The sequence below is a fragment of the Wyeomyia smithii genome, chromosome 2, assembly GCF_029784165.1.
Source record: "Wyeomyia smithii strain HCP4-BCI-WySm-NY-G18 chromosome 2, ASM2978416v1, whole genome shotgun sequence".
Taxonomy (NCBI): Eukaryota; Metazoa; Arthropoda; class Insecta; order Diptera; family Culicidae; genus Wyeomyia; species Wyeomyia smithii.
Genome location: NC_073695.1, coordinates 172,146,800 through 172,432,722, shown reverse-complemented (window position 1 = coordinate 172,432,722; position 285,923 = coordinate 172,146,800). Strand labels below are relative to the sequence as shown.

General features: G+C 39.7%; 3 protein-coding genes across 3 annotated transcripts; 2 read left to right on the top strand and 1 right to left on the bottom strand.

Moving 5' to 3' along the window:
• Positions 1-52,571: 52,571 nt before the first annotated feature.
• Positions 52,572-54,145, bottom strand: LOC129720211 (uncharacterized). The gene is made up of 5 exons (XM_055671659.1): positions 53,864-54,145; positions 53,194-53,805; positions 53,045-53,134; positions 52,836-52,988; positions 52,572-52,780 (listed from the first exon to the last, which is right to left on the bottom strand). The coding sequence occupies exons 1-5, from the start codon at positions 54,143-54,145 to the stop codon at positions 52,727-52,729; spliced, it is 1,191 nt and encodes a 396-aa protein (XP_055527634.1). The 3' UTR covers positions 52,572-52,726.
• A 26,099-nt stretch (positions 54,146-80,244) lies between these two features.
• LOC129723739 (putative odorant receptor 83c) lies at positions 80,245-81,908 on the top strand. Its single transcript, XM_055678133.1, has 4 exons — positions 80,245-81,032; positions 81,316-81,415; positions 81,476-81,565; positions 81,624-81,908. Exons 1-4 carry the CDS (start codon positions 80,245-80,247, stop codon positions 81,831-81,833), a joined length of 1,188 nt encoding a protein of 395 aa, XP_055534108.1. The 3' UTR covers positions 81,834-81,908.
• Positions 81,909-118,206: 36,298 nt separating this feature from the next.
• LOC129720210 (small conductance calcium-activated potassium channel protein-like) lies at positions 118,207-280,201 on the top strand. The gene is made up of 5 exons (XM_055671658.1): positions 118,207-119,995; positions 267,141-268,170; positions 279,049-279,096; positions 280,010-280,111; positions 280,169-280,201. Exons 2-5 carry the CDS (start codon positions 267,235-267,237, stop codon positions 280,199-280,201), a joined length of 1,119 nt encoding a protein of 372 aa, XP_055527633.1. The 5' UTR covers positions 118,207-119,995; positions 267,141-267,234.
• The last annotated feature ends 5,722 nt before the right edge of the window (positions 280,202-285,923 follow it).

Below are 285,923 nucleotides of genomic sequence, written 5' to 3'. Positions count from 1 at the left end.
ATCATGCAAATAAGAATTCTCATCAGGTAACCCATATACCAAATCCATCAGAAAGTTGCCAGGTTCGCCCTGTCTTTTCCCATTTTTATGGTCAGAAAATAAAACTTTAAAGGTTTTTCAGTTAAATGGTCCTTAAAATCTGTACTTTTGTATTATGTTTCTCAAGAAACTGAGATTTGTTTTGGGCTTCTCTAATTGATATATTTTTGTAGATTTCTGGGACTTTTCGTTATGTTGAGGTTAGTAAAACAAACTGCATCATTCTAAACATTAACGTTGACGACAATCAAAAACAATCTTATTCTTCCACATTTTGATTGCTGCTTGCTTTTGATCTGATTTTACAGGAACGGATAGTTGCAGCTTTTGTTTGTTCCAATAAGTTCCATTGGTTTGATTTTAGATTGCTCACGATTTTGTAGTGATAAACTTGCTTAGAAATAATTTGAATACAGATAATTAAATGTTTTATCATTCGGGACAAAATTAAGATTAATGCTCTTATACTTTATCGTCATTGACTGTGAGTAGCATGGTGAAAATACTGTAAATTGTTTTGAGGACTTGAAGATAGGTTGGCATGTTAAGTTTACTAAATATTAACGTGAGACAGCTGGAATTTTGTGCGCGTAGTAATAAAAAATGAAGAGATTTTTTATTGGCAGCTGACAACTTGTACCAAGGTAGGGTGTATATTCCTCGTTGCAGTTGCTCGATCTATAAAATATAATATAATTAGTACTCAAAAACGCAAGATAAAAGAAGCGGGTTACTTTAAGTTCTAATAACGTTCCCAAAATGCAGCCAAAAAAAAGTTGATAGCTCAAAAATATTGAAAATACGTAACCTTGATACCAAGAAAGCTGTGTACATTTAGTAGTATCAGTTAGTAATGGATTTCAACAATCAAGAAAACGGTACCGCTTACCATAACTGCGGCATATAGTGAAGTTACAAGAACTGATGATAAGCTGACGAATGTCACTAAAAAGCTGACGCGAAACACTTTTTCTACGGTTTTTAAATATCTGTAAAAATAATACTAATTAGAAGATTGTATTTATGAATAATAGTATGTGCGCGTTTGTATGTTTTCTAATCACTTAATCGCGTCAAATAAAGATAATTTAATATTTCAATTAATTCATTGTTTGTTCTTCTATCTCTTCATGATTGATTATTATTGATTATTGAGTTATTTTATTTCTATAATTTTTGCTAAGTTAAAACCATCCATTAAAAATACAATGTTATGCAATGATGCTTTATACTTACTTCAAATGTTCTTGATGCCTTTTGATAAGATCTTTCAAGTCGTGGTTAATATCGTCTTCGAGTTGAATTTTGTCCGCCAGTTCCTCTAGAGATTTTACTACTAAATCAATCTGCGTCAAAGAACTCATCATGATAATAACGTAGATACAATCAGGACCAATATCCACGGATGTAACATTAATGGTTAACATCAGCTGCAGTAAATAGTTGACACAGTATCCTGCCCATGACGATTTGTCAATGTACGGTATGTGGAACCCAAAGGGTAGTATTTTTTGTCCAGTTTTCCATGAAAACCATACAGGTACACTAACTAATGAGATACTGGTAAAGGCGTAGCAGGTCACCATTGTTTTCACAATTACATTTAACAAGTAAACATTTTGCAACAGCATAGTTTTTCTGTAAGGTAAAATTTCATTCGTATATAATTTTTTTGTGTAATTATACATCCAAACCAATTCTTCATTGTAACGTGCAAATGTAACCAATTTTGCCAATAGTTGAAAGGCAACCCCAATTGTCACTAAACAATTGATGAAATTTTCTGGCTCGCGTCGCATTTCCCATGCTGAAGCACAGTCAATATATAGGTAGAAAATAGTCATGAAGACCACATAATAAAAATTTTTAGTTCGTAGGGAGAAGTTTGAAGAGAAAACATCCAGACCTGTTATTTTACATGCTGTGTTAGCAATGTTTATCAAATAGCTGTATAAATCGACCGGTTCGGAGAAATTGTGCTGATAAATCCATAAACGCTGAAAACGGTCCATGGCTAACACTCCCTGATGCCGTCGGATTACTGCTTGAATAGTTGCCTAGAAGTACTTTTTTTCTAGAAATTATACCTTTTCGTTTAAGACTATTCTAAGGTATCATTAGTTGAAATATCTCGGGTGAAAGTAAATTACAGACATAAAATAGAATCAACCAACGTTGTACTATGAATAGGGCATCAATATTTACAAATTATATACGTAATAATTGAATAAATTGACGCATACCGTTTCTTGATATTCAATTAGTTTCTGTGCCTGGAAATTTTTTTACCTTCAAACTGAAATCGAACATTGAAAAACAACTCTTACGATGTAAAACATAAAGCCTAAATTCTATATCTATAAATGCGAATGTCTGTCTGTCTGTTCCCTATAGACTCAAAAACTACTTAACTGATTACCGTGAAAATTTGTACATAGAGGTTTTCGAAAACGGGGAGTAACACTAAAGTATTAGCTTTGCTCTATCTCATAAGCATAGGGGTCATTCCATGTCAAGTGATCAGGCAAATGCAACGACCCTCACCAAAATGAATAAAATGACTTGTTTTAGGTCGAAACTGAAAAATTCAGAGTTTTGGGTCAATCCGACAACCCCCCTCCAATTGCGGGGTCCTCCATTTTAGTATATTTTAGTAGAATATGAGAAACCAGGTTTTGAGATTCGAAGCGGTGATTTAGTTTGGGATGCGTTTTAATTAGGCCCATCGCATTTGTAGGCGTATTGTTGGAATTAAACGAACTCGTTATCTTAAAAGTTGAATATCTCCGCAAACGGCGCAAATTGCATTTTGTGGATAGGTGATCCTTATGTAAAATTTTCAGATCAGAATATGACATCAGATTTAAAAAAAATTGGGGGTGTTTTGAGATAAACGAAGTTTCAGTTTTTAAACGTAAAAATATCAATATTGGCAACACTGTTTGCAAAATCTGATGATCCCATTCGATTGTAAATTTAATAACCTTTCAAAAGAGTGTCTAATATTGTCTGTAGCTCTTACGGTCTTTGAGGTATAATGTTTTTCCAAAACATGGAAAATGATTTTTTGTCAAAAAATACTAAAATGGAGGGCCCCGCAATTGCAGGAGGTTGTCCGATTGACCCGAAACTCTGGATTTTTCAGTTTCGACTAAAAACAATTTTATTCATTTTGAAGCGAATCGGAGAGGGTCATTGCATTTGCCTCATCACTTGACATGGAACGACCCATAGGCAAGAGGGGTAATTTGTACTCTGTAAACGACGACTTCCACAATAACCGTGCAACTTGAAATGCAGAGGATTTTTAGTATGAGGCGTATTTTTGTAACGTTGGTGTGTCATTTGAGACTATTCTACATCTCATTGGCGTAGTAAGTATGGGGAGGGAGATGAGCGATGTCACTCTTTCACAACTTTAAAACCGCTGAACCGATCATCATCAAATTCAGTATGTGGAAGCGGTAGTGGGTGATGTATTTCAGCGACTTTTCTTTTTGTGTATTTCATTGGCGTGACAAGGGGAGGGGGCAAATTAGTTATTTGTAAATGCTTTTATACCAAACTTGATTACCGTGCCAATTTGTATACGTGGGTTCTAAAGTATGTTTCTACGACATTGATTTTTCTGTAATTCAGTGGGGCAGTCAAGGGGTGTATATCGAATTTATTATCATATGTAAATTATTGGTAAATTCATCATTAAATTTATATGCAGGTGTTTTCGGGTATGATTCGAGGCTTTCACGACATTGAGAGGAGGGGAAGGAAGTGGATGAATGTTGTCAACCTTTATCAATTTTTAAACCGCCTGGCCGATTACACAGTGCAACAAAAATGGACCTTTTTTCTGCCTTGGTTTCTATATATATTTTTTTTTGTGTATTTTGATGCAAAACCAAATTTCCCCGAGTTTGAACATATTTCAACTTAAGGGGCAACAACAGCGCAATTTTAAATTTTTGAGAAATCGAAAATTTTTCAGGATTTTTAGACGCCATTTTGTTTTAAGACCAAATACGAGAATTCCATGAGTTTGTCAACATATTAGCATCTTCTTACCCATCTTTTTAAAAAAAAACAGATCTTAAATCGGACAAAAACTGAGCTCAATACGGTGATTCTACGAAACCGGTTTTGACATGGTTTTAGTATATTTCACAGAGCTAAATAATATCGAGTATGTATGAACATTAATGGTAATGCGCTAATATCAAAAAGTGGTAGTCAAATTATATCTTATATTGAGTAAAAAGTCTCAGAAATCGATTGGCAGGTGTTTGATCTACGTAAAATGACAGCAACATGTCGATTTTGCCCCGATTCCCCTACAATATTGAATTAGGTTTATCTCGACGTTAAATTAACCTATTTGAAATCTGTTTAATGTAATTTTAAGAGTGTAAGCGATACTCCAAGATACAATAACAATTTGGCATCACATGATCCTCCCCCTCTTGCGGGGAGGGGGTTGAATTTTTGGCCAGGACAGGTCAAAACATAAAAATCTCGCTTCAGCTATGAGACGGAATCATCGCGTCTTCAATGGAGTCAAATGCGACCACGGGGATGGCACCGCTGTCAGCTACCATACATTTGACGCGTTACCAACATCACTGGCACTCACGGGTAGAAATAAAATCTCGAAAACGGGCGAAATGACTCATGATTTCATGATTTGGATGTATTTTCATGGTATGAATATACACCATGAGTAAATGGAATCATGAGCCAATTGTTCGTAGCGCACCCCGTGCGTTACTGTTTTGCTGACATCATGAGCAATTTGAATTGAAACCATGATTTATGGGTCATGAAATTTGACTCATTTGACTCATGAAATCGGGCGTTCAATTTATGAAATCTCCCTTTGACTCATGGAACCATGATTGCGATTTATGAAATCATGAAATGCGAGTCATAAAATATAGCATTTGGCTCCGAGAATCGAGTGTTTGATTTATGAATTTTTGCTTTGGCTTGTTCTAACCCATGAAATTATGAGCTGAACTCGTGAAATCATGAGTCACGAGTCATGCAATTTAGCATTTGACTCCAAGAATCGGGTGTTCGATTAATGAATTCTTGCTTTGGCTAATGGAACCATGATTTTGATTTATGAAATCATGAGTTGCGAGTCGGGACATATAGCATTTGACTCATGAAATCAGGCGTTCGATTTATAAAACCTTGCTTTGATTTAGGAAACCATCACTTGAACTCATGATTGATTGGGCTAGTTTCATGAAATCATGATTTGTGCGTTCCGATTCACGAAATTGCCCAATCCGCACGAGAGTCACAAATAAAATAAATTTTTTTTTTTACAATTGTCCCCCGAATGTTTTAAAAATAATATGGAAAAAGTTTTTGTACGCGAGTAACCATTACTTTTTATAAAAAAAAACTTGTATTAGTTTTCTTACAAAAGACACTAGCGCTATGATTATAAAACAAATTTTTCTTTTATTTTGTCTCTGTGATAATTGAACTAAAATTTATTTATTCTTCTCTGAAGGGTCACAGGCGAAATTATTTCACTTGTGAAACGAAATTATTTTTTCCATTAAGTAGTCACGGTAATAATTTGAAGTACAAATGGTATGTTGTCTTAGAATAGTCACTAAGTCATTAAAAGGTATATTTAAATTTTTCTGATAACTTCATGGTGACCTTCATAGGAATAGTTTCCCCTGTTAGTCACTGTGACTTCTGTGAGAGAATATTTGTCAAAAGTTTTGTTCAATAGAATTTGTGACCTTTTGAAAAAAAAAATTATATGTTATTAACATTGTCGCAGTGATTTTGGTAATCATCTATTCTAGTTTAACTTAATATCAGAAAAAGTGAACATCGGGCTTCAATCAACAAATGTTACTTTTTAGTCACCGTTCTAACTTTTGTAAAGAATATGTCAAATGTTGTTATGAATATGTGATCTTTTCAATAATTTCGCGGAATTTTAGTAACTATCCTTTTTAATCAAGTAGCTTCGAAAAGATTAGTTGAAATTAATAAGGTCACATATTTCTTGAAACTAACGTTCGATTAGTCTCAAAAGAGTCCCCGTATTAATTGATGTTTATTGAAGAATAAAGAAATGATCCATAACCGTTATTAAGAGGAATGCATCTTTTTTACGAAAGTCACCAAGAATTGGTGACGAGCACCTAAAGTTTGTTGGCTCACTAAAATGGAGGTAATGCTTGACGAAATTAGTACATATATTATAAAATTAAACCATAATATGATTTAGAAGTTTTCCTTGATAATTTTCATATATTTTGTTACAAAATTACAACAAGAGTTATCCATTAACAGACAGACGCTTAAAAAAACAATAAATTTCATTTTTAGTGTTTCTAATATATTTATAATTTTACGAATACTATCTAAAACCTATTTTTTGGGAAGGCGCGCGAAAATTTAAGGGGTAGGCGACATACTTTCTCCATGAAAATGGGATTGCATTTGAAAATAGCTTTTGGCATTCATCGCAAATTCAACTTGTTCTATGTTATTGCTAATATGTACACGTTCAATCATTTCTAAATTTTATCAGCGAAATAAAAAAAAATTAAATAGCAATGTTCGGGAGTTGGTCACGAACAGTATATTTTATTTAAGAACTTTGTCACGAAAAATATTCATGAATGTGTTGATAAAAATACGACTCGCGATGACAACTTAATGCAAAATTAGAAACGTTTCTGGTTTCTCCTATAAATATCACACAGTTGAAAACATGTAAATGCAGGAAATTGTATAAGGTTCTAAGCACCGCCATTTCGACGCTTTTTCAGCATTCCTGACCATTTACAGAACATATTCCTAATACGAATATTAATCTTCTCTTAAAGGTCACCAACATGCCATTTGTGCGGACTGGGTGTACATTTAATTTATGAAACTTCACTTTGGTTCATTTAATCTTAATGTCATGATTTATCGATCACGAAACTGAAAATATAATGCATGTGATCTAGCGTTCCACGAATGAAATTAGACATTACATTTGAATTCGTGTTTTGGTTTATGAAGTCAGTAATTTATTTCATGAAACTACAATAAAAAATTCATTAAACTTAGGATAAAGCTCATAAACTTTGAATTGGATTCATCACTCTGATAAGTTGGAATTTGATTTATGATTATGAATTATTGAAATTATAATTTTTCAACTTGAAACTAAAAATCGTAAAAGATCAGCTTTTGTTCACGGTCTTAGATGCTAAACCGTTACGGGTTTGAGGATTTGCGTTTGTAGTAACAAGTTCGACAGTTAGTATTATTTATGATTTGCACGGCAAAACAAAGTAAAACATAAATTAATAAGTTTTCTTTGGCAGCTTTTTGCAGCAGTGTTATGCAAAAACCTGCCAAAGACGTTCGATACCCTAATGATTTAATAATAACATTTCAACCATTTTTGATCGTTTTTCCTAACGGATTTTGTTTTTTTCTGAAAAAAGTACTGTAAATCTTTATCGATGACATTAGAGAACACAAAATGTTTCTCATCTATTTTTTTTAAATGTCATTTGCATAGCATTGCATTTGCACTTTGCATAGATGTTCTTATGGGCTGAAGATGTCATTTTGTGCTATTATTATTTTTTGTTTTTGGTCACGAATAATTTGGCGGCATCCAGAAATTACGTAATACCTATAGGAGGGAGGGGGGATATATTTTTTGGCGTTTCGATTTGTTATATAGGGGAGGGGGAGGTAAGATCAGCGCTACGTAACAAAAAATCCATGGGGAGACTTTCCAAATATGAGCATTTTTATTTGGCATATTCTTCTACAACGTTACGTAACTTTTATGGGTGGTAGGCGTTACTTTTCGTTACATATGGGAGGGTGGGGGTCCAAAAATTGGGTTTTTAGCGTTACGTAATTCATGGATGTTGCTAAGGCAATCGACGAGACAGGTGCGGTCAGCTGATTTCAGTTAGTTTTCAACTTTTGACAGCCTTAGGTATGTTCGAACGGTCGCAACTTGGATGCAACCCGGATCGAAAAGCACGAAAAACAAACGATCGGTTGCTCCAGTATGGTTAGTGACAATCCTTTACCCAATAATTAAATATCACTTAAGGTTTTTTTATCCGGCATTAAAAGATTTTGTGTTTGGTTGTGTTTTGGTTTTGCAACTTGAAAAAACAATTACAAACGTACAAGCAGTGAAACGTCACCCGTAGATTGCCTTACGGATGGTTAAAAAATATTCTTAGAGACAGAACGGTTTGTTCAATCGGTGTGGCTTCTTCAGAAAAGTTGCAGATAACAGTTTTATCTTACCGATAAAAGTATACACAAAAAAAATTATTTTGCAACACAAAACGAGGAAAACAACTTGTTTTAAAGTTTTTTTTTAACTACAAATGGTTTATGGTTGTATGCTCCAGTGTTGCTAAACTCGCTCCAAACAAGCATGCGATACTCCAAGTAGTGTTCTCACCGCTACCGAAATCACACACACAATGGTGTACCTCCACCATTCGAACTTTCTCTCGTTCTTTCACACTTCCTTCATTTCACACCACCGAGTGTTGACGCTTGCGAGTTTTCCTCGCTCCCGAAACCATGGACACACACTCCTATTTACGGTCTTATTCGCGTGCACTTCCCTACTCGCGAGCACGATCAGCCAAAAATAATTGTTTCAAGACGCATCGGAATGGCGTGGCGTTATGCAGCGGATCGATTACCGTTAGGTAAACTGTGTAAATGTAGTAAAAGCTGTTCCTATCAGATGCTTAAATGTTTATAAGTTGTCATCAAAACGTCGCCTCAAATTCTCTTAGAAAGAAATATGTTGAACATCATGGACATCCTGAATAGTAGAACTAATGTTTGACGTTGATGGTTGCTCTAAACTGGGCTCCTTCGCATTATTGTGGAAAACATCAACAGGGTCTATTTATAAAAAAGTTGGTCACTCAGTTATTTGTTCCTTGGTGCACAATTAAATTTCGAGCTCGTACTCAGACATGAAGATCATATCGAATTTACAATCGTCTATATCAAGGCACACCAACATTTTGATTAAGGTGTAATGTATGAACGACAAAATTTTAACTCTTCAATTGACTATTTAGTTCATCCTTAAAAGGACAATTAGTTTTTTAATTCAATTTAGGATATGATGCTGATCCCATCTCTGTGCTATTTCTGACATTAAAAGCTGTTTTCGGACTAAAAATTTGACGACAGACAGATTTTGATTGCCAACACCCCCGTTTGTGTGTTGCTAAAATACGGCAGTTTTTCACTGGAAGAATTGTCGCTACCGCACATAAGCAGCTTTTTATTAGAAAAGGTAATACCGTTACACTTACCGCTGACGCTGCTTCTACTACCGCTACTGGTACTCGCTATCGCTGCTGCCCGCTGCTACATAGTTAGCACCCATGCTTCACTAGTAAACTGATTGCTTTTTCAAGACTTTTTAATAAATTTTGTTTTATTTCTTGTTATTTTAACACTTTTTAATAACAATTTTCAATAGTAGGGTAGCGAAAGGCTTCGGCAGGTTTTCTGCAGCAATCTTAACCACTGCCGAAGCCGTTCGCTACCTACAGTAATTCAAATAATCAAATTACAATTGTCTGTATTTGGGGGCTCATGCGTGAATAATTTTCATTTGATTGCTACAAAAACGACGGGAATGCGTTGGAATCGGTGCGGCTTATAAGCATTTAGAACACAAATTTTGTCCCCTTTTCCGTTTTTATATTTTCATTTTCACCCCAATGTAGCCGATCTTCCTGAGAAATGTAGTTCCACGTAAGAAAAACAAGTCTTTATTATGCTCAACTTCAGTGATGTGTCAAGATAATTTACAGTTCCAAATTTCCGCTAACGAAATTTGCCAGAAAACCTGGTTGGAGAACACACAGTTATTTCACCAATCTACAGTTTACAGTTCATGCGAAGCGAATACAACCACCACCAAACTGATTGGGGAGCGGGGGTGATAGATGCAACCGAAAGAACATTCAAATCGATCGAGTTACTGCCGCGGCTTGCAGAATCACGTACACACACAGCTGTTTAAACAGCATTCGTTGGCACAGTCGGCACATTATTTAGTTTTCGGCAAAATAGGCACAAATTCTTCTACCGCCTAATTTATCTTTACAGGCGGGACAAATAAGCATTGCCTTCCCTTGTGCGAACAAATCCTTGTGGGCACGACTGTTAATTTCACAACATTGCTAGCCGATGTGACAAAAGGCATCGCAGAAACCGCGGGGCACTGGTTTCAAATCATTAATAGGCAGATGAAACTCGCCGCACAGCTTCTTATCCATCAATTCTAGCAGCAATCGTATGTTCTCTGCCACAGTTGTTTCAGTTTTAACCGCACTTGATAATACTGTGTTGAGTAAATTTATGCAACCGGACACTCGTCTTATGGAAGTAGGCCGTGGCCGGATTTGGACGTCAAAATTTTCGCACGCGTGATATTTTGGAAGAAAATTTGTTTAATTGGATAGTGCGTGTAGATTACAGGTGTTTTTGCGAAGTGGGTTTATTCGGGAATGTTTGTTGTGTTGTGCTTGTTGCGGAATATTCACTTAAGTTCCGTGAAGAATCATTGATGAACTGTCTGAATTGGCATATGGAATGGTACTACGCCACCGTAGTCTGCAGCGGGTTCTGTATTACTTCTCATGACTGTTGAGAAGTTTGAAACTGACAACAAGGCTAGCTGGATAATGTGTGCGGTTTTGTTCTACGTGTGATTTTGGTGAAAAAGTTGTATTCTTATTAGTGTAATTGGTCAAGTTTTTCGGTTCAGGTTCTACTGCTGCCCGGGAATGGGCAAAAAGAAGCCAGCGGATCGTCATGAAGCAGATAAGTGGCATTTTTATTCATAGTGTTTTTGAAATGCTTTGTTTTTTGTTTGTTTTGAAATCGCACTTGGAAGGAATTGAAGAGGGGTCGAAAAAGATCGTTTTTGGGATTGCGTCTTGGGCTTACTAAAGAGCGCTCGAAGCGCCATCAACATCCAGATAGGGGAGCATTGTTATTCAGAAATGTCAGGTGAATGAGGTTCCGAAAGTCATAAGAAGTACTCGAAGCAAAGATAATTTCGTAGTCAGCGTCAAATGATATGATTCGTTATGCACGGAGGGGGAATGTAATCGTTAACATTTTGAGTGATATTTGTCGATAATTGACAACTTAAATTCAGGCGCATATGTGAGAGAAAGTCGTCCATGGCAGTCCTATTGAGGAAGTCATATAAAAACGTGAACTGTTTTACAATTCAGTTTCACACCGTTTCACTTGCGATGTGCCCGTTCAGGAGGGTCGGGTTCCGAGTCGAAATGTGGCACCAAGGCTTTGCTTTTTTCGATTTTCCTATGTTGCATATAACTTAAAGCCGCGACCCAGATTCTCATGACTTAAGGGGTTATATACCTTTTTGGTCGAGAAAAATGAGGGAAGTTTGAATCTATTTTTAAGCGCATAGCATCATTTCCATTGCATCAAAGGGTATTTTTCTGAAAGTACAGTTTATCAACAACAAAAAAATACGTTCGATTTTGAGGACTATGGTGCAGTAATGATAGCCAAAATCTTATGCTTCACTTTTTCGATTTTTATAGCTTTTGGGCAGATGTTTTATATAATACGTTCCAATGATGACTGGTTCGGCATTTTGTTAATAAACTTAAGACTATATATTGGTCAATATGGATAACTTCGTTTTTAAATTATTAAGGCTTTGTATGCATGAAACTTTGCCAATTTTTCTATTAACTAGGTAACATTCACATCGAAATGTCGTATCCCCGAGCGTCTGCGTCGGTAGAAGGAAAAATAGCGGTCGTGCGTAATGCTTCGGTGTAAACCGCGTTTCCGGTTCGGGAGAGTTTTGCTCATATGAACGTTTTCGAAATTAAGTGATTTCGCGGAGTTTACCCAGATGCTTGTTCATGTCTCACCGAAGATTTCGTTCGGTCGATAAATATCGTGACTAACGAAAACGCGATGTATACCTTCCAAAGAATCGCGGCCAACGTGTACTCGAGATTAACAAATAGCTGGTTGCTACAAGTGGTAAAGGCTACTTCACGCGCGTCGTACGCAGAGGATCGCGGCGTTTGGCAAGAAAGATACTCATGGTTCGTTTCCGTAATAAGCGCGCATCATTTTTATATTCCGTTTTTCAGGTGTGTTTTTCGCGGGATCGTTTTTTTAGAGCAGACGAAGTGAATACGAGAGACGTCGTTAAAAAGCTGTTTTCGGACTAAAAATTTGACGACAGACAGATTTTGATTGCCAACACCCCCGTTTGTGTGTTGCTAAAATACGGCAGTTTTTCACTGGAAGAATTGTCGCTACCGCACATAAGCAGCTTTTTATTAGAAAAGGTAAAACCGTTACACTTACCGCTGACGCTGCTTCTACTACCGCTACTGGTACTCGCTATCGCTGCTGCCCGCTGCTACATAGTTAGCACCCATGCTTCACTAGTAAACTGATTGCTTTTTCAAGACTTTTTAATAAATTTTGTTTTATTTCTTGTTATTTTAACACTTTTTAATAACAATTTTCAATAGTAGGGTAGCGAAAGGCTTCGGCAGGTTTTCTGCAGCAATCTTAACCACTGCCGAAGCCGTCGCTACCTACAGTAATTCAAATAATCAAATTACAATTGTCTGTATTTGGGGGCTCATGCGTGGATTATTTTCATTGCTTATTTTCATTGCTACAAAAACGACGGGAATGCGTTGGAATCGGTGCGGCTTATAAGCATTTAAAACACAAATTTTGTCCCCTTTTCCGTTTTTATATTTTCATTTTCACCCCAATGTAGCCGATCTTCCTGAGAAATGTAGTTCCACGTAAGAAAAACAAGTCTTTATTATGCTCAACTTCAGTGATGTGTCAAGATAATTTACAGTTCCAAATTTCCGCTAGCGGAATTTGCCAGAAAACCTGGTTGGAGAACACACAGTTATTTCACCAATCTACAGTTTACAGTTCATGCGAAGCGAATACAACCACCACCAAACTGATTGGGGAGCGGGGGTGATAGATGCAACCGAAAGAACATTCAAATCGATCGAGTTACTGCCGCGGCTTGCAGAATCACGTACACACACAGCTGTTTAAACAGCATTCGTTGGCACAGTCGGCACATTATTTAGTTTTGGGCAAAATAGGCACGAATTCTTCTACCGCCTAATTTATCTTTACAGGCGGGACAAATAAGCATTGCCTTCCCTTGTGCGAACAAATCCTTGTGGGCACGACTGTTGATTTCACAACATTGCTAGCCGATGTGACAAAAGGCATCGCAGAAACCGCGGGGCACTGGTTTCAAATCATTAATAGGCAGATGACACTCGCCGCACAGCTTCTTATCCATCAATTCTAGCAGCAATCGTATGTTCTCTGCCACAGTTGTTTCAGTTTCAACCGCACTTGATAATACTGTGTTGAGTAAATTTATGCAACCGGACACTCGTCTTATGTTTTATCAACACGTTCACTCGCGAAAACCTTGTTTTGCACATGAAATACGCTAGTCCACTTACGGCATTAAACACGGTTTCTAAACTTGCAATCACTGAATATACCGGCGCACAGTTTGACAGATATGTGTTACGTTTTTAGCAGTCATGAGTCGTATTTATAAAAACGCTCTGAGTAGCTCATGATATTCAGAGTCCAGCCCATGGTATCATGAGTCATAACTCATGATTCTATGAGTCCATGCGACAGCGATGTGTTACGCTTATAATATCCATGAGTCACATTCTTGAAAACGCTTTTCATAGCTCATGATATTCGGGGTTGACATCATGATATCATGAGTCATAGGTCATGATTCTGTCGGAAAACAACATTCATGACAAAACAAACGGGAAAATATTTTTACCCGTGTGGCACCCGAAAAATGATCAGTTTACCCTTATCTTATGTTGATTCGGGCTAACCGACCAAATGTTGACTGCAGTTATTGATAGCATACCGGATAATTTTGAGCACTTTCTCAAGATTTTTGTATGTAATGTGATATTCTAAGTGATATTTTGTACAATAATTGTGCCCCAAAGCAAATAGAAGTAAATTGTGACGGCATAAAAGGAAGTTTTGTGATGAACGGTACAGAAATAGATGTTCGTTACGCTTGAAGGCTACCATACCAATCCCTTGAATGCGACCCCCTCCCCGCAAAATGGCGGTTTCAAATAGGTTAATTTAACGTCGAGATAAACCTGATATAGTTTTGTAGGGGAATTGGGGCAAAATCGACATGTTGCTGACATTTTACGTAGATCAGACTCCTACCAATCGATTTCTGAGACATTTTACTCAATATAAGATATAATTTGACTACCACTTTTAGATATTAGCGCATTACCATTAATGCTCATACATAATCGATATTATTTTGCTCTGTGAAATATACTAAAGCCATGCCAAAACCGGTTTCGTAGAGTCACCGTTTTGAGCTCAGTTTTTGTCCGATTTAAGATCTGTTTTTTTAAAAGATGGGTAAGAAGATGCTTATATGTGGACAAACTCATTGTTCGCGCCAAAACTCCCGCCTCAGCTGGGCTTTAGTGTCATCCGTGAGTGACCAGCTGAGGCCCAAGCGACGCTGGTTTGCGCGCGATTATTTTTATCTTTGTTCTGGCTCGACAATGCTGCCGTCCGAGAGGCAGCCTATAAAAGCGCTCTTCAGAGCAGCGCCAGTGTTAGTCGTTAGTGGTTAGTCGATAATCGTACGTTGGCAGCGCCGTCACGCTGCCCCGTTGTAAATATTGTACGGTATAGAATAAATATAGTTAAGTAAAGACTTGCGTTTGCGTTCGCCGGGAAAAGAAAACTTGTCCCTGGGCCTTAATTGCCCATCGTGATGCCAGAGGGCGAAATCAATAACACACAACGTAGGGCCGTGCGCGATCATATTTGGTGCCGTGACCAGGATCGCGCCAATTTGGTATCACGTTTGGCTATCGCAAGCCACCGGTGACGTTTTAGATTCCGCCTGACTCATGAAATCGGGCGTTCAATTTATGAAATCTCCCTTTGACTCATGGAACCATGATTGTGATTTATGAAATCATGAAATGCGAGTCATAAAATATAGCATTTGGCTCCGAGAATCGAGTGTTTGATTTATGAATTTTTGCTTTGGCTTGTTCAAACCCATGAAATAATGAGCTGAACTCGTGAAATCATGAGTCACGAGTCATGCAATTTAGCATTTGACTCCAAGAATCGGGTGTTCGATTATTGAATTCTTGCTTTGGCTAATGGAACCATGATTTTGATTTATGAAATCATGAGTTGCGAGTCGGGACATATAGCATTTGACTCATGAAATCAGGCGTTCGATTTATAAAACCTTGCTTTGATTTAGGAAACCATCACTTGAACTCATGATTGATTGGGCTAGTTTCATGAAATCATGATTTGTGCGATCCGATTCACGAAATTGCCCAATCCGCACGAGAGTCACAAATAAAATAAAAATTTTTTTTTTACAATTGTCCCCCGAATGTTTTAAAAATAATATGGAAAAAGTTTTTGTACGCGAGTAACCATTACTTTTTATAAAAAAAACTTGTATTAGTTTTCTTACAAAAGACACTAGCGCTATGATTATAAAACAAATTTTTCTTTTATTTTGTCTCTGTGATAATTGAACTAAAATTTATTTATTCTTCTCTGAAGGGTCACAGGCGAAATTATTTCACTTATGAAACGAAATTATTTTTTCCATTAAGTAGTCACGGTGATAATTTGAAGTACAAATGGTATGTTGTCTTAGAATAGTCACTAAGTCATTAAAAGGTATATTTAAATTTTCCTGATAACTTCATGGTGACCTTCATAGGAATAGTTTCCCCTGTTAGTCACTGTGACTTCTGTGAGAGAATATTTGTCAAAAGTTTTGTTCAATAGAATTTGTGACCTTTTGAAAAAAAAAAAATATATGTTATTAACATTGTCGCAGTGATTTTGGTAATCATCTATTCTAGTTTAACTTAATATCAGAAAAAGTGAACATCGGGCTTCAATCAACAAATGTTACTTTTTAGTCACCGTTCTAACTTTTGTAAAGAATATGTCAAATGTTGTTATGAATATGTGATCTTTTCAATAATTTCGCGGAATTTTAGTAACTATCCTTTTTAATCAAGTAGCTTCGAAAAGATTAGTTGAAATTAATAAGGTCACATATTTCTTGAAACTAACGTTCGATTAGTCTCGAAAGAGTCCCCGTATTAATTGATGTTTATTGAAGAATAAAGAAATGATCCATAACCGTTATTAAGAGGAATGCATCTTTTTTACGAAAGTCACCAAGAATTGGTGACGAGCACCTAAAGTTTGTTGGCTCACTAAAATGGAGGTAATGCTTGACGAAATTAGTACATATATTATAAAATTAAACCATAATATGATTTAGAAGTTTTCCTTGATAATTTTCATATATTTTGTTACAAAATTACAACAAGAGTTATCCATTAACAGACAGACGCTTAAAAAAACAATAAATTTCATTTTTAGTGTTTCTAATATATTTATAATTTTACGAATACTATCTAAAACCTATTTTTTTGGGAAGGCGCGCGAAAATTTAAGGGGTAGGCGACATACTTTCTCCATGAAAATGGGATTGCATTTGAAAATAGCTTTTGGCATTCATCGCAAATTCAACTTGTTCTATGTTATTGCTAATATGTACACGTTCAATCATTTCTAAATTTTATCAGCGAAATAAAAAAAAATTAAATAGCAATGTTCGGGAGTTGGTCACGAACAGTATATTTTATTTAAGAACTTTGTCACGAAAAATATTCATGAATGTGTTGATAAAAATACGACTCGCGATGACAACTTAATGCAAAATTAGAAACGTTTCTGGTTTCTCCTATAAATATCACACAGTTGAAAACATGTAAATGCAGAAAATTGTATAAGGTTCTAAGCACCGCCATTTCGACGCTTTTCAGCATTCCTGACCATTTACAGAACATATTCCTAATACGACTATTAATCTTCTCTTAAAGGTCACCAACATGCCATTTGTGCGGACTGGGTGTACATTTAATTTATGAAACTTCACTTTGGTTCATTTAATCTTAATGTCATGATTTATCGATCACGAAACTGAAAATATAATGCATGTGATCTAGCGTTCCACGAATGAAATTAGACATTATATTTGAATTCGTGTTTTGGTTTATGAAGTCAGTAATTTATTTCATGAAACTACAATAAAAAATTCATTAAACTTAGGATAAAGCTCATAAACTTTGAATTGGATTCATCACTCTGATAAGTTGGAATTTGATTCATGATTATGAATTATTGAAATTATAATTTTTCAGCTTGAAACTAAAAATCGCAAAAGATCAGCTTTTGTTCACGGTCTTAGATGCTAAACCGTTACGGGTTTGAGGATTTGCGTTTGTAGTAACAAGTTCGACAGTTAGTATTATTTATGATTTGCACGGCAAAAACCTGCCAAAGACGTTCGATACCCTAATGATTTTATAATAACATTTCAACCATTTTTGATCGTTTTTCCTAACGGATTTTGTTTTTTTTCTGAAAAAAGTACTGTAAATCTTTATCGATGACATTAGAGAACACAAAATGTTTCTCATCTATTTTTTTTAAATGTCATTTGCATAGCATTGCATTTGCACTTTGCATAGATGTTCTTATGGGCTGAAAATGTCATTTTGTGCTATTATTATTTTTTGTTTTTGGTCACGAATAATTTGGCGGCATCCAGAAATTACGTAATACCTATAGGAGGGAGGGGGGATATATTTTTTGGCGTTTCGATTTGTTATATAGAGGAGGGGGAGGTAAGATCAGCGCTACGTAACAAAAAATCCATGGGGAGACTTTCCAAATATGAGCATTTTTATTTGGCATATTCTTCTACAACGTTACGTAACTTTTATGGGTGGTAGGCGTTACTTTTCGTTACATATGGGAGGGTGGGGGTCCAAAAATTGGGTTTTTAGCGTTACGTAATTCATGGATGTTGCTAAGGCAATCGACGAGACAGGTGCGGTCAGCTGATTTCAGTTAGTTTTCAACTTTTGACAGCCTTAGGTATGTTCGAACGGTCGCAACTTGGATGCAACCCGGATCGAAAAGCACGAAAAACAAACGATCGGTTGCTCCAGTATGGTTAGTGACAATCCTTTACCCAATAATAAAATATCACTTAAGATTTTTTTTTCCGGCATTAAAAGATTTTGTGTTTGGTTGTGTTTTGGTTTTGCAACTTGAAAAAACAATTAAAAACGTACAAGCAGTGAAACGTCACCCGTAGATTGCCTTACGGATGGTTAAAAAATATTTTTAGAGACAGAACGGTTTGTTTAATCGGTGTGGCTTCTTCGGAAAAGTTGCAGATAACAGTTTTATCTTACCGATAAAAGTATACACAAAAAAATTTATTTTGCAACACAAAACAAGGAAAACAACTTGTTTTAAAGTTTTTTTTAACTACAAATGGTTTATGGTTGTATGCTCCAGTGTTGCTAAAATCGCTCCAAACAAGCATGCGATACTCCAAGTAGTGTTCTCACCGCTACCGAAATCACACACACAATGGAGTACCTCCACCATTCGAACTTTCTCTCGTTCTTTCACACTTCCTTCATTTCACACCACCGAGTGTTGACGCTTGCGAGTTTTCCTCGCTCCCGAAACCATGGACACACACTCCTATTTACGGTCTTATTCGCGTACACTTCCCTACTCGCGAGCACGATCAGCCAAAAATAATTGTTTCAAGACGCATCGGAATGGCGTGGCGTTATGCAGCGGATCGATTATCGTTAGGTAAACTGTGTAAATGTAGTAAAAGCTGTTCCTATCAGATGCTTAAATGTTTATAAGTTGTCATCAAAACGTCGCCTCAAATTCTCTTAGAAAGAAATATGTTGAACATCATGGACATCCTGAATAGTAGAACTAATGTTTGACGTTGATGGTTGCTCTAAACTGGGCTGCTTCGCATTATTGTGGAAAACATCAACGGGGTCTATTTATAAAAAAGTTGGTCACTCAGTTATTTGTTCCTTGGTGCACAATTAAATTTCGAGCTCGTACTCAGACATGAAGATCATATCGAATTTACAATCGTCTATATCAAGGCACACCAACATTTTGATTAAGGTGTAATGTATGAACGACAAAATTTTAACTCTTCAATTGACTATTTAGTTCATCCTTAAAAGGACAATTAGTTTTTTAATTCAATTTAGGATATGATGCTGATCCCATCTCTGTGCTATTTCTGACATTATAAGCTGTTTTCGGACTAAAAATTTGACGACAGACAGATTTTGATTGCCAACACCCCCGTTTGTGTGTTGCTAAAATACGGCAGTTTTTCACTGGAGGAATTGTCGCTACCGCACATAAGCAGCTTTTTATTAGAAAAGGTAATACCGTTACACTTACCGCTGACGCTGCTTCTACTACCGCTACTGGTACTCGCTATCGCTGCTGCCCGCTGCTACATAGTTAGCACCCATCCTTCACTAGTAAACTGATTGCTTTTTCAAGACTTTTTAATAAATTTTGTTTTATTTCTTGTTATTTTAACACTTTTTAATAACAATTTTCAATAGTAGGGTAGCGAAAGGCTTCGGCAGGTTTTCTGCAGCAATCTTAACCACTGCCGAAGCCGTTCGCTACCTACAGTAATTCAAATAATCAAATTACAATTGTCTGTATTTAGGGGCTCATGCGTGGATAATTTTCATTTGATTGCTACAAAAACGACGGGAATGCGTTGGAATCGGTGCGGCTTATAAGCATTTAAAACACAAATTTTGTCCCCTTTTCCGTTTTTATATTTTCATTTTCACCCCAATGTAGCCGATCTTCCTGAGAAATGTAGTTCCACGTAAGAAAAACAAGTCTTTATTATACTCAACTTCAGTGATGTGTCAAGATAATTTACAGTTCCAAATTTCCGCTAGCGAAATTTGCCAGAAAACCTGGTTGGAGAACACACAGTTATTTCACCAATCTACAGTTTACAGTTCATGCGAAGCGAATACAACCACCACCAAACTGATTGGGGAGCGGGGGTGATAGATGCAACCGAAAGAACATTCAAATCGATCGAGTTACTGCCGCGGCTTGCAGAATCACGTACACACACAGCTGTTTAAACAGCATTCGTTGGCACAGTCGGCACATTATTTAGTTTTCGGCAAAATAGGCACGAATTCTTCTACCGCCTAATTTATCTTTACAGGCGAGACAAACAAGCATTGCCTTCCCTTGTGCGAACAAATCCTTGTGGGCACGACTGTTAATTTCACAACATTGCTAGCCGATGTGACAAAAGGCATCGCAGAAACCGCGGGGCACTGGTTTCAAATCATTAATAGGCAGATGACACTCGCCGCACAGCTTCTTATCCATCAATTCTAGCAGCAATCGTATGTTCTCTGCCACAGTTGTTTCAGTTTCAACCGCACTTGATAATACTGTGTTGAGTAAATTTATGCAACCGGACACTCGTCTTATGTTTTATCAACACGTTCACTCGCGAAAACCTTGTTTTGCACATGAAATACGCTAGTCTACTTACGGCATTAAACACGGTTTCTAAGCTTGCAATCACTGAATATACCGGCGCACAGTTTGACAGATATGTGTTACGTTTTTAGCAGTCATGAGTCGTATTTATAAAAACGCTCTGAGTAGCTCATGATATTCAGAGTCCAGCCCATGGTATCATGAGTCATAACTCATGATTCTATGAGTCCATGCGACAGCGATGTGTTACGCTTATAATAGCCATGAGTCACATTCTTGAAAACGCTTTTCATAGCTCATGATATTCGGGGTTGACATCATGATATCATGAGTCATAGGTCATGATTCTGTCGGAAAACAACATTCATGATTTCATGACCTGAAAGGTCATGAAAACGGGAAAATATTTTTACCCGTGTGGCACCCGAAAAATGATCAGTTTACCCTTATCTTATGTTGATTCGGGCTAACCGACCAAATGTTGACTGCAGTTATTGATAGCATACCGGATAATTTTGAGCACTTTCTCAAGATTTTTGTATGTAATGTGATATTCTAAGTGATATTTTGTACAATAATTGTGCCCCAAAGCAAATAGAAGTAAATTGTGACGGCATAAAAGGAAGTTTTGTGATAAACGGTACAGAAATAGATGTTCGTTACGCTTGAAGGCTACCATACCAATCCCTTGAATGCGACCCCCTCCCCGCAAAATGGCGGTTTCAAATAGGTTAATTTAACGTCGAGATAAACCTAATTTAGTTTTGTAGGGGAATTGGGGCAAAATCGACATGTTGCTGACATTTTACGTAGATCAGACTCCTACCAATCGATTTCTGAGACATTTTACTCAATATAAGATATAATTTGACTACCACTTTTAGATATTAGCGCATTACCATTAATGCTCATACATAATCGATATTATTTTGCTCTGTGAAATATACTAAAGCCATGCCAAAACCGGTTTCGTAGAGTCACCGTTTTGAGCTCAGTTTTTGTCCGATTTAAGATCTGTTTTTTTAAAAGATGGGTAAGAAGATGCTTATATGTGGACAAACTCATTGTTCGCGCCAAAACTCCCGCCTCAGCTGGGCTTTAGTGTCATCCGTGAGTGACCAGCTGAGGCCCAAGCGACGCTGGTTTGCGCGCGATTATTTTTATCTTTGTTCTGGCTCGACAATGCTGCCGTCCGAGAGGCAGCCTATAAAAGCGCTCTTCAGAGCAGCGCCAGTGTTAGTCGTTAGTGGTTAGTCGATAATCGTACGTTGGCAGCGCCGTCACGCTGCCCCGTTGTAAATATTGTACGGTATAGAATAAATATAGTTAAGTAAAGACTTGCGTTTGCGTTCGCCGGGAAAAGAAAACTTGTCCCTGGGCCTTAATTGCCCATCGTGATGCCAGAGGGCGAAATCAATAACACACAACGTAGGGCCGTGCGCGATCATATTTGGTGCCGTGACCAGGATCGCGCCAATTTGGTATCACGTTTGGCTATCGCAAGCCACCGGTGACGTTTTAGATTCCGCCGCGCAAGTATTGAATGAATTTGTTCGCAACGTGTTAGTGTGCAAATTGTCGCAACCACCGCAAATGGTTCTGCTGGGACACTTCGAGTGCCAGTTTTACTAACGGGACTTCACCCGCATCGAGCTAAACCTACACGGCTAGTTAAAGTGTTAATGTTTTTTTACATTTTCGATTAATTCCTCACGCGTTGAATGTCAGCCGACAGTTAGCAGTCCGCAGTCGGCCGTCGGCAGTGTAACAAAGCCGCTAGCCTTGCCGCAACGGCAATAAGAACAATAAAAATGTGTGGAGAGTGGAAACAATAGCCATTTGTACGTAGAAAAGTGAGTGGATTTCGGACTACAAGGTTGTGTGCAGGTCAAACGAACGAATTTTACCAATTTGAAACCGACAACGTAACAATTAGTAGTGTCAACCATCTTCGGGCAATGATTTCCGTGCGCCACTCAGTGCAGAGACAGCGACGTACAAGAAGTAGGAATTTACCGTTACCGTGCCGTCTGCTAGTTTCAAAGAATGCTGATCAACGGGACGAATCGACTTTCATCCGTTTCATCATGGGTAGCCACAAGCTAAAGGTGGCCAGGTGGTTCCAGTAACCGATGCCTCTAGAGGTAGTGCGTTTAGGTCAACCGCGGCGACCGAAAACTGCTGCCCCACAATCCTGCTTAGTTAAGTATTTATTCTTATCTGCAACAATGCAGTACGTTTACGCTGTGATAATTTTCAGTTAACGCCAGTTACCTGACTGTTTTCAACGGAGTTAAACCTCCACCCGGACCGCTGCGTCTACGAGTTTTCGGAGTCGGATCTCCGCCTGGACCTCTGCGTCATTATGTGTGTTTGGAGCCGTGCCTCCCCTTGGATCCATGCGTCCCCGCCATGGAATGGTTAGCAGCCGTGCCTGCTTTCGATGGAGCTGTGTATTCATCCCGGACCCACGCGTCTGTACAAAGTGATGTTTATGGAACAGTGCCTCCATTGACGGACCTCTGCGTCCACGCTACTTCCGGAGCCGTGCCTCCACCCTTTCGGAGCGATGCCTCCAGGAGCCTAGCCTCCTTTGTGTGAATATTCGGAGTCGTACCTCCACCCTTCGGAGCCCTGCCTTCTCGTGTAGATAGTCGGAGCCGTGCCTCCACCTTTCGGAGCGATGCCTCCAGGAGCCCTGCCTCCTTGTGTTCATATTCGGAGCCGTGCCTCCACCTGCCGGACCCCTTTATTTGGAAAACGTTGAAACCCATGGGGTTTCAAGGGGGGGAGTATGTTCGCGCCAAAACTCCCGCCTCAGCTGGGCATTACTGTCATCCGTGAGTGACCAGCTGAGGCCCAAGCGACGCTGGTTTGCGCGCGCTTATTTAGGCTTTGTTCTGGCTCGACAATGCTGCCGCTCGAGAGGCAGCCTATAAAAGCGCTCTCCACAGCAGCGTTAGTGTTCATTTTCTGTTAGTCGTTAGTGGTTAGTCGATGATCGTACGGTGGCAGCGCCGTCACGCTGCCCCGTTGTAAATATTGTACCGTCTTAAATAAATGTACACCCAACGCAAACGGGGAACATTTTATTACTTTAGGGCAATTTTTTATTACTTATTGTGTCTTATGACTGCGCATTATACACAAATAGTAATAACCGAAAAGTAACAAAAATTATGAGCGGGGGCCTAGTGTGGTTGGTAACGTCTCCGCCAACCACGCTTGACGCCTGGGTTCGAATCCCACCGCCGACATAGGTGTCGATGGTTGTGAGGTGGCGTGATCCACTCACAACCAACCCAACTGGTCTAGATTCAATCGTAGCCGACACCGGGAGATTTTCTGAGGCGAAAAATCTCTGGGATCACGCCTTCCATCGCATGAGGAAGTAAAGCCGTTGGCGCCGGTCCGTTGATAAACGGGTCGTGAGTTAGGGTCCTGGGTGTGGAGTCGTCTCCCTGGGCGTCGGTGATTGGCCACAACAGTGGCGGAGCTAGACCGACGGTAAATAAGCGAAAATAAAAAAAAAAAATAACAAAAATTATGACGGGAACACGCTTGTATGTGTTTCTGCAGGAGAACATACAGCCAAGCACCGCAGTGCATGTGTTAGCAAGACTTCACTCGCTGCATTTGTATTGATGCAACGATCAGATTCATTTTTGCTGCATTCATCCACACATAATGAGAATCTCACCCGTCAACCTCAAATGTCTAATTAGAAACACTTTCGTTTCGTCCCCCAGTGTTTACATGAAATGAATATATATTATACTGTCTGAACAGAGTTGCCGAAGTTGCGAATATTGTTCTGGATGGGCACGAGTTTTGTATTCTCAAACAGGTGCAAATGAGTTTCCATGAAACAATGAGTAGGTGCTTTGGATAGCTTGCAAGAAAGCGAATGTTTTTGTTTTTCTCTAACGCAGTTTACAGATCGTGATGTCATTTAAAGACGCATTTCAAGACTTTGAAATCATCAACGTTTGCATACTCTATGACGGGGAAAATGCTGCTTGGCAGCTCTTGTCATATTCTTCCTCTACTCCGTATGCATACAACGAGCGAACTAATACACGCTCACCGGATGAATTGGAGATTGAAGAAACTTGTAACATGTGCAACATATGCGACGGTGTGTGATTTTTTTTTTTACTTGAGATGGAAAGGGAGTAGTTTTTGACAGAAAAATCTTGCATGTGGTTGAAATGACCATTATTAGATAGTCGTACTCCCGTAACACGTGCTAAATTTATGACAGTATGTGTTGTTACTTGACTGGGAAAGAGTTTTATTGCCTTTTTAGTAATAGGTTTGTTACCCAAAAAGCAATTTTGCGCTATTGCTTCTAAGGTAATAAGGAAAAGTTTTGCGTGTACAGTAAGCTAAGTGAACAAGTACGTTGCTATCGTTCTGTGAAAGAAAACTTTTCCCTGGGCCTTAATTGCCCATCGTGATGCCAAAGGGCAAAATTAGAACACAACGTAGGGCCGTGCGCGATCACTCATAGAATTTTGATATTTGATCTTATAACAAAACGGCGTCGAAAAAACATCGTAAATTTCCGATTCCTCAAAAATTCAAAATGGCGCAACTATTGCTCCTTAAGTTGAAATATGTTCAACCTCGGGGAAACTTGTTTTCGCATCAAACTTCATCAAAAAATCATGCATAGAAGCCAAGGCAAACAGATTGTTGCACTGTGTTATTATATCATTTGGTATATAAAGGTCCTGTTGCAATGTATTTGTTTCAATAACTTAATTTAATCTTTCTCATTAGCATAGTCAGAAGGGGGGTGAGCAATGACGAATTTGTAATTTGTAGACTCCAAAATCAAACACGATACCGTATTATGTTGTATACATGGTTTCTTAAATGCATGGTATATTTCTGTGACATTGATTTTGTCTGTGTCTCAGTGTTAACTTTTGAAATCGTAGAGGTGGTAGACCTAATTAAAGCTGGTAGCCATAAAACGGATCGGCTCATCGCGTCCGTATTCCGTACGACGGGCATCGAGAGATAGAAAATACCGCTGCCGTAGAGTCCTTTCAGGTGCGTAAAAGTTAGGTTGTGTCAGAATTTGCTCAGAATTAACGTCTCAGCGTCGAAGAGCATATTTTACGAATTTCTTTTGCACTGATTCGAATCTGTTTTTCCAAGTGTGCTGATATGGGCACCACACAACTGCATCGGACTCTCAAATCGAGTGCACTAAAGCACAGTACAGCGACTGCATACATTGAGGATCGCAAAATTCGTTGCATATTTCAAACATAAACCCGAACTGCCTGTTGGCTTTATTAATTATGCTGTCGTAGTGAAGGTGAAATGAGAGTCCAGAAGCGAGTATCACCCCCAAGTCTTGGATGATGTCAACTCGTACAAGAGGTTGGTAGAAGATGCTGTAGTTAAGTGATTGGGTTCAGTTTTCGATGAAACGTTATTGCATAGCATTTATTGATGCTAATCGTTAGAAAATTTCTCGAGCGCCATTCTTCGAAAATGTTGATCCATTGTTCGAGCACATGACAATCATAGAAGCGTTTTACAGTTATGTATAATTTGGCTTCACCTTACCAGTCAGCTCCAGGCCGAAGTGTCCCTTGCTGTTCGAAGAATTTGTCTCCATTCAACTCGGTCCATGGCTGCAGCTCACCAACCATGTCGTCTGCGGAGGTCCCGCAGGTCGTCTTCCACTTGATCGAGCCACCTTGCTCGCTGCGCGCCCCGTCGCCTTGTTCCAGTCGGGTTGTTATCAAGAACCATTTTCACCGGGTTGTCGTCCGACATCCTAACGACATGCCCAGCCCACCGTAGTCTCCCGTTTTTAGCCGTTTGAACGATGAGTGGTTCTCCCAGCAACTGATGCAACTCGTGGTTCATCCGCCTCCGCCATGATCCATCTTCCATCTGCACTCCACCTCAGATGGTACGCAACACCTTTCGTTCGAAAACCCCGCGCGTTGGTCCTCCACGAGCTTAGTCCAGGTTTCATGGCCGTAGAGGACTACCGGTCTGATCAGTGTTTTGTAGATGGTTAACTTCGTGCGGCGGCGGATTTTAGTCGAGCGGAGCGTCCTCCGGAGTCCAATGTAGGCACGATTTCCTGCCATAAGGCGTCGACGAATTTCTCTGCTGGTGTCGTTGTCAGCAGTCACCAGTGAGCCCAGGTACACGAACTCGTCTACCACCTCGATTTCATCACCGCTAAAATGAATTCGTGGCGGGAGGTTAACACTGTCTTCTCTGGAACCTCTTCCTCTCATGTACTTGGTCTTCGATACGTTTATGGCCAGTCCAATTCGTCCGGCTTCAGCCTTCAGTCTGATGTACGTCTCTGTCATCTTTTAAAGGGTTCGTGCTACAATATCAATGTCATCGGCCAAGCCAAAGAGCTGAACAGACCTTCTAAAAATCGTGCCACTCTTGTCGATACCAGCCCTACGTATCACACCTTCCAAAGCGATGTTGAATAGCAAGCTCGATAATTCATCACCTTCCTGTAACCCTCTTCGAGATTCGAAGGGACTAGAGAGTGTCTCCGAAACTCGAACTACGCACATCACCCGATCCATCGTCGACTTGACCAACCGTGTCAGTTTATCCGGAAAGCCGTAATCGTGCATAATCTGCCATAGCTGGTCTCGAACGATTGTGTCGTATGCCGATTTAAAATCGATGAACAAGTGATGTGTGGGCACGTTATACTCATGGCACTTCTGTAGGACCTGCCGTACCGCGAATATTTGGTCCGTGGTTGCGCGGGCATCCATAAATCCCGCTTGGTATTGCCCCACGAATTCCCTTGCAAACGGTGATAGTCGACGGCACAGAATTTGAGAGAGTACCTTGTAGGCGGCGTTCAGCAACGTGATTGCACGGTAGTTGCAGCAATCCAACTTGTCGCCTTTTTGTAGATGGGGCACACTGTACCCTCCATCCACTCCTCCGGTACTACCTTCTCCTCCCAAATCTTGGCAATAACCCAGTGTAGCGCCTTAGCCAGTGATTCACCACCGTGTTTTAACAGCTCACTGGGGAGTTGGTCAGCTCCAGCGGCTTTATTGTTTTTCAGCCGGCCGATCTCCTCTCTAACCTCCTGGAGGTCAGGGGCTGGGATTCTGTCGTCATATGTGCGTACACCGAGATCTACTACCACTCCGTCGTCGTCCTCTGCTACATCGCCATTAAGGTGCTCATCGTAGTACTGCTTCAACCTGTCAATCACCTCACACTTGTTCGTGAGAAGGTTGCCGCCCAGGTCCCTGCACATGTCGGCTTTTGGCACATAGACTTTGCGGGAACAGTTCAGCCTCTCGTAGAACTTTCGTGTGTCATTCGCACGGTACAGTTCCGCCATCGCCTCGCGATCTCGACCTCCGGCGCTTCTTCTTCCGTAAGACCGAGTTTTGCTTGTTCCGTGCGCGTCGGTAGCGCACCACGTTCGCCCTCGTTTGGTGTTGCAGCATTCTCGCTCGTGCGGCATTCTTCTCTTCCACTAACTGTTTGCACTCGTCGTCAAACCAGTTGTTTCTCCTGTGTAACAGTAAAGCCACGCCAGACGGGATCACCAGCTTTACTGTACTGGCACAAAATGATTTCCTAGTCGCTCGGGATCGCTTCAAAGTGACGGAACCTTTGTCGGACCGATATTACCCACCGGTAACTATCGCCGTGCCCGCAAAACGATAGGCTCTCCTCCGTGACTACCCTTCGAAAACTCCCCCGCTTAAGCGCCAGTACCGACAAATGTCTGTACTGCGGGGAAGCGTGTTTTGTACCGGCCCGGCTAAATCCTCTCAGGGCAGGTCAGGTAAAACGACTAACTGTCAAAGCGAAAATCTACAGGACGGTAACGATAGCGGAACGGTAGGCTTTCTTACTGGTAATGCAACACAGTAGTACAGTGCGTACTCATTTATTTTCGTCTTCCCTTTTTTATCGACCCTGTACAACTTTGTCGCGCATGCGGTATTTTTTTAAATCTAACCTGTTTGCTGGTTTCTTGCTGGGTCCCACGACGACGAAGATGGTCGCTTAGCTACCACTTGGTCGTCACCAAGAAGCTGTCTAGCGGGAAATTGGCTTGTGACGGTTGTTGGTAATGAACGGGTTGAGGGCGCCGGGCGTTAAACTTTGCCGACGGACGCTGGGGAGGACTCCTGTCAACTCCCTGATATTCCTAGCGGAAAATAAAAAAACCTTCGCCTGAAGGTTTCTTTTAGTTTACGATTGGTACTATCACTAGTTTAAGATTTATTCACAGCCTCACGTGGCCAGCAGCCTATTCTCTCTTCTCTTTAGTCTTTTTATAACTTTTCTTCCGCTTCGGTATTATTTTTCTTCCGGTTATAATTTAGTGTAACTTCTTCTGTTTCAGCACTTTATCTCATTTCAAAAAATATCTAAAAGCCTTTAGCTTAACCTCGATAGTCTCGGCCGCCTTTGAGGAAGGTTCATCAGTAATAGCTCGATGCTCAGCTATCGCTAACTATTCGGAGCCAGAGTTTTGGCTCCCGCGGCACGAAGTAACGCTTTACGTGCCTTGCTCTGATTGGTCGATCAATATGGAGAAAAACGAAAGCTCATATTGATTTGCTTTATCGACTGTTATTTTAGGCTTTTGAAAAGTAGCCTGGCTTCAAACCCCGTCTACGGAAGCTTTAATTGTGAGTGGTATCAATATGCAATTCGACTTGGATTGCCGTGCTTTGAATCTCATGGCGATGAAATCATTTACGGCTTACATTACCCCCAACTACGGAAAAGAAAATTTCATTTTCCCATAGAAAAGGAAATTTCGTTACTGATTTCCGAAAACTCAACGTTAACTTAATCTTATCTTGAACGTTTAATAATGAAAACGCATAAAATATAAGACACTCTATACATCATGACAGAAGTAGAATAGAAAAATAGGCGAAAGAAAGCTAAAGTCTTGAAAACGGTAATAGAGAGAAAAACTTTTGCGCTTTTAGCGAACGTGTATTTTACCCAGGAATCCCACATGCTTTATGCTGTCTCATTTATTCGTCTCACATTCATTCATTTCTTCCTCAATCCATATGTATTATTCCCAGAAATGTCTGGGGGAATTGGAACGCTGTTCCTTATATTCACCGTATTCGACAACAACTGGCTTATTTACTCCGCATATTTGCGAAAATTAAATTAGTGCACCTTACTATTAACGGTAGTTTGTTTAACTCCAAGTAAATTTGGAAACTCCTAACTTTTTTAAAATCTAGCTTAAAACTCATGCACGCCTCTCTCTCATCCTTTCAGCACAACTTATTCACACCTTCTTTTATATTCATCTTGGCATTCAGCCCCATTTACACTAATTCCGCCTGACCTCATTGTTACTTGTCCTGTATATACACACCTTCCTGTCAAAATACCGTGATGGCTCTTCTACGCGAAAGTAACAAAAGGAAAGGTTGGCAAACAGAGTGTTACCAATCTTTCCAAAACAAAAACAAAATTTTAGTTACGAACGGAATGTGATCGGACTGTTATCTGCGTCGCCTGTGTTTTTAAAACTTGTGGTTATTTTCTAGTGCAGATTACCGTGAACCCAGTGAAATAATAAAGAAAATCGTGCGTCTACTGGTCTTTTTCCCGCTTGTCACGGTATCTGCGTGATGTCGGTCTACGGATACCCGGGAAACCTCAGAGGGCCTACGACGGTTTATAGAAAAAAAAAACTGGAAGCTACGGAAAGGCTACGTTAGCGATGGCTATTGGAAGATTGCATGGGAAGGCGAAAAAAAAAATGCTTTTTTTTTTTTTTTAAACTCTAATATTTATTTAGGCCCAACCGCGAAGCATAACGGGGCCGAATATCTTTTGGAGTAGGGAAAAGCCAGCTTGAGTAGAGCCTGTATCCCGACTGCTCCTCCTCAAACAGGCATAAAAACCCTCTCATCTTTTCTCTTTAAAAAATACAATTTAAAAATACATGTCATTTAAGCCTACGACTAACATTGACATCAAAGTTTTTCTCTTTATAACTAAATACTAATCCTTACTACTATTCGTTGAGGGTGATGGTTCCTTATCTCTTTGAAATCAAAACTTATATCTAAGATCGGTGGATCCTGTCTCTCAAAAAGAAGCGATGATTCATGTTTCTATAAAAAAAAATGAACGAAAGAAAGAAGAAAAAAAAAAAAAACAGAATTAGTGTGAAACTTTTTATGATTGTTGTGTTGGGAGAAATTAGGAGAGAAAGCATAGAGATAATCAAATTCGATACTTGATATCTCTTAAAAAGTCGTAAATGGGTATTACAAGCGCGGGGTTGCGGCTAGCAAGCACATCCCGTACTTGCATTGTAAACGTCTCTTTCTGTTTCCGGAGAGAATCTATAAGCTTGGCCCTTGCTCTGTGGTACTTAGGGCATACGAAGACTATGTGGTCAATATCTTCGTACCCTCCACATTCGCACAGATTACTATCGACTAAGTTTATTCGATAGAGGTGTGCGTTTGCAACATAGTGATTGGACATTAGGCGCGAAATAACTCGAATGAAATCACGAGTTAAATCTAACCCTTTGAACCAAGCTTTTGTAGACACTTTGGGCGAGATCGAGTGCATCCATCGCCCAAGGTCGTCTTTATCCCACTTTTCCTGCCAGTTTTCCAGAGCCAGTTGTCGGGGCAGATGAAAATACTCGGTATAGGTGATCGGTCTATCAAATATATCTCCTTCTATGGCACCCCTTTTTGCTAATAAATCAGCTTCTTCATTGCCTGGGATTGAGCAATGAGAGGGGACCCACACAAAGCAGATAATGAAAGACCGATCAACCAGCACTTCTAATATCCGTCTAATTTCCGGAAGGAAATAGGACGGGTGCTTGACCGGTTTAATCGATCGGAGAGCTTCGATAGAACTGAGGCTGTCCGAGAAGATGAAGTAATTGTCTGGTGTCTTGAGCTCGATAATTCGCAGTGAATTGTGTATGGCAGCTAATTCAGCTACGTATATGGAGCAGGGCTGTGCCAGTTTGCGAGATATGCGATGATCTGTGTTGAAAACGCCATATCCGGATTGTCCATCCATCACAGATCCGTCCGTGAAAAAGGAATTCTGTTTTGGGAGGTGGCCAAATTTTGCCGAAAATATTGATGGCACAACTGTTGGTTTGAGGTGATCGGGAATTCCATGGATTTCTTGTTTCATCGTCAAATCAAATACAACAGAAGAATTGTTGAGCGATGTTGAAATCTCACGGGATGGAGCAACAACCGAAGGGTTTATCTCCATGGTCATGAACCGCTGGTATACTGACATACAGGGTTTCTGAACAACTTCCAAACATTTCTCATAGTTCGCAATAAGCATTGGATTTGCTATTTCCGATCTAATGAGGAAACGAAAAGCCAACTCAAACAGCCTCTCTTTGAGAGGTAGTATTCCAGCTATGACCTCTAGGGACATGGTATGTGTCGACTGCATGCAGCCTAGAGCGATACGCAAACAACGGTATTGTATCCTCTCGAGTTTCAGCATGTGTGAAGCTGCGACACCTCTGAAGCATATGCTGCCGTATTCTATTACGGGCAGAATCGTGGTTTGATAGAGTCGTATCAAATCCTCTGGATGGGCTCCCCATGATGTTCCTGTTACCATTCGAAGGAAATTGATCCTTGGTTGGCATCTTTGCTTCAGGTAATTGACATGTTTTTCCCATGTGCACTTAGAGTCATACCATACTCCGAGATATTTGAAGCTAGGTGACTGAGTGATGGGTCTTCCGGACAGAACTAGCTCAAAACGAGGTGGTGGTCGCTTTTTTGAAAAGACTACCATCTCCGTTTTTTCAAGCGAGAACTCGATTCCAAGACAACTGGCCCAACCGGTCAGATTGTCGAGCGTGTTTTGCAGGCTGTTCTTCATGTCTGCGGCTAGAGACGCCGTGGCTGAAACTACACAGTCGTCAGCTAACTGGCGCATCGTGCAGCCGTCCGTCAAGCATGTGTCGATGTCACTGATGTAGAAGTTGTACAACAGCGGACTCAGACAAGAGCCTTGGGGGAGACCCATGTAGCTTGTTCGTGTTATTGTTGAAGAACCGTGGTTGAAAAGTAAATGCTTTTCAGACAGCAGGTTGACCAAAAAATTTGTCAATATAGGGGAGAATCCTCTTTGATGCAGTTTCTCGGAGAGAATTTCGATTGAAACTGAATCAAATGCGCCTGTGATATCCAGGAAAACCGAGGTCATTTGTTGTTTGCTACCAAGAGCCATTTCCGCTTCTGTGGCTAGCAATGCCAGGCAATCGTTAGGGCCCTTGCCCCTACGAAAGCCGAACTGGGTCTCTGATAGTTGGTTAGTTGACTCTGCCCAGTTGTCAAGTCTACGAAGGATCATTTTTTCAAGCAATTTGCGTATGCATGAGAGCATCGCAATCGGCCTATACGAGCGGTGATCTGCGGCAGGTTTATCTGGCTTTTTGATTGCGATAATCTTAACCTGTCTCCAAGCTTTCGGGATCATATTGTTCCTGATAAGCTTATTAAACAGTTTAAGAAATCGTATCTTGGCCGAGTCCGGCAGGTTTTTCATCAAATTAAATTTGATCCTGTCCGGTCCTGGAGCCTTGTTCTTGCAAGACGCGAGGGCAATTGAAAACTCCAACATGGTAAATTCTGGTTCTTCAAAAGCCGTTGTATCGCTGAATTTTTGCTGTGATGGGACAGCGTCTGGGCATACCTTTTTTGCGAAATCATAGATCCAACGTTCAGAGTATTCATTTGCCTCATTACTGTCGGACCTATTGCGCATTTTTCGAGCCGTATTCCAGAGATAGCTCATAGAAGCATCTCTGGGTAACGTGCTTATGAAACTTTGCCAGTATGATCTTTTTTTTAGTTTGTGCAGTTTAGCCTGTTCTAGTTCCAGCTCTCTAAACTGATCAAAAAGTTGAATGGAATGATCATTCCTGAATGCTAGGTATGCTCTTTTCAGAGTTTTTTTCATCTCGGTGCATTCTTTGTCCCACCATTGTTTGTTAGGACGAATTTTCAACTTGTTCTCAGGGGCGGGCCTCGTCTGAGATTGCAACGCGCTATCTAAAACTAATGTCGCAAGGAAGTTGTATTCGTCTGATGGAGAAAGCTCGTCGGTTGTTTCGAGCTCCTGGGATATCATGTTCGAGAATTTTTCCCAATCAATATTCCGGGTGAGATCATACTCTACTTCGACTGTGGTAACAGACTGGAGTCTGCTCATAATCGAAATACTTATTGGCAAATGATCACTACCATGGGGATCTTGAATAATCTCCCATTTACAATCCAAAGCTATTGAGGAGGAACACATAGATAAATCTAAAGTGCTCTCTCGTACTGGAGGCCTTGCTATTCTTGTAGCTAACCCAGGTATGTTCAATAGGGTCACATCGAACTCGTCTAGTAAGCTTTCAATAAGAATAGCCCGGTTATCATCTCCAGGTGCTCCCCACGCTATACCGTGAGAATTGAAATCTCCCAGGATAAGGCGTGGAGTCGGCAGCAGTTCCGTTATTTGTGTTAGCTGCAACCGGTTTATAATAGCTCTAGGTGGAATGTAGACTGATGCGACCGTAAGGCTCTCACCAGCAACTGTTATATGGCAAGCAACAATTTCTATGCCATCAATTGCTGGGAGAGGAATTCGGAAGAATGGGTAGCATTTTTTTATACCAAGGAGCACTCCGCCATAAGAGTTTCCTCGGTCTAAACGGATGATATTGAAGTCTTGAACGGCTAGTGTCGTATCAGTTGATAACCATGTTTCAGATAGCGCGAAAATATCGCATTTGCTATCGTGAAGCAGGAGTTTAAATTTATCTAATTTGGGGATCAAGCTTCTACAGTTCCATTGTATGATCCTTGTTGTCGATTCGTCACTTCGGCTGTCTGATTTAGACATCGAAGGATACGAACGCGAGGAGGGGCCATTTGGTGCTTAGTTGCTTACCCAACATGCAAATTGTTGGAAGCCAAGCCGAAATCATACTTTTAAGAGCATCGGATAAACCAAAAGTGGTGAATATCCATTCAACGATCATTTTGAATGAAATACGCCCATCAGTAGACGGTATTTCAGACTCCGTTGACAGTTTAGGGGTGGTAACAGATTGTTTCCCTGGAAGTTTAGGAAACTCCTGATCGTAGTTAACTCTGAAACCAGGAGGAGTCGCTTTAGCATTTTGCTTTAGAGCGGAACCTTGTGGAGTATCAGTTGGCGTCTTCTTCTGCTCCTTTCTGGGGAGTTTAGGAGAAGATGCACTTGGCCGTTTTCGCACAGCTCCGGTTGACGGGAGTGGTTGATAATCCTCCTCGTCATCATTCGAATCATCGTTCTCCAAACTGGAGTAACGATTTTCTTCCTGCTGTAGGGCAGTCTTTAGCATCTGTGTGAAAGACTGCTTACTACGTTGTTTTGTCGATTTTTTCAGTGCGTCAAACCGTAGCTTATATTTTTCGCACGTCTCGACTTTGTGTGGGCTACCACCACATAGGGAGCATTTTGCTTCCTGTTCACTACAAGCATGGTTACTCTCCATGATTTCCCCACACTTGCAGCATTTGGTTTTATTGCTGCAGTAGGTTTTCGTGTGCCCTAGCTGCAGACAATTTGTACACGACATGACTTTTGGGATAAAAAGTCGTACCGGTAGTCTGAGCTTGTACAGCTCGAAGAAATCTGGGAGCACTTTCCCTTCGAAGGTGACTCGAAACGAATCGTTCGGAGAGTAGCTACCCGTGTTGTCCTTAGAGTACATTCTCCGGCACTCTAAGACTTTAATTTCTGGGAGGTTTGGGTTTTTGAAACGACCCGCTCCTTCCATAACTTCTTTCTCTGTGAGATCGGGTTCCGTTATGACGCCCTCGATCTCAGTTGCTCGAGCCGGAATATACACCCGGTACTCGATCGTAAAATTTTGATCTTCAACAACTGCATTTGCATGTTGAAGATCAGAAAATGTGGCCTTCAGTTTATCGGCTTTAACTTTATAAACCTCTACCAAGCTGGTATATCTTTTTCGCAGAAGTTTACAGATCTGAACGACCTTTAGGGGTTTGTTTCTGGGCCGGAAGAAAACTACCCAACGAAGTCCAGGTTGGTCTTCCTTATATTTCTTCACCCGAACTGTTACATCATTAGTGGGTGGCACAGGCGAGACAGTTTTGCGCGCTCTTTTTCGTTTTTTTATAACGTCAAAGAAGCCATCTACATCGTTTTTCGGGATGTCAGAGAAATCCATTTCGGATTCTTCACCCCCTGAACTGGCTAAAAGGTCCGGAGGGATAGACAATCCACCCGCCGCCATGGAGCGGCTGTGAACTATCTGTCGTTAAGAGCTATTAGATATATGCAGTTGAATACTTATATTCTTAAATGTAAAGAAAGCGACTATATATAAGAAGAAAAAAATGACTAAGCGAATCCAAAACCGAAATATGTATGTATATATATATAGGAAAGGAACAGAGAAAAGAATGGTTGACACTTATCTTTTATATGTAGATGTGAACCAGCACCGGTTACGCTGTCGCTCCAACAGCAAAGCAGCGAAACCGCTTGCTTTTTCCCCTGTGGGGATCCACCACCAATCGAGTTGACCTTCACTGCTGCGAGACGGGATATCCACACTCGGACCGGCACGACACGTATCAGCACACGCGCAACACCACTACAACACTCCTCAGCTGCTAGAGGGGGGAAATTACCACAAACGCTGATCGTAGCGCACTCGTTAGCACCTACAGCGTATCACCACCACAACACTGCACTGCGTCGCGAACGCTAAAATAAAGCGGGAATTTATTACAGTAAAAAGCAGAGCAAACAGAAATCTCGACTTATCTGTTCGGCTGCCGAATAAGCAATGAAAAAAAAAAAAAAAAAAAAAAAAAAAAAAAAAAATGCTTTGGTAAGGAGTGGTATTGAGTCTTGTCTAATCTATTCAGTTCTACGAGGAAAAAAATGCTTTTGGTTGTGAGTTTTTCTTTGAAATGCTGTTTGTAATCTGTGAAAAATTTTTTTTTAGCTTACGTTTGAGTTTGAAAGACATAGATAAAATATGAAAAATAATAAACGTACTTCTTGGAATATGAGGACTAGATAAGACAGATAATTATTAATACGGCAATACTGCTAACTATCGATCTCTAGGTGAGTTTTTTTTTTATTTATCGTTTTTCTTTGTCTTTGTAATTGCAAATCGTCGTCCATCGATAGAGCTGTTTTTTTTTGGCGAATCGAACGATGATAGGATTACTTTTTTTTTCCAACAAATTAAGGAAAGACGTAGTGATTAGTGATTCAGTTGAGTTTTTTTTTCCATTAGGCCACCCAGGAGTAGACTCGACTGGAGGTTTACATAGCTTGAGGTGTTCTTTTTTTTCTTAACCGGAAAAAATTAGAAAAACCGGTATCACTTTTTTGTCGTGAAAAGATGATAAAAACGTACAGTTGTTTTGCCAGATCGACTCAAAGAGACGTCCGTATTTTGTCATTCATGATTTGTCCATTTAGATTTTAATTTTAAATGTACATAGCTAGGAAAACTTAAGAGATCAAGTTAGATTTTTTTAATGACGGATGAGTGAAAAATTCCTAATCGCTTTGTTAACGACGTGTCCCATAGTTCGTACGTATTCGAACCTACCTGTCGTTTAATTACTGCTTCGCTGCATTTAGGGGCAAGCTTCGCATTAAATGTTGCTGATTTGTCCGATTGGAAAAATTTTTTCTTTAAAACAGTCTCCCCTTTTGAAAAGTTTACCTTGCGGCTTGACCTGAGATTATAGTTTTCCGCGTAGCAGTTGTACACTCGTTGCAGGTTAATTCTCACTACCTCGTAAAGGTTTTTCATGCTTTCCCTTAGTTCTTTTGGCTCGTCATTTGCGTGGTTGTTACCATCTCTCAAATGTTCATATTCATCTCCCGAACTTATTATGTTTCTGCCGAAGTTTATGAAATATGGTGAGTAACCTGTAGAATCATGAACACTATTTCTAATCGCGGAAGCAATTGATTGATTACCCATATCCCAATCTCTCTGTGTCTTCCCCTCTAATGAGCTTCGAATTGCTGTCACGATGACGAGATTCACTCGTTCAGTTGGATTTGGATTGGGTCTATGAGATGCCGAATTCCAATGTTGGACATTATATTTCCCTAAAAATTGTTTGAAAGCGCGTGCAATGAATTGCGGACCGTTGTCCGAAATGAGAATGTTTGGGACCCCGAATAAAAGGAAAACGTTGTTTTCTAGGAATTTTATCGTGGCTGCTGTTGTCGCTTTTCTCATTACTTGTATTAAACAAAATTTTGAGAAGTAATCAGTGATAACAAGAGCATATACGTTCCCTGCTTTCGATCTGGGGTACGGCCCAATAAAATCGACCGATATCATTTCACAAGGTCTATGACATACCTTTTCTTTCCCGCATGGCGGGTTTGGGTTGACATTGTCAATTTTCGACCGTTTGCAGGTGACACAGTTTCGACAAAACCTGAGAATGTCTGAACTCATTCTTTGCCAATAATATTTCTGTTGAATCACGCTCAGTGTTTATTCGAATCCCAAATAAGCTTGACTGTGGGTATTATGGATTATTTCGGTTCTTTCGTCTGCGGTTGGAATGTATTTCCACCTGAACGATGGGTCGTCGCATTTAGCCGCGTTTGTAATAAATTTATAGATTTTCTTCCCCACGATTTTGAAGTCTTTATACTTATGTGGAAACGTTTCTATATCGTTTCTCAACTGCTCATATGGTTTATCTGGGAGCTTGGTTTGAATATGGTTAAAAGATCGTGACAAAGCATCAGCCATTCTGTGCCGAACACGCATCAGCATCGGTTGTGCTTCGAAATCGCTCCGATAAATTTCAATACGTGTGTGCAAGTGGTGGCATTTTCTGACCGGTGTCTTTTGTCTAGATTGCTGTATCGCGAGGTCAAGCGCCTTTGTGTTACTGTGTCGCTTTGTAGCTGCCTGCTGTCGAACGATTTGGTGGTGAGTGCAGTGCACTCCAACACGAAGGAGAAAAAGAAAGGAAGGTACGTGCTTCTTGTCTGTCCCATCGGCGCGCTAGGTTTAGCGCGATGGATGTAGACCCCCCACCTCTCGCACCTCCATCCTCGAATCCCCTCGACCCTGTCCCTCCTGCCCCCCCTTCTAACATTAATTCCTCAGCTCCACACTTTAAAGCTGTGACTGAAATTTTAAAAATCAGGCCGAACAAGCTCCGTGTCGTGGTCAATGACCTTAAAGAGGCCAACGATATAGCTTGCTCCGAGCTTTTTACACGGGAAAACCGTGTCTATGTACCCGCTAGAGATGTGGAGATCGACGGTGTCGTGACCGATTCGAGTCTGTCCGTCGAGTGTATATTGAAAAGTGCTAAAGGGTGCTATAAAAACAACACATGTCCCGATGTGAAGGTGCTCGACTGCAAGCAATTGCGGTCGGTATCGATCGTCGGTGACAAAAAAGTTTACACTCCGTCAGACTCGTTTCGAGTAACGTTCGCCGGGTCTGCACTACCAAGCCACATCTCGATCCACCGGGTTCGTCTCCCTGTGAGGCTATACGTTCCCCGCGTCATGAACTGCACTTATTGCAAGCAGTTAGGCCATACAGCCGCCTACTGCTGCAATAAGGCACGTTGTGGCAAGTGTGGAGAGACTCATACGGAAGATTCTTGCAGTGTTAACGCTGTAAAGTGTATTCACTGCGGGGAAAATCTGCATGAGCTCTCGACATGTGCGGTGTACATGCAGCGCAGGGATAAAATAAAGAGGTCTCTCAAAGAGCGTTCAAAGCGTTCCTACGCTGACATGCTGAAGAAGACCGTTACCACTTCTCCCGTTACTTCGAACCCCTTTGATCTGTTGTCCTCTGATGAAACCGATTCCGACGATTCACCAGCGGGAACATCTTATGCCAATCCTGGGGAGTCTAGAAAGAGGAAAAATATTTCCTCTCCTAAACTTCCCCGAAAAGGTCCTAAGATTTCCCAAAGTGAAATGAATGGTACAAACAAACCTAAAAGTGCAGCGGAAAAACCGAAGCAAACCCCTCCTGGGCTTGCAAATTTAAAGTCCCAGAAGGAGTTCCCAGCACTTCCCGGAACATCTAAAACCCCAGTTGTATCTTTTGCACATCCAGTTGAAAAATCAAATGCTGGACTGGTGAAATTTTCTGACATTGTGGACTGGATTTTTGAAACTTTCAATGTACCCGATCCAATAAAAGATTTTCTTACAGCATTCCTCCCAACAGTTAGAACATTTTTGAAGCAGTTGACTGCTCAATGGCCCCTCCTTGCAGCGATCGTATCCTTCGATGCCTAATTCATCTGCTTATGTGAAGGATTCTATCTCTGTCTTACAGTGGAATTGTAAAAGTTTTTACCAAAAATTGATTCGTTTAAAGTTTTGATAAATAAAAACAAATGCGATGCATTTTCCCTTTGTGAAACTTGGCTTACTTCGAATACTGATCTAAACTTCCATGATTTTAATATTATTCGCCTTGATCGAGAAACCCCATATGGAGGACTACTTCTAGGGATTAAGAAGTGCTATTCTTTCTATCGTATTAACCTCCCCTCGATTCCAGGCATCGACGCTGTCGCATGTCACATGACAATACAAGGTAAAGAGCTTTGTATTGCCTCAATATATATTCCTCCCAGAGCACAGGTTGGGCAACGGCTGCTCTTTGATTTAATAGAACTTCTTCCCTCGCCACGCTTGATTTTGGGAGACTTTAACTCTCATGGCGTGGCTTGGGGTTCCCCTTCTAATGATAACCGCTCCTCTTTAATCTATAACCTTTGCGATAACTTCGACATGACTATTCTAAACAACGGTGAAATGACACGTGTCCCGTAACCTCCAGCGTGCCCAAGCGCTTTGGATCTCTCTTTATGTTCGACGTCGCTACGGTTGGATTGCACATGGAATGTAATCCTCGATCCTCACGGTAGCGACCATTTGCCTATTTTTATTTCAATTACCAACGGGTCAACTCGCATGCGGCCAATTGACATTCCGTATGACCTCACACGGAATGTTGATTGGAAGTTATACGAGGAAATGGTTTCAGAAGCTGTCGAGTCGATTCAACATCACCCACCACTTGAAGAAGACAACCTCTTCGCGGGCTTGATTCTCGACGCCGCGTTGCAAGCCCAAACGAAGAAATATCCCGGTGTAACTATCTAAGAACGGCCTCCCACTCCGTGGTGGGACCAAGAGTGCTCCGATGTCTACACGCAAAGATCCGACGCGTTTTTGGCCTATCAGAAGAAAGGTATACCTGGCGACTATATACGGTATTCGGAGCTTGATACTAAGCTTAAAGCTTGGCTAAAGCAAAGAAACGCGGATATTGGCGTCGGTTCGTGAACGAGACGTCGAGGGAGACATCGATGAGCACTCTTTGGAACACAGCCCGAAGAATGTGGAATCGCGTAACGGTCAACGAAAGCGAAAAGTCTTCAAGTAGGTGGATATTTGATTTTGCCAGGAAAGTATGTCCGGACTCTGTTCCTGAGCAAAACATTGTTCGCGATGCGTCTCCGGGCCACGACGCGATAGAATCACCTTTTACGATGGCAGAATTTTCAGTTGCCCTCCTGTCCTGTAACAATAACGCGCCTGGGTTAGATAGAATCAAATTCAACTTGTTGAAGAATCTACCCGGCAATGCCAAGAGGTGCTTGTTGAACTTGTTCAATAAGTTCCTGGAGCAAAACATTGTACCGCAGGATTGGAGGCAAGTGAGGGTGATCGCCATCCAAAAACCGGGAAAACCAGCCTCTGATCACAACTCCTATAGGCCGATTGCAATGCTATCCTGTATCCGGAAATTGATGGAGAAAATGATACTCCGTCGTTTAGACCACTGGGTCGAATCAAATGGTCTACTGTCAGATACTCAATTTGGTTTCCGCCGTGTCAAAGGGACGAATGATTGTCTTGCGTTGCTTTCAACAGATATCCAGCTGGCGTATGCTCGCAAAGAACAAATGGCGTCTGCGTTCTTGGACATTAAGGGGGCTTTTGATTCCATTTCTATTGACATTCTTTCGGGCAAACTTCACCGACAAGGATTTTCTCCAATTTTGAACAATTTTTTGCACAATATGTTGTTCGCAACTTTTCGAATTAGCTACATGGGTCTTCCCCAGGGCTCATGTTTAAGCCCCCATCTTTACAATTTTTATGTAAATGACATCGACGAATGTCTGGCAAATTCATGCACGATGAGACAACTTACAGACGACAGCGTGGTTTCTGTTACAGGAGCCAAAGCTGCCGATTTGCAAGGACCATTGCAAGATACCTTGGACAATTTGTCTGCTTGGGCTTTACAGCTAGGTATCGAATTCTCTCCGGAGAAGACTGAGATAGTAGTTTTTTCTAGAAAGCATGAACCTGCTCAGCTCCAGCCACAATTAATGGGTAAAACGATTTCTCAGGTTTTGGTACACAAGTATCTTGGTGTCTGGTTCGACTCTAAAGGCACCTGGGGTTGTCACGTTAGGTATCTGATGAAAAAATGTCAACAAAGAGTGAATTTTCTTCGTACAATAACCGGACAATGGTGGGGAGCCCACCCAGGAGACCTTATAAGGCTTTACCAAACAACAATATTGTCTGTCATTGAGTACGGGTGTTTCTGCTTCCGCTCCGCAGCAAACACACATTTGATCAAACTGGAGCGAATACAATATCGTTGTTTGCGTATCGCCTTAGGTTACATGCAATCGACCCATACGATGAGTTTGGAGGTCTTAGCTAGAGTTCTACCATTGAATAACCGCTTCTGGAGCCTGTCTTCTCGTATTCTTATCAAATGTGAGGTCTTGAACCGTCCTGTGATTGAAAATTTTGAAAGGTTAATCGAACTTAATTCTCAAACCCGTTTTATGACATTGTATTTCAATTACATGTCACAAAATATTAACCCTTCTCCGAATATTCCAAATCGTGTCAACTTATTAAATACTTCTGATTCTACTGTGTTTTTCGATACATCTATGATAGAAGAAACTCGTGGAATCCCGGATCGTTTACGCGTGCAGCAGATCCCCAAAATTTTTTTCCAATAAATATCGAAACATCAACTGCTACAATATGTTCTACACTGACGGATCACTTATCGATGGGTCCACTGGCTTCGGTATCTTCAATAACAATTTAACCGTCTCCCATAAGCTCGATAATCCTGCTTCTGTTTACGTCGCAGAATTAGCTGCAATTCAATACACCCTAGGGATCATCGAAAAAATGCCCACGGACCATTATTTCATCTTTACGGATAGTCTCAGTTCCATTGAGGCTCTCCGATCGATGAAAGATGTTAAGCACTCTCCGTATTTCCTGGGGAAAATACGGGAACATCTGAGTGCTTTATCCGAAAAATCGTTTCAGATTACCTTAGTGTGGGTCCCTTCTCACTGCTCGATACCGGGCAATGAGAAAGCGGACTCTTTGGCTAAGGTGGGCGCTACAAACGGTGAAATTTATGAAAGACCAATTGCTTTTAATGAATTTATTGCATTTGTACGTCAGAATACGATCATCAGTTGGCAAAATTCTTGGACCAGAGGGGAACTGGGAAGGTGGTTACATTCCATTATACCCAAGGTATCGACGAATCCGTGGTTCAAGGGGTTGGTATAGGTCGAGATTTCATTTGCGTGATGTCTCGGCTTATGTCCAATCACTATAGATTTGATGCGCATCTCCGTCGTATTGGGCTCGGAGAAAGCGGTATCTGTGCCTGTGGTGAAGGTTATCACGACATAGAGCACGTTGTTTGGTCATGCCCTGTCCACCGTGACGCCAGGTCTAATTTAGTAGCTTCCCTTCAGGCCGGAGGTAGACGGCCAGCTGTTCCTGTTCGTGATGTCTTGGCGAGCCGTGACATACCCTACATGACCCTTATATACAGTTTCCTGAAATCCATCCATGCCCCAGTCTAGTCCCGTTCCCCTCCGTCTACACCCAACAAAACGACAAGAACACGTTTGAACCTTAAGCAGAGGTTTTGGAAACAACAACTGCACCCCACACGAATTCACCAGGACCTGAGAACCCTTCAGTGATATCTTGGCTCAGCAGCACATACCATAGGCCACTTGAACACCAGCGAACAACAACAACGAACCATAACCAGCAACTAGCCCCGCACAATACCTTCAGGACCCGAGAACTACAAGCCCCTCTTCCAGCTCATGACATCGTGGCTCAGCAGAACAAATCCATACATGCTGCATATTCATGGCCATTCGAAGAGCATTAGACGACCATCAAACTACAAAACAGTGATTGAAAAATACATCCTAGTTTTAAGATAGACTTAATTTCAGCTCGTAGTCGGCAGCGAGGATAAAAAAATTGCTTTAAGATTTTAAGTCTTCAGATATAATTGGCGCCGTTAAACATTAAATTGTATTTGTGCCGTGTCAAATAAATGATATGAGAAAAAAAAAAGCATCAGCTGTCAGATTTTCTTTCCCCTTTTTATAAATGAAGTCTATATCCAAGTCTTGAATTTTCATTGCCCATCGCGCAATCCTTGGAGATCTACTTTTGATGGACATCGTTTTGAGAAACGTGAGACTCATTGCATCCGTCATAATCGTGAAATGTGTTCCCTCGATGAAAGGGCGGAAATGGTCTATCGCCATAAGAACTCCCAGGCACTCTCTCTCTGTTGCGCTGTATCTCTTTTGTACTGAAGATAACTTTTTCGAGAAATATGCGATGCAACGTCGGTTACCGTGAATATTTTGTGTTAAGACCGCTCTAACTGCTAGGTCAGAGCTGTCGGTTTCGATCGTGAATCGTTCATTAAAGTTTGGGTTCGCGAGAATGGGTGGAGATGTCGAAGCTGATTTGAGCGCTAGTAAAGCTTGGTCGGCAGCCTCAGTCCATTGAAATTTCCCTTTCGACTTTTTAAGTAAGTCGGATATTGGTAAAACCACCTCGCTGTAATTTTGAATAAATTTTTGGTAAAAGCCAGCAAGACCGAGAAGTCTGCGAATGTCTTTTACACACTTTGGAGCAGGATAGTTCAGGATAGGTTGTATTTTAGCAGCATCAACCGAAATTCCTTCCTCGTTTAACACAAATCCGAGGTAGCGTACCGATTTCTGGCAAAATTTCGATTTCTCAACACTTATTGTGAGGTTTGCTTTCTGCAAACGATCGGCTACGATCTGCAGAAGCTCAAAGTGTTCTTCCAGAGAGTTAGTTGTTATGATGATATCATCTAGATATACCCATACTTTTGGGCTCAAATCGTATCCAATCACTTTAGCCATCAATCTTGTAAGGGTCGCTCCGCTGTTTAATAACCCAAAAGGCATCGTTTTATATCTAAAAAGCCCCTTAGCCGTTCAGAAGGCCGTGAGGTTTCGGGATTCAGGATGTAATAACACTTGATGGTATGCATCTTTCAAGTCAATGGTAGTGAAGTATTTCGCATTCTCAATACGGTGCAAAATTTGTGTCATGTTGGGAAACGGGTACTCATCACGTTTGGTGAATGAATTCAGCCGTCGGGCGTCTAAACAAAATCGCCACTTGTTTTCCCCTTTCTTCACAGGGAGTAATGGGTTTAAAAAATCGCTTTCGCATTCTTCTATTAGGTCTAATGATTTTAGCCGTTCTATTTCCTTGTCCACCTCTTTTTCGATTTTCGGAGACTGGGGGTAGATTGGCACTTTTTTATGTTTCATTTCATTGATGTTTTGTGTTAAAACTATACTGTGCTGCATCAATTGAGTTCGTCCTATTTTTCCATTCACTGTTCGCGGAAACTTCCTTATAATTTCAAATAATTTTTGTTTCTCAGATTCTGATAGTGCATGTTCAGTTATGATTTCATCTTTTCGATTGGAGGGATGTCAAGGCTTTCGTCTTTACATATCGGTTCCTCGGGTCCGCGAAAGGACTGGTCTGGTTGTATTGTACAACAAGTATTATTCAGCTGGTATTCGGTTACATGAGACACCAAGTTCTCTGGATTTTTTTCGGCGCCGCGATGTAAATACGGGGTTTCTTCAATGGTGAGCTTAATGCCGAAAGCTTTCCAGAAATCTGTACCGAGAATTAGTTCTTTGGCGATTTCAGGAATCACTGCTGTTGGGACAACTTTTGTTTTACCGTTGAAAGTATAAATATAGGAATATATATAGGAATATAGGCAAACCCTACACAGGTAAAAGGGTGTCCGTTAGCTGCATGCACTTTAACTCTACTTTGATTTATTTTCAGGTTTAACTGATTCAAAAGACCGACAGTATTTATTACTGTTATGCTCGCACCCGAGTCAAGAAGCCCGTGTAATTTTTTTCCCAGTATTTCTACCGTTAAATGAGGACAACTTGCTGGACTAGTGTTTATTTGAAAGATGCGGTCAAAATAATTGAAGTTCTCCTGGGACGACGGCAGGCGTTTCTGGGCCGCCCCGAGGTTTAGTTTTTTTTGAGTACTCGATCGCGGCAGATGCTTATTCGGACACGTCCTAACCGTGAATGACGATTCACCGCAGACGTAGCAAAAGATGGAACGCGGTTCTGGACAATTAGGGTACCAGTGCCCATGTTTCCTGCAATTCCAGCACAAGTCTGTCGTAGGTTCTTTGCAATTTTCATTCGGTGAGTCTTTTTTTTATTGAATTTTCTGTTTTCCGTTTCCCGTTTGTATAATTCTTGGTTCTGAAGAGTGCATTTACTTCCTCATCGGAACTTTGTTCTAGGTCTTCGTTTGTTGTACTATTTAGTTGATTGATTATATTGGGTCTCTGATTGACAGGAGCGAATAAGCTCGGTTCGAGACTATCGAAATTGTAACAATGTTCCGTTAGTTGATTAAGCGAATAAACAGGAGTTAAAGACAGTCTCCTTTTGTATGACAATTTCATATTTTCAAAAATTAGCTGTAGTTTCTGTTGATCATCTATTTGATAGGACAAGCTTTGGAACAGTCTTTCCATACCAGACAGATATACGCTAAATCGTTCATTTCCTTTTTGCTTTCGTTCTTTAATAGCATCTTCGACTGATTTGTCTTGATTAGGGTGTTCGTAGTTTAGTCTAAGATAGTAGAGAAGATGGTTCCAAGTTTGGAACTTTTCCCAATACGTGAAAAACCACTTTCTAGCTTCTCCTGTGAAAAAAAGATACGATTGCTGGAGAAGTTGGTCGTCTGAGACCTGATTTGCTCTAGCCAATATGGTGACTTGTCTAATAAAGTCTGCTACGGATAGCGACCGATGACTTTGCCTGCCACTAAATTGGATTTGCCATTTTCCCATTTTGGTTTTAAGATAACCGTCGTTATAACTGAGATTAAAATTTATATTCTGTTGGAAATTTGATGCATTCAACGTGTTTCGTGAGTTACTATTCAGAAGAGGAAAACTCTGTCTTGCTACCGCGTTTCCTATCGGGTTATTTCTATTTGGCTGGGGGATTGGTGTTTCGGGCCACGATGCCTGATTGTTTATCGGGGAACGACGCGGTGAAAGTGTCGGGGTTCCCATTTGGACCATTTCATTAAGGTAATCTGAAATTGATTGCCTAATTACTTCCCTGATATATGTTCTCAGATCTGGAGTGGATTCTTCGCAATTACGGTTTGCGTCTTGGGAACTTTGTTGCTGAGTTTGAGCAGTTCCTGATGTTTGCGGTAATTGGTTCGGGAGGTGTAGGCGATACAAGTTTTCTATGATCGAACGAATGTTTATCGGAGAGTTATTCTGAAATTGGGAATCGTCCCTGGGTTGTGATTGCCCGATTGGCTGATTCAATTGCGCGTTTGAAACGGTAGTTAATGGGGGCGGAAATTCGAACTGAGCTATACGTAGTGTTTGCCCGTTATTTCTAATTACGTGGTTTACCGCGTGATTTCGTATAAACCTGTTTGATGTCATATTCGCGAAACTACTAGAATCTGCGTTCCATTCCGCGTTTTCGGAACCCGTTTGGTTACCTCTTGATTCTAATTCATTCTGTTGCGGTGTTGTTTCTGTACGATTTACCGATTCGATAGCATTCGATTCTCGCGACGCGGCTGAGTTGATCTCTAGTGACCGGATACCTGTAGTACTCGGGGGGATGTTTTCGGGATAATACCACCCTAGAAGTCTCTGAACTTTTTCTAAAAGCACTTTCTTAATTTCGAGGTCCGCGGCCTTTGCCCGAAGGATACGATTTTTCAAGTGTATCAGTCTAGATCGGTACTTAGGGTTATGGCGCAAAGCAAGTGCTGCTCCAATTTCAGTGAGTTTCGTTTCAATGATCGTCTTCTCGCTTTCGATTATCAAATCAGTCTTATAGCATGGTATTTCTACTCTGTCTTGTTTCAACCAATAGCGCAACGCTCTTTTCATGTGCTCTATTGGCACCCCTTGCTCAACCGTTTCTCCCCTTAAGAAGAGCTCGTAAATCAGCTCGTCCTCCTCTAAATCATCTGTCATGTAATCATACATTATCAAATTAATCAAAATTACCGAATATGGTAGGTTGAAATTGTTAATATACAAACTATAGAATGTTAGTACTAGCAAAGAGTATTGAAGCAAACTTAGAATAGACTTTAGGTTTTTATAAAGAAAAAGAAATTATTAGAAAAAAGAGTCAAGTGTCGTATGCTATACTAAAGTTAATTAAATTCTACAAATTCTTACTACCTACAAATCGGAAAATACTATACTTATGCAAAAAGGAAATTATTCTAAAAATTATTAGCAAAATTCAAATCAAACGTTATCGCTCTCAATCCTGTAGTTGGGCGCCAAAATGTAACAGTAAAGCCACGCCAGACGGGATCACCAGCTTTACTGTACTGGCACAAAATGATTTCCTAGTCGCTCGGGATCGCTTCAAAGTGACGGAACCTTTGTCGGACCGATATTACCCACCGGTAACTATCGCCGTGCCCGCAAAACGATAGGCTCTCCTCCGTGACTACCCTTCGAAAACTCCCCCGCTTAAGCGCCAGTACCGACAAATGTCTGTACTGCGGGGAAGCGTGTTTTGTACCGGCCCGGCTAAATCCTCTCAGGGCAGGTCAGGTAAAACGACTAACTGTCAAAGCGAAAATCTACAGGACGGTAACGATAGCGGAACGGTAGGCTTTCTTACTGGTAATGCAACACAGTAGTACAGTGCGTACTCATTTATTTTCGTCTTCCCTTCTTTATCGACCCTGTACAACTTTGTCGCGCATGCGGTATTTTTTTAAATCTAACCTGTTTGCTGGTTTCTTGCTGGGTCCCACGACGACGAAGATGGTCGCTTAGCTACCACTTGGTCGTTACCAAGGAGCTGTCTAGCGGGAAATTGGCTGGTGACGGTTGTTGGTAATGAACGGGTTGAGGGCGCCGGGCGTTAAACTTTGCCGACGGATGCTGGGGAGGACTCCTGTCAACTCTCTGATATTCCTAGCGGAAAATAAAAAAACCTTCGCCTGAAGGTTTCTTTTAGTTTACGATTGGTACTATCACTAGTTTAAGATTTATTCACAGCCTCACGTGGCCAGCAGCCTATTCTCTCTTCTCTTTAGTCTTTTTATAACTTTTCTTCCGCTTCGGTATTATTTTTCTTCCGGTTATAATTTCAGTATAACTTCTTCCGTTTCAGCACTTTATCTCATTTAAAAAAATATCTGAAAGCCTTTAGCTTAACCTCGATAGTCTCGGCCGCTTTTGAGGAAGGTTCACCAGTAATAGCTCGATGCTCAGCTATCGCTAACTATTCGGAGCCAGAGTTTTGGCTCCCGCGGCACGAAGTAACGCTTTACGTGCCTTGCTCTGATTGGTCGATGGAGAAAAACGAAAGCTCATATTGATTTGCTTTATCGACTGTTATTTTAGGCTTTCGAAAAGCAGCCTGGCTTCAAACCCCGTCTACGGAAGCTTTAATTGTGAGTGGTATCAATATGCAATTCGACTTGGATTGCCGTGCTTTGAATCTCATGGCGATGAAATCATTTACGGCTTACACCTGTTCGGAGCCATAGTACCAAGCGCCGCTACAGCAGTACTACCTATAGCTGATCGAATGTCCCTCCAGCCATCTTCAAGAGTAGCTGCGCCAAGCTGCTCTTCCGTTGGTAATGCTGCTTCCAGCTGCTGCGCGTACTCCCGTGCAACCTCGGCGTCCCGTAGTTGCCCGATGTTCGGTCGCGGTGGGCTACTTTGACGCGTCTTTCGCTCCGTCGAAAGTTTTGAGCGCATGCATACTGGTCCGAATCAATATTCGCAGGAGCGAACGTTGATGACGTCAGAGAAGAATTTACCATCGATTAGAACGTGGTCGATTTGGTTCTCCACTTGTAAGTCAGGTGATCTCCAGGTGGCTTTGTGGATGTCTTTGCGGGGGAAGAAGGTACTTCTGACTACCATTCCGCGGGAGGCTGCAAAGTTCACACATCGTTGGCCGTTATCATTTGATGCGGCGTGCAGGCTATTCGGCCCTATCACCGGTCTGTACATTGTCTCCCGTCCTATCTGAGCGTTCATATCACCGATGACGAACTTAACGTCCCGTTGCGGACAGCTATCATACACCTGCTCCAGCTGCGCATAGAACGTTTCTTTCTCATCGTCGGCTCTTCCTTCGTGTGGGCAGTGCACGTTGATGATGCTGTAGTTGAAGAACCGCTCCTTAATTCTCAACTTACACATCCTCGCACTGATCGGCTGCCACCCAATTACGCGTTGGCGCATACTACCCAGCACTATAAAGCCCGTCTCCAAGCTCGTTGGTAGTGCCACAGCTCTGATAAAAGGTAGCCTCTCGATGTCCGATTTTCCATACCTTCTGTCTCGACCAGCAAAGTTCCTGCAGTGCTACGATTTCGAAGTTGCGTGGATTTAGTTCAGATCCTGTCGCAGCCGTGAAAGCCTAACGATCTGCAGTTTCCAATCGTAGTCCTTATTTCGTCGCCTAGGTCTGTGCCGATTGTTCCGATCCGTATTAACTTCTTCGATATTTGCATAATTGATATTTGTATAATTTGGCATCATCCGCATAAAAGAGCCGACAACCCGGTGGCAGTAAAATTGACAGCTCATTGATAAATATTGAGAACAGAAGTGGACTGAGGTTGCTTCCTCATGGTACGCCTGACATGTTGGAGAAGAAAGCTGTCTGTCCGTGAGATATCGCTGGATTAATGAGCTCGTGCATCGTTTCAGGACACAGGAAGATATTCCATCTGAGCTGGGTGACGTAGAAAATTTTATCGTGGAGATAGCGGATTCTACCTGTTGGTGGTTTACTATAAAATTCTTCTGTTCACATGCGCTGCTAGGGGTATCTCTATATGCATCTGTAGCTTGCTAAGCGGAAACAGTTGAATGCGCTTTGAAAATGGGTGGCGAAGGTTCGCATTTTTCAGAAGGGGTGCATGCCCCTAGTAACAACATTGGTTTTATCAAAGTTTTCTAGCACTCAATACAGCCAAAACAGCGCTATAAAACTTTGATAAAACCTGTTTTGTTACTTGGGTGCTACGTCGTGATCTAGAAACATCTCCACGGGAAACCCATTATCTTTCCGTTTGGAGTTGACGAAAATCCAAAACTGTTAGGATTTTTACGGAGATTATCTTGTGTTCTAAGGGAATATAGTTTATACAGATATCGGTTGTAGAGGCGGTAGTGGTTGCTGGCACGCAAAAATTGTTCCTTATGAAACGGGCAACGGGTTCTACTATAATTACGAAGTGCCCTAGGTCGTGTACGCTTCAGACGCCGTAAATGAGCATTTCCCCTAGGTGGTTTAGAAAGTGGTCTACAAGCAGGAACATGTTTAACCAATGCATTGTTCACAAACTGCGAGAAAAAGTTATCGGCCTCGCCTGCAGTATCAAAAACGTCTAGTCCATTCGATGAAAAATTTCGTTCAACGCTACGTAGTTAGCTCTGCGAAAATTCAGTACAGTGTCGTTAGAGTAAAGTTCGAGGACGGTCGGAACAAGTAGTTCAGTTTCAACAAAAATGACAGGATGGCCAGGGGTCTACAGGAGTTAACGGTTCTATGCCTTCAAATATCTGACAGTGTCCTAGAAGTGAGCCCGATATTAGTACTAAGTCAAGCAGCCCTCATTATGTGTTTAGAATTTGGTTAATCTGTTTCTAACCATTTTGACTAAAGCCATCGAGTAGTGTCGAACATGCAGCAGAGATAAGTGACTCAAAAACATCTACTGTGAGACAATTGGGAGTGGTGAGGTTCCATACTAAACCTGGCTGGTTATAGTCTCCGAATAAAAGCGCATGATCTTGTTCTTTTAGGTTGGATGAAATAGCTCTGACTGAATCAATGTGCTTGTTTTTGCTTGTTAAATCATTTTTGCGATGTGGGGGTAGATATAATACCCCAACACTAATTTTCAGATTAGTTATTTGAACGTTACCCGTAAATGCTCAAGATAGTTATCCACGGGAGTTCGATCCATGTAACTGTTTAGTGAAACTGAGTTTTTGTGCTATTTGTGTGGTTACGATCCATACGGTATACGACATAAGAATTTCCTAATAATTGAGAAGATTATATCTTATCGTCGAGCCATGTTAGCATAGTCGAGCCATGTTTCAGTCAAGTCTATGACATCGTAACATGATTTAGATACTGTTAGAAGAAAATCATCTATTTTTGTGCGCAGACCACGGTCGTTCTGGTATTAGACTTCTAATGATGATAATCTAATGTGGTTCTAATGATGATGATGATGATGAAGAAGAAGAAAAAGAGACATTGTAAATTATTGCTAGTGTGAATTTATTCATAAAACCATTGCGTGGTCGTTTTGAGATGAATTTTTCATATGCGATTATTGTTATTTTTATCAATTATTAAAATTATTTTAAGTTAACAATTATTAAAATTATTTTAAATGTGTGTGTTTTCAATTATTCAGTGCAGTGAAACCTATTTTGTCTCCTGGATTACCTACACAAGAATAATTATGATGACAACTAATAACAATAGAGAATATTTGTTCTTCTGAATCATTTACTAATGAACTGTAACATCTCCCAACTTGTAAGTATGACACAATCAATTCAAATCTTCACCTGTAATAAAACCATTAGCATTGAGTACACAGCTTTGTGGATCTGTAATGTAAAAATGTTTATAGAAGTACAACAGAATATACAACACGTCATTAACCTTCAAATAGGCTGCTACATCTAATCTCGCCATGATGGCCGAAAGCGTAATTGGCGATTGAGTTGCAGCGAGAAATAAAATCGCTCGTTTCTGGTCGCGTAGAGGAAGCGTGTACCAAGCGAATGATCCTACTTTCAACATTAGCTCTTCACTCTAATAAAAGATATTGAAATCAGCTATTGTATCAGAAATGCTAATACTTGACGTACCTTCAATTGCATATGCGTTCCAAGAAAGCACATGAAAAATATCTGACAAGACGCAAAACAAACCACAACTGCACCGATATACCAGTTTATCTGAAAAAAAACACGAAATATATTTAAACTATGCCCTATATAGTCGATTTGAAGCATACCAGAACAAATGCCGCTAAACTGATTGTTATGCAAGCCCATAACGAGGCGATAGCAATCAGAAAGTAAACTTTAAATAAATCCTCAATTTTTCTCATATAGTGAAAATGGTACTGGTGAACCTGAAGAATCTTTGTCAAATGCTCAGAGATTTGGTTTTCGTCAACTTGTTGGCTAGCCATATCGCCTAACTCATCCAACAGGCCAATAATTGCATCAATATGACCGGTAGAGGTAAGTATGTATAAAATGAAAGTTGCATCAGAGGTGGTGGTTAACATAGCAGCATAATAGCACATGCTCAATTGAATTGAATAGTTAATCCAGTAGGCAATCCACGAATCAGAATGGATTATCTCAAATCCTAACGGTAACAGTGGATCAGATGCTACCAAGCCGTACAAGGCAGGTGCCGCGGCAACAACACCGACCAGAATAATATAGCCTGTTAAGATTATCGATATCAAGATGTAGGTCAGGCTGGAATTTTTGCTTAGCGATTTTTGAACTTCCAAAGATCCCATGCTATCGACATTAAAATAACCCATATTCATATCATGCACATCAATAATTCTCTTACGTTTCAAAACAAAAGTATACACTTTTGACGCCATCTGGATAGGCAGCAAGACGATTATATACTTGTTGAAATATATTTTAATATTTTTATACCTGAATACCGAATCCAAATGTAGTTATACTCATTAGCGCCTTTTCGATATCTTGCCGATACCAATAGGCTGTTTCAATTACCAAATAAAGAAAAATAGGTAAAGAACAAATACCCCACATGAACGGAAAATTTAATAAGCTGATTTTTCTTTTGAACATTGCGTATCCCATGTACGAATTAAACACATCAATACGTTTCACTGAATTTTGATAGACCGCTTCGGCATTCAGATCGGCTGGTTGTAAAATGCGATAGCGTTTTAATCCTGCTAGATAATCCATCGAAACTGCTGTAATGCACTACCAACTTTGGCAGTAGATGTGTGTAAGAGAATAGTTTTTATTACCCACGATCAAGTAGTGCCTTCAATTGACTGACTTTGAAAGCGTGCCCATTTCTTTTATTGAAAAAAAAAAAAAAACATTAAAGAGAATTTTAAAACGAAACTCGCCTTGCTGCAAAACATGTGGGCATGTGTTATGCTGGTAAATATTTCTCTTACTTTTTTGTCTTACAAAGTGGAAAAGAAAATCAGTATGAAATTGATCGATTTCAATTGCGATTCAATTAGTACACACAATGTTGTAGGTTGGGATTATTTTTCTTCATGCGATACACAAACACGTGTTTTCCTCTAAGCGAAATCTTATCTTTTTTTTAACCCTCTCTATTTTCTTTGTGAATATAAATCAGTTACTAACCCTATAATATTGTTATGATTATAATGTAACGTTTAGATTACGTAGCAAATCATTCTGTTTCAAATTTTGGTAGAACTTTTAGGTACGTGTGCTACGACATTAAGTTTACCCATTGCATTTCTACGTACCTGCCCGTATTGTTAAATCTTGCTAGATTGGCTGGGAATGCTTAATAATAATTAAATCAGGACTCAAGCGTTTGCATGTACAAAAATGCAATATGCGGTTGCATTATTTATTTTCTTGCTAAGGTTCTTGTGCAGTACAACTTGTCAAATTAGATCAATAGCCGTAACCATAAGAAATTAATTTGTGTTCCCTTTGAAGTATATCCACAACCATGCAACAACAAACTGGTAAAACAGGTACACCATGCTTCATGAACTTTCACGAGAATTCAAATCGCTTTGAAAACCAGTCATCTAATAAAATATGTAGATATCATTCCTGTAGATACATTCGTTCTTCACCATCAGTGATTTTTCTGCGAACTTGATTGATTGATTTAAAGTTGCAACGGAAGCAAAAATCGACAGCAATGGAGTTATTGGAGGGATTGAAGTGTTATCGCTTATTTCAACCTGCAGTCGACGACGCCGAAAAGATTTATCATGATGCCGCAATTCGCATTGACAACTACAATGCTTTCATGGGGATCAACATGTTTAGAAGAAAGATAAACTTTTACAACTTTCCGTTCATTTAGGGCATCTGCACTTTGTTCATATTCAAATGCTTGGTCATAGAGACAGCCTATTGGAATCGGCAGGAGATCGGAATGGTTTTGATGACTATAACCCTGGTTTCTCAATCCATGTTAGTTTTATGAATGTAGTTAAACAGTAAACAGAGAAAAAATATATTTAAAACCCAAATTAATCCACCTAGTGGTGAGACCCAGCCTTTCTCATTCAAATAGAATTACACAACACTCCCATTTGAAAAAAATACACCTTGAAAATTTCTGCTGGATTTATTTTCCACTTTCCACAAATTTCTAGTAGCCAACAGCACAACTATAACGAACATTCCAAACCTAACATTCACACACATATGAGCATACATTAACACTGACACATGCAAATACCATGAAATAAATATGTTTCAAATACATCACGCGAAAAATCCACTGCCGACTTTTTCTATTGCTCACCCCTAACTACACACACTGCTGTGCAGGCGTTGTTTATGCGACTGAAAGGAATGTCTCATCACACACAGGAGAGTCAGCTGATGCTGATAACTCTTGTAGACCTGTGCGATCGAGACCAAAGCCAGTCTGAGTCATGCCTGCGAGTGCAACACAACAACGGAACGTGCTTCGTAGGGCTAAATTTTTTTGAATTAATTTCTATCTTTAACAACGGCTTTTACCCGTTAACATTCAAATACATTAAAGGCAGACAGTGTGTGCAGCCGGGGAAGCGAAAAATAAGCGAACTGAAAATATGATACAGATTTGGAAAACCATACCGCATCCAGACGGGACTTCAACCTGCAGTCTCCCTGACTACTTCACTGGTTGCCGGAATAGGCCAAATTCTGCCTAATCTGGTTATAGTACAACATCAAATTTGAAAAATGTTGAAGCCACAAACAGTCTCTGAGCTACTTTTCTTTCCATAACTTTTAAACCACATGCTTATACATTATGATGGTTTTAAAGACAAGTTTATTTGGTCCATTGAATCCAACTATGTTCAGATCGATTGTGTAGTTTCTGTGGTACCTAATTATGTTTTGTGATCTTTACAATTTGATACATAACGGACGAAATTAAAGTCCTATAACAGTGTAATTAAATAGGATTTTATTGCGCAACTAGATCTTTTATTTGAGATTAATTTAGTAAAAATCGGTACAACCATTCTGAAAAAAGTGAGTGAGCTTAAGCAGTCTTTGGAATATGTTTCTTTTCAAAACGTCATTTCTTTCTTTTATACATATCTTTTATACATAATATTGAACCACATGTTTAATCATTAGTTAAGGATTTTCAAGACAGGCCGTTCATTTGGCACCAGTTTTGTTTAAATTGATTGTTTAGTTTCTGAGATAATGAAATTTCGTGATTTTCACATTTTGATACACGGTGCCTAAATTGAAAATCCGATTACAATGAAGTTCAATAGAGTGTTTTGAGGCCACTAGACCTTTCATTTTTTATGCTTTGTTACAAACCGATTACAATGAAATTCAATCGCAACCTATGGGACAACTAGGCCTTTCATTCGAGACTAATTTTGTGAAAATCGGTCCAGCCATCTCTGAGAAAAGTGAGTAAGTTTAAACAGCCTCTGGAAAACATTTCTTTACATAACTTTTGAACCATATGTTCAATCATTATGAAATTTATAAGTTTAAAGTTCTGAAGATATCCCGTTCATTTGACATCAGTTTTGTTACAATCAGTTGAGTAGTTTCTAAGATATTGATGTTTCGTGATTTTTACATTTTGAAACATAACTTCTAAACCAAAAATTCGATTACAATGAAATTCAATAGCAACCTGTGGGGTAAATACACCTTTCATTTGCAATTAATTTCACGGGAATCGGTCCAGCCATCTATGAGAAAAGTGAGTGAAAAATAAGTTGCACATACACACACACACACGCACACACACATACACACATACATACAGCAAATGCTCAGCTCGTCAAACTAAGTTGAGTGTTATACGATATTCGGCCCTCTGGAGCACTTTCATACCTTTAGTTGTTCCAGTGATTACTATATCTTTCTAGGAGACAGGTAAAAATGTGTTGGTTTTTTAACACGGATTCTTCGTTTTTCGTCAAAACTTCGCTCACCAAAATTGCTCTAACTCTTAAATTCCTCAGTAGAATTACTCTAACCTACATATCAGTGGAAAGGGAAAAGCCTTCTTTCGCAAATGTCGAAGTGGGTGGTCGCCATATCGAAATAAGACGCCATATTGGTTTATTTAAGAAAAATTGATTTTTGGATAGGTGCCCACTCACCAACCTTAAATTTTATGCTTCCATTCGAAAAATAATGCTTTTTTACATAAAATACATCAAAATCAGAGGTGTATGTTGTTTCAAACAAGAGTTAAATTCTTATTATTTAAACATGTCCGATGCGACCGTTTGGTTTTCCGTTGAAAATTAACTCACTAAAATTGTTGTAACACATGATATTCTTCATAAAACATTTCCAACCGACTCAACATAACGAATGGTATGAAAGGGATGAAAAGGCTCTCGTTTCAAATTTAAAATCATATTTTTTAAATGAACCGACGGCACAGAATCATATTTTCAAACATGATTGACATTTTGTTTACATTCTTTGTTACGTCAGAGACGATACACCCGTAGAAGTCACAACCCTTTTTGGCGCCGCTGTCAAGATTACTGACGATTAATTTGATGTCGCCTGTCATCGGATGGAAGCGGGTAAACGTGCGTGTAGCTTTTTAGAAGTATCAAGGAAGTCTGTGCGCAACTCTACAGTTATTAATAAATTTATTTAAAATCAAAGAAAACTTACTAGTTAATTAATATTCGGGTAAATTATTGTTACAGACAAGTTATCATTTTGACCCACTTATTAGCTTAGCTTAGCTTGGCTGACTGCACATATCAATGCCTTTGGGGCCGTGCACAGGTGTGCATGGTTTATTTCAATGTAGCACAAAATTGTTTAAATTTATTTATTTAAGACCGATTTTCACAATTGAATGTTATTGGAGCCACGCATATTAAACTACGCGATGTGGATCTGATTCAAAACAATAACTCGTAAGGAGGCCAATCCTGAGTACTAGAAACGCAGAAACGCACTTCGATAAACGTGGTTCCTTCAAAGGTATACTTTGTGTAGCCATTAGATTATTAAAGATATTTATAGACCAAACGAAACCTACTTTGATTTGCGACACGCTTATATCAAAGCAATTGGTGAACAATCTCCGGCTAAACGGACAGCCCGAGACCGAGTTTATTTCTAAATCTACTACTGCGGCGGAAAGAACGGTTTATGTCATCATGTCTCCATGATAAATATTTGACGTAATCGAACGACGCTGCGCGCAGAGCTTGCTCATTGCGAGAATATCTTTTTTGTCAAACACCGCGATCCTATGCGAATGACGCGCGCCAAAATCATATACCTTCCGAAGCATCTAAGTATGTATATAAGTGTCGAATATTATTCCTGAATAGCTTCAAGAAAGTAAGCGCACTTCGGTAGACGCGGTCCTTTAGAAGATATACATCGCGTAGTTATTAAGTTAATCTCGATATTTATCGATCGGACGAAACCTATTCCGGTTTGAAACGTGATTAAATAAAACCAACGAACAGGCAGTCTCGAACTAAACGGTCAATGTTAGACATGAATTAGACACATCGGGAAGTCACTACACTCTAGAAACCCTTAGATGTGCTTAACTAAACCGAGCCGAAGACGCGTTTACACCGGAGCGTTATGCATGGCAGCACTATTCCCTTCTACGACGCAGACGCACAGGGACAGGGTGTTTCACACCGGTTCACTCTTATAATAAATAAACTAAGATACCTACTGAGTATAGCAACTGGCAAAGTTTCATGCCTTCAAAGCCTAGAAACTAGAAAAAATGCAAGTATGCATATCAAACAAAATAAAGTGCTAAGTTTATTAACAAAATGCCAAAACAATCGCAATCAAAATTTAGTTGTCGTGGACTATCGTCAGCCAGACCAAAACGGTTACAGTAAAATTAAATAGAAATTGTGTATGTGTATTACAATTGTCCAAAAGCTAGGAAAATCATAAAACAAAAGTATAGAACTAGGTAAAATGACCTTAACCGACCAGTCAGGGCATTGTAGGCGATTCGATCAAATACTTGCCGAGCGCGATATTAAATTTTCAAACTATTTTTAAGCTATTTTGTAAAACTGCCATTTTTAACCCACTTGTTATTAGAAAACACAAAGCCTAACCTAATGGTTACCAAGTATGAAACGTGGGGGACGAAACTAGAGACACTAAAAGTAAGGATAAATAATAACATATGAAAAGTACTTCTAATAGTTGTTCTTCTTATATTAAAGGATGTTTTGACCAAGCAAAAATCTTTGTGGGGGTTTGAAATTATGAAACTTTCCTCCAGTTGGTTTAACCCTCTCCCGCTCACGAGGTTTTTCATGATTTTAAAATACTTTCCGGGTCAATTTAGGCAAAATACTTTGCAGGGTAGTTGAAATCACTGTAAAACATTGTATTTTGAAGAAAAAAGCGAATTTTGAAATGGTGCTCCAGAGCACCTATGAGCACAGCAGGGACATTTTTTAAAACACAAAAAAAAATTTCTGATACTTTTTCAACTATTTATTCAAATACTATAGATAATAATGAAAACAACGTAGTTTTCGAAAAAAAAAAAATTCAGTTTATATCTATTTGATGATTTATTTTTTATTGAGTAAGGAATTGGCTCTCACTGCATCGATGAAAGGACGAATTTTGAAGAGCTTGTCATATCCGAGTTCTCCTCTTTTCTTCATCTCTGAGTTGTCATGTACCTAGATTTTGGCTTGCAGCTTTTCCCAGAAATGGTAAGTTTTCGTTTTTGGTCCGCTTTCAATGCCTTTAGACCCACTTTCATTTTTTTCTTGGCCCGTTTTTGTCTCGGAAAAATACTCATGAACTTCATCTGGTAATGGATCTATCGCAAACATAGCGACTTCATCTTCGATGTCGCTTCCCATCTCATCAGCTTCTGATTCATCCCCTTCTGGAATCACCACGTAGTGAGAAGAACGGCCAGCGAAAAATGGAATCAGATATATAATTTATTTAGGGCCATCGGTTTTTTTTGTCTCCTGTATGCCCAAAGGTGCTCTGAGGCACAATTTAAAACCTTATGGAACAAGTGAACAAGAACAAAAATTGTTAATTTTATGGACCGTTACACTCAATGAACAATAGATCTACGTAAAAGTTATTTTTATTATAAAATGGAATGATGAATGTTTTAGAAAAACAGTTGCTAAAAACACACATTATTATTTTATCGTAAAATTCGGACTTTCTTCTGTAGTTTTCTTGATAACAGTTCAAACATTGAATCAAGCTGACATTTGATAAGCCAAGTTGAAAGTACATTAGAAATGGAAGATTTTGTAGAAAAAAGAATTCAAAATAATTTATTTTTTGTCGAGGTATAGTCATTACAACTCTTGGTGCTCTAGAGTCACCATGAGCGGGAAAGGGTTAACCAACACTCATATCAAAAGCATTCTCGACTTAGAACTACGTTTTTCTTCAGCCTACCACATAGGGATGTAAATAGGAAAAACTATTTACGAAAAGGGGACGAAATATGTCCCTTTTTAAATGCTTATAAATCGGTTTGTTTTCAACCGATTTCCTTCATTTTTGCAGCAATTGTTTGGAAAATTATACACGCATCCACCCAAATGTAGAAAATTGCTGATTGGTTATGCAAACTATTTTACTATTGATAATTGTCAAGCCTTGTTTAAACGAAAATTACGTCCTCTGATTGGTTGTTATATGATTGCTTCCCAAGCATGGTCGACAGAATCATATACCTTGCAATTGAAAACATGCTATTTGGCCTATATAAGAGCCTGTTTCAGCCGAAGCCGCTCATAATAGTTCTGGACAGCGACAAGTTGTCAACAGCAGTCGTCCTTCCTTAGCAGAAGCACTAGCCCTGTGGTTGGTCACCACGTCTCAGGAGCAGCGCGGTTCTTCTCGGCGTGTGTCGCCAGACTGCCATTATTCCCCCGTGTTAGGGCAGCATGAAGATCGTCATCACCAAATCCAATTTTGAACAGCAAATGCTTTTCAAGGCAAATAAAGTAATTGAAGGGTGAAAATTTCCTAGCATCAACACAAGCAAACATTCTTCGCGGGATCCTAGCAATCAAATTCTGTTGTAGTTTATTTAGTTAATACCCCCACTGTTGGGACACTACAAAGCCTGCGATCAACATAACCGATTTTGAATAACAAACTGCCCTGTTAGAACGCATTCACAAAGGCATTTTATTCGAATATGCAGTACTGATATAAAGTCGATTCTATCAATCAGCATGAACAGAATTTTGTTGTCTCCCAGCTGCCAAGTTGCAACACGCAACAACGAGCAAACGAAATCGCTTGATGTTACAAACCGCAATAAAATACGGGTTAAAACCGTTGCGTGTGTGAGAGCACCATCGGTGTTTATTCGCTGGAAACAAATATCGAATGCGAATTGTGGAATAATTCGTTTAAAGAATATAAGAGAATTAGACAACTGAACTGAAAGGCGTGGCCTATTACGTAGCACCCTTCGGCTATAAAAGAGTGTTTCTGGGCAAACTAGCTACATTCATTAGTCGGAAGGCGAGCTGGATGGACCGTCCACAACGTTGACAGCAGTAGAAGCAGATACAGCACTCAGAAGTAACAGCGCGTTGCGCCTGTGGCTGCCTTCAAATTTAATAAACCACTTGCGCCGTGGTTGGTCACCATGTCTCCATAGCAGCACGGTTCTTCTCAGCGTGCCTCGCCAGACTGCCATTATTCCCCCACTGTTGGGGCAGCATAAAGATCGTCATCACCAATTTTGAACAGCAAAACGCCTTTTTTCAAGGCAAATAAACAAGTCATTGAAAGTTAATAATTTTTGACAACGTATGCAAGCATTCTGTGCGGATTCTAGCAGTTACATCTGTCGCGGCCGTCTAATTTACAGAAGGTGAAATAGCTTCCACAGTGCATGTTGTCCGTGTATCTTAACTCTCCCACTGTTGGGGCAGCACAAAGGTTGCGATTAGCAACCGATTTTGAACAGTAGAATGCGTTTTTCAAGGCAAAAAAAAGACAAAAAACATTGTGAATACTATGGGGATTGATGCCGTGGTGACGATTTGGGATATTGCTTAGTTGAAATGATGGGATAATAGATAAATGGGTTGATGGATATGGGATTTCCCATAACCACGTGAAGGTTCCCGACCATAGACATAAATTTCGTACTTAGCACGGCACAAAATGTGACAATTGTCTTTTACTCCAAGTAGTGCAGTATTACTTTGTAGTGTTGTATTGTTCTCGTACGATAGACTCCCAGCCTTTATTGAGAAATCAAGCAAAAGTTTAGTAGTGAAGTAAGATGTCAAAGTATATGAACACCAAAAACAAGTCGAAGAAACTAAGAACCAGTACTGAGCGTTCTCGGTCGCTGCGAGCCAGAGTGGCAGCAGACGGCGGTGAAGCGAGTTCAACCACTGGTTGGGACGCCGGTGAAGGGCCTTCTACTCGAGGTAGGAGGAATTTAACAATTTTGACGTAGAACTACGTTTTACTTTAGCATACCACACAGGGATGCAAACTGAAAAACTGGGACGAAATTTGTCCCTTTTCAAATGCTTATAGGTTGGTTGGTTTTCAACCGATTTTCTTCAGTCTTGCAGCAATCGATTGGAAAATTATACACGCATCTGCCCAAATGCAGAAAAATGTTGTTTGAATCTACGAACTATTGCACTATTGAAAATTGTCAAGCCTTGTTGGAATAAAAATAACGTACTCTGATTGGTCGCTTGCTTGCTGTGTGTGTACGATATGGTATGATGTGTGTATGATATGGTGTGATGTGTGTATGTGTGTATGATATGGTATGATGTGTGTATGGTATGATGATATGGTATGATGATATGGTATGATGATATTGTATGATGTGTGTGTATGATATGATATGATGTGTGTGTGTGTCTGTATGATATGGTATGATGTGTATGTATCTGTATGATATGGTGTGATGTGTGTGTGTGTCTATGATATGGTATGATTTGTGTGTGTGCTGTGTATGGTTTTTAACTCGACACGTTCTGCTAATTACTGAATCCGGTTCACGAAATTCACAACCCTTCATTAGTAGACATTATAACTCATTACCCAAGAAAAATATTGGTTTTATCAAAGTTTTATAGCGCTCAATACAGCCAAAAAAGCGCTATGAAACTTTGATAAAACCAGTTGTGTTACTAGGGTAATGAAACACTCAATGCATTTGTTAAAAGTGTACGTAGTTCTACGTCATTTATGCGGTCGTGTCTTGGATACAACCTCCTACTTTTCGTCTTCGAAATCATGTCTTAAGTGAAGAAAAAGTTGGCGGTCCTTCAACCCCTTGAAAATAATCAATATAACCGATGGAGAAAACCTTTCAAATTGACAAAAGTAACAACTGAACCGCGCGCAAAACTAAGTACAAGACAGTGACTAGTCCGTCTGAAAATGATATGGTTTGTTGAAGTTCTCACATAAAAATTAATTATGCCAACAATACTTTACACACTGACAAAAATATATAAATGTGTGACAGTAAATATGCAAAAGAATGTCTCTTTTATCTCCTTTCTAATGATAGATCGATTGGCGATGTTTTATGAAGAATATCATGTGTTACAGCAATTTCAGTGAGGTAATACGGTCGGTCTAACGAACATGTTTTGTTAATTTTTATATAACTCTTGTTTTACATAACATACATCTCTGATTTTGATATATTTCATGTAACAAAGCATGATCTTTCGAATGGAATTACCAAATTTAAGGTAGGCACCTGTGCAAAAAGTATTTTTCGAACCAATATGGCGTCTAAATTCAATATGGCGACCACCCCCTTCGACATTTGCGAAAGAAGGGCCAATTTTTTCCCTTTCCAATGATGTATGAGTTTAGATAATTCTATTGAGGAATCCAAGAGCTAGAGCAATTCTGGTGAGCGAAGTTTTGTCGAAAAACGAAGAATCCAAAAGAGTATTGATTTTTAGTTAACGAGTTGTTCACCAATTTGGCAACCAAATGCAGTTCCTTTACTTATTCAACAGGGCAAAACATAACTTGTCTCGTTTTCAATACCATCATATAAATAGAGGGCCGGTCTCAACGGGAATTGCTCATAGGCTTTTGCTTTCGAAAAAAAAAAATTTTATGAGCTTTTTTAGATAGGGTAACTGACTTCGTCAGGTGGTATGCATTGTGGGCAGGGTTCAGTTTGTCAAGCTCTACTGCTTCTATTTTACTTAGAAACTCAATGTATGTTAACTTACCTTGAACGTTGAAGTTTTTATTGTTCGTGTGAATGAATCACGTCATCAAAAATTTAAACATATTTATTGTTTTTTGACAAAAATTAAACTGCAACTTTAACACGTCCAGATATTTCAACCGGCCGAAAAAAACATTCACGAGCACATCTTCGCCGCTAGCGATATTTGGTTACAATTTTCTCAAGAAATATACATTTGTTCACCCCCAAATAACCTCATTTACGTCACAGAACAGATATGCAACTTCGAACAAAACTCTCTAGCAAATCGGTGCCCAAGCTTTCGCATTCATTTTTTGCTGTTTCATTCTACATTGATTTTACAGTGCATCGTTCGAACAGTTCGCTCCAATAGTTTGAACATGCACCAAAAAACATTTTTTTTTTGCTTTAATGACTAGGCAAAAAGGAGATCTTGAATAGTTGAATCTATCAAAATCAAGTTAAGACAGGATCACATTCAAGAGATCTTCAAAGTGGAAATTGAGTAACAATTCACAATCAACGTCAATAAAACAAATTAAACTGAAAATCTTTCAACCATTCAAACATTGTCTAAAAAATTTTCTTGGATCGTACACCTCACGACTGTTAAAACTATTTCAACCTGTTAGTTGATTTATTTGAATATTTTCGTTGGACTCGATCCACGACAATATTTTTTTCTCGTACCGTTTTTTATACCTAACATTGCTAGAAATGCATATTAGACGCGCTGTACCAGCACTGCTTACGACAAATGTAAAAAAATGATTGTCGTTAGTCAAGATATTCAGTTTTCAACTTCGGCAATAATGAAATTCATTGAAAATATATCTACATAAAAACCGTTGCACGTATGCGGGTGGTGCTGTACGTTCATCATGAAAAGGCACCCTCGCTATACCAGTACCGGGGAGAACAGCGGATTTTTTCGATGAAAAAGCGGTGAGAGCTCATACAGTCCTTTTGCTGAATGAATGGAATATAAACGTAATGAAATTTCGAGTGTAAAATGCGTTCTCTCCACCGCTAGATGTCGATACTTAAAATAAAGAGATTTTGTCTCGTTTTTGGTTCTTCAGTTGAACAGATGTGGTTACGTCGTACTAGCGAAAGCAAATAATTCCTGCACTTTGTACACTCACGATTAATGGAGTATACGGGATGAATAAAACTTCAATTAATGAGGAGGAGCTGTCAGTACGGTTAATTGACAACACGTGTCCCGAAACTTCTGCGTTTAAGTTATTGATTTATAAGTGTTTAATGAGGCCAAACCTGTTAAAAAGTATGAAGATGTGCTCTGTGATGCTTTGTTTATGTGAGAAAAGTTAAGGTTTAGTAAAAACGCAGTGTTTTACGCTTAAAAATTGAAAATTTGTAATGCCGGCAAAGCTGTTGCGCGTGTGTGTGAGTGCTTGCTCTGTGCGTCGACTTTTCAGTGATGCGAGCGAAGAGAATGACAATAAATATTTGAAGAGCGAAGAGAATAGTCTTGCGTTGCGCTGTGATGTGACGCTAGGTGTTGGTCGGCGTTCGTTTCGCTAACAAAAACATTATCAAAACGATAGAGTACTATCGATAAAATAGTTCTCAAAGCACCACTAATTTGTTTTGTGTAGGATAGCGCAATAGTGAAACTGCATACAGCTTGTTGCTGGTACTGTCTTTGTGTTGGTGAAAGCGAGGGAAGGCTGCTCCAGTGTTCCTGTCCTTTATTTTTGGTGGCTTCGATGAGGCGGTTTTACTATGTCGTGAAGAGAGTTTGGTTCCGGTGCGTCGTTGGATTGCTGCTGTCTTGGGAATGGAGGTTGGATGTCGAATGTGAGGTTCCGTAAATGGTGAGTGGCTTCTCGGAGCTCCGCTAATATGTTCTATCATCCGAATTGCTGTGTACGGCAGACACGGCCGTGCGGTGAATTGCTCAGCAGTGAAGTTGGTGTCGTACAGAGAGGCACGAGAGGCGCCCCACTTGACCTGTGCCAGTAGAGAAATTTTACTGAAGCGAGTCCGACAACACCAATACAAGAATACCCGCCGCGCTCACAGACATCGTCGCAGTGATTAATAATGAGTGTGTGTGAGACGAGTGAATGTACTTATTGCGTGAGTCGAGAGTATTAAAAGTTGTGTGAAAGTGGACGAAGGTGATCACGAAGTTAAGTTACCTAAGTTTCCATATATCAAAATATTCTTAAACATGTTCACATCACTCTATCTTGTCAAAATAGAGATCCTTGGCATATTATCTTTCCTACTAACCCAACACCCCCTACCACAAAAGATCAAAATAATGGTCGCAGTGGTCCAAATCTTACAAAAAAAAAAAACCAACACCCTGATTCCTGTAACGTCTATGAAGGTATTATGGGTTCCCTGCACCTTCTTAAGTAGACCTTGAACTAACATTCCTACTTCCTTTCCCCGGCGATTGTAAGGACGTAGACAGGTATCCAATGAAAGGCTTAGTTTGTAACTCACATCATCTGTAAGAAGGATACTAGTCCCAAGTTTCTTTCCTGTGACAACAGATGATGTGTTTGTGAAGTTATTATTATTATCACTATATTTATCCTAAGCTGTTCATTGTATAGCCACCTACGATGTGTGCAATCCCTTTTGCTATGCTATGCTATGCTATACAAGATGAATGAAACTTCAATTTATAACACATCATAACAGGTTAGTTTAGTTCGTCAGCAGTCAACACGGCTTTTTTTTTGTTCATCTATAATTTATTTGACACGGCACAAATACAATTTAATGTTTAACGGCGCCAATTATATCTGGTAGCTTACTTTCTAAAGTATCTTGATAACTAAAAGCAAATTTTTTATCCTCGCTGCCGACTACGAGCTGAAACTAAATGTAACTTAAAGCTATAATATTTTACATTGAAAGCACTGGTTTACTGTATGATGGTTTTCATTGCCATAGGTAAGCACATGTTCCGCTGCTGGGCCAAGATATTACAGACTGGCATATTGGGTTGTCTCCCTCGGGCCTTGAGAGTATCGTGCGGGTCTGATTGCTGTTTCCGGATCCGGGGTCTTAACGTGTTCTTGTCGTTAGGCTGGATGCAGGCGGAAGGGGGTAGGACTAAACTGGGGCGTGGATGGTTTCAGGAAAACGTATATAAGGGACATGTAGGATAGGTCACGGCTCGCCAAGACATCACGAACAGGAACAGCCGACTGCCTGCCTTCGGCCTGCAGGGAAGCTATTAATTTAGACCTGGCGTCACGGTGTACAGGGCATGACCAAACAACGTGCTCTATGTCGTGATAACCTTCACCAAAGGCACAGATACCACTTTCCCCGAGCCCAACACGACGGAGATGCGCGTCAAATCTATAGTGATTGGACATAAGCCGGGACATCACGCAAATGAAATCCCGACCTACATCCAACCCCTTGAACCACGGGTTCGTCGACACCTTGGGGATTATGGAATGTGACCACCTTCCCAGTTCCCCTCTGGTCCAAGCATTTTGCCAACTGATGATCGTATTCTGACGTACAAATGAGAAAAATTCATTAAAGGCAATTGGTCTTTCATAAATTCCACCGTTTGTTGCGCCCACCTTAGCCAAAGAGTCCGCTTTCTCATTGCCCGGTATCGAGCAGTGAGAAGGGACCCACGCTAAGGTAATCTGATACGATTTTTCGGATAAAGCACTCAGATGTTCCCGTATTTTCCCCAGGAAATACGGAGAGTGCTTAACATCTTTCATCGATCGGAGAGCCTCAATGGAACTGAGACTGTCCGTAAAGATTAAATAATGTTCCTTGGGCATTTTATAGATAATCCCTAGGGTGTACTGAATTGCAGCTAATTCTGCGACGTAAACAGAAGCAGGATTATCGAGTTTATGGGAGACGGTTAAAAAATTACGGTTATTGAAAATACCGAAGCCAGTGGACCCATCAAGAAGTGATCCGTCAGTGTAGAACATATTGTCGCAGTTGATGTTTCGATATTTATTGGAAAAAATTTTGGGGATCTGCTGCACGCGTAAATGATCCGGGATTCCACGAGTTTCTTCTATCATGGATGTATCGAAAAACACAGTAGAATCAGAAGTATTTGATAAGTCGACACGATTTGGAATATTCGAAGAAGGGTTAATATTATGGGACATGTGATTGAAATACAATGTCATAGAACGGGTTTGAGAATTAAGTTCGATTAACCTTTCAAAATTTTCAATCACAGGACGGTTCAAGACCTCACATTTGATAAGAATGCGAGAAGACAGGCTCCAGAAGCGGTTTTTCAATGGTAGTACTTCAGCTAAGACCTCCAAACTCATCGTATGGGTCGACTGCATGCAACCCAAGGCGATACGCAAACAACGATATTGTATTCGCTCTAGTTTGATCAAATGTATGTTTGCTGCGGAGCGGAAGCAGAAACACCCGTACTCAATGACAGACAATATCGTTGTTTGGTAAAGCCTTTTAAGGTCTCCTGGGTGGGCTCCCCACGATTGTCCGGTTATTGTTTGAAGAAAATTCACTCTTTGTTGACATTTTTTCATCAGATGCCTAACGTGGCAAACCCAGGTGCCTTTAGAGTCGAACCAGACACCAAGATATTTGTGTACCAAAACCTGAGAAATCGTTTTACCCATAAATTGTGTTTGAAGCTGAGCAGGTTCATGCTTCCTAGAAAAAACTACTATCTCAGTCTTCTCCGGAGAGAATTCGATACCTAGCTGTGAAGCCCAAGCAGACAAATTGCCCAAGGTAACTTGCACTGGTCCTTGCAAATCGGCAGCTTTGGCTCCTGTAACAGAGATTACACTGTCGTCTGCAAGTTGTCTTATCGTGCATGAATTTGCCAGACATTCGTCGATGTCATTTACATAAAAGTTGTAAAGAAGGGGGCTTAAACATGAGCCCTGGGGAAGACCCATGTAGCTAATGCGAAAAGTTGCCAAATCGCCGTGCGTAAAATGCATGTGCTTTTCGGACAACAAATTGTGCAAAAAATTGTTCAAAATTGGAGAAAAGCCTTGTCGGTGAAGTTTACCCGAAAGAATGCCAATAGAAACGGAATCAAAAGCCCCCTTAGTGTCCAAGAACGCAGACGCTATTTGTTCTTTGCGAGCATACGCCAGCTGAATATCTGTTGAAAGCAACGCAAGACAATCATTCGTCCCTTTGGCACGGCGGAAGCCAAATTGAGTAACTGATAGTAGGCCATTTGATTCGACCCAGTGGTCTAAACGACGGAGTATCATTTTTTCCATCAATTTCCGGATACAGGATAGCATTGCAATCGGCCTATAAGAGTTGTGATCAGAAGCTGGTTTCCCTGGTTTTTGGATGGCGATCACCTTCACTTGCCTCCAATCCTGCGGTACAATGTTTTGCTCCAGGAACTTATTGAACAAGTTCAACAAGCGCCACTTTGCATTGCCGGGTAGATTCTTCATCAAGTTGAATTTGATTCTATCTAACCCAGGTGCGTTATTGTTACAGGACAGGAGGGCAACTGAAAATTCTGCCATCGTAAAAGGTGATTCTATCGCGTCGTGACCCGGAGACGTATCGCGAACAAAGTTTTGCGCAGGAACAGAGTCCGGACATACTTTCCTGACAAAATCAAATATCCACCGACTTGAAGACTCCTCGCTTTCGTTGACCGTTACGCGATTCCGCATTCTTCGGGCTGTGTTCCAAAGAGTGCTCATCGATGTCTCCCTCGACGTCTCGTTCATGAACCGACGCCAATATCCGCGTTTCTTTGCTTTAGCCAGGCTTTTAAGCTTGGTATTAAGCTCCGAATACCGTATATAGTCGTCGGGTATACCTCCCTTCTGGAAGGCCAAAAACGCGTCGGATCTTTGCGTGTAGACATCGGAGCACTCTTTGTCCCACCACGGAGTTGGAGGCCGCTCTTTGATCGTTACACCGGGATATTTCTTCGTTTGGGCTTGCAACGCGGCGTCGAGGATTAAGCCCGCGAGGAGGTTGTATTCTTCAAGTGGTGGGTGATGTTGAGTCGACTCGACCGCTTTTGAAATCATTTCCTCGTATAACCTCCAATCGACATTCCGTGTGAGGTCATACGGAATGTCAATTGGTCGCATGCGAGTTGAACCGTTGGTAATTGAAATAAGAATAGGCAGATGGTCGCTACCGTGAAGATCGAGGATTACCTTCCATGTGCAATCCAACCGTAGCGACGTCGAACATAAGGATAGATCCAAAGCGCTTGGGCGCGCTGGAGGTTTCGGGATACGTGTCATTTCACCGTTGTTCAAAATAGTCATGTCGAAGTCATCGCAAAGGTTATAGATTAAAGAGGAGTGGTTATCATTGTAGGGGGAACCCCAAGCCACACCATGAGAGTTGAAGTCTCCCAAAATCAAACGTGGCGAGGGAAGAAGTTCTATTAAATCAAAGAGCAACCGTTTCCCAACCTGTGCTCTGGGAGGAATATATATTGAGGCAATACAAAGCTCTTTACCTTGTATTGTCATTTGACATGCGACAACTTCGATGCCTGGAATCGAGGGGAGGTTAATACGATAGAAAGAATAGCACTTTTAATCCCTAAAAGTACTCCTCCATATGGGGTGCCTCGATCAAGGCGAATAATATTAAAATCATGGAAGTTGAGATCAATATTTGAAGTAAGCCAAGTTTCACAAAGGGAAAATGCATCGTATTTGATTCTATTTATTAAAACTTTAAATGAATCCATTTTTGGTAAAATACTTCTACAATTCCACTGTAAGACAGAGATAGAATCCTTCGTATACGCAGATGAATTAGGCATCGAAGGATACAATCGCTGCAAGGAGGGGCCATTGGGCAGTCAACTGCTTCAAAAATGATCTAACTGTTGGGAGGAATGCTGTAAGAAAAATTTTAATTGGATCGAGTACATTGAAAGTTTCAAAAATCCAGTCCACAATGTCAGAAAATTTCACTAATCCAGAGTTTGTTTCATCAACTGGGAGTGCAAAAGGAACAACTGGGGTTTTAGATGTTCCTGGCAGTGCTGGGAACTCCTTCTGGGACTTTAAATTTGCAAGCCCAGGAGGAGTTTGCTTCGGTTTTTCCGCAGCACTGTTTGGTTTGTTTGTAACTTTCATTTCACTTTGGGAAATCTTAGGACCTTTTCGGGGAAGTTTAGGAGAGGAAATATTTTTCCTCTTTCTAGACGCCCCAGGATTGGCATAAGTTGTTCCCGCTGGTGAATCGTCAGAATCGGTTTCATCAGAGGACAACAGATCAAAGGGGTTCGATGTTATGGTAGAAGTGGTCACGGTCTTCTTCAGCATCTCAGCGTAAGATCGCTTTGAACGCTCCTTAAGTGACCGCTTGATTTTATCTCTGCGCTGCATGTACACCGGGCATGTGGAGAGCTCATGCTGATTTTCCCCGCAGTGAATACATTTTTCAGCATTTACACTGCAAGAATCGTCCGCATGAGTTTCTCCACACTTGCTACATTGTGCCTTATTGCAGCAGTAGGCGGCTGTATGGCCTAGCTGCTTGCAATTGGTGCAATTCATAACACGGGGTACATACAATCGCACAGGCAGACGAACCCGGTCGATCGAGACGTGGCTAGGGAGTGCAGATCCGGCAAACGTAACGCGAAACGAGTCTGACGGAGTGTACACTTTTGTGCCTTTGACAAGAGACACAGACCGCAATTGCTTGCAATCTATGATCTTTACTTTTAAGTCGTGACACAAAGCATTTTTGAAGCAGCCAAAACCGCTTGCCAAGATACACTTGACCGACAGACTCGAATCGGTTATGACACCGTCGATCTCCACGTCTCGTGCGGGTATATAAACGCGATACTCGCGTGTGGAAAGCTCGGAGCGAGCAATAGCGTTGGCCTGTTCCAGGTCGCTGACCACGACACGGAGCTTGTTGGGTCTGACCTTGGAGATTTCGGTCACGGCCTTGTACCCCTCCGTCAGGTCTTTCGAAATCTGCAGGATGTTTAACGGTTTCGATTTCGGTCCTGCTTTTGGCCGAAAGAAAACAGTAAAGCTGCCCTGAGATCCGTCCGGGTAAAGCCTGGGGTGAGGGGGGACTGGAGAATTAACAGAGGAAGGGTTGGCAGGAGGGACAGGGTCGGAGGGGTTCGGGGATGGTGGCACGGGAGGCGAGGGATCTACATCCATCGCGCTAAATCTAGCGCACTAGCGCCGACAGAACACGTACCTCTTTACTTCTCCTTTCAGCAGGGTTGGTTGTCCGAACGGTCGAAGCTGCAGCCGTTACAGCCAGCAGCACCAATACAGCAGCTCCAAACAGCCACCAGCAGCGAACCGGGTGTGTGATCACTCAGCACAGCGACACAACTCGCTGTCAACTGTTGGCTTCTTCTTTTTCCTCCTTTGTGTTGAGATTCTCGTCCACTGCTGTAGCACAAATCACTTAGCAGCCAAATCGGCTTACGCACCAGCAAACAGCCACGATGCGAAACAGTTGCACAAAGGCGGGCGACCTTGAACCTTCACTCGACCAGGCAAACAATGCCAACACTTGCTCGCGCGTCTTTTGTTTTATATTCTATCGGTGCGATCACCAAACACATCCGATACTGATGCGTGTTCGGCACAGAATGAGTCAACACGGCTTGTTGCTGGTGTTTTTGTTCTGCCGTAATCTTGCAGACTGACGTACGCGACAGCGAGTAAAATTTTCAGTACGAAGCTTTTTCCAAAAACGTTTGTATATTGAGTGTTAGGACAAATTTCAACAATCTAAGCATAATGCATTAATATAATCACAAAACATTGCCGAACATATGTTTTGTGGCAAACGGTTTATTAACTAAAGTAATGTTACCAACGTCATTTTGTTGTAGAAACAGCAATTTTTATTTCACTGTTTTTACAACCGATTGACGTACATCCATCGTAGTATGCGGCAAGTCACTCAAAATTTTTTTTTTCATAATAAGGCAAATAGTCGCGATTCGAAAATACTTTTTCGGAAATGAATTTGGTTTGGAATATAATAGCATTCGTGGCCTCTGCCATCTTCCATCTGCACTTCTTCCGTACAAAAATCAAGCATGGACCATGCTTCGTGGCCTTAGGGGGGTACAGTATGATCAAAGTTTTGTAGATAGTCAACTGCGTTCCGTGGCGAATTTGATTCGAGCAGTGCGTCCTCTGGAATCTAAAAAAGGCACGATTTTCGCCATAGGACATCGAAGAATTTCTCTGCTAATGTCGTTCTCGGTAATCACCAGTTAGCATAGGTGCTCGCACTTGCCAACAGAGATTGCCAACGGAGATTAACACGGTCTTCTCTGGGGTCAATTGTGGGCTGGTGTTTCACTTGGACGAAACTTGCCGAGAAGAAAGAGGTGTCGTACCACCATAGAAATATTTCCTGCTCCCAAAAGCATCTACATGCCAAATTTGGTTTATTTGCGAGTCGTTGAATGCAATAAGAGCATCACAAACGCAGTTGGGTTGGATTTACGTCACGTTGAGTAGAAATGGCGGTTACGTCATTGCGATTTCGTGAATTAATGACGCTAATTTTTACACTTTTGATAAAACGTCGGTGCCTATAGGTCCGGTTTGGTATGTTCTATCGTTTAATCGCAAAAAAAAATTGGCCACTTTGGCGCTTACGTCAGTCTGCGAGATTACGGCAGTGTTGCCAAAACAAAAGGGAACTGTTTTTGTTGCAAAACGCGCCGTATCCTTTTTTATTAGTTTTTGACATGTGAAACCATGTTTTGATGTATATTGAATTGCAAAAGCTCTGATTGCTATTTGCATATTCCTACACAAATAAATTACTTTATTAATCAGATAGAAATAGTAATCTGAGTTAGATTACAAATATATTTCGTGGTAAATTTGGAGCCACTGCACACGCTGCGCACTGCGCAAATTTCTCGATCCCTTTTGTTCTCACATAGTAAACTACAAAATGTATCAATCCCTATACAATCGTGTGTACAGAAGCGCAGCAAATACATATACAAAAATACAAATATGACATCACTCGTATAAATTTGCTCGTACAACTTATGGCGTCAGAATTCTACTTATACTTTGAATGGCGGAATAACGAAGAACATTAATTTGCAATTCATAGCAATGAAACTAGAAGAAACGAGTATAGTTCTACAAGCTTTCTTTCTCTCTCTGCAACTGACGAACTCAACCAATGGCTGACTACAATTGAAATGGTTTGACCAAAAACGATCTGTAAGAGTAGCTTTTTTATAATTAAATTTAGAAGCTCCGTTAACTTTTTGTGACTTGTCTTAATTTTCCCAATAAACCAAAAAGTAGGAAAGTATGATAGAAAAATAATAGATGAAATTGGGCAGCTTACTAAAAAAAGATGGCAGTTTAAAACGTTACCATCGACATAGACTGACGAGAATCGGTAATTTACCCTAATTAATTTTTCTTTTAAAATAACTTTTTCAAGAATGTTTACTTTTTTCGAAAGAGGAAATTATTATCCTCAATTTTGCGGAGGACGTCACACCGATCAAACAAACCATTTTGGCTCTAAAATATTTGTTATCATCAATACCTTTCCAAAACAGCATTTTCAAATAAATTCTCAAAAATGAGTCGTGTTTCAAAAAATTAAACCAATAGCACAACATGGCAATTTTTGCCCATAGAAACATTTATGCAAAGGTTTGGCCAAATCAAAAATGGTCGATTGATTTGGTTGCTCGTTTTTTCGTGGAGTTGCTCTGCTTTGTCTCGCGGTTTCTGAGTACCCAAAGAATATAACGTGTGGAAAAAAAGCGCATGAGAGCAGACTTTGCGTACGCGCAAGATCCTCTGCGATGATGATTCTTGGTTTTTTCTCATACATTTTCCTCAAGTAACAACAAATCTTAAACTAATATTCTCGTTCCTTATTTCTCAAGAGAACCCACATTTCAATGTAGCCGTCACCAGTATTGATCAGCATACCAGGATCCGGCATGGTTGCATAGCGAAGATTGGCATGTTGTCCCGAGCACTTCCAATTTAAATTATTAATATTATAGTCCTAGTAAACCAAGGAGTGGCAACACACGGGCTGTATCCTATTCGTATTTTCTCCGGTGGAAAAAATATATGAAATCAATTGAAGGTCATTTGCGAAAAAGGTATCATTATGAAAAACACATATAACACAAAAGCATACCTCGTTCACAGTATCAGTATGGTAAGTGATTTACCTACCACGGTGCTCCCACAGACCGTTATTATAAAAAAAATGTACCAAAGAATCTGAGTATACCATTCGATTCGTTATGACGTCCAGAATCTCTGGTCAAAATTTCAAAATCATCGTACGGTACATTTTTGAGTAATGCCTTTTGAAGCTCGTAAAGTACAAAAAGTGGTAAAAAACGACGAAATACTTGTTGTAAAGCACTTTTTTCAAGCACCATTTTATGCAGACTTCCTGTGCACGCGCTTTTTTCTCAAGCGACGAGAGAAATCTTTCTCTCGCTCGTAGAATTCCCATGTACGTGCGACGAGACGAGACAACGCCACATGCGATTTGCAGGGTGCTCTTTCGCTTCTCTTTCGGTTCGGATTGCGATGCGCAAGCGATGTTTCGTCGCACTACGAATTGAGCGAGACGCCTGTACTGTACATACATGATACAGCTCGTGCGCCAGAGCTCGTGAGACTTTCTCGTGTACCAGGCTCAAAGTAATACTTATTTTGTGCAGTTCTGTTAGGGAAAGTCAATTTTATTCGATTTGAATGGAACTTTACACTCGTGTTTGACTTGGCAAACTGCGTATTTTTTCAAACTTTTTGGGCCAGAGTGAATTGTTAATGAACGCTAGATCTTGGTTAGCGAAAAATAAAGTTAAATAGTAATTTTTTTTCAAAGCAACCCACAGTGGTCTAAACTCGAAAAACCGTGATCGTCTTAGATTCGACTGTGAAATATTGATTGTATGTACCCAGTGTCTTTAGCATGTTTATTCCATATGCCAAGGCCTTTCTTTTGGCATTTTCGGTTTTTTTATCAATCCCCCTAGTAGTTAGATATAAAAACTATTTTTTCTAATTTTCAAAATACCAGATTGCTTTCTTCAGCAAAGTTGTAGGAAAATCTATAAGAGAAGAATTGCTGAACACTGTAATCTTCTAACTGTACATCTGATATGACGAAGCAGAGTTTTACGAGGAACACTCCTCAAAATTAATTTTTCGGCCATAACTTTTTCTGTAATCGTCGAAACAATTCAAAATGTTCTAAGATTTTGTTCATTCTGCTAAACCTTGCATTTTTGTAGAATATATTGGTTTGCTATTTTTATTTGTTGTAAAGATATTTCTAGTTTTTTTGCTGAGAATAACCATATTTTGAGTCCATATTTCTCCGAAGGTTACAGATAGTAGCAAACCGGACTGTGTTTGATTGAAAATGTTTACTAAAACCTCTTAAAATCATAAACTTTATTTTTTTCTTGGAAAATTACATCTGGTTTTCTTCCATTTTTAAATCATTTTTAATAAATACTTCAAATAGTTAAATATTAGGAATAAAATTTTGAGTCATGAATAAAAAAGTCCCTGCTGTGCTTAAAGTTGCTCTGAAGCACCATTTCAAATTTAACTTTTTTCTTCAAAATGCAATATTTTACACTCACTTTAATTGGTCTACAAAGTATTTTGCTTAAATTAACCCGAAAGTATTTTTAAATCATGTGAACGGGAAAGGGTTACAAAATAGGATTTCTCAGTTCTTTTTTTTCTCAAAATAAGTGATTTAGATAGACATTTTAGTCCAAAAAGTGCGATGCCCGCCTCCACCCAAAATCATGAGAGCATGAATGTTTTGCAAAATGTTTGATTTGAATTTTTTTATAAAACTTTACCTTCAATAAAAATATTTACATTTCATTCCACCATCCTAAAATTTTAACCAGAAATTTTGTTATAATTTCGGATTTCTTCGAAAAGGAAATGAGAAAAAAATTAACTCTTAATTTTTGTTTGTCAATTAAGATAAGGTGTTTGTTTATAATTTATTTCGACCAAAAAAGGTTTTTTCGCGGTGTATTTTTTTTCTAAGCATTATTAGTTCTCTGCAATTCATTCTCAGACAGTTTATTTTGTACAACTGAAGGATTCTGAGCTACAATGCTTTGAATCAAACATATACCAAAATACTTATGTTCTTTTAAAAAAATTCTCGTGAGTCTGAAAAAATTGCCCGCCCGCGAAAAATATTCAGTTTTTTAAGTCAGGTACGTGTGCTGATATTCTGCCAAATCAAAAAGGTAGATATTCGATGATGATAGGTCATTTGGCATGATAACACTCAGGACTCAAATTGACGCAGACTATCTTTCTAGGATTAACACTCCGCATTTGACGAATCGAACGTTGAAATGGTTGAAATTCATTCATAAATCCCATGTTGCACATTATAAAACATATATTTACTAGATATTATAATACCGTAGCATTGAATTGCATTTTCGTCTCCGGTATCGAAAGCATCATGTATCAGCAACATGATTCGAGCAACGCGTCTCCCACAGTTACTCAAAGATTTGTGTCTTCGATACAGTATGAGCCCTCAGACCCTTCTGGAGGTGCATTAGTTGGAAAATTTCATAAAACAATATTACTAAGATTATTACAAAAGTTCACATCGTTGCACAAGGTAATATTCCTCTAACAGCAAAAAAAAGATCAGATTACTATAAATACGAGTATATATAGTCGCACTAGAGTTAATGTGGCTTTAGAATCATATATCTGATTTGCAATATATCTATACCTTATTTGAAAATTCTATCCAACACCTTTACCCCCAACATGTATTGAAAAATATAAAATTGATTATATTGGTTCTGTTATTTTTAACTCCCGAAAGGCTTGTACTCGAATTAAAAATCACATCTAATCTTATTAGTACAAAACTGAATATGATTTTCTTTGGAATGGTTTCTATTATATAATAGTCAATGACATCTTAAACGACGACAGAAACTCACAGCATCTCCACGTTAAACAACATAACACTCTGCATCTAATATATTTGTTTCAGTAAGAAATACTATGCATTTTTATACCGTTCGCAAAGAAAATAATAATATATAAATATGGTAACAAAACGTTCTTCATCATTGTAAACAAAAGTCGGATTAATCAACATATGAATTGATAAATAAATGAATTAGTTTACACACCACGGTGCTCTGACGCAAGCTCCTATAACACCGTAAATAATAAATCACATAAAATCTCCTGCCTTCATCCCTCTGGGCAAAATCAATTTCTTCCTTGCGCCATCAGCGCAAAGCAATATGTGAAACTAGCTCGCGAGACGAGCTCACGAGAATTTGCGCGCAAGCTGTCTCGTGTGCGCAACGCCCATGCACCGCGCTCGTTTCGTTGAGAGACGAGATATCTTCGTGTACGTCGCAAAAGAAATTCCATGCGACGAGACATGGCTCGTACGTATTGCAAGTTCTCTCGCTCGCATGTGGCGCACAGCACAAAACGACTGAATGAGAAACGAGACTTGTAGCGCAAAGCGCATTGTCTCTTTTTTGTACGAGCGAGATTTCAGGAAGTCTGATTTTATGAAAAAACTCCAAAACAGTTTCTACACTATTTCAAGACATTAAAAATTGGTGGAAATATTTATTTGAAAATCCCACAGTGCACAGTGGTCTAAATTCGAAAAATCTAAAGCAGATTTGACTATGAAAAATTTGTTTTATGTACTCAATGTCTTCAGCAAAATTGTTTCATAGGACAAGGCCTTACGTTTGGCGTTTTTGGATTTTTGAACAATCCACCTAACAGTAAGGTAAATAAATATTTTTTTCTTATTTTCAATATACCAGATTGCAGCCTTCAGCAAAGTTGTGGAAAAATTTGAAAAAAAAAAAAAAAAAAAAAAAAAAAAAAAACATTTGCTGACTACTGCGATGTCATATCTGTACGTTGGACAAGGCAGAATAGAGTATTTTTGTGGAATACCCCCCTTAAAATCAGTTTTTTGCCTATAATTTTGTCTGTAATGGTCAAACCAATGCAAAATGTTCTAAGATTTTATTCATTCAACTAAGCTTCCCTCAAGCTTTCGTAAAAATTTGTTGTTTTGACAGTCACAGAAAAAGTTATAAAAAAAACTGGTTCAAAGGATGGGAGTTCCACAAACAACTTTGTTTTGTCGTGTCCAACGTACAGATAGGACATCGCAGTATTCAGTAATTATTTTTCTTTTAAATTTTTCCACAACTTTGCTGAAGATTGCAAGGATGAAAATTAGAAAAAATATTTTCTTTACCTTACTGTTAGGTGGATTGATCGAAAAACCAGAAAAGCCAAAAGTAAGACCCTTTTTGACCAGAGATTCTGGATGTCATAACAATCGAATGCTGTACTCAGATTCTTCGTATTTTTTGTATAATAACGGTCTATGGGAGCATCGCTACCCTATATATCAGGTTATTCAAATAACATAGCTTGGAGATTGAAACCGCGGAAATATTTATTCACAAGCTATCATTTAAAGCATACCTTTTCTGTTTTTCACCTATAGTGAACCAGTAACTTTACAACAAGACATAGCCGTTATTTGGTATCTAATAAACCAATCAACGATGGACTTAATTCAAAAGATGGAACAATATAAACTCTTTCGTCATTCATTCGATGATCCAGCAGAGTTTTGTGCTCAAATTATTGCAACCCCGAACAAAATATCTAAACTAATTGGCTTAGATATTTTCAGTGCAGGATATAGCTCACGAAATTTCAACACAATTTTTACTTTATTTGTGGCTATATTTTATTTGTATCTAACCTTCACATCAGTATACAATATGCGCCATGATGTGGAAAATGTCATCAACTGCTTGGTGACTTTGGGTGTAGCAATACAGTGCGTGTGGAAGCTTTTTACTTTTGCAATCTATCGGAAGAAGCTTATTTGGATGCACGAGTACAATATTTCTTTGTTTAAGGAGGAATGCAATCCAAGAACGAGGAATATGTTGATGCGGAATATTTTCGTATTGAGTGCCGTGCTGAAAGTTATGTTGATAAGTTATGCTTTTACTAGTTTCTCGTTAGATTTCGCACCACTTTTATACTTAGCGATGACTGGAGCAAAGCTGCTTCCCTTCGGGTTTTTTATCCCTTACCTAAACCAAAACAGCTGGAGTGGATATATTATCAACTACGTGGTGCACGTTATACTGACAGTCTACGTTTCTTCTGGAGATATGGGTCTAGACTGCATCTATATGACGATTTTGATGAATTCTTTTACGCAGATCGATTTATTGGTAATATCTCTGCACGAAATGAACGAAATGATTGAGCAGGATTGCGATAATATAAAACCGGTTTTCGAGAAAATCGTTAGAAGACATCAGGAACATTTACAGTAAGTTTGCCAATAAATAATTACTTTTACTAGCAAGTTGATGTTTGAAAGAATAAAAAAAGTTTGAACGTAATCACATCAAGTATAAAAATTTATTAGATTAATTTTTGTAAAACTCACTACTGAGGTACATGGTCGGTCAATTAAAAAATTATGCTGACGCATGGTTATTTGTTTGCCCGGTAAATCACAACCGCTAGCTTTCTTAATTTGATTACATTTACGGCATCAGTATGTTTCAAAATTCACGTTAGCACCCTTTACAAGATTTTAAACATTACAGATACTTACGAACAGTGGAGAACGTATTCCGATTTTTCTACTTTGTTACGTTTGTCTCGTTGTCATCGGTCTTGGTAACGTCTCTCTTCGCTGTGGTCATGGTAAGTAATAATTTCCTTAACTTTTCCAATAAAATTTTCAATAACATGTGTGTTATACAGCTTTCGTGGTATCAAGGATACGTATTTATTGCGTTTGTTAGCTACCAAATGTTCTTCGGATGTTTTCTGGGAACTATGTTGGAACTGAAGGTAATTTAGTCAACATTCTAATATGAAAACAGGAAATCAAATGACTTTGGTATTTAAGAGTGAGCAACTTCAACGTGAAATCTACAACATTTTATGGTATAAGTTGGAAACTGAACAACAAATGCCGTTACGATTCATGCTTATGAGTGCCCAGGAATCTGTTACTCTGACCGTTATTTTTGGTAAACTTAACATACCAACTTTTCTTCAGGTATACAAAACAGTGTATAGTATTTTTACCATGTTGCAAACCGTGAAAGTTGAGTAGATGCGCATTGGGTAAGCAAAAATAGAGAATTTGTTAAAAACAAGATCACATAAGAGAGACCCTTATCAATTATTGTAACGGATTCACAAAAGTATTAAATATTTATTATAACTTGAAATCAGTATATATATTGTTATTATAAATGGCTTGGAATTCACTATTAGGGTTAAACATATTTGACCATCAGACTATTTCGGCAGCAGTCTTTTTCTGCAGGCTTTGCATTAGATTTCTGAAAAAAATCTGCTGAAAAAAAACTTGCGAAACAGGCTATTACCCGAAATAAAATGATAATAAAAAATAATAAATTGAATCAAAACTATGGGTTCAGTGGTTTTTGTTAAAAATAGGTTCTACTGTTTTTGTCATATATTTTAAGTGATTTTCTGCAGTTTGATCAATGGAATAAACTCTTACTCAAAGTTAAAACCAAGTTATGAATTATATACTGCCGTTCCACGCATAAATGGCCCATGTTCCAAAACGGGCTGCTGAGCAAAATGCGATTAAAGATTTGAAAAGTATTTGTCATCTGAGGCGAAATGGCATGTCAAAAAACAATTTTGTGATTGAAATTGCCTTAACACTTGCGTACCCGATCCCCGCAGAGCCGAAGAAATGAAAATTCTTTTACCTGCCATTCCGCAAAATCTGAACCAATTTTGATCGAACCTTTTTTAAAATATCACAAATTTATCATAGTTTCTGGGACAGTAGGGGACATTTCGACATTTTCTGTTGTTCCGGATTTATCCAGGGGAACCGTGGGGTAAGAACTCTTCCAGAGACACAGGCTAGATTGAAAACGGTAGCGAAACCTTGCTAGCGACATATAAAACTAAGGTTTTACCAAACAACACTTTTAACAATCGGTATTTGGTCACTTGGACGACTAATGGCTGTTCTTGTCCGAGTTCTTTGATATGTCGCAAGCTAGGTCTCGGAACCATTCCCGGAACCGATTTCTGGAACTCGGCCAGAAGTGACCAAAACACGCCCAAGTGGCCAAATTCCGATAGCCAAAAGTGTTTTTTAGCAAAAACTCAAAGTTTGATACGTCGCAAGCAAGGTTTCGCTACCGTTTTTAATCTAGCCTGTGCCTCTGGAAGGGTACTTACCCCACGGTTCCCCTCGATAAATCCGGAACAACGGTAAATTTCGAAATGTCCTCTACTGTCTCAAAAACTATAATAAATTTGTGATCTTTTGAAAAGGTTCGATCAAATTCGGTTTAGAATTAGAAAAATTTTCATATTTCCGGCTTAGGAGGGGTCGGGCACGCAAGTGTTAGAGACCAACATATCCAATGAAAATCATTGAAGGATTTTATTTACGGTCGTTCACAGAAAAAACTGTTCAGTGGGACTCTTATGCCTAGAATTATAGGATTATAAGAAATTGGCAAATTCCATGCTTAACAGTCCCAATGTGAATTTCGCATCGTACCACCAACCCATGCAAATGACGTTTTAGTTAGTTTGTTTCGTTTAAGTCGTGTATTTTGTGCGTCAACTTGTTCCGTTTGCCGGAAGTTTCGCTCAGAACCGAAAATGAATGCGTTGGCCATGTTGCAAGTATACAAAAGTGATTACAGTGATGATGAATTTGAAGCCCGAATAACACTCTTTGACCAATGGTAAAATATTCGACGTTTTGATAAAATGGTCAAATTTATTTGACATCATGATTGTTGTTCGCCCGTGTTTGCCACATTAAAAAATTGGAGAGTGACAAACAATTATCTTTGACCAAATTTTAATCTGTCAAAAAGTGACAAATATTTGACGCTTGGTCAAAGAGTGCAATACAGCCTCAACGGATTAGGTATCATAAGTGCATCAGATTCCGTGGACGGCAAAAACCTGATTGATGGTAACCTACCAAGAAACAAAAAAAAAAGTTCGCTGATAACAATTTTACACTGTACCAAAATCGTTTCGTTTCGTTCTTATGGTTGAACTTCTATAAAATGTATAGTTTGTTCGAAAGATAGCTACTGTATTTTAGAATAATGCCCCTCCCTTTAAGAAAAAAGACCTCCCTCCTTCCCTCCGCCATCTTTAGAAGTTCTTGACGTTTAGTTTTAAGTATTTCTGAACCCTGCGCTTCGTAATAATGATATATAAATAACTAATTGTGGAGATTACTCTAGCGGGACAGTTATGCGTGGAAACTCAACAATGGGACAAACAGACTTGGTATTTTTTGAAACATTTTTAGAACAAAAATGTATTGTTGAAGTATTCTTCTGGAAAATTTCGTCAAAAAACAACGTTTGGTGATGGAAATTAAAAATGACCATAATGTAATATGGGACAATTCTGCGTGGAACGGCATAATAAACTTCAGGCAAATCTATTTTTTTCAGAATTACACTGGCAATTTTTTTCTTTTTCGTTCATTGAGGCGGTTAACAAATCTTGATTATTTCATTTTTTAAAGTTTTCGGTTTGCGAAATATACATTAAAATCATCTTTTAAGCGAGGTATGCATGCTGAGTAAAAAAAAACGTATAAAACAAAAAATGCGAGGGTTTCGAAGTCCGCGAAAAAACACAAGTAAATTACAAAATCAGCTTGTTAAAACCACGTTTATATCGAAATCTGCGTAAAAACAACTTGTATTCAAGAGACCGCGTAACCTCGTAGAACTCGGGAACAGAATTTGTTTTACTTTGCAGCATACCTAGTTGAAAATATTTCCCAACCGACAAATGAAGTATCAAAAGCTCGATTACTCGCTATAAAAGCTTGTTTGCACTGCCATAATTTTAGTTTGATATCAGAGCATGCAACGCAATAAAGTTGTGCACGTGCTTTTCATCTATTCGTTTCGTGATGTAACATTGAATTTGTTTCTGTCAATTGTAACGCCTACCGTTACTACTATACAGTTCTCATTTCATCTTCATGTGTGTACTTGTGTGAAAATAAATACCTATTTTAATTTTTGTGGCGGTTGTCCATATTATCTTTGTCCAAAGTTGCTGGAGCTAACATAGGGAGATGATATTTCAACAAATCAACTGTAGATGGTTCGTGGGGGTTTTTTCGGCCTCGCAGTCTTTCTGGCAATAAAACGATTTAATATCTTTCTATCAACCCAACTTAAAAAACGCATCAGCAGCCACCGAACAACTATCACCGAACTACAAAAAAGACTCCTCAGCAAGAACGACGAAGATCCCAGCACACGGTTCGACCTGGAACGGCTCAAGGAAAAGACGGCCCTCCTACAACACAGTATTGAGCGAATCATCAGTTCAACCTAGAAAAAACAGAAATAATTAATCATCACACTCGAAAATCAGCGCTTCCTATTCTAGAAGTCTGTGAGATTGTCAACACCAGACATGCAGGAAACAAGCGGTCTGACGTTGACAATTTGAGCTCTACATATGCAGGCATACTACACACACTCCAGAAACAGTTTCCAACACAGAACACATACACATCAACGAATGAAACCCAATAGCAAATTGTAACATAGAGCTGAATAGCTAATGCGCAGATGGTTTGTACCTACTGCTGATCCACTGCAGTTTTGCGCTCAGTATTATATCAATTTGAGTTGACGGTTGAAAAAAGAGTTAGAATAGTGTGTGACAGAGTTCGAGTGATCAGTTTGAATTGTTGCGGATTTGAATGAAGAGTTTATATGACTGTTTTGAAGTGATTAGCTGAGATTATTGCGGGAATGAATGTGAGGTTTTTGGATGCGTATTACGATTTTAAGAATTTCAATCATGTCATGTTATAAATTGACACCATATAGATTAAGAAATAGGACAAAAGATGCTCATGCCGAAGCTTGTTTGACGAGAACGTTTAAATTTTCTGTAAGGCCCTTGTCGCACACTATAGTTTTTGTTATTTTAATGTTGTTACACTGTTCTTGTTCTTGTCTAAAAACCAGAATTCCCAGATGAAGGTGCAATATACACCGAAACGTCGGATGATAGAAAGATATTAAATCGTTTATTGCCAGAAAGACTGCGAGGCCGAAAAAACCCCCACGAATACAATTTCTCAGTCGATAGCATAAAGTACACAACTGTAGATGTTTACTATGGAAAGTACTATCAAAAAATTTACAAAAAAAAAATGAATATGTAATTTTATAACATCATTATAAAATTTTGAATTTGTATCCGAATCTATTACACCGTAATATATAATACACTAAGGTCGCTTTTTACGCGGTTATTTTACGCGGGTTTTTTTTACGCGGATTCCGGAATTTACGCGGTTTTTTTTACGCGGATTCCGGAAATTACGCGTTTTTTTACGCGGATTCCGGAATTTACGCGGTTATTTTACGCGGTTTCTTTTTACGCGGCACGTATCCCCCGCGTAAAAAGTGACTTTAGTGTATATAAAAAATGCACCGAACCCATCATGCGACTACATAAAACACCGCAAAATCAAAAATTAAATCAGAAGAAGTTGAAATCAGTACTCAAATTTGGAAGCTAGCTCATCTGCTTTATTTGAAAGGGTCAGATATCACCAAATGCGCGTTGAATTAGTCACCAAAATAGATAAGATAGAAATAATGGAGTCACGTGGACCCAAAAATTGTTATTTTAGACACCCCGTTTTTCCTTCGTGGACATTGACCAACACCCTTCCCCTCTTTGTCCACGGACACACTCTTAAAAACAAGTTGGGAAGTCTATATTTCTGTGGTTTATATAGAGAATAAACATAAAAAATGTCAGCAAAAATAACGAAAATAATTTTAAAACCAGCCCAGAACCACCTAGACCAGAAAAGTCACAAATGAATAGAATCCCATTGAAATTAGGTCTAAGAGGGCTTTGAAACGTTCTCCCCTCCCAAAAAACAAAAAATACCAAAGCAGAACGGGCAAAGCAAATCACGGTGCTCCCAGAGACCGTTATTATAAAAAAAATGCACCAAAGGATCTGAGTACACCATTCGATTTGTTATGACGTCCAGAATCTCTGGTCAAAATTTCAAAATCATCATACGGTACATTTTTGAGTAATGCACTTTTGAAGGTCATAAAGTACAAAAAAGTGATATAAGAACGACGAAATACTTATTGTAAAGCACGTTTTTCAACCACCATTTTATGAAATAACTTACAAATTAGTTTCAACACATTTCAAAAGTTATATTTCAAGACATTAGCAATTGGTGGAAAGATACATTTGAAAATACCACAGTGCACAGTGACCTAAACTCTAAAAATCGTTCATTGGAATGCTTGATTAAAAATATACAATTCATTCTTTGACAACAAGACGATTGGGCGAACGGTTCTCAAAAAAAGAGTTCTGAGAAATTACACACTATAACAACTTCACCATCTTTCAAATTTTTTTCGTTCTCTCATGTAAGTCGACTGTTGAGTTTTTTTGTGATCGTGAGTTATCAACTTTTCCAACTTTTCACAAAAATAAGATACAAATTCATCAATTGATTTCACAAGTGTCTCTATATTACATCGTTCTGTTGCAATCAACTGTTCGAAAGGTATTTCTCTCACACAACGTTTCTCAAGTTCTTTGAAAAAACTGTTTTCAAAATCTAAACGGCTTGAGGATTGTTCACATTTGCGGAGATAACAATATTTGGATCGCGTAGTTGAGCTACATAATAGTTGTTCAAAGTAAATTTTAGAGTCATTTAGGAGTGAATATTTCTTTAGACTGTGTATCATCAATTCAGTATTCTCGTGATCAAGCTTCCAAGTAATTTACAATGCTTAGGTTTCAAAGCTCTAAATGAAGTCAACCCAATATCAGTTTTGCTGATATCTTTAAAATAAACGTAAGCCTCACGAATTGAATTAATTGAGATTCGCTTTTGCACATGCTGTCGTTTACCATCTTTTCTCACTGAAACGTAGTCCCTTTGCCCTGGCATGGCTCTACTGACCTGGTCACTGTTATAAAACTGCAATACCTCGTATTTTACTTCCAGGGGCAATCCATGTCCAAGCCTCACGTCAGGAATAGCCAATATTCCACTAACCTCTGATATGCGCCGAGCCTGTTTAGTATTCTTACTTTATTTTCCCTCGAGCATTCGGGTGCAGTAAATTTTTCTTTTAACTGCAAAATTATCTCGTCGAAGTCTCTCGTTTTACGTTTCAATAAATCCAGGTCATCTTCAGCATCAAAATCGAAATTTTTTTTTTTATAGTAATGTTCAGATACTTTTTTTAGGATATTTTTCCTGATTAAGCTTTGCCAGTGATATCGGTGAAACGTTGATTCCAGCTAGGCCTTCATTGAATAACTCAATTTTCTATATTCTGGAGTATTCTATTTGAATTCTTTCTTGAAAATATGATGATACGATTGATGGTATCTCCGCCAATTCATATACAGATGCAGATGGTTGCAACTTCGTCGGTAGAATGTTTCTTCCACATCCTGATGGTTCCATGAATAAATTGTGGGGATGCTCTTCGAGATCAAATTCATTTTTTACTTCAATACAATATAATCTACACGAATCACAAATCGATAAAGACGTATTAAAATGAGCTTGACAGTTCAATATTTTTAATTTTGCAATAACGTTTTCGTTAAATTTACGTAAGCTTGATGAGCACCGATGATCAGGAAAGGGTTTACAGCACTTGGGTTTGGTGTATTTCATTTTCACTTTATTCATCTTCACAAAATGCAAACTGTTACTAACACTTCTAAAGAAGTGCAATCGTATTTATATACGAAAACAGATATTATAGGATATTGGTAGCGTACTTTACAAGTAGGTAGTGTTGCACGACAAACATATTTTTTTATAAAACATTCGGCAAGGGGGAACGTGTAGGTAGGCTAAGGCACAGCGCTTGAGTTATTTATCCAATCGTTTTGTTCAAATTAATATTTTTATAAAAAAATCAATCTGCCATAAAAAAAAATAATTTTCATTTCTCCAACCTGGACTTTTTTTTAAAGTTGCGTTGTAACGTCAAGTTTATTTAAAAAAATATTTAACTTTTTTTTTTAAATTGAAATTTAATGTTTATTTTTAATTTTTTTTGGCCAAAAAAATGTTTTTTTTCAGTGTATAATTTTTTTATGATGCATTTTTAATTCTCCTACAACTCATTCTCAGACAGTTTTTCTATACAACCAACGGTTTCTGGACTACAATGCTTCGAATAAAACCTATGCCAGAATGCAACTCATGGGTGTAAAAAATCTCTCCATCTGTGAAAAATGCTCAGTTTGCTTAGCCAAATACGTGTGCAAAGTTTAATTCAAATCAAAAATGGTCGATATTCGACCATCGGTCATTTGGCGCGATTTGTCTCAACACCGTCAATTTCTACATCTCGTGCTTGAACATAAACACGATATTCACGAGTAAAAAATTCAGAAGAAGCAATTTTGTTAGCCTGAGTAAGGTCATTAACCACAACTCTTAGTTTGTTGGGTCTGACCTTAGAAATTTCAGCAATGGACCTAAAATGCGAATGTCCTTAAAAATTTGAATTATGTTCAAAGGCTTCAATTTAGGTCCCATTTTAGGTCGGAAATAAACAATAAATGAACCAGATGATCCATCTGAATAGAGTTTGGTGCGTGGGGGATTGGAAGAAATCGTGGATGAAGGGTCAGGAGGTTTTGGTGAAATAGACTCAGAATTAGAACTTTTTTCGTCCACTTCCATTGTGCGCAAGAAAGCGCACTATGGCAGGGTAGCGAATAATTTCAGAAAAGAAAAGAAAACAAATGAAATGTGATACTTAGCTTGTTTAAAATGAATAACAACAGGCAAGAAAACAACCACGCTCGACGCCTGGGTTCGAATCCCACCGCCGACATAGGTGTCGATGGTTGTGAGGTGGCGTGATCCACTCACAACCAACCCAACTGGTCTAGATTCAATTCTAGCCGACACCGGGAGATTTTCTAAGGCGAAAAATCTCTGGGATCACGCCTTCCATCGCATGAGGAAGTAAAGCCGTTGGCGCCGGTCCGTTAATAAACGGGACGTGAGTTAGGGTCCTGGGTGTGGAGCCGCCTCCCTGGGCGTCGGTGATTGGCCACAACAGTGGCGGGACTAGACCGACGGAAAATTAGCGAGAATAAAAAAATAAACACAAGAAGGTTGTATGCAAAGCCACGACCGCAAGGTGAAGTAGAATACTTTTACAAGAAAGATAACCCGACTGCTTGCGTGTCAGTCATTTTTTCTAGTAAATAAACGTTGACCGTTCATTGGCAGTATTGTAATTTCTTTGTGTCTGATATTTCGAATGAAGTTCATTGAATATTTTTAAATTTTGTGCAAATGAGAAGTTGAAGTGCTGCCGAATTGTAATATGCACATTTAATACGACATCATTTAACTGGAACGGAACAAAGGCTACGGTTATTCAGAACGCGAATGCCGGCGCGATGCGATTCGCCTTACCGCTGTGAAATGTACAGCTCTTTTTAAGGCGAAGTAGAGCTATACATTTCAACAGATTTCGTCTTGCCGAATCGCATCACGCCGTTATTTGCGTTCTGCATGACCGTAGCCAAACACTAAGCAAACACACGTAATAATAGTCAGAGTATGCATGTAGATGAAGATAATTAACTTTGGATTATAGCGCAAAACGAGAAAATATTAACTCTTCAAATAATCATTTGTGTTCTTCAAATTTCAGTTGTTCAATCTAATATCCGATGAAATGTTTGTTTATTATCTGATGAAGCCCTTATATAGGCCAAATGATGCATTCCCAATTTACTAGGTCCGTAACTCTGCCGACCGTGCTTGGGAAAGCGTGGTATAACGACTAATCAGAGGTCGAATTTTGTGTTTTGACAAGGCTTAAGAGTTTTCAATAGTACAATAGTTCGAATGATAAAATTGCAATTTCATGCATTTGGTAGGAATCTTAGAAGATTTTCTAATCGATTGCTGCAAAAACGAAGGAAATCCATCAAATACTAACCGATTTATTAGCATTTGAAATTTTTCTCACTTTATTCAGTTTAAGATTTTCATTTTACATCCCTATGTAGCCGAACTTCCTGAGAGAAGTATTCTAATTCAACATTAAATCTTCATTAATTCATTTGTTGTCCTTATAAGGACAATTGTTCAATTTATCATTGATAGTGAGGACTAAGGCGCACGGTCAACACAATGAGAAAGGTGTTTGCACATTGAAAACTAGACACGGCTTTACTGGAGGAAGTGTTGACAAATGCATCTACCGCTAATACCACCGCTATCATACGAAAGCGCGTCGTTTCATGTGGGGAATATCAACAACGAGAAAGACGCGCGTCTAAGCATAACCCGAACTGTTTCGCCGTGCTGCTCCCATTTTCCTTTACATCGGCCTCAGGGAAGTACCGGCTGCATCTGCATCTACCGCTGAGGCTGTCACTATACTGCTATTGGTACCAAAAGCTATTAACTCTTCAAATAAGTGTGTTATTTGTTCTCAAAAGAACAATTGTTCAATTCAAAATCGGATTTACGCAATCGCATCTCTGTAATATTACCGACAATAATATTCTTCTGAACAAACTAATACAACTTTCCCATTAGGCCTCTGCCATAATAGATGCGAAAAGCGACGCGAACCGATTCGCTCAGCTGTAGGTTAATGTACAGCCATCAGTAGAGCTGTACATCAACCTACGGCCGAGCGAATCGGTTCGCGCCGCTTTTCGCGTCTACTATGGCAGAGGCCTTAGAGAAAGTTGCTGGCTGATGTATTCACTTCATGCAAGCCTGCTGCTGATGCTTCCCGCTACCACACTGAAACAGCATTTTAGGGAGTGTCGTTGCATCAGCTGACCCTGCTACTATCGATGCTGATATACCCGCTGCAACAGCTACGCTATGCATAGCCATGCCACAGTTGTGGCCACTATACGCTGGCCCAACTGCTGAACAACTGCAACGCTATCCGTAGCCATGCCCCAGTTGTGGCCGCCATTGATATCCGCTGTACCTGCATCTGCTGGCCCTGCTGCTATCGATGGTGAGATCCGCTGAAACTGCTACGCTTATTCGCAGCCATGCCACAGTTGTGGCCGCTATCCGCTATCGATGGTACCCACTGCTCGCTCCCGCTGCTGCTAAGGGAGGACTGCTGTCGTCGCTGTTCAGAACTACTATGAGCGGCTTCGACTAAAACAGGCTCTTATATAGGGATGAAAATAGGAATGAATTATTTTACGTACGTGGTGGAATGATATAACTTGAAAAATATGTGTGACTTCATTCTGGTTCAGAGCGATCATTTGATAAGCTCCACCTCTTTTTTCAGTTTCTAAAGTTTTTCCTCAGTTTCGTAGCACGGATGCACAAAAATGATTATTGCGTTCAGTAGACAGTAGATAGTGTATCCAGCGAATAAACACCGATGGTGCTCTCACACACGCAACGGTTTTAACCCGTATCTTATTGCGGTTTGTATCATCAAGCGATTTCGTTTGCTCGCTGTTGCATTTTGCATCATGTTGCAACTTGGCAGCTGGGAGACGACGAAATTCTGTTTATGCTGATTGATTGAATCGACTTCATATTAGCTCTGCATAGTCGAACTAACTGCTTTTGTGAATGCGTACTAACAGGGCAGTTTATTATTCAATGTCGGTTATGCTGATCGCAGCCTTTGCGCTGCCCCTACAGTGGGGGGTTTACTAAATAAAGTGAAAATTAGACAACTACAAAAGAATTTGATTGCATCCCGCACAGAATGTCTGCTTGTGTTGATGCCAGAAAATTATTAACCTTCAATTATTTTTTTATTTGCCTTGAAAAAAGCATGTTGCGGTTCAAAATCGGTTGCTAATTACAACCTTTGAGCTGCCCTAACATTGGGGGAACTAAGATACACGGACAACATGCACTGTGGAAGCTACTTCACATTCAGTAAATTAGACGAGTGCGACAAATTTAAATTGTTAGGATGCAACACAGAATGCTTGCTTGCGTTGACAAAAATTATTAACTTTCAATGACTTGTTTATTTGCCTTCAAAAAGGCATTTTGCTTTCCAAAATTGGATTTCCTGATGGCAATCTTCATGCTGCCCCAACACGGGGGGAATAATGGCTGTCTGGCGACACACGCTGAGAAAAACCGCGCTGCTCCTGAGACGTGGTGACCAACCACAGGGCTAGTGCTGCTGCTAAGGAAGGACGACTGCTGTTGCCGCTGTCTAGAACTATTACGAGCGGCTCCGGCTGAAACAGGCTCTTATATAGGCCAAATAGCATGTTTTCAACTGCAAGGTATATGATCCTGTCGACCGTGCTTGGGAAGCAAGCATATAACGACCAATCAGAGGTCGAATTTTGTGTTTTGACAAGGCTTGACTATTTTCAATAGTACAATAGTGTGAATAATAAAATTACAATTATCTTATTTTGGGAAGAATCTTAGAAGATTTTCCAATCTATTGCTGCAAGAACGAAGGAAATCCTTCGAATACTAACCGATTTATTAGCATTTGAAATTGGACATATTTTTCACTTTCTTCGGTTTTAGATTTTTATTTCACATCCCTATGTAGCCGAACTTCCTGAGAGAAGTATTCTACTTCAAAAAAAAAAAAAACGGGCAAGAAAAATGTCTTGATTCTCAATTTCTTGTAATATTTTCAAAATTGATAGATTGTCCTACTGCACCTCTTGAAAACTTCGTTTATAATGTTCTTCAAAGTTTCAAAGCAATGATCTTGATATAAGATCGATGATCCAGATCTGAAATTGAAGGAAAAATTATTTACGGTAGCGAGTGTAAATAAAATTGTCACTTCCCAAGCGAAGGTTGCTGAGCTTATGAGAGAAAATGATTTGAATTCAACCAAATGAATGAAGAACGCTTCTGAATGAAAGAAAAGGGCTAAGCATAAAATGATTCCAAATTTAGGTTAGTTAAAACAAACATTTTAAGGGTATGTCTGGTCTTGATTTTGATTGTTTGATTATATCTGGTCATTGAAGCAGAAAAACAGATTTTATTCCAACCAAACTATCGGAAGCAAACTGTTCGAACGAAATTTTTACCACTTTACACAAGAGTCAAAAGTATCATGTGCACAGTTAAATCAATATGGAATAGAACAGCGAAAACTAAATGCAAAACCATGGACTACTGGAGCATTTTGTTCGAAGTTGCACATCTGTTTTCTGATATGACTCTGCTGGTATTCCAAAATGATTCAAGTTGTTTAAGCACTGATGTGGAACAAGAGATAGGTTTTGCATGTGGGTTACTTTCTGCACTAAAACGGCTGACTCTTGCAATCTCGAAAGATTTTCATTTCAACGGACAAAAAGCCTTTGCTCTCATGAAAGTTGTTCCATTCGAAATAGCCATGGGCAACTTCTGCTACATAGTTGAACTTTCGGTCCTCTGCCGACCACTTACCTACTATGCTGGAATACTTCGCCATCCACTCAGCGTAAAAACAAGAAAAATACATCAGTAGGGGAGTATACCAGTATGACCACTGTGGGAGAGGATTTCTCACAGTTGAACAATATTTATTTTTTTGTGCTAGATCAAACGAATGCTCAATTCAATTAAATCGTACTGATTTTTTGCTTCTTATTAATTCTATCATATTTATGGTAATTTATTGCTTGGGTTGATAGATTGTTACAGACTGTGCTTTGATATTTTCCTACTGTGTTCCATCTCCCACAGCGAAGCGAGTTCACAGTCCGAGGCATTTGTGTCTAGATTAGTAGGTGATAGACAAGATACAAGGGATGGCAGAGCACTTGGCAAACAATACTGAAGATGAGCTCCGCAAAACAAACGAGTAACTTTTGTCAGCAGGCTCATTCACCGGTGGCTGCAAAGTTCACAAGTTTATTTCGTACCGGCAGGATAATAAACAAGAATGATACATCCGGAGAACAGCATCCACTTGTTGGTTGCCATCTCGTGTTCAATTGAAGCGAAGAAGAGGAGTGCATGCGACAACATTGTATCTCATGATCGTGTCTTTTTTTTTACTTTTATTTTGACGAATATTCGTGTATTTGTTGATTGTGTACACCGAAAAATAAATTCACGGATGAAAGATGGGTGCTACAACTTGCGTTTAGTCATTCGTTGTTTTGCTTTCGTCTCGAATAGACGCAAATTGTTCATCTCCGTTTGAGTTCGCAAAATAACAATACACGAGTTATCGTACGGATGTTTTTTTTTGTCGATTAGTTCTTGTGCTGAGCGATAACAAAAGCCTGCAGTTTATCGGCAGAAACATCTTCTGCACACTGGTAGGGGCAGGCTACCCCGCCAGTGATCTGATACGCAGCTGATATATCAGCAAGAATAATTCTCCCGCATCGCTGTTACCCCGCTAGCAGCACGGACCACCATACGATCGAGCGAGTGGAAGTCAACTACAAGTGGCATCTACAAGGTCGCGTGTAGGATACGGCCACTGTGTCACAACACGAAGCTGGATCATCATTGTTTGTTCTGCGGAGACGCTCGATTAATCCTACTATCAGCCGTGAGGTCGTGACTTAGACGTTCGGTGATGTATTCACTTTAGAATTTTTGTCATTATTATTAATATTATTATTATTATTATTGTTATTATTATAATTATTATTATTATTATTATTATTATTATTATTTTTATTATTATTATTATTATTATTATTATTATTATTATTATTATTATTATTATTATTATTATTATTATTACTTTTGTTATTAATATTACTATTGCTGCTTTTTTTTTATTTTGATCCATTGTAGTTTGAAAAATTGTTTTTTAAAATTTAATAGCAACTACTTGACCCCCCCCCCTCCACATTCGAATATTTATCGTTTGTGTGCGGTAGAGCGTAACGCTCCCGCAAAATGGACGACATGCAGGTGCAATTATTCCTGGATGTGGAAACAAATGGGGAAGAGATTGAGATCACCCCCATCAATTCCCCTCTACCTTCCCCGCTACCTAGCCCCGTACCAAGGGTACCGGCAACACGGGTGAAAGCTTACCCAGATGCTTCGAAAGGTCCGTTCGTAGTTTACTTCAGGCCCATAAAGAAGCCTCTGAATATTATTCAAATCGGCAAGGACCTGGCAAAACAGTTTGCGGACGTAACCGAAATTACAAAGGTTAGACCGAACAAACTGCGAGTTGTTGTGAGTAGCACGAGAGAGTACCGCGTGTATATCCCTGCCAAGGACGTGGAGATCGACGGTGTGGTTACCGAAGGAAGCCTCACGGTCGATGACATTTTGCGTCACGGGGTTGGCTGCTTCAAGAACCCCCTGATTCAAGATGTAAAGATACTGGATGTCAAGCAATTGTATTCAGTATCCATCGAAGAAGGGAAGAAGAAATTCTTCCCTTCGGATTCCTTCCGTGTAACATTCGCCGGATCCGCACTGCCGAACTACATCTCTTTGGACAGGGTTCGTCTGCCTGTACGCCTGTTCGTACCGCGGGTCATGCATTGCCAAAACTGCAAGCAGTTAGGTCATACCAGGCCACCTACTGGTGCAACAAGGCACGCTGCAGCAAGTGCGGAGGCAATCATGCTGAGACCGCTTGCAGTGAGAATACTGAAAAGTGTCTTTACTGCGAGGGAACTCGGCATGACCTTTCGGCGTGTCCCGCGTACAAACAGCGCGAAGAAAAAATTAAGCGTTCCCTCAAGGAACGATCAAAGCGCTCTTTCGCAGAAATGCTGAAGAGTGCTGAGCCACCCTCGACAGGAAACATCTTTTCCTTTTTGCCAACCGATGAGGGTACATCTGACGATCCCGTCGAAGGGTGTTCTTATGCCATGTCAGAAGGATCTAGGAAGAGGAGAATGATCAACTCTCCTAATCTTTCTCGCAAAGGTCGCAAGATAACCCCTAGCGGAATGACCAATAAGCCAACACAAAAAAGAAGCGGTGAAGAAAAACCGAAGCAAGTACCCCCCGGTTTTAATTTCAAATCAAACCAGAAGTACCCACCGCTTCCTGGGGCACCAAAAACCCCTCGTGCACCCATTTCTCGATCAGAAGATAAAAAAGAAACAGGGTTCATAAAATTTTCTGATATTGTGGACTGGATATTTAAAACATTCAACATACCAGATCCCCTACAAAATATTCTTCTTGCCCTTCTTCCTACAGTGAGAACCATTTTGAAGCAACTAGCAGCAACTTGGCCCCTCATTTCAGCTATCATATCTTTTGATGACTAATACGGCGAAAGTGGTTAGGAATTTTATCACTGTATTACAGTGGAATTGCAGAAGTATCATTCCCAAATTCGATCTATTTTCTCATTTAATAAATACATACAATTGTGACGCATTTGGGCTCTGTGAAACCTTTCTCAATTCAAACGATCAACTCAATTTCCACGATTTTAACATTATTCGTCGAGATCGAGACTCACACGATGGAGGGGTACTTTTAGGGATTAAAAAGTGCTATTCCTTCTTCCGAATCGACCTACCCTCGATCTCGAATATTGAAGTCTTTGCCATTCAAACGAATATGAATGGAAAAGACCTATGCCTTGTTTCGTAATATATCCCTCCATCCGCGCGGATTGAACAGAGGCATCTCACTGATATAGCAGAGTTGCTTCCCGCGCCTTTTTTGATATTGGGAGATTTTAATTCTCACTGTTCGCTATGGGGGTCGCTGTACGACGACAACCGATCTTCTTTAATCTGTAACTTAATCGACGACTTCAATATGACACTTTTGAATACTGGGGAAGCGACTCGTGTACCTAATCCTCCAGCACGCGAAAGCGTGCTTGACCTATCCCTTTGCTCGACATCACTAGCGTTAGATTACCAGTGGAAAGTAATCAATGATCCCCACGGTACCTACCAATCGTTATCTCAATTGCTAATGGGTCAACTCCAACGGATCCAATCAATATTGCGTATGACCTCACACGTAACATTGATTGGAAGTCCTATGAGACCATAATATCGCAAAGAATCGAGTCCCACGTGGAACTTCCTCCGGAGGAAGAATACGCGTTGCTTTCTGGCTTGATCATCGACGCCGCGACTCAAGCTCAGACGAAACCGATACCCGGGGTAACGATTAGACGGCGCCCTCCCTCCAAGTAGTGGGACAAAGAGTGCTCAGACCTGTACGCGCGGAGTTCCTCGGTGTATTTGACCTTCCGAGAACAAGGCACTATCGATTTGCTCCGAAAGTACGATGTACTGGATAGACAAATGAAGAGCTTGATAAAAGCAAAAAAAAGCGGATACTGGCGGCGGTTTGTGAATGCGTTGTCGAGGGAAACAGCGATGAGCACTCTTTGGGATACCGCCAGGCGCATGCGGAATCGTAACGTTTCGAATGAGTCCGAGAAATATTCAGATCGCTGAATACTTGATTTCGCCAAAGAGGTCTGTCCGGACTCTGTCCCCGAACTGAAGACCTTTCGCGACGCGTTTTTAGTAGCTACGGAAGAGCCTCCATTTTCGATGTTGGAATTTTCAATGGCTCTCCTCTCGTGCAACAATAAAGCTCCAGGGTTGGATAGAATTAAATTCAACTTGTTGAAGAATCTACCCGACTCTGCAAAAAGACGCTTGTTGAACTTGTTCAACAAGTTCCTTGAGCTAAACATTGTTCCGCACGACTGGAGGGAGGTAAAAGTCATTGCTATTCAAAAACCCGGAAAACCCGCCTCTGATCACAATTCTTATAGGCCGATTGCTATGCTCTCTTGCCTCCGGAAATTAATGGAGAAAATGATCCTCTTACGGTTAGACAAATGGGTCGAAACAAATGGTTTACTTTCAGATACTCAATTTGGCTTCCGCCGGGGCAAAGAAACGAACGATTGCCTGGCGTTGCTTTCTACCGAAATTCAACTCGCCTTTGCTCGAAAAGAGCAAATGGCTTCTGCATTCTTGGACATTAAGGGGGCTTTTGACTCTGTCTCTGTTGAAGTTTTAACCGAGAAACTTCATTCGCAGGGACTTTTACCAAATTTGAATAATTTTTTGCTCAATTTGTTGCCAGAAAAGCATATGTATTTCTCACATGGTGATTCGACAACTTCCCGAATTAGTTACATGGGTCTTCCCCAGGGCTCATGTTTAAGCCCTCTCTTATATAATTTTTACGTCAATGACATCGATAAATGTCTTGCAAATTCATGCACGCTACGGAAACTTGCAGACGATAGCGTTGTATCCATTATTGGTAGCGAGGCTAACGATCTGCAAGGACCATTGCAAGATACCTTAGACAATTTGTCTGAATGGGCTCTTAAGCTGGGTATCGAATTCTCTCCGGAGAAAACTGAGCTGGTCGTTTTTTCTAGCAAGCATAACCCAGCTCAGCTGCAGCTCCTACTAACGGGTAAAACAATCACTCAGATTTTAGTCGCTAAATATCTTGGGGTCTGGTTCGACTCTAAATGCACCTGGGCTTGCCATATTAGGTATCTGACACGAAAATGCCAACAGAGGATTAATTTTCTTCGTACGATTACCGGAACCTGGTGGGGAGCCCACCCAGGAGACCTTCTAAGGCGTTTGGTAAATGATATTGTCTGTAATTGAGTACGGGTGTTTCTGCTTCCGCTCCGCAGCAAACACACATTTGATCAAACTGGAACGAATACAATATCGTTGTTTGCGTATTGCCTTAGGTTGCATGCAGTCGACCCATACGATGAGTCTTGAAGTGCTAGGGGGTATTCTTCCATTGAAACATCGTTTTTGGAATCTCTCTTTTCCGGTTGCTAATTCGATGCACAGTTATGAACCCATTAGTAATTGAAAATTTCGAGAGGTTGGTCGACCTTCAATCTCAGTCCAGATTTATGACTTTATATTTTGACTATATGGCTCAAGATATTATTCCTTCTTCATACGATGTCTCCAATGTCGCACTTTCAGATACTTCTAATAATGCTATATTCTTCGACACCACCATGAAACAAGACATTTCTGGTATCCCGGATCAATTGCGACCCCAAGAGATCCCTAAATTTTTTTCCAATAAGTTTAAACATGTTAGTTATGATAAATGGTTTTACACTGACGGATCTAATCTAGATGAGTCCACTGGCTTCGGTGTTTTCCACGAAAATTTTACCGCCTCCTACAAACTCGATGCTCCCGCTTCCGTGTACGTCGCAGAACTTGCTGTCATTCAGTACTCTCTTGGGATCATCGAAACCCTGCCCATAGACCACTACTTCATCTTCACAGACAGTCTCAGTGCCATTGAGGCTCTGCGATCGATGAAGACTGTGAAGCACACCCCGTATTTCCTGGGGAAAATACGGTGGTTTTTAAGTGCTTTAACAGATAAAAATTACCGGGTTACCTTACCTTAGGTTCCGGGCAATGAAAAGGCTGACGCTTTAGCTAAGGTGGGTGCTATTGATGGCGATATTTATGTATGACCAATTGCTTATGATGAATTTTATAGCATTTTGCGTCAGAGAACACTCAACAGTTGGCAATCATCATGGAACTCAGATGAACTGGGACGGTGGCTACATTCCATTTTTCCTAAGGTATCGACGAAAGCATGGTTCACGGGGTTGGATGTAGGTCGGGACTTCATTCGCGTGATGTCCAGACTTATGTCCAATCATTACACGTTAAACACGCATCTCTTTCGTATAGGGCTTGTAGACAGTAATCACTGCGTTTGTGGCGATGGCTACCATGATATCGAGCATGTTGTTTGGTCGTGTGCCGAATTCTGTGGTGTTAGGTCCGAGCTTATAGATTCCCTCCGGGCCCGAGGAAAACAACCGAACGTACCCGTTAGAGACATTCTGGGAAGCGGTGATCTCCAGTACATGACACAGCTATACGGGTTTATAAAAAATGCTGGCATTAAAATTTGATTTCTTTTATCTATTTGCTAGAATACAATTTCTGTCACAAACTGAAAGAGAATGATACACCCGGCTGGAGACACTAAAACGAAGACTCGGCATCTGTATGTTTACGCAGACACCTCAGACCAAAACTGCTCAAATAGAACATCACTGGTTAGCCACGTACAAATGAATACATTCTGTAATATAAAATAGTTAAAAACAAAATTGTAACACCCCTCCTCTCACCTTAAATCCCCACTAGCTCGTAGTCGGCCGCGAGAATAAAAAAAAGGCCTCCCTCTTTTTCCTGCTAATTTAGAATTTAATACAAAATGTACTTGGCTCAGTTAAACATAAATTGTATCGTGCCGTGCCAAATAAACTATTTAAAAACAACTTGCGTCTGCCGTTATAGTTAAATTTGTTTAAGGCATTCTGTCCTATCATATAATAAAACAAGCAAGCAATGGATGATAATATTAACAACACGTGAACAATTAAATAGAAATAGATGTTCGACCTATAGTGTGAGTAAAGTCTACTTCAATCTGGCATGGAAAATTGAATTATACAGCTAATAGCAGAATAGCAGTGCATTCAATGAAATACTTCTGCTGAAAGCGAATGAAAGAATTAAAGATAATAAAAACCGAATATGAATGATAAGTAAATTTTCTATAAGTTTTGCAAAATACTTGTAAAAATTTACTCTTTGACAACGTTTTTTAAAATGTGCTGTTTTCATTCATGTTGGCGTACAAAAATTAAAATTTGCTTCTCGGTTTGCGTGTGTTGCACATGTGAAAATATTCAGGTGTTAAAAAAAACTAGATACAAGTGGAAATTTTTACCACCTTTTATTCTTCATTATTTAAATTACTGAAGTCTAAATGACGGATTATTTACTAAAATTGCTGCCATCGAAAATTCTAATCTCATCACGTCGTAGCTCGGAGACTCATCAATAATCACGTTTGAAGCCAGAACAGAGTCTGGAATTTCTTTCACGAATGATGTTATATGTTATCGATGTTGCTCAGTAGCGAATTGATCCTTCTGTTCGAGAAAAATACTAGCGTGTGCCTTCTAGAAATTTACTGAAAATTAATGTCTGTGAACAATGGATGAACGCGAAAAAACAACTTAGGAACTATAAGCAGAATGTAGATGCATTACATCGCAATACATGGCAGTGGTACCACATGATGAATTTAGCATCCGTGAAAGGAACATAAAGCAATTTGCTGTATGTTCCTCTTTTACATAGACTAAACTTATCTATAGCCATACAAAACCAACAAATATAACCACTTCCAACCTTATTAAAAAATATATATCGGAAATCAACATGAAAATCCTCTCTTCTTATATCTAAAATACATATCACACCTTCGAAGGTATATATTTCACGGTAAATAACAAACATCAAATACGTTTTCCACCGCAGATTCAAACTAAGAGACATTTCCGGTGGTCTAAATTGAAATTGATTGAAATGGGTTTACTGTTCAGCATGAAACATTCTTGTATCTCTTTCTGTTTCTTTTCCGTATAACAAATGGTGTAATTGAGTCTGTCTGTTCGAACAACAGATGATACTCATATAAGCTGGCGTACTTTCAAGTTTTTCGAGTAATTCACTAATTTTGAATCCACTGAATCGTTTAGAACACATGCACTGCACAACTGACGTAGCAAGAGTTTCTCGTAAATATTCAAAACATAACTCTCCCGCATGATGGGCACTTGAAAATACAAATTTTAAAGAAATGATTCGGATCTGCTACTTAATCTCAGTTCGTTACAAAACAAATCACGTATCCAATAATCACAAACAAAAACGTTTTCGATTGCAAATCTTAGACTCTCATTTTCGACACTTAGGTCATTCTTTGACGAAGAAAAAAATAAACGCCTAAGCGCTACAATCCGTTCCGGAGCGTGACCTTCTCTTTGCTCGACTTTGTGACTTTGCAGCCAGCCGTAAATCCTAGTCAGTCCATTAACTCGTCTAACAGTCTTCACTCTCCCAGATTAGAACATACAAAAACGTCTTGGTGGACCAGCATCGTGCTTCGTGACTAAGTGGGAACACGTCTTCATTGGCAACACACTGTAATTAGAATCAACGCTGCACATTGCTAGCATTTGTATGTCTCTATATATATACACAAATGCGTGAAACAAAATATCGTTCACGCGCTCAACACTACGCTTTTTATCGATCCCAATTGCGATGTGATTTATTTGTACTTCGCACTTTTTGGGTTCATTCACTGGCGGAAGTTTATACTAGGTGCCGGCTCATAACTGAATGAAATTGAAGAATTTATAATTAAACAGGACAGTTAATTTGTTTGTTTGCAGTTGGGGCTAATTTGTGGTTTGGTTACACCCAACCTAAATTGTTGCTGCTATTTCGTTTGCGGTAACGTAATAAGTTTGAAGATATGTCCGTTGCAGTTCAAAGTTATTTAGTTTTGTCTGGTGTGTGAGGTTCAGGAGATATGTTTGCTCTCCGAAGCAGCGGTACCAGATTGAAAGACATCTTTGGTTGCAAAGACGTTGGTAATTTTTACAGCTTTCGGGCGGGACATGACGTGGCATCTCTGCTCCTAAGCTTCATCATAACCTAGTAGCAAAGCAGTAAACTGTGTTATATAGTACAAGCAAAATAAAACAGAAATTTATAATTCGCGCTTAAATTCAAACAAACATAGAAATCGGGACTTTATGCTATTAACAATTATTCTAAACAATATGAAAGACGGTTTAGTCGATGTTCGATAGTGTATAATTGTCACAATTAAACTTTTCATAAAAAGAGTTACCTAAAAAGATGGTCGAAAACAAGCTTATATTAGTATTACCGACTTCAGTTGCCATTTTGAGTCTTTTAAGGAGCACATTATTTTTAGAGAGCTATTTCATTAGTGTTGGATAAAAGTTAATAATATTAATCTGAACTATTCTATAGTAAACTTAGCGTCTATCATTAAAAAAGTTCACGGTCACTCCCGAACGCATAAATGCAAGTGTTGTAACGAACAGTTCTATATAGTTCTACGCCAACCTTGCTTTCGTGGCTTTGCACACAACTCGTCGGTTATTTTTCGCTGTAGGAAGTAGTTTCGCTGCAATAAGGTTTATACGAAAGAGCGGCAGATGAGCGTGGTTGCAAGTGTTAGGCAGCAACATTTTTCGCGTACTGAGATCGTGACGTCACAACAACCAATTGAACACATTTTGGCATAGGAAAATGTATGTAATTTATTTGAAATCGTATGGAATGCATTATATTGTTGTACTATGATAATAGCAGGAACAACATGTGTCTCCCAGGCTATGTCATAGATTACGTTTCTATTTTGAGGAGAATTTAAATATGGAAATGTTTCCATAAAATATGTTGATCACTAATTTCCGATTTTCTCATTTTTCGCCTCCCCCATATATTGCAATGTTCTGAACCTCCTGCCAAGTTATATGTGTGACACAATCAATAGATGTACTCTAATGAAAGAGATCCGAAAAAATCAGTGATAATACCGTTTCAAAATTTTGGGAATTTTCAAATCTAGGAATGAAACAAAAAACAATAAAAGCTAGTTTTCATTTTAGTTTAAAAGGCTTTTTATCAAATAATTTTTAATTTCAAAAATGTTCAAGATTTTTTTATATTTTTTCTCACCACTGCTTTTTTAATCGCTTTGATCGAAATTCTGACCATTAGGCTTAATTTTTCTTTTGCTTGTTAAGTCATACCTATTTTTTATTTTCAGTTCTTCGAGAGATCTTCAAAATAATTTTTTATGGCAGTCGTCTTTCCCTTCTTCTCCTTTGGTCTTCAATTTTATAGGTGTAAATGCCCATTCCGGGGTTACTTTCCAAAACCGATCGAGCGATATAATTTATGGTGTACTCTACTCCATCTGATTCCTCAAGAGGTCGCTGGCTTGTAGGTCCACGTGTTGTCCTCTTCATCACTTGGGGTGAGTTCTTTCGCGATCCCACGTTTGTTAGAGAGCTCTTTTTCATATTCAAACAAAAAACTCATAATTAACTTCCCTTCGAATGGTGCGGAACATTTTTTTTATTTTTGGCCGAAGGAGCGTATTTTTCAGCTGGTGCATCTGTCTCGTGTTGCCTAAAAAGCTCTGCTCCGTCCTTGATGATGGATTCACCGATGGAAGTGTAGAAATTGTTGGAACGGGTAAAACGTAAACAATTACTTTTGGACAGCTACGAATGGTAAATTGATACATTACCTTTTGATGCCTAAATGCACCAGGAATCAGTCTGGAACCTATGCTCAAAATCCTCCGCGTGGAAATATTGTGAACAAATATAACTTTTAGGCTTGATAATCCGAAACTCTACACGATTGCATTCGCGTTTTTTGGTAACCGTAGAACGTTAGAAATTTGAAAAAAGAACACTTTGTAGAAAATCGGCATTGAATGCCGAACGTAAACTATTGTTGTGACGTCACAACTTTTAACTCGCCACCTCTGATCGCATATCGAGAAATTATCTGCCACTCCTTTGTAATATACTTAATTGGTTTCGCTGTACCTACCGCCGATGTTGCTACCACCACTATCGCTACTGGTACCCGAAAATATTACCTTTTCTATTAAGTATTACCTTGTTGTTTAATTTAATATCGGATTTGATGCTGATCGCATCATTGTGCTAAAAGCAGCTGTTTACTAGAAGAAAAAGTAGTGCCGCTGCACCTATTACTGACGCTGCTACCACTACCACTACAGGTACCCGCTGCCGCTCATGCTATCCACCGCTGCTATGACTGCTACCCGGACCTGCTGCTACCTAGGACCATCCCAGTGGCCATCCACTGATTGGTTTTAGCAAAAAGCAGGCTTCTATATAACCCTAATAGAGCATACCCGGTTATCAAAGTAACAATACAATATTTGGACAAATTGTAGAGATAGAGTATCTCTACAAGTGCTTCTTATATGACTTGTTCAAATTCTGCCTTCTTGACAAAATACAGCCTAATGAGCACTCAAAGAACATAAGAGCGAAACCAAGCATGGCCTGAAGGCCTCCTCAATGTCGTTCGCAATTGTCGTCCGCAAAACCAGAAAGTATATGAGATTTCTTAATGATCGTACCGTTTCTTTGCACGTTTGCCCTTCGTACTGCACCTTCAAGGGCGATGTTAAACAGTAAGTTGGAGAGCGCATCCCCCTGCTTCAGTTCGTCTAATGTTACGAACGCGACTGATATCCCACCAGCAATCCGCATGCATGATTTCGATCCTTGCAGCGTCATACGACTCAGCTTAATTGGTTTCGTCGGAAAACCGTGTTCCAGCATAATATGCCACGGTTCGCACAGTACACTGAGTCGTATGTCGCCTTAAAATCTACAAATTAATTGTGAGTCTGCAAGTTATACTTCCGGAACTTAGATTTGATCCATCGTGAAACGCCCTTGTCAAAAAACCAGCTTAGTATTCACCAATGAAAGATTCCTCTAACGGTCTCAATCTGAAGAACAGGATACGAGTGAGCCCTTTGTACGCGAAGTGGAGCAATATAATGCCTCGATAGTTACAACAATTTAGTCGATGGCTCTTGTTGTGGACCGAGGAAAATGTCATTTGGCATTTGTTCATTCACCCAGATATTCAATATGATCTGGGGGAACTCAGGTCGCTTGCCGCTTTTAAAAGTTCGGCCGAGATACCGTTCTTCCCAGCGGCCTTGCCGTTTTACAACTAACTAGTTGCCTTTTAATCTCCTTCTATGTTGATGGCTTCACAGCTTGCTAGTCGCTCCTCTTGCTCTTCATCGTTTAATAGCGGCTGCAACCGTCGGTTTATCCGAAAGCAGGTTGCCGTCTTTGTCATTACACATGACCGACACAGAAAAATTCATGCTTCTGACTCTGTTGACTGTTCTGTAGAAGCTCCGCCTATCGTCCCTGGTAAAGTTGACTTCTGCGCTGGCGAGCACCTGTTGCTCTTTTTCGCGCTTCTTCCGACGGTGGACTCTATTTTCGGCAGCTCTTGCCTCCCTGTACCTTTTTCTGTTCTGACGTTTAGCATGCGGTTCCTGGCGCGGTTCTTCTCGTCCGTCGCTCTCTGGCACTCACCATCAAACCAGCTATCACGCTGCCTTCCGCGCGTCGTACCTAGCACCTTTTTCGAAGTAATTTCAATGGCACCGTAATAACTACTCACAGCCCATTTATGTCCCCACTCGTTCCTCCTGCTGTTCTGCGACCCGCTAATCTAGCTCTTTGGCGTATTATTCTGCCACGCCATCAGCTTTCAACCGCTGTACGTTGAAACGCATCGCCCGCTCTGTGTGAGATTAACGCACGTTCGACAACCGTGCGCGGTTCTTGCAAACGACGAGATAATGGTCAGAGTCAATGTTTGGTCTCCGAAAAGATATAACATCAGAAACATCCGAAAAATGCCGACCATCAATCAGTACGTGATCGATCTGCGAGCAGGCTCCTCCATTTAGATGCCTCCGGGTGTGTTTTCGATTATTCAAACGATGATAATAGGAGCTATTCATGGCCGTTCTTACGGTCGCGGCGAAGTTTATCAGCCTCAGACCATTTTCATTGGTTGACGAGTGGAGACTATGCCTTCCAATGACCGAATGGAAAAATTTCCTCTTCTCAACCTGTACGTTTGCGTCTGATGATGACTTTTACGTCGTGTTTTTGGCACTCGTTATAAGTTTGTTCCATCTTTGACGTCATCGGATTTGTCGTTTGTCGGTGCGTAGGTATTGACTTACCACCGTCTTTATCTAGGCGTTCCGACAGTATGAATGAATTACATCGATGAATCAAAGAAAAAATATTAACTCTTCAAGTTAAGTACACTTAAGTCTTTTTTACTCAGGGGCTACGTAACGCTTAAAAAACCGCGTGAATAACGAAATCCGCGGGAAACAAACCTTCATTTGCTAAAGTGTTTTAATTATTTCTGCTAAATGGAAACTTTGGAAAAAGAATCAAAAGCAATACTATTTCGACTTGCGAATCAAGCTGAATATCAAGAAAATATATAAAAAGGTTAGGTTAAATCAGTGAATATTCAGTAATTGGATTGAGTAACCTTATCGGAACACGAAAAACCAATAAAAACATATCGCGCAAACTACGACTTTCCTGATTAATCCGCTTAAATTCTGAAATCCGCGTAAAAAAAGCTGCGTAAATTCTGCGTATATTCCGAACTCTGTTAAAAAACGCGTTAGTCCTGTAATTGGCGGAAAAGAGACTTTAGCGTATTTAATTTGTCCGTAAAAAGACAATTTGTTGTTTAATTTATTATTGGATATGAATTAGGCACCCTTCTGATAACACAGTGGAAAGCTATTTTTGACTATTTTTGAAAATTTGATGGCCGACGAATTCAAAATACGGCGGGGCTTTTCAATGGAGGAAGTGCTGGTCAATGCTTCTATCGGTGATGCTGCCGCAACCCCTACCACACAAAGCAGCTTTTTAATAGAGAAAAAAGTAATTTCGTGCACCTACCGCTGACGCTGCTGCTACCCACTGCCGCTGCTGGTATCCGCTGCCGTTTCTGCTACTTAATCAGAACCGTCCTATAGGCCATTCACTAGTAAAATTGTTTAGTTGAGCAGAGACAGGCCCAAAGATCCCAAAGAGTTCATTTCTGGTTTAATAGGTGTATATTTCTGTCGATCGTGCTGGGAAAAGCAAGCATTTAGCGACCAATCACACGATGAAATCTGCGTTTCAACCAGGTTTGATAATTTTCGATAGTACAATAGTCTAAATAATCAAATTATAATTTTATGTATTTGAGCGGATGCGTCGATAGTTTTCCAATCGCTTACTGTAATGAAGGTAATACGTTGAAAACTTAGTGACTAGTAAACTTTAAAAAAAGGACCAATTACCCTTTCCGTTTTCGGGCCATTCATATTCCACGTGGGGGGGACTGTGTAATGTCCAGGGTCCATACAAAATTTTTAAAATTTAAATGGGCAGTTGTCCATGGAGAAAAAGGGGCGGGGAGGGGGTAATATCGTTTAAAATCTGTCCACGTGGAAGGTGGATGGCCCTTTCAGATTTCTTTTTTCACCTCTATTTAGCTGAATTTCCTGAGAAACGTAGTTCTACGTCTAAATGTCAATGCAACGCAACGAAATATATACAAAAATGTTGAATTTGGTGCAAGAAATCTTCTCAACACTGGAAATATAATCTTATTCTGGCGTTAAGTAGATGCAAGAATTTAAAATCGTTAGAAATGCAAGTTTTTTTTTTCAAAATTTAATAATGAGTGTTTATATTCAAAATTTAATAATAACAGTGTTAACACATCGATACATAACAAATATCAGAATTGAGGTTTTTTTTTCAAACGGCACCGTTTAAGAATTTGTTTGGCGCTCAGATATTTTATATCCTTAACACATTCTTATTGTTGTTTTGATAGTCATTTAATCCTAGTTTGAGTATTGCACTTTTAAACGCTGAGTGTTAACTACATCTTTTTCAATTTCACATCTTGTTTTGCCTAGACGCATGAGGTATAAAGACACAATAAGAGATCAAAAAGGTCTGTACAGATTTTAACAAAGATACACTAAAGTCATTTTTTGCCCCGCTGATATTACGCTGACTTCGAAACATACGCGTTTTTACGCGGATTTCCCAGAAAAGTAGTTTTTTTACGCGGTATGTTTTTAATAGATTTTATTTTCAAATCGTTTATTCACAGTGTACCTAAACTAATTACCTAATGATCACTAATTTGACTGTTTATTTCTTTCCTAATTTTCATCCGTATTCGCAGGTAGAAAAAGCGCTGCCCTTTATTGAAAACTTTTTTCAGAATGTCACTCTTTTGAGTGGCATTTATTATTTTTTATTGGTTTTAGAATTAATATAAGTGGGAAAAGCTTGAATTTCAAACCTGGTTTGCTTGAAAACTTTTGCATCGTATTAAAGTAGCTTTACAGACGGGAAAGCAATCCTTGTTGCTTTGCATGCAGGCAGTAGAAAATTTATTTTACTGATTCCATCCTATTCAGTTTTGGCAGTCTGTTTAAATTTTCCCTTGAAAATTCCCTTTCGAAGCTCGGCATCAGCGAACCGTGAACGCTTGAACATGTAGGTCACAGTACAGTAACAAACGAAAAACAAACATTGTATGAGGCTTGTGAAAGATGTTATACCCGTCTTGCTCGACATATCATTAGACGGCACCAGCAGAGGCTGTTCTAGTGATACTTCATTCATAAACGTATAGTACAGCAGTGCAAATATTTTTTTTACTTGTAAGAAGATCTTTCTTTCGCCTTAAATCGTCACAAATACAAGCTTTGTAAATCTACTGCGACTCTTAATGTTTTAATATGATAAAATAACTGTTTTAGTTAGCTCTGACCTAAAAGGATTCTGATAAAAAGTGAAAAGAAAATTATTCAAGAGCCGCATTAAGAATATGCAAATAAAATGTAACAAACATTTTTATTGTCTTTGAGTTGGAAATGTAAAACAAATTTTGCGATTAGCAAATAGGAATTAAACATTCGGTTTTAACTGAAGACTTTTCGTATCATATCGAACATTTCCCAACTATGGAAGACTACATCATTCAATTCAACAGAAACAAGTCATAACATTTCCAAAAAATACAAACAGTTGCCTCTCTCAAAGCCACTTAATACTACAAAACGAATTTTAGCAATAATGCACATTACCAGCGAAAAAGTTCATGAAATAAATATTTTCCCCTTGAATTTCCACTCCGTGAGACAAGATAAACGACGTTGTGTAGGACATTATATTTTGAATCCAATTGTATTTTCGAAAAATATGCACCGTGAGTTTCATAGCAGGTGACTTGTTTGATGATATATCGTCGTCATCATCAACATCATCATTGCATCAGACTGCCGGTAGCAAAAGCACTAACAAAAGCACGTTCAGTAAATCGTCTAGGGAAATCTACGGTGCTTTTCGTTTTTATTCGAATGGAGAATCTGAAGTGAAGTCAACGTTGTCAACTGGAGTCGGCGTCGCTGTACAAGGGATCAACGCTGGTGTGAGCGGAAAACGAATGGCCCAGAAATTGTAAAATAAATGCTCAATAAATCGTAAATGTAGAACAGGTTAGTAAGTTTGATTTTCCGTCCGGCACCGGCGCGCATTGTTTGCATATTTCAGCAGGATATGGTACGAAACAACGAGAGGGAAAAGCAATTAAGCGAGGCAATCCTTTAAATCGCACAGTGTGGCCTTTCGGATTCGGAACCATTGGCACCGGTGTCGGGAACCCAACGGCAGTGAAGGCTTCCGGATGGAGTTGGATATTGTTTCATGCCTTTTGAATTTCGTATTCAGCAATAAGAGATTAGCTTGGATGCGGATTACAACGGTACGAGTGTATTTAATCAAGTGGATTCATTCCACTGTTACATGAAATTTGAAATTCACAGCGGAAAGCAGAGCGATTCCACTGAGTTGCATTATACAAAGTAATTTAGCCAGCGTTGGCTTTCTACGAGTCTCTCAACACATGGAATGTCTTTTTTGATACTATAATGACACGAAACAGAGCGTCACCCCATCGCGCTGTACGAAACTATATGTTACACACGATGTACCAAGCAGTACAGTAAGTGGCAGTTTAGGTCGAAGTCTTTGAAACGGTTCTAAGATTTACGAGCGTTTCACACGCAATGTTTGGGTTGCCGTTTTTTTATGCAGTAACAAAAGTTGACGGTATGAATCGATCCGTCGACGTTAGTTTCCGATTGTACCTAAACGAGTTCATATGTTATTCTAGTTTCAAACATGAAAACCTAGCAATAGAGTTTTTATTACTGCTTTACAACTAGATTTGATATTTTCATATCAATTTAGCTTAGTTTGAGTTTAATGCGTTTCTCCAGGTAGAAACTGATTTTCCTCCGCGGAAAGTGGCGCAGCGATCGACTTGTGCGCATTGTACAAGGTGCGTGACGAATTTTTAAACAGCAATCGAATTTCGACAGGCAATAGTTTTAAATAAAATATTTTACAATTCTCATATGTTACGAAAGAAAATTAACCACAAAACACTCAACGCTTATGTCACTAACTGGTGTAAATTTTCTAAAACATACCGCTTGCTGCCGAAGTTTGTTACGCACCCTGTATATGTTTTACATTGCGACAGGTTCCAAAGGTACCTGGGTCGAATAGCATTTCACCGGTGAACACATTTTGAGCCTCATCTTTGTTCTAGAGTTTGCATTCCTAGAGTCCAACAACTTTTCATGTAGACTAGTAGTTGTGAAAGATCACTTCAGCGGAAAAATCTTAGAGCATATTGTCGGAGTTTTTGCATGAACGGAATCATGTTAAGTAATCCAGGTGCTGATGCAGAGTTCTAGAATGGATCTTAGATGCAACGGATGGCAAAAAATGTTGGTTACCTGAAACATAGAACTGACCCAACCCAAGTACCCAACACTTTCGAGCTCACGGGTCCGCCATACCTGAGTACGCACGTTGCCACCCTAGCTAGCAGCTTCCACCTGCTGCTGAATATCCCCGAGCTATTTGACATTATGCACGATAATGCCGCTGTAGTCGTGGAAGCTTTCTTGCACGCATAGTCGACGTGGCTCCCAAACGTGTGATTGTCGTCGACCATTACCCCTAAGAGCTTCAAGGATCGCTTTGAGGCGATAGTGCACTAATCGCCGCGTTCTATTCCGATTTACGGTTGTTCACTACGATGAATTCTGTATTATGGTACGATAACTCCAGTTTTCTGGAGTGAATGCAGTCTGCAACTACGAGTATGGATAGCGTGGTTTTCAGCTCGACCTCGTTGACTGACTCGCCGTAGACTTCTAGAGTTATTTCGTCTGCAAAGCCCACAATCACCGCTCCCGGTGGTAGCTTGAACTTCAGCACACCGTTATACATGGCATTTCACAATACCAGACCCAGAATGGAACCTTGCGGCACTCAGCGGCAGGCATGATCAAACCCACCACACCACCCCATGTGTGTTTTAAGCGATGCCGTAGAGGATATTTTCATGGCCTGCTTATACAAAACGAAAACTCAGCCCGCTTGCTTACACGTGTTTTCTCAAACGCTTCATTTTTACAAAAGTACATATGAAAAAAATATTGCAGGTGGTTGTATGTGATGACTACCATCAAGCTATCCATTATTATACAATGTCGATCTCATATTGACGACTGATGCTTGTGTGATTTCCTAAATTGCGAGCCCTCGGCTGCATCATGTGTCGAAGTTAAAAATCCTCGGCTCGCGTGTTAATGAATGGCTTTCCAGTGTATTGTCTTTAGCTCGCGACGGAGGGTAATACTAATTGCCCTGCGTGGTGTGTTAGTTAGCAGAGAGGCCACCCGTGCTTTGGTATGCTGTGTTTTCCCCATGCCTGCTCTGCGGTTGAGGGATGTATTTCTGAAAGTATTTTTCCAGAATCTTGTACAGTGGCACCGGCACTCTGAGACTCCGAAACGCGTAGGCTGGCGCTATTGAAGGCGATTTTAACGTCTAGCGTGACAGTTGAGCAATAGCCTCTTTTTTTACGCTGGAGTGCTACCTCGGCCGTCTTGGTAACGAAGAGAATAATACCCACCGTGGACCTACCTGCTGAAGCCGAATAAGTTGCTTTCCCGCTGTGTCTAGCAGACATTTGGTCACCTGATGGCTACCCGGCCTTCGGCAGTAAAATCAGTCTCTGTCTTCGATCAGAAGAGAATAACTAAAATATTACAAAATTCGTTCAACACGAGATACAAATAACATAATTTGATACGATTTTGTATTTTTTCATATGCTTTTGAAAACAAAATTGAATCTGAACGAGTTATAAAAACAAATTCTGAAATGAAGTTGTTCTGAAACAAATCTAACGTTCTTTTCGTCTCTATCAAAACCTGTTGTTTCTAACAATGGTTGTTATTATACTGTTCTATACGCTATCTAATTTTGATAGAAAGCTGATACGTTATAAACAAAGTTTGATATGGGTTTGATATAAGTAGAATATTTTTTGTTACAATTTTTGTTATTTTAACAACTAATGGGATCAAATTTATAACACAACCAGAGAGGTTTTTCGCATAACAAACTAACAGCTTCTGTTACATTTTTGTTTTGTCTTCCTGATCGGGTCGCTTCTACTTATCCGGGAAGGGGCGGTCGTCTAAGCATTTCTGCCTGACCGCCCTGAACAACCCGGGGACTACCTTTCAGGCCGTCTTAATGGCCAGGGTCTGGTCCCGGCATCTTGCTCACCTCCAGACGCAGTCGCAGTCTTTCGAGTAAAAGTGGAACTGACGCATGCAAGTGTGTGTGCTGGCGATGCGAATGCAAGCCGAACGCACAGGTTGGACCACCACATACGCCCACTCTGTCTTCGCAGCGATGCAAACTTCCACCTTCAACAGATGGAGTGCGCTGTTTGATTTGACGCTTGTCATTTGTATGGGATCGATCCAGAGACGCCAGTTTTCTTGATGTGATGTTTTTGCCTTCAGGGAGCATGCGATCTTAATGAGTTCACCGTCCGTTGCCCTTGCCGCCTCTCCGACCTCTGCACGGTTGCTGTCACTCCCTGTTTGTGGTAACTCAGCAGCTGGAGGCCTGGGGTTTGTCAATTAATAATCTGGGGAAAAGTCCGTTAATAATCCGACCCAACATCGCTGCTGACCCTACAGGCGTCACCGCATGGGTTCGTATTGGCACTGTCGCATAGTCTATCTAAACAGGCTCGTTTACTGGCCTTCATTGCGCTCTTGAGCGTTACCCTAGCGGATTTGAATGCTGCCTGGCGTTTCGATCTCTGCGCATTCGTGCGCGCGCGTTGCATCCTCCACCTCGCATGAAGACACGCGCTGCAGAGATCGGCTATCGCGTCGGTCCACCAGTATGCCAGAGGCCTTCCGTTTCTAGGCTGACAAGACCTAGGCATGGTGGCGTCGCACGCCCGCGATAGTGTAGCAATAAGATGGTCCCCCCTTCGAGGTTCCAACTTATTACTTCCGCAGAAACATCGGCATCAAAATGCGATGTCTTTTAGCCACGAGTGTTTGGGGTATTGGTCCTACTCGTCGCTTGCAGCTACTTCCCCACTCAACAGCCCAAGCGTTGAAGTCACCCGCTACCCCCAACGGCCTTAGACCCGTTAGTTCCACGGTTACACGATCTACCATCTGAGCAAACCTCTGTAGACTCACTGCAGTAGAACACTCCGCCCACCTTGGCAACCACTTAGCTCTCATTCGACGTTGACACACTCACCTGAACCGAATACCCGCCTGTTGTCCATTTGGCCGCCATCCCAGACTTTCCCGCCACCCAGTTACCGTTTATGGTAGGAATGCGGTAGGGGGCCGATACGATGACAATGTACGGCTGCTTGATATAGCAGTTGCTGTGCTGCGTAGCAGTGATTCAGATGTAATTGCGTCACCCTCACGCCTGCAGTTCAGTAGCCGGTTTCCTAGCCGGGCATTTGGGGCCTCCCGTGACATGCTTACCGTCCCACTTACCGGTTCATACTAAGCACTTTTGAGGTGCTCCGTAGTCCCGCGTTTTACGGCCTGCACCACCGCTTCGTCGACATAAGCTATAACTGTCGGGCTCTTTACACGACCACGACTTATGTCCCCGGTCGAAGCACCTGAAGCAAACATCGGGCTACTGGAAATGCCCAGCAAACATAGCGATCAACCGATCTCCAGCTTGGTTTTCTACAGGACTTTGCTTCCTTCGGAAATGGAAGTTTTACAGTGGTAACCTGGGTCCCAGAAGGACCCTTTCGGAGGCAAATTGCCTCTACGGACACCACAACCCCACATTCTTTTTCAAGGGCTTGGCAATATCGCACCTTCCGGTGATTTCTTCCAGGTTTTTAAGCTGGAAGCTCCTGGATGGGGGCCCGAACTTGAATGTTCTTCTCTAATACTTTTTTGTGATTACTCTTTGTAGGTAGCTCCCTTCTCCCTCGCGTCCCTGCTTAGTTCTAGGATCATTTTGCCGGTACGAGATCGACGAATGATGCGAGCATCATCACCCGACTCCTTTAGCTGGATGTCGCCTCTCATGGCCCTTAAGACTCTCCGATGACGGACCAGCCAGTGGGTAGTGCTGGGACTTCCGACCCTCGCACTGTAGATGCAGATGCGTAGCTGTTTCGAGATATTGCTACGGCAGTCCGCAAACTCGATTATGGCACCGAGCTGTGCCGACATTGCCGCCACTCTAGGTAGCGTTTTCATCTCGGCTTGGACTGCTGCTACCAGCGGATCGCCGGAACCACGTTCATTGTCGGGAATAGCTTCAGGCGTACCCCCTTTGACCGCGTCCGTAGATCTCTGTGGGGACCGCTGTATGCTCCCTCCGGTAATGGATTTGGTGGTCCCATATTCGCACGTATATACTTATCCATATTTTTATTAAATGGGTCCCCCTCCTTGTTAATGTGGAGTAGTTTTTCCGAGGGGCAACGTATCATTTTGCACCAACGAATTTTATGAAATTGGCGTCTGTAATAGTTGGGATAAACTCAACGATATTGTACTTGCTGTGAATTAAAATGAGGTTTCTAAAATGTTGGAGACCTTGTTCTCCGTTCCCATAGGAAGAACCGAGATGACTGTTGAATGCAGGCAGGAATTTGATAGTGGGAACGGAACAAAAATAAATAAATATCTCGAAAAAATTCTTTCGTAAGGTCTCTTCTCGTTTTCTTTTTGGATAAACTGTTAAAACAACTATTAAATTCTTGAAACATTTCAAGACAGTAAGCACTGTTTCTTTCAAAAATTCAAAACTTGAAACAACAGGTTACTTCTTTTTAACACCAAGAGCGTTGCTGAATATTCGAATAGTCACATCTTTCCAGGACTCAGGTCTCAAAGAGTACAGCTGTGATGTGAATTATGATTGTTTCTAGCAGTTAACATCCAAACCAATGTCTTGATGCTATAAGCAAACCGGTAAATTAAGCGAACTGTTGAATTTAATGCCTATGCCGTAAAAATTTCCTTTTCAATTATGTATTCAAGACAATTCTCTCCATAACCCGAACTGGAGGCGCAATTCATTCCAAACATTTTGCTTTCTATAATCCGAGTGGAGGCATACTAATGAAAAGGTCTTTGGGTCGGCCACACATAGGAATGCAGTTTTCGAGTATAAACTTTTCATACTAGGACTCCCGGTGGGATAACTGATCTGATGGCATAAATGGGATTCATAGCCTATGCATGTTATTCTGACCATAATCGCAGAGACAACCTTTGTCGTTTGAATTTTCGTTTTAATTTCCCTGTGGAAAGCGAAAGGGGTCTTTTTCTATATTATTCACAGAGTATGAACTTGAATATTATATTAAGCTTCGCAGCTAAAACCGATGAACCGTATGGATAGACTCATTAGTAGTCAATTCGATTTAGTACTTAGAAATATGCATTATTTAATTAGATTGTTGATTACTACAGCCGAACAGAATGATGAAGTTTGACATTGGCTTGTTTTGTCTAACAGGTTTGGACAGAAGTTAGACGAATAATCAGCCCAGCTACATCCGATCGCCCAGTTTGTAAAAATTTTTCATCGAACATCTAAATTCTTTACATCATCATATTATAAAACAAAAACATACTTCAGTTATTACTGTGTAAAATATTGTTTTCTATTAATTAACATCTAAAACTAATTGTTTTTTTAAAGCATGACGCAAATTATTATGCGCCAGGTATTCGAAACATTTATATAGAACATATGTAGATGTTTGCTTGATTAACCCTATCCCCGCGGAGAGAAATCAGTTTTTTCATCAAAAATGACATTCAAACTCTTATTGCTCGGCAACTACATGCATAATTGGCACAAACTGTATTGCGTGTTGAAGGTCAAGCTGTTCTCTAACTGCTCATAATATTTTCATCGTTAGAAATTTCAAGGTAGTTGGTAAACTGCTATCAAAATTTATATGTCAGGTGATGCCATATGGCATCAGTCGCGGGGAATGGGCTAACTTTCACATTTTCTTTTAGACTCTGCAAAAGTTCATGCATCATCAATCTAGATAATCGCGAAAATTAATGACGCTTCATCCCTGTTCAAATCGAATGCGCCTTACTATAGTGGGAGAGCAAATACACATTACTTCCACAACTCTGCTGCACACACTGCATTCTGCGGAGCATTCCCACGTTTTACCAACGCGTTCCAATCGAATTGCGTCCTTCTCCCGTCAACGGCAGAAAACACCTCTGATATTTTCCTTTCGATACATTCGTCCATGCCGGCAACATATGGCGCGAGTTCACTGCGCCGGGTTTGTAGTATGGAATAATGATTTGCCGGGGAGCGCGAGGTGGAAGAACGGGCAATGGGTTTTCGTATATCAACAAAAACTCGTGGAAACTCGTTGCATTCCGAGTCTGCGTTGTCCACCCGAACCGAACGACGACGGATTCGTGCCAAAAGGGACTTGCTGAGGACTCGATTTCGGCGCAAAGTCTTCAGTTTATTTTCAGTTTCCGCCGAAGCGACTATGCCAAGGCAGTCACGACTCTCTGTGTATTACTAGACGTGAATTTTTCAAGTGCGTGCTTCAAAATCTAACAATTTAAGCGCAAATGATTGAGTGGTGCGTTTCTTCTGCTACTGTTGATATTTCAGAGTATTAGTGTGCGTGCTTGTGAATGTACCGCTGAGCAACGAGGCAAAGCAATAACGGCAACGTCATAACCGGTCCGGTCGTAGTCTAGTATTTTGACCGAGTTTTGGCAATTTATGGAAATAAATTCTAGGCCCTGCTGCAGGTGCTAACCAGCTTTTGAGTGGGTGAAGGTGTGAGTTCAAGGTTGTTCTTGAAACTAAGTCAGAGTGAAACGCTGATGATGAAGATGGTGCACTCGGTGTGTTAGTTGGAGAGGTGATATGTGCGGAATAGAGTGAGTTGATGCTAAGTGCCGAAGTTGACCAGGTCATACGAAAAGGTTCAAACCATTGTGTCGCTGTAATAGCTGCGTGCATTCTGTGTAAAGTTTGACCAAGTGTCACATATTTCCATAGCTGGGTCATACATTTGTAATGTTACTTTCGATCATGTTACCCTGCTAGACAAATGTCATCAACTGCCGTAAGGTATCTACGGTACCGGACACTTGTCATTGGCTTCGTCCTTCAGCTTCACGAAATCAACTGAATTCTATTTAGAGCCTGGAACACTTGTTTCGCTCGTTCATCGATTCCGTTTTCCGTTGAGCTTCAAACCGATGTAGGAGGTTGAATTTTTAATAAGGTATTACATTTCTGAATAATTAAGTAGATTTTCATCGGTCGTCATCCGCTTGGCACGATTATAGTGAAACTACTCCCGTACTCTAGTAGTAATATAACGGGCGTGAGCAAAAGTCCATAACAACAAGGCGAAGTCGTAGTTTGATTCAACCGTCAGTTGGCGCAGAACCTTCCATGCTTTTCCACAGGATCCCTGTGCTGGTCGCAGCGAAACAACGTAATTAGAGTACCAGCTGCTACTTGCCTCCCGCCGGCAAACCAGACGAATGAAAGAAAAAAAGGAATAAAGTTCGTGAACAGCTAAAAATAGTGATATTTTATAGAAAACTGCTGCTTCAACCTATTACCCCCTGGAGACCCCTTCATATCTCAACTCAGCAGAAGATCAAGGCATCCAATTGCTTCATAGTGAGTTGATTAATTAGCGTTCGGATTAATGCGCTTCTCCAAAACGCGTGGAAAGTGAAACGCCGGCAAGGTCATACAAACGTAGTGTAAACAGTGAAATATATTTATATTCAATCAGAAGAGTTATACAATTACAAAGGTCAAGTGTTTCCGAATTTGTTTGTTTTAAATCACATCAATAATTCAAAGTGCACCAAACCAATTAAAAAACATAGAATAGTGTGGTTCGTAGTCAGCATTATTGAACTAGTAATATTCAAACGTAGTGGAAACCAATAATCGTAGCAGAATTTTTGTGTAGAAGAATACTAGCGTTCACGTGTGATATCAAATCAAAATAGTTCATATCATTAGCGCACAGTGTAGACAAGTTTCTTCCACACTAAATGAAGTAAGAAAGGAAATGTGCTTCGGTAGCAGATTTGGTTCACAGCAAGTTACTATACGAAACGCACCTTCGAGTACACTATCTATCTTGGTAAAATAGTGACCAGGAGTGTTAAATAGTTCGACCAGGAGCCTTCTCATCGGCTATGAAGATAACCGCTTAGTTTGGATGTAAGATAGTTACTTTATCTGAGCACTTCAAAATTAATTGCAGTGTTCTTGTGGAGTACATAAGGTAAGTGGTTAGTGAAAGTAATTCTTTTAGGCTGATTTAATTCGAAGTAAAAATCATCACAGTTTAATGTTTGTGTTAGGTTTAATTTTTTTATCTGACAACACTAGTTTTTTAACACCTTCGGTTTTGACGTTGTAGTCACCGCTTCATTTTCTGAAAGGGAACCCCTATGCTGGTATTTGTAAAATTGTTGTTGTAATTTTTCAGTTACAGAATAAGTTTTGTTCTAGTTAAGGAAACCAATTGCAACAGAAGATTTGAAATAATGTTTTCGACTATCAACAGCTCGAAGCTGTTTAATACACGGCAGAATGATTGATGTAGATCTATTGTCGGGAGAAATCGTCAGATTTTTCTATTTATTTTCGAGCGAACTCTTAATTGATATCGATATGTGATGTTCTTAATTGATGTGTAAGCTCAAATAAAGTAAACTCCTACATTTTAAGATAATTCATCGACAAAGGATAGTTGTTACAAATCAATTTGTCACCATATTGAATATTTTCCTCTGAAAGCACTTTCTCCCCCAAGTGTCCAGCGAATTCTAACAGCAACCTAATAAATTGTACAAATTTTGACGTAGAACTACGTCTCTCAGGAAGTTCGGCTACATAAGGATGTAAAACGCAAATCGAAAAACAAAAATAGTGAAGAATATGTCCAACTTCAAATGCAAATGAATCGTTAGTTTTTAATAGATTTCCTTCGCTTTTGCAGCAAACGATTGGAAAGTCTTCTATGCATCCACCCAAATGCTGAAAATTGTAATTTGATTATTCAGACTATTGTACTATTAAAAATTGTCAAGCCTTGTCAAAACGCAAAATTCAACCTCTGTACACTGTTTCCAAAGCTGCAAAAACGTGATCGAAATTATTTTGGCTCAAGGAACTTGATTTTAGAGCCGTAGTGCCTTGAGAAATGTTGGCCCTTTCATTGTTCTCCATTTTATAAAAGTTACAATTTTGTGATTAATCCACTTAACACTGAGAAGCGAATTTCACTTTTTTCGAAGACACCATACGTCTATCTAAGTTTTTAATGGACTTTGCGGAGTTTTCTAAACATTGCTACTAAAAATCAATTTTTTTCGATATAACATTTTGTAGTGATTTTCTACATTTTTTCAATGTTCTACCATGTTGTTTGATATGACGAAACAAAATATTTCATCAAAGAAAGTTTATTTTTTCTATCTATATTTCTTTGGTTCTTGACGATTTATGCTAAAACAATGCATTGATTTACTAACAGATATCTTCAAAATCTGCAAATGCTGAACCATTTTCATATTGAAGTATAAGTAAAACATCATTCAATTCAGATACAGGCATTTATCTCTCGCTGTGTGTATATCTGTAAGTAAATTAGTTCATTATTTTAATGATAATTTTCAACATATTTTAATATCAATTCAGTATTCAATAGTAATCTTCTTTCTTCAGTGAAGTCGTGTGTTTTATTATGGTGAACAACATTGTGGAATTTTGAAAATATTTTAGAAAATCATAACAAAAAGTAAGTTTAAAAAAATATTTTAAGGAGTATCCTAATGGAAACTTTACAATAGTCGTTTAAAGTTGTTTCCAATAAATTGTGCTAAATCTTTATTCAGCAAAGTGGACTTTTATAAGCAAAAATGAGAAAAATAAAATTCATTTCTCACTTTCAGGTAGATTAATAGCAAAATTCTAACTTTCATAAAATGATGAATAATTAACAATACAACTTTACTGAAGACACTTCGGCTCCGAAATCATTTTATTTATATTACTGTCATTTTTAATAATTAGTGTATATTAGTGCGTTATTCGAGTAGAAATCGTCAATAACCAAAGAAATAAGTATTATTTACTAACTTTCCTGGTGAAACATCCCTCAGGATTTCACCTGCGTCACCTGCCTTCCAGCTTTCGCGATTTTCTGGATACTGGGTTCGCCGTAGAGTTGCGCCAGCTCGTGGGTGATCTTTCGCCTCCATACGTCACATACTACGCCGAAGATTGTCCTAAGTACACGTCGTTCGAAAACGGCCAGTGCTTGCAAGTCCTCCTCGAGCATTGTCCATGTCTCGTGCCCGTAGAGGACTACTGGTCTTACAAGCGTCTTATACATGGTGCACTTGGTACGGGGGCGAAGTTTACCTGACCTCAAAGTCTTGTGGAGTCCGTACGTAATAGGCACGACTTTCAGCTACAATACGTCTGCGGATTTCTCTGCTGCAGTTGTTGTCTGACGTTACCAAAGATCTGAGGTATACAAATTCGTTAACCATCTCGAACTCGTTACCGTTAATTATTACGCTACTGCCTATGCGAGCCCATCGCGATCGGTTCCTCCTGCTAGCAAATACTTGGTCTTTGACGTATTCACTTTCAATCCAACCTTTTCTGCTTCCCGTTTCAGTTTGGTGTACTGTTCAGCAACCGCCTATAACGTCCTTCCGGCAAGGTCCACGTCATCAGTGAAGCAGATGAATTGACTGGATTTATTGAAGATCGTGCTCCGCATGTTCAAGGCCGCACGTTTCATCACACCTGCAAGCGCAATATTGAACAGGAGGCAGGAAAAACTGTCGCTTTGTCGAAGTCTCTTGCGAGTTTCAAACGGGCTTGATAACGCAACCGAAACCTTCACACAGCTTTGTACACCATCTATCGTGGCCTTGATCAGTCTTGTTAGTTTCGCAGGGAAACCATTCTCGTCCATGATTTTCCATAGCTCTATCCCATCGATGGTATCGTAGGCGGCCTTGGAATCGATCAATAGGTTGGGCGTGGGGACTTGGTATTCGCGACATTTTTGGAGGATCTGCCGCAGCGTGAAGATTTGGTCCGTTGTCGATCGCCCACCCACAAAACCGGCTTGATAACTTCCAACAAACCTCCCCGCTAGCGGTGAGAGACGGCGGAAGACGATCTGGGAGAGCGCTTTGTAGGCTGTGTTGAGAATCGTGATCGCTCGATAGTTTTCACTTTCCAACTTGTCGCTCTTCTTGTATATTGGGCATATTACTCCCTCCTTCCACTCCTCCGGTAGCTGTTCTGTATCCCGGATCCTGAGTATCAGCTGGTGCAGACAGAGCGCCAACCTATCCGAGCCCAGTTTGATAAGCTCCGCTGCGATGCCATCTTTTCCAGCTGATTTGTTGTTCTTGAGCTGCCTAATGGCATCCTTAACTCCACCTATCGTAGAGGTAGGAATGCTTCCCTCATCCGCTGTGCTGACGAAGTCGTTCCTCCTGCCGTCTTGGTTTCCTGCCTCTGCGCCATTCAGGTGTTCATTGTAGTGCTGTTTCCACCTGTCGATCGCCCCACGTTCATCCGTCAATATTCCTCCATCCGTATCCCGACACATTTCGGCTCGCGGCACAAAGCCGGCGCGGGATGCGTAGAACTTACATGTTTCTTGAGAATGATACAACTGCTCCATTTCCTCACACTCCATCTCTTCCAGGCGGCGCTTTTTGTCCCGGAACAAATGGGTCTGCTGTCTTCGCTTCAGTTTATATCGCATCACGTTTTGACGGGTCCCTTGCTGCAGCCCCTCGCTGCATTCTTCTCGTCTAGAATCGTCTGACACTCCTCGTCAAACCAGCCGTTATGTCGATTCCTCTCGACGAACCCTATGGCACCTTCCGCTGCGCTGTTAATTTCTGCTTTCACATTACTCCAGTAGTCCTATAGATGGGCTTCGATGAGTTCACCCTCTTCCGGCAATGCTGCCTCAAGGCTTTGCACGTATTCAGTAACGACTTCGGGAAATTTAAGCCGTTTCAGGTCATACCGTGACGGGCGACGGTAGCGGATGTTGTTGACAATCGAAAGTCTTTGGCGCATTTTGACCATCAGAAGATAGTGGTCAGAATCGACGTTTGCGCCACGGTAGGTTCGGACGTCGATAATATCCGAGAAGTGCCTTCCATCAATCAAAACGTGATCGATTTGTGATTCGGTCTGTTGTGGTGATCTTCAGGTGTACCGATATGGGAGGGTATGCCAGAAGTAGGTACTATGTATGGCCATGGTTTTGGAGGCGGCGAAGTCAATTAGTCGAAGGCCGTTTTCGTTCGTTAGCCGGTGAGTGCATAACTTCTCAATAACCGGTCTAAATTCTTCCTCCATGCCTACCTGAGCGTTAAGATAACGATTTTGACGTCATGTTGTGGGCAGCTATCGAATGCACGCTCCAGCTGCGCGTAAAAGGTGTCCTCATCGTCATCCTTATTTTCTACGTGACGGCTGTGCACGTTAATTATGCTAGTATAACCATCTTTATACGTATGTACCGATACTCCCTTCCAGCATACCTCCTGCAGCGCTACAAAGTCGAACTTGCGAACCCTCAATAAGTCGGAAAGAATGCGGGTACTTCCCAAAAAATCAAAGGACTTGCAGTATCATGATCCGAGTTTTCAATCGTTAGTCCGTTTTCGTTGCCTGGGTCTATGCCGATTGTTTCGGTCCTAATTTACATTGTTTGCTTCCTGTACTGATGATTTTAACGGCTGGCTTGTAAGGCCTGCACTAATCCCCTGTCTCGCCTGAGGACCATCGTGTCAGCACTGTTTAGAGTCCCACGCTGACACCAGGACGTCGATCATCCGCCCCTAACATGGAGAACAGACACTGTTTTTAACCGCACCATCTTGGTGAACAGACGCTCAGGTTGGCAAAGCATTTCCTCTACCGCCCGAATATGGTTAGCGCGCCAATGGTCGCGTCGTACCTTCTCACTTAGCTATTGCCGGCTTGACAACATTGCCCAGGCTACACCAACCAGCTGTGTCCATGTTTCATCTGGCAGTCTATTGTGATTATGTGACTCGTGGAGGAGTGAGATAGGAGCTTGTGAGGACCGAAGCTAAGTCGGTCGCTCCTTGCAGGTTGTCAACTCACCATTTGTAGCCCAACCAAAGAAATATGTAAGATGAGAATAAATTTTCTTCGAAGAAATTGTTTGTTCCATTATAGCAAACAATATTGTAGAACATTCAAAATTGTAGAAAATCACTAATAAAAGTTGAATGGAAAACGATTAATTTCTAGGAGTGTTCTATATAAACTTCGAGAAAATCCATTCAAATAAGTAGATAAAAGTATGACGTCTTCAACAATTTTTTTTTCTATAAAGATTGAGAATGATGTCATCCTTAACTTCACTTCATGAGAAGTAAAATTCGTTTCTCACTATTAAGTTGAATAATCACAAAATTACAATATCTTTCGAATGCAGAATAATTGATGGAACAATATCACTTATTTTAGTAAAGCGGGCAATGTATGCAGTTTGCGAGGATGCGAAAATGAACGGGAATAGAAGGTGTGACTTTTAGGCTTAGGAAATTTTTTTTCCCTCGTCCAGACGGGACTCGAACCTGCAATCTCCGTTGTCTCCGGCAAGGTGTTTTGGCCAATTAAACTACTGGGAAAGGTATAAATAGTTCTAAACCAAAGTCGAATCACCCTATACTATTGTGTTCCCGTAACTCAGCACGCCAACGATGAACTGCACACATTTATTTTTGTAACTGAGAGAGTGATCTCTTCACGCACACAGTGTATAACGATTTATTATATCTTCAGTGGCGCAAGCGATGAGACACGTCAGTTGCTGGCTAGACTCCGAACGCGTATCACGGAAGAGCTCCGTTGGCTAAATTTACTTTACGAACTAATTTCATTTTTTGTCATATGACTTACATTTTAAGTTTAGTAAAGCGGGCAATGTATGCAGTTTGCGAGGATGCGAAAATGAACGGGAATAGAAGGTGTGACTTTTAGGCTTAGGAAAAATTTTCCCTCGTTCAGACGGGACTCGAACCCGCAATCTCCGTTGTCTCCGGCAAGGTGTTTTGGCCAATTAAACTACTGGGAAAGGTATAAATAGTTCTAAACCAAAGTAGAATCACCCTCTACTATTGTGTTCCCGTATCTCAGCACGCCAACGATGAACTGCACACACTGCCCGGTGGGAGTTTATTTTTGTAACTGAGAGAGTGATCTCTTCACGCACACAGTGTATAACGACTTATTATATCTACAGTGGCGCAAGCGATGAGACACGTCAGTTGCTGGCTAGACTCCGAACGCGTATCACGGAAGAGCTCCGTTGGCTAAATTTACTTTACGAACTAATTTCGTTTTTTGTCATATGACTTACATTTTAAGTTTAGTAAAGCGAGCAATGTATGCAGTTTGCGAGGATGCGAAAATGAACGGGAAAAGAAGGTGTGAATTTTAGGCTTAGGAATTTTTTTTTCCCTCGTCCAGACGGGACTCGAACCTGCAATCTCCGTTGTCTCCGGCAAGGTGTTTTGGCCAATTAAACTACTGGGAAAGGTATAAATAGTTCTAAATCAAAGTCGAATCACCCTCTACTATTGTGTTCCCGTATCTCAGCACGCCAACGATGAACTGCACACACTGCCCGGTGGACGAGGGAAAATTTTTCCTAAGCCTAAAAGTCACACCTTCTATTCCCGTTCATTTTCGCATCCTCGCAAACTGCATACATTGCCCGCTTTACTAAACTTAAAATGTAAGTCATATGACAAAAAATGAAATTAGTTCGTAAAGTAATATTACTGATGGCACTGTGGCTCTAAAATCAATTTTTTGGTTCAAAATAATTTCGATCACGTTTTTGCATTTTTGGAAACAGCGTGCTCTGGTTGGTCGCATAATATTAACATTCACAAGCACGGTCGGTCTAACTATGGATTTAGTAAATCGGGAATATACTATTTGGCTTATATAAGAGCCTGCTTCAGCTTCAATTAGTATTATTAGTTCTGGGCAGCGACTACGATAGTCCTTACCTAGCAGCAGCAGCAGCAGCAGCAGTGGCAGCGGGTAGTAGAGGCAGTGGTAGCGGTTATTAGCGATAGTGGCAGGGCCAGCTGGTGCAGCGGTCTAGTAAAAAACTGTCTTTGTGCGTTAGCGGGCAGCATATGTAGTAGATACATCAACCGGCACTTCCTTCAAAGAAAAGTTATCTCATTTTGTCAACACACTAACGTTTTAAGTGTGGAAACAGCTTATTCGCACTTTTAGCGATAGCGCAAAGATGCGATCAGCATCATGTCTGATATTAAATTAAGCAACAAATTGTCATTTTTAGAGTAAATCAAATACTTTGTTTTCCTTCAGAAATATGCAATACCCAAAAGCTTTTGTTATCTGTTTCCAAACGACATTGAAACGCTTAATCAAACCTTGAAAACTGTCAATCTCTACTCATTTGCATTTGCTGTAAAAATGTTGATACTGTGAACATGAGAAGGGAAAACCATTGAATTGCGTGTTATTCTAGCAGGTTTTCCCGTTCTAAAAAAATAAACAAGAATAAACGCTTCATGTCTGCTGCATTGAGCATGTTAATTAGAACTGTGCCTGGACGGAACAGCGAAGTCAAAGTTTTTTGTTGCTCTTGTACCCATTCCGATGTTGGCGTTTCTTGCTGTAAAAGCACAAAACTTGGAACAGGAAACAGACGAATCACAAATTTGACGAAGCAATATGTAGCTATTTGTGTAACAGTGTGGCTTTATAATTCAACTTACATCCGAACTTTCCCAATCATGGTGCCGTTCTATATCTAAAAACCAGCCATGGTGCTAGTTTCATTTACCATTACTTGGTCGAATCAGTTGGTGCTAGCGCTGAAACAACAAACTAGCTAAACATTTGACGTCGACACACAGCTTGTTTCATCAATCACTGCCCGGTGTGATGACGGTAATGGACGGATCTATCCGATTGCAAGCTACGGAATTACTAGACAACAGAGTGTGACTGGTCGAATCGAAGCAAAATGTATTTTGGTGCAATAGAACTGGTCCGAAGTCCGCAAATAACTGTCGGGAAAATAACAAAAAAAAAATCAACTACATCCTTCGTATGCCCTAGAGCATCACGAATGGAATAGGTGAAAATAGTTACATGACATGAAAAAATAGTGTCATCACGTACCTTCGGTCGTATCGGTTTGCCAGCAGCACTCAAACGCGAAACCAGTTCACGTTTGCCTTTTTGTGTTTATACCGAATGCAAGTGTTTTTTTTCTTTGCACTCGGAAGTTAACCACATGTGGGCCGGAAACTGTACCGGATTTACAGGGCGTGAAATGCAATGCTAATTTTGGTGTCAACGTCTAGGTCTGACTTCCAGTTCTACGGTTCGCTTAGTTTTTATCCTCTGTATCTGCATATATACATTTCGCTTTCTACGGAGGGCAAAATTTCTGGCATCCAGAAAGGTGCACTCACAAGTTTTGTATTCACAAGTTAACGCCGGTGGGTTTGATAGTGTCATAGTGCGGAGATAAAACAATGACAGTTATTATAGCTTATTTTGTTATGTTGTGTAGGTTTTTGTCCAAATTTTCAAAATATGAGCTTATTGTTTCATTTTTCATCAATTGAATATAAAGTTCACTGATAATGCAAAAGCATCGCATCCATCTACAGCAAATGGATCTACAGAGAAAACCGGCGCATCAATATTTCCGAAAAAAAATGAATCCGTTTCCATTCCGGTATGACATATATACACAATTGAAGGGAATACTGACGCTCCAAGCATAGTTGTCCCAGTGTGCATAAAGTTTGTGTAGAACATGGGACTACTATGATTGGAACGGCAGAATAAGTGTCCGAACGGAAAGTAACTGGAAACAGCTGCCAATATCTGCCTTTGCGCTAGATATGCTCTAGTGAAAAAAGTATTAAAGAATCGAAAAATAGACATAAATCCGCTAAACTAAGAGACATTGATACATTTTCTTCTACAAAAATGTGAATATTAGTAATATTAGTTTGAATTTTGTAGAACACTTGAAAAATGTAGAAATTAAGATAAGAGAGTTATCACACAAAAACACATTTTAAAGGGGTGCTATAGTTCAATACCTTATAACATTGTCAGATTATGAGATTGAATTTTTCGTTCTTCAGCAAACTTGCTCAGAATGGTTAGTTATACAATGTGTCCGGAGACAAATTATCAAGTTTATTTAGAAATAAAAAAGTTGTTTTTTTATTTTAGTTTACATCCCCTTAAAGCGGAAATATTACCATCCCAATACAGTACTTACAAAAAAGAGAAACTTTCTAGAAGACATCAAAACGCTAAGCCATGCGTTTCGGCACAATGACCAATGTCCCACTATTTTCGATTTCGTCCCACTGTGGACCGCACTGCATAGCATTTCCGAACACGTCCGGACTTGAGAACTAGAATTATCGGCAGGTGTCAATCTAAAATGACGAAGTTGCCATTGCATGTTTTAGCGCCTCAAAATTATTATTTTCCTGCCACTCGTCAAAGATTTCTAATAGTCCTTGCATGGAACTGACAGTTTAATGTGTTTTACTAAATGGCCCAATCCTAGATTTCAAATTTACTTGAATGATGTAATTCAAATTAGCTCAAATAAATTTCTTTTTGGGCGTCTTAGTAGAATGGAATTGAATATTGAGAATAGGCTATTTTTTCATTTCATTCTACTACCAAAAGATCAAATATCCTCTTCTACCGTCGGCAGTTACGTACCTATTTCGGTTGCTACATAAAACTATCATCAGTGCTTATGTGGAGCAGTCCGACCCCCAATTGCTCCAAAAATTTGTTAGCAGCCTTGAGAAGGGTCGATTGTAATTTATATTTGGCAGTAGGAATGACATGCTTGTTGAAGGTTATACAGTTGATGAAAAACTATTGTGCTTCGCAACAGTGTGCGGCGCAGTTTTTCCCCTTTTTCGAACTGTTTCATTATGACACCTACTCTGCGCTGCTTACGTTATTGTGTAAGTTCTCTCCGTAGGTATTTAAGATACTCACACGGGCTTTTATATCATTACATCGCTATTCCGCTCAATCGAATTTGCAAGCTACAATGTCTGGTCGTGGCAGAGGAGGTAAAGTCAAGTGAAAGACAAAGTCCCGTTCATCTCGTACTGTGCTACAATTCGCTGCAGCTCAATTCATCGTCTGCTGTGTTATGGTTTTGACGGTGAACTGAGTACTCTATCTACAACTGTGTTCTAGCAACCTTCAATATTATTTTTGAATGACTTCAAGTCAATTGAACAACGGTTCTCTTCAAGGTTATCAATTATTAAACAATTTTTTTTTTATCAAAGAAGAGAGTTAAAAGAGAATTGTTACTGAAATTTCCCCCTTTATACCATCAAATTGACCGACCCCAATCGAGTGTATTCCCAAACCTTTTGCAAGAAATACATTGTCACAAAACAGGCTCTTGTAATTCTACGTTAACCTTGCGGTCATGTCTTATGAACAACCTGTAGGCCTATTTCGGTCTAGTAAACAAAATATCGGATTTCGAAATTCGACATAACTATTTTCGCTGCACCTTGGTGTGTATTCGGCCGAGCTGACCACGTGGTAGCATGACCGGGCGAAAAAAGGACGCGCAATGTTCCATAATTTCGAATAATAAAGAACCTAAGTTTCTTGTTTCTGAATCTTTCCCAAAACTTGTAAATGTTTGAAAATGGTCTGGCGGCTAACTCATAATATCGCAGCAAGCTATTCCTGCATTTGGCATGAATCCGCATCGAGAAATTCATCCAATTCGGTGTTTTTTGGCTCTTTTTCGTAAAGACAGTCGTCAACATTGAAATTACCATCTTTAAGGCGACGGAACCAACCACGGCACGTTGTTTCACTTAGAGCAGCATTTCCGTAAACTTATTGGAACTCTCGATGCGCTTTAGCCGCCGTTTTCTTTGAATTTCCATAAATGCAATTATTTGAACACAAATTCAGAAGCTTTCCCTCAACTAAAAATGTATGATGCCAGAATAATATCACCAATGTGTCAAAGCAGTTTGTTACCATTACCATATGTCTAAAGTCAGCTCATCTTATATTAGATATGTCAAAATCGAACAGCGCTTACTGATGGTAAATAAATTTGTATAATTTTTTGTATAATAACGTATGACTATGACTAGCTTCCGATACACTTCTTATCACTACTTCCTTGTAAGTGAAATCAAATCATCATTAGCCTATTAGTACAAGCCTCCATTGTACAGTGCATTAAACAAATATTTATATGCGCGACGAGTCCTGCGTTTGATTTTGCGTTTTAAATTGCTCAAATGGTGTCTTTTTAGCCTTGGCGCAAAATGTAAATAGTGAAATGAGATATGCTCATATTTTTTGTCTTGCTTTCGTACGCGTTCGACCAAGAAACATTTTCTCAGCATATACATTACGCTGGGAGTACGGTTGCCTGGTCGCGTATGGTCTGTGATTAATCGATTCTCCTGTTGTGAATAACTGTAAACGCTTTGCGAGGAATGCTGTGTGTTGTAAATCACTGGGTAACTACTTCGGATTTCATAGTTACATTATTGCTGTGTAAATTATTTCAGGTACCTACTCATAGCAGAAGGAGAGCTTGTGCTTTTGCCAAAAAAAAAATCGAGTGTTGCTAAGCGTCAGATGGCACTTACGGTGCGTACATCAAACAAAAGGTTAATTACGACAGTTTAATGTAGGTACTATGAAATATTTATATTATTGGTACCTGCTATCAGGGTCAATAGCATAATGTGAAACAAATAGAGTCCTATTGTGAGTGAGATCATAAGAAATGTTGTTCATTTATCGGTCTATTTTTTAAATATTCTGTATCGGATTAGGAAAATATCGATTTATTATTATTATGGATATTGTGTAATCTATTTAAGTGAATTTGGTGTATACTAATTTATTTTCTTTTACTTATGAAATTTATTTATAGTTGAAAATATTATATTAGTAATATTGAAAAAAGCTTTTTGTAAAACCTAAATGTATTAAAATGATCTCAATTGCCAAAAGACGCGAAAGTTCATATATTTGGCGTAATAATCTTTATTTCTTGTGTAAGTGTATGTAAATGTATATATATATATATATATATATATATATATATATATATATATATATATATATATATATATATATATGTATATATATATATATATATATATATATATATATATATATATATATATATATATATATATATATATATATATATATATATATATATATATATATATATATATATATATATATATATATATATATATATATATATATATATATATATATATATATATATTCGTATGTATGAATATGTACACATGGTAAAACGATTTTTGTATTTAATAAACCTAGTTTTCTATTAAATTGAATCATGTTTATTTTATTACTATTGAAAATAATATAGCATCATTAATCAATAGAGGCTGTGAAAGATTTAAATAAAATTCATTGCAATTTTGACCTTTATTATTTTATGATAGAGTACTATCTAAACTGCTTTTTTGTTTTAAATTGTTTCCCTGGATATTCCTGACGCCATCAGTCCCACATTATCCAAGGCAAAGTAGTACTTATGATATTATGATAACTTATGATAACGCGGATTATTTTTACGCGATTTGGAAGATTTTTTTACGCGGTATCAAATAAGTTCGGTATAAGTAAATCAAATGAAGTAAAAATTCAATCATATGGTTCATGACAATAAGATTTTCTGTTTTAACACACTAAATAATGCATATTTTTAATATATTTGCTGTTATTATCAAATAATAGGTTGTTTCCATTGATTCGGGGAAAAGGAACAGAAATACATGAATAATTGTATAACGATACGAGTCAGGTTCGTTGCGATTAACTCTCGACTGAGGAACGAAAGCTTAAAAATATGATGTTGCTCATCATTACAAAAAAAGTTATTGTCTTGTTCTTCAATGAATTTTCGTTATGGAAGCACTATAAACTCATTTTGTGTGTTTTGTTACCATTTTTATATCATTTTTCAAGTTTTTATTTTCTTACGTGCTATTATTTTTAATCGGATCTATTTTTTGAATGGAGTTTTTTTACACGATTTTTTCGAATTACGCGGTTTTTTATACGCGGATTTTTTCAACGCGGTACAGCCAACCGCGTAAAAAAAAACCCCAGTGTACTTCTATTGTTCTTGATAAGGTAACGCGTATCATTTGCGAGCTAGAAAAAATTTGCAGTAGCAATGCTTCTAAATCTATCAGAAAACAATTTTAGTTTCAAACTTGTTCACTTCATTTGTTTGTTTCAAAGGATAATCAGCTTGTAATAAGGAATAAAATATACGGTTTTGCAAATCAAATAATAAATTATCAATAGGCTTCACCGAAGAAAACGTTCGAGTTTGAATTTTATTTTGGGATTTCTTCTGCGGCTTGCAGTAGGTCCTGTGCTCAAGAAAGTTTTAAGGCAAACAAGCATAATTTCTAGACAAACGATTGTGCATTTTCAAAGAAAAAGTAGAAAGTTTTGTGTTCAATTACACAAAGAATACGGATGGCATAATAAATTGTTTTGGCTATGAATCATAAAAATTTCTTGAACTAAACCTACTTAAATAATTTTAACTGCGCGGTTTCGTTTTTATCGTGACTGCAATCGCTAAAACTCCCAAATAAAAATATTCGCACAGCCGAAATAATTTCACTGCCAGTCTGCTACAATTAGATCCAACTGAAATGCAATAAACAGGCAGGTTAGATGTTCGCAACCTGTATTTTCTTCAAATGGTTTTCTCGAAAGCAATGTCAATTGGCTGGCATTGCTTGCCAAAAACCTTTTAATCATTTAGTGTACCGTTAAAAAAACTGCATTAGAAAAATAAGCCAATCGTATGAAAAATGGATAGGGCTATATGACCTTGAAATTTTGTCTTAATTCTCACCTCGTAATAAAATAGTTGAAAAGGTTGTTTCTAAGACACGACCGCAAGTTTAACGTGGAATTACAATAGCCTCATGTCAAAGTATTTCTTGCAATAGGTTTTGGAATACGATTCATGTGTTCTTAAGCTGACCCCGTTGAAAAAAAAAATGAAAAAGAATTTTGTTGAACATTTCATAAATGTTTTTTTTTTTTTTTGAGGAAACTGTTTGTAATTCATGATGTTGCAAAAAGGTAGAGTTTCTCTGGAAGAAGGGCGTAACCCTCAACCAGTGAAGATATCTTCACTGCAGAGCCCTACGAACCATACGTTTATCACGTTTATTGGCAATTTTTTTCCGTGTTAGGTATTTTCGTCACTGTGATCAATCTTTTGATGTTTTGTGACATAAATATTGACAATTCTAAGTGAAGATAATTTGGCTTCTCAGCCCCGCAAAATTCTTTGATTGTGAAGTTGTAAAATTTTAACTGCCACTTGCAAATTGTATTCTGCTATTGAAAACGGCAAACACATGTTTCATTTTTTCTATCAATTCGTCATCTACGAGACTCCTTCTTCTCTAAAGCAGGTATTAGACGAAGCAAATATTTGCTATTTTTGGTACGGATTTTATTTTGGGCAAATAAAATTCGTACCAAAAATAGTCAATGTTTGCTTCGTCCAATACCTGCTTAAGAGTTTTCAAAGCCTCTCTGCATACTGTAAGGTCTGGTCGGGGCCAAAAAAGGGAAATCTGGAAAAAATTAGAGATTATAGCTATTTATCCATTCCTGTGAATTTTCCTCTAGCCATTTCAGTTAGGCGACAGAAGCTCCCACCTACTCCAACGCGAACGTTGACCACGCCTCCTGTTGAATCGGCGGAGACGCTAAGTGAAATATTCGACAGCCTTCTAGGGAACGTACTTCGGGAAACTTTGGATCTATAGCTCGGTAGTAATATTCTAGAGAAAAACCTCCTACTACAAAGTTGTTACATATGACGGAGCACACATTTTCCAGAAGTTGAAAATTAGGGTGACCCAAATTTTCGATGAAATCTAGCATCCTACTTTGTGTTGTCGGGGCACCACCACTCGAAAGAGGAGAAACGTCAGACGTAAAATGTAAAAAAGGATAGCACCCAGAAGGCAACCCTGAGGGACCCCAGCGTCAATAGTGAATGTATCAGACTGGGAGCTGTTCAAGCAGATACTAAATGATACACCCGAAAAATAGTTTTTGATGATTTTCACGAGGAAGATCGGGAAGTCATATCGATGCAGATTACACTGGCCAACACAAGGTGCACCCCAAAAGTTCAAACAGGAAAAAAGAAAGATCATAGTCCCTAGCCACTAACTTTTTTATCAGAGACTTGAATGAGCTTTCTCGTGAACATAACGTTGAAGCGACGAACCCGGCGAGCAAGTATCATGCGAACTCTCACGTGAGTTGACGCGTTTTGGTGATGGCTAGTGGCTCCAAAATTCATAGAAATTGTTGAATAGTGATAACATTTCATTTTATTCCGGTTTGAGCTTTCGGAATGCCCTTTTTTAATTTTGATGACCAGTGTTATAAACAAGGTCAACGTGTCAGACATTGTCAAAAGCTTTTTTAATATTTTACAAGATATTTAAAAGAAATTTTCGATTGATCTAGGACAACTGGTGGTGTTATTGTGATTCTAGATATTGTCACCACCACATCGGGCTCTAAGGGGTTCTCCTGGGAACGACCAAGCTTCTGAGAATCTACGAAATGTTGACCAAGTGCATTAGCTTTTTAGGAGCCTAGTTGTATTACGAAGTCTTATAATCAATTTAGTTAAGTGGTCTAGATTCACGTTGTTACTCACCAGTCGTTCATCGATTCGAGCTCGATGTTGCTGTGGATGTTTGTGTCGACATACTGTTGAAACCGTGCCTGGTCAATATGATGGTTGTTGCGATGAAGACTTCGAAAATGATAAGCGAAAAACCTCTATTTTGTTACTACTGGATAGTAGTGAGCTCAATTGTTGGTAGACGATCGAATCTGACATGTTTGTTTGCGATAAGGAAGTCGATCTTAGAGTAAATACCAGAACGGTTCAACCACGAGAGAGAGTCTGGGCTCGAGATAATGTACGATGATGCTTGCAGGTTATTGTGGACGATTTTACCACTAGATTTATTCCGCCTTCTGCCCTTGGCTTGACGTTTGACATTGCGGTCTCCTGCTAGGATGAAGCTCTGCCAATGTCGAGTAATTTTAACGGGATCCCTTTGCAGTTTAGCAAATTAGTCGTCCCTAGAGCTGACATGCAACGGACAGTAGGCTGCAATAAAATAATTGGGCCGAGGGGGAAAAAACATTGACCCCAACCGCTTCGATGATTTTGAGACTGGAGTTGGACAGAAGCCTTAAGCAGATGTTCTTCCTTAACGTGATGGCTACGCCTTCATACGTCGTGAGGTTTCGATCGAGCTGAACAATTCGGAAGTCGAGAAGGTAGATGTTGACGTCTGGTTTAAGATACTTGTTGGTGATGTTGGCTAGGTCAAATTGTCGATCATCCGCATGTCGAGGGAATCGGTGAACTCGATTATTTTACTTTACTTAAATTTAAAAAAACGGACATTTTTCAGATGATGATAGAAAAATTAAGATAGATAATTGAGTTTAATATATTTCCTATGATAAGTAATTATATTAGAATACTTGCAAAACAAAATCCAAGCCCTTGCGAACGGCCTTCCAGCAGTCAACCAGAACACTCGCCATTCCTTCTCAGTTTTTACAACAAAATTGTTAGAGTAGATCTTACGTTTCTGGTTTGTCAAGAAGCTCTCGGTGGAACGTAGCTGGGAGATGTTAGGCGGGCTTGTCAAAATGGATGCCACATCGATATTAAGCCCCTTTTGTTACTCCAACGATCACTTCAAGTAGTGGGCCGACGCCAGATCCGGCCAGAACGCCACGTCTTCGCCCTTATGATATTTCTTAATAAACGACACAGCTTCCGGCAGGCACTTCGTACTAAAATTTTCCTCGTTCACAGCCAGTTCGGAGCGAAAGAAGAGCAGCATTGACATCCCAATACCGCTGATTGTCAGTCACAGCAGCATCTTTTTGGGGAACTTGGTGTGTGAAGTGAAAACGTTACCTCGGAGATCACTTCCTTCGTGGGGTGAAGTAAAATATGAAGTGCCCTGCCAGTCATTGCCAACCATGGTGTGATAGGTTTCGTCGTCCATCACCACCACCACGTCGCGATTCACCGGAGAAATCGGCTTGACCATCTTATCCATCTTGTTCAGCTGCTGCCGTTGCGTCATTCCCTTCTGCTCCGATATCAATAGACGGGACTGCCACTTCTTGACATTTATTTCCATGTTCATCAGACACTTTTTCACTGCCCCCGCAGTGATTCAGCACGTTTTTTCTTGGGCTTCCTTTTCAGCATCCTTTGGAGCTTCTTGTCGCTCAGGGTCGTCGACGCGGCAGAGTATTGTTCTTTGAACGCGCACACTTCTGAACGAAATAGCTTCAGTGTTTTCGTCATCGTATTAAAGTTTGACTGATAAAGTCAATTTTTTCCGCTGCTTCATAGGTTACTATAACACTGGTCGACAAATTGAAAAAAGTGCCTTCCAAAAGCTCAAACTGGAAATAATGAAAGATTAAACCATTGCTATGAATTTTGGTGCCCCTAGCCGTTAGTGGCTCCGTGTGCACTTCATTCCAGTGGCAGGGGTTTAAGGTCCTGGAAATCCCGGGAAGGTGAGGAACGGCTCAATGCCGTGATATGAAGTCGTGAAGCGATTATTCACTGAAGCTGAATAGCTGGTAAATTTTGTTCGTTTTTCATGGGGACCTTTCTGCGGTTGCAAATAAAATGCAAAATAGCGAATGGGATGAAGAACACAAAAATAATGTCGGGAGCAGCACACACTGCTTGATGGTCGATATGTTGTGTGCAAATTTGTGTGGCTCTGTATGCACTGAGATAAAAGGTGAATTCTACTGCTGGCGGTAGACAATAGGGCAGTTTTTAGTTCCGTGTCCTAATATCAGGTAATTAGAGCATTGGACGATTTCACGATTCCAGGCTAAAATGATGTGCAAAATGGACTCGAATGGACTAAAAACCCACCTGACATTTTGAATTACTCTGATCAATACAGATGTGCCCCTAAAGCTCGAACTGAAAAAAAAATCAAAGATAACAGCTTTTCAGCCATTCCTGGGAATTTTGGTGCCCCTACCCATCAAAACTTTTCAGAGACATGAATGAGTTTTCTCGCAAAAAAACCATTGAAGCAATTTTTATGCGACACTCTCACGTAAGTTGACGCGTTTATGCTAGTTTTTATACGAAACTACTGACCTCTATATTGCCGTAAGACGTAATTCTACGTCAGAAAAACAATTATAATGGTGATATATCATAATAATCTTGTACATTTTTTCAATCCAAAGGCCCATTGGGTATTACATTCTGTTCAATTGTTTGAGAGCTGTTAGCATTTGAAATCATCCACCCTTGAAATGTTACTGTTCATTTCAGTACTTCTTAACATCGCCCTTAATCGTCACTACACAGAATGTATCCAGTATAGTGAATAAAGGTGTAGTCTTACGTTGAAATGGTAATGAAATATCACAAGGGCCTCAAGTGAACATGTTTATAATTCATGGTTGAAAAAAGGAGAGGCGCATAGATAATTTAATGTGTTATATCTTCTTATGCTGTATTGCGTATGTGTATTCCAAACAAACACTGGAATATAAGTTATGTTTTTGTACTCGGCACATCAGCTTTATCATATGCCGTAACATGCAAAACGTCTCATACAAATAATTTTCAATACTCGACTATGCTGGAATGCTTCACAAAAGAAAGATTTTTCTTTCAGTCAATGCAAATACTCCTTAAAACTATTATTTTCGCACGTCAAGCTGTTTGTGTAGCAGGTGGAAAATTGTTGCGTTGCCTAAACATTTTACGCACTGCATACGCGAGCAAAATTATGGACCAATAATTCAACAAGTAAATCCATCCAACGTGTGAGTATTCTTTCCTTTGAATTCCAGTTTTTTCACTATCAGAATTTATTGCTTTTACCATTGTACCAAGGCCTGAGATTGCTGTTCCCTCAAGTCCCGCTCGAAAATAAATCTTGGTTTACTACATCTGACGAAAACATGGCTATCACATTTCTCCACTTCGACGAGTTTTGAGAAGTGAACCTAAACAATGCAAACACATGGTTGTTTAATCACCCGCCGGTGTAGCTTCAAGAGCAGGGTTCTTCATTAATTATTTTTGGTAGAACTGCTGACACGCGGTTTATAGTTCTTTTGTATTTTATTCAACTTTCTTCTTTATTCCGGCCCAGCTGCCGCAGATTGATTTCATCTGATAGATACAAATGAGTGTGCTGTGCATTTTGATGTTTCGTATCTGTGCACAAGTTGATGAATATAAAACCTTTTTTTGTGCTTCCATGATTATTATACCAAGTAATCTATAATTTTGTGTGCCCGCAATCAAATAACTGACAAACTATACACAATCGTTTTTCTCAGCCAGAAATATATTTCTAGGAAAAATAAATATTTTAGTGCAATGAGGCGATACACCTGTTCAATTTTCAACTCAAGCCAACTGGTTTAAAACGAAAATGCTTTTACAGGTATAGTAGAAAGCACGCTGCTCGCTGCGAGACGGAATAGCGCTGAACTCAACCAATGACCTAAGGCTGGTAAGTTAAGGTCAAGATATTTCTGGTTTTGGTGCTTGCGGGGAAGAAAGAAATTGGTTTTTCCGCGCAATAAAAGAGTATTCTGAAATTTCAGGGAACATTTTTCCATCAGTTTGTAGATCTAAGGCCACTGCTATAGTAAGGGCGTAAAAGCGTCGCTTCGATTCGCTTTGTAGTAGGTTAAAGTACAGCTGTGTATTCAACCATGTCAGGGTAAATATCGACACGACGTTCACGCCCTTGCTAAGGCAGTGGCCTGAGGTATGAACTCGAATATCATGTACGGGGTGCTTGTTATTCATAAAAGATTACACCTTTTCCCTGGCACAGGGCTATGAAAAAAAATTGATGAATAGGCAATGGATAAATGCCATCATTATTTTGGTTGATGAAACATTTACAGTTATTATTGTTTTTATTATTTATCATTAAGTTTGATGTGCGAACTGTTTTCCTATTTTTTTTAAATATTCAGCAAAACACACGAATTGGAGCTCATCCATGTACACGCAAAACAAATCGACGTTCTGAACTTGCGTAGCCATTTACATGTACAATCAAACTAGAATAGCTTAATAAGTCTTTCAAATTACCAATGACCCATATCTGAAACCCACCCAAGTTCGCAACCATTTTGCCCCTGGCCGGTCGTACTGACTGTCTGATAACTGGCGGTATCTATCAAACATTAACACAACGAATATAATTTAGAAAATTGCTCAACATATGAATATGGAGCAGGACTGCAGCATCGTACTCTTGATGGTGCTGTTATCTTCGGTTTCGATCTGACACGCAAACCGTTCCTACGGTTGAATATTGTTACCCATAACCATTTTCCTCTTTGTCCAATTCGGCGAGTAAGCATACAAACAGACGCTGCTACTTTGTATTTCTCCACCGCCACACGGGTGACGCTTTCGTTGTCTGGTTGGTATACGTATTTGTATATGAGCGTGGGAGTGCTGGTAATAATTCACAAAACAGCTATCGTGCTCAAATCGATTAGTATTTTATTTTTGTCTGAAGGTTTTGGATTCCAATTCACGTGTTTCAGCGTTACATTGATTACGTTTGTCACTACGATCAACGATTCAACTGAAGCTAGCTTTACAAGGAATTTAAACAATGATGATTGAGCTGGTGGATTGTTACGTGATAAATCTGCTTAGCGAATTTTATCTAACTATTCTATCTGCTAATCGCATATATCGATTAGCAAGCTATTTTTTGACAATCTCTCATGGTGCCAACTACTTTGATGATTGATTACAATGATTGAAAGATAACACCTTTTTTCGCAGAGTCCTATTTCTACTGTTTTGCAACAGAACTAAGCGATTAATATATACAACCTAGGCTTTGATTTTCGCGCCTTGCTTCGTGAATTTGAATTTGACCTTACTTGATGATGGAAATGAGAACAAAAGACATCATCGCTGGGTCGTTATGGAAATTTATTCATTATCGAGGGTCAGTCAGCCATACGCAACCGTTCACAAATAACTTTGAGTACCAATTGATCATGCTTGAAAGGCGGCATTCTCTTCCTGTTTCTCGAGCAAATTTAATTTTGGTGGCCTCATTGTCAAGTATTTTATGTCGTGTTCAGCCTGTTGCGTGATATAGCCTCTAATATTTCTGTAGATTTGTATAGTTAGTGAAACTCGATGATGATGAGCACCGAACTTTTTGCTTCTTCCTTAAAAGACCGACAAGCTTTCTCGATGATATCGATGACAACTACAAAATGAGATTTTGTGGTGATAATGCCGGTTTTCGTACGTTTGTTCTTCACCTGCAGGGTCATTCCTAAACCACCTGGACATCAAAAGAGGAATGCAGGGTGTGGGGTAGTTGAAGAGCTTTTCACGTGGTCTTCAGTTTTAATGACTTTTATATTTCATCGCGACCAGATACCATTCCATCAAGTCAAGAATTATTATTGTTAGTACAGATAAACAATGCATTCATGGTAGATTTATTGTTTGAGAAGTATATTAGTAAATAGATTTGTCGGCGATTTACTTATGTTAACAAAATTTCGAAGCGACGCTGGTCATAAATATGAAAAAAACCATCTAGTCTAGGTGTTAAAAACAATAGTTGACATCTGATAACCGTTGAAATTTAGAAAATCCAAGTATTTTCAGGGTGTTTATGATAGACTATGATGATGAATTCAATAAATATTTTTTTTTTTGTTAAGATCAGAAACAACTTAGAATAAAGCTTTAGAATTTGATCGTACCTATTGCCTTACTCACACCATTCAATCGACTTTTTACCGCTACTTAAACCTCACTTACCTTTCCAAATAGTCTTAAACCGGAGTGTGGCCTTAGCTGTACGTAAAAGTCGTCTCCATTCCACTCAGTAGCGTGGGTTCCGTAGGCCGTCTTCCACTTATTCCGCTTGCCCGCTGTGCTTTTCGGGCAGCGGCTGAATGAGATGGTCAAAATGATTTCCCCGGCGAATAGCGTCGTAGCGGTGTTGATGGATGACGAGACTTATCTCACTCTGGATGGCAACGACTGACAAGGCACCGCGTATTTTACTTTTCCCACGAAGGAAGTCCAAAGGAAGTTCATTTCACCAAGTTCCCCAAGAAGAAACTGTTTTCGCTCCGGATTTGTCGCGAACATCGCGTCATTCATCAAGAAATACCATAAGGCCAAAGACGCGTTGTTCTGGCCGGATCTGGCATTGGCCCACTACTTGAAGCGATCGTTGGAGAAAATGGAGCGGCCGAATATCGATGTGATACCCAAATCGTTTTCGTCCGCCATGGCGCATGTTCCGGTTAACTGCCGGAAAGCGGCACAATTTACGCCCATGCGAGCGTACATCTTTTTTTGCAAGTAAGCTAATGTGAAATTCATCACACTCAATTACTTGTCTTAGTTTTTTTTCTATCACCACCCGAGAAGGCTTATGCATTCCATTTGTACGAATGGCAAAGAGCGAACAGTGGTACGAAACATTGCTTGTCTACGCCAACAGGGAAGGGGGATCGGTGGATCCCGCACACTTTAGGATGGCGGTCCCGTCAGCGGGATACGGACCTTATGCTAACAACCTTCGAAAAGCAATGAACCGGTATTAGCAACGCCTTCATCACGTCGCGACAAGTGATAAAAACCCTCGGCAAAATGCGCAGCGAACGAAGGGAGTGGATTTTGGATGGAACTTGGAGGAAAATCGATGAGCGGAAAGAGACGAAAGTCGGCACTAAGCGAGCGAAAACCTGAGCAGATAAGATAAATGCCCGTCAACGATACACTGAGCTAGAAAAGGGCTGTTGAACGCACTTCTAGACGGTACAAGAGAAACTGGACTAACTTCCTAGCCGGAGAAGAAGAAACTGCCGCCGATAGATTGCAGGTATTTGTTAATCGCTGCCTGCAATACATCATTCGTGCCTGGTGGTCTGGGTATCCAATGAGAAGCTCCATCATCGATGTCATCAACGGCCGATAGCGAAAGAAATTCGAGAGCGGAGGTGCAAATGGATCGGACACTTTGAGGAAACGAGCGAGCGCAGAAGAAGCTGACCCACTTAACCAGACGCAGCTTAACCAAAGACATCCGGGCTGTCGACGAGAACCTGTCCTGGCGACAGGTGAAAGTCATGGCGGGTAACCGTCCACAGTGGAGATTTCTAATTTCATTCCTTTGTTCTACCGGACTTGCGGACACGTACCAATAATGTTGGGGCTGCAGTGGACTGTGACTGCGCCGGTCGTTAACGTTGCTTGCGTTCTCAGCGGGAACCAAGCCGGATGGGAGCAGGACCCTTTCGTTCCTTCCCAGGAGGGCAACTAGATTGGCCGGACTCCTTTGATCGGCTTCGCCTCATGAAGCCGCGACGTGATTGGCCTGGACTAGCCCACTTGGCTAGCAGCAATCAAACTCGGAGATATGAGCCTTGAAAAAGACTCTCAAAAAAATCTTCAATTTCAATTAACTCTTACGGGTGGAGACGGAGGACAGGATGTTCGGCGGTTGGGTGCAAACACAGAACTACTGTTTACACTAATTTATTCATTTTCCTCTTCTTCTTATTCTTATTCTTAGTTTCTATTCTCCGCGTTGATGTTCTTTGCGGTGATGCAACTTTTGCCCACCGATGCTACTGCTACTGCAGCTACTATTCTTGCTGCTATTGTTCTCCTTTCACGGTCTGCTCTCTACTGTTTATCGTATCGCAGTTGGAAAAATACTAATAACTGCTGCCACATCTGTTGCTCTTTTATACCATTCTACAGTGCGAAAGTTTACAAAGGGGCGGGGCTAAATCTCGCATCGCTGTTTACCTACTGCCACGCAATTAATGGATATAAAGCGTTCGCTCGCTGCCACTCTGTCGCTTCAGTTAGAACAGGTTGGACTGAACAAATAAGTAAGTAAAATTCCATTGGCAACATAGTGTTGATGCACTGTCGATTATTCGAAACATTTTGTTCAGGTAGCAGTAGGTTAACCCCCCCCCCCCCTTGGCGCCTTGGTCCTCCACAAGCATAGTCCTTGTCTCATGGCCGTAGAGAGCTACCGGTCTCATCATTGAATTCTCCTTGATCCGGAGAACTAAGTATGCCCGATTTCCTGTCATAGTGCACCGATAAATTTCTCTGCTGCTACCGTTGTCGGCAGTTAGCAGTAAGCCTAGGTACACGAAATCGTCGACCACCTCGATTTCATCACCACCAACTTGAACTCGGGGTGGGAGGCTAGCACTGTTTTTCCGTAAATCCCTTCCTCTCATGTACTTTGTCTTCAATGTATTGATGACTAGTCCAATCCGTTTGGCTTCGGTCTTTATTCCGATGTACGTATCCACCATCTTCACAAAGTTTCGAAACACAATATCTATATCGTCGACGAAGCCGAACTGTTGAACCGACTTTTGGAATATCGTGTCACTCGTGATAATCACCGCTTTCCTAATCACAGTGTCCGGGGCAATATTAAACAGTAAGCACGAGAGGTAATCACCATGCCTTAAACCTCTTCGAGTTTCGAATGGACTCGAGAGTGCCCTAGGTGCTCGACCTACACTTGATGCATCGTCGTTTTGACCAATCGCGTTAGTTTGTCCAAAAATCGCAGTCGTGCACAATTTTCCATAGCTGGTTTCAATGGATTCTGTCGTATGCCGATTTGAAATCGATGAATAGATGATGTGTGGGCACGGTGTATTCGCGGAATTACTTCATAACCCACCGAATCGTGAATATCTGATCCGTGGAGGCACGGGCACCCATAAATCCCGCCTGCTAGTGCTCCATGAACTGCTTCGCAAATGGTGATAGTCAACGGCAGAATATTTGGGAGTCTTCAGTGTTGTAGTGCATCGCGATTCGGATGCTCGACGAAGTCCTTCGAATCACCTTTCACCTTACACTCGTCCATTAGGAGGATGCTGTCCAAGATCCTGCACATATCGGCTTGCGGCACGTAGCCTTTGCGGGAGCTCGTAGAACTTCCGAATGTCGTTAACTTGGTTCAGCTTTTCCATCCCTATGCGATCTCGGTCATCTTGTTCGCGCTTCGGAGGACAGAGTTGTGGCTGTTCCGTTCTCGACGGTATCGTTCCACGGTCGCTCTCTTACGGTGTTGCAGCATTCTCGCCTATTGTACCCTTTCAGCTCAAACGACTTTCTGAATACACTTCGTCTCCATACGCCATCCCCACATGCTCCACCGAAGACAGTCCTAAGTACACGTTGTTCGAAAGCGGCCAGTGCTTTCAAGTCTTACGAGCGTATTGTACATTGTGCATTTGGTACGGGGGCGAAGTTTACCGTAGTGGGTACGACTTCCAGCTACGGTATGTTAGCGGATATCTCTGATACAGTTGTTGTCTGGCGTTACCAATGATCCAAGGTACACAGATTCGTCAACCATCTTGAATTCATCTCCATCGATTGCTACACTACTACCTATGCAAGCCCTATCACGCTCGGTTCTCCCTGCTAGCAGATACTTGGTCTTCGACGTATTCACCTTTAGTTCAACCTTCTCTGCTTCACGTTTCAGCTTGGTGTACTGTTCAGTAACCGAATGAAACGACCATTCTAGAAGGTCAAAGTAGTCAGTGAAGCAGATGAACTGACTGGGTTTATTTAAGATCTTACCCCGCATGTTGAAAACCGCACGTTTCATAACACCTTCAAGTGCAATGTTGAACAGGAGGCAGGAAAGACCGTCGGCTTGTCGAGTTCACTTGCATGTTTCGAACGGGTTTGATAAAACACTCGAAATCTTCACACAGCACTGTACACCATCCATCGCGGCCTTAAGCAGTCTTTTTAGTTCCACAGAGCAACCATTCTCGTTCATATTTTTTTATAGCTCTACGCAGTCCATAGTGTCGTAAGCGACCTCAAAATCGATGGAAAGGTGGTGCGTGGGGACTTGGTAGTCGCATCAATTTTGGAGGATCTGCCGCAGTGTAAAGATTTGGTCCGTTGGCGATCGCCCATCCACAAAACCGACTCGATAACATCGCACTAGCGGCGAGAGACGGCGAAAGATAATCTGGGAGAGCACTTGGTAGGTCGCGTTGAGAATCGTGATCGCTCGGTAGTTCTCACATACTCCCTCCTTCCACTCTTCCGGTAGCTGTTCTGTATCCCAAATCTTAACTATCAACTAGTGCAGATAAGAAGTCAACCTATTCGGGCCCAGCTCCGCTGCGATGCTATTCTTTCCATCTGATTTGTTTTTCAGCTGCTGTTCTTCAACAGTATCTTCAACTACACTCATCGTGAGGGGTAATATATCTCCCTCACCGACTGTGCTGATGGAGTCCTCCTACTGTCTTGGTTCTCTGCTTAGTTCTGCCTCCACCTGTCGATCACCTCATGTTTATCCGTCACATTTATCCCGATACATTTTAGCTCGCGGCACAAAGCCTGCCCGGCATGCGTTTAGTTTCTTGTGGAATCTGCGTGTTTCTTGAGAACGATACAGCTGCTCCGTTTCCTTACACCACAGCTCTTTAAGGCGACGCTCTTTATCCCGAAAAATCAATTCACCTCGTGACTGCTTTCACAGTAGAGATTGGTGACGGTAGCGTGTGTTGTTGCCAACCGAAAGTCTTTGATGCATTTCGACCATTAGGAGATAGCGGCAACAGTCGACATTTGCCCCACGATAGGCTCGAACGTCGATAGTATCCGAGAAGTGCCTGCCGTTCATCAAAACGTGATCAATTTGCGACTCGGTCTGTTGTGATGATTTACAGGTGTACCGATATAGAAGGCTATACTCGAAGTCATTCTACGGCTGGAAAACATTGCATTTCGATGCAGATGTTTTTGGTCAGGCAATTAGATGGAAGCACGAAGGGGGTGAACCACTCCCTGGTGTGGACCATCTAAATTCGATGTTGTCATGGGCGTGCGACGTTACGATGCCTAGGTCTCGTCCGCCTAGAGAGGGTAGACCACCGACATACTGGTGGAGCGACACGATAGCAGGCCTGCGCAGTGCATGCCTCCGTGCAAGACGGAGGATGCAACGCGCGCGTTCCGTCGAGCAAAAAGCGGAACGCGGTGCCGCATTCAGATCCGCTGAGGCAACGCTTAGAAGCGCAATCAGAGCCAGTAAACGAGCCTGTTTCGAACGACTATGTGCCAGTGCCAATTCGAATCCGTGGGGTGACGCCTACATAATTTTATCCCGCCATAGCACGGGGTGATGTCTCCGTTCAGTTCAAGTTTGTTTTCGTTGATAAATTTGCACGGGAATTAATAGTCTCGATCTGGTGTTGGTTTTTGTCATAAACAAGAGGATGGACCCAAAAGTATACAAGCAAGAGTACCTCAAAACTTTATATTTTTCTCTGGACGTGCCAGGAAGTGCCTTCGTTTCGATTTTCTCCTATGTTTTTCTCAAGAAAAACCTGCTAATTCATTTGTTTAGGATTCTAAATGAAGCAAATTTTAGTAAACGGGCGAATGGTGGTGCTCACCGGTGCCTCTAAGCAATGAACTAGTAAAACGTTTTATTTATAACTCTGTGAACATATCAAAGCTTTGGCTTTAAACATTAACAAATTTAAGAACAGGAATCCGGATCTAAATGTAAACATATACACTAAAGTCGCTTTTTACGCGGGGATACATGCCGCGTAAAAAAACCGCGTAAAAAACCGCGTAAATTCCGGAATCCGCGTAAAAAAAAGCCGAGTAAATTCCGGAATCAGCGTAAAAAAGCCGCGTAAAAAGCGACCTTAGTGTATTTCATTACTATCGACAATTACTGCAATAAATTAGGAAAGAGTTCAATTCGTTGCGTTGCTATGAACGCTCTAGATATTAAATTTACATTTAACTTTTTTTTTCTCTCTGTACAGATGCAAGCTCAACGAAAATCCATGTGTTGCCTTCATTTTTCTCGTCAATTTTGTAACCACAAAAGGATTGAAATTATGTACAGCTAAATTAAACTTGATTATGAGTTAACGTCAACAGTTATATACTGCGTTCGTTCAGATCCTGATATTTGACATGTTAGATTTTTCGTGTTACATTACGTGTAACATGGTACTAATCACGTTTAACATTTTACAGGACAAGTGCAAGTTACATATAACATGTAATATGATACATATCACATGTTACATGATGGTATTACCTCGATTTATGTACAAAAACCACTCTGTTCCGAAACAGGATGGCCATTCCGTTTCGAACGAAATTTCAACATGGTATAAATCTGCTTTAAAGTTCGATTTTTCGAAACTTTTGTAATCTTCTAACTTTAGCTTCTTGAGTAGATGCGGTGTATGTAAAAAACTCATTTTTGAAAAAAATGGTCTTTAGACCACTCTGTTCCGCAACGGCTCATGTAATCGTTTAACACCAGTATTTTCAAATTTCCAAACCATATAGTTCACGTGTGTAAACACAATGCAATATTTTAATGCCAGTAAAATTTGTATATTTTGATTGTACCCACATCGTTTCGAGCAATATTATGCCGTGCTATACTCCCAGTTGGTAGTACGTTTTACTATCATTTTTAAAATGTGTTACGATTTCAATAACTCAGTGGGTCGTATAAATATCAAGCGCATAATTTATAGTGACCAGCTAGTGAAATACGACGGTTAGTTCACATTCTTTGATTGGCGCAAAGCAGAAGGTGCTGATCTATAGGGCGATTTCATCCGATGGCAGTCTGTTGGACAGGCTAGCACTGCTCGTATGTATATGCATCCATTGTAGGGGAGAGTGTTTTTCTTGAAAGTACCACTTTCAAACACTTATATCATTTCAATTTGCTTTCATGACATTTTTCTTAACAAAAGGTAAATGAATCCTAAGCGTTGCAAATTTAAACACTGAACCACAAAGACCAAATTCACCTATACCGGCACCAGCGGTATTGTAATGTCCACTTCAGTTTTCCACATTAAGCCGGTCTGGTGCAATAAATTTTCTTCTGTTGTTTTTGCCACAGTTTTCGCTCTAAGTTAGCTGCGACGCTTCAGATACTCGATGTTATGTTTGCAAGTTAATCCTACAAACCGTCACTCCGTGCAGCTATATATTACTCACTAGTGGGTGGAAGATGTCATCCGAAACTAAGGTCAGCTGACATATAGGATCATGTTTCTGTTCAGTTCATTCATGGTTGAGGGTCAAAAAAGACATTCAAAAGGCTGTTTTTAAGAGTAAACATTTTTTGCCACCACCTGAAAGTTATGATGATTTGCTTGCCAAGATGCGCCCATCATGCTACGATAGTCGGACTCGGAAGTTGTGAACGGAAATTCTGTAAAATTCATACGTAGGCAGCCTCCATAAACCATGACATTGCTGGTTTCAAAAATAAAATTAAACAAATACAAAAAAAAAAAAACAAAGTGGGGGAAAACGTAAACAATGACATGAAAAATATAAAAAAAAACTTTAGCAATACTAATAGTTATCCCGTGCACCAGTCAGTCACAACTCAATCCTCAATTGCATTTACCGTGACAAGCACCGCGAAGACAGAAGAATGATTTGATAAATAAACTCAAACGTCCGACTAATTAACGACTTTTTACCGGGAAATGAGCTTCTGGCTAATTAAAACCAACTGTGTTAGCAGTATAGCAAAATGTCATCTGAGCTTTTAAATAATGAATAAGTCGGAGAGAGAATTAGATACAATGAAATGAAATATCCTTATCGTAGTAGTAATGATAAATGCAAAGAGCTGTTGACCTTTATGGGAATCTATTTTTCTCCAGCAATTTTCTTCTATTTTTTTCAAAAAAGAACGTTCATGAAACAAAAACAAGTACCTAAAGCTACTCTGCTCTCCAAATTTAACCTTTTCTGATTTGAAGAAGAAATGTACGATGTTTTCATTAAATATGGATCTTTGAATAACAAGCTAAATCTTTTTATAGGTCCGAACATATTACTTGCCTTATAACTATCTATATAACTACTCTAGGCATCGACTCGGTGATGGTCTCCCAGCTGGCACTGTTAAAAGCTTTTTCGACGTCAATGGTAACTACGGTGTAATAAAAATTGCCTCTCTTTTTCGGCTTGGTCGACTTCTTGGCTATCTAAATCACTGTACGCATTGCCTCCACTGAAGATTTACCTTTCCGGAATCCGAATCGCACCTTCGACAGGCATCGTTTACCTTCCGTGTACTGTATCAGTCTGTTGAGGATGATCTTCTTCTAGAGCTTACCATCTCTATCCCCTAGTAGCTCGCCCGGCTTCGGTGACAGTACTAACTTCTGCTTTTCCCATCTGTCCGGGAAATGACCTTCCTCCAGATTTTTCTGCATCACCGTGCTGAACATGTCCAGAAATGCTTAGATAGCGGCTTTCAGCACCATAACGCCTGGGGAATCCATCCAAGCCAGGCGCTTTTTTCGTCTTCAGCTTGTCCGTCACACTCAAGTGTTTTTCATTATTGACTTGCAGCCCATTAGCGTAACTTCCATCTTCTTCGCCGTATGGTGTTTCAAGTCGTTATACGTCAGAAAAAACAACTCAAGGATCGTTTTCACCTTTTCTGTATATTGAACCATATCCGTCAATGCCCATACTCATCACCCCAAAGATTGGCTTCAGCATCCCGGCAAAACTGCTTGTTCGTTTTGCTTAGTTTAATTTCTAGTTTGAGTACGGCCCTTGCCACCCGTCACACCATTTAGCGCTCCTCTCGGTATGCAGCGGTGCTTGCTTTCTGGACGCGTCGTCTGGCTTTGAGACAACTTACTCTGAGGATGCTAAGTTGCTCATTTCACCCGTAAGCTGGCTGCCTTTCGTACGTAGACTCCAATTTTTTTGCATCGATGTATCGCACGTCCAAGTCAGTCCATTCGTCAGCTCATCCGTATTTTGATAAGCTGGCCGCCATTGATACGAAGAGCCTTAAAAAGAGATCTCTATCTAAAGCTTTTCTTTCCGACTTCTGTTTACATTATTTTGCTCTATGTACTGCTTCACAATTCAGCTGCCCGACGCCTTCAGATCACTGTATCTATACTCCTCTCACACTGTTCAGTCCATGTTTTCCTTCAGCGATGGGCAGTAGAAAGCAACGTCGATGATAGATTCCCGTTCATCTTCACGGAAAGTGCTAGAGGCAAGGCAATCTGTAGCACTTACTTTGCACGCCGGAATATTCCATGTTCTGACCGCTGGTAGGTACTTTTTAGACGTTACAGACGTACGCTAAGAAGACCAAACGTTTACTAGGATCACTATTTAATATCTGCGCCCGGTTGGTCAACGTACTAAAATCTTGGACAACGAGGAAGATACGATTGAACATTCAGCGGTTTTCAACTGGAGTAGTGACTTTCGAGTACCTGCAGCAAATTGATGAGCGGATCGATGAGCAAGTCGGAGGGGACCTAAACGAACAGTGGAGACATATCCACAGTACGATCAACAACACAGCGCGAGAAGTGTTGGGTACCGACGGCTGAGATGAACCACGCGAGATGTCACATGTTGGTTGCGGTTGTGATACGTCAGAGAGTAGGAATATATCGGGCAGCTAGAGCCGCTAAAAAGAGACTCCACCGCCAGAAGAAACGTCAGCATTAGAAGCGCGTTCTTATGGAGGCGGAAGGCTACTTCTCCAGGCACGATGCGAGGAGCTTTTTCAAAAGGATTAACAGAATCAGAAACCGAAACGTGTCTGCCCCTGCTGCATTTTAGTGTGCCATTGAACGGGGAAGAAGACAGAGGCGTCGAAATGAGCAGGATTGGTATTGAGAATGATAGACGAGCTGTGGATCCACCAATCATGGACGAGGGGAAAAAAGCAGTTGAAGAGCTTAGGAACTGCAAGGCAGTTGGGGAGGACGGCATTCCCGCCTAGCTTTTCAAAGTCGGGAGCGAACAGCTGTATCGTGCCATCCATCGGATCATGCTGAAAGTGTGGACAGATGAAAAATAGTCTTCAGACTGGTTGGAGAGTCCGCCCGGTCTACAAAAAAGCCACTGCCTGAACTATCGAGTCATAACTCTTATCGCAAAAGTTCAAGTCTTGTAAAATCAATGTGTCTTTCCGATTCGCACAAATTTTGCGCTTAAATCGCACAATAACTGTGTGAAATGCATAACGCAACAGTTGTACTGCGAATGCATTGACATAGATTGAAATCAGAATATATATCATATACACGAGAATCGTGATATTCCGGTAAACTTTAACGATCAATTTGGGGCGCTCGAAAAATCGTGCTTCATTTCCGTGTGCCGGTTAATATGAACGACTTGCTCATCCCTTATCATACTCTGCAGCCAAAACAACCTTCAGCGATTCATGTTCTCCCACACGGCTTAGTGACGCTGGTGCCAGTAACGTCGAATCATATGCATATGAAGAAAACCAGAGTTATAGTTCAAAGCAAAATATTTTGAACAAACTCAATGTCTTTTCAATTGTTAATGATTTAATGATGTTTTTAAATGGCCGGTTTCATGAAAGTAAACCGATCAGTTACATTTTCATTAATCTAGCCAGTACCCAAATTATCATTATTGGTTGTACTGTTTCAACGAGAGCAACCTTCTGAAAAACATTAACTTAATACCAGTACAAATCAACAAGATGATACTAATACCAGGAACGGAAACTTTTTGGTGCTGCCAAATACATTTAAAAACGCTAGAGCATGATTTGCGTTATGCCCAACACGCAATCATTGCGCTAAAAACGCACAATTACTGGTTTCGCACCATCCAACTTTTGCGTGCACGTACGAAGTTTTCTCCCACATCCTGTTCCATCGACTGAGTCCGTTGCAGAAAATCTTTGTTGGCGAATACCAATGGGGTTTTCGAGGGGAGCGCTTCACCACGGCATAAAATTTTTTATCTGCGACAAATCCTCGATGAATTTTGAGAGTTCAACTTGCAGACTCACCATCTGTTCATGGACATTAGGGTAACATACGACTTAATTGAGAGAAATGAGTTATGAAAAATAATGCGTGAGCATGGTTTTCCAACATAATTAATAAGACTGTTTCGTGCCACCCTTGATGGTTCCACATCAAGCGTCAGGGTAGCTAGTGAGATATTGGACGCTTTTTATCTATTATATGGTTTGAGGTAGGGGTGACTGGCTTTTAAACTTATTGTTTAACATTGCATTTGATGATACCATACGGAGGGCTGACGTGCGCAGAAGCGGCACCATCATGACAAAGTCTCACATGCTCCTAGGTTTTTCGGACGATATCGACATCATTGGTATTAAGCGTACATTGGCGACGTCCGATAATAAGGTTAACCGTGAGATAAAGAAGCGGATAGAGGTCGCAAACAGGGTCGTCTTCGGATTGCATAACCAGCTGAGATTCCGCAACCATGCAAACCAATGCAAAACTACCTTTCAATAAAACACTGATTTTCCCAGTGGCCATGAAGCATGGACACTGTAAGAGACTGATCGACTTTCTTGGTGTTTTTGAGCGTAGAATCTTGCGGTCAAGCCTTGGCGGCAAGCTGAAAAATGGTGTTTGGCGCAGACGCATGAACCATGAAGTGTACCTGGCATACAAATCGGCGGATATAGTCAAGCGGATAAAACACGACAGGCTACAGTGGGTACAGATAGTAATCCGTTGGTTTATTGATTTATTTATTTATTTCAAATTTTTATCTGATCTTTTACATTCTAAATAAAATATAAGGAGTGTGTGGTGTGGGAAAAAGCTTGTTGGAGGTAGTCTTTAATACCTACCTCAAATGTGCGTAAAACCCCACCATCTTTTAACAATTACAATACTGCCGGTCCCGCATAACTGTCCCATACTGATTTTGGTCACTTTTGAGTTATCATCGAAAATCGACTTAATTGTTATCATATTTTCTGAAAAAAAAAATAAAATCCATACTTTTGTACGGAAAAACATAGAAAAAATACCAAGTTGTTTTTGTCCCATATTGAAAGTACCCGCATTACAGTCTACAGTCTACACTAACTGCAAACGTATAATTTTGCTCCAGATTAGTGTATATCGGATTATTTAAGGCATATAGAAGTATGTCATTTAATTAACTAGACTAATGTTGTTTTTCTGTAGTACAATCTACGTTGCCAATGATACTGCCGGTTGCTGGTTGAATTTATATGGGATGGGACAAAATATGCGAGTACTGTTGAAATGTACCCGCATATTTTGTCCCATTTTGTCTTTTTTTTTCAAGTTATATAACGTAAAACCAATTCCATCCATGTTTTTTTGTTCTCAACGATAAACTTGTGGTGCCATGAAACTGTTATGGTCATTGGTTCTGGATGTAATTGCTGGAAATCCGCAAATTCACGGATAATATTAAATCGCCGTTTACTGAACATGTTGTTTTTCATTATGGGACAGTTATCCGGGTACCGGCAGAATAGCATTACACTACATTTTACCGATTCTAAACCGGATAGCCATTGGAACATCGGAGTCCAACTCGCATTGTTCTTTAATCGTTCTCAACAGCTAGTCTACCGTAGTGATCTCATGTTTTCACCACTTTCTCACCTAACGCCTTCTATTTCGGGTTCGCTCTCACTTTTCGGAAAAGAACGGCATAAGAGGTTTCTGTATTTACTGCTACAATCAGACTCCTTAGACCCGTTATCTCGTTTGCTTTCTAAGTTCTAAGTTCTAAGTTCTAAGAAATTCTTCTCTCTTTTTCTCTTCATTTTTATTTCCTTCCTTCGGGACGATCCATTAATGATGTCACGCAAAATTTGGAAAAAATTAACTTCCCCCCTCCCGTTTGTCACAAGCTGTCACAACTTCCTTGAACCCCCCCCTTAATTACGTCACGTTTTCGTTTCTGAGGCGAAAAATCTCTGGGATCACGCCTTCCATCGCATGAGAAGTAAAGCCGTTGGCGCCGGTCCGTCAATCAACGGGTCGTAAGTAAAGGTCTTGGGTGGAGCCGCCTCCCTGGGCGTCAGTGATTGGCACAACAAAAGTGGCGGAACTAGACCGACGGAAAATAAGTGAGAATAAAAAAAACTATAAATTAATGATGCAAATATCATTAATAGTTCTGAGTTAAACTCTGTGGTTAGGTATGTCTTTTTGCCTTTCTCCTAGAAAGGTATAGCAATCACTTGCAAAACCGAAAGTATAAAAGTGCTCCAAAGGGCCGAATGACATATATCACTCGACTCAGCTCAACGAGCTGAGCATTTTCTGTATGTGTGTGTGTGTGTGTATGTGTGTGTGTGTGTATGTGCAGATTTTTATTCTCACTCACTTTTCTCAGAGATGACTGGACCGATTTTCATGAAATTAATTGCAAATGAAAGGTCTATTTGTCCCATAAGACCCAATCAAATTTCATTGTTATCGGATTTTTAGTTTAGGTTATGTTTAAAAATGTAAAAATCATTAAACATCATGATCTCAAAAACTACACAACCGATTCGAACAGAATTGGTTTCAAATGAACGGGCTACCTGAAAAACCCTTAACTTTTGAATTTCATAAAGATTGAACTTGTGGTTCAAAAGTTATGACAAGAAACGTGTTTTGAAGACTACTTAATCTCACTCATGTTTCTCAGACATGTCTGAACAGATTTCCATAAAATCAGTGTCAAATAGAAGGTCTAGTTGCCCTATAAGACCCTATTGATTTGTTTTGCAATCGGACTATTACTTTGCCTGTTATGTTTGAAAATGTGAAATCCAGCTATGAAAAGGAACATATTCCAAAGACTACTTGAACTCACTCACTTTTCTCAGAGATGGTTGACGCGATTTTCACAAAATTAGTGTCAATTAATAAGTCTAGCTGCCTCGTAACACCCTATTGAATTTCACTGTAATCGGACTGTAACTTCGTCTGTAAAGTACCAAAATGTGAAAATCACGAAACATCATTATCTCAAAAGCTACACAACCGATTTGATCAATATTATTATCAGATGAGTGGGCTAGTTAAGGGTTAACTGAAGAAATATGATTGAACACGTGGTTTCAAAGTTTGGCTGCCCTATACGTTCCCATTTCATTTGATTATAATTGAACTTAAGCCACCGTTATGTATTAAATTGTTAATAAGACAATGGAAGTCTATTATTTCACATGACTTATTTGAACATAACTAGTGTCATACGAACGAGTCATCTCTCAAACTTACAAATAACAAACTTCATAACAATTTGATATGTGGCTCAAAAGTTATGGAAAGAAAAGAAATTCAAAGACTATTTAAAACTATACCTGCTCTGATTGATATATTTATGTGGCCTCAACATAATTTAAATGTGGTTTTGTACTGTTTGAACGTTCCAAAGTCATTGATTCCTTGCGGTGTGTTCAAAGTCTGCAAATGCACGACGAATCGGCCATAGGATATGTTCAAAGTCAAAAGACAAATCTTTTGGTTTATCGGTTTTATTGGTTTTATCGAAATGACAACATCCTCAACTTTGGCTTCTGTACATCGCCCTAATTCTGAATATATTCATATTGGGTGGTATTCGGTCATTTTCAGCAAATTTTCTGGCATCAATCTGACACCGGAAATACTCATATTGGGAGGTATTTAGTATTTAGTTATTTTGGTTGTTTTCCAGAAACTAACAGTGGTCGTCTTTAAATTCAAAATGGTGTCAAGGGTCAATGTTTGGTTTCTATGCATCATCTCGATTACGGAAATATCCATATTGAGTATTATTCGGTCATTTTCGACTGTTTCCTAGAAGTTGCCATTTAGCAATTCAAAATGGTGCCTGAGGTCAATTGTTAGCTCATTGCATCATTCTGGTTCCAGAGACATTCATATTGGATGGTATTAGGTTATTTTAGGCTGTTTTTCACAAACCGGAAGTCGCCATCTTGGATTTCAAAATGGTATTTAAGAAAATTTCTGGCCTCTGAGCGTCATTCTGGTTGAAGAAACACCCATATTGGGTGTTATTCGATCATTTTCGATTTCAGCTGCTGTGTATCATTCTAGATCCGGAGATACTCATGTTAGACGGAAATCGGCCATTTTTGGCTGTTTTCCAGAAACCACAAGTTTCCATTCTACAATTCATAATGGTGTCTGAAGTCGATTTGTGGCACCAATGCATCACTACAATTCCGAAAATACCCATATTGGGTGGTAATTGGTCGTTTGCCGCTGGTTTTCCGTAGCCGGAAGTCGCCATATCAGAATTCAAAATGGTATCTGTGGTCGAATTCAGCTCCTGTGTATCTTTCTTGTGGTCCCCGTGGCTCTGTGGTTAGCGATGTCGAGGATCTTTTAGAGCTGGAAATTTTCTCGACTCAGCACTGGGGCACGGTGTATCGATGTACTTATCCTACACATGCAAAATGTGCCAAAAACAATATCCAAAATGTTGCCTGAGGTCGATTATGGAACATATTTGTTACCACAAAAAACATTCACCTGCCAAACATGGTTCCATTTAGTTGATTAGTTCGCGAGATGTGCAGAAATTTGTACAGAAACATGTGCTTCCATAAGAGGGAAGGGCGTCAAACCATTATGGACATATTTGTTTCCCCTTAAAACATCCACATGCCAAATTCGGTTTCATTTGCTTGGTTTGTTCTTGAGTTGTGCAGAAATGTATGTTTCATTTGTATTGGACCCCTCCTTTTTAGAAAAGATAGGGGTCTCAAACTATCATAGGAACCCTTATCGGGACCAAAAACCCCTACATACAAATTTTCACGTCGATCGGTTCGGTAGTTTTCGAGCCTATATGGATCAAACAGACAGACAGACCGGACTACATTTTTATATGTATAGATTACAACATCAATATTAAAGAACCTAAAGAGTGACATACATTTATTGGATTGAAGCGTTCATGTAAATCTATTTTTACAAATAAAAGTTTGAATGAGAAAGGCTGGGTCTGACCGCTAGGTGGATTAATTTAGGTTTTTATTTATTTGTTTATTTTTTTTTTGAGTTTAAATGTGATGTCACACTCAAGATAACCCCCCCTCCCCCATATGTCACAAAATGTCACAATAATCGAAACCCCCTCCCCCCTAAACGCGTGACATCATTAATAGATGGTCCCTTATTTTCTTCTCTGCCTTCCTCTCATTTTTGCTCCTCTGAGTCTTCCACTCGTTGCTTCCACCTGTGCAGAAGATCCTTCTAGATATCTTCTTCGCCGGGCATAAATTTTCTTTAGTGAGTCATTGGGGTTCGATATCTGTGTATGTATGTTCGTGTGGGCATACGTACGATTTGACCGCTTTGGCTGTAAATATTTGTTTGAGTTGGACTTTTGGTTATTAAAAAGTTATTATTTAAAGTGAAAAATAATCTTTGCAGAGATTATAAAGCGGACATATTTTTTGAATATAACTTTTTCCGTTTATAAATTATTTCTTTGGCAAAAGTTCTTCAAATAACCGTTTATTAGATGAGTTACTGTTTTATAATAAAAGTAATCAAAATTCGAATGGTTACTTTATATTAGCAGGTGACAACCAAAATTTTGGATTTTTGTAAGTTCTCTTACTCAACACCAAACACGCTTAGAGAGAAATGAGAGTATGGATATGCAAACTGTTGCACTCTTCTTTATGCCAGTATTTGCATTTCTCTTTGAGCCAGTAAGTTACAATTCTGGTTAAAATGATGTCGAAACAAGAAGTTTTGCGAAAAGACATTGTACAGTTCTAATTAAACTGTTCAAAAATCCGGCAGAAGTTCATGGTAAACCATATTAAAAGGTTTCGGACTGAATGTGTATACTATCCTACAAAGCTCAACAATAATACGGTCAAAATAATGAACAAAAAATAACTTCGTTCGTCTTTTCAAAAGGTTCAATCCAAGTGGTTTGGTTATCACTCGAGATCTGTACTAGAACGGAACACCATGCCAACAGAAAGCATTTATTTTGGACAGATCATGCCAAAAATTACAAATTTGCTCAACAACCACTCGACCCCATTTGTTCCCAAAATACGAAACTTAACTCGATCTGCCTCAATGTCGCCCAATCGAAGATTTATTTGAGATTTTGAGTTTCTTGGTGTACAAAAATAACTGGAAAGCAGCACACTGTAAACAGTTAATTGGTAGAATAAAAAATGCATTCGAAAAATCGACTCGAAGGTCGTACACCGTTTTTGTTCCGACTGCATGGAAAGGTTTCGTCGGAAAGCCGATTACGGACCTTCATCAAATGTTCATTAATTTTTTCGTTAATAAATAATGAATCTCTATGAGAAATAAATTAGTTTTTCATTAAGTACATCTACCTTTTTGACAGCAGTAGAAAAATCCCAAAGGTTCAGGTGTCATCCGTTAAATCTATTAAAGTATTTTTCGTTTCCCCGTAATCGCACATTGATATGAACAAATATGATACCTACGTTGCATGTCCTTTTTTTCTTCCTAAAACAAACAAAAGCATCGAAGTAGAAAATCTATCCATTATGAATAAAGGGCAGCTGAAAGAAAGAAGGTCATTTGTGCGATGAAATTATATCGCCTTGTCACAAGGGAAAATGGACAAAGCTATACAAACCTGCCTGGATACAATATACCGTAACTAAACTTGTTTATGAAAGTACAAAGTACAAGCCCAGCAAAACGGTCTCGAAGTTTGGTCGGTGACTGCTGGGTTCATTGGTTATATTTAGCCAGTTGATATATGTCTGCTTTAGGTCTAATTTAGTTATCTCTGCCTTTTTCGCAATACCACTGAAAATAAAGATGACCAAGTTGATATTCAAAGATATACACAGTTTTATCATATACAGACTCCTTTCTTTTGTACGGTATCACTATCAGGCTGTGGGAGATATGAGACTACAAAAATAGAAGCATTGATTGATACAGTCAGCAATCGTTGTCATTTTTCATAAATCGATGTTGCATTTTCCATTATTGAATTGCTTTTAAAAATAACATGTTGGAGTATGCCAGATGCAGTTAAATTATTGAACCTGAAATAATAAATGATACAGTTTAACGCTTGCGTGTGTCTCATTCAATAATTAAAACAGACCGGGATTATTCAAAACGGAAAAAGTCTCTTTATTGCTGGTATATTAAATATTACCTCTACGAAGAGTGTAAGCTTACGGAGCCCAAGAATATCAAAATTCACGAAGGTAACAACTGGCATCCAAGGAATTATATATAATTATGACTGACAATCGCAGCTTATGGCTAGGATATTGAATGTTTCATTCTGTAGACAACAGAAAAACGGTCCAACGAAACGACATAGACGTAACACGCGTGCACAGACCAACCAAACGATGTTAGAATCAGTATAGATATAGATGGAAAACGAAACACGATAGGTAAAACCGAAGGAATTTTGCCGGTTGAAATGCCATCTGCTTATTTCGGTTCACGAACGTTCATGCCACATTGCTTGGCTTTTATCAGGATCTTGGTCATCTTGCAACTTGGAAAATATATCAAATGAGCCACTCAAATTTACCATTCTCCGATCAGCAACATGTAAACGACCCATCTGCTAGTACTCCCACAATCATCAATCAATAATATGTACTGTGATGTGGAGTAGAGCCATACAATTTCGTAATATTTAGCTAGAGCAACATAATGTTCTTTTAAAATGGAGAGATCCACTACTTACTGGAAAAAAGCAAAGAAACTCAAAATTCATTTGTTTGTTAAGAGCTCTTGACAAGCTGTCATTAAGCAATTTTATTGAAAACATCCTTGACGATAACAATCAAAACTGCGAGAGATTTTTGTATAAATGTGGGGTAAAATTTACTAATTATTTTTCGTTCTCATATGTTAGAAAAAAATATACTGTTTGAACCGTTCTGCCACATTCATAAGCGACAGAACAAAAAATTTCAATTCTGATTACAAGTCCATTGATCACGACATTTAACACAGTTCGGAAAGTTCGGCAAAAGTTTATCAGTCAGTCGTCAACCAAGTTGGACGTGTTTGTTGTTAGCTCCTATCCACGCGCGAATTTAAATCAAATTATTGTTTTTCGCTTAGTTTTCATTTTGCTTGTTGTGTTTTTGTGTCGGTAAAAATGAATCAAATTTGCGAAGTCTGCGCGAAAGACTCCGGTGCCGAAGTGTTCTGGTCGTGTGTTGGAGGGTGTAAACCAAGCACAATTCCAGAAACAAGTCACTTATACAAATAAACCAAGCGCTAACGTCAAACATCAAAGCCAACAGTGTGGCTGGTGTTATGCCTACACTTAAAAATCACCTGACGCAGATCGTTAACATTGCTTTTTCGGAATTCAAGAACGAACTTCGGAACGAACTTCGGAACGAATTAACGGAATCGCTGACCAGCATAATTAACGAACTTTCTCAGTTAGGACAGCTGTTTGTAGAAACAGCAACCAGCTGTTCAATACAAACCAATCCGTTAGAGATAAACATTGTAGATGAACTTAAAACTCTGTCATCCTGCATCGAAGAACTAAGATCTAAGTCAGCGAGTGTTGCCGCTCCCCCAATAGCTTCACCTGTTTCACTTCCAAGTTTGGCAACAGAACTTAATTTGGATAATGCCAATAATTCAGGTTGGCGGTTTCTAGGTTCAAAAAAAGTTTGGAAAGCGGATTGGACAGATTATGATGAACGTAAAAGGCGTCGTTTGGTACAGTTGAAGAATGCAGATGCAGCCAGAAGAAGGAGGAATCGACGACAACAGGCTTACAACAACAATACTAACAACAACAACCGCAATGGTAACAATTACAACAACCGCAACAATAACAACCACCTGAACAACAATGACAATTACAATCGCAACAATAACATCTACAACCACCGCAGCAATAACAACCACCAGAACCGCAACAATAACAACTACAATCACAACAATAACACCTACAACAACCGCAGCAACAACAACCACCAGAACCGCAACAATAATAACTTCAATCGCAATAATAACATCTACAACAACCGCAACATTAACAACTCCAACAACAACAATAACAGCATCAATAATAACAACAATCAAATCCCGAATCGTTACCTCAATCTTAGCAGGAATCTTAACAACAGCTACTACAACCAACTACCACCAGACCGTGTGCTTCTTGCTGCAGCAAAGGATAAATTTTCTCGACCCCCACCTAATCTCCAGCATATCTCTTTTCAACGAGGCGAAATACTTAATCCGTACCCAGCGAATAATGAGTCACAATCATCTTTCATGCCTGCCGTTTCAACGAGCCCGCTCAACTTAACGACTCCCGCGACCTCTTCAGCTGTATCGTGTCCTTACCATTTGGCTGGCAGCCACAACTATAACAATAACAATAATTTTAGATCAGCAAGTTTTCGTGTGATGGATGTTATTGTAAGCATTCGTGTTCTCAAAATCAGTGACGCTCAGAGAAAGAAAAAACAACGCCAGTAGTCAATGAAGTTGTGATTTATGCTCAGAATTTCAACAGGATGCGCAGTGCACTCAAAATTAATCACATTAATAACAGAATAAGTGGATGTTCATACTCAATCATCTTAGCAACGGAAACGAACTGGAACGAAGATATTAAAAGTGAAGAAGTTTTCAACAGTTCCTTTAATGTGTTCAGGAGCGATCGTGATTCATCACTATCTGATAAGAAATCAGGTGGAGGAGTGCTTGTAGCTGTTGGGGTTCAGCATGATTCTGAGCAAATCATAACCCAGAAACATGCCGAATTTGAAGATGTCTGGGTTAAAGTTCTGTTTAAGGGTGAAATCCATATTTTCGTATCTGTTTACTTTCCACCCCACTTTGCCAAAAAGCAATCATATGAAAAAATTGAATGATGAGTCCCACACTAACTCAAAAATTCATATATATATGGAGATTTCAATCAAAATGATGCTGATTTTATTGTAAACGATGATAATGAATCGCTTTTACTTCCTGTAGTAGGAGAAAACGAAACTCTGCAATTTATTTTTGACGGTTTTAGTCAACTTGGATTAAATCAGGTAAACTCAATCCGGAATGAGCAAAACTGTTTTTTAGACTTTTTATTCACCAATTGCACGGAAGATTTTAGTGTTGACAAAGCAGAATATCCCCTATGGAAAAATGAAAAATTTCATACTGCAATTGAGTACTCGCTAATGATTGATACCGAGAGATCACGACCCTCTGATCATGAGCCTGAATATAAATATGACTTCACTAAAGCAAACTTTGAACTAATCAATCGTAAATTAACTGACATCGACTGGCAATCACTTCTAAAAAATGAAATAGATATGAACAAAGCGGTTGATAATTTTTTATCATCACTGTATAGTGTTTAAGACTCAACTGTACCAAAATCAAAAAAGAAAACGGTTAGCTCAAAAGATCCCGTTTGGTTCACCAGAGAAATCAAAAATTTAAAGAATAGGAAACAAAAAGCTCATAAAACTCACAAAAAACTTAAAGACCAAAGAAATTTGGACAAATATTTGAACATTTGTGATGAACTGAATACTAAAATATCTTTCGCGTATGAGAACTACAACACAAGGGTGGAAAATAACATTAAATCAGACCCAAAACAGTTTTTTAAATTTGCAAACGATAAAATGAAGTCTAATAACTTCCCATCTCGCATGCAATATGAAGACTTTGCTAGTACTGACTCAAAGCAAATCTGCAACAAGTTTGCAAGTTTTTTTCAAACCGTTTATGAAAATAGCGACGAAGTCAGGGACTTTGAGTATTTCTCACACTTGCATGAACAAATAAATAACGTATCTATTAAGCAAATAACTGTTCAAGAAATCCTCGCAACACTAAAAGAACTGGACGCTTCAAAAGGTCCAGATCCAGATGGAATTCCACCCTCACTCATGAAAAATCTTGCTCCTGCCTTCGTAAAACCCTTGTTTTGGCTTTTCAACTTATCCCTTACGTCCGGACAGTTTCCATCAGTCTGGAAAAAAATCTTTTCTTATACCGATTTTCAAGTCAGGTAAGAGATCTGACATCAAAAATTATCGTGGCATTGCAATAATATCATGTATTCCTAAACTTTTTGAAGCTATCGTAAACCAAAAAATATTTAATCAGGTAAAGAATCGCATAACGTGTAACCAACATGGTTTTTACAAAGGGAGGTCTACGGCTACCAACTTACTTGAATTTGTTGATTTCTCTCTTGCGTCTATGGACAGAGGCAACTTCGTGGAAACTCTATACACGGATTTTAGTAAAGCTTTTGACAGAGTAGATATTCCCATGCTTATGTTCAAATTAAAAAAACTGGGATTTGAGTCAGGCCTACTTAAATGGATTGAATCTTATTTGACGAACAGGACACAAACGGTTAGGTTTAAGGGACACCTTTCTGTACCAGTAAAAGTGACATCTGGAGTTCCACAAGGCTCCCATTTAGGCCCTTTGCTCTTCATTTTATTTGTTAATGACGTTACCCTTGTGTTGAATCGTCTCAAAGTATTGATATATGCCGATGACATGAAACTGTACATGGAAATAAAACACAAATCAGACATCCAACAATTCCAACAAGAGGTTGACATTTTCTACATTTGGTGTAAAAAAAGTCTTCTTGATCTCAACGTAAAAAAATGTAATATTATATCCTACACAAGGAAAAGAAATCCTGAATATGCCAGTTGCACTCTTGCACATCAAGTTGTAGAAAGGTGTTATCAAATTAGAGATTTAGGAGTAATTATGGATTCTAAGTTAACATTCATTGATCACTACAATACGATCATCGATAGAGCCAACAGTATGCTAAGTTTTATAAAAAGGTTCAGTTATCATTTCGTAGATCCTACACTATAAAAACTCTCTTTGTTACATATGTTAGATCTATCTTAGAATACTGTAGTGTTGTTTGGTCGCCTTATCAAGACGTCCATTCCAATAGAATCGAATCCGTACAAAAACAGTTTTTGTTATATGCACTAAGAAAACTAGGTTGGAATTCATTTCCTCTCCCTTGTTATGAATCGCGTTGCATGCTTATTAATATAGAAACGCTTGAAAAAAGAAGAGAAATTGCTTCGGTAACTCTTGTCAACGATTTAGTTTCACAACGCATAAGTTCGGAAAATCTGCTTGGAAAACTCAACTTTTATGCTCCTACACGCTCATTAAGAACGCGAAAAATTTTCGTATTAAATTCTTATAGAACAGAATATGCCATGGCCGGGCCAGTTAATAGTATGATGAGTCTTTACAATAAATATTGTGAAGTTATTGATTTAACGATGTCACGAAATGCTCTTAGAAAAATATTGAACACTAGAATTACATAACTATATTTGTGATGTTAGCAATAGTTTTTAAGATGTAGTCTACTATGATTGACGAAATAAATAAATAAATAAATTGAAATTCTACCATTGAAATTTGACATAGATTTTTCAGTCTGTTGGGTGTGCAAGAAAGTTACGAAGCTAGCTGACACTAAGAGTATAATTCACTATCCTAAAAACTTGTTTGTCGTATTTGTTCTTTGTACATCCATAAAAACCATGCTTATGATCCAGCGGTTGTTATTCCTGCTGTACCATATGAGCATACACATTCAATTGAATTAGATGTATAGGGGCTCTTTTCTCCACAGCAAATAATTTGATTTGTCATGAAATTCGTCTTGCTTCTTGTTCTACTATAGAGCAAATATACAGAATCTAACGAGGCTGTGATACAACATAGTTGCCATATAGTTGTGGTGGCAAACGTACTACTCATCTGTCATTGCAGAGAATGATGTAGTAGAATGATTATTTGAGACGTTTCTAGATAATTAGTACCTATAAGAAAGAGGATCTTCTAATCAGAAGCGAAATAGTGATGAAGATGCCGGTTTAACTTGTCTGACTTCAAATTTCCCCCTGATAATAGGTGTGTTACAAGATATGTAGAGACCTAAGATAAAGAAAAAGATCCAAAACGACAATTCGTGATTGGAAAATGATACTAGTTCTTCTGATTACCAACAGAAATGATAACATGTATAGATGGCATGGACTTAAGCTGTGCCGTTTTACAAAAGGAGCGTTTAATTAATAGATAGTTAATATTTATGGCCACAGGTATAGAAAAGCAATATTGCCTCTAAAGCTACGGACATTGCGCATCTTTTTCACCGTAAGACACTTCTTTAATGAGTTTTGTGCCTGAAAAATTGATTCCACGAGGAATGTCACTTCATTTTTACACATGAAGAGTTATACTGCGGAAGTTCACCGTTCTCCGACCGACCGACACTTTTCAGATGTGATAGATGGCGGTCCTTTCGAGGGCCAAATATGGACTCGGAACACAATCTAGTGGTAGGCAAGATTCGCACCCGATTGTCCAACGTATTTAAATCGAAATCGGCGTGGAAAATACATCTGGACACCTAATTAAGGTTATCAGCAGAAGGTTGCTGCAGAGTATACCGTCTGCCGGGGTGAGATTAAGCCAAGAGGGTGGGATTGAGCCAAAACGGGAAATGTTTGTATGTTAAATTATTTGAGATTTCTAGAACCTAACACCTCAAATTCAATACTTTATGAAACGTGACATATTTATTCACAACTTCAAATAAAATATAGATAATATCAGTGAACTGTTTCACATAAATAATTTTTCAAAGTACAGGGTGAAAAACCTAAATTAATCCACCTAGCGGTCAGACCCAGCCTTTCTCATTCAAACTTATTATTTGTAAAAATAGATTTACATGAACGCTTAAATCCAATAAATGTGTATTCACTTTTTTGATTTTAGAATAACGATGTTATAATAGAAGTATAAAATATGAAATTTAACGTAATGTAAATGCTCAAGAAATAGCGAAATAAAAAAAATGACTCTTAATTTCGAACAATTCAATCACGAGCGATACCGGAAACATTCAAATGGTACGATACCACATTTAAATTATATTGTGGCTACATATATTGATCAAAGCAAGTGTAGTTCTAAATAGCCTTTGAATTTCTTCTCTTTCTATAACTTTTGAACCACATATCAAATTGTTATGAAGTTTGTTATTTGTAAGTTTGAGAGATGACTCGTTCGTATGACACTAGTAATGTTCAAATAAATCGTGTAGTCTTTGAGATAATAGAATTTCGTTGTTTTATTAACAATTTAATACACAACGGCTGCTTAGTTCGATAATAATCAAATGAAATGGGAACGTATAGGGCAGCCAAACTTTGAAACCACGTGTTCAATCGTAATTCATCAGTTAACCCTTAACTAGCCCGTTCATTTGATAATAATATTCGGTTCAGCCATCTCTGAGAAAAGTGAGTGAGTTTATGTATTCTTCGGAATATGTTTCTTTTCATAGCTAGATTTCACATTTTTAAACATAGCAGGCAAAGTAATAGTCCGATTGCAAAAAAATCAATAGAGTCTCATGGGGTAACTAGACCTTCCATATGACACTGATTTTGTGGAAATCGGTCCAGCCATCTCTGAGAAACATGAGTGAAAGTCTTCAGAAGACGTTTCTTTTCATAACTTTTGAACCACATGTTCAATCTATATAAAATTCAAAAGTTAAGGGTTTTTAAGATAGCCCAATTTAATACCAATTTTATTGAAATCGGTTGTGTGGTTTCTGAGATATTGATGTTTCATGATTTTTACATTTTCAAACTTAACCTCTAAAATAAAAATCCAATTACAATGAAACTTAATAGGATCTTATGGGGCAACTAGAACTTTCATTTGCATATAATTTCATGAAAATCGGTCCAGCCATCTCTGAGAAAAGTGAGTGAAAATAAAAATCTGCACATACACACACACTCACTCACACACACACATACATACAGAAAATGCTCAGCTCGTCGAGCTGAGTCGAGTGATATATGCCATTTGGCCCTTTGGAGCACTTTCATATCTTCGGTTTTGCAAGTGATTGCTATACCTTTCTAGGAGAAAGGCAAAAAGTTAAAAAAAATATTAATTAGGAGTAAAATATTCGTGCTGAAGAAATAGCGAAATAAAAGAAATGACTTTGAATTTCGTACACTTCAATCACGAGCAATACCGGGAACTTACGAATAGCACAATACCAAATTTAAATTTTGTTGAGGCCATATGTTTTGATCAAAGCAGTTACAGTTTTAAATAGTCTTTGAATTTCGTTTCTTTTCATAACTTTTGAAGCACATATCAAATTGCTATGAAATTTCTTACTCGACTACCCGGGGAAACTATAGGAAAGCCAAACTTTTCATTTGACACTAAAATTGTTGAATTTAGTCTAGCCATTTTTGGAAAAACGAGTGAATTTGAAAAGTCACCGGAACATGTTTATTTTTACAATTTTTGAACCACGTGTTTAATCACTATAAAATTCATCAATTAACCTTTAACTAGCCCGTTCATTTGATACCAATATTGCTCAAATCGGTTGTGTACTATCTGAGATAATGAAGTTTCGTGATTTTCATATTTTGATACATTACAGACAAAGTAAGAGACCGATTACATTGAAATTCAATAGGGTGTTATAAAGCAGCTAGACCTTTCATTTGACACTAATTTCGTGGAAATCGGTTCAGCCATCTCTGAGAAAAGTGAGTGAGTTTAAGTAGTCTTCGGAATATGTTTCTTTTCAAAGCTGGATTTAACATTTTTGAACATAACAGGCTAAGTAATAGTCCGATTGCAAAAAAAATCAATAGGGTCTTATGTGGTAATTAGACCTTTCAAATGACACTGATTTTGTGAAAATCGGTCCAGCCATCTCTGAGAAACATGAGTGAGATTAAACACTCTCCAGAACACGTTTCTTTAAATAACTTCTGAACCACACGTTCAATCTTCACGAAACTTAAGTAGCTCGTTCATTTAAAAACAATTTTGTTAAAATCGGTTGAGTAGTTTCTGAGATAATGATGTTTCGTGATTTTCACATTTTTAAACATAACCTCTAAACTAAAAATCCGATTGCAATGAAATTAAATAGGGTCTTATGGGGCAACTAGACCTCTCATTTGCAATTGATTTCATGAAGATGGGTCCAGCCATCTCTGAGAAAATCGAGTGAGATTGGGAGAGCGTTACATACACACACACATACACACACACAAACAGGAAATGCTCAGCTCGTCAAACTAAGTCGATTGATATACGAGATTCGACCCTTTGGAGCACTTTTATACCTTTGGTTTTTCCAGTGATTGCTATACCTTTCTAGGAGAAAGGCAAAACATGCGCAAATAACGTCATCCAAAAATGTCCAAGGCAAACCAACCTGTTCAAGAAATCTCATCAACTTACTGCTCAGTCGGTACGTTAGTATGTCGTCTTGAATGTGTTGAGGAAATATTATGCAATGAATCTGTGTTGGCTCAGAAAATAATGTTTTTCCAAACTGTACACTTTTCGAGCCCTTTTGGGGTGAGATTGTGCCAAGCTATGACGAACGGTACAACGTACGGAGTTCATATTTACGACAAAATTATATCAGTATACACCAAAACACTTGCATTGTTTACATAGGGTGTGTTGTCTAGCCAAGGTATTATTTGAAATAATGCTAAAAGCTTGGGAACAGTAAGCTAACAATTGGTAGATGGAAATTTACACTGACTGATATTACTTATGGAATGTAACAAAATGTTGTACACCGATTCTATATTAACTGATGACTTTTTCAGCGAGGAAGGAGGGTTGTGGGTACGTTTTCAGCGGTTTTGAGATCTCCAATGGAATATACAGTGGTCAATGACATATAATAATTGAAACGAAAAGTCTTCTAAGGCCTTATGTCCTAACGTTTTCTTTTTCTAAGCTACCTGGAGACGCCACTATGTGTATAGAGACTGTCTATAAGCCACGTTCTCATAATTGGTTACTCCAGATATTGATTTGATCCAGTCACACATTTTTCTACAATTCATATGAAACGTAGTTTCTGGTCAACCCCCTACAGCCCCTTAATAGTCCACGTTGTTTATGGTAGATCCTATATTTACTGTTTTATCATGTTATTCATGTGAATTATTCGTTGATACACTACTGTTCATTTTTCAGGTATTAAAGTCAACTTTTTGTTTTTGGCACAATCTCACCCCATAGAAGGGGTGAGATTAGGCCAAAGTTCATTTAATTTTAGCAAAATTATAGTTTATTGTAACTTAACCATATTTGCGGCAGTCGTTAACTAAACATTTAAGTGTGCATTGACGTGATTTGGATCAAACTCATTGCCTAAATGTGTACATTACAAGCTAAGGAACAAAAATATATCCTTATTTGGCACAATCTCACCCCGGCAGACGGTACTCGAAAAGTTTATAGACGGATCAGTAAACCAGCTGGAGTGGACCTGAACGAGCAGTGGAAGCACATCCCTGATACGGTCAGCGAAACAGCACGAGAAGTGATAGGCATGACAACGGGAACTCTGCGTAGTGGGTGGTTCTATGCTGAGTGTCTAAAGGTGACGGAAGAGAAGAACCGGGCCTACGTCAACACGTTATTAGCAGCTAATCGTGTGACGCGTCAGATGCGGGAGAAATACCGGGAGGCAAGAGCTGCCGAAAAGAGACTTCACTGCCGTAAGAAACGTGAGTACTACGATCGCGTCTTCGCGGAAGCGGAGAATTGCTCCACCAGGCACTACACGAGGAGCTTCCATAGAACAACTAACGGAATCAGGAATCGGACCGTGCCAGTACCTGCCATGTGTAATAACAGGGAGGGGAGCCTGGTTACCGCAAAATCGTAGGTGGTCATGCGTTGAAAGCAACATGAAGTGGTGTTGAACGGAGAGAAAGGTAAGAGAGTCGTCGAGGGGAACAGGATAGAAGTTGGGGAGGACAGAAATTGGACGAGGTGAAATAATGCTTGCAAAGTGCTGAAGAACCACGAAGCCGCTGGGAAGGACGGCTTACCGGCCAAACTTTTCAAAGTTGGGATCGAGCGGGTATTGTGCAGTTCAACAGATTATCCTAAGGGTAAGGTCTGAGATACAGCTACCAGCGGACAAGTGGGAATGATTTATTTGCCCTAATTACAACAAGGGACATAGACTCTGTAATAATTATCGAGGCATAACTGTCCTCAAAGTCCGAATTTTCGGACGCGTTTGTGACGTTAGGTGGTCTGAAGCAAGGTGACGGGCTCTCATACTTGCTGTTCAACATAGCTTTGGAAGGTGCAATATGAAGGGCAGGAACGGCACCATCATCACGATGTCTCTCATGCTTCTAGGATTCGCGGACGTCAATGATATAATTGGTGTTAACCGTCGAGCAGTTGAGGAGGTCTTTACGGCTCTCAAAAGGGCGGCAGCGAGAATTGGACTCACCATAAACACTGCCAAAACGAAATACAAGGCGGCTGGCAGAGAGCGTGATAGTTCTGCGGGTGTTGGTGCTGCGGTGGAGACGAATGGGGATACTTTCAAAGTGGTCGACGAATTTGTTTACCTTGGTTCTCTTGTGACATGTGATAACGAGGTGAGCCGCGAGGTAAAGAGACGGATTGTGGCAGCGAATAGGGCTTATTATGGATTGCGTAGCCAGCTTAGGTGCCGTAGCCTACAGATCCGTACGAAATTTGAGCTCTGTAGGTCTTTGATCCGGTGGCGCTCTACGGACATGAATCGTGGACGTGGAAGAAGGCTGATCGACAAGCGCTTCGAGTTATCGAGCGTAGAATCCAGCGATCAATACTCGGAGACAAACTAAAAAATGAGGTACGGTGCGGCCGCATGAATCACAAGCTGTACGAAGTATACAAACACGCTGATATTGTCAAGCTGATGAAACACGGCAGGTTACTGGCCACGTAACACGGATGGCGGATGAACCACTTACAAAGTTAATATTTAGTAGAGAACCGGATAGAGACCGACGACCTTGAGGCAGACCTCGTCCGCCCTGGATGTGTGCTGTCAACGAGGATGTCAGAGCAGCGGGTGTAAGGGAAGACTGGAAAGGAGTAACCCAAGACTGAGTTTCGTGGAGACGTATTCTGGATTCGGCATAGAATCAACGATCTGTCGCCATTAAAGTAAAGTAAGTAAGAAAGTTTATGTTGAACTTGCTGTAGCTGAACAAACGTGTAAAAAGGGCTTCACTTCCTTGAAATTGAGTAAAATATCCGAAGAAATCGAACGGCGTTTAGTCATTTGCAAACAACTGGTCCAACGACAGTAGAGAGAGTGCATTTTACATTGATTGGTAAGTTGGTTACTTAAAATAGTTGCGATACGACAATCCAAAACGGCGGAGCGGTCCATGGAGCATGGCCTGTCAGAGCAACACTATGCCTACTTCGAAAATACCAAAAATTGATTAGATTGATTAGATAGAGTTGAGCTTGATTTTGTTTATAGGCCTACATGGGCTAAAGAGAATTTGGCCTTAAACAGAAGGAATTTTTTGGGATCAGTAATTCTCAACATTTTACGAATACCATGGAAAAACAATCAATGAACAATATTACTGTACATTATTGGATCGGCTGGACGTTGAAATCAAAACGAAACTACCGCTTATGTCGAAAAAAGTGGTATTCACCAAGACAACGCTTCCGGTCGTTCTGCTAAATTGAAGGAATGGCGCTACGAATTGGTTTCCCATCTGCCGTTTTCGCCAGTATTTGTCCCGGGGCCACTGTTTCCTGTTTCCTCGGCTGAAAATGTTGGCTTCCTTGGCGAGCGACTCCACTCGAATGAAGAGATAGAGTTGGAATCAAATGACCATTTTGAAAGACTTGACGAGTAGAACTACTGGCATCAAAATGTTAAATGTGCTCTAGATAGACACTACGTATAGTAATAAAACATTTTCTTTTACAAACAATTTCATTAGCTTTTTCAATAGCAGGCCAAATACTTTTCTAATGTAGTATGTTCTTTCTAGAGCAACCGTCATCTTATTCACACAATAATTTAATTTCGAGTTCTAATTTTCTCTTATATTATAATTTTCATTTTATTGCAGGTATATTTGCAAAACAGTTGCAGTTCAACACTAACTTTTGATTGGTTTGTATTTGATCCTCTAATAAAAAACTAGTTGAGTACCCGATCTTGTTCGGGATTCAATGTTAGCTCTTGCTGTTATGGTAGATTAGAGGTTGGTAAGGTCTGATTGGTTACGAAAATGTATGTTCAATGTTATTATTGAACCTGTAGAATATTTGAATATGTTAAATCACTTTGAATACAAACACAGTGCTCCCACAGACCGTTATTATAAGAAAAAGTGTACCATCCGATTCGTTATAACGTTCTGAATCTCTGGTCAAAGTTTCAAAATCCTCGCAATGCCCTTCTGAAGTACAAAAAAGTGATCATGACACGATCATGTCTGGAAGCTGGAAGTGAATGTCCATAGAGCGAAACATGAAGTTCGACACCATTCATAAACCCAAGATAGCACTTCCAAATTCAGGAAGCTGCTCAAAACTGCGGAAAACGTTTGTAAACCTACAATAATGGTATTTGCGGAACTAGGCCGACCATCGGTGTCCGACGACATTTTAGAATTTTAAGATGCCGACGTACGGTTTCTAGAATTCTAGGATGACTAGCCAAAGTAAACGGAGTGTTCTACTATAGTTTTTACGCTCCGCCACGTTGGTCTATCAAAGGTTCGTTCAGATAATCGACCTCATAACTTTGGAACTAACGGGCCTAATGCCGTTGGAGGTGACGGGTGACTATAACGCTTGGGCGCGTCGATCATAGACGCGACGATCCTCAGCCCAGGACTGCTCACTAACTTGCGGGTAGACGATGGCTACACTAATAACGACCACTAGTCGGTACGCTATAGTGTAGATAACAGCGTAAGGCGGCAAATGATGAATAGAGTTAACACTCTAACCGTTCGCGGGTGGAAGACATCGTATTTCGATGCCGAGGTATTTGAGGAGGCAATGAAAAAAGAGCCCAAGGGGCAACTGCTCAGCCCGGGCACTAACCAATTAGTTGTCACGTTATCGCGGGCGTGCGACGCCACCAAGCCTAAGACTCGCCAACCTAGGAATGGAAAACCACAGGTTTACTGGTGGACTGACGTGATAGCAGACCTCCGCAGTGCGTGCCTTAGTGCCAACGCATGCGAACAGAAATGCAGAATTTGAGTCTGTAAGATTGGCGCTAAAGAGTGCAAGAGCCCATACGAATCCGTGGGGTAACGCCTACAGGTTCGTAACAAGCAAGACCATAGGCGTGTTGGCGCCTGCAAAGCGATCAACAGTGATGCTGGAGTGTATCATCGATAGACTTTTTCTCCGTAGTGGAAACAAAAGCGACGGAGACTGGTCCTATTGCCGAAGGGGCGCCAGGGGACCCATCAGTATGTAGACCCATTTATCTGCTGCATACTGCCGACATGACGCTTGAGAGGATTATCGTCAACAGACTGGTGAAGTACACAGAGGGTGTAAACGGTCTGGCAAATAACCAGTTCGACTTTCGGAAAGGTTGCTCTATGCTGGATGCTATTCTATTTGTTACTAATACGGCGGTGATATCAGTCTAGCGCAAGAGAAGGAGCATTCGCTTTTAAACAATCGTCACGCTGATGATCTGTGCTCGCGCTTGGGAGCGCTCATGTACTAGTATCGTTGTACAAGAATTCGGAAGATTACTTCCGGAATCGAGTACTAGTGTACAACACAGAGGCGGGTCAGAAGTACGTTCTAATCACCACAGGATTACCGCAAGTCTTCATCGTGGGCCTATTTTCCTGTAGTGGTTGTAATCTTCGGCTTTGCAGACGACATAACACTGCAGGTCTACGGCGAGTCGATTGGAGAGGTCTGGTTGACGGCCGCGCAATGCATATGCAAGGTTGAGAACTACATGCACTCCAGGAAGCTGGAGTTAGTGGACCATAAGACGGGGGTAACGGTTGTGAATGATTGTAAATCTGGCGGTGGTTCGCCCATAGGCCAAAAATAGAAAAAAAAGTTTTCTTGTTTTCTAGTTTTTATTGATTTAATGGATCGGTTATAAACCTGAGTATGCAGAAAATCTGTTTTTGTTGGCCTATTTCATGAACAGTCTAATTAGCGTCGCTAATTAGCGATTAGCGAATTAGCGGAATAGTGCCCACCACTGATTCTCATGCAATGAATATGTGAACAGTTATATTCAAATAAAATGTCGTTATAGAGTGTGAGAAGTAAAAAGCAATAGGAGCGTACTGTTACCAAAAAAATGTAGAACGGTAATTTGGCAATTAAATATGGGATTCGAATGCAGCTTTATTGCTATGAAGTTAATCGATATAAAAAAGTTTCGACAGAATACTTTGCCCCAAGAGCGGATTAATTAGCAACCAAAATTTATGCAACTCCTGTCTATGAACAATAATAGGATTGTATCCAATTGGTAGTATCGGTTTTTCTGCTTTATAAATCTGTATAATGTTCTTTTCTTATCTCGGCTAATTAAGGAAGCATTATTTATGAGGGTACAACATTTTTTGGCTGTACACAGGGTTGATATTTGTTGACGCTCTTGAGTGAAAGTGAAAAAGAGCATCCAGAAACGTTATTCTTTTACAATCCTTTCGGAGTTCTCCTTTCCCGCTTTTCGTATGGAAGTGAACTGTCAAAACACCACATTATACTTCATGCGATGAAAGCAAGACAACAAAATCAGTTTATCAGTTAACGAAGATTGTCAAGGCATCGGTCAGTGTCAGTGAAAAAGTGTTTCGGTGAGGTTTATTTTGGTTGAGTGGACTGTTTGTTTTTCTTTTTCGCTTTGAATGAAGATCATTTGGTTGGATTTGCCGTCAAATTTTATTCCGTAACCGTGAACGATGCGCGCGATCTATTTCATTTTAATTTTCGAAGAATTTTGCTGGGGAAAATGGCTTTTATCAGCACTGGCTGTACATTGATCTACACAGTAATATCATACAATTTACCTTAATTATCGCTTTAATTACAGTGAACCAAGAAAAAAACAAAGCAGATAGGAAGGAAAATTTTCCATTATTCTTTGCCATTTCTTTACCCGCTTCATGACGAACTTTCGGAAGATAATATTGATAAGCATACTTTTCTTGGCTAAACTCAAAGTGAAATAAAGGGGGCCGGCAAAGAGCCAATAATTTTTACTCTCTTCCTCATTTTTTTACAATTTGTTAAGTAATTAAAATCGCCCTACGATGGTAAGGTAAAGTGGTAAAATTTTCCGTGGCAGTGGTTTGCAGAACAATTTTTTCTCATCACAATTAAGCGAAAATGTAACGAATACGCTGAGCTACCTTCCAACAGCTGTTTAATTTTGTATTCTGGTAATTAAGAGAAAACCATTTAGTACCCGCTCACAAGTTACGACATGTTTCCGAGCAACGGCAGCCAGTATCACCAGGAATATAAATGCAAATATGAAAAAGTGTACCACCCACCGCTAATTGGGAGTTATTGTAACACGTGAAAGGTGAAACATACTGTTAATGCGTAGCTAGGTATGAAATAATTAAAGCAGAAATAACGAACCAGAGCCCTGCAGGCTAGTCCCATTCAGTGAATTCATTAAAAAAAGCAAAAACCCGTGTTATTTTTCATAGTGGTTGCAGACTGCGGTCAGACTTATTTTCAACCAAACTGACATAAATGCGGTATTGTGATGTTAAACTTTGTGTTTGCAACAATATAAACTCGCCAATTGGACTGAATTCTATGAAGGTTATTCAAATATTTGTGTTGAATTTATCTACGCCATCTCGCTGACAATACGACAAAAAATGTTTTCATTGCCCAAGCCAGAAGCCGGAATTACAAGATTATTCAGTGGAGGCTAATATAAAGACGGCTATATAGAACCTATGGGAACTCGTAATCGTGTAATTGCACCCTGGTGAGGGAGCAATCGTTCTCAACTGGAATAAAAGTTGACCTATTTTGCTTAGATTTAACGAATGTTGTTTCGTACACAAAGAGAAATGATTTAACAAAAACCCTGAATGGAAGACAGGATCATTTTTTGTCGCCATGTTATTTCTAGTACGGGAAACTGATTTACAAAAAATTTTAGGAAGCTTAGTAACCCATCTATGAATCCGTAAACTTTTAACCACAAGCAACACTAAAAGTGCTTCACAGCTTTAAACCACAAAAGAAGGTCAAACGAATGGATAGGAAGAAAAAGACATGCAAGCCAAGTTCGCTTCATTAATATCGCATTTCGGCGTTTTATTACTTTTTTATGGTATGCCGTAACTTTCTTCGATTTTACGTCCGTGAGGATAAAAGCATTTCGGAAAGATTTGATTATTATATGTACCACCAATCATGTGGTTGTGTTTGACTGCAGCGAATACTTTATTGACAGTTCATCTAACTTTGATGAGTGACGGACGCGTCAGAATAAACAAAATACAGTTTTTGTATGTTAGAGTCATTGTCGATGCTTCAACAACTATGTTTATTTGTATTCACATTATGGAAACTATGAATGATGAACAAGTGTAATAGTCACTTTTTCAACCTACACAAATCAAACATTCTTGAAAATGACTTCTAGTTATGACTTTTTTTCTACAAACCCAACGGAAACAGAAAAGATTGTGTACGTTTGCACAAATATATTAGAATCGCTAGCAGCGAGAGAACGAAATGTCAGCCAGTACAATTTGCTCAATTTGTCCCACAGTTTATCACTGCGACCCTTCATATGTTTTGTGAACTGAGCACAACGAATGTTTATGCTTATCGCAGCGTCATAAATGCGTCGCTATCCGAACAGTGTAGTTGGTTCATCATGAAAAAATATTGCCACCCCGTCGAAACTTAATTGGAAGCGATAAATCGTCGCGTCGTCAAACAGGTGTTAGAGTGGTTTTGGGATTTGGTGCACATCGGATCAATAATGTTGGTTTCGTGCTACACTGACATAAATCGAAATTTTCGGTGTCGAAAAATATACGTGTTTGAAAATTAACGAGGAAAACTGTATATTTTATTTAATTTGAGTTTTGTGAATGTTGAAAAGAATCTTTGTGGGATGAAACTTAACAGTATTTGGCTTCGTTTACCATCAAAAACGCAAAATGTTGAGATTCACCAGTGTTATATGTAACCAAAGATATGTCTGGTAGAATATGCTGGAAGGTCTTTAGAAAGCATCACGATTTTGAAGATATTTGTTCCATTTGAACAAAACGATACTTTTTAAATGACTTTTTTAGTCATTCTAATGTAATACACCTATCCAAGCTAGACAAACCAAACATCCTTATTAAGCGCTTTCTGCATGTTTGGTCTTCAGAGAAAGAAATATATAACAAGAGGTTTGCACGTATGTATAGGATCGAAATTGACGATGAGTTTATCGATGGTGATAAACTTATTAACTCAAAGGCCAATGTTGCGCGTTGATTAGTTTGTTGTATGACAAGAGAATAGTACACTGCCCAGGATTGTATTGCGTGTCGTTTGTTGTATGAAGACTGGTAAAATGAGATCGGCTTGCTTGCGTGCTTTAGGTTACGTGTTGTGCTTTATTTGTGATAAGCGTAAAAGTGCTTAAGTTCTCGTCAACTCGCAACACCGTCAAATATCATTTAAGCGTAGGCTCAAAGTATCTAGTGATTAATTAATCTTAAACGCCGATTTTTTATGCAAAACCGGAATCATCTGTAGCAGAACCAGAATCGACCTTTTCATGTTGTATGCATTGATCGAAAGCCAATTTATTGCAAGTACAAAACCAATCAACGTAATTGGTAAGCATACGCTGCTTATATAGATGTCGTTTCCTTTAAAAAATAATATGCTCTTTTATAAACTTGAGCTGGTCGAGTTTAATAGATCCGTCGTTTGGAGCGCAATCGTTTATCCCAAATTACCAAAATGTTCCAGACAAACGAAAATATGTAATTCATTAGAAATATGCATATGCATTTTGCTCTGACACATACGTTTAACGTCACAAAAGAAAGGCTGTTTTTGTTATCAAAACTGATAACATTACCCCATATTATTAAGTATTTATTTTAGTATTACACCAAGCTGAAACGTGAAGCAGAAAGGGTTGGATTGAAGGTGAATACGTCGAAGACCAGGTATCTGCCAGCAGGGGGCGCGATAGAGCTCGCATAGGCATTAGCGTAGTGACCGACAGAGATGAGTCGTGGTGGTTGACGAATTTGTATACCTCGGATCGCACCAACTCCGCCCGCAAATAATAATAATAATATGATCTTATGATCATGCAACTATCGAGAACCAGAGCAGAGGGTCAAAGCCTTGGGGGCTTTGGATGGTTGTATAGTTGTTAGCCATGACCATTACGTAAATACTGTATGGTTAAACCCCAAGGAAAGGTGTCACGCGACCCGTGCCTAGTCCTTTAGAGGTAGAGGGTTTTAATAAAAGTCTGCCACGAACGGAGCCTGTGTAGTAATAGTACACAGTAATTAGCCCTTACTGCATAACGCGGGTCACTGATGCAGCGGACCCTTTTTCACCCAGCGACTCGTGGGAATTTTATGTACGATACAACTTTACAAAATTCGACCACCGGCAGCCTTTCTTTGCCGGTACCCATGGACTTAACGGAACGCAGTTCTTTAAAAACAAACGCACCGAGCGGAACGGAGGTGATGAATATGAGGGCGATTTAAACCTCGACAGCGAATCGCTGGACGGAGGACCCTCTGCTTCGTCCTTAATCCTACGTTCTCCACAAGGGAATGACGAAAGTCAAATGTACTTACTTCCCGGCCCAGAGACAAGACCCGAAGGGTAACCGAAACGAAGTCATCGGCACCCCTTGTCAAGCGACTTTATAGCGCGCAAAGGCGGCTACTGAGCAAAAATCTTTGCTCCGGTCTCTCGTACGAAGAAGCCAGGAAGCTGGCCCTCCTTCCAACAGAGCAGCTTGCTTAAAATAATCAAGTCGCCGTCAAGCGACAGCGGTCGGATGACTTGGTGTCCCCAAACACCAGTGCTAAGTGTCCATAGCCTAAAAAACTGCGGAACAGCACTGGTTTGGGGTCATCGGGCTCGAAGTCGCCCCTGACGGTCACATATAGTGAAATTTTTTTTGTTAGGGAATTAGGATTACGTTGTCCATTGATGTGAACTTTTGTAATAGAATAATGGTTGAAAAGGAAGTTACTTTCTCTCATACCGTGGGAGGGAGTACAGCTTCGTATATACCATACGAAGGATCTGCCAAAGGCCAGACGCTATATCGGTTACTTTGCGGACAGTTCGAACTCTCCGAACGAGAACATTCTTCGTTCACTCCAGAATCAGAACGACCATCTCTCTACCAAAATGTGGCAAGTCTGTAACTGCAAATTGGTAAAGAGCTTGGTCGAGCTGGTTCTGGATGTTGACAAAGAATCGGCCAAACTCATTTAGAGTGGAAACCACGAACTGCACTATGGTTTCGGCAAAGCACGCATCCGAAAGGTAAGCGGAAGGCCGCCCAACACAGACAGGAAAGACTCCGTCGCAACGTCAGGGAAGGTACGTGCGGGCAACTCCTCCGGGAGTGCCCCACCACCACCCAGGCAAAGCGATCCTGCAAATGGGCTAAAGTTACGTGGGGGAAGGGTTCGCCACAGAAGGCAGAATCCCGAAAGGCAGAAGTACGAAAGGCAGAATCATGAAAGGCAGAACTCTATGACCGTACACACAAGGCAGAATATTTCAAAAGGCAGAATTTCGAAGGGCACGAGAGGCAGAATCGCTGGTAGCAAAACCTGACACACGATAGCCAAGTGCGTGATGACAAATTGGTGCGAATCCTGGTCACGGTATGAAAGCTGCTACTCTACCTTTATTATTTAATATTATTTGGTAACCAGACATAAGCAATGCCCAGTTTTGATGGGAGGTGCAAATCAAGCCTAATTATTAGATCCGAAACGCGCAAACTGGTTTGGCTCAGGTCCTAAAGACGCTCACGGCATCGCGGAGAGTAATTTTTCGATGTTAGGTATAACTTACACTAGTCTCAACGGCTTGTTGGTTATAATTAACATAAAATAATTCATGCGGCGAAGACGCATAATCGAGGGCAAGGAACCGAGGCGGCACAAAGCCGCCGTGGTTTCCGCAGTCCGAGCCGGCCGCCGACCCGCCGTCGGAAGCGGCGGCCTCTCGCATACAAACAGCTGATCTACTGGTTTTCTAGGATTATTCAAACAGTTTTTTTTCCCTTAGTTAAGTCCGAACGAGCGGTAGCGAGTAAGGACAGCATACACTTGGACAATAGAGTCAGCCAAAGGCCGCGAGTGTGTGTTGTTAAAAAGAAGATAGACCATTTTTTTATTTTGCCATTCGTGCTTTTTGTGACTCTGCCATTCGTTATTCTGCCTTATGAAATATTCTGCCTTTCGTAATTCTGCTTTTCGCAGTTCTACCTTTCGTGATTCTGCCTTTTGATTTTCTGCCTTTCGTAGGGGACCCGTGGGGGAAACTCCTCCGGGTGTGCCCCACAACCCCCAAACGCAATCCTGCGGCTGGGAAGGTACGTGCCCTGCCATCACCCAAACAACGCATCCCCGCGGCTGCTCGGACGACTTCGCTGAAGACTCGCAAGAGTGCGAAGCATTAACCACCGAACAGTCGTACCCCCGGAGTCGAAAACCACCACAGAGTGCGGAACGATCTTCGGTTGCCACTCGACTTATTCAACGCGATGTCGTTGCCGTCACGGTTGAAGTACCGACAGCCAGAGGAAAGCAGGAGATGGTTATCGCGACGGCCTACTTCCCGGGCGACCAAGGCGATATACCGCCACCCGAAGTTGCTGCGCTCGTGCAGTACTGCAAGGCCATCAACAAGCTGTTTCTGATCGGCTGCGATGCCAACGCCCACCACACGATCTGGGACAGCACGGCCACCAACAACAGTGGTGAGTACCTACTAGAATACCTTACTTCCAACGATGTCAATGTATGTAATGTAGGGAATAACCTCACTTTTACAATCGCTATCAGACAGGAGATCCTTGATCTCACTTTGTGTAGCGCCTCTATTTCCAAAAAGATTAAAAATTGGCATATCTCCGATGAACCTAGTTTATCGGATCACAAAAACATTGGTTTTAACATAGAGGCTAGCCCTCTGAAAAAAAGCTGTTCAGAAATCCTAAGAATACAGATTGGGAAGCCTTCAAGAAACACCTGATCGATTCACGGACTTCCAGTTACAGCAATATTCTAAATTCAGATGACCTAAATTCGGCAGCAAATGATCTACAAAACAGAATCATTGATGATTTAACGCAAACTGTCCACTAACACAGCGGTCAGTATGCCGTGACGTACCTTGGTGGAATGATTAACTCAGTGACCTTCGTCGAGAAAATAAGCGATTGTTCAACAGGGCAAAAGTCACGTCTAACTGGAACGACTACAGAGCGTCCCTCACTAAATACAACGCCGAGCTACGCAAGACTGAACGGAAATCTAGAGTTAGTTTCTGTGAAAGAATCCAAACTCTGCCGGTAGCTACGCGGCTCCAAAAGGCGATGTCCATGACCATACCAACGGTTTAGGACAAGTAAGGAAAGAGGATGGATGCCTCACTGTCACTACCAAGGAAACGTTGGAGTTTCTCATGAACACCCACTTTCCCGGATCGACAGAGACTGAAGAACAGAATAACGGTTGGTCGCGGCGGGACAACTCGAGACATATGGCGTCTCGGGAGTCCATCCTGCTGGCCCGCCGACTGTTCACGAAGCTTCAATAGGTTGGGCTCTAAGCTCACTCGACCCTATGAAGTCTCCAGGTCCAGACGGCATACTATCCAGCTTTCTACAAAAATCGGCCGCAGCTATCATATCCGAACTCATAAACCCCTTCAGAGCCAGCTTTATTCTGGGCCGAATTCCGGATAACTGGCTGAAGGTGAAGGGAGTGTTTATCCTCAAAGTTGGAAGAAAGGACAAAACCCTACCTAAGACTTTCAGACCCATAAGTCTGACACTTCTCAAGTTGATGGAGAAAATAATAAACAAATATATCTGTGATTAGTTTGTAAAAGACTCCCCACTGCATAGGAACCAACAAGCCTTTCATAGCGGCAAGTCTACAGAAACTGCTCTTCACAGTGACGTTGATTGAAAAGTCCCTGAAATATCAGGAGATGGCGCTATGTGCCTTTCTGGATATAAAAGGGGCCTTCGATAACACGTCCTATAATACGTCAATTAATACGGCTCTCTTCAATAAGGGAATCGACCACACTTCAAGGAGCTGGATACACGCAATGCTCTCTAGCAGAGTAGTTACAGCAACCTTGGGAGATTCCTCTGTTACAATGTCGGTGATCAAGGGATGCCCGCAAGGAGGAGTCCTCTCGCCCTTGTTGTGGTCACTAGTTGTCGACGCACTTCTTAATAAGCTTTCACAGCTTAGTTACGAGGTCATTGGATACGCTGATGACAACGTCCTTATCGTCAGATTAAACACGACGCAATTCTGTTGAACCGAATGGAAGCGGCTCTGAATGCCACCATGTCATGGTGTCTACAGGAGGGTCTAGACATGAACCCCTCAAAAATAGTCCTAATTCCATTCAGTAGACGGAGGAAGATCTCCATCACTCCTCCAACACTGAATGGAGTTAGACTGAGCTTCAGCAATGAAGTAAAATACCTCGGAATTATTCTGGATACCTAACGCTAAATACCTAGCAAGACAGGGATCAGCTCAGCGGTTTATTGGCCCCGAGCCGTTTCTGGGTACGTCCAGTTCCGCTATCAAAAGCGAACTAATAACTTGGGAAAGGCTAAGAATAGCATCCCAATGGCAACAGGTACAGGGTTGTAGACAAGCTAAACAGTTAATCTATCCGAACCCTGGAATCGCCAGAAAGGTTCTTAGTCTTAATCGTAGTGAACTACGGATAATCGCGGGACTCCTTACCGGACACTGTCCTGCTTTTTATCATTTAAAGAAAATCGGTGTAGTGTTGAACGACACCTATCGATTCTGTAAATCTGAACTAGAGAGTTCAGAGTATTTGCTTTGCTTTTGCGGAGCTCTTGCTTCCTCTAGGTACAACTTCTTAGGAAGTTACCTTTCAACTCCATACCAAGTATGGAGCTCAAATCCCAAGCAGGTCATTAGTTTCATCAACTATGTTTTACCTAATTGGGGTACAGGTTTACAACAAAACAGTTCTACTCCATCAATGAGTACGAGCAATCCGTAACCTGTGCACATCAATCGGGGTCACGCAAAAAAAGACAACTGCAGCAGAGAAATCTGCAGAAATGGTGAAGTTGGAAGTCATTCCTACTACGGACTCCACAAGACGTTGAAGTCTGCTAAACTTCGCCCCCGTACCAAGTGCACCATGTTCAAAACGCTCGTAAGACCTGCAGTCCTACGAAAGATTTAATAGAAAATTGCTACACCCAACGCAAACGGGGAACATTTTATTACTTTAGGGCAATTTTTTATTACTTATTGTGTCTTATGACTGCGCATTATACACAAATAGTAATAACCGAAAAGTAACAAAAATTATTACGGGCACACGCTTGTATGTGTCTCCTGCAGAAAGAACATACAGCCAAGCACCGCAATGCATGTGTTAGCAAGACTTCACTCGCTGCATTTGTATTGATGCAACGATCAGATTCATTTTTGTCCCCTTCATCCACACATAATGAAAATCTCACCCGTCAACCTCAAATGTCTAATTAGAAACACTTTCGTTCCGTCCCCCAGTGTTTACTTGAAATGAAAATATGTTATACTAAAGAGAGGCATCTCTTTCTGACACTTCGAGTGTCTGTAGTGACAATCCTTTTGATATTTTGCCTGAGCAAGAAGCTGGTGAAATGGAAGTTATTAATAATGAAACTATACAAAATATAAAATCTTTAAAAAAGGAGAAAGTTCCACCTATTGTGGTAACTATTTCTTCTGAATTTAATATATTCAAAAAGGAACTTTCAACGTTTGTTTCTGACGTTAAAGTTACCTATCAAATTGGCCGTAGAGGTGAATGCCGCTTATTAGCCGAATCAGTAAAGGGTCGTGATCTTCTTGTTCAATATTTAACTGACAAGATGTACAAATTTTTTACATATGACACCAAGAACGCCAAGCCGTTTAAGGTTGTCTTGAAAGGTCTCACCAACGATCAAACCGTTGATGAGATCAAACTTACTTTAACAGAATTACTTGGCATATCCCCTACCCTAGTAATTCTAATGAAACAAAAATCACGAGGCGAAAACAGTCAGAGAACTGGAATTTCCCTTGTTAATTATTTAATTCATTTTAACCGCAATGAGGTTAACAACTTAAAATTTTTTGAAAAAGCACATGCTTTGTATAGTGTGCGTGTAAAGTGGGAAATTTATAGGAAGTATGGCGGAGGTGAAAAGCATATCACCCAATGCCGTACTTGCCAACGTTATGGCCATGGTTCCAAATTCTGTAACATGGACCAAAAATGTCTTAATTGTGGAGACTCTTCTCACAAAAAGGACACATGTCCTGTGAAAGAGAGTAAAAATTTTCGCTGTGCGAATTGTAACGGCAACCATATGTCAAATTTTTATCAATGCCCAGTCCGTTTAGCAATTGTTAAGGCAAGGCAAGGTAAACAAAATTCAATTTCTCAATTAAAACCAACTTCAAAACAAAATTCTCCAAGCGTACCAGTGACGCATAGTTTACCTACTCCTTTGCATACCCGTTTAACTTATGCACAGGTTACAGGTAGTTCGAACATTATACCGCCTAGTGTTGGTAGTTCGAAAATGACCGTTAATATGGGTAAGCAAAACACGCTAGAAAATAATTGTACAACTGTTACTCCAGCTAATATTGCTGCCGAAAATATTTTTTCTAATGTCAACTGCCTGGGGCCTATTACGGCTTTTTTGCAACAGGCAATGTTCGATTTTATGAACGCCATGTTGCAGGCAAAATCAATGTTTGAAGCCATTCAAATAGGCACAAAATCTACTATTTAAATTGTTTCTAATTTAAAATTTAGCAATGATTTTAAATAAAACAATTAAAATATTAAATTGGAATGCTCGCTCATTGAAGGTCAATGAGAATGAGCTTTTTAATTTTTTAACAGTAAATAATGTGCATATTGCAATTATTACTGAAACATTTTTGAAACCTAACATAAAATTAAAATATGATCCCAATTACGTGGTTCATAGATATGATAGGATTCAGGGTTCCGGCGGTGGAGTTGCAATTGTTATTCATCGCCGAATCAAACATCGTGCTCTTCCCCATCTTGAGACGAAAGTTATTGAAACTTTGGGAATTGTAGTTCAAACTGAACTTGGGATTTCATTTATTGCCGCAGCATATTTACCATTTCAATGCACACGCGAGCTCAAAAATTATTTTAAAGCTGATTTACAAAAACTCACCAGAAATCGTTCGAAATTTTTAATAATCGGCGATTTTAACGCTAAACATCGTTCATGGAATAATTCTCAAAGTAATTCCAATGGCAAAATTTTATTCAATGATTGTTCTTCAGGATACTATTCTATTTTGTCTCCGAATAGTCCTACATGCTTTTCTTCTGTAAGAAACCCTTCAACAATTGATTTGGTGCTAACAGATCAAAGTCATGTATGTAGTGATTTGATCACACATGCTGACTTTGATTCTGACCATCTTCCAATAACTTTTTCTTTATCCCATGAATCAGTTTTAAACCCTATGAGCTCTGTTTTTAATTATAACAAGGCTAATTGGGAAAGTTACAAAACTCATATTGAGAGAAATTTCAATAATGAGCTTGATTTGCAAAACGAAGTGAATATTGATTCCGCTTTGGAAGCATTAAAATGTGCAATTGTTGATGCCAGAAATTATTCTGTTCCAAAGGCTCGAGTGAAATTTGATTCATCAATAATTGACGAAAATCTTCAACTTCTAATTCGTTTGAAAAATGTCCGCAGACGTCAATATCAACGTTCTCGTGACCCTGTTTTTAAAACTATTTATAAAGATTTACAGAAAGAGATTAAGCATAGATTTACTCTTCTGAGAAATCAAAATTTTGAGACTAAAGTTGAAAAATTGAAACCATTTTCAAAACCATTTTGGAAGCTGTCGAAGATTCTTAAGAAACCTTCAAAGCCTATTCCAGTTTTAAAAGATGGTGAACGTTTTCTTGTATCCAATGAACAAAAGGCTCAAAGACTTGCTCAGCAGTTTGAGAGTGTTCATAACTCAAATTTGAATTTTGTGAGTCCAATTGAAAATGAAGTCACACGTCAATTTGATTTAATTTCTTCCCAGAATTTTTTACCTGCAGAAATAATTGAAACTAACTTGAATGAGATTAAATCAATTATTAAAAATTTCAAAAATATGAAAGCACCTGGTGACGATGGAATCTTTAATATACTAATCAAACATCTCCCTGAGAGCACAATGGAATTTTTAGTGAAAATTTTCAATTGCTGCTTCAAAATTGCATATTTTCCCAAATTATGGAAAAATGCAAAAATTACTCCCATTTTAAAACCGGATAAGAACCCAGCTGAAGTTTCAAGTTATCGACCAATCAGTTTGCTTTCTTCAATAAGTAAACTGTTTGAGAGAGTTATTCTTAACAGAATGATGTCACACATTAACGAAAAATCAATTTTTGCAGATAAACAGTTTGGTTTCCGCCATGGGCATTCCACAACTCATCAATTGCTCAGAGTTACTAATATGATACGAGCTAACAAATCTGAAGGTTATTCCACTGGAGCTGCTCTTTTAGACATAGAAAAGGCATTCGACAGTGTTTGGCATAAAGGTTTGATTGCGAAATTGCATACTTTTAATTTTCCAATTTTCCTAATCAAAATTTTAAAAAATTATCTTACTGATCGAACTCTGCAGGTTGTCTATCAGAATTCAAAATCTGATAGATTTCCTGTCAGAGCAGGTGTACCTCAAGGTTCAGTCTTGGGTCCAGTCCTGTACAACATATTCACTTCAGATCTTCCTGATTTGCCTCCAGGATGCACAAAGTCATTGTTCTGCGATGACACAAGCATTTCCGTAAAAGGAAAAAGTCTTCGTGTCATATGCAGTCGATTGCAGAAAAGTTTAGATATTTTTTCTTCCTACTTGCAAAAGTGGAAAATCTCTCCCAATGCTTCTAAAACTCAAATGATAATTTTTCCGCATAAGCCTAGGGCTTCTTTCCTCAAGCCAAACAATAATCACGTTGTCAAGATGAATGGGGTTATTTTAAGTTGGTCCGACAAGGTTAAGTACTTGGGACTAATTTATGATAAAAAACTTAATTTCAAAGAGCACATTGAGAGTATACAAGCCAAGTGCATCAAATATACGAGATGTTTATATCCTCTCATTAACAGAAAATCAAAACTTTGTTTAAAAAACAAACTATTGATTTACAAACAAATTTTAGACCAGTAAAAACCTCATGCTGTATCGATCTGGTCAAGTTGCTGTTCAACAAGGAAGAAAACGCTTCAAAGGATTCAAAATAAAATTCTGAAAATGATTTTGAAGCGTCCTCCTTGGTTTGGTACACTCGAATTACATAGACTTACTGGTGTTGAACCATTAGAAGCTATGTCAAATAAAATTATTAACAATTTTCGACAAAAATCGTTGCAATCCTCAATTGCTGCGATTAGCTCTCTTTATAGCCAATAAGTTAGCAATTAAGTTAGTTGTAAGTTTACTTCTCCTTTTCTGACAAGTTGGTTTAAATCCCTACGAATGATAAGTCCTAATTGCGAAAGCAAACAAATCCTAACAATTAAAATTACAAATTTCTAACAGTGTTGAGAAGTCACCATTTGTGATTGGACACACATACTCATTATTTACTAATATTCATCATAAATACTTAAGCTACTAACAAATCCCCCCTTAAAAAAAAAAATATGTTATACTGTCTGAACAGAGTTGCCGGAGTTGCGAATATTGTTCTGGATGGGAACGAGTTTTGTATTTTCAAACAGGTGCAAATGAGTTTCCATGAACCAATGAGTATGTGTTTTAAATAGCTTGCAAGAAAGCGAATGTTTTTGTTTTTCTCTAACGCAGTTTACAAATCGTGATGTCATTTAAAGACGCATTTCAAGTCTTTGCAATCATCAACGTTTGCATACTCTATGTCATATTCTCTCTCTACTCCGTATGCATATACAACAAGCGAACTAATACACGCTCACCGGATGAATTGGAGATTGAAGAAACTTGTAACATGTGCAACATATGCGACGGTGTGTGATTTTTTTTTACTTGAGATGGAAAGAGAGCAGTTTTTGACAGAAAAAATCTTGCATGTGGTTGAAACGACCATTATTAGATAGTCGTACTCCCGTAACACGTGCTAAATATATGACAGTATGTGTTGTTACTTGACTGGGGAAGAATTTTATTGCCTTTTAAGTAATAGGTTTGTTACCTAAAAGGCAATTTTGCGCTGTTGCTTCTAAGGTAATAATGAAAAGTTTTGCGTGTAGTCCCCCTTATTTGAGATTACATAAAAATAACCGCCTCAACATATGTAACAACTTTGTAGAAAAAAGATTTTCTCTAGAATATTGCTATCGAGCTCTAAGTCCAAATTATCCTCCCCCAAATTCATTCCCGAGAAAGCTGTTCAATGGTTAATTGGCACCTTCATCCACTTAACTGTGAAAGGAGGCGCACGGTTAACGTTCTCGTCGGAGGGGATCTCAAGTAACAATTTGAGTCGTATAGCAGCAAACGATTTTATTTCGGTGGCGGTATTACTGAATGATGAGCAATAAAGTTCAATTTTTCGGTAGATTTTCTAGCTTTCAAGCATATGCGCATGAAATTTTGTCATGCATTTTGGGAAGAGTGAAAGTTTACAAAAAAAATTCAATATGAGCAAAATTGCATTTGGTTGTTGCACTATAGTTTTCCAGAAAATATATCTAGCTATGTTCTATAATACAGAGATAAATAAAAATTACCTTTTGAAGGTCCAAATAAGACTAGGGCTTCTTTAATCAAGCCAAACAATAATCACGTTGTCAAGATGAATGGGGTTATTTTAAGTTGGTCTGACATGGTTAAGTACGTGGGACTAATTTACGATAAAAAATTATTTTCAAAGAGCACATTGAGAGTATACAAGCCAAGTGCATCAAATATACGAGATGTTTATATCCTCTCATTAACAGAAAATCAAAACTTTGTTTAAAAAAACAAACTATTGATTTACAAACAAATTTTAGACCAGCAATACCTTATGCTGTACCGATCTGGTCAAGTTGCTGTTCAACAAGGAAGAAAACGCTTCAAAGGATTCAAAATAAAATTCTGAAAATGATTTTGATGCGTCCTCCTTGGTCGAATTATATAGACTTACTGGTGTTGAACCATTAGAAGCTATGTCAAATAAAATTATTAACAATTTTCGACAAAAATCATTGCAATCCTCAATTGTTACGATAAGCTCTCTTTATAGTCAATAAGTTAGCAATTAAGTTAGTTGTAAGTTTCCTTCCCCTTTATTGACAAGTTGGTTTAATTCTCTACGAATTATTAGTCCTAGTTGTGAAAGCAAACAAATTCTAACAATCAAAATTACAAATTTCTAACAGTGTTGAAATGTCACCTTTTGTGATTGGACACGCATACTCATTATTTACTAATATTAATCATGAATCTTAAGCTACTAACAAATCCCGCTGAAAAAAATTTCCCCTAAACCTCGTTCGCTAGAACACTGTGCAATGGTTTTTTGGCGTCTCCATCGATTCTACAGTGAAAGGAGGCGCACGGTTATCGTTTGCGTTGGAGTGGGTGTTAGTTTTTGACGCGTGACAGGAATGTTAAATTTTTATTCCAGTTTGAGCTTTAGGGACCCTGTGTTGACCAGCGACAAGGGAGATTCTGACCTACTGTGATTCTGGCAAATCTGCTTCTTCCTACACTAGTTCTGCGCCTTTGGCTTTTATTTTTAGTATGGATCCTGTACCAGCAGCATGTAGTACTAGCGGAGGCGGATTGTGAAACTGAAGCCCCAAAACTACGTTTTCTGCTTGCTAACTATAGTTACCACATGATCACCACTCTTCCACATTGTTTTTGAACCATGACGCTCCTCACCATAAACATCCTATAGAATATTGCTGAAAAAACGGGAATTGAGCTGAGAGAAATTTCTGTAAGGGAACGAATGTCTTAGAAAAAATTTAAAAAAATATCTAATTTCAATTAAACTCTAGAGAGCAGGAAAAACGAAAGCACAAACATACCTTTTACAACTTTCAGCATGAGATGTTCTTCAAAACCCGTGCTAAAACTGAATTAATTTTGTATGAGTGCGAACCGAAAACACTACCGCAAATGTGTTTTTAACAGACGTGGTAAACCCGCTCGGACTGCTCGGAACGGAAAGGTGCCTGTACATTTTTCGCGTTTAGCTTGCCACCGGACGGCGTTTTCGACTTTTATGAATTAAATATTTTCTGAAGGGTATCGTTACGTTATGTGAATAAGCTGTTCTGAAAAATGTTTTAAAACACCAATAGTAATTCAAAGATGCAAAGGATAGCAATTCAGAAATGAAAAATTTTTAGAACTCATTTAAGCGCGAAATGTCTTCGCCATTGAATTTCATAAAACGCCAAATTTCATCAGCGCTTGTATATCTGCCGAGTTAGAGCCATTTTCACAACAGTTCTCGTAATTTTCATTTACATAGCTATGTATTGATGATCGAAAAACGGATTATGATGTTAAACAGCAACAACAATTTCACCGTAAAAATCACAACAAAACCATAGAGATACTCTTGTTCTCTATATGATCTGATTGCAGTATCAGATTACACACAATAGTGACTTCACACTGAACTCTATAATACCCCGATGCTTTCTTCTTGACAAAATAAGTCATAGTTACAGATACTGATTAAAGAATTGTAAATAGTTCTCGTTAATAAATTATAACAGGAAATACTGGTAGAACATCTGCCGTACAAGAATGAGTTTGTTGTAATATATCTTTTGGAAGGAAGTGTAAAAATATACACAAGCACGGATTAAATAATGACAAAAATGGTCGCAGTGATGGAACCTCACAGGAAAAAAACGCATAAGAATCAAGCTAACATTAACGAAAAAATAATCGAAACGAACAAATGTTATTTTAAACTTAAACTAAATCTTAAGGTTCCTTTTAGTCTTTTTTGTTTCATCCCGTGCTGGATACAGTAAACTCAAATTGTTGTACGAAACGTGTGTTTCACTAAGCAAACCGGAGACCGAATTCAATTCTCACTATTTTCAGTCTAGTGAAGCTTAACACAATTTTCGTGAGAACATGAACACATGTGGGGATGGTTTGTCTTGTGGGAATCCTAATTTACACGTTCAAGTGCTCTTTATTTTTGCAAAACAGCTTGTGTAGAGATCGTCGATGGCAAGTTTTCCCAATGCAATGGTAAGCAAGTTTTCCCGAAACGTGTGGTGCGTTCAGTAAGTTTTCTTTGATTATATACTATTTGAACTAGCGAATTGGTAATAGAATGGCATTCTGCATTCTATTCGAATACTGCGATACATAAATTAACTACCTACATTCAGCATTTAATGTTTTTAATTTATTTCTTGGTTGATTTTATTCTTTGACATATAAAACTGTTTGTATTTCTTGACTTGAGAAAAATTGGGGATAAACTGCAAATCTAATAAAATGAACGCCACGGATAATGCTTTGAACTCGAGCAATATTATACTGTCGTATTGTATCAAATGTAACAAAATGCTTCATCCTATCCCATACCATACATCTTTATCCATCCATTTATCCTATACCTGCCTACAGCGATAGAAAAATCAATCGTAGATTGTAGCGAGTTTTTTTCTGTGATTGATAACAACCAAAAAACAAAGCCACACTTGGTTAAGCAATATTTCAGGTACGAATCAGCTCTACGTGCGCCTCGCTCAACGTTTACTTTTATGGATTGCGAGAGAAAATTGAATTGACCCACTTCTCCTACTAACTTTTGTCGCTAATGGCAAGTCCATGAAAAAATATCCAGTGTTTCCCTGCTGGCATCACTCCTGGATCCAGCGTACGGTTGAGTCTTCTCGATTGTAGTGCGGCGTTCAACTAGCCATAAACTGCCGGTAACCGCAAGTGAGTCCCATCTGTGATTTTGTCAATTTCAAGTTAGCATCGGATTTTGGCCTAGCTTTGAGTATATTTTCAGATGTACCGATAAAAAACAATGGTTTGTCCCGGCTTCAGTTTCTTTATCCGAGTCCCCACCGGATAAGCTTTCATCGGTTCCGTACATTATGAGATTTTCCAACGTCGACATTTTTTAAACGGTTCTCATGGACATACATTTCCTAACAGCAAAGGATAGACAGTTTTCCACGAATAACAACACGTCAACACATGGCAATGTGACTGACTTGCGGTTACTTTTCTCTTCGGTGTAGAATGTAACGGCAAGTCAGTCACACACAAGGTTTTTATCATAAAATCAATGATTTTAGCGGTTCTTACAACGTAATTAGTGCAGGCTAGTATGCAAACTATATTTTAGCATGAATATTGTCAAAATAATACATTTCAAATAAGTGATAACTGAGCGTGAATAAAATATCTTTCGAAGCTGTTTTCTCGATTTATCATTTTTACAGATGGGACTGACCTGCGGTTACCGGCAGTAAATGGATGATAAATATTCATTTGAATTATTTATCGCCGGAGCAAACACACAACTGAACGCAATACAAACAGCGAGAAACAACGCCAAAGCTCACGCGGGAAGAGTAGGTCAAGCACGAAAGTTTGCCGTGGGGGCAGAGGTAACGCAATGCCGGGAAAAATTCAATGCGGGAGAGTTAGGTGGAAAATCGATTCCGGGTAAAGTGAAAGCGACTTGTATGGCCGGGAAGTCAATAGCTCAAAGGCGATTAATTCTAAAATTGGAGCTCGAATGAGATTATCGTTATTATCGCGTTTCCCCCTTGCTATCTTGTTTTGCGCAAAATTTTGTTGCGACTGCAAAACTCAAGTGTGCTGCTGAGTTGAGTGTTTTGGATATTAAACATGGGACTTTCGTTAATCTATAAAATTGAAACAAGCAACGTTTTGACTTTATTTAACAGAAAGTAAATAGATTTCATAGCGAAGCAATCTATCATGGAACCCTTAAATATAATAAACGTTATATGTTCCAACCATACTGCTACTACAGTATGCAATCCAGCAAATGAAAAATCACTCTCAGGTGGGTTTCAAAATATTTATTATGCTATCACCCATAGGCTGAATATTTGCTCATATGTGTGCATAGGTACGTGTTACGAATTTTTTTTTTTCGAATGTTTGTCATCGGCTCCCGTCAAACGGAGATTTACAATCCAATGGCATACGAATGAGGATGTTTTGGGTTCTGGATTTTTTTTTTATAATTCAAAAGATAAATTGATCCGAGTAATGATCCCAATAAGTTGATGCAGCAGTCAACAGGCATTGGCATTTATTGTTGAAAACAACATTAGAGAATTAGGTTATATTGAGCTGGTTAAGTAATAGGATTAGTGTTCAGGTTTTCGAGATAAGCACAAGAGCAAATATTTCAATCACCAATATAATTTGTGCGGTTTTAGTTTTAGCACTAAATAAAAAACTGAATGTTTGGTCACTACTGCAATTGCGTCTATTGACAATACTCTTGAAATTGACCGAAAATAACCGTTCACATAAATTTATTCTGGTGTAGAAAAATAAATGTTCTATAAGGGCAAATCCATGCTAAATCAGCGAACAACTAATTTCGAAACTAGGAAACTAATAATGATAAGTTATGAAACTTACACCGATAAAAATTTTTCTATGAAAATAAACCAAACACCAAATTCTGAATTACTAAAAAATCAAGTGATTTTTTTTGTGTGAAAGAATGAAGGATAGATGAATGTCAGAAATTCTTTGGCATTTTAAATTTCCATTTTTTTGAATTAATTTCAATAATTGTATTCGGATGATGTTAAATGAAGTTAGCAAGTGGTATCACTATTATATCAGGCGCGGCCATAATACTTGTACTGCACTGTATTCTTATACCGTCCGTATTGGAAATCGAGGCCGTTGTGAGTAACCTTTTCCGCAGTACCTGGATAAAGAGAATCGGAAAAATACAATCTTGTTTTAAAGATATGCTCTGAAACAGTTGTTACCGAGATCCTACTAGGTAGAATTGTTGTACCGTTGACCCTCCTAGATAAAGCATTGTTTATCCTAAATGAGAAAACAATTTCGACGTTTTCAATATGCATCAACTAGTCTATTACAATCAATTGACACGAGTGCCGCACTAATTTTCAATGTCACACAAGGAATGTACCTATATGGTATCTACTCAAAAATAACATAAAATATGTTCTCAAAGTTAATAACGATAATATTTTTGTTTGAACGTTTTTTGGTCGAAGTTTCCTGCTTGTAGTGGTTTCCTGCAGGACTTAAAGATCTGAAAGGCCTCAAATGTTTTTTTTTTTTTCTTCACATAACATTTATTTGACACGGCACAAATACAATTTAATGTTTAACGGCGCCAATTATATCTGATGACTTAAAAACTAAAGCAAATTTTTTATCCTCGCTGCCGACTACGAGCTGAAATTAAGTCTAACTTAAAACTAGCATGGAATTTCCAATCTGTGTTTTGTTGTTCAATGGTCGTCTGATAATCGTCGAATGGCATGTATGGATTCGTACTGCTAAGCCACGATGTCGTGAGTTGGGACAGAGGCTCGTAGTCCTTGGGTCCTGGTTCTATTGTGCGGGGTCTGGTTGCTGGTTTTGTGCTTAAGGTTCAAACGTGTTCTTGTCGTTTTGTTGGGTGTAGACGGAGGGGAACGGGACTAGACTGGGGCATGGATGGATTTAAGGAAAACGTATATAAGGGTCATGTAGGGTAGGTCACGGCTCGCCAAGACATCACGAACAGGAACAGCCGGCCGTCTACCTCCGGCCTGAAGGGAAGCTACAAGTTTAGACCTGGCGTCACGGTGAACAGGGCATGACCAAACAACGTGCTCTATGTCGTGATAACCTTCACCGCAGGCACAGATACCGCTTTCTTCGAGCCCAATACGACGGAGATGCGCGTCAAATCTATAGTGATTGGACATAAGCCGAGACATCACGCAAATGAAATCTCGACCTACATCCAACTCCTTGAACCACGGGTTCGTCGATACCTTGGGAATTATGGTATGTAACCACCTTCCCAGTTCCCCTTTAGTCCATGAATTTTGCCAACTGATGATCGTATTCTGACGTACAAATGCGAAAAATTCATTGTAAGCAATTGGTCTCTCATAAATATCGCCGTTTATTGCACCCACCTTAGCCAAAGAGTCCGCTTTCTCATTGCCCGGTATCGAGCAGTGAGAAGGGACCCACGCTAAGGTAATCTGAAACGATTTTTCGGATAAAGCACTCAAATGTTCCCGTATTTTCCCCAGGAAATACGGAGAGTGCTTAACATCTTTCATCGATCGGAGAGCCTCGATAGAACTGAGACTGTCCGTAAAGATGAAATAATGGTCCGTGGGCATTTTTTCGATAATCTCTAGGGTGTACTGAATTGCAGCTAATTCTGCGACGTAGACAGAAGCAGGATTATCGAGCTTATGGGAGACGGCTAAATGATTATTGAAGATACCGAAGCCAGTGGACCCATCCAGAAGTGATCCGTCAGTGTAGAACATATTGTCGCAGTTGATGTTTCGATATTTATTGGAAAAAATTTTAGGGATCTGCTGCACGCGTAAATGATCCGGGACGAATTTCTTCTATCATGGATGTATCGAAGAACACAGTAGAATCAGAAGTATTTAATAAGTTGACACGATTTGTAATATTCGGAGAAAGGTTAATATTCTGAGACATGTGATTGAAATACAATGTCATAAAACGGGTTTGAGAATTGAGTTCGATTAACCTTTCAAAATTATCAATCACAGGACGGTTCAAGACCTCACATTTAATAAGAATACGAGAAGAGAGGCTCCAAAAGCGGTTTTTCAATGGTAGAACTCCAGCTAAGACCTCCAGACTCATCGTATGGGTCGACTGCATGCAACCCAAGGCGATACGCAAACAACGATATTGTATTCGCTCCAGTTTGATCAAATGTGTGTTTGCTGCGGAGCGGAAGCAGAAACACCCGTATTCAATTACAGACAATATCGTTGTTTGGTAAAGCCTTAGAAGGTCTCCTGGGTGGGCTCCCCACCATTGTCCGGTTATTGTACGAAGAAAATTCACTCTTTGTTGACATTTTTTCATCAGATACCTCACGTGACAACCCCAGGTGCCTTTAGAGTCGAACCAAACACCAAGATATTTGTGTACTAAAACCTGAGAAATCGTTTTACCCATTAACTGTGTTTGAAGCTGAGCAGGTTCATGCTTCCTAGAAAAAACTACTATCTCAGTCTTCTCCGGAGAGAATTCGATACCTAGCTGTAAAGCCCAAGCAGACAAATTGTCCAAGGTATCTTGCAATGGTCCTTGCAAATCGGCAGCTTTGGCTCCTGTAACAGAGATTACACTGTCGTCTGCAAGTTGTCTTATCGTGCATGAATTTGCCAGACATTCGTCGATGTCATTTACATAAAAGTTGTAAAGAAGGGGGCTTAAACATTAGCCCTGGGGAAGACCCATGTAGCTAATGCGAAAAGTTGCCAAATCGCCATGCGTAAAATGCATGTGCTTTTCGGACAACAAATTGTGCAAAAAATTGTTCAAAATTGGAGAAAATCCTTGTCGGTGAAGTTTACCCGAAAGAATGTCAATAGAAACGGAATCAAAAGCCCCCTTAATGTCCAAGAACGCAGACGCCATTTGTTCTTTGCGAGCATACGCCAGCTGAATATCTGTTGAAAGCAACGCAAGACAATCATTCGTTCCTTTGGCACGGCGGAAGCCAAATTGAGTATCTGATAGTAGACCATTTGATTCGACCCAATGGTCTAAACGACGGAGTAACATTTTTTCCATCAATTTCCGGATACAGGATAGCATTGCAATCGGCCTATAAGAGTTGTGATCAGAAGCTGGTTTCCCTGGTTTTTGGATGGCGATCACCTTCACTTGCCTCCAATCCTGCGGTACAATGTTTTGCTCCAGGAACTTATTGAACTAGTTCAACAAGCGCCTCTTGGCATTGCCGGGTAGATTCTTCAACAAGTTGAATTTGATTCTATCTAACCCAGGCGCGTTATTGTTACAGGACAGGAGGGCAACTGAAAATTCTGCCATCGTAAAACGTGATTCTATCGCGTCGTGGCCCGGAGATGCATCGCGAACAATATTTTGCTCAGGAACAGAGTCCGGACATACTTTCCTGGCAAAATCAAATATCCACCGACTTGAAGACTCCTCGCTTTTGTTGACCGTTACGCGATTCCGCATTCTTCGGGCTGTGTTCCAAAGAGTGCTCATCGATGTCTCCCTCGACGTCTCGTTCACGAACCGACGCCAATATCCGTGTTTCTTTGCTTTAGCCAGGCTTTTAAGCTTGGTATTAAGCTCCGAGTACCGTATTTAGTCGTCGGGTATATCTCCCTTCTGGAAGGCCAAAAACACGTCGGATCTTTGCGTGTAGACATCGGAGCACTCTTGGTCCCACCACGGAGTGGGAGGCCGTTCTTTGATCGTTACGCCGGGATAATTCTTCGTTTGGGCTTGCAACGCGGCGTCGAGAATCAAGCCCGCGTCTCAAATGTACTTCGCCAAACCAGCTGTTTAATTATGTGTTCTACTCACATGTGATGTAAGCAACTCGAAGTGCTCTCACCTGATTCACCGTGTAAAACAAGAAAACCAGAATTCTGTCAACGAAAGGCAAAACTTCTACGTGTGTATCCGCGGAGCTACAGAATACTAAACAGCGATGTTCCCGTACGATATATTCCAAGAAAAAAGACTTATTACTTTGAAATTGGAGAAATATTTGTGTTGGGTTTGAAATTTAATCTAGAAAAATCACAAGGGTTGTATGGGGCCATCCACATACCATACCACGTGGAGAGATTTTTACCGATTATTACCCTCCTCGTAGACAAATTATCTTACTCTTCCTGGTTCTCTTCTGAAGATAGTTTTGGCAGCTCCCTTGTAAGGCATTCTGGCTACATGTCCTGCCCACTGAAGCCTGCCCCGCTGTATTACCTTCACTATACTAGCATGTTTGTATACCTGGTACAACTCATGATTCATGCGTCTGAGCCACACTCCATCTTCCAGTTTACCGCCAAGTATCGATCGCAGAACTTTACGCTTGAAAACTCCGAGCACTCATCGATCAGATTACTTCAGCGTGCACGTTTCATGTCCGTAAAGGGCCACCAAAGGGAGTATCAGCGTCCTATACAGCGCTAGTTTTGTGCGAGTTTGCAAATTACTGGACCTTAGCTAGTTATGTAGTCCCTAGAAGGCCCTGTTCGCAGCTGCAACTCGACGTTCAACTTCACGACTCATATCGTTGTTACATGTCACAAGCGTACCAAGATAAACAAATTCGTCAACCAAATCGTTCCCCATCTATCTCCACTTCAGCACCAACACCACGGGAACTCCCACGCTCGCTGCCAGCTACCATGTACTTTGTTTTGGCAGAGCTAATGACAAGTCTCAATCTCGCTGCTTCCCTCTTAAAAGGTACGAAGGCCTCTTCCACGGCCTTACGGTCAATACCGATGATATCGATGTCGTCCGCAAAACCAAGAAGCATGTGAGATTTCGTGATAATCGTATCGTTGCTTAGCAGGTTTGCTCTTCGTACTGCACCTTCAAGGGTGATGTTAAACATTAAGTTCGAGAGCGCTGTAGTCCATCCAACGTTATGAACGCGGCTGATGTCTCGCCAGCTATCCGCATGCATGATTTCGATCCCTCCAGTGTCATACGACTCAGCTTAATCAGTTTCGTTGGGAAACCGTGTTCCGGCATGATCTGCCACAGCTCATTTCTTTTCACTGAGTCGTATACCGCCCAGAAATCCACAAACAGGTGGTGCGTCTGCAGAAGATTTGATCCGTCGTGGAGCGCCCCTGTCGGAAACCAGCCTGGTATTCGCCAACAAAGGATTCCGTTAACGCTCTCAATCTGAAGAACAGAATACGGGGGAGTACTTTATATGCGGAGTTGAGCAACGTTATGCCTCGATAGTTGCAACAATCCAATCGATGACCCTTCTTATAAATAGGGCATACGAGGCCTTACAACCAGTCGTTCGGCATTTGTTCATCTGCCCAGAACCGTAGTATTATCCGGTGGATCGCATAGTACAGCCTCTCGCTTCCCGCTTTTAGAAGTTCGGCCGGGATACCATCCTTCCTAGCGGCCTTGCCATTTTTCAGCTCACTAAACGCCTTTTCACCCCCTTCTGTGTTGGTGGCTCCACAGCTTGTTCGTCACTCATAATCGTCATCTTGTTCCTGCTCTGCTCATCCGGCTCCTCACGTTTCTATAGCGCCTGAAAATGCTCCTTCCACCTGGCTGCAACCATCGGTTCATCAGTAAGCAGGATGCCATCCTTGTCATGACCGGCACAGGGAAATACCTGCTTCTGACTCTGTTAACTGTTCTATAGAAGCTCCGCACGACGTTTTGAGCATAGCTGTCCTCTGCGCTGGCGCTACTCCTCGTACTCGCGCTTCTTCCGACGGTGGGTTCTATTTCCGGCAGCTCTTGCCTCCCGTAACCTCTCTCTGCTCTGACGCGTAGCCGCAGTAAGAATGCGGCTCTGGCACAGTTCTTCTCATCTGTCGGTCTCTGGCACTCGGCATCGAACCAGCCGTTACTCTGTCTTCCACGCGTAATACCTACCACCTCTCTCGCAGTCGTTTAAATGGCACCGTGAATATTGCTCCACAGCCCATTAATACCTTCCACTTCTTCCTCCTGCTGTTCTGCGATCCGTTGATCCAGCTCTCTGGCGTTTTCTGCTGCCACGCCATCAGTTTTTAACCGCTGAATGTTGAAACGCGTCGTCCTCTCTATGCGACTCAAATTGTAATTTTAACATTCCTTTTTTCAGTTTGTAAGAACCATAAGTGTTTTATCCCGTGACACGCCACGTGTTATGTTGGGTGTATCACTGTTCTTACGTTGCACAACCCATAAATTTTTCGAATCACGGATATTTATTTTCAGATTTTAAGAAGATTCTTCAGTTATTTTGATCGATTGTAGACACTTTTTAAAAACATTTGGCCTCTCTGAACAGCTCGGTAACTCTTCTTGTCTTGCCTGGTCGAAACCTTTTTTATATTTATAGTTATTGTTTCATTAAAACAGATTTTTTCCAAAAAGATTATATCTATTTACTCTTAATTAAACTTCTCAAAACACGCCAAAAATAAAACGAAGAGGGATTTGATATGTGTTTCATGGTTTCATGGTGGTTGTTTGTTACCTTTATGTTTCATCCAGTAAAATAATTCAATGGTTTTTATCATAATATATCTACTATATCATATCATACATTAAGAACGCAATTTTGGAATCAAGTGTCGGGGCCTTGTTTCGTTAATTTTTTGTAATAATTGATTCTCTTTTGTCTAATTTTGGTTACTAGGTATTTCAGTACTGTCCTCGTGGTTTTTAGACACTATTTGGTTACATTTTCCATTAATTCCGTCACTAAAATTGTGTTTTTTGACATTGTGAACCGCTATCAGATTTATTGAGAATACCGTGAAAACTTTCTCTCCGTTGGTTGGAGTCTCCTGCACATTCGTTAAGCACCGTTTTCTACCAACAGTTCCTTTCTCCCTCCTGGCAACAACTGATTTCGGCCAACAACTGAAATGTAGTCCTTAGCATCTTATCCAGCCACTCCTATCCCGACCTCCACGCGTTGCCAGCTGGGATACGAGCAACCAAGGGAAGATCGGGTAACCAACTCCGGTTGGAACTTGGTCGTATGCTGACAGAAAAGGAGGGCTCTTTTGAGTTTCCGACCGTCTGTCCTCCATGTTAGGAGCGGCTCAAAACGGCGTCTGTACTCCAGGTTAGGGGCGGCCGATTACCGTCCTCGTGCCAACGTGGGACTCTAAACAGTGTTGTGCACCATGGTCCTCCGGCGAGACAGGGGGCTGGTGCGAAGGCCTTACAAGCCGCCACCGTAAAACACTCACAAGTAATGAACGAGGAATAAAGAAATTCGGACAGGAACAATTGGCACAGACCCATGCGACGAAAACGGACTAACGATTGGAAATTCGGGACGTGGAACTGCCTGTCTCTCAATTTCCCAGGGAGCACACGAGTGCTTTCCGAAGTATTGAAATTACCACAATATATCTAACTAATGGTAGCAGTGGTCATAGGCTCCTACAGGAAGTATTGAAATCCCGCAGAATCGACGTTTTAGCGCTGCAGGAGGTGTGCTGGAAGGGCTCAATGGTACGTATGTTTCGGGATGGTCATGCCATCACCAGGGCTGCGGCAACACGCATGAGCTGGGTACAGCTATTATAGTGATGGGCGAGATACGGGTACGGGTGATTGGGTGGTGGCCAATCAGTGGTGTGCAGGTTGAGAATTAAGGGCCGTTTCTTCAACATCAGCACCATTAACGAGCACAGCCCTCACCTCGGAAGTACCGAAGACGACAAGGATGAATTCTACGAGCAGTTGGAGCGTGAGTACGACCGCTGCCCAAAACATGATATCAAGATCGTCATCGGGGATTTCAACGCTCAGGTCGCTAGGAGGAGGAATACAAACCGGTGATTGGAAGGTTCAGCGCGCACCAGCTGACCAACGAAATGGGCCTAAGTCTCATCGACTTTGCCGCCTCCAAGAACATGGCCGTGCGTACTACCTGCTACCAGCACAACCTCCTACACAAGTACACCTGGAGGTCACCAAATCAGACAGAAACACAGATCGACCACGTTCTGATTGACTGTCGGCACTTCTCAGACATCATCGACGTCAGATCCTATAGGAGCGCCAACGTCGACTCGGACCTCTACCTGGTGATGGTTAAGATGCGCCCAAAACTTTTCGTTGTTAACAACATTCGGTACCGTCACCCGTCTCGGTTAGATCTCGCGCGACTGTAGCAGCCAAACGTCGCCGAAAACTACGCGCACTCACTCGAAGCTGCGCTGCCAGAAGAGGACCAACTGGAGGAAACTCCTCTCGAGGACTACTGAAGCACTCTCAGAACAGCCATCAACAGCGTAGCGGAGAACGTCATCGGGAATGTGGGACGAACCCAACGGAAAGAGTGGCTCGACGACGAATGTAGGAGGGTGATGGATGAGGAGAACGCTGCGCGGGCCCCGAGGATTGGGTTGCAGATAAATACGTCTAAAACGAAGTATATGCTAACCGGCGGAACCGAAGTCAACCGACATCGTTTAGGCAGTAGCATTACGATCGACGGCGATGAGTTCTAGGTAGTCGACGAGTTTGCCTATCTGGGCTCATTGGTAACCGTGGACAATGATACCAGCCGTGAGATCTGGAGGCGTATTACAAGCGGAAGTCGTGCCTACTATGGGCTCCACAAGCAATTACGGTCGAAGAGACTAAGCCCCCATACGAAGTGTAACCTGTACAAAACGCTCATAAGATCGGTTTTTCGCTACGGGCAAGATACGTGGACAATGCTCGAGATGGACCTGCAAGTGCTCGGGGTTTTCGAACAACGGGTACTTAGGACGATCTTTGGTGGCGTGCAGAAGAACGGAATATTGAGGCGAAGGATGAACCATGAGCTCGCTAAACTCTACGGCGAAGTATTCAAAAGGTGGCCAAAGCTAGGCAGGGAACGTTGCAAGAATGCCGGACAACTACCCTGCGAAGATGCTGTTTGCCTCGAACCCGGCAGGAAGAAGACGACCAGGGGCGCAGCGAGCAGGTGGAGCGAAATCTGGCGGAGAGTACACGGTGTCGCAGCAGCTGATAACCGAATGAAGTGGAGAAACTTTGTTTATCAGGCTATGTCATGACGGAATGCCGAATAAATAAATGTTTTCGGTCAAAATTTTTTTTCAAGCGCAGCAGATTTATGAATATTTATTGTGAGGTTGCAAAATGACAGCTGATGTATAGGAAAGTTAACAAACTTTGCAATTTTCGTCCGTGTTCTCTTGAACTGATGTACAATAAGTACGAATACCGTTTGCTTGAATCTGGTACACTAAGGTCGCGTTTTTGGCGGTTTTTTTACGCCGATTCCGGAATTCGCGTAGTTTTTTTTCACGCGGATTCCTGAATTTACGCGTTTTTTACGCGGATTCCGGAATCAACGCGGATTCCGGAATTTACGCGGTTTTTTTACGCGGATTCCGGAATTTACGCGTTTTTTTACGCGGTTTTTTTACGCAGCATGTATCCCCCGCGTAAGAAGCGACTTTGGTCTAATTGATTTTAGTAACTTATCTGGTGTCAACGGTACGCGCTAACGGTCTTCCAGTAGAATTTGCAACACCTTCCGACTTCGTTAGATCCTTATATAAATGATGGAACAGCTTGCATATTCAAGACCATAAGAGAATGCTGTCGATGAAATATGTTTTGTCGATCAAATTTCTATATACAGTCGAATCCCTTTATAGCGACATCGCAAGGGACTGTCGTTATTGCGAAATGTCGCAACAATACGAAGAATTTTTGTATATGAAGACCAGAAGGTACCGTTGAGAATGTTGTTATAGATTTAACAATGTCTTTATAGAGAGATTCGACTGTACTATTGTCGCAAGATAGAATGACAAGTATGAGTTTTGGTATGCCGTTATAGAGGAAGGACGTAATAGCGAAATGTCCCAATAAAACGAAAAATTTTAGTATAGAACTGAGAGGCCTTTGAGAATGTCGCTTCAGCGAGATTTGTCGTTATAAAAATTCAACTGTACGTCAGACCGGTATATCCAACTGCTTCCTTCACTTCCAGGCTACCAGCCTTTATGGTAATACCCGCATCCGCATAGGCTGAAGGTATTAATTTGTTGCGCTTAGCAATAGTAAAATCATGGCTCTAGAATAGTAATTCTATACCCAGAATACATTATGAGAGACGCTTGCTTGTTTGCCACAGTCAAACTAATACCAACCCGTTCATTGAGCTGCATTATGTTGTACTGAATTTGACGTCTCGGCGGTTCGTTTGAAGCAGAGGTAGCCATCGCGGGATCGCGTTTCTGGTTGTCATCCGTCAGAAGGTCACAATTCCTTCTACAAGCCACAGAAGATGCCACAGAACTACAAGCATCAATATGTCCTTGCTGGGATTTACTAACATAGTACTAATTTTACGTGAGTTGTTAACATCGCCAGGATTAATGTCTTCTGTTTTGAAGAATTCGCCTTTTGGTACTAGTAAAATTGTTCATCCAACTACGTAACATGCATGTCTTTTTAGAAAACACAGAATACACTTATTCCTTATTTGAAATAAAATTCTTTACTAAAAGGCACGCTTTCAGAAAATTGCAGAATGCCACAGATGCGAAAATTTTGACAGCTCTCACTGCAAAGCTTTGTGCGATGTTTAAGTGTTGAGATATGTGTCAAGGTTTACGTAAAACATCGAACCGTTATAACGAGGGAGTCTAAATGCTGAGCTAAACGAAGTACTGCTACTCCTCTTTCAACGTTTTTACAATATCATGTGAATAAACTGAAAGAGTCGCCAGACAGTTTTTAAAGGCTAATCCTGATGTTGTAGTTTTACAATTAGATAAAGGTTACAAAAGAGTGTTAGTGCTTGGTAGTGACTATAAACAAAAGATGACGGTACTCTTGGATCATGCTTTCAACGTAACACCAAATCCTTGTTCGAGTGGCTACAAAATATAGCACTAATCGGCAGAAACAGAGCTTCGAACCTGGAATCGCAGAACGAACTATGCCCAAGGATTTCCGAGCTACCTAATGCTTACAAACGTATTGCGATAAAGAAGGATTGTATCTGAAAACTGTAGTAGCAGGTTTCTATCACTGGATGTGACCGATTTACTGCCGTTTCAAGCATAATTGTCCTATGTTCTACTCAAACCATATTCACGGTGGGACAATTATGCTTGGAGCGGCCGTATATATTACGGTGGGGAATCGTTATATGAAAAAAAAAAACGAAACTTGATAGCAGAAAGCCAGAACCAAGTTTTTTTTGTTCCTTTTGGGACCCCAAAAAATCTTGAATTTATTGGAAGTCGTTTGGTTTTGTCTCCGCTTGGCGCGTTGCATTTTAAATTTATATGGAGATTTATATGGAAAAACAAACTTTTTTGCATTTTCCATTCTAAAGAGCTCAAAATGGCTCAAACCATAGGTTTCATGACTTCAAATGGTAGGTTTTTTGATGCCTTACAACTTGGCCAAAGACACTGAAGAGCTAGGGTGTCCCAAAAAAATACTAGAGCTGTTCAAAGTTGAGTATGTCGAAATTTATGTTGCAAATCATTTTTTCTGCCAGTGTACCGGCGTCAGTCAGATTTCCTTTGGAAGTAACCTCTGAAACACGTTGTAGATTCTATTTACGCCTAGAATATTGACCTAAATTTGTTTGCTTGGTCTGAGCTGAGTGTATAAACTCTTTACGACAGGTTACTTCTTATGGGAATCCTACTGACGTTGGTACATTGGTAATGTTGGCAGAAAACATGATTTTCTGCATTTGAATCGACATACTCAACTTTGAACAGCAATAGCTCTTCTTAGGGACATCCTAGCTCTTCAGTGTCTTTTGTTAGGCATCTAAAATACTATACTTTAACATAATGTAGTGCATTATTAGAGCATTATTGAGCTCACTAGAAAGGTAAATGCCAAAAAAGAGGTTTTCCCATATGAATTTTCATACAAATTTGAAATGCAATGCGCCAAACAGAGACAAAACCAATCGACTTCAGGTAAGTTTAGGGTTGTTTGGGACCCTAAAAGGAACCAAAAAACTTGGTTCTGGAAAATCGATCACTCTTCCCCACCCTAGTATATGTAGTATAGTAAGCATACATTATTTCTGAAAATCTTAACTTGGTCACACCGTTTCCACCAGACATAAAACGTGGAAAGGATGCTGTAGGAAAGGTTTCTCTCTTTTCGTTTGTATTACTTTGAGGCTGGTTTCGATGGAAACTTTCTGTCATGCTATGCCGATACTGTGCTGAGTGGTCGAGTTTACAGCCATATGATAATTCGATGAATATGTTCGTGTGCTCATTGTACATGACACGCATATACCGAGGACTAAGATGCACGTAAAGATGCGCAATTGTAAAACCAGTAGAGCACAAAAGTGTGATTAACATGACCTTTTAAGTATTCTTTGGGGAAAACATATCAGGTTCGTCTTTTGAAAATAGAAATGATTGCTATATTTCACAAACATGTTATGATATATTGGTATGATGTAATTATATAGACTAAAGTCGCTTTTCACGCGGAGGATACGTGCCGCGTAAATTCCGGAATCCGCGTTAAAAAAACCGCGTAAATTCTGGAATCCGCGTAAAAAAAACCAGCGTTAATTCTGCATTCCGAGTGAAGGGAAACCGAAATCCACGCAAAAAATACCGCGTAAATTCCGGAATCCGATTAAAAAAAGCTGCGTAAGAAAACTGGGTAAATCAATCAGAAACTTTATATTTAGTAAATAATCATCCAAATATGTATCATGCAGTCAAATTATTATTAGAGTACGAATTTCAAGAGAAACGGCTTAGAATGTATATGAAAATATTTGAATTCATGAAAAAATAAACTATGCATGACGATGGTACTATGTAGCAATAAACACCTAAAAATAGGGTAACAAACTTTTCCATCGGATAGAGTCTTGTAAAATAAGTTGCTAAGATAAACCTTGCAAATTTAATGTAACCTACGTTTGCGTTCTTTTCTATGCTTTCCCACCGACATGACCGGACAGTCCAAGCTACAAACATAGATCTAACCACATAAACTCTACGAACGAGTTGAAATAAAACGTTGCAACAACAAACAAACAAACTTTATAATATGGCTCGTCTATTGCAGACACTGAACTCAGACAGGATCGTTCAGTGCTCATGTTTCCCACAGCGTGGGCAAAAGTTACAGACAACTGAAGCGAAAGGGAAGTGGAAAATTTACGTTCGTTACGAGTTGCCCAGTCAAACCACCGCCAAACTAGGGCAAAACCGCAAAGCATTTTGTTTTTGTTTACTGTTAACCGAGAAAAGGCTTACATTTCACTCCGAATGTGAGCGCTTTAGTTGTTCCTGATTACATTTGGTAGAAATCAACGCCTTATTGATCACCCACGGCTTTCCTTTTATTTTAACTTCAATATTAAATTCGAAGTTAAACTTTATGACAGTTTTCAATGAACCTCTCCTAGTAAGGATAGAGAACAAATCAAAACTGCGTCAAACATTGTTTTGACAGTTCTTGTTTGAATAAATGTGTTATACAGAAATCTGGCAGAAAGAACGGTTTTAGAGTGTGGCATAGAAAAGAACGTTACCCACGCAAAAGCACATTTGAATTTGCCACCCTCCAGGAACCAGCAGCAATTAGTACGAAATCTTAAAACATGCAACATCGATCAGATCCACGATACGAAATTGTACGATATGATGCTTGCACATAACAACTGGAAACTCGACTATAAATCCTGGCTAAAGCCATAGTATTATTCAGTTTGCAATGTTAATGGGACGAAAATTATGATTCTGCAAGCTATTAAGGGCTGCGCTGAATATTCGTAACCGTTTATTACAACTGCTTCAGTGCATAGCGAAATGTAATCTGTTATTTGCTGGCTAAGTTTAGTGCCTTACCATCTCACGAAATCAATAATATAGTGGCACGGTGCTCCCACAGACCGTTATTATAAAAAAATGCACAAAAGAATCTGGGTACACCATTCGATTCGTTATGACGTCCAGAATCTCTGGTCATAATTTCAAAATCATCGTACGGTACATTTTTGAGTAATGCCCTTTTGAAGGTCGTAAAGTACAAAAAATGATATGTATTAAAACGACGAAATACTCAATGTGAAGCACGTTTTTCAGCCACAATTTTATGAAACAACTTCCAAAATAGTTTCTACTCATTCCAAGTATTATATTTCAAGACATTAACAATTGGTGGAAATATTTATTTGAAAATCCCACAGTGCACAGTGGTCTAAATTCGAAAAATCGTGATCGTTCTAGATTTGACTATGAAAAATTGATTTGATGTACTCAATGTCTTCAGCAAAATTGTTTCATAGAACAAGGCTTTAATTTTGGCGTTTTTGGTTTTTCGTTCAATCCACCTAACAGTTACATAAAAAAAATATTTTCGTCTAATTTTCAATATACCGGATTGCTTCCTTCAGTAAAGTTGTGGAGAATTTTAAAAGAAAAACAATTGCTGAATACTGCGATGTCCTATCTGGACACTGAACACGACAAAATAGAGTTTTTTGTGGAACACCCGTCCTTAAAATCAGTTTTTTCTCTATAATTTTTTCTGTGATTTTCAAAACAATAAATTTTACAAATTCTTGAGGAATGCTTAGTTAAATGCATAAAGTCTTAGAACATTTTGCACTAGTGCCCACTATCGCACAGAAACTGCAATTCACTAAAGTGCCTCACTGAATCTGCCGCTATCGATGCTGAGATCCGCTGCAACCAGTGCGCTATCCATAGCCATGCCACAGTTGTGGCCGCTATACGCTGCCATTGGTATCCACTGTCCCTGCATCAGCTGGCTCAGCTGCTATCGTTGCTGGAATCCGCTGCAACTAGTGCGCTATCCATTGCTATGCCACAGCTGTTGCCGCTTTCCGCCGTCGCTGGTATCCACTGCACTGCTAGTGCTGCTACTAATGGAGGACGACTGGTGTTGTCGCTGTCTAGAATTATTATGAGCCGCTTCGGCTGAAACAGGTTCTCATATAGGCTAAATAGCATGTTTTAAATTGCAAGGTATATGATTCTGTCGACCTTGCTCGGGAAGCAATCATACAACGACCAATCAGAAGTCGAAGTTTTCGTTTTGACCAGGCTTGACTATTTTCAATAGTACAATAGTGTAAATAATAAAATTACAATTATTTTCTTTTGGGAAAAATCATAAAATATTTTCCAACCTATTGCTGCAAGAACGAAAGAAATCCTTCGAATACTAACCGATTTATTAGCATTTGAAATTGGACATATTTTTAATTTTTTTCGTGTTTAGATTTTCATTTCCTATCCATATGTAGCCGAACTTCCTGAGAGAAGAATTCTACTTCAAAAAATATCGCTTCATACTACTAAATTTATTAACCCCAATCGAGTGTATATCCAAACCTATTGCAAAAAGTTTAATTGACATAAGACAGGCTGTCGTAATTCTAGGTTAACCTTGCGGTCGTGTCTTATAAGCAACCTCTTTAACTATTTTGTAGTGGAATCATACTTCTACGGCCATTTATTAGAACTATTGTAGTATACGTACCATGTAGGATAACCAGTCACCCAATATTGATAATAATGTGCCTTATAAAGTAAACTACCTTTCCAGGATAAGCAGACGAAATCTTACTCGGATGCAAGCAGCCCTTGCTATGAAATGTGATTCGCTCATGTATAATGCACTGCAGCTGCATAGCAGATGTTCCTAGGTTTCGCTTTTCACATTACAGAAGCGACAAGTGTCATCATGAACTCGACCAATGTTCTTTAAATGATACTTACTCGGGCAGTACTCTCCCAGCTGGTCTCGAGGTACGATGCTGGACGACGACTGGCTTAATAAACAGAAAGTCGAGTTCCGATACGGAATGTAGCACCAAGGCTTTGCTTTTTTTTTACTCGGGCAGTGCCCAGTTATTAGTCCTGTGTAAGAACCCACTTGTTAAGCTCTAGGAGCTTTTTAGTAATTTTTCGCGTTCAGCGTCATTACCTTCCCAAGTAACACATGCAACATCTTTTACGAAAAAGATGAAAGGAAAAAGTTATGAATAAGTCATAAATAAGTCATAAATAAGGGAAAACATTGGGTTTTAATTCACTCGCATTGATGTTTTAAATCGGAATGATGGTCTAAATCGAAATAACAAGTTGAAGTTGTAAATACATTACAAATTGCTGTAAAAACTGATTTATAACATGTTTATAACTAGTTTTTTTTCTTGAGAATGCAAGAGAGACAACAGTGGTGAATATGTGTTTGACAGCAAAACGTATAGTGGAGACAAAATTGAAAAATGGCCGCAAAAGTTGTAGTTCAGTTTTAAATCAGTTGTAAATGTGATTTTATGGTGTGAACTATTTCTTCTTCATCAAATACAGTGCAGATCGAAAATACTGTTATAATATTCAAAATTATATAAAATATTTAAACATCCAGGGAATTTATGTTTGATTAAACATAAATAATAAATTTGACAGTAAATTATAATCAATAAATTTATCATTCAATTTACTTAAAACAAGAAAATCATTTGGTCTGATCGGCCATGATTTGTTTCAATTCTCTTTTTTGTCTTGCTCAATTTGATTTGATCATCGTTAATAACCTCAGATCAATGTTTGAATATTTCTGTTTTACTTAAATTCCAAAATATATTACTTAATTAGGCTTAGTTAGGAGAATTTTTTTATTATTTTCTCTACTACAATCAAGATGGTGACGGCGATTTTTTTTATAGATTGTAGTAGCTTTATATAGCCTTGCTTAATTGGTTTCACGATTCCATCTCCAAATTGTGGCAGAAATTACTCCTCGTTTGGTTTGCTAAAAGAGTAAAAAAGTTCAAATAATTAGTAAATAGTGCATGACCTTGATGTTTCAATGTACATTTTTTTTTCAATTATTTTGCGATATTTTTACCGAAATAAACTTTATAGATAGTGGTTTTATAACGGACAAAATCTTTGGGCAATCGGTGTACCCATTCAACGAATGCTAATAATCAACATGGCTGCCTCGTTAGCGCAAGCGGCGTGCTAAAATAATATTCAACACCATTTTTCTGTGCTAAAGACACGTTTCATAATATAATCCTATCGAAAATATATACCTGAGGCTCATTCCTCTAGAGTTCATCTGTTACTTTTTTCTTTATTTCAAATTTAAAAAATAATATAATATTGATTACTATAATATTTTGGTATTTTCGAAGCGCGTAAATTTTAACGAAGTACAAGCCAAATATTTACGACAAATCTGAAATCGCACGTAGATTTATTGTATTTAATCACTATACCAACACCCTATTCTATCAATGAATTGTCTTGATAATATCTCAAATGAAAAGCCGTGGTTATTTCCGTGGGTCATCTGTTTTGTATGTATTAGAAACAATTATCAGCGAGTGAAATTTCAACTTATTTGTGCAATTTTTTTATGACCTATTAATAACAGGCCACCATTTGTTGGTACTGGAAATGTAAGAGTGGTGGTTATAGTCGTTATAAAGTTGTTTTATATAAGTCGTGTGAACAATTCATTTGAAGTTGAATACATGTTTTATATTAGCTCCGCCCCTTGCGCTTTTTGAGTTGTTAACAAGTTGTATATAAGTTTATACGTTATTGTTATAGTGACGAGATTTGTTATATATCAATTACCTAAACTTATTAAAGACTAACCGTGTTACTTGGGTTTCTTCGACTGGTGACATCTTCTGAAAGCCCTCCAGTTGGCTGTCACCCGTTGTTTTTTCCAGTATTTAGGTTTCATTTTTCTTATGCAATTCGGGATACCGCAGAAGGGTTCCGGGCCAACAAATTGCGAGTTGAAACCTTGTTTGGCCAGTTCGTCTGCTTTTTCATTGCCATCTATGCCGTTGTACCCTGGAACCGAGTACAAATTAGCAGAGTTCATATGACACAGTCTTCGCAGCGAGAGAACACACTCCCAGACCGTTTTTGACGTAGGGGTACTGGGGGTAAGCCCGGCACTGAGGGTAAGACCGTCACCCCTATGATTTTACTAGAAAACGCTAAATAACTGTGTTTTAGAATATGTGAAGTGTTGGTATTTAATATTTTAGACATTTTAAGACACATCGAAGCTACCGTGAAACGTCAAACGTCCAAATAATAGACAAAACACACGGCACTGCAGCTGATGCGTAAACGGATGTAATTTTTCGTAGGTGGAACTTAAGCTTTTATTGATTTGAAAAAACTAGAATAATTTTTCGTTACTCTACAATTTATTGCCTGTATTGTAAGCAATCACAGGAATTCGATCTGAGGTGAATTGAAGCGATACATTTGTAGAAATACTTTTTTTAATAAAATGTGTGCTGTCGGGGTAACACCGTCACCCACTAAGTGGGGTAAGCTCGACATGGTCTGAGGTTGGTTGGATGTTACTAGCACATATTTTTCTTCTGTTTCCGATGACTTGCTGCTAAATAACTTGATAAATCAAGTTAGAACCATGCACTCAAACTCTTCTGTGATTCATGAATGATTTCAAGGGTTATCAGAGGTGTCAAATGTACTGAATAAAGTCTCAAACTGTCCACTTCCCCGGTGGTATTTGGAATACGCTCCGGTGTGGTCAATGTGATCCTGGCTTCGATGAAATTAATTATTAATATGATTAAAAGTGCCACATGATAACCTTGCTTCTTTAATTGTTTATACATAATATTCACCGGAACTTGTTCCGGCAATCTCCCCAGAACCAGCTAACCGACAACAACCAAATTCAACAGTAACATACAGAAATGTAAGATTTCTCATTTAGCGATTTCCGAAATCGAATTGGTTCAGTAATTTCGAGTAAATTCATGAACAAACTCAGGTGCCGGTTTCACCCGCACTGGTTGCTAAACGTCGTTTTTATCTTAGTTTCAAAACTTCACTATTCCTTGTAAAATAACAGTTCAAAAGTACCGAAAGTCTTCATATCTTGTTGAAAACAATCTAGGCAATGATTCTGTGAAAGAAATATAACAATATTTGCCATCAAGTCCTACTAAAGAATCATTTTCCTTAGGGGGCCGGGCTTACCCCCAGTACCCCTACATTTGTGAACACATAAAGGCCTTTAGTGCCGCTTGACTATCAGAGAGAATGTAAATATTCGCATGTTTATAACGTTGGCACATTCGATTATAGCGTAAATCTCTGCTTGGTATACTGTAGAACAGTTGCCCGTTGCCGCTGATATCTGTACCGAATATTCACGCACAAGTTATCGGACCAATTTTTGAGCCGTCCGTGAAGAATACCATTAAACCCCTGGTGAACCATATTTACTCCGCACTCCCAGTTGGAGCGCGTGGAGGTTCCTCCGTAAAATATATAACACTTCTAAGCGAAGAAGCGAATTTCCCTAAAGAAAAAATGAATTACGTTTTGGTTGAAGAAAAGCTTTTTCAATGAAAGTTTTAATCACATTACGACTACTAATTTCATAAATGCAATGGCAGCGTTCACTTATGATGGTTGTCAAATATACTAATCTGTATCTGCTAGAAAATCTGCAAATTTGAGCTTTATAAAGTTAGTATTTTAAAACAAATATTATTAGAGAAGCCAACGCTATACATATTTTAGCACTAAGACTACTAGAGCTACCTACGGTTTATTTGGAAGGCGACACTACTTTTCTATTTAATACATAATTTGGAAGATACAAAAATAAAACTTGCCAAATTTGACTTTTCTATCCAAATTCAATTCAAGTTTTTCAAGAGCGGTCTAAAAGTACAAAAAACCGCTTTTTACGTTATTAAGCATTGCAGGGAGTGCTCCAAAAAATTTCAAACGTTCTATACGTATTGACTTTATTGTCAAAACGATTTTCTAAGCAAACTTAGGTCTCGCAGGATATGAGGTATAACACGTACAAAAAAAAAAACGAGTAAACTAAAACGTATTGGTAAATTAGTTTTTGATCCAATTCTATAAATATTTTATGTAGCTACATGCAGCAAAATTATTTATCAAAAATTGAAGAAAAGTTTGGAGGTTAAGCTCAGAAATACCGTGCTGGATTGAAATCCGTACACCTAAGCACATGATAATCTTCAACGGTCAAAATAAAATCAAGAAATCATATATTGCTTTAAACTGACATGTTTACTTATAGGTCTACTTATATTTTATCAGTTTTCAAGCAAAATGATTTAAATCACTCTGAAACTCGAAAAAATCATGTTTAAATAGAACATGTTTTGAATCGACGTGGTCCCCGTGGTTCTGTGGTTAGCGATGTCGGTCGGCTAGCTCTCCCACACGGTTGTGATGTCGGGTTCGATTCCCGATCAGGTCGAGGGTCTTTTCGAGCTGGAAATTTTCTCGACTCAGCACTGGGGCACGGTGTATCGTTGTACTTATCCTACAACATGCAAAATGTGCCGAAAACAATATCGATAACGTATTCTATCAACTAATCTAGTTGATCGAGACCGCATTAGCCCCCCAGGCTAGCGTGCGATATTGTATTGTTTTGAATCGAAATCCGTACACAGATTTTTGTCTGAATCAAAACCCGTACAGTTTTAAATCGAAATCCGCACACACGCGATATAGACTGGATGAAAGTCCATACAGGAAAGGATCAAAATCCGTATAGATATAGAAGTACAAAAATGAACATCTATTATTTATATTTTATCTTTAAATTTACGAGTAAATATATTTTGAGGATCAATTGGTTCCCAAAGTTTCACACGGTTTTCTAATTTTTTATATCAGCTGAAATAGTGCAATTTTCGTAGCGTTTCGTTGCGGCTCCCCTTATTATAGTAACCGAAACGCGGTAACCTCTCGAAGCTTCCCGGTACGACTTTCCCTTGCGCATCTTAGTCACAGCTCCTTCGAATTTTTTTTTTTATTCTCGCTTATTTTCCGTCGGTCTAGCTCCGCCACTCTTGTGGCCAATCACCGACGCCCAGGGAGGCGACTCCACACCCAGGACCCTAACTCACGACCTGTTTATTAACGGATGGCGCCAACGGCTTTACTTCCTCATGCGATGGACGGCGTGATCCCAGAGATTTTTCGCCTCAGAAAATCTTCCGGTGTCGGCTAGGATTGAATCTAGACCAGTTGGGTTGGTTGTGAGTGGATCACGCCACCTCACAACCATCGACACCTATGTCGGCGGTGGGATTCGAACCCAGGCGTCGAGCGTGGTTGGCGGAGACGTTACCAACCACACTAGGCCCCCGCTCTCCTTCGAAATTGTTTGCCGTATATTTATCCTTGTTTTCTTCCATTATAGGCTGAAAACAAAAAGAAAGTTCAACAATATATGCATGATACACACGCTGTACGGATTTCGATTCAAGCAATTAACAAAGATCAAAATCCGTACGGCACAGTTTTTGTTGAATAAATACAGTTTAGACTATTTACCAGACAATATACAGCTCGAAAATGACAAAGACTTACCTTTTCCATCATTTTCAAAAAGATTTACAGAGTAAAACACTTATATCCCACTTGAAAAACGTTTTTATCTGAAGAACGTTTCCTTAGTAAATTCTATAACGATACAACGAAATGACAACAGAAACCGATTCACGATTGATTTTTTATTTTTAATATTTTATTTCATGGCCTACTGGCGCATAGTTTAATTTAACAGAAGGCCAACAGCTCAGCGGACATGTACATGTAACTATCATATGAATTTTCATTTTTATAATGCCTTAAACTGAAGAAAAACATCAAGAGGTACGGATTTCGATACTGTACGGGTTTCGATCCAGCACGGTATATGACGTTTAGTAAAAGCTCCTTTCATACAATTCAACAAATGAGACGTTGCGGAACAGTGTGGTCCATGTGCCATTGAGCAAATTTGTCAGGAGAAGCAATTTTCGAAAAATCTCTGAATAAAATTCAGTTTAACGGATTCTTTAAAACAAAATGTTCTAATGTAAAGGTTATGGAGTGGTTTAACATGTGAATACAGTCGAATCCCTTTATAGCGACATCGCAAGAAACTGTCGTTATAGCGAAATGTCGCAATAATACGAAGAATGTAGAACAGAAGGTACCGTCGAGAATAACGTTATTGATTTAGCAATGTCGTTATAAAGAGATTAGACTGTACTATTGTCGCAATAAAGAATGACAAGTATTAGTTTTGTTATGCCGTTATAGAGGAAGTTCGTTATAGCAAAAAGTCGCAATAAAACGAAAGATTTTAGTATAAAACAGAAGGGACGGTTGATAATGTCGCTATAGCAAGATTTGTCACTTTGAAAAGTGTCGTTATAGAGGGATTTGACTGTACATGAAATTACCATTTTTTTTGGCGAAATAAGTGATTTTACCATTCCAATGTAGAAGATAGACCACTCTGTACATAAGCATAAAAAAAAATTGCGTTAACTCGTGGCTGTCACATGTTATATGATGTACTTGGCATGTCACATGTAACATCTGGTGTGTAACATTACATGTAACACAACATGTTACATATTACATGATATTTGACATGTTTCGTGTTACATTACGTGTAACGTGTTACATATCACGTGTAAAATGTTACAGGGCAAGTGACAAGTTACATATCACATATAATATGTTACATGTCACATGTTACATGATGGTATTACCTCGATTCATGTACATAGACCACTCTGTTCCGATACAGAATGACCATTCAGTTTCGGACGAAATTTCAACATGGCATAAATCAGCTTTAAAGTTGGTCTTTAAACCACTCTTTAAACCAGCTTTAAAATGGTCTTTAAACCACTCTGTTCCGCAACGGCTCGAATAATACTAGATATGTTTACGGAAAGGCTAGTTCGCACTACTAAATGAATTTCTTCAATTTTTTCTCAACTACGTTTGGTGCCGTTTCGAAAACAAGACGTATTACAAAATGGCAAACGGATAGTGTGAAAAAACAAAGTTGATGACAGTGAATGTGTATGGAAATTTACAACCGAATCGGAGAAGTTTGGTGCCGATAATAATTTTTCATTTATTATTTGTTGCACGCAACCTTTACATAGAAAGGATCAAGGGAACGTTATGAAAAATTCATATGGTTTGATATGTTTTTCATACAAAGTTTGCCTTTAGTTTAGCTTGTTAGATACGTTAAGGTGCAAACAAGCTATTGTTATAAGCACTATCAAATTACTAGACATACACATGGGACGCTATCTCAGGTCAACATACATTCGCTATCAAGCGATTCAAGGTTGCTCGTTGCTCTGTCTGTTCCAATGAAAACAACATTTAGCCATTAGACGAGATGCGAGACACTTTTCAGCATCCGTTTTGAGAAGCACAGTGCAACCCTCACGGGGACAGATGTTATGAACGGTTTCATGCTGAGTCAATACCCTTTGAACGAAGAGCGAGCAGCAACAATGATTACGTTAAATTTAGAACAGTTTTTTCCTATTATTTAGTTTATAAGCTTGGTAATTATTTCTCGATTTCATCGGAAAACAATCAGAACTGTTTCAATAGGATATAGGATTAGATAGATTTTGCTAAAAAGTAGTACAGTAGAGAACTGTATTAAAAATTCGTTTGACTGCAAATGACGATATTCCATGAGCCGCTCTCATACGATATATAGTAAAACAAACTGAATAGTTCATCTTCACTATCAGTACCAGGGGTACAATCTTGCTATAGTATATCATGGAGAAAAGCAAAATTATCATTCCCCTATTCACTCTGCCGTCGTTTATTTTAGGTGCCCACTGAAAGGATAAACGATTCGCAATTTTCGTAAAGGATACGAGATCTCATCAATGCAGAAGCTAGAAATATAATACCAGGATTCACTATACATTTCCTAGAACTAGGAAAGTTATCTGCTGTAACAGTGCACATCTGACTGAAGGATGTAACCTTTGATATACAACCAGTATAGTCTTCCTATTTGATAAGTTGACCAACCAACAGCTGGATGGAGGCATCACCAGAAAATTGCTACTCCGGGACTTGAAGCATTCTTGAACACAGAGCAAACGGAAAAAAACTTCCCCGAATAACGACGTCGTTGTTGTGGAGCCATGGCTAGAAGCTATTGCACTCTGTAGCAATCACAACGAGGGTTTCCGTGTTGCTAAAATAGCACACAGACACAGACACACACACACGCTTGAAGTTCAGCTTGAAATGCACTACACATAGCTCAAATGGAACCTGAGAGTGGCACGTCTGTGAATAGTTGCTACCTAAGTTCGGTCACGTACATTACTCATATACATTGATAGTATTTCGCACATACCAGCACTTTGCCTCGATAACTACTTCCGATTAATCGAAGCACGGATTTTTTGCCTTGAATGAATGAAATGCCACCAGTTAATTGACTAACCCGGAAAAATGTGCGAGCAATATTGGGTTCTACCAGAAATTGAAGCTGTGTCAGCATAAGCTTTTGAAATTGTTGCTGAGTTCCAGTTGTGTAAAACATAATAGTGGTGCAAATATATAGTTTAAGAATTATGATGCTCAGGACTCTCGAGTTTCCATTATTCTATTCGAAATGAAATTATCTTCTTTATGAAGCATGTTTTCAAGTTTTTAATTGGGAATAAATTACCTTTCGCACCAGCATGGGAATTGATTTTGGTAAAAAGGTTGTGTGTTATCTGTATTCAATTTGTTCTCTTGATGCGGTTCGCATTGTATTTGGTAACAATTTTTAAATACAATCAATTGCAACCTTTCCAGTATGTTCGCTGGAATGACGCCATTGTACAAAGTACGTCGATGCGTGAAAATTAAACTTGATTGCATCAGTTTTTGCTGCACTCCATCTAACACCTATTTTTGGCAATCCAAAAACAGTGCGTAGGCATGAATGTTCATAGTTTGGCTCGCTGAGGTGTTACGCAGAAGTGATCTCCATGCTACACCACGAATAAAGGATAACAGCCCCCACTAGATTTGGTCCACTGAGTAACACCGTGCAAAATTCGATTTGATAGAAATTAATTTGGCCTGCGAAAAGTGTGCAATAAGATGAAATCATCGAACTGCACACAAAAGTTCGACCTTCAATCATTTATTGGTTTGAGCCTATATGCTTAGGTTTGAATCTGGCAATTCATTCTCAGACAATTTTCCTGTACAATCTATAGATTCAGAGCTACAATGATTCAACTACATACAGGAAGTTGAAGCGAGAAAACCAGAGTTGCCATTTCGGAATATGTGTTTTGACAATAGAAATCTGTGAAAATTCGTGGATTTGTGAAGAAAAACCTTTAATCATATTTGTCATTTTGATATTTGTTTGAAAACGAAATGAGGTTAAATAAATGCTAAATACAGATCGAAAATTCGTTTATGAGTCATATTATGAATATTTTAACTTCAATTTTTCAACAACAGAAAGTTTTATCTCGCTACTTCCTTTTCTCGATTAAACTAACTGGTTAGTTTTTGAAACTACAACTAGTATAGGAATATCCAACCAGTTTATCAACTTCATTTTGTTCAAGTTGTATCGAGAGAAAAACCTCTCTACACTCTACAGCCGCTGATGAATGAGGCATTATTAGAAAGTTAGAAACGAATGATTTGAGAAGAGAGCAATTCCAAAAAAAACCTAAATTAATTCACCTAGCGGTCAGACTCAGCCTTTCTCATTCAAACTTATTATTTGTAAAAATAGATTTACATAAATGCTTAAATCCAATAAATGTTTATCCACTCTTTGGGTTCTAAAATATTGATGTTGTAATTAAAGTATAAAATATGAAATTTGACGTAATGTTAGTACTTAAGAAATAGCGAAATAAAAGCAATGACTCTTAATTTCGAACAATTTAATCACGAGCGATGCCGGGAACGTTCAGATAGTACGATACCACATTTAAATCATGTTGAGGCCATATATATTGATCGAAGCAGGTAAAGTGTCGAGTAGTCTTTGAATTTCTGTTCTTTCTAAAACTTTTAAACAGCATATCAAATTGTTATGAAGTTTGTTATTTGTAAGTTTGAGAGAGGACTCATTTGTATGACACTAGTTATGTTCAAATAAGTCGTGTAGTACTTGAGATAATAGACTTTCGTTGTTTTACAAATTAAAACATAACGCTTGCTTAAGCTTGATTACAATCAAATGAAAAGGTAACGTATGGGGCAGCCAAACTTTGAAACCACGTGTTCAATCATAATTCATCAGTTAACCCTTAACTAGCCCGTTCATCTGATATCAATATTGTTCAATCGGTTGTGTAGTTTCTAAGATAACGAAGTTTCGTGATTTTCACATTTCGATACATTAGTAGAGTCCAAGTAAGTTGTCTTGGAATATGTTTCTTTTCATAGCTGGATTTCACATTTTTAAACATAACAGGCAAAGTAATAATCCGTTTGAAAAAAAAATCATTAGGGTCTTATGGGGCAACAGGACCTTTCATATGACACTAATTTTATAAAAATCGGGCCAGCCATCTCTGAGAAACATGAGTGAGATTAAATAGTCTCCAGAACACGTTTCTTTCCATAACTCCTGAACCACATGTTCAATCTTCATAAAATTCAAAAGTTAAGAGTTTTTATGGTAGCCCGTTCATTTGAAACTAATTTTAATCAAATCAGATGTGTGGTTTCTGAGATATTGATGTTTCGTGATTTTTACACTTTGATACATAACCTCTAAACTAGAAATCAGATTACAATAAAATTCAACAGGGTCTTATAGGGCAACTAGACCTTTCATTTGCAATTAATTTCATTGAAATCTGTTCGGTCAGACCATCTCTGAGAATAGTGAGTGCGAAAAAAGGTGCACATACACACGTACACACCCACACACAAACATATACACCTATACATGCTTATATGCAGAAAATGCTCGATTCGTCTAACTGAGGCTAGTAGTATATGACATTCGGCCATTTGGATCACTTTTCTACCTTTTAATTAGCCAGTGATCGTTAGGAGGAAGTCAATATGTTTACTTTCATTATGTGATTTCACATTTTCATGAACAACGGACAAAGTTACAATCCGATTGCAATGAAATTCAATAGCAACCTATGGGGCAAACCTTAAAAACCCTTAACTTTTGAATTTTATGAAGATTGAACATGTGGTTCAGAAGTTATGGAAAGAAACGTGTTCTGGAGACTATTTAAGCTCACTCATGTTTCTCAGAGATGGCTGGACCGATTTCTATAAAATTAGTGTCATATGAAAGGTCTTGTTGCCCCATAAGACCCTAATGATTTTTTTTACAAACGGATTATTACTTTGCCTGTTATGTTTAAAAATGTGAAATCCAGCTATGAAAAGAAACATATTCCAAGACAACTTACTTGGACTCACTCATATTTCTCATAGATGGTTGGCCCGATTTCCACAGAATAAGTATCAAATAAAAGGTCTACCTCATAACACCCTATATTTGCAGTAATCGGACTGTAACTTCGTCTGTAATGTATCGAAATGTGAAAATCACGAAACTTCATTATCTTAGAAACTACACAACCGATTTGAACAATATTGATATCAGATGAACGGGCTAGTTAAGGGTTAACTGATGAATTATGATTGAACACGTGATTTCAAAGTTTGGCTGCCCCATACGTTACCTTTTCATTTGATTGTAATCAAACTTAAGCAAGCGTTATGTTTTAATTTGTAAAACAACGAAAGTCTTTTATCTCAAGTATTACACGACTTATTTGAACATAACTAGTGTCATACAAATGAGTCCTCTCTCAAACTTACAAATAACAAACTTCATAACAATTTGATATGCTGTTTAAAAGTTTTAGAAAGAAAAGAAATTCAAAGACTATTCAACACTTTACCTGCTTCGATCATTATATATGGCCTCAACATGATTTAAATGTGGTATCGTACTATCTGAACGTTCCCGGCATCGCTCGTGATTAAATTGTTCGAAATTAAGAGTCATTGCTTTTATTTCGCTATTTCTTAAGTACTAACATTACGTCAAATTTCATATTTTATACTTTAATTACAACATCAATATTTTAGAACCCGAAGAGTGGATAAACATTTATTGGATTTAAGCATTCATGTAAATCTATTTTTACAAATAATAAGTTTGAATGAGAAAGGCTGAGTCTGACCGCTAGGTGGATTAATTTAGGTTTTTTAATCTTACTTTGTCTGTAATGTTTAAAAATGTAAAATCTAGCTGTGAAAAAAAACATAGTCCGAAGACTACTTAAACTCACTCACTTTGCTCAGAGATGGCTGAACCGATTTTCATAAAATTAATGTCAAATAAAAGGTCTAGCTGCCTCATAACATTCCATTGAATTTCATTGTAATCGGGCTGTAACTTCGTCTGTAATGTATCAAAATGTAAAAATCACGAAACTTCATTATCTCACAAACCACACAGCCGATTCAAACAATTACTTACTTTACTTTACTTTACTTTGAAGGCGACAGACCGATTATCGATCCAATGCCGAATCCAGAATACGTCGCCATGTCCCCAACTTTGTTGGTCGGTGCGTACACATTTATTAGGCTGTAGTTGAAGAATTTGCCCTTAATTCTCAACACGCATATACGGTCACTAATCGGCCTCCATCTAATGACACGCTTCATCTGTTTTCCAATTAGCACGAAACCGACTCCTCTTTCTGCTTTCACGCCGCCGCTATAGTAGATGTGGTACTTAAATGAAGTGTCCGCAAAAGGATCTACTGCTCGGAATTCGCGTTCTCCCGATTTCGGCCACCGCACCTCTTGGATAGCTGCAACCTCCACATTTACCTTCCGCAGCTCTCTAGCCAGGATACTTGTGCGTGCCGGTTCGAGCAGAGTTCTTACATTCCAAGTACCGAGTTTCCAATAATCGTTGTCCTTTCTCGTTCGCCTAGGTCCATGCCGATTATTCCGTTCCGTAGTCATATCTGGATTGTTCGTAGTATTTAATATTCAGTATGCTGCCTTACTAGGGCTGCGATACCTAGTCTCGCGACGGGGCTGCCGTCTTTGATATAGCTGGCGAGACACCGCGTTTCATGATTCAACCGCCCGCTCCGGATCAGACGCTGTTGTACGCCGCCCCTAACATGGGAAAACAGCCGCGTACGTTCCCCTTCCCAGTCAGCATACGACCAAAGTTTCCACCGGGGTTGGTTACCCGATCTCCGCTAAGGTTACTCGTATCCCGGTCGGCACCACGTGGAGGTTGGGATAGGAGTTGCTGGACAGAGGTGAATGACCACAATAGGATCTCAAGTGACACGTGTCCAACCATTCGCCAACCCCGATTCAAGCAATATTGATATCAAAATATCGGGCTAGTAAAGGGTTGACTAAAGAATTTTACAATGATTAGGCATGTGGTTCAAATGTTGTGAAAAGAAACATGTTCAATGACTTTTCAAATTCATTCGTTTTCCCAAAGATGGCTGGATTATTTTTAACAAACTTAGTGTCAAATGAAATGTTTGGTTATCATTTCATGTATTATAATCGGACTTTTATTTTAACAGTTATGTATTAAATTCTGAAATCATCGAAAGTCTATTAACTTAAAGATTACGAGACTTATTTAAACCTAAATACGGGCTGTCCCTCAAACGTACAAATAACAAATTTCCCAACAATTTGATACGTGGTTATGGAAAGAAACGAAATTGATTAATCAAAATATATTGTACTATTTGAACGTTACCGGTATTGCACGTGGTTGAAGTGTTTGAAATTATGAGTAATTTTTTTATTTCGATATTTCTGTAGCACAAATATAACGTCAAATTTCACATTTTACACTTCAACTATTACATCAAATACAACATCAATATTCAGGGATTCAAAGAGTGAATATTCCTTTATTGGATTGAATTTGGCAATTTAAGGTTGTTTTCCAGAAACCATAAGTCGCAAAAACGGATTTCGTTATGAAGTATGGAGTTGATTCCTGGCCTTTAAGCATCATCCCGGTTCCTGAAAAACTCACATTGGGTAATGAAACTGAATGCTACTATCCAAAAATTTAAAATGGTGTCTGAAGTTGATTTTTGGCTTCTGGGTATCATACTGTTCCACAAATTCTCATATTGAATGATATTTGGTCTTTCTAGGCTGTTGTTCATCAGCGAAAATTTTCCTACTTTAAAAAGTTGAATCTAAAATGATATAAAATCCGACCTATATATGAGTACAGTGACGTTTCGATTATACCAGGAACAAAAAAAATCGCATCATATATTTAAAACATATTTATTTCATGTAATTTCCAAAATGTTCGTTATAGTTATGCTTTTTGCTACCAGAAATTCATTATTCAGAGTAAAAAATAGTTCCTGCAGAAATTATCAAAGTGTATTTTTTTCTAATAATTGAAGGTTTCATGTAAATCTATACAAACAAATAATAAGATCGAATGAGAAAGACTGGGTCTCACCGCTAGGTGGATTAATTTTGGGTTTTTTATTGTTGTCGATAACACCGCATGAAACTATAGCTATAGTCTCAAAAACTTACTTTTTAGTTTTTGCAAATCTTTTGCATCATAAAAACTTGTGATTATACAAAAAAATATGTTTTCATCTGAGTGCGTCAGTAATTAACACATGCCCATAGACTATTTTGTGTTCTTTGTGATTGCAGTTTATCCGGAACTTTTCATTCTTGCTCATACAGATGACATAATCAATGAAACAAATCAAGTCAATCAATTTGTAAACTCAAAAATGTTTTGCAGAATGTAAATATAGAAAATGTTTCTCATGTTTTGTCACATAGCCCACCAGGAAGTAATATGTATGCTATAACAAGATAGGACAGGCTTCTCAGGCATGTATACGTACATTTTCTATATGCACAGAACGATATCATTAGTTTTGATTTACCTTGGAGTATACGGGGCTGAAAGTGTCTATATTCTACACATATCTTGAATGGCGCTGAAAGGTAGTATGTTCTATTTTAATTTATTTGAATTTAAGGAGATTAAACTAATCTAGTTTCATAGACCCGCTTCCTTTCTCATTGGCAGGAAAATCAAAAATTTGAAACCTCATTGAATCCAAAAATGGCCGACTTCGAGTCACCACTTTAAATTTTCGAAAACACAAGACTCGGAAATGCTCATTGCGTTCCCTATGAAAATTCTATTTTATGTTTGCTTCACTACAGCAAACATAAAATAGCATTTGCACAGGGAACGCATTAACTATTTCCGAGTCTTGTGCTTTCGAAAATTCGAAGTGGTGACTCGAAGTCGTCCATTTTTGGATTCAATGAGGTTTCACCTTAAAACTGAATGTGTTACGAAAATTGTCTAAAATGGGCATGAAAAAGGTTTATAAATACTGATAGGTGATAAAAAATTAGTTTTCGTGCATCTTTGAGTAACCATTAACAGTGTTGCTTCGATATAACGTAACGAAAAAAAGTTCCATAAAAAAGGTAAAACTTTATAAACATATATCCTGAATTCAAAAATCATGGGAAACACAAATGTATTAAAATAAAACCTAATGCCTAATTCTTCTTTGATATACAACCACTAATGCTAGATTTTCTTTACAGGTAACAAATCTTTTACACGCACTCCCATACATGATTGAAAATGGCTTTCTTATGTAAGTATATTTACGACTGCAGATTTTTTTTTAACTGCATCGATTTTGATTATAATCGGTGCTCAAAGTGAGTAAGCTGAGAACTACACACCTAAAAATGATTTTCAAGCTCCCACGGTTTAACTCCAATTTACTGAGAATTCGGCAAAACAAATCATACAAACCATAATTCAGTAACACTACCAAGATTTTCTATATTTTGTACCGAAATTTCAGTTGGGTTGAACCGAGATTTTTTTGAAAGTACGACACGTCAAAATCTGTACTCCACCAGCAACTATTCTTACGTCTTAAAAAGAAATAAAACTCCCGGTGAAAGCACGATCAGATATAAAAACTGGCACAATGCAAATACCTGCAGCTCCCCATCAATCATGAGCACATTTTGACACGAACGGAACCTCTAGAACCTTATCTTGGTGCTAACAAGTTTCCAATGCAGCCGCAGTCGGTATTTCTTTTCTATTTTTGTTGAATATGAGTATACGGTGCTACTGCTTTCGGCGTAGCTTGGTGCAGCGCTTCAAGTTATGCAAAAACCGTATACGAAGCCTGCTGCCACTCACAAAATTGATAGACATGTGATGAATTTTTTATCACTGGAAAAATACACAAAATGAAAAAAAACTGAGCATTAGTGGTTTGTCTAGCAAGCCCTGCACATTGACCAGCACCAGAGAGGTTTTGTGAATATTTAATTACTGGCGTTGAGATTCACTGCCAGAGTCGTGCGGGAGAGAACATAAATCCGATTAAAATTTTTCATAATTTTCACATTTTGTAGAACTTTTCTGCAGACAAACATTTCTAGCTTAGTTCGTACAAAGAAAAAAAATTGACGCTTGTTGAGAGTTAGTTCGTTAATGGGTTGTTCTTTGGATTAAAATAAAAATGTTAAGTTTGAGAGCATAAACAATAGTATGATAATAATTAATATCTAAATACCGCTAAAGGTGTATACTTTGCATAGTTTTTTATATATGATTGCGTAAATAGATTTTCGTATACAAGCAATTTAATAGAAACATTATAAAAGTTAAAACTTTTTTGAAATTTCGACCGCAGGAAGATTGGTTTAGTTTTTTGACAACCGTGGAGCGGGTACCTAGTTACATTGCCCGAAAACGAAACCAAATGTTATCTTCCTGTCGGTCTAGATGAAACGACAACTTTTTCTCATTGTTTATTCATTGCTGAAAGCTTGCATAATTCACATTACGATCCGACGAGAGCGCCTGAAAATAGTTTTCCATTCATCTGTCTAATCCGTTGTTTGGCTAGAATATTGTTTAACTAGAAGTTTCATCTATCCCCAGATTTCTAGAAATGAGAATACATATCTCGAAGCATTATATTGCCGTAGTTAGAGATAAAATAAACGTTTTTGCACAAATGAGGAAGTAAATGCATAAATCAAGAGTTTTATCCAGCAGAAATTAATGTAAAACCTCATTGAATCCAAAAAGTCACCACTTCGAATTTTCAAAAACACAAAACTCGGAAATATTCATTGCATTCCCATTAACTATTTCTGAGTCTTGTGTTTTTGAAAATTCGAAGTGGTGACTCGAAGTCGGCCATTTTTGGATTCAATGAGGTTTCACCTTAAACAAATTGTATTATTAATTCCATAATATAAAATCCGCGTCTGCTTTGCAGGAGGCTGGACGTTTATTTCGAACTGTAAAATATTACTGACAAAGTAAGACTTGTGATGACAAATCTTCCAATAAACGATACGTGTGGACCACACCAGAAGTGATGAAGAAAATCCTCAAGTGATTGTGGATTATTGTTGACTGAAAACTGGTATTTGGCATATCGAAAGCATATTGAACTAAAGTTTGAAAGGAGCGTGTCACGTATGTTCACTTAAGACAATTTAACCGAGTGTTACGTGATGTTCTACAGGGTGCGGCAATAAAAAATGTTTAAGCTTTGATATTTGGTAAATTTGATTAACCAATGACTTATTGTTAACAATGTATTCAAGGCTGTAAATTATCACTCGGAATTTCAGGAATGAACTCTGAATTTATTCATCCCATAACTGTTAAGCGGAATACCCGGGCACCCACCGATTTTGGACCTTGGTATGTCAAAAGTTTGGAAAATTTGTTTATTTTTAGCATCCGGGGTCGACAGGAACCTGGGACCATATCTAATTCCGGTGCAACAACTTAGTATGATTGTTAATAAAACAGAACAACATTGATATCAGTATTCTTGAAATCATTTTGAATCCTTTGGAGCGGATTCCTGATTTTAAACATGGTCTTGGAGATCCGAATTTACGGGAGCCATACGGGGATCAACGGCTCCTTAGGTCCCTCATACTAACAATAGACAAAGTTTCCAATCTTTGAGCGGGTTGAGATCCAAAATTAGACAATAATTTAAAAAAATCTTATTTCTAAAACGACTAGAAGTTTCACTGAAGTCGTAGTGATCCTCCACAAGCATGAAAGTCCGAATCATCGAGGGTATCGCCGCATCATATGCATAGGCAGTACGGTGGAATCTTTCCTGCAGCAGTGACCGGTACCGGAGAGGACGTTGAGCCACACGAAAATCCAGCATGGAAAGTAGTCGAGGGGAGTTAAATTCTCCATTGAGCAACTTCGCGACGAACAACGCCTGTTGATTTTTACACCTTTTTTCAAGTGTGTCCATGTTTAAAAGTTTGCATCTGTTTTCATATTCAAGAAGAACTAGAGGCTTTCACCATGGAAGGTGACGTAAGGCCAGTCGGATAAATCTTCGCTGACCGCCTTCAATTCTATCGATCCAGCACAAATCAACAGGATTCCAGACAATGCAGGCGGTCTCCAGAATTGGTCTCACCAACGCACAATACAAGGACTTCAAACAGTATGGATCATTGAAGCCTTTGGCAACTTTCGAAATGAAACCAAGTTGTCGTTTGGCCTTGGCAATTATCGAGATGTAGTGGTTGTTGAATGACAGTATTGGATCCAGAACGACTCCCAAGTCATTCATTTTCTCAACCCTTCGGAGTGAAGTCCCGTTAATGCAACAATCAAATATAATCGGTTTTTTGAGCGATGGAACGTCATGACGGAGCATTTTGGTACGCTCACGATTAGTTTGTTGCCAAAGCACCAGTCCGTGAACAGATTCAGCTGATTTTGCAAACAGTGGCAGTCTGCAATTGAACGGATCACCAAATATATTTTCAAGTCATCGGCGTAAATGAGTTTGCAACCCAGACGCAATTTCGAAGCAACGTCGTTGAAAAAAAGCGTAAACAACAACGGACCTAAATTGCTGCCTTGGGGCACTCCGGATGAATTGCAGAAACTCGAAGATACACTGGAGTCAATTTTAACACGAAGTTCACGACCAGACAGGTAAGATCTAATCCACGATAACAGCCTCGAAGAAGATCCAAAACGAGACAGTTTGGCCAACAGTATATTGTGATCGATTTTCTCGAAAGCCGCCTTCAAATCTGTGTAGCTGACATCCACTTGTGTTTTGTTCTCCATTGCAGTAATACAGGTGCTGATGAAATCAAACTAATTCGTGGTAACAGATCTCCCAGGCACGAAACCGTGCTGATCATCAGAGATGTAGCTTATAGACTGGCTACGGATCACATCACTGACGATTATTTCGAATAGCTTTGACACTGCCGATTGAAGAAGTACCATAAATTTTCGCATTTTTTTTCCTTCGCATCCTGTATAGCCGCGAATTTTCGTGTCAATACGGAAACATGAATGAATATTAAATGCAGTATTTTCCTTCGAAACGAAATGACAATAGAAACGATACAATGACTAGGGACGACCGCCTATGACAAAAATAACAAAATGGTAACAGATTGTGTTCGCGCCAAAACTCCCGCCTCAGCTGGGCATTACTGTCATCCGTGAGTGACCAGCTGAGGCCCAAGCGACGCTGGTTTGCGCGCGATTATTTTAATCTTTGTTCTGGCGCGACAATGCTGCCGTCCGAGAGGCAGCCTATAAAAGCGCTCTCCACAGCAGCGCTAGGGTTCATTGTAGTTAGTCGATAAACGTGCGGCGGCAGCGCCGTCACGCTGCTGCCAGTTTGTTAATAGGTTTAGAATAAATGTACTTAGTATAGTGAACGTTAGTATTGTGTAGTCGTGTCGAAAGAACGCTCGTCCCTGGGCCGTAATTGCCCCACCCGTGATGCCAAAGGGCGAAATAACACACAACGTAGGGCCGTGCGCGATCATATTTGGTGCCGTGACCAGGATCGCGCCAATTTGGTATCACGTTTGGCTATCGCAAGCCACCGGTGACGTTTTAGATTCCGCCGCGCAAGTATTGAATGAATTTGTTCGCAACGTGTTAGTGTGCAAATTGTCGCAACCACCGCAAATGGTTCTGCTTGGACACTTCGAGTGCCAGTTTTACTAACGGGACTTCACCCGCATCGAGCTAAACCTACACGGCTAGTTAAAGTGTTAAAGTTTTTTTACATTTTCGATTAATTCCTCACGCGTTGAATGTCAGCCGACAGTTAGCAGTCCGCAGTCGGCCGTCGGCAGTGTAACAAAGCCGCTAGCCTTGCCGCAACGGCAATAAGAACAATAAAAATGTGTGGAGAGTGGAAACAATAGCCATTTGTACGTAGAAAAGTGAGTGGATTTCGGACTACAAGGTTGTGTGCAGGTCAAACGAACGAATTTTACCAATTTGCAACCGACAACTTCGGGCAATGATTTCCGTGCGCCACTCAGTGCAGAGACAGCGACGCACAAGAAGTAGGAATTTACCGTTATCGTGCCGTCTGCTAGTTTCAAAGAATGCTGATCAACGGGACGAATCGACATTCATCCGTTTCATCATGGGCAGCCACAAGCTAGAAGTGGCCAGGTGGTTCCAGTAATCGATGCCTCTAGGGGTAGCGCGTTTAGGTCAACCGCGGCGACCGAAAACTGCTGCCCCACAATCCTGCTTAGTTAAGTATTTATTTTTATATGCAACAATGTAGTACGTTTACGCTGTGACAATTTTTAGTTCGCGTCAGTCACCTGACTATTTTCGATGGAGTTGAGTCTCCACCCGGACCGCTGCGTCCACGAGTTTTCGGAGTCGAACCTCCGCCTGGACCTCTGCGTCGTTATGCGTGTTTGGAGCCGTGCCTCTCCTTGGATCCATGCGTCCCCGCCATGAAATGGTTACCAGCCGTGCCTGCTTTCGATGGAGCTGTGTATTCATCCCGGACCAACCAACGCGTCTGTACAAAGTGATGTTAATGGAACAGTGCCTCCAATAACGGACCTGTGCGTCCACGCTGTTTTCGGAGCTGTGCCTCCACCTTTTCGGAGCGATGCCTCCAGGAACCTAGCCTCCTTTGTGTAAATATTCGGAGTTGTACCTCCACCCTTCGGAGCCCAGCCTCCTCGAGTAGATAGTCGGAGACGTGCCTCCACTTTTCGGAGCGATGCCTCCAGGAGCCCTGCCTCCTTGTGTTGATATTCGGAGCCGTGCCTCCACCTGCCGGACCCCTTCATTCGGAAAACGTTGAAACCCATGGGGTTACAAGGGGGGGGAGTATGTTCGCGCCAAAACTCCCGCCTCAGCTGGGCATTACTGTCATCCGTGAGTGACCAGCAGAGACCCAAGCGACGCTGGTTTGCGCGCGATTATTTTAATCTTTGTTCTGGCTCGACAATGCTGCCGTCCGAGAGGCAGCCTATAAAAGCGCTCTCCAGAGCAGCGCCAGTGTTAGTCGTTAGTGGTTAGTCGATAATCGTATGGTGGCAGCGCCGTCACGCTGCCCCGTTGTAAATATTGTACGGTATAGAATAAATGTAGTTAAGTAAAGACTTGCGTTTGCGTTCGCCGGGAAAAGAAAACTTGTCCCTGGGCCTTAATTGCCCATCGTGATGCCAGAGGGCGAAATCGATAACACACAACATAGGGCCGTGCGCGATCAGATTGTTTTTGTTGATTGATCTCTAAGAATGAAAAAAAGAATGTGTAAATGCTTGTTTTTGTAGACATGTTTCTTTGTCGATTCTCTATTCAATTGGACGGCATTCTCGTTACGGACGAGGGTAAGGTAATCGAAAGGTGGAAGCAGCACTTTGATTAGCATCAATTCTAGCCTATGGCCTCCTGGCTTGGATTGACCGACTGAAAATCAATTAAGCTGCTGGAGTGGACCAGCTTTCTAGCGAGCTGCTGAAATATGGTGGCAAAACATAATGTTACCATAATATGGTGGCCAAGATTTGAGAGGAAGAACGAGTACCGGAGGAGTGGATGGAGGGTATTGTCCCAACTACAGTGAGGGCAACAAGCTGGAGTACTGCAATGACCGGGTAATCACTCTACTGAAAGGTACTTTCCCCAATACTCTGTCGTCGATCATCACCATTTGCGAACCCGCGGGTGCCCGCGCCACCACGGATTAGATATTCCCGGTTCAGCAGGTAAAGCACCTATTTCAAATCGCCAAGCAACGTGATTTATCAAAGCGACGCTGGATCGAGTGATGTAGTTCAAGTATCGGGGGCATCCCCGAGTCCCTTCGAAACTCGAAAAGGTTGAAGATCTCTCATGCCTACTGTTTGATATTTCCCTGGAAGGTCTGATTAGAAGATCGGGTTTGGCTTCGCCGACGATATCGACATTGTGGCTCGGTCCTTTGTAAAGATGGTGGATACGTAACGGACATAACGCTGTAACCAAACGAATTGGACTAAACATTAATGCATCAAAGACGATGGATATGAAAACTGTTGACAACGATACCAGCAGAAAAATTCATCGGTGCATTATAGCGGGAAATCGTGTATACTTTGGTCTCCAGAGGATGTTTCGATCGAGCAGAGTTTGCCGCCGTTGAACATCTACAGGACACTGATCAGACCGGTAGTTCTCTACGGCCGTGAGACATAGACTATACTTGTTAAGGACCAAAGCGCCCTTTTCGAGCGGATCGTTTTACGTACCATCTTCAGTGGACAGATGGAGAACGGAACGTAGAGAAGTCAAATAAACCACAAACTGCAGAAGCTGTTTAAGGAGCCATTTATCTTCCATACCGCTAAGATTGGCAGGTTGCGATAGGCTGGGCATGTCGTAAGGATGTTGAAAGACAATCCGGTAAAGCTGGTTTTTGAAACCAGTTCGTCAGAAACGAGATAGGTCAGGTGGAAGACGACCTACGAGCCCTACACCGACTGCAGACAGGCAAACTGCAGCCTTGAACCGAGTGAAGTGGGGTAGAGTGTAGAGAGCTTTACAACGTTATTTGTCAAGTGGAAGGCTTCGTTACGTTATTTGTGTTATTTGTCAAGATTCTTGTTCTCATAGTATTTCATCAAGAGAAAGTCATCTCACGATCTTTTTTTAACCAGTATCGCCAATTACAAATCTTCGTGTCTGTTGACTGGCCAGGTCATCTATAAGATTAATTTATGTTGTCAAGCAGAAAGACATCGAGGGTTTTATAGGATTCCGCGTGCAGAAAGGGGGAAGTTTAACAATACACCCATGCTAAAGTCCATTGACAAGCGAAAGGCTTGATTATACTAAGATTCAAACCCATGTCCACCAGCTAGTCAAAGCGGCTTGTTTTCCTATGGGTCTCCCACGAAAGGCAGAAAATCAAAAGGCAGAATCACGAAAGGCAGAATCACGAAAAGCAGAATTACGAAAGGCAGAATATTTTATAAGGCAGAATAACGAATGGCTTTGTGCCGCCTCGGTTCCTTGCCCTCGATTATGCGTCTTTGCCGCATGAATTGTTTTATGTTAATTATAATCAATTAGCCGTTGAGACTAGTGTAAGTTATACCTACCATCGAAAAATTACTCTCCGCGATGCCGTGAGACTCTTTAGGACCTGAGCAAAACCAGTTTGCGCGTTTCTGATCTAATAATAAGGCTTGATTTGCACCTCCCATCAAAACTCGTTATCGCTTGTGACCAGGTATTATGTCTGGTTACCAAATAATATTAAATAATAAAAGTAGAGTAGCAGCTCTGATACCGTGACCAGGATTCGCACCAATTTGTCATCACGCACTTGGCTTACGTGAGTTGTTGGTTTTGCTACCAGTGATTCTTCCTTTCGTGCCCTTCGAAATTCTGCCTTTTGAAATATTCTGCCTTGTGTGTACGGCAGAGCTGCGATTAATCCAAGCAACATGCTGACTATGACGAGAGAGAAAATATCATCGCACTCACCATCACAGTAAGCGTGGAGATCCGACAAGTGATTCAATATCTTGTCTTTTTTGTTGCCATTTTCGGGTTCTCATTGTCAATCGTCGTGAATATACAGAGTTCACTCGGAAATATCACTGCAATGCAAATCAATGTGATTTTTGGAATATCAAAAATCGTTTCAGTAGCGTGATTATGTCAGTGCCAGCTTGAAGTTTGTTGCTATCAGGATTTTTTAAATTTGATCTGCTTTGCGGTCCGTGACGATCCCAACTCAAGATATGGCCACCAATGAACTAGGTTTATAATTTCAAACCAGTGGTTATAGGTGTCGCTTGATGGGCTGGCACAACAACCCCGAGTATTCGGAACACAACCGGAACAGGTCCGCATTTTTACATTTTTCAATGAGAGGCATGGTAGGATTTAAAGCACTTCTAAGCACTGCTTTGATCATCGTTACCATTTTACTGAAACATATTCCGGCCATATATCCGAAACCAGTCGATTAACTCCCGCTATCTTCTTCGTTAAAAGAAAATATGAATGAAAACTAGGAGAAAAACAAAACCGTTCCGAACCGAAATTGAACAGTTTCAACCGTGCCAAAATTCAACAGGATCTGTAAATAAATATACATACCCATACATATTTAAAAGTTTTCTGTTTTGCCACCCGTGATTCATTTTTTGTCGCGAACTAACACTGTCTTTAGTTTAATCTACAACAAGCACAATATTCAAGAATCAAATTAATAAACTCATGCTGTCAAAAAACAAATAAAAATGCAATATTATTTTTCAGATATGAGATCATTCGAAAAATATTTATAGAATTCTTTTTATTACAATTGGTGTTATGAAGAAGCATATTCTCTACTGAGAATAAAAATGAATGATCATACAGATTCATAATGTACCAAACTAAAATACGCTCAGTTACAAAACGAAGTAATAGTTGTTTATTGACAATGCTTTTCAACGGCGAGCAGCCAAACCAAATCAAGCGTCGAGAAACATTTACCGCCGCAATTGCTGTGTACAAGCTATTACAGAGAATTTTTGTTATAATATAGTTATCAAATACTCAAACGATTTCGTTACTTCATAATAGATAGATTATTACTTCTCATATCCACTGGTGGCCAATAACTCAATCTGAGAAAACGGTGCTTAGTTCGGTCTGATCGCACGCCGACCATATATCAATATCATACATATCAATTGAAGAAAAACCATTGATTTTATGTTTGCTATCCTCATAACATCATGCTGTCAAAATGAACTTGATATTTCTGCTGGTTCAATCTCAGTACAGCCATACCCGAATGATCGAGAAAGATAGCAAGAAAAAAATGAGAGTGAAAGTTGACGCTAAGAGAATCATTGTAACATCGCAAACTCTTTTGTAATGAACCATGCATCGAAGTTGGCTGATTCTGGTGTTGCATCATTTTGGCGTAATGTCAGTACTACACTCAAAATATTTTTCACGTTATTGTTACGTGAAAAATCCTGTAATGGTTCATTTTCTGTCATTTTGCATGATTTATGTGACAAACATAACATCTACGTGAAAATCACATGCATAATATGTCTATCACATGCCATCTACGTGAACTTGACAACGTCAAACAAAATGTTCTAGAAGAAGTACCGCGTAAATTCTCTGTGCGAAAATATCCAGAAATCAAAATGGCGAAGTCTGATACAGTTTCAGAACATGAAACAGAAGTTCTCGTTGATATGTCAATAAGTGAGTTTCTGGAAAACCATATTAATTTGATATCTAGTTTCAAGCTTACAGATTCAACAGAGATTCAGTCCAGGAGACGAGAAATTACCTAAACATGCAGCTAACAATAATTATCGCCAGCGAATGCCATTCTATCTACCAGTTTTTAAACCGTTCGATTTATTTACGAATTGACGAATTCACATACCTGGTCGATTTATTATGCAAAATATTCGATAATTTCTGAAAACCATCTCCTGTATCTTAAAAATTAGAAAAATTATACGTTGTATAGAACTTTATAGATATAAGATACTAAAATGCTTTACACTTTACCGGTAGGTAAATTCTACGTGAAACTCACATGAAATGCATATGTCAATTGCATAAAATTCACAGGACAATTCATCTAACCTGGCCATGATGAACTCAAATGAAAATCACGTAGAGTTTACTTGAAAATGACAGTGGAAAATATTCACATAACTTTTCCGGTAACTATAACGTGAAAATTATTTTGAGTGTATGATAGTGACTTTCCGCAGCTCTGGTGTACGGTCATAGAGTTTTGCCTTCCATGATTCTGCCTTTCGTGCTTCTGCCTTTCGTGATTCTGCTTTCTGTGGCGAACCTATGCCGTTACTGTAGCCAAAGTAGACGGAAATACTTAGAAAGAACACATGCCGATATGGCAGTTTTTTTTGGATTTGTAGTGTTTTATTTGGGTCGATGCAAACATGATTAACGAAGAATCATCCAAAAAAGCACTGGTGATGAAAGCATGGCTTATGCAATAAAATAACAAGAAGAGAGTACTTTTCTTTTATATGAAATTGAACTTATAATTTATGTTCAGAACGATTAAACACAAATTCTGTAGCATCTTGTTTATTTACATAAAACAATGTTTCTCTACAACGTCAACGATATTTATTACCTAATCATTGACGTCATATTTATCTGATAGACATATTTGGAAACATGTTTCGCTGCCATTAATATAATAAATCGTTTAGTTTGGTTGACAACGAGTCAGCAAAATTTCATCCGCATTCAGTCGCATTCAACCGATTGCATAACACGAAATAAATATGCATTTCATTCCATCAAATTTTACTGTAAGGACCTTTCCATCTAGTGTTCTTGGTACTACGGCAGAACTTTAATTAGATAGCTGTTGTATCGTGTCTTCTTTCAGCATGGGTGACACATGCCCTCTACCATCGTTAGGCGCAAATTGTGCCGAAGGATTTTTTTTTTTTGAAACCAACGAATCGCAGACAATTTTAGCTCCACTTGCACATCGGTATGTTACAGCTTTTCAAATTCGAACAGACAGTATTCAGAGCAAGCTTCCAATTCAATTTTAGTAAATCCTGCTGCAGTAAAGAATAGCTTAAATTAACCATCATACAAATTTATGCCGCAATTTGTAGCAGTGTAGTATATAAACAAAATAAGTCATTATAAGCAGTTTCTGTTGCCGCCGTTGTGAAGAGAGCTCGCAGCAATAGACGCGCAATTAGGGATGTGTTCTTCTTCGTTGTCGCTACGACAAGGTTTCCCGAAAAAAATAATTTGTCCCGCGTGACATTCAACGGTCCTTGCATGCGCTCTCGAATATTAAAATGTTATTAATTTCAGCTAAGGTAGCGACGCGTTTTTTGCATTTCTCCTTTAAAGACGTGGCAATCAAAAAAAAACTTACATACCATCATCGTATTATTTTTGCGTAACTCTGTTGGGAGATGTGTGCATGTATGTAGAAACAATGGAACAGATTTAAACTAATTGGTTTTTCATTTTTAGCAGTTACATTAACGATTGACAATCGTTGGTGTTAATATTAGTAACAATTGCATTGTAGGTTGGCCAAGGTGTGCTGAAATCTTAGAGCAGTTCTTTCTACCAAAGTATGCTGACTTAATCCGAAATCATTAATATTATTCAAAGTGAAACACAAAATTCCGCAAAGATAATAAAATGGTTTTTCAAAATTAAAATCAAGGTGCTGCAAATTTATTTAAAGTTCCTCTGAGAGATGTAAAATCATATGAATTATTTTAAGTTTTTTTTAATTCAATGTTCCAAATGGAACTGCTCAAAACAATAATGATATTAATTGATGTTACCTTATTACGATTATTTAATTCTCGGGTCATTCTGATCTGAATTCACTTCCACATTATAACCGCAACATGCTTTTTTCATACACTAGAAATAAGTCACTTCGAAGCCTGTCGATGAAGCAGAGTCTCGTTACCCAGATTTTTTTAACTTTCACGTATATCTACGAATCAACCCGATCATAAACAGTACGCTAATTTCCACTATGGCGCCTTCAGTGGCTACTATTACCAGCGTCAATTATACGGGAAAAAACGAGCGTCATACTGCTTCCAACGGAAATTGCTACGGGAAACTATCAGGCCTACCTGTGCATAGTAGCATTTGAAAACTTCTCCCATCTTCATTACCAATGTTTTACTGCAGACAACTATTCCTGCTTGCACGTGGCTAATTTTGCGACTGGAAATTTTCCCAATGATCCATTTCACATTTGCATTTTGATGAGCAAACAGAAACTAGCTTTCGTTTCGACAGTATTGTAATTTGCCGGAAGTCCGTTAACCGACTGTTCTAGGGTTGAGAACTAAATGTAGGCATTACACCAAGGTATCTAACTAAAAAAACTTTTTCAGAAAATCACCCAACGCCAATACACACGCACCTACGTTTAGAGCTTTCTCCCATCCTTTTTACCTGCTATTCTGGGAATAAAACTGTTTGAGCAGGTACATAAACGAGTGACATAAATTTGGTGCGGCGGAAGTGCCGTGCTACAGAGTAATAAAATTTAGACTACTTTTGGTTTGTACATTCCACGCGGTTAGCAGATTTGCTTGATTCCTAACCGGGCACTACTGGGTTTACTTTTAGACAAAGGAAATTTAAAATTCAAGAGTTAGGTTTTGCCGGGAGCTCACTGACTGCTATCGTGCTTCTATATTGTAACAAATTGTTTCAGAGGTAATAGAAAACACTAACGATGATGTAATCCGATAACTGGAGAACTGCTCACGAGACCACCATTCCAGCATCAGCAGCGACTCCAATTAACTGAAGATCCACAAGGTCCTTTTTCAATCAATACCGAAATAGCCCTCACCGGTAACGAATGGCTCCCTCTTTGATACATGCCCAATAAAAAGGAAACTTAAGTACATACACAGCGAGGCACAGCTTATTGTTTACCTTTTCGCGTATACATAGCCGTATGTGTGCCTATACCGATTGTGTCCTTGCGCTTTCTTGGCTTTGTGTCACATTAATGTGTAATAAAGCATGGAAAGAATCGATACCAACAATCTTGCAGTACGTTGCCTTCGTTTGGTTCAAAGGTACGATAATGGAACGAGACCTTTGAGCAATCGAGCGTGTAATGTTAGCCGGTAATGTCTTTCTTTGTCGTTTGACAATTTTTCATGATACCAATTGGCGAGAATAATGCGATTAATATTGATTCTGATCAAACAGTCATAACATTTCGGTAGGTCTATGTTTTAGATCGCATAAAATGCATGAATAGGCCGTTGAAAACTTGAATAATCAGTGCTGCCTTTAGTCTGCTAATTGTTAACTTATTAGCTATGAAGAGAGTTTTTCGTAGTAACTACGGGTTACAACGTTTTTTGTCGAGTTTAAGATACTCAAAGGCTCTATGGCTCTAGGTTTATGAGGAGAAATAATCAGTTGAGTTTTAGAAGAATAGGAAGAAATGATTCTGATCACTGAGCAATGATTTTGCTTATCCTGGAGCTAAATCTGGAAGACTTAAAGTAAACATATTGTACATGAAAAGTATTGACTTTTTAGTCTTGGTAGACAACCTGATCCCGTATCCTGTTCTAGCCACCTGGTTGCATAGAGCCTTTGTTGGAGAATACCAATACGGTTTTCGAGTGGGTCGATCTACAACGGACCAGATGTTTACTTTGAGACAGATTCACGACAAGTTTTGAGAACACAACTTGCAGACGTATCATCTGTTCATTGACTTTAAGGCGGCGTACGACACAGTGAAACCCGATCAGAAGAGCATAACTAAAAAATTACAAAATTCTATCAACACGAGATACAAATAACAAATTTGGATACGATTTTGTACTTTCCCATGTGCTTTTGATAACGAAATTGAATCTGAATGAGTTATGATAACAAATTCTGGAATGAAGTTGTTCTGAAACAAGTCTAACAAATTTTTCATCTCTATAAAAACCTGTCATTTCTAACAATGATTGTTATTATACTGTTCTATATGCTATCTTATTTTGTTAGAAAGCTGATACGTTAGTAACAAAGCTTGATATGGGTTTGATACTAGTGGAATCAACCAGAAAGGTTTTTCTCAGCTTCTGTTACAATTTTGTTTTGCCCTTCTGATCGGGAACGCAACGAGCTTTGGCAAATAATGCTAGAACATGGTTTCCCAACAAAACTAATCAAACTGTTATGGCGACGCTTGACGGTTTCACATCATGCGTCAGTACAGCGGGCGAATTTTCGGACGCGTTTGTGACGTTGGATGGTCTGAAGCAAGGTGACGGGCTCTCGAACTTACTGTCCAACATAGCTTTGGAAGGTGCAATACGAAGGGCAGATGTGCAGAGGAGCGGCACCATTATCAATAAGTCTCACATGCTTCTGGGTTTTGCGGACGACATTGATATAATTGGTGTTGACCGTAGAGCAGTTTTTAGTTTTAAAATAGTTTATTTGACACGGCACGATAAACCGTAGAGCAGTTAAGGATGCCTTTACGGCTATCAAAAGGGAAGCTGCGAGAATTGGACTCACCATAAACACTGCCAAAACGAAGTACATGGTTGCTGGCAGAGAGCGTGAAGTTCTTCGGGTGTTGGTGCTGCGGTGGAGATGGATGTGGATTGGTACTCTCGTGACATGTCACAACGAGGTGAGCCGCGAGGTGAAGAGGCGGATTGCGGCTGCGAATAGGGCTTATTACGGATTGCGTAGCCAGCTTAGGTCCCGTAGCCTACAGATCCGTACGAAATTTACGCTCTATAGGACTCTGATCCTTCCGGTGGCGCTCTACGGACATGAATCATGGACGTGGAAGGGTCTTCGAGCGTAGAATCCTGGGATCAATACTTGGAGGCAAACTAGAGAATGGGGTGTGGCGCAGGCGCATGAATCACGAGTTGTACGAAGTATACAAACACGTTAATATTGTCAAACTGATGAAACATGGCAGATTACAGTGGGCTGGTCATGTAGCACGGAGGGTGGATGAGCGACCGGCAAAGATAATATTTAGCAGAGAACCGGATAGAGGCCGACGACTTCGAGGCAGACCTCGCAGGCGCTGGATGTGTGCTGTCGACGAAGACGCCAGAGCAGCGGGTGTAAGGGGAGACTGGAGAGTAGCAGCCCAAGACCGAGTTTTGTGGAGACGTATTCTGGATTCGGCATAGGATCTCAACGATCTGTCGCCATAAAAGTAAAGTAAGTAAGTAGACAACCTGAAGATTTCGGTTAGTTGATTTATTCTAAATATTGAAAGTTATTAATATCGCTGTAAAATCTTTGTGCTCATTGCATTGTGCTCTCGAAGAGAAGTATGATTAAAATATAGAAAATCTTAGGTGAAGTATCTATGCATGTATTTTAGCGTGTGTTTGGGATTAATAAATAAACTCCATCCTGTTTGTGTTCGATCAAGTTGGAGGTAGCCTGAATTAACAGTTGAGGCATATCCGCAGTAGAATCAGAACCACAGCGGGAGAAGTGTTGGCTACATCTGCGACAGCCACGTCCCATGAGTGGTTTGACGCTGAGTGCCAGTGAGCGACGGATGCAAAAGAACCGCGTCAGAGTTCCAATGTTAGCCACGGCTGTGACTCATCATAGCGTAGGAAGATACCGGGAAGCTAGAGCTGCAGAAAAAAGACACCAGCGCCGGAAGAAAGGCACCATTGGGAGCGGATTCTTGCGGAGACGGATGGTTGCTTTTCAAGGCACGATGCGAGAAGCTTCTATAAGAAGATTAATGGAATCAGGAACCGAAACGTGTTAGCCCCTGTCATGTGCAATGATAAGGAGGGGAACCTGAACAGATATGGCCAGGCGTGGGAAGGAACACTTAAGTGTGCTGTGAAGAAAACAGCTTAGTTGGAAGAAGTGGGATGGTAATAAAGGGTGATGGCAAAGCTGTGGACCCACCAGCTATGGACGAGCTGAAGAAAGCAGTGAAAGAGCTGAAGAACTGCAAGGCAGCCGGGAAGGACAGTATTCCAGCCGAACTCTTCAAAGTCGGGAGCGAACAGCTGTATCGTGCTTTACACTGGATCATGCTGAGAGTGTGGTCCGATAGGAATTACCCTCGGACTGGTTGGAGGGTCTCATATGTCATATCTACAAAAAAGGCCACCACCTGGACTGTAGTAATTCTCGGAGCAAAACCCTTCTCAACATCGTTTATAAAAAAACTCTCCTCTATTTTGTTCCATAGACTGAGGCCGTTGCAGGAGACCTTTGTTGGCGAATACCAATGTGGTTTTTGAGGAGGACACTTCACTACGAACCAAATGTTCACGCAGTGATTTTCGATAAATTCCGAGAGTTCAACTTGCAGACTCACCATCTGTTCATAGACTTTAGGGCAGCGTACGATATAGTTAAGAGAGATGAGTTATGGAGAACTTTGTTCGAACATGGTTTCCCAACAAAACTAATTGGGCTGATACGTGCTACCCTTGAAGGATAGCCGGTGAGATATCGGACTCCTTCGTGACGTTAGATGGTTTGAAGCAGGAAGACCGGCTTTCAAACTTTTTGATCAACATCGCATTGGAAGGTGCTATACGGAGGGCTGTCGTGTAAAGAAGTGGCACCATAATTATGAAGTCTCACATGCTTCTAGATTTTGCGGACGATATCGACATCATTGGTATCAACCGTAGAGCAGTGGAAGAGGCCTTCGAACCTTTCAGGAGGGAAGCTGCGAAAATGGAGCTCATCATTAACTCTGACAAAACGAAATACATGGTGGCTGGCAGAGAGCGTGATAGTCCGACGGACATTGGTGCAGAGGTGGTGTTCGATGTGGAAACTTTTGAAGCAGTCGACGAATTTATTTACCTGGGTTCATTAGTGACATGTGACAACGAAGTTAGCCGTGAGATAAAAAGGCGGATAGCAGCTGTAAACAGAGCGGATTACGTAACCAGCTGCAAACCCATACCAAACTTGCACTCTACAAAACACTAATCCTTCATGTGGCCCTCTACGGCCATGAAGCATGGACGTTGAAAGAGGCCGATCGGCGAGCTCTTGGTGTTTTTGAGCGTAGGATTTTGCTTTCAATCCTTGGTGGCAAATTAGAAAATGGTGTTTGACGCAGACGCATGAATCATGAAGTGTACCAGATGTACAAATCGGCGGATATAGTCTAGCGGATAAAACACGGCAGTTTGCAGTGGGCTGGACATGTAGCTAGAATGCCGGAAGAGCGACCATAAAGAACTATATTTAGCTGAAACCCCGATAGAGACCATCGACTTCGAGATAGGCCCCGCACTTGTTGGATGTGTGGTGTCGACAAGGATGCCCGCGAAATATGTGTTAGGGAAGATTGAAGGGGAGCAGCTCAAGACCGAGTAACATGGCGACGTATTCAGGATTCGACATTGAATCGATAACCGGTCTATCGCCGGAAAAAAAATTAATAACCTGTTTGTGTTCCTATTTGAAGCTCGATCCGCAAAGTAATTTGAACGTCAAGGTAAACTCGTTGCTCACTTGATTTTATGAATATATCTCGCAGCTTTTTTTTTCAGATTCTCAATGGTGGTCGCGAACTCGATCAAAAATACGTTTTTTCGATGAAATCTAAGATGCCGGAGAGATTCAAGATGGTGGTCTTTTTTATACTACTTCAAATTAAAGCTCTATAAGTTTTCTTTAAAATCACGTGCTGTTTGCAGAGGGCTAAGGAAAAAATTCAAGAGAAATAGTTCAATTGAAAGATCCAGAATTTTTTTGCTCGATATTATTGGTAACGGTTTCTGTTTGAATTTTTTTTTTATATTTCAAATGATTTTATTGATAGTTAAGCTGGCCAACGATGAGCTTTTCAAATTGTTTGATTTTAAACATATTTATGATGTAGGTTGTATCAAAGAACACTAGATTTTATACAAATAACGATCGAGAAGTTTGTACAACATTCTCGTGAAAGATCTGAAATGAAATATCTTTATTGATGATGACATCCGATATAAAATCATTACAAGGTTCACAAAATAATACTGTGTAAGCAGAGCTCTTTGCTTATGTTTAATTGGAAGATCATCGTTCTTCACAATGACCACAATCAATAACGATGATTATCGACAGAAGTGCATCGAAACCATCTTTCACCAGTTTATTGGAAACACAATATTTTCTGACCCAGCATCTACCCATTATGCATCTACCGTTTTAAAGCTCCTCAAACATCAAAGTGAATTTTTTTTGAATAATGTTTATACACCCCAAAACTGTGGCCAATCAAACGGCATTTCAAGAAGGAAGGGAGTTAACTTTATTGATGACTTCAAACAAATGTTGTTTGCTGCTCGTTGGAGAGTTGCGTCGAAAAAAAAACCTTATGAAAGGCGTTACAAGAAAAGTTACAGCATTATCTTTGAATGTTAAGAAAGCTGCAACATTGTCCAATTTCTTACTTAGTCTTCAGACTTTTAAGCCTTACAGCAACGTTCCTGCAGTTGACAGAGAATTTATGATTATGGGTTAGTAAAATTTCGTTTTGGTGATCTTTATTCTTGTGTTAATTCGTGTCAGAACGTTATTTATTATTTATCCAATGACTAGCTTGTCAGTATTACTAATTGTCTAGAAGTTTAAAGTATTTTTTCTACTAAGGATTTGTTGCCAAATTACACACAACCAGTAGCTTACCAAGCCGCAAACAATGAGACAACCTGACGGTAACAATACGCACCTAAGCTAACAATATTCGACAAGAACCTTGCCTTTAAATATTTAAATCAATGCCCTGTGTCTCTATCGACCACCCGTGCAGTCAGAACCTGCATTGTACGCAGTATCATGTTACGAGTAAGGGTAGAAATACTAAACGTTCACATTCCACAAAGTTTGACACCGGAGTAGAAAATGAAATTTGCTTAGCAACGTATAAATTTAGCTCATAACTCGACGTGACACAAATTGGTTTTCAAAAGCAGCAAGAAACCAACAGGCAAAAAGGTTTAGTTTTCAAAACTAATAACTTCAAAAGCAGCTCATTTCAGTATACTTCACAATAATTCTAATGGCATAGCTGTGCGCAGGGTTTTTTCTTGGGAGGGCGTCTTTGAACCAGTTGATTGATTTTCGATTTTTTTGGGTCAAATTAAAGGTTATTACTTCTAGTTATAAGAAAAAATACCAAAAAATTAATCTGGGTGCTTCTATATGCATGTATAAAATTATTGAAATTTTCGCCTTGTTTTTAAATTGAATTTACTCGAATTTGAAAAATAACATATCTTTGAAAATTCCTCCATTCATAGAGACAAGAGATATTTTTTATGTTTGCCCCAAAGAGAATGACATACAAATGAAAAACGTATATTTTTTTATTTAAAATATTAATAACTTTGAGTAAAACTGAGATATTTACGATGTCAGCATTGCAAATTGTTTCTATTTAAAATCTCTTAAAGTCGTTCAAATACAGTTTTGAGATGAAACTTTAAATAAAAAAGTTAAAGCGCAAATTGTGTTTTTTTTATATAAATCGGTTGTTTTCAAAGATAGAGAAAAACTTTTTTTACAAAGTTACTTACAATAAATGGAACTATAACATTGTAGAACAAATTTTTCTTCTATCTACAAAGATGAAAAAGTTAGATACTTGATTGCATAGAAAATGTTGGTCACCCTAATTTTTGATAATTTTTCAATAAGCACTTTATCATATGTAACAACTTTGTAGAAGAAAGTTTTTCTCTAAAATGTTGCTATAGAGCTCTAGACCCAAATTTCCCCCTAAATTTGGTTACTGGACCATTGTGCAATGTTAAGCACTTTAACAACTTTAGATACGGAAATTATGTTATGCATAAATATCCTGATGAATTTGAATGGGTCTGTTGGACACGCAGTTTGTTGAAGTAGTTTTGCAGCTTATGACTCGAGACTGCGTTTATATAGATTTTTTATATAGATATTTATATAGATATTTTATATAGATATGATTACCCTGGATTCAATCTAACGTTTAAGGCTTGTTTTACAGTTTCCTTTCCAGAATTAGAGTCGATCCGGAGTAATTTTCAGTTTTTACAGCTTCTATTTAAAATTTTGAATAACTATAATATGAAATACGATCATTTTATCGAAGTCGGATTTAGCTAGGAGAAGGAGGGGTTGTATGGGGGTGTTGGCGTTAGGCTAACGAGAAGTAGAAAAAAGAACAGTCCGAATTTATGAATAACAATAAATGTGCATTATAAACTTCCTGCAACATTCTAAATTTAAACAGGTTTGGTTTCAATTATGAGAAGCAAAATCACTTACGTTTAGTGTTCTTAATCCTGTTTATTTATCCCTTTCACTTCTGATTCCCTTCTCAATAAATTGTGCCTTTTCGTAGTGATAATGTACGCGTAATCTTCCACAAAGCCGTACTTTCACTGGCTGTAGAGCACTTGCACCTGTACTTAACTAGCTAACTAAAAGTTGCAGCGCGTTATGCAGAAGTAATTGCAAATGCATGTGGCAGATTTTAAGGTTAACTTAGATATCGTATTAAATATCAAGTATATATTTCAGACAGTTTTAAATCAATCGTTGCACACCAAATAGTTGAAATATTAATTAGCCTTTAAGCTTAAGTTATGTAAATTTAAGTAGAATATGATTATTGAAAAATTTTTTAAGAGCCGCACGTCACACTCAGTTGGTATTCTTCCTTTCTTCTACGATGATCAAGCGCTGTTAATGATGATCGGAAGCTGTTATGTTTCTCGATGTCGAGCGGGTTTGTATGCACTTCGCCCGTGTGAAGCAGGGTTGAATTTTACAGGTATAGGCTTTCATTAGGTTCGCCGACCGAGGGGTCGTAACAGGAGTGTTGTTCTGTAAATTGGAACTAGATTTTTCGCAGTGATTTGTTTCCGTTCAAATTTATTATTTCAAATGAATACAATAGTTTCATATTCATACATAACATAATTATGTGGAGAAACATGGAGAACAAGCTAGGAAGGGGAAGACTGGAGGGGGGACTATTTCATATCTTTAATTCAAATTCTCCGAAAACAGCCCACGAAACTAGCACAAATACGAAATTGCACTGAATAATTTCTTCATTGTCAAAACAAGTACCGTCACCAAATAACGCACAAATGATATGACGCGTTGGGGGATTTATCCGTCAAATGACAGATGCAACGCATTAAGCGTCTCCTTTTCTGTCATTTGCGAGATGTTTAGGACATGTCCGAGTTGAATGTAAATTACTGGGATTATCCGCATAAAATATTCTATTCTTTTTTTTGCATTTTTTTTTGGTCTCGTAAAAGGATTGTTTATTCCTGAAGCCTTGATAAACTTTTTGATACTCGAAACTTCATTTTCAAGGATTACACTGGTCAACACAGGTTTTGCTCTAGACTGGAAAAAATGAAAGATTATAGTTATTTCAGTTACGCGATAAAAGCTCCCACCCACTCACACGCGGTTGTGCGCCTCCTTTTACTGTTGAACTGGTGGAGACGCTAAGTTATTTATTCGATAGCCTGCTAGGGATCGAGTTTGGGGGGAATTTCGGATCAAGAGCTCAATAGTAGTATTCTATAGAAAGACTTTTATCCTCCAAGTTGTTACATATGATGGAGCGCACATTTTTCTCAAATTAGAATGACCCAAATTTTCGGTTAAGTCGTGCATCTATATTTCTTATTTTTATTGATAAAGTTAAACGATGTTCTACAATGTATTAGCCCCGTCAATTTTGCGTAACATTGTAGAGGAAAGTTTTTTCTATCTTTCAAAATAACCGATATAGAGCTATTTTACTAAATCATTACAAAAAAACTACGGGTGCGGCCCTAATCCTAAACTGAGAAAAATAGAAAGATAATAGCTATTCACTCGTGTCTGTGAGTTTTGATTGCCATTTCAGTTACGCGACAAAAGCTCCCAAGCACTCCAACGCTAACGTTAATCGTGTACCTCCTTTCGCTGTTGAATCGATGGAGCCGTCAAGCTCATTTCGGGGGGCCGCGAAGCCCTTGGTAAATTTTACAGGCGAAAAAAAAATTCTCTCCATAAACTTCTGTGAGAGCGGATTTTCAACCTTTCTGCAAATTAAGACCAAGTCAGGACATAAATTATACGTGCAGGACGGCAGGACGGTCGCGGAGCTCTTTGTGCTTAGCGAAAGGAGTCGAGACACCAAAAAGGTTGAGAGCCACTGCATTAAGCTCTTCGAACACGGCTTTCAAAAACCAGGCTAGTTCTTTAGAGTGTGAATAGAAAAGGCAATGATGTCATCCGTGTCGTCGAAATGAAAAGTGTAAAAGGCGCATGTGTATGCTAATGTAAGTCATGTGCAGGTGTACTTACCGCGACAATATTTACTGAAAATGACAGTTCCGGAGTAGCTGTCAACAGAAATACAATGGAAAGATGAAGATTGTAAAACGAGGAACAAAATATTGTCAAAAACTCGTGTAGAATGCGGAAACAGTTGAAGCTGGTGGGCGAAGACGTTAATATCTGCAATCAAATAAGGCGCCATGATAAGTTTTCCGCGTTCTACACCTATGAAAACGGGCTGTGCTATTACCATAATGCTCGTGTATTGTTCGAAAAATCGAAGTCGTTCATAATGCAGTTGAATGGCGTCTTTTCATTGACAGCTCTTCGAAGAGCTTAAAGGGTGTCCTGTTGCATAAGAGGAACAAAGTGCCATTAATTCCTGTTGCGCATTTTAAGCTACTCAGAGAGAATTATCTCAGTACAAAATTGCTGTTGTATTCTCTAAAATACATGAATATGAATTGGAGATTTTTAGATGGTTGATTGCTGGATGGTTGTTTAAAGGGACTGCAAGGCGGTAACTGAAAATTTCCTTGTTTCCTCTGTTTTTGGTATGGCAGAGACGAAAAGAATCATTTTGTCAAAAAAATGGTCTTCACGTGACGAGATTATCAAAAAACAGTATAACGTCAAATACACGGCATAAGTTGATTCACAGAAAATATTGATGCTGCCTCTACTAGGGCCTAAAACTAGGTTCAATGAAACAGTTTGTGAAGGCTTAAGGAGCTTTAGGAGCTTAAGGAGCTTAATTCAGCGTTCCAATAATTACAGCAAAAAATTCCAAGGTTGGCATCAGAAAAGGTAACAGTTTGAGCTTTAGGGATTTAATAAAATAGCTCTATATCGATTACACTAAAGTCGCTTTTTACGCGGGGGATACGTGCCGCGTAAAAAAAAAACGCGTAAATAAACGCGTAAATTCCAGGATTCCGCGTAAAAAAACAGGGTAAATTCCGGAATCCGTGTAAAAAAACCGCGTAAATTCTGCAATCCGAGTATAGAAAAACCGGAATCCGCGCAAAAAAAATACCTCGTAAATTCCTGAATCCGCGTAAAAAAAAACTGCGTAAATTCCGGAATCCGCGTAAAAAGCAACCTTTGTGTATTTTAAAAGAAATAGATAAACATGTTACGCAAAATTGACAGGGATACAACATTGTCGAACTTTGTTCAACTTTATTTGCAAAGATAAGAGAGTTAAATGCTGGATTTCATTGAAAAATTGGGTCATCCTAATTTTTGATTACAGGAAAATGTGCGCTCTATCATGTGTAACAACTTTGCAGAAGCATTTTTTTTCTCTAGAATATTACTATCGAGCTCTAGATCCAAATTTCCCCCTAAGCTCGTTCGCTAGAACGATTTACTTGGCGTCTCCATCGATTCAATAGTGAAAGGAGGCGCACGATTCCCGTTCGCGTTGGAGTCAGAGCTTTTGATGCGTTTTTGAAATTGCTTGGTCCACCATACTCACAGGAATGCGAATTACAGAAGAGCTTGAGCTCATGGTTCTGAGTCGATTTATTCATTTATTTAGCAACAAAACATCGGTAACAGGTGAAAAATATGAATCATTAACTGTGTCATCCATGTTAAGGGCATCGTACAACAGCGCCTGAACCGGAGCGAGCGACTGAAACAGCTCCACCAGCAGGAAGTAGGTATCGCGACCCTGGTAAAGTAGCATACCGAAATCTCTCCTTACCACGAACAACGAAATTGCAAATTCGGAACAGAACAACCAACAAAGACCTAGGCTACGAACATGGAAACAGAAAACGGTAACCGATTGGAAGTGGGGTACTTAAAGCATTCTCAATGAACCGGCGCGAGCTGGTTTGTTTGCTCGTGAACTACAGCGGCAAGGAGTCGAAACGATTCAGGAGATCCGGGGTCAAACTCCGGAGAACTAGAGTGGCGGCGTAACGACGAGTTGCAGCTGCGTACAGGGCCTTCTACGGACTACGTAAACAGCTAAGATCCCGTAGTTTGCAAACTACGTTGATCCTCCCAAAGCATGGACGCTAAAGGAAGCTGATTGACGAGTGCTCGTAGTTTTTGAGCGTAAAGTTTTCCGATCGATACTTGATGGTAAATTGGAAGAGAGAGTGTAGCGCAGGCGAACTAATCACTAGTTGTACCAGGTGTGCACTAGAGTGGCCATTTTTGTAACATCATGCCATTTCGATGAGCGCCGGGCGGAAAAAGTTTCCTTTTAACTCCAAAAATAAGCCATGAAAATTTGAAGTTGATCCGAGCTCATTTAATGGACCCACAAAACGCTTAAAATAAAAAAAAATTGATTCTCATAAGAACTGTTGTTTTTTATCTCTTTTTGAAGTATTTTGCCTTAGTTTCTTGAAATAGTTGTGTATTTTGCGTAGAAATACTCTTTAATTATAAAATCATATCATTAGGGACATCCACATATTACGTAACGCAAAATGATAGCAATTTTGAACACCTACCACCCCATGGGGGTCTCGCGCATTGAAACTCTTCGTTGAATATCCCCTTCTTCTTAGTACGTTACGTAATAAATGAATGTCCTCTCATATTCGTTAGAGGTTTTGAAACTACCATTTAGTGATTATATCCTTAATCGTACTTCATTGCAGCAACTGCGTGAAGTGAACCGCCACAATCGGATTGGTGAAGAAAATTATTTAAAATATCAAGAACTTTTTGTATGGATTAAATGTTATTTTTAGTATTATTATTATTATTATTCTATGAAACAGTTCAGTACTAGTGATCTGAAAGCACTAAGACGGTGAATTTTACCAAATATGACTTCATCATGAGTGTCGATGAAAGTGCAAAGTTCTTGGGTGCGCTTAAAATTGATTCGAGCTACGGCTAAGAAGAATATCGCCTAAGAAGTTCATAATACACTAGTGAATTCAAATATTTCGGAACAGTTTCGAAAACTAACCAATATTACTTGTCCTCTTCATTTTTATGAACTTTTATGCAAAAAATAATACATGGCAAAGGTATCGGACCTTAAACACTCTTCTTTAACCGTTTTACAAGATCATCAAACGAAATCAACTCATTCACAGTCAATCAACTCACTCACAGCTTCAGTGATCCAAAAGTTCTGATCATTGACCATAAATTGCATTCAAGACATGTCCCTGTTGATAGTCAAACTCCACATTCAGGTGTTTTTCGGATGTACGAGTGCTTTCTAATGTATTAATCAAGTTATAAACTTTCAAGGTGATTCTTTCGCTTATGCCGAAATTGATAGTCGTCTCAGACGCTGTAACTGAAAAGATGAAGAAACGTTTGTGGTATTTAAGCCCAGAATAAGTTGGATTGGCTTGATACCCCGTTTGAAATCAACCAAAAAATGATCAGGCGATTAAAAGCGAATGGTCCTTAAGGTGAAACGGTACTGAAACCACAAACAGCCAATTCCAAATCACCACTTCGAATTTTTAGTAGCACAAGACTCGGAAATAGATGAAGCATTCCCTGTGGAAACGCTATTTTATGTTTGCTTCACCGCAGCAAACATGCAATAGCGTTTTCACAGGTGACGCATTAACTGTTACCGAGTCTTATGCATTCAAAATGGTGGCATGAAGTTGGCCATTTTTGGTTTCAATACCTAATTTATGAAAAATTTTAACCGTGTTTCAACACATAGTTAAGACGAATTTCAGTTTATATTGCATGTTTTTGATTTATTTTATTTAAAATACACACCTCATTCAAAATACAAACTTTTTAACAAACACCAAAAATTATAGATGTTTTTAAACTTAAATTAGGGTGATAATATTACTATGACATATGACAATACAAGTGTATTTGAATACGTTTATCGAGAGATATATGTTAAAAAAAGAAAAAACTCCGTACGATTTTCATGTAAATCGATTTCTTAAATATAAGCGCTTTGTGGGTCCATTAAATGAACTCCGATCAACTTCAAATTTTCGTGGCTTATTGTAGAGGTCAAAAGGAAACTTTTTCAGCCCGGCGCTCAGTGAGATCGATAGTTTCAAAAACGGCCATATAAAATATGGCCACTCTAGTGTGCACACATGCTGATATAGTGAAGGTGATACAGCGGGGCAAGCTTCTGTGGGCTGAACATGTAGCCAAAATGCTTGACGAGAGAGCCGCCAAAACTATCGGCAGGGAACCATAAAGTCGACTCCGTGGTAAGTCGCGCACTCGGTGGATGTGCGCGTTGTTAGATGATGCACGATCTGATGGTGTACGAGGTGACAAGAGAACGGCTGCTCAAGATTTTTGGTTTTTTTTTTGCTTAGAATTTTACGCTGTTATCTATGTGTATTTTTGTCAAAAAACATTGATACTTCGATGTATTTTGATTTTCTCATATTTTGTTGCGCTTTGTTATCTTCGTTTTTCGACGTATTTTTCTGTTTTTGTTATAATAGCCAAAAATTGTACTTTTTTATGGTGCCTCAAATACTATCCCTAGCAAACGACTATGCCCTAAAGATTTCGCTGAGTATAAAACTACCATTTTGGGGGTGCAAGCAGAGGGCACTCCATCCTTTCCATCCTTTCACTCTTTGTTCCGCATGCAACTAAGGCATTCGTGGCGCCGCAGCTGGCAGGGCAAATTCTCTTTCTATGTACACTCCATTTAGTCGTAAATTATCTTGACGCAAAACACCCTACTAACCTGACAGCTGTGTGCGTTCGTGTCTAGCGGGAAATGCTGCAGTGCTTCGTTACCGACGATTGGGTTGATTTTTTTGCTCTATTAATTGAGCGATTTTTATTGAACTGAACAAGTGCTTCGTGGCAAGCGAAGCGGGAAAATGAGTTAGCATAGCTTCATTGGAAAACATTTTGCTCTGTGCCATAAGCAATTAATGTTGCTAGAGTCTAACTAACGAGCCGAACTATATTCGCTCGCAGGTTATCATAAAAACCTACTGAAGAAAGACGAAGTTATTAAAACGATGACACCCCGTTAAGCATACAGACGCGAGGCATACGGACGCGAGGCATAGTACGCTAGGCATAATGGACGGCAGGCATACGGACACGAGGCATATGGACGCGAGGCCGAATGGACGCGAGGCCGAATGGACGCGAGGCCGAATGGACGCGAGGCCGAATGGACGCGAGGCCGAATGGACGCGAGGCCGAACGGACGCGAGGCCGAAAGGACACAAGGCCAAGGGGAAGTGATATGGAATGTGTTATTATCGTCATCATCAACACAGCATTCGATAACATGTATTTCGCTTCAAAGTGTCATTTGAAAAGCAATACACTCGCGGCCTTCGGCCGACTCGCTGTCTGAGCGAATGCTGTCCTTACTCGCTACCGCTCGTTCGGACTTAACTAAGGGAAGAAAACTCTGTTTGAGTAGACCTAGCAAACCAGTAGATCAGTCGTTTGGGTGCGAGAGGCCGCCGCTTCCGACGGCGGGTCGGCGGCCGGCTCGGACTGCGGAAACCACGGCGGCTTAGTGCCGCCTCGTTTCCTTGCCCTCGATTATGCGTCTTCGCCGCATGATTTCAAGAAAGGTATTATACCCAACTTAAACTCTTTAGGAATATAATAACACCTGAACTACATAATTGGATCTCATGCGATCGTACAACATCGCATTCGGCCTGCGTCCATTCGGCCTCGCGTCCATTCGGCCTCGCGTCCATTCGGCCTCGCGTCCATTCGGCCTCGCGTCCATTCGGCCTCGCGTCCAATCGGCCTCGTGTCCATTCGGCCTCGCGTCTATTCGGCCTCGCGTCCATTCGGCCTCGCGTCCGTTATGCCTTGTGGCAGTATGCCTCGTATCCATTATGCCTCACATCCATTATGCCTCGCGTCTGTATGCCTAGCATACTATGCCTAACATCCATATGCCTAGCGTCCATATGCCTCGTGTCCCGTCCCCATTAAAACAACGAAAAAATATTCCGGCCTTTTAGCAATGCTTCAATGCAGCAATCTAATGACGGGCTTATATTGTTGTGGCTGTATATGGATTCCCAACAAAATATAGGATGGTTTATTGTGCTTGGAAGACAATTAGTATCAAATGCTTTCTAAAGAGCTTTTTTTCGCCCAGTTAGTTATTTTTATTTAGAAATTCAACTAAAATTAAACTAGCTCCAAGCTACGTGACATCAATTATCAAGTCTGTACTAAATTTTAGAATCGTTCGCATTTGTGCATGACAGATAAATAAGCATGATGCACTTTCCAACTCTCCCAGATGGTCTCGAGGTAATATGCTGTCCTAACAAGCCAGTCGTCGTAGGTTCGAGTGAGACTGTTAGTGTCAGTTGGATCGTAGCCCCGCAATTGTCCTGTACACTAAACAGTTGGCTGCGAAATCTATGTATAACAAACAGAAGGTCAAGTTCCGAATCGGAAAGTGGCACCAAGGCTTTGCTTTGCTTTTGTACTTTCCAACTTCGATTTTCCTTTTACGAAACAGGACATTTCGGGAAAGCCGTGACTTGGCACACTCTCCATTAAGATGTAAATTTTATCAAATTTGACCACTAAGTTGAATTATCACTGACTGTCTGGTTTTTTAAACGGTTATACTTCGTACCGTTACAAAAGATCGATCGGAATGGCTGATGAATAACCATTGAGGGAGGAGAGTCCCTCCAAATTAAATTAGGTCCCGAGTCATACGGTTCGATGCTTTTGGTAGAATAAATCCCTTTTACCTAGCTTTGAATAAACCCATTTTGACTAGCAGCTAAACAGCCATTTCCATCAAATCAGTTCTAATTCAATTGACCGATTCTGGAATGATGCAGGTACCCATCGTTGGAAAGCAAAATGAATGTCTGCATATATAACGAAAGACACCTTCACGTGTATAAGTAATTTACTGCGTAAATTATTCAGTCTATTTTTATGGTATAATACGAAGCCGTTCATTGACCAAAGGTAAATATTTTCAGCCAACAGTGCAGAATAAATTCTTTCATTTAACTCCTCGTAACCTTGTCTGTGTATAGAAATTTCACATATTTTAAATATATAAGTTCACGTTTTCAACGTTAATTTTCAATCTAATCTAACAAACAGAAACTTACACCAACATTAAGGACACCACCTTATGGGATTCAAAGTCAACCTGGAAAACAAAATATACAAATTCCAATCGTTCCAATTGTATTCCAATCCATTTCATTGTATTGTAAGCAACGACAAGAGGGTTCAACTTTAACCACCCAGTCGTCATTCAGTCAATTAAAACGATTTTCCACTGTTCCGTTATGATCGTTCTTCACAAACAAATCAAACCAATTAGAGATGTGTATATGTATAACAACGTCCATCACTGAACTGTCAGAAGCTAATGGCCATGTGTGGTGGCTTGAATTGAAAACATATTTTCAATCGATTTTTTCATCAACTTTGTTTGTGCTTATGCCGCCCCACGGTTTCAGCCGGTCGGCATGAAAACTCATCAATATTTGCTTTATTCATCTGGTATGACAGAAAAATAGAAGGGAGGTGTTCGATACACGGCCGCATAGAACTACGATAGTTTTAAATTTGGTTTTGTATCTCGTAATACAGAATTATAGTTCCTTCAAGAGAAAAATGAGATTTTCAGATTTTTTTAATTTGATGATAAACTCTTAAACGAGCGGCAAATATGGAAAAACTAATGACCAACTAAATAAAAATTCTCACAAAAAGTCTAATCGTTTAGATCGAAAGAGTTAAACTAAAGTAATAATAATTTTTAGCTCGAAAACAATTTCTTCGGTAAAACTGATAGTTTGTGGTGTTGTTCCGAACTGCAATATCTAATATGACTTTTTGTTCACAACAGTTGTAATTTTAAAAAATGATAGAAACTTTAGATCGTTCTATTACGGTGGTTGGTGAACCAGACTGTTCAATATCACACAACCATGAAATATCTCACCCAATGTCGATAGTGCAAATAAGTGATACCAACTAACGGTCAACTGTAGCTCACATACCAAACTGACACCGGCCAAAGACGCTAGGCTCACAAGTCGAGAGATGCCAGCCCAATAAACCGAACAAAAACAAACGAAAGTTGGAAACCACCACATTGGTTCGGAAATTTACGAAATCCGATAAAAAAAGGAAGTGTATGGGTTAACTCGTGGCAGTTATAGTCGTAGCGCAAACTTTCATATAATAAGCTTAACTTGTATAGTAAGTAACTCACATTAGTAAATAACTAACTTTTGGCTACAACCACCTCATAGAATTTTCTTGTCGTTTCCTCCTGCGTTTCCCGGTCGGCTAGCCGTTGGTGAATCGATAACATGGAATAACGCCATTCTTCCGGTTTTCCTCTTACCAACGCAATTTAATCGTGATTCTGGAATTCCTTTCCGAGCCGAAAAGTAGATATTCCTACACGTGGATAGAATCAAAAAGAGCGCTTTTAACCTTGAAGAGATATTTCTCAGTAGGGGTGAAATTATTCTCGCAATGTTATTTCCAAGAAACAGAAAAAAGGCAGGCTTGTTGATTATCATTACTTAACAGACTACTTTTAATACTTTTTTTTTACTTTTCCACAATTAAAATAAAACAATAACAATTCTAATAATTCGATAATAAATTGTGAATTGTAAGTAGCTTCTTGAAACCACCTTCGCTCGTCTACACGGCAGGCGCAATCGCGCCGTCCTAAGCTCCGCCGTGTGCACACCTTCTTGTCGCCATGGTCTCCAATTTATGTTTATTTATGTTTGTTGGAGGAAAAATACAACAACATGCTCCTCGGTCAAGGTTGGTAAATGGCTGAGCATGTGTCACTTGAGACCCTATTGTGGTCATCTACCTCTGTCCGATAACTCCTATCCTAACCTTCACAAGGTGCCGACCGGGATACGAGTACCTTAGCGGAGATCGGGTATCCAACCCTCGGTTGAAACTATGGTCGTATGCTGACTGGGAAGAAGGATCGTACGCGGCTGTATCCTCATGTGAGGGGCGGCGTACAACAGCGTCTGACTCGGAGCGGGCGGCTGAGTCTCGAAACACGATGCCTCGTCAGTTATATCTAAGACAGCAGCCCCGCGAACGAAAAACGACAACGATTGTTGAAAACTTGTTACTTGGAATGTAAGGAGTCTATTCGAACCGGCACGTGCAGAGAGAGCTGCAGAAGGTGGATATGGAGGTACGATACAGGAGGTGAGGTGTCCGGAAACGGGAGAACGTGAATTCCGGGCAGTAGATCCTATTGCGGGCACTTCGTTTAAGTACCACATCCACATCTACAGTGGCGGCGTGAAAGCGGAAAAGGGAGTCGGTTTCGTGCTCATAGGGAAACAGATGAAGTGTGTCATTAGATGGAGGCCGATCAGTGACCATATTTGCGTGTTGAAAATTAAGGGCAAATTTTTCAACTACAGCCTAATAAATGTATACACACCGACCAATGATAAAATCGATGAAGAGAAGGAGGAGTTCTATGTGCTCCTGGTAAAGACGTATAATGAGTGCCCAGGACACGACATCAAGATCGTCATCGGGGATGCAAATCGGGCATAAGAACTTTTTCTGATTTGTGAATGGTAGAGAAAGCCTCCACTCTACTACGAACGACAACGGCCTGAGGCTTGTCAATTTCGCTGCAGCCAGAGATATGGCTATCTGTAACACTTATTTTGCACGCTGGAAAACATGTACGCACACCTGGAGGCACCCGAATGGAGAGGCCTGTCTTCAAATCGACCATGTTCTGATTGCTGGTCGGACCTTTTCAGCCGTTACAGACGTGAAGCCATTTAGAGGACCAAACGTTGACTCGGATCATTATCTCGTGGTATCCAAGATTCGCGCCCGGTTGTCCAACGTCTTGAAATCCAGGATGACAAGGAGGATATAGTTGAACACCCAGCGGCTACCAACTAGAGAAGTGACTACAGAGTACCTGCAGAAGCTTGATGAGTGGATGGAGGATCAAGTTGGAGGTAGCTTGAATGAGCAATGAGCGGGATCAGCGGGAGAAGTGTTGGGTACATCTGCGCAGGCCACGTCCAATGAGTGGTTTGACGCTGAGTGCCAGCGAGCGACGGATGAAAAAAACCGCGCTAGAGTTCACATGTTAGCCACAGCTTCAGCAAAAATCCCGATAGAGGCCGTCGACTTCGAGGTAGGCCCCGCACTCGTTGGATGTGTGATGTCGACGAGGATGCCCGCGAAATAGGTGTCAGGAAAGATTGGAGAATAGCAGCCCAAGACCGGGTGACATGGCGACGTATTCTGGATTCGGTATAAAATCGATAATCAATCTGTCGCCGTTAAAGTAAAGTGAGTAAAGTAAGTACTTCTTGGTCAAAACTCGAATCAGCAGCATGCTTGTCATTCTTCTCAGTATGTGGAAAGAGCGGAGAAAAAATTCACCGCGCACTTCCCTTTCAGTATGTGCCTGCGTGTAGCAAATGCTTCCACCACACTGCTTCTTTTCCCACTCAAAAGTGTCAAACCAACTTCCAGAGAGACAAACACACTTCCAGCTAACCCCACATCTGATAGAAACAAGAGGAGTGAATCACTCCACAGAGAAAACGCAGAAGTACACCACAGTGTCAACTGGCGGGTAGTCCCGAAAGTGAAAAACAACCTACCGGGCAAAAGTGTAGTCCTCGTGTAGCTACCCCGCGAAAACGAATTCTACCAGAGTAAACTCGGCCGGCACGAGCAACGCAGTCTATTTTTTTCTCCCAATCTATTCTCCTCTTCTGCCAAACAAGCTGTAAAACGCACCGCAGATAAATAAATGTTCGCTCCCATGCACTTTCCGTGTTCCTTATAGGTCCCATAACAACTGTGTACCTTTCCAGATCGATCGGTGAAACGCCCGATTTGCGCCCGATTTTTTAAGTTTCCATACGATTTTATATGGGAAAATCCACTTTTTCAAAACTTATTCTCAATAAATGTCCAGTTGCCTCCTAAAAATATATGGATACATGATATTTGTAGGAAATTTTCCTGGGAAAAACTCTTCTGAAAACCGTAAGGCGCTACGATGCTTGTAGAAACAGCTATTCACCCCAAACTGATTGAATGTATGGCGAACGGCTCACCATTGAAATTTTCCAGCAACACTGCTGCTATTGCAAACTTGATTGAGTATGAGAAATAATTTCGCGTGGAATTAATTTTCAAAGTGTGATTTTTGCTCATAGTACCTTCGGGGAAGCCTCCAAGATAAATTTAAGCGATATCATTTCCCATCACATGGTTGAATTTGCAACAGCAGCATGCTGCAGCAGTATTGCTAGTAAAATTCAATGGTGAGCTGTTCGTCAGATATTCAATCAGTCTGGGGTAAGTATCTCTTTTCACAAGCAAGGCAGCGTCTTGCGGTCTTCAGTAGAGTTTTTTCCAGGAAAATTTCCTATAGATATCATGTATTTATATATTTTTAGGAGCCAACTGGACATCTGTATAGAAAAAGTTTGGAAAAAGTGGTTTTTCCCATATAAAATCGTATGGAAGCTCTAAAAATCGGGCGCAAATCGGGCGTTTCACCGATCGATCTGAAAAGTTACACAGTTGTTATAGGACCCATAAGGAACACGAAAAGTGCATGGGAGCGAAAAAAATAACACCATCGCTTTTTTCCCATATAACCGTGTCCCAATCAAATGTCCATACGTGTGAGAAAGTACACCATAGTTCATTGTCTCGCACGAGAGTGATTTCAGATTTCACCGCGGTGCTTTCAGGAAGCTCACCAGATAAAAGTCGTCCGCCGTTCTCTTCCAGCATGTGCGTTGATTTGCTCTTTAGTGTGAGAGCAGTTGTTTTCGCACTGCAAGATGTTCTCCTGCACTCTAGAGGTTTCTGAGGAGAATACACAATGATCAGCAGTAGGCAAAAAATTATATAACAGGGCATTGCCAGCGCCGGGGCATCATCCCGACTCGGGAAATACTCATATTCGATGGTATTCGGCAAATTTTGGTTCTCATCCACACACCCGAAGCCAACATTTTGGATTCAAAAATGGCCTCTGTGGTCGTTTTCAGGTCTCTGGGTATAGTTTTTATTTCGAAACTGCTCATATGACGAGGTTTTCGGTCAATTTATTTATTTTATTGTTTATATGGCTGCTAGAAGCTTAGGTTTTAAAGTAGAGAAGCTACTGATTCTTCTGGTGTTAAAATAATCGAAATCTAATGAAAATTGTCAAAGTTACAAGAATTTCAAATCGTGGGTACCCTGGTACCCAGTCGGGCATGTAAGAGGTAAAACTCCCTCTCCCCCATTGACACCCTTGTTACTATATAAAAACTAAAATCATCAAAAGTTAATGACCTTTGAGATGTCACAGAGTCTTATCACTTTTGATTGCAGTGAAGTATGGAATTTCGTCTTATGAAACCTAAAAAGGTATCCGGATTTCTTGTCGAGCACATAACGGTTAAATTGAAAATCAAAAAATATTACTCATGCAGTCTACATCACATTTACTCTTCAAATACTGGTTTTGTTGACATACTCTCTTCAAAAGATATTTAGTATATAAAAAACTGTTAAGAATGACAACAAGTTTTAGTTTGTATCTTCGCCGTTAGTAGTGCTGCAAAACATAACTTTTCAGTCTTACACTTTAGAGAAATGGAGTCTTCAGCAAAGTTGTAAATAATGCTGTTACAAGAAACTTCGCTTAAAACTTTTTCCATCTTATTTCTGTTATTTTTGACACACAACGATTCGTACCAGACTAGTTCTTAAAAGCTCGATTTTTATGAATATCTGAAAAACGGTAACATTAAGAAGGCAACAATGGTCATTTAAACACCTAACTTTGTAGAAGACAGAAAAAAGATATCTACTACACAAACCGAGTTATTGCCGAAAGTAAGTTCAAACTCGATTTTTTTTATTTGAAGTATGGAATTTCGTCTTATGAAACCTAAAAAGGTATCCGGATTTCTTGTCGAGCACATAACGGTTAAATTGAAAATCAAAAAATATTACTCATGCAGTCTACATCACATTTACTCTTCAAATACTGGTTTTGTTGACATACTCTCTTCAAAAGATATTTAGTATATAAAAAACTTTTAAGAATGACAACAAGTTTTAGTTTGTATCTTCGCCGTTAGTAGTGCTGCAAAACATAACTTTTCAGTCTTACACTTTAGAGAAATGGAGTCTTCAGCAAAGTTGTAGATAATGCTGTTACAAGAAACTTTGCTTAAAACTTTTTCCATCTTATTTCTGTTATTTTGGACACACAACGATTCGTACCAGACAAGGTCTTAAAAGCTCGATTTTTATGAATATCTGAAAAACGGTAACATTAAGAAGGCAACAATGGTCATTTAAACACCTAACTTTGTATAAGACAGAAAAAAGATATCTACTACACAAACCGAGTTATTGCCGAAAGTAAGTTCAAACTCGATTTTTTTTTTATTTGCTCCCCAAATACTGGTTTAATTGAAGTACTAAATATATAAAAAGTCTCAAAGAATAATAATAGCTCGGTCGGTTTAGAAGCTATCCTTTTTGTGTCTTCTACAAAGTTGTGTTTTAATAATGTGCAAATCTATGCAGAATAATGTTCTTCGTCGCCTTCTAAATGCTACAGTCAATCAGATATTCAAAAAAAAAACGAGTTTTGAAGACAAGAGAAGGTAGAAGTAAAAAAACTTTAGCAAAGTGTTTTGTGACAACATTATCTACAACTTTGTTGAAAACTCCATTTCTCTAAAGTGTAAGACTGAAAAGTTAGGTTTTGCAGCGCCACCATCGGCGAAGATGCAAACTAAAACATTTCGTCAATCTTCAAGAAATTTCATGTAAGAAATATCTTTTGAAAATAGTACGGCAATAAAACCAGTACACTAAAGTCTTCATCAACGAATAAATCATTAATTCCGCGTAAAATAAAAAAAAATGCTGAAAGTCATTGATCATATCTGTCAAATGCTTTCGAAAAAACTCAATAGCAGTGTTACTTCCAAATGTAGCTGAAAATCAACAAAAAAAATTTTTTTTTTTAATTTTGCGCTTTCACATAACCTCTCAACATCATTTTTTTAATCCGCATAATTGAGATCATACTCTGAATCATAATAAATCGTTACATCGGATGCTATTTCAACTCTTTAATTTAAATAAAAAGACATGAAATATCAATGACAACCGCGATTGATGTGACATTTCAGTTCCTAGTAGGCGGCGAAAGGTCAAACATTCAAAGCGACAGCATTCCAAATTTTTGACGTGAAATGAAAATATTTTCTTTAGCTATTCACCTTCTAGGAGGTTAAACTTCTCAGGGCTCGCAGCAGGAATTTATCGTGCATTGTGCTATCGAGCGATCGAGTCAACAAGGAATTGCATGTTTCATCAATCTAATGAAAAAGTTTGTCGTTCGCTCCGCAGGGAACGCGCTAGAATACAAACTGACTGTCAGCTGGCTTTAAACTGAAGCAAACATAAGCAGGACAGAAAATCGATGCAAATGATATGACTCTATTGGACTACATTCCAAACCTTATTGAACTTTAGGGCAAATCCTGTTGACTTCTCATGGTAAATTGAAATGCTGATGGGCAGCAAATTATTCAAATTATGCAAAAAGTTCTTATCAGCAATACTACGTACACAGTGCAAATTGCTGTCGCAAAGGCAGGGGCATTGAAATTTCAGAATTGAATGGTGCAAAATAAGAGATTTATGCAATGATTCCCACCCAAAACGATTTAAATTTGTACAATCGTTTTTTGCCATTGTTTTGGGTCAGAACCAGTGGTTTTAATAGGTTTTCCATCTACACTTATTACTGTACGTAATAATGTAAAAAAAAAAAAAAAACATTTTTAAATAGAACTAAGCGGAAAGACATCTCTGCTTCTCTTTGTAATATGCATACTTGCAATAAAATTTTATGTTTAAAAGCAATTTCAAATGGGCATTCGTGCATAATGGACGTATTTAATGTATGTATTATACAAACAAATTCGATTGACTTTTCGCTTAGTGCATGAGCGATGTTCATCGTATTTGACATTAGATATGGTTCACCTTGCCAACAAACATAACCCGATCAGAAGAACATAACTAAAAAATTACAAAATTATATCAACGGGAGATACAAATAACTTATTTTGACACGATTGTGCATTTTCCCATTTGCTTTCGATAACAAAATTGAATCAGAATGAGTTATAATAACAAATCCTGAAATGAAGTTGTTCTGAAACAAATCTAACAATTTTTTCGTCATTATCAAAACCTGTTGTTTATAACGATGGTTGTTATTACATTGTTCTATGTGCTATCTAAATTTGTTAGAAAGCTGATACGTTAGTAACAAAGTTTGATATGGGTTTGAAATTAGTAGAATATTTTTTGTTATGGTTTCTGTTATTTTAACACCTAACGGGATCAAAATTAAAACACAACCTGAAAGGTTTTTCACATAACAAACTAACAGCCTCTGTTACATTTTTGTTTTGTCTTTCTGATCGGGAAGCTACAACCATAGTAGGTCATCGACAAGAGCACGCACCTTGCATTTACATCAGGTCCTTTTTTCTCTCGCCATAAACTCATGGTTTGCGTAAATGACAACGCAGCGCCATAGGGAATTCACTGAGGACAAATAGGGCGAAAAGTTTGCTGGAATGGAAAAAAACGCAAGCAGCCATCAAAGATCACATCACTAGTAGAAAAAAGGTTTAACGCCACACTTCACACAATCAATACAGCTGTCAGGATGCTTTTGTCCTTCCGGATTTTATACGTCCCTCTTGACATGAGCTTCAATATTACTCACATCCTAGGCAAGCAGAAAAGGAAATCCGACCGGAAGACTTTATCACAAATAGATTATATTGAGTCAATCTGTGAAACATACAAAAGACTTTATTAGCTTACAGTTTTATGCCAAAGTCTTAAAAACTATTTTGTAGTTTTGGCGCCTGGAATGTATACTTTGAAAATAAAAAAAAATCGATTGTATATAATGTCGTTCACTTCTAATATAAGTTGAAAATTAACTTTCATCGGCAAAATAAGCATGTGTAAAAAGTGCAAACTGCCACTTGTTTACGCTATCAGTATACGTTCGGGATAGCTAAAATGAACGAATGAGATTTCCTTAGCAAAGCACCCAACAGAGAACATAAGAGTAGATTATTTAAGGCCAACGTAGGTTGTTCTGAAATAGATAACGTTTTTTGGAATGAGTGAAACATTTGTTTGTTCGGGGTTCTATGACCTTTTTAAATACTATAAACACATTTTTCTATTTCTGTAGTAGTGAACTTTATCAGATCTACAGGCTTAAATTTACAAAACATGACGTGCACTGGTGAAAGGTACTATAAAACACCTCGTTAATTAAGATTATATCTTAACCCGGGTAACGTCTCTCCTGACGAACCAACTAACTAAAATAAAACTGATTTCGTGCAAACACGGACCATAGGCCGTCTTTGATCGTTAAGATATTTCTTGATTATTTTGAAAATATATCTACATGGTGCCGTGATTAAACAAAATTTGGATGGTCTCAGTTCTGGGACAACTGTAGAATAAAAACCAACAGTTGAAACATTTCTTGCTACTTCGTGAAACGGTCGAAACAAAAAATAAAAAATAAGTGTTATACAACTTCGGTAAAGATATTTTACCAATTAAACAGCAGCTTCTAATATAAAGAGCTTTGGCGCTCAACGGCATTGTTTTTAAATAACCCCGAACAAAATAATCATTCTATCAATTTGTTGTCAGCCCATTCTATTTAAGACTTTTCCATATTTATGAGACCGGGTAGGCAACAAAAAAAGTTCGAGTGTGTTACCAAAATCGGACGGGTCTGTATATATACACTCTGAAAAGAATGGACGTAAAATTTACCGGGAAAAGTGGCTGATTCTCGTCCACCTTCTTTTCACGTAATTTTTGCCGATTTCTCGAAAGCCGACCATGTGTCAGTGTGTTAGTGTCAACTTCATTGTCAATCACCTACGTGTTGGTCAGGTAATTATTACCTGATTTTCACGTACCTTTTTCACGTGATATTTAGGTGAAATCGTAAACAGAACGCTTAAACCCCACATGATTTTCACGTACTATTTACGAGTTATTCAGGGGGAATCTGCGTGAAATTCAAGTGAATAGAATACACAGCGTGTATAAAAAATGAAATTTATTTTCAAAATATCAATTAGTAAATGATTACTTGCTCAAAATGAACACTTCCGACAGGAGAACATGAATGGCCGGAACAACTGCCAACCGGCGCAGGAGGTGTTCCGCTCGAGACTGACTGTTGACGATTCCAATCATTCAGGAGGTTCGGGAAGAATCCACCAACGAACAAAGTACTCGCTGAAAATTCGAAAGATTTATATGTTTCTTCTGAATACTATTTTGGCTACTTATATTGCGTGTTCACCAATATTAAATTAGCAATATTACTTTTTTGCATACTAAAAATTCACGTAAATACCGTTGTCGGAAACTTCAAACCACAGCCGCACAAACACTAGCAAAGTCAAAACACACAAATACTAACGCGCTGAAACTATCTACATTCTAATTTGACCGACTGAACTGACAGTGAATCGTACGTGGAGATTAGGTAAAAGTTACTAAAGTCACGTAAAATGGCAGATTTTCTTCAGATCAATCACTTACGTGATTTTTCAGGTAGATTTTACTGCGTTTTTTTTTTCAGAGTGTACTTTTAATATACTCGGAAACACTGAAAAGATTTGAAGTTTACCATCAGAAGAATTAATATTTTTAAAGTTAACTCTCTAGACAACTTTTGAAATTTATCTCAATTCACAACCACCATTCCTGAACAATGTTCGAGTTGGAAATTTGTTATTTTTAACAGTATATTAATACAGTGATATTTATCTTTTTCTAATGTTGTTTTTCATTGTTTCGATATATAAGAACGTTTTAGAGAATACGTTACGTGCTGTGAGAATAATTAATTGTCCTCACATTTTTCACGTTTGCCAATTTAATTAAAAATTATACCACTTGAGTGAAGCTAACAAATAATAGTCAATCTCTAAAAAAAATAAGCTCAACCGTTTTCAATTAGTCCACGGCACCGTCCGTCACAATCGCCTTCCTGATTGGCGAAGAGATTAATAATTCACGCCACTACATTGCTTGCTTTTCTCTTTTTCTCCCCGTCGTCTTTCCAGATAGAAAGCTGAACAATCAAATCGTGTGGACTCATCGCGTCAATCAACGCCGGAGGTGAGGAATTCAGCTGGGTAACACAACCGCGGCAGCACCGGAAATGTCCCTGCAAAGCGAGAACGACCCAACAAGCAACTCAGGTTATGGCAGCTCCGATGAAACAGCTTCCCTACTGATGATGTCCGCGAATAGTAATAACAACAATAGTAGCAGCACAACGACAACGACGGGATCAAGTATCATATCAACCATTAGTAAGTCTAGAATGGCATCGCACAGTTCTTTTAACGGACCAACAAATCAACAATCGACGGCAAGTACCGGCAGTGCCAGTGTTGCCATTCAACCATTGCCTGTTATTCTGCCTGGCAATACAAACAATAGCAGCTCCTCTGGCAGTAGTGCTAACAAGCCTATTTTAATACGACAAGACAGAACGTCAACATATCTAGCCAGTCCCCAACTATCGGCAACCGAACTGGGTGGCTCAGAAGAGAGCGGCCAGGGGGACGATGATCAACATAATGCACGCTCTGTGCCCGACATAGAAATGCACTGCCGACTCGATGCACCGGCAATAGCCGTTTCGAACTCGTGCCACAGTGATGGGGGCCGAGGGACGACGGCAACAGGTGCTGGTGTTGGAGCTGGCGGATATCAACTAGTGCCCTACAACAGATGCCGTGCCTGTCGTAACTGTGATAGACGTGCCTCCACCACACCGGTGTCTTCACTGCAACTCACCCGTTCTGTTTCGAAAGAAAGCGTTAGAAGCGTGCTCCACAGTCGACTTACGGTTCAACACTCGACTATCCCGCCAGTGCTGATTACCTCATCACCAACGTCCGGTTCCAGAATCATTCGCCAAAGTTCCCAACCCGAAGCCAGTTCGAATATCTGCTGTGGTAGCCAGTGTGCGCATGCCTGTGCACAACCTAGCTCCTCACTGCGGCAGTTACGCGAACCAGGCGACGGAATCGCTGGCATTGCAGCAGATTCACTGCGAATTAACGGTGGCATGCGGCAGTTCAAACAGGTAAGGCGAAAGATTTCCAACCTTGCATGCATTGCGAATGATTGTGTATTTTATGGTCGTCTAATCTTATTTTGAAACAACAATAATCTCGCAATGTTTCTCATGTCTTTTGGTGTTGTTATGAAGAGTGCTTTTATTGCTTCGGGAATTATATAGAATCCTAGTAAACAATATCGCCTTAAAAACTATTGACTCTCCTAATTTATTAGGTATACATAGCTGGAACGTATTGTGAGTGGATACAGTCTGACATGTTGTATTTTAATGAAAAGATAGACTATGAATACTCAACAACTTTTATTCATTGCATTTGTTTAAATATATTCAACAGTACCTTTTTGCTACCTAACAACTCAGAAAAATTTAAAATAAAAAAAAAATAACAATGAATGTTCGCTCTAACTTTGCTGTAATTCTCTTTATATTATTTTAAAATATACTGTTAGTAAAATTTGTCTAGCTTAGAAATCGAATTTAATTATTTCTGTCTTTATACTCAACATAAGAAAATAAAACACTTAGTTTTACCGCTCTTAAATTTGAGCTGCTATATAAATAAATTGCCTTGGCTTCCTATGTTGTTGTGCATACATATGTGAAGTAAATAAGAAAATGGAATAATGGTAAGCTAAATATGATTAAATGGCCAAATAATTTCTAATTCTGTGCCCCATTCTAATCCACGTTTATAAGATAAATGTTGCTGGTCCTCGAAAGCGGTGAAAAATGATTTATGATAAAAATTGTTAGATTTTCTCTACCGAATACGTGTGGATACCTTAATCACGTACAATACAGTTTCATCCGTGAGGTGAAAATTTCATTCCATCGCTGATGATGAAAACTCTGATTGATGACAGCTTTTATGCGGGTGAAGGCAGCTTTCTATGAAATATAATTTTTTAATTCCCATGTTTTCACTAGCAACGAAACTTTTCAAACTTGTATCTGCGATTTTCGAGTTAGTTTGCATTTTGCTTTTCGATTTTGATGTCTGTGCGAATGAATTATCGCCATTTCCAACCAAATTGTTGTTAAGGTTTCGAGGATCATGCTTCATAGTAAATGGACAATAGTAACGATTATTTTTGAGGTTCGTTGCAAATATATTAAAAAATATTTAATATATTAATGATATATATATATATATATATATATATATATATATATATATATATATATATATATATATATATATATATATATATATATATATATATATATATATATATATATATATATACTGAATAATATTAAATTTAAAAAATTAAAGTAATTAACATATTTATACTACAGTAAAGTGACCAGACGCCTCGCATTTCGCGAAACAGTTCCGCGTTTTAACAAAATGTCTCGCGTAGAAAAACGTCCCGCGAAATGTTCCGCGCTCATCTAAAGTGTACTCACGCCTTTGCAAAGTCCCGCGGTTTCAAAAAAAATTAACCACCAGATGTCACATATTTTCATTGGGACGATTGTCGGTATCGAATTTTCAAGGGCCAAATGTCTTGAAAATGCATGAAACATCAGGATCTGGTGTTATCCCGATAAAACGACTTCCTGGTACTTAGAAATTCCCGAGCTGGGCCAACGGAGAGTTTTCCAGCCCAAAAATTTTTTTTTCCTTTATCAGATTTTTTGAAAAGGGGTAAGTGGGGTAAAATAACCCGCCAAAAATTAATGTCAAAAAACTGCTAAAAACGTAAAATTGCTATAACTTTGAGTAAACTGAACCGATTTTCATGAAAATTGGCATGTTTGTTTTACTTTATAAAAGGAACATTGGAAGTTGCTGTCGAGAATACATGCTGAGAAATTCGCATTTTTCTAAAAATAAATGGTGATTTTCACAGCTGTTTTTCTCTCACCAACAGATCTAGGATTAAAATCCAAACAATACGTTTTGTAGTGCAACTCAAGAGCTTTCATTTGATATATAAAGAAAACGCGCCGTTATAAAGATGCGTGAGAAAATCCAATTTTTCTATAGTATGTTTTTGACCATTATTTTGTACGCATTGTGCGAGAAGCGTTACTCCGCTATAGTTTTTAGTTTTGTTGAAATTTGGCATGCTATGTTAAGTCCGACCCTGGACCAATATCAATAGTTACTAAAGCAACGTTTTCTTAGAAACCTAATATAATATTTAATCAGAATTAAGAGAAAATTTTATCATTCGTTATCAGTTGCTGCTTGAAGAGCTAACACTCGTTAGTTTCTTGTTCTGCGAAATTCATGATTCGAGATCAAATACTTAGAACATGCTAATTATACTGTATAAAATCTAAAGAAGACAAACGAGGTACAACTGAATTCGCAGTGGATTATCACTTATCAGATTATTTCTTAATAAGTGAAACTGCAAACGTAAAAAAAATGCGAAATACAGCAAAGTGTCAAGCTAAAGAGAATATCATGTCTGATTGAGTAAGTGAAAGTTTTGAGAATTTCTTAGTGCAATTTTAAAGAAAACAACAACTGCCGCATCTATAACGGCTGAAACTGAACTGTATTGATTGTTTGCGTAGTTTTCAATCAGGTGAGTGAATTTTCAAATAATTAATTAGGGGCCATCCACATACCACGTGGACAGATTTATTACGATTTTGAGCCCCCCCCATCCCCCTCCGTGAAAAACTGCCCATATAAATTCTAAAAAAATTGTATTGACCGTGGACATTAGCCGAGCACCCCCCCCCCCCCCAGGCTGTCCACGTGGTATGTGAATTTTTTTTTCCACCAACTTACAGTAAAAATGGCTACAAAATGCGCACTGGAATCGATTTCTGCTTGTGGTAAGCATCATGGCCGGTGTAACACTATTTTCCCGAGTGGGTAGTAGGTTCCTGGGTGACAAAGGCATAGCCAGAAAGGTTGGGGGGATGGGGGGGATGGGGGGGATGGGGGGGAGGGGAAGATAGTTGGGATTGATAAATTTCCCATGGAAGGTAATTACACAGACAAACAGACTCGATGACGATTTCATCGACCAGAAAAATAACGATTATTTTGAAATTTTGCTTAGTGAGCAGTGATGCCGCTTGTGTTGCTATAAGCAAGCGTGCACATTCTTTCAAGAAGCAGAGCAAAGCCTTGGTGCTACATTCCGTATCGGAACTCGACCTTCTGTTTTATTATACACAGACTTCGCAGTCAACTGTTAAGTATACAGGACAATTGCGGGGCTAGCGCTATGATTCTTTTGACACTATCAGTCTCTCCCGAGCCGGGACTCAAACATACGACGACTGGTTTGTTAGGCCATTTTTTTTTTTTTCATTTTATCGTGTTACTTCGAGAGTAAGCCGAAAGTAATTACATATGTTACGATGTGAGCAGTTTTTGAACACAAAATTTTTGAGAGCTTGTTTACCCCACTTACCCGTTTTTCCTAAAACCTCAAATTTCGATATAACATTGCATAAACAAACGTAACTTGAAAATTACAGCCCAATTGAAGAACAATGACACAAAACGGAGTAACGCTTCTCGCACAATGGGTACAAAATAATGGTCCAAAACATGTTATAGAAAAATTGGATTTTCTCACGCATCTTTATAACGGCGCATTCTCTTTATATATATCAAATGAAAGTTCTTGAGTTGCACTACAAAACTTATTGTTTGGATTTTAATCCTAGATCTGTTGGTGAGAGGAAAACAGCTGTGAAAATCACCGTTTTTTTATAAAAATGCAAATTTCTCCGCATGTATTCTCGACAGCAACTTCCAATAACCCTCTTTTTGTTCCTTTTATAGAGCAAAATAAACATGCCAATTTTCATGAAAATCGGTTCAGTTAACTCAAAGTTATAGCAATTTTACGTTTTTAGCAGTTTTTTGACATTAATTTTTGGCGGGCTTTTTACCCCACTTACCCCTTTTCAAAAAATCTGAGAATATGCAAAACATTGCTCTATTATATTGATAAACAAACCCTGAAAGTTTCAGCAAAATCGGAGAACCTCGATACAACCTCCCTTGTAAAGGTGGTTGCGGTTCTCGCGAACTGGCTCTTAAATTCAATACCGACAACCGTCCCAGTTCCAGTTCGATATCGAAATGAACATTTGAATAAATGAGGCATAACTTTTTAAAGTCCAATTGAGCTCTACCTTTGTAGGTGAACATTGCTTAAGGATACGAAACTTTTGAACTTGTTTGCAAAACGAAATTTAAACCTCATATGTTTTCCATACAAGTCAAGTCATTGCCACCCTATTATGCACGTGCGAAGAAATGGATTAACCCCCATCCCCCTCGTCTAAAAATTGAATTGGTGTTCGGCACTTACGCCCTAGTTATCTGGTCTCTTTATACTACAGGTAACAAGACTTTATTTTATGTTCTCTTTGAGGAAAAATACAAAGCGAGGTTATTCATACTATCTGGACAAACTTTGACCGTTGGTATATTTCAGGGACGAAAATTTTATATTAAACCAAATGAAAGGCGATGTAAGCAAACAGAACGAATGTTTATTGTCAGCAAAGTGTAACTTTGATTCCTTTCGTACTTTTACAGTTAGGTACGCTTTATTGTCTCGAGCCAAATATTATGTTGTGTTGTCTTGTAAACAATTGCGCCCAATAAAACACATTTAGCAATTTTTACCCTCAAAACTTCAGTTTTTCAACCATAAAAACTAGATATTGTTGTCTAAACAAAAAACCCTGCGTTTTTACGATGGAATAATAAATCTGATATTTGCGCAATTATTGCTGAAATAAAGCCACTAATTGTAGGAGGTCTTTAAAAATTGATTTTATTTAAATTTTAAATAAAAAGTGTAAACGAAATGGGAGTTGATAGTTGTGCACATTAATTAATGTGCACAACTATCAACACCCATTTCGTTTACACATGTCACATATGTGCAAATGTCGATCGCTACAAATCGTTTTTCGTCCAATACGACCATTGTGCTAACAACAAATTTATGATACAGCCCAATTTCGCCGTTTCTATACTATTACCTCCCCGCTCTACTTTCACTAACACTGCATAAACTAAAAAGGACTACAGCAATAACAGATGTCTAACTGCTTTTCGACAAATACTGATCTGCTCCAATAGCTATTTGAGAACCTGTTTCCACATTCGGTTAAACCGCTTCACTGTCCAGCTATAGGTTGCACAGCATATACGCTATGATTGACTTTTAGGACCGTGTTGTGTGGAATGCCAAAAAATCACAAGATATTATCTTATTTGATCCGTGTAGAGAATTTACTTTGGTAATTCCTAGCAGTTTTTTCGTGATGCGCCTCTTTCCATCACAATTTTTAGCACAATTTGCTCAATTCTAATTTCCTCAATAACTAGAAGTTGTATGCGATTGTTTGTTAGTCTGTTCAGCTATTTTTATAAAAAACATAAGGATCTGTAGGTAGAATTGAAATAGACATTGCTTATTGAAACATTGTAGTACTCTATGGAATAACCAAACAGGTAGACCAGGGCATCCGTTTCCATGAAAATTTCATCTTTACGGATATTTACGCAACCAAAGATTTTATGGCAGCTGTAGAATAGTCTCAAAGACACAATTTAAACCACAGGGTTAAGCGTAGAAATCCTTTTCGTTCATTTAATATATTTTCTCACTTCTGCAACTTGTAGTCAATTACTCGTCATAACCGTAACTCCCGAGAAAAAGATTTGTTGCATAACAGCTTATTGAGCATTAACTAAGTCGAAATGTAGCCTAAGGCTGTCTATTTCAGATTATTCTCTAACCAACATAACGTAAACGCAGTTTAAAGAAGGTCTTCAAAAAAATGGTTTTCTTTTTCTTTCGAGGTCAGAAAAGCGACGCAGCGATAGATTCTTTTGCATTTATTCAAAAGTAAGTTTAGACATGAGAAAAATAAATTGATGAAGAGAACAAAATGGTGAACTTATCAACAATTTCTAAGCCCGAATTCAGGGTTTCAGGGGTTCCCTTTTCAGTTGTCCAAATTTGAATTAGGAAATAAAAGTTATAGAAAGACTATAATGGGTGACAACTGAAGCGCAGTATGCAGTTCAAAAAGAAATTCATTTTCCTATCTCAATAACATGTAACATTCAGGCACTGAATAAGGCAATGAAATTTCATTTCATGGGCACGACATTCACAGTCGATTTCGGTAGTTTGACAGCCTTAGCGATCATTCCAACTGACCATGTTGGGTTTTCAACCCAGGTGTGCACAATTTTTTCTTGTCTCTCGAATTCCTTACCTTACCAAACAGTCCCAAGCCGTGGTGTGGCCTTTGCTGTACGTAAGAGTCGTCTCCATTCCGCTCGGTCTATGGCTGCAGATCGCCAGCTCTGCAGTCTGCGTAGGGTCCGCAGGTCGTCTTCCACCTGATCGATCCACCTTGCCCGCTGTGCACCTCTCCGTCTCGTCCCTGATGGATTGGTTTCAAGAACCATCTTTACCGAGCTGTCGTCTCACATCTTTACAACATGCCCAGCCCACCGCAACCTGCCTATCTTAACGGTGTGGACGATAGATGGCTCCGTTTTCCATCTGCAGTCCACCGAAGATGGTACGCAACACCTTCCGCTCGAAGACCGCAAGGGCGCGTTGGTCCTCCACAAGCATAGTCCATGTCTCATGCCCGTAGAGGACTACCGGTCTGATCAGCGTCTTGTAGATGGTTAACTTGGTGCGGCGACGAATTCTACTCGATCGGAGCGTCCTCCGGAGACCAAAGTATGCACGATTTCCTGCCATAATGCGCCGTTGAATTTCTCTGCTGGTATCGTTGTCGGCAGTTACCAGTGAACCCAGATACACGAACTCATCAACCACCTCGATTTCATCACCACCAATTTGAACTCGAGGTGGGAGGTTAGCACTGTCCTCTCGTGAACCCCTTCCTTTCATGTACTTCGTCTTCGATGCATTGACGACCAGTCCAATCCGTTTGGCTTCAGCCTTTAGTCCGATGTACGTATCCGCATTCTTCACAAAGGTCCGAGCCACAATGTGAATATCGTCGGCGAAACCCAACAGTTGAACCGACTTTTGGAATATCGTGCCACTCGTGTTAATCCCCGCTCTTCTAATGACACCTTCCAGGGCGATGGTAAACAGTAGGCACGAGAGACCATCACCTTGCCTTAGACCTCTTCGGGTTTCGAAGTGGCTCGAGAGTGCCCCCGAAACTCGAACTACACACATCACTCGATCCATCGTCGCTTTGACCAACCGCGTCAGTTTGTCCGGAAATCCGTAGTCGTGCATAATTTGCCATAGCTTGTCCCGATCGATTGTATCGTACGCCGATTTAAAATCGATGAACGAATGATGTGTGGGCACGTTATATTCGCGGCATTTCTGCATAACCTGCCGAACCGCGAATATCTGATCCGTGGAGGCGCGGGCACCCATAAATACCGCCTGATCCCCCCACGAACTGCTTCGCAAATGATTATAGTCGACGGCAAAGTATTCGGGAAAGTACCTTGTAGGCGGCGTTCAACAGAGTGATTGCCCGGTAATTGCAGCACTCCAATTTGTCGCCCTTTTTGTAGATGGGACACCCAATACCCTCCATCCACTCCTCCGGTACTCGTTCTTCCTCCCAAACCTTGACAATGACCTGTTCAGCTTCTCGTAGAACTTTCGAGTGTCGTTAGCTTGGTACAGCTCTTCCATCGCTACGCGATCTCGGTCCTCTTACTGGTGCTTCTTCCTTCGAAGGACTGAGTTTTGGCTGTTCCGTGCCTGTCGGTATCGTTCCACGTTCACTCTCGTACGGTGTTGCAGCATTCTCGCCCGTGCTGCATTCTTCTTCTTGACTAACCGTTTGCATTCGCCGTCAAACCAGTCATTTCTATGATTCGGGGCCCTTGTACCTAGTAGCGCTACTGCAGTGCTACCTACAGCGGATCGGATGCTTCTCCAGCCATCTTCAAGGGTAGCTGCGCCAAGCTGCTCTTCCGTAGGTAGCACTGCCTCCAGCTGCTGCGCGTTTTCCTGTGCAGCCTCGGCGTCCCGCAGTTGCTCAATATTTGGTCGCGGCGTTCAACGACGGCGGGTGTTATACACCGTCGATAGTTTTGAGCGCATGCACACAGCTACTAGGTAGTAGTCCGAATCTATATTCGCACTGCGGTAGGTGCGAACGTTGATGATGTCGGAGAAAACCCTGCCGTCGATTAAAACGTGGTCGATTTGGTTCTCTGTCTGCTGGTCGGGTGATCTCCAGGTGGATTTGTGGATACCTTTGCGGGGGAAGAAGGTACTTCGGACTACCTTACCACGGGAGGCCGCAAAGTTTACGCACTGATGGCCGTTATCATTAGACACAGCATGCAGGCTATCTGGTTCGATTACCGGTCTGTACATTGCCTTCCGTCCTACCTTAGCATTCAAGTCCCCAATAACGAACTTAACGTCCCGTCGCAGGCAGCTATCGTGGACCTGCTCCAGCTGCGCGTTGAAGTTGAAGAACCGGCCCTTTGTCCTCAACTTGCACATCCTTGCGTTGATCGGCCCTATCACGCGTTGGCGCATCTTACCCAGTACTATAAAGCCGGTTCTCAGCTCGCTGGTGGTACCACAACTCTGGTAGAAAGTAGCTGCCCGGTGCCCGCTTTTCCATACCTTCTGTCCTGTCCAACAAAGTTCTTGCAGCGCTACGACTTGAAAGTTGCGTGGATGTAGTTCGTCATATATTATCCTGTCGCATCCTGGAAAGCAGAGCGATTTGCAGTTCAATGTCCCAAGTTTCCAATCGTAGTCCTAGCCGTTGCCTAGGTCCATTCCGATTGTTCCGATCCGAATTATCTCTTACGTTGTTTATAACATGTTGTTTTCCGGGGCGGCTCGTTGGGCCTTCCCCAACCCCCTGTCTCGCCGGGGGGCCATCGTGTCAGCTCTGTTGAGAGTCCCACGCTGCCACCAGGACGTTGATTAGCCGCTCCTAACATGGATCAGACGCTGTTTTGAGCCGCACCATCTTGGTGAACAGACGCTCGGGTTGGCGAAGCATTTCCTCTACCGCCGGAATATGGTTAACGCGCCAATGATCGCGTCGCACCTTCTCACTTAGCTATTGTCGGATGACAACATTGCCCAGGCAACATCAACCAGTTGTATACATGTTCCAACCGGCAGTCTAGTGTAATCATATGACTCGTGCAGGTGTGAGATAGGAACTTGTGAGGGCCGAAGCTATGTTTGACGCTCCTTCCAGGTTGTCAACTCCCCATTTGATGCCCAAATTTTTCGCATTCCATCTTGGATAACTTTTCAACGCGTGCACCAATCCTGACAAACTTTTCACCATTATTACCAAACTTTCCAGATCAAAACGCTGTCATTAATTTCTAGGTACAACAACTAGAGGCGCTGCAGTAAATAAAAAGAAACGGCCGAATACTAAGTGGAACAAACCCTTGATGTAGAGGTAGGAGTTGTTGGATAGTAAGCTCTGGACCACACTGAAGTCTATTTTATGTCAACTAGTAAGGATTGTACTGCTGGTACGCTCGGTTCAACCTTTTACCAATTACCAGCCGTTTACCAACCAATTTCAATATTTCAATACCAATATGCTCTGGTAAATCAGCACGCAATTTCTACATTAAGAGAAGTTGATCGCGAATTGTTTTTCAAGAAAAATCAAACAGAAGTGTCTCGATTGGATTATTTAGTTATTTCTTTCACTTTTGAAAACTCTTACCAGAAGATTTGACAGCAAATGATTAGGGTGAGAAAGTGTTTCTCTTCTCTTCTCTCCATCGCAGGTTAAAGTACGTTATAAAGCGAAGGTGTATTTGTTTGAGGACATTTTTTGACAAAAGCTCTTGATAATTTGCGATAGACCCTTCCGAATATGAAAATAATTTACTTGTGTTGTACAGGTGAAAAAGAACGCACACCATTTGAGTTGCAAGCGATAAGCCGCCTTGGAAAGTTGTTGATAAATCTTTCATTTTGTTTTTTATTCTCTTATGTCCATATTTACCTTTGAATAAGTTCAAAAGATTGTTTCACTGTGTCAATTTTTCACCTAGAAAAAATGATGAAAAACCATCTGTTCTGAAGCCACTGATAAGATAACTTTATCAACACGATCAGTAGTTTAATAATTCGCTATCGTTGAAAGATAACCATAATAGTTTTATAATAGTATTTAGTAGATAGTATTAAATAGGAATTCAAAAATGCCAACAAGTTGCAAGCAGTAATTTCGCGTTTTTGGAAAATTTTATATCGTAGAAAAGATCTCGATTGTACGAAGGTCCCTTCTATTGATCAAAATCATATTTTATTTCTTCATGGAAGAGATATTTATACCAATTGTTTCACAAAAAAATTTACTTGGGCATGATATCCTTGAAAACAATTAATTTTTGGAATTAGTAAAAGAAAAGTTTAGAGCATGATAAAAAATGAGGCGGTCTGAAGAGAGCTGAAAAGGTAACTAAAAACAAGGTCTTTGTTCTTCAACTGTTAGTTTATACTAAGCTCGAATCGAAGTCTATCACTCATAGTGCTAAATGAGGTGAAACTTTAATTAATAACTAGAAGGAATAAATTCAACACACTCGTAATGGTTGTTCTTCTATAACAGTATTGAATAACCCGCTTTGTCATTCAGAAAGGAAACTTCTCTCATAAGATTTGCTCGGGAAGAGTTTTGCAAACGCCTTTACGGCCTATTATTATTTATCATAGATCTAAACATCTGTCAATATCCCTGATTTATTCTTCAACTATCTCAAATCTACGTGTCTATCCTCTCAATGCTGTATCTTTCATCTATATAACTATAATAAACTTTTTTCTCTCCCCTTCTATTCATTGCTTTATTGTTATTTTTCAACCTTTCCTATCTAAATCTACTGGAAAAACTGACCTTTGGCGAGTACAGCTGGTGGCGCGCAGAAAGGAGAAGGAAAAGGAAAGGGAAACGGAAAAGGTGTGTTTACCCCAGTGTGCCGTCGTAGTCGAGAGTAGTAAACACCGACACTTCAGTGTGATAGCGTCAACGTAGAACGTGTGCACACGCTGTATGGCCAAGGTTTTCCAGCCTTTTCTTAGAGATTTTTTGTATATACATTTTTCAGATATATTTTGGAAAAAGAGTACGTTGAAAACGACCAAAAATTATAAACACTAGCGCTTTTGCTCACGTCTATAGTTAATAGCAACTCATAAATATAAAGTTACTCAAATAGTTTTTCATCTGAATATTTAATTAATGCGGTAATAACAGCTTAACTTATTTAAGTTGCTACTTATTATTCTGTTCATTTTCCTACTAGACTTAGACTTAGTCTTTTTCTTTTTTTGTTATTTTCTGCTTCAGTATAAACAGTATTATTTTAAATCGACAGATCGGTTTATTTTGAACATGGTAAATAAAAATTTACTTTATCACATTCACATGGTTGTTTGTCAAGGTCATGCATTTTAAATAAAAAAATATGAGAAATCGAAACACAGACCTCGAAACTATGTTGTAGGAGATGCTTCTACAGTCGTGTAAAAAAGTAAAAACATCCTTTAAGTACCATCACAACAAATGATATCTGTTGTGCTTTGCGTTGGCATACTGTGAAGATTTTTATAAGTTGCGTATCTTCTTCTTACAAGATTAGAAGCTACTTTGTATTCTGTAAGCCTGTGCTGGCTCCGAGTGAAGAAAAAATCAACCAACATTTTCCTCTTCTCTGTTTTCTCTCTTTTCTCTTTCTCGTTTCTACTATGCGATCTGTTCTTCAACCGTCGAAACTAACTCGAATGTAACTATACTTTGTGCAACTACGCGTTGTTGTAACACAAAACCTCATCAATGACATGTCCTAATAAACTTGCAATTCTCGCGCAAGGGTGTGCTACTCTGCCCACAGACTTTATCGCAAAGTAGGAGAACTCGTCTGCGGAGGGCTTTCACCGAGGCTACGAATGAAACTGTCAATTACGCTAGAACGGTATTTGAACTTGTTTATTCTACTTTCTTGCAACACGCTGCTACTATTACCCAACAGACTGTTTTCGTCAATCAATTCCCTACAGGGTGATTACGGTTGCTTGTCAGTATAACAAATACTCATAAAATCGAAACAAAAGCATTATATTCCACAGATGTTAACTTTCTTTGAATATACATGTGTTTGAAGTGATTTAATAGTGAAGCATTTTGTTCTTTCGATCTTACTTAGCATTCACCCTCAAACAAAGTAATCCAAGGGATTGAGATTTGGCGATAAGGCAGGGCTTTCTCTTGTGATGATATTTAACGGGGTAAATTCAAGCAACGCCCATGTTGCAATGCTTGCGAAAAATGATAAAGAGTATAATTCCCTTGGAATGTAGTTTCCATCTGGTAATACTTCCGGCGCATGAAGCCACAATTGACTTCTGAACATGTAACATTAGTGTTGATTTCCACCCGTGTTTTGATCAAAAGAATTGAAAGCTTGATATTCCATAAAAGATAACCCTAAACACTTTCAAAATATTCTGAACCCTCCTAATATTTTTGGGAATGTCGGCAAGCTTGGCTGCATATACACGATCAATTCATTGATTGAGTTTCAAATCTTTGGCGATTGATCTCTCCGATTGTTCAGAATTTCGGCGAGTTTGTTATTCTAACCTGGGCAGAGGTTCATATCAACTCGTTTCGTTTCCCATTTTTTGGTGCGAAAATGATCAAAGTTTTTTCAAATATAATGTGATAATCAGTTCTCGTTATACTTGCATGACTGCAGTGATACTAGAACAAACAAATGGCGATCAATGATCAACGGAAACTCTACACAATTGGTCAAACAAAATTTTGCCCGCAAAACCCAACAACTAACACGCAACCCTAATCGCCCTGCAAAACAATTGCAACCATTAATTTCAATATACTACTGTTAACTCTATTCGCTATCAAACAATCTATTTCTACCTTGTTGATTAGATCCTGTTTCAACAACATGTAGCTGCTAATGTATGCAAACGTATACTGTTAAGAAGGCACAGTTATAAAGTTGACTCCTATATACTGTTAGCAAGTTGATAATTGATCGTAGCTCGGTAGTAGTGCTGTTCAGTAATTGTGTTTCTCCTGTTCGAAAATACACAATGGTACTAAAATACGCAAAAACTAGGCAAATTCTTTCGAGGAGTCGTGTCTCATAAAAAACATGAAACAAATTTAGGTGAACATTTCGACAGACAACACTAAACATATTTTAACGATATGTGAGAACACTTTTGACACGTCATAATAAAAACTGATGTAATTGCCAAATGTCATCACGAAATACCGAACGAATTTGCGTACGTGCGTAACATTTCTAGCGTTTGTATTTTCCAGGATGTTATGGTTGACCTTAGTCTTTTGTAGTTCCTTTGCGCTTCCGCTTGTCGACCATAACCGTAGTGCCTGGGCTTTAGTTTCCCGCTCGATACATTCCTTGGTCTTAAGGAGCACACTTTGTTTTTCCCCCAAATCCCTGGCAACACTTTGTTACGTGTAAACACCTGCCCTTCAGTGATTTAGACATCACATCAATTGTTCGTAGGATGACAGCACCCAACACGCTATGTAAATAATACGCTAGCCAACAGTAACATTTCTAGTACTAAACAGTGGTTCACAGAAGTAATTATGGTTACATAGGTTTACAAATTGACTATCAAAACGATTTTACTACATATCCATAGAATCTAGTGAACTATCACAAAGCATCCACAGCAACAAATCTGGTAAGTTTTCTGTACCATAGATTTATTTTGTTAATCGAGAACCTTTACGCGAAAAAATGACGAAATGGCGAAAAAACAATAATACCGCTATTGTATTGTGTTGTACCAATAACATGAGAATTACCATGATAAATATAGTAATAAAAAATAACTTTAGGGTAATTCTCGCTGAAAACATCATCTTGGTTACAGTATATTTTTGTATTTGAATGATTAAAATTGATGGAAGAATGAGAAAACTGATAATCTGAATGATATTGATAGACCCCTCGGGCATTAACGGTATTTATAAAAGTTTTATTTTGAGCAATTCTTGATATTTTTATTGATCTATTCTCTTGATTTTATCATTGAGCTTTTCACAAACAGCTCGTCGTTGTAAAGAGAAAGAATAAAGCTTATATATTGAGTAGAAAAAATGACCGCCATCTTGATTTTTTTTGTTGGATTTTATGAGAAAAACGTATTTTGAGCAAGTTTGCAACAACCGATTTTTAATTTGACACCTCTGTTGGAAAGTATTAAGTGCACTCACGCACTGTTATTTCTGAAACTCTGAAGGGCAAAATAAACTCATTGCTCATTAAATATTGTGCATGTATCTGAAAGCATCTTCTCTTAAACACTCGAGGTTTAGCACAAAAAACTGGTAAAAACACTTAAAATGCAAACTTATCTTCTATCTAATCTATCTAAACAAAATTGCAGCTCTGTCTGTCTGTCTGTCTTATCCATATAGGCTTGGAAACTACTAAAACGATTGGCGTGAAATTTTGTATATGTGGGTTTTAGGGGCCGAGAAAGGTGACTAAGATAGTTCGAGACCCCTCCCTCTTCTGGAAGGGAGGGGTCCCGTACAAAGGAAACACAAATTTAGGCACATCTCGAAAACTAACCAAGCAAATGGAACCAAATTCAGCAGGTGAATATTTCTAGGGGTAACAAACATTTCCATAATGTTTCAAACCCCTCCTTATTCTGGAAGGGAGGGGTTCCACACAAATGAAACAGAAATTTCTGCAAATCTCGAGAAATAATCAAGTAAATGGAACCAAATTTGCATGTGGAAGTTTTTGGGAACAAAAAATATTTTCATAGTTCGACACGCATGCTCCACTTCTTGATGGGAGGGCTCTTATACAAATCAAACACAAATTTCTATGGTGGTCCCTCAGTAGGGGAGGTAGGTTTCCCATACAAACTGAACAGATATTTCAACCAGGTTTACCGAGAAACAGCCTTAAATTATCGGGTCGATGCACAGAAGCCAAAACTCGACTCCAGACGCCATTGTTAAATTTAAAATTAAAACTTCCGGTTTTTATCCAGAAAATGTCTCCAAATACCATTTAAAAATCCAAAATGGCGACTTCCAGTTTCTTGAACCAGAATGACGCTTACTTAACTTAACTTTACTTCACTTTTTTGGCTAACGGACCGTTCACCGGTCTAGAGCCGAACGAATTAGAGATGCCCAGCTTCTTCTGTCTTGGGCAGCCGTTATCCAGTCTCCCCGTACACCAGCAGATCGTGCATCTTCTTCCACCGCGCACATCCACCGCGTGCGAGGCCTACCACGGAGTCGACGGCCACTTCCTGGTTCTCTACTGAAGATAGTTTTGGCGGCTCTCTCGTCAGGCATCCTGGCTACATGTCCAGCCCACTGAAGCCTGCCCCGCTGTATTACCTTCACTATATCAGCATGTTTGTATACCTGGTACAACTCGTGATTCATGCGTCTGCGCCATACTCCATCTTCCAGTTTACCGCCAAGTATCGATCGCAGAACTTTACGCTCAAAAACTCCGAGCACTCGTCGATCAGCTTCCTTCAGCGTCCATGCTTTATGTCCGTAAAGGGCCACTGGGAGTATCAGCGTCCTATACAGCGCTAGTTTTGTGCGAGTTTGCAAACTACGGGACCTTAGCTGGTTACGCAGACCGTAGAAAGCGCTGTTCGCAGCTGCAGCTCGTCGTTTCACTTCACGGCTCATATCGTTGTCACATGTCACAAGCGTACCAAGATAAACGAATTTGTCAACCACTTCATTATCTCCACCTCTGCACCATCACCACGGGGACTCCCACGCTCTCTGCCAGCTACCATGTACTTCGTTTTGGCAGAGTTGATGACAAGTCCCAATCTCGCTGCTTCTCTCATAAAAGGTACGAAGGCCTCCTTCACGGCCTTACGGTTGATACCGATGATATCGATGTCGTCCGCAAAGCCAAGAAGCATGTGAGATTTCGTGATGATCGTACCGTTTCTTTCGACGTTTGCTCTTCGTACTGCACCCTCAAGAGCGATGTTAAACAGTAGATTTGAGAGCGCATCCCTCTGCTTCAGTCCATCCAACGTTACGAACGCGGCTGATGTCTCGCCAGCTATCCGCACGCACGATTTTGATCCCTCCAGTGTCATACGACTCAGCTTTATTAGTTTCGTAGGGAAACCGTGTTCCAGCATGATCTGCCACAGCTCGTTTCTTTCCACTGAGTCGTATGCCGCCCTGAAGTCCACAAACAGATGGTGAGTCGGTAAGTTGTACTCCCGGAACTTATCGAGGATCTGTCGCAGGGTGAAGATTTGATCCGTCGTGGAACGCCCTTGTCGAAAACCAGCCTGGTATTCGCCAACAAAGGATTCCGTTAACGGTCTCAATCTGAAGAACAGGATACGGGAGAGCACTTTATATGCGGAGTTGATCAACGTTATCCCTCGATAGTTGCCACAATCCAATCGATGGCCCTTCTTATAGATAGGGCATATGATGCCTTCCAACCAGTCGTTCGGCATTTGTTCATCCACCCAGATCCTAAGTATTATCTGGTGGATCGCATAGTACAGCCGCTCGCTTCCCGCTTTTAGAAGTTCGGCAGGGATACCGTCCTTCCCAGCGGCCTTGCCGTTTTTCAGCTCACTAATCGCCTTTTTCACCTCCTCCTGTGTTGGTGGCACCATAGCTTGTTCGTCACTCATAATCGTCATCCTGTTCCTGCTCTGCTCATCCGGCTCCTCACCGTTCGATAGCGCCTGAAAATGCTCCTTCCACCAGGTTGCAACCATCGGTTTATCAGTAAGCAGGTTGCCGTCCTTGTCATTACACATGACCGGCACCGGGAAATTCCTGCTTCTGACTCTGTTGACAGTTCTATAGAATCTCCGCACGTCGTTTTGAGCATAGCTGTCCTCTGCGCTGGCGAGCACCTGCTCCTCGTACTCGCGCTTCTTCGGACGGTGGGTTCTATTTTCAGCAGCTCTTGCCACCCTGTACCTCTCTCTGTAAAGAGAATGGTCTTCCTATTCTGATGCATCTAGGGAATGTTAATGCCGCTTCTACGGAAACCAAATGTGCTCTTTTTTCTCAACATTTTGCTAGCTTGTTTGAAAACCGGGTGCCCACTGCGGAGGAAATAGACATCGCTGTCAGTCTAGTACCAAGAGACGTGATAGATTTCGACGTATTTAATATTAACGCTACGATGGTTGGAGCTGCATTACAGAAACTGAAGCAGTCCTATAAGCCAGGCCCCGATGGTATTCCCTCTTGCATCTTCAAAAAGTGCAGCGCTTCTCTGACTGCTCCCCTTCAGGCGATTTTCAATAGATCACTTCAACATCAAGTATTCCCATCGGAATGGAAGATTTCCCATATGCTGCCGGTGCACAAGAAAGGCGAAAAGTCCGACATCGCTAATTATCGTGGCATAACCTCTTTATCAGCTGGATCAAAATGCTTCGAGATCATCATGAAAGATATGCTATTCAGCTCTTGTAGGAGTTATATCAGCATTGCTCAACATGGATTCTACCCTAAACGCTCCGTGGACACTAATCTGTGCGAGTTCACATCATTTTGTATCGGTGCAATGGATGGTGGAGCTCAGGTTGATGCAGTATACACCGACATCAAAGCCGCATTTGACACCGTTAATCACGGTATCCTCCTTGCTAAGCTGCATCGTCTTGGAATGTCCGACAATATTTGCAGCTGGCTTCGCTCATACCTGAGCAACAGACAGCTCTTCGTAAAAGTTGGAT

What these genes read in the sequence shown, in the direction of transcription:
- LOC129720211 (XM_055671659.1), bottom strand. Translation starts at nt 54,145, where the DNA reads ATGGATTATCTAGCAGGATTAAAACGCTATCGCATTTTACAACCAGCC. An exon ending in CATTTGGATTCGGTATTCAG is followed by an intron (nt 53,806 to 53,863) that starts GTATAAAAATAT and finishes CTGCCTATCCAG; the next exon opens with ATGGCGTCAAAAGTGTATAC. An exon ending in GAACGCATATGCAATTGAAG is followed by an intron (nt 52,989 to 53,044) that starts GTACGTCAAGTA and finishes ATCTTTTATTAG; the next exon opens with AGTGAAGAGCTAATGTTGAA.
- LOC129723739 (XM_055678133.1), top strand. Translation starts at nt 80,245, where the DNA reads ATGGACTTAATTCAAAAGATGGAACAATATAAACTCTTTCGTCATTCA. An exon ending in AGACATCAGGAACATTTACA is followed by an intron (nt 81,033 to 81,315) that starts GTAAGTTTGCCA and finishes TAAACATTACAG; the next exon opens with ATACTTACGAACAGTGGAGA. An exon ending in GAACTATGTTGGAACTGAAG is followed by an intron (nt 81,566 to 81,623) that starts GTAATTTAGTCA and finishes TTGGTATTTAAG; the next exon opens with AGTGAGCAACTTCAACGTGA.
- LOC129720210 (XM_055671658.1), top strand. Translation starts at nt 267,235, where the DNA reads ATGTCCCTGCAAAGCGAGAACGACCCAACAAGCAACTCAGGTTATGGC. An exon ending in GCATGCGGCAGTTCAAACAG is followed by an intron (nt 268,171 to 279,048) that starts GTAAGGCGAAAG and finishes TGGCGAGTACAG; the next exon opens with CTGGTGGCGCGCAGAAAGGA. An exon ending in CTGTCAATTACGCTAGAACG is followed by an intron (nt 280,112 to 280,168) that starts GTATTTGAACTT and finishes ATTACCCAACAG; the next exon opens with ACTGTTTTCGTCAATCAATT.